This window comes from Tachypleus tridentatus, chromosome 10, assembly GCF_004210375.1.
Source record: "Tachypleus tridentatus isolate NWPU-2018 chromosome 10, ASM421037v1, whole genome shotgun sequence".
Taxonomy (NCBI): domain Eukaryota; kingdom Metazoa; phylum Arthropoda; class Merostomata; order Xiphosura; family Limulidae; genus Tachypleus; species Tachypleus tridentatus.
In genome coordinates this window covers 110,728,718-111,017,075 of record NC_134834.1, presented here as the reverse complement: position 1 = coordinate 111,017,075, position 288,358 = coordinate 110,728,718, and the positions used below count along the sequence as shown (strand labels likewise).

The following is a 288,358-nucleotide window of genomic DNA, read 5'->3' as shown; positions in this document are numbered from 1 at the left end:
GCCAAATTTGAAGTCAATTTTTTCTTTTCTATATATTGTATTTTTATATGGGGTGAGATCGAAGAGAACCACATGATCGCTGTCTACATCTTTTCCCACACGAAATTTAACTAGTTTTTAGCTCATATTGTACGAGCTTAGACATATGTCTAGTATGCCACTGGTATTAATGGCATACGTAATATGAGTAGGTATGTCATCATTCAGGAAGGCTATGTTATGTTCATCTATGAATTGGAGGAGGAGTCTTCCATTTGTATTTTTCGAGTTCCATCCAAAGTTGATGTGTTTACTGTTTAAATCTCGTATTAAAATGGTGTTTTGATTGTGGGAAAATGTGTTGTTAAGTAAATTAAAGTCAGTTTGTTTGTGGGTGAACAATAAATTCCTGTTATTGTAATGGTTGAACGATTATTGCGCAGGATATCAGTAGTTATATGTCTATTGTAACGGTTGAACAATTATTCAGCAGGATATCGGTAGTTATATGTATATTGTAACGGTTGAACCATTATTTAGCAGAATATCGGTACTTATGTGTCTATTGTAACGGTTGAACCATTATATAGCAGGATATCGGTACTTATATGTCTATTGTAACGGTTGAACCATTATATAGCAGAATATCGGTACTTATATGTCTATTGTAACGGTTGAACAATTATTCAGCAGGATATCGGTAGTTATATGTCTATTGCAAATGTTGAACCATTATATAGCAGGATATCGGTACTTATATGTCTATTGTAACGGTTGAACCATTAGAAAGCAGGATATCAGTAGTTATATATCTATTGTAAATGTTGAACCATTATATAGCAGAATATCGGTACTTATGTGTCTATTGTAACGGTTGAACCATTATATAGCAGGATATCGGTACTTATATGTCTATTGTAACGGTTGAACCATTATATAGCAGGATATCGGTACTTATATGTCTATTGTAACGGTTGAACAATTATTCAGCAGGATATCGGTAGTTATATGTCTATTGTAAATGTTGAACCATTATATAGCAGGATATCGGTACTTATATGTCTATTCTAACGGTTGAACCATTATATAGCAGGATACCAGTATTTATATGTCTATTGTAACGGTTGAACCATTATTTAGCAGGATATCGGTACTTATATGTCAATTGTAACGGTTGAATCATTATTTAGCAGGATATCGGTAGTTATATATCTATTGTAATGGTTGTACCATTATTTAGCAGGATATTGGTAGTTACATGTCTATTGTAACGGTTAAACCATTATTTAGCAGGATATCGGTAGTTACATGTCTATTGTAACGGTTGAACCATTATTTAGCAGAATATCGGTAGTTATATGTCTATTGTAACGGTTGAACCATTATTTAGCAGGATATCGGTACTTATATGTCAATTGTAACGGTTGAATCATTATTTAGCAGGATATCGGTAGTCATATGTCTATTGTAACGGTTGAACCATTATATAGCAGGATATCAGTAGTTATATATCTATTGTAAATGTTGAACCATTATATAGCAGGATATCGGTACTTATATGTCTATTGTAACGGTTGAACCATTATATAGCAGGATATCAGTATTTATATGTCTATTGTAACGGTTGAACAATTATTCAGCAGGATATCGGTAGTTATATGTCTATTGTAACGGTTGAACCATTATTTAGCAGGATATCGGTAGTTATATATCTATTGTAATGGTTGTACCATTATTTAGCAGGATATTGGTAGTTACATGTCTATTGTAACGGTTAAACCATTATTTAGCAGGATATCGGTAGTTACATGTCTATTGTAACGGTTGAACCATTATTTAGCAGAATATCGGTAGTTATATGTCTATTGTAACGGTTGAACCATTATTTAGCAGGATATCGGTAGTTATATGTCAATTGTAACGGTTGAATCATTATTTAGCAGGATATCTGTAGTTATATGTCTATTGTAACGGTTGAACCATTATTTAGCAGGATATCGGTAGTCATATGTCTATTGTAACGGTTGAACCATTATTTAGCAGAATATCGGTTGTTATATGTCTATTGTAACGGTTGACCCATTATTTAGCAGGATATTGGTAGTTACATGTCTATTGTAACGGTTGAACCACTATTTAACAGGATATCGGTAGTTACATGTCTATTGTGACGGTTGAACCACTATATAGCGGGATATCGGTAGTTATATGTTTGTTGTTGCTGCTGATTTGAGTTTCTGTTAGTAGTTTAGTTTGTTTTGAAATTTGCGCAAAGCTACACGAGGGCTATCTGCGCTAGCAGTCCCTGATTTATCAGTGTAAGACCAGAGGGAAGGTAGCTAGTCATCACCACCCACCACCAACTCTTGGGCTACTCTTTTACCAACATTTATTATTCTAATTTATTACCAACTTCACATATAAAACTGATATGTAGATGTATTTTACTTATAACAACTGACATGTACACGTATTTTACTTACATCAACTGGCATGTACACGTATTTTATTTGTAACAACTGATATGTACACGTATTTTACTTATAACAACTGACATGTACACGTATTTTACTTACAACAACTGGCATGTACACGTATTTTACTTACAACAACTGGCATGTACACGTATTTTATTTATAACAACTGATATGTACACGTATTTTATTTATAACAACTGACATGTACACGTATTTTACTTACAACAACTGGCATATACACGTATTTTATTTGTAACAACTGACATGTACACGTATTTTACTTATAACAACTGACATGTACACGTATTTTACTTACAACAACTGGCATGTACACGTATTTTATTTGTAACAACTGACATGTACATGTATTTTATTTAGTTAAAGTGTGTACAAACACTGACTTTCCTTTATTTCAGTTTTGATTTATTCAGTTATTCCCTGTTTTACGTAATATATCACGTGACCGAATTCTATATAGTATTACCTGATGAACTCATGCATTACTTCGAGTCTAACCCATATTCGTACCATCAAATATGCCCTTCGTTCTTTGGAAGTTCTCGAGCATTTCGTCAACCACCGTCGTTTCTAACGTAATAAAACGGATGTTGGTGCTGACAGTGACTTCCGTTGTTACATCCAGAGACAGAGAAACTCACGGTGTAATCTTTTCTTTAACAGAAGTAGCATTCGGTAAATATTGCTACTAAATCATGATTGTGTGTTTTGCTGTTGTTTAATCATCCATGTAGAATTATTCTGTGAAAACTATACAAAACTGTTACCTAATCAGTTTCTTTTACAGCAGTTCAAATTGTTTGTTTGTTGCATATCGCGCAAAGCTACACGAGAGCTATCTACGCTAATTGTCCCTAACTTAGCAATGTAAGACTAGAGGGAAGGCAGTTAGTCATCACCATCCACCTCCAACTTCCAACTCTTGGGTTACTTTTTACGAACAAATAGTGGAATTGACCGTTCTGTTATAACGCCACCATGGCGAACGTGTTGGTATGACGGCGATTCGAACAACCTCAGGATATAAGTCGAGCACCCAAACCACCTGGCTATGACGGATTTAATTTCAAATTAAAATCTAATCGTTTAATTAACTTACTGAATGTCATAAACCATATTTATTTTTGAGTCTATGTACACCTGTCTGTGAAGTGGCTGAGATAAATAACCGTGATTGTAATTATTTGAGACCTTATAACCTTTATATATGTCTTATTGTTAAAGTTAATATAAACTATTTTAATAGGCAAACAAATTTAATAACAGTCACTGACGCAACGTTGTTGTGGAAGGAACATTTTTTGTTTTGTCACTTATGACGTCACATTTATTCAACTGAAATATATGGTGTAGAGACTCACGTACTCTAGGTAACAAGAAATAAGAACGTACAACCAACTGTGTAAGTTGAAACTGATTGATTTTGAGTCAGTTATATGATCCAGTCACCTCACACACTTATTGTACACACACAAAAAAAACACCGAAGTAGTTCAGCTAACGTTATTGAAGTTATAAACACAAGAAATTAGTGATGTCAAAAAACCCACTTGTAGAGAAATATATATGCAAAACGGCTCGTTTGGGTTGATGTAAAATATTTTCTCAACCCAAACGAGCCATTTTGGCATATATATTTCTCTACAAGAGATTACATTATATTATATAGTAACACACACCAGAGGTGTCTTAAATTTTATTATATTATATAGTAACACATACTGTGGTTGGCTTAAGTTTTATTATATTATATTGTAACACAAACTGTAGTTGGCTTAAGTTTTATTAGATTATATTGTAACACACACTGGAGATAACTTAAGTTTTATTAGATTATATAGTAACACAGACTGTAGTTGGCTTAGGTTTTATTAGATTATATAGTAACACAGACTGTAGTTGACTTAAGTGTTATTATATTATATAATAACACACATTGGAGGTGACTTAAGTGTTATTATATTATATAGTAACACACATTGGAGGTGACTTAAGAATCATTATATTATACAATAACACAAAATGTAGGTGGCCTAAGTTTCATTATGTTATCTAACAACAAAAATTGGATGTACCTAATTTTTTTATATTATATAGCAAGAAAAATTGAAGGCGGATTATGCGATATAGTAACGCATCATATAATAACAGAAACTGTAGAATGTTTTAAGTTTCATTATAACCAATCTTACTAAAAGAATTGTTACATGTATCTTTCATTGGGGAAGTTCTTTTAAATTATCTGTGGGAAATAATTCCAAGTCTAGTCCATGTAACGATAACAGAATAATCTATGTTTCATTTAGGATTTCTATAGACTTCTATACTTCTTGTCATTTGTATATCACACTATGGTACTATGACTACAATACTAATAAACTTATTTGTATAATTTCGTGGCTAATCGAACTGTGCGTGCACAATACTAATATTTACCAACTAATTTGTTCTTTGTTTGTGTATCAAAAGATATACACTTTATTAGCGTAAGATATGAAAGCTTATCATGAATGAAAAACAAAACATCGATTGCATAAATATTTACAGTTTCAATAACTTTTGTTAGATCTGTAATGTTTCTATGTTTATCTAACTTTAATGACTTTTTCATTATTCGTTATACTTACACCCTAGTGGTGATATTATTAATAAAAGAGAAAGTAATAATTCAAACTTACAAATCTTGCACGTGCAAGAGACATCAATTTTTTGTAACGTTTAGCAACATAACCCATTCAGACACAGGGTAGTAGACTTCGAGGTGATTTGCCCAGCAATTAGAGTAGACTCGTCTTCCATTAGTGATTGGTGCCCAGTGACCAAGAGCTTGACATTAAATAACGTTAATGGTTACCTGTGTATAGAGTTTCTCATCCTCTAGAATAGACATCTTCTTCCAACTAAGTGGTGTCAGATTACATCTGTCAGCCCTAAACACAAGTGTTTAAACTTACATATTCATGTAGTTAGAATAACTTTACATGAGAATTCTCTCCGTCATCACTGATATACAAACAATGTTATTTGTTCTAGACAGGTATATGTTCAACGTTCATCTTTCTTTAGCATTTCACAACTATTGTTTTACAACACGTCACAAGCCCACAGTTTAGCTTGGTAGAAGCATGAGTTTATTGTAAAACAGTTTAGCACGTGAAAAAGAAATCTAAAATGTTTGTTTAATATTTTGCAAGATGGCCATAACCTCAAAAACTGTAATTAAGAAAATATAGTTTAATTATTGGTTATTTGCAAATGCTTCATTAAGCACAAAGCTAGACGATGGGCTATCTCTGCCACAACGAGTACCGAAACCTGGTTTCTAGGGTTGCAAGTCCGGAGACATACTGCTGTGTTACTTGGAATGTGAGATCAACAGCTACTTAAGAAGCACATAATCAATAATTTAACATTTTGTCCTTGGTAGTAGAATGACCACTCTCCCTGCTTAAAAACAACTGATTACTGAATTCTTATTCACTGTTGACCTCTAACTGTCTTCTCATATCTGTAGAATGACCACTCTCCCTGCTTAAAAACAACTGATTACTGAATTCTTATTCACTGTTGACCTCTAACTGTCTTCTCATATCTGTAGAATGACCACTCTCCCTGCTTAAAAACAACTGATTACTGAATTCTTATTCACTGTTGACCTCTAACTGTCTTCTCATATTTGTAGAATGACCACTCTCCCTGCTTAAAAACAACTGATTACTGAATTCTTATTCACTGTTGACCTCTAACTGTCTTCTCATAGTAGTAGAATGACCATTCTCCCTGCTTAAAAACAACTGATTACTGAATTCTTATTCACTGTTGACCTCTAACTGTCTTCTCATATCTGTAGTCTTGTTTCCAGACACTTTTCAAAGTTTCCCGATCAGTAACTAATATATCCCTACGTTCCAGGAATGAACAACAAGACCGTTGTACCTGACGTTTAAATCAAAGTGCTGAAAATGTACCTTACCACAGTATTAACCTTTTATATATTATCAATAAGTAAAGATATGATATTGTACCTAAATGGAAGCAAGAGGTGGGGTAAGTTTCATTATATTATATCAACCCAATTAAAAATAGTAATATAGTAAGATTAGTAGTTCTAAAAGTTTTTGTTTTATTATCTCGTGGGCCATAATGATATATGTATATATAAATAGTTTTTGATCCATTGTAGTAGAGTTATTAGGTAAATTAGAATACACAACATGTTCAATAAACAACCAATATTATATTTCCCTGCAAATAGTTTGTTTCACATTAAGTTTCCAATTACATTACTGAATCAGCAAGATTTCATGCTAAACATTGTTAAATATGTGTTATAAAGCAATGAAATAGAAACCCTATAACCCGAACACTTTCGAAAAGTGGATCTTTCTTCTTCAAACGTTCGGGTTATAGGGTTTCTATTTCATGTTTATTAAGATTTTTTAGACCTACGTGTTTTTAGAACAATATTTTATAAAACAATTTTATTATTTTTATTGTGATGTAACATTGTTACAAATTTATGTTTTGCATTTAGTATAGACTTTCCAACTTCGCTGAAACCTCAGTCGTAGCTAAATACATGAAGAAATAACACAAGTTCTAAACGATAGCTGAGTAAGAGACTGGTAATCTTAAATTCCTTTTGTGTATGTGTGCGTGTCTATTGTCTTGTGGTTTAGCCTTCTGAAACAAGTTTACCCGCAACTGGTTACATCCAGTATAGGATTATCTCCTCGTTGTGATTGGACAAACATATTTGACGTCACCGTCAACATTCATGACAAACATACATCGTACCGAGTCTGAGTCGAGAGTGTTCTGATTTTGTTTTTGATGTATATTCTTGTTAATGTTAAATACAATTTTCTAAATAAAAATATTTTATGATCTTTATTTCTAAAACCATGAACTTTAAGAAACTGAGCCATTTCCTTTTTATAATTTCTAATATTAATTATAAAGACTGCTGGTACGGATATTCAAACTTTTAATTAAACTAAAGTATAGAATGACCTTCTTAGGTCTTTAATTCCCCTCGGTAGACTCAGCAAATAGTCCAATGTGGCTTTGCTATAAGAAAAAAACACATGCACACCTTCTTAGGTCATCTTCAGATTGACAGATGAGCTAAGAAGGTCGAACCATTGTTCTGTACTTTATTTTAATTACATTTTTAATATCCATACCAGCCGTCTTTAGAATCCATACTTACTTCAAGTGGGTTTCTCGTCATCATAAATTCCTAATATTACCTAATGCACATCTTTTACGATAATGTATTTTCCACAACATTAATCATGGTGGAATGGTGAAATCATGTTTGTTAAATCTAACCATGGCCTTAAGTACGGTAGTATCAAATATTGTGCTTCCTGAACTGTATTCATATTGTATCTATGCTCAGGAAACTATTTTATAAAGAATGTGTTGTGACATACCCTCCCTTGTTAACTGTATTCATATTGTATCTATGCTCAGGAAACTATTTTATAAAGAATGTGTTGTGACATACCCTCCCTTGTTAACTGTATTCATATTGTATCTATGCTCAGGAAACTATTTTATAAATAATGTGTTGTGACATACCCTCCCATGTTAACTGTATTCATATTGTATCTATGCTCAGGAAACTATTTTATAAATAATGTGTTGTGACATACCCTCCCATGTTAACTGTATTCATATTGTATCTATGCTCAGGAAACTATTTTATAAATAATGTGTTGTGACATACCCTCCCATGTTAACTGTATTCATATTGTATCTATGCTCAGGAAACTATTTTATAAATAATATGTTGTGACATACCCTCCCTTGTTTATGATTTATTAGTTCTACTTTTCCTGTTAACACCACTCCTAACTCATCTCATTTTCACTATTTTACAGCGTATTTATAAGTAACACTAATTTTCCTTCCAAATTTTGGAAACTCTCCAGATTTGTCCTGAACTCTCTGAATTTGACAAAAACGAAAAGAAATTAGTTGGGTTATTTTTATAATGTCTTAGGGACAGTTAAATCCCAAAATCCCCAAGTATGTACATCAGTAAGAAGAAAACTTATATTTGGTAAAGTTGTCTTTGTGATCTTGCATAAATAACCTGTGGCAAACCTTATTTGTTTAGGGAAAAATAATTACGTTCAATGATATCGACAAAATCCGAAGGGAAATACCCTTGATGTCACTTCCGCGCCTAGAAGCTCATGAAATTCTAATTTCTTGGAAGCATTTCGATACGCAGACTTCAGGTTTCTCAACACAAAGGATGTTACGTTATGCGTTACCTTTCTACCGCGCGTTGTGAAATAAAGCCTGCTGCATTTAAACGAATATTTATTTTACCTTAACTTTTAAAGGATAAAGAAGTTCTAGATTCACTGGTCTTCTTTGGTTAACAAAACTTGTTATATCGAAACATTTTGAGCCAGAAACTCAACCTGGGATAACTTTTCTTAAACTTGACTATGCCAGCATCTACGAAGAAGGTAAGATTGATATTTTAATGTGGTTTATTTTTATTTTACTTCCCCTGCATGCGTAATAAACATCAATTGTAAATATAGAGAAAAACCCTAGTCACTATCAGGCACCAAAAGGCGAAATTATTGGCTAAAAATCTTAATTTAAGACAAATTAGCTTAAAACATTACGTCATTCGTAATACGTTAATATTAGGCTTACCTTGCATGGAATCAATGCTAATTTGAAAATAAAACAAATGTCCTGTAATATAAAATGTGAAAATATTTTAGGAAATAAATAATTAGTTTAAATACGCAGAGCTACATAATTTAGTATGTTAACCTCGTAGAACTGAACCCTGATTTTAACGGTATAAGTCCATCTGTGTACCAATTACGATTAATAACGCAGTCCATTATCAATGTGATCGTTTCAACAATCAATACATAAATTGCAAAAGAAGCTCAAAATAATTTACTTTAACTTTTCTTTTGTTCATTATTAAACAGTAATTCAAAATATAAACTGGCAAACACAATATTTAGGGACCGAACTGTTTCACGTATCTCTGCAGTTAAGTACACGAATGACAAAAATAAGAATTCTTATCTTGCGTTCTAAACAGGAGTTATTTTGTGTGATTTTTTGTTATAAGTTATATTTAAAACTATTAGTTTTTTTTCTTTTACTTACAATTTGTAAAGGGGTAAAAAGTTATATGTTAACAGGATTTTAAATATTAATATTATAGGAAGCTGTGTAGTGGAGTATTAATATTTTTAACTAAATATATAATATTACAGCCCTAAATAACAATTTATTATTACAAAAGCCAATATATGATAAACACATAAACAGACCAGTTGTTCACAGAAAGTTAGCTGTTGTTCACACATAAACTAATTATTGTTGGTTTTAAGATATTTTGGGCTCTAGGCAGGAATTACACAAGCAATATTTTACAATTTTGGGTTTTAAAGTTTTTTAATCACAAGTAAAATAACAGAATAGATTAGGTGTTTGAATAATGTTACAGCTTATGCCTAAATCGATATTCCATATTATATATATATAGGACGAAGTATTTAATTATTAAATATAAAAATGCAACTGGTTTGTTTAACTTTTTACCAAAAATTAGATTAAAAATCAAATATGTGACGTAGAGTAATTAATGTTTTCTTTGATTGGCTGTATTCTATGCTGTGAACTGCAATTTCGCCTATCAATGAGTTCTTACTACAAACAATATGACAGATATTATAACAGTAAAAATATAACAGAAAGCGAAGAAGTTGCATTTACGCTTGGCCTATAGTCTAATTAATAGTCTCTATCCACAATGTTCTTTCATTTTCCGTTCAACAAAGAATACAAGTGGAGTTAAAACCTGATTCCTTGACTGGAATCGCTATACGTGTATATATTTTGATTTTCACATTCACAAAATATATGTTTAAAATCATCCTTAAATATCAGTTATTCACTAAAGGTTTTCTTCAAGGCGATAGCTTCGATTTCAACAGTTTGTTAACAAATTTGCATGTGCCTGTAGTAATCAGGTTTATTATGTTTCAACGATGCGCCATCTAGTGGTTCTAATCAAAGAACATCTGAGATCCAGCAAAAGAAACTATTCCTCTATCTATCTGCACTTATCAACATTTGTAACCTTGTGATAAAAGCTTTACCATTCTTTGGTTAACAGAGAACGAAAAACTTTGCAACTGAAAATGATATTAATTGCAATGTTGCCCTGTAAAGACGAGGGCAAGAGGGCTGATAGCTCCCAAATAAAAGTATTTTAACGTAGAGGAAAGTTCATGTATAATTTTATGCCAATCTATATACATTATGAGTCTTCAAAACAGTTACAACGGGATGTTAATAAATATTCATTCTAACAATACCATAAAACTATAGAGACAACAGTTGGTTTACAAACTAATCTTACACCAACTAGCCTAGTTCGCCTCAGCCTGAAGCCGCTACTAAAACCAATCAACTGTTCACACATTAAGTAACCTATTTTTTTCACACGTAAAGTACTTTTTGTGCACAGACAAACTGATTTACTATCACACAAAGTGTTTTGTGATTCATAAACAATTAATTAATCTTATATGCAGTCACGAAATAATCTGAGATATTTCATTTTGCTTTCTCCTGTGATAAAGAACGAATATAGGTCTGCGGATTTACAATGCTAGAAATCGTGTTTCAAAATCCCTCTTGGGCAAAACACAGATAGCCCATTGTGTAGCTTTGAGCTTGACTTCAAACAAACGTTGTGTTTATGATTTAGTACAAAAGCTACTACATAAATATAGATGACGTTTTTAAACAATTTTGTCTACAGAAGGACGAAGAATTAGACATCACTTCATAGAAGAGTAATTACAAAGCCCAGATTTAAGTATTTTAATGGTAATACTTAGAGCATAAGCGTATTAGAGTTTTGGGATGTATTTAAAATATTGTAAAATCAACGTAACGTTAATATTCTAGTTGACTACAGGAGAAGTACTTCAATAAAAATTACCGGTATAATTTGTGATTGGTATTATATATTTCTAAATGGTTATGACTTTCCAGGAGCCTGTAACTGCACTATCTTACAATGGCGCGTCGCATCTGGTCTTCGTTTCTTCGATCGACAATATTCGAGAGGTAGGAATTTTAATTCATTCGCCATATTTGTTTTTAAATGTTTCATTTGGAGATTGTGAACCATCCTTTAAAAACACTGTAGAGGTAAATATAATAATTTATTTTTGTAAGTAATGTTACTAAATATTCGATTACAAATTGAATGATAAGAAATCTAACTATTTTGTTCCAATGACATGCATAATACAGCAGTGTTGGTTGTGCTAGATTTGTACATAGAAATAAGTCATGTTGTACCTCTACTTTCATAAAATATTTTTGAATCACTAAAAAGGAATTTAAGGTTTATTCTTACAAATGTAGAACTTTGAAAGTTAACTATGAAGTGGTAGAGAAAAAAAACATATGTTATGTCACGTAGTATATGCTTAAACAAAATGTAAGGAATCGCCAAATCAGCTCTATTAAAGTACAGGTTTTCCTCTAACCTCCATGACGAAATTGTACCTTTACGTAAAGTGATTCAAATGTGTTTCTTGTAAACTTAAAACTACAAAATAGGCTATTTGTATTGTAAGCTCTTGAACAGAACTTTTGAAGGGCGACTAAAATATGAAATTAAACTTGAAAAACTGAAAAATGTAATTTTAAGTTACGTGATAAGTGAGTTCAAATCAATATTTCTATTATTAACAGTTCAGACTTTCTGTTAAGTGGTTACGCCTGTGCGTGTATTAGTGTTAGTAACTTGGTTAATTTTTCCAGTTAAAGATACATATATGTAATAGTATGTCGAAGTAATTTTCGATACGATGTTTTGGAAACATTAGTGTCGCGCAGTGATGATATTTTTATTGCTGGCACTTGTAGTATCATAGTGATAAACGTAAGTGATTTAGTTGCCAAGTTCTGGATTAGGGTTAATACAAAATATTTGTGTCTACCATTTTATTTTTTATATTATGGTAATATTACTTCTTCAGTTGCTTAGTATGCCTGGCACATGGTTCGACATCTTAAAAGGTATTTAATGTGTGTAGTTTGTCCACTTTCCAAAGAGGACGTGTATATCCTCTTTAGTTATTTGTACATATTTACGATCATTTTCGGTTTTTACGTTTATTGTTATCTGGCGATGGAAATAATGCGTGAAGTCAACCGATATATTTAAAACTCGTGGCCTGAAACTTTGTTTTAACAATTAGAGCAGTGGTTAATCTTTTTCATCGTCTTACCCCCTGAGACTCTCCACGGTATTACCGTGACCCTTATAATAATATTTGTAAAAGTGAACTTTGCGTAAAGGTAGAATAAAACAAAACTATATAAAGATCCTAATTTATTGAAAATGTTACAAATAAATGACCTTGAGAAATGCAAAAAGTGCTAAACAAATGCAAAATCCATGGAATTGCTGAACATCAAACAAAACCTACTTATTCACTCAGTGTGAGGGGTAATATATATAATGAGAAAATATACTAAATACGATGGAAACTTTGATATTTAAGTTTTAAGTTCGATGTATTAATATTATATAGTTTAAAAAAATTAGGCAATTGAAAACGTTGTAATATATGAAAATTTTTACTCGAAATTAGACAGGTGGTTGTGCAACAAGCATCTCAACACGGTTCAACTGCTGCACTTTAGCGTGTTTCTCATTGGTGGGCAGTTACAAGCACTTGCCACACAAACAATACAAACTTCTCCGTGATTTCCCAATAATTCACAAACCATCCGTGACTCCCCGAGAAACTTCAAACGATCCCCGAGGGGGCACGACCCCCAGGTTAAGAACCACTGAATTAGAGCATTGTATTGGGTCTAATGTAACAATGAAATATGATTTACTTTATATTTTATTTTAAATTCACTTAACTTTAGAAGTTCGTAGCATGATGAGGTCCTGATATTCTGTGTATAATATTTAAGACAATCCTGGTTATTGTTTTATTAACAATTTGTTTTGTTTTTGTATTTGAAACTTTTTGTTTCACTGCCATTGTTAAAACTGTATATATGTATGTATATACAGTTCATCATGTTACCTTTATTCGTTAGCCCAAACCTTCAGTTCCAGCCCTGTCGACGAATATATCAGATGAACACAAGCCACATGAGGAAAGAGGTCAATGGGGAAATAAAGCCGAGTTTATTTTGTCCTGTATTGGACTTTCCGTTGGCATTGGAAACGTATGGCGTTTTCCTTACCTAGCCTATCAAAATGGAGGAGGTTAGTAACATTTATAACTTTTCTTAATCAAACAAAGCGCCATATGGTGCTTTACTTGCAAGGTTTGTCCTTCCTAACTTTTCTTCATCAAACAAAGCACCATATGATGCTTTACTTGCAAGGTTTGTCCTTCCTAACTTTTCTTCATCAAACAAAGCACCATATGGTGCTTTACTTGCAAGGTTTGTCCTTCATAAGTGATGTAGTAGGTGACACTAGCACTTAAAGAGTTATCAATGATTTCTAAATTATGAAAAACCTTATTATCACGTTTCAGGTGCTTTTCTCCTGCCGTATATTATTCTTCTGGTGTTAGTTGGTAAGCCTATGTACTACATGGAGGTGGCACTAGGACAGTTTTCTAGCCTTGGACCCATGTCCGTCTGGAGGTGTTTTCCATTGGGAAAAGGTGAGCAGTAATTTAATCAATATGCATATATGTTCATAGTAGTATCAAAAGTTTGGCATGCGTTCATTGTGGTATCAAAAGTTTGATACGTGTTCATTGTGGTATCAAAACTTTGGTACGTGTTCATTGTGGTATCAAAACTTTGGTACGTGTTCATTGTGGTATCAAAACTTTGGTACGTGTTCATAGTAGTATCAAAAGTTTGGTACGTGTTCATAGTGGTATCAAAAGTTTGGTACGTGTTCATAGTGGTATCAAAAGTTTGGTAAATTGCACACATAAAAAAGAGAAAAAAACAAAATAAAACTCCAACGTTTTCTACTGGTCTTTTAGAATGATATCCCTGAAGATACGTAATCCTGTCCAAAACGCTAAGGGTTTTTTTGGATATTTTTGAGAGTGTGTATATATTTGTATTGCTACTCATAAATCAGTTACAGAAAATACTATTTATCTTATATTACAGAGACAACAGTTTTACACAATAATTACTTAGATTCCGTTAGGCCTACAGAAAGTGTATTTAATTTTTAGTAACTTGTCTTCTAGGTATTGGAGCTGCCATGGTCGTGATATCTCTTTTGGTTGCCATTTACTACAATGTCATAATGGGATATTGCCTGTATTATATGGGGCAGTCCTTTCGTTCTGAAGTGCCATGGAACGGCTGCCACGAATGGTGGGGCGCAGACAACACTATCTGCTACGTTAGAGACGGAGTGGTAATATTTTCTATTGCTGTCTTTTTCAACAGTTATCATTTCACGTTTATTAAAGATCGAATTAATGATTTCAAATAAATTAGCTTTTGTCTTTTCAACCAAAACTTCACTTTTTATCTTTTAAAAGTTAGATCTTATATTACAACTCTCTGGCCCATAAGAACCGACGAAATTTCTAAATTTATTTGTTTGTTGTTCTATGCCAAACCCACTGTACATAAGAATGTCGTTTCTTAGGGTTATATTTACATTTCAGAGTTTATTACCTCAGTGCGCTCTCTCAACACAGTTTTTAGTTCCTGTTTTTAATGATATAAACATCATTTATGCATAGCCAGGTGGCTAGTCACTTGACTCGCTATATGCATGTTCGAATCTCCATCCCACCAAACATTCTCCCCTTTCAGGTGTGGGCGTTATAATGTGCGGCCAATTCAATTATTCTTTGATAAAAGTTTGTTTGTTTTTTGAATTTCGCACAAAGCTGCATGAGGGTTATCTGTGCTAGCCGTCCCTAATTTAGTAGTATAAGACTAGAGGGAAGGCAGCTAGTCATCACCACCCACCGTCAACTCTTGGGTGACTCTTTTATTAACGAATAGTGGGATTGACCGTCACATTATAACGCCCCCACGGCTGAAAGGGGGAGCATGTTTGGCGCGACGAGGTTGCGAACCCGCGACCCTCAGATTACGAGTCGCACGCCTTAACACGCTTGGCCATGCCGGGCCTCATTGGTGAAAGAGTAGCCCAAGAATTAGCGGTGGATGGTGATGACTAGCCGCTTTTCCTCTAGCGTTTCACTGCTAAATTAGGGACGATTAGCGTGATAGCCCTTGTGTAGCTTTGCACAAAATTCAAACAAACAACCAAACAAATTATTCCTACTAATTGAACTTCATAAAAGTAATGCGAGTTTATTTGATATTTGAACATGAAATGAATGCACCATTTAGCCTAACTGTGAAACAACAGTGATACTGCGGAGTTTTTGTACAAACAAACCAACAGAAGATGTGTCTGTGAATCGATATATGTTGATGGAAAACCATATCCCAGTTTCGGAAACATCCAAGTTTAAGTCATTTTGAACTCTCCTAAGCCCTTATATCAGTATAGAGATCCAAGTATGAGCTACTGATAGTAGATTAGTGTATGTGAAACTACCTACAGTTAAATATATGTTACAAATATTTTCTCAATTGTTATTTTAGATTGTGAAGTAATACACACACACACACACACATATATATAAATTGTAGTATGCATATTCAACTGTAATCATATTTTATCAGTTGTTATTTTAGATTTAGATATAAATTGTAGTATGTATATTCAACTGTAATCATATTTTACAGGATCGTTGCCCAGTTGCCTTAGACAAACTAGCGAGCGAATATTTGGGCACGTTTAACATGTCTACATTAACAGATATGTCCGATGAACTTGTAAATGTTACATTGTCCAACAAGACGGCTAGCATTCTCGTGCCCCAAGAACGGTTTCACTCCACGTTACAGAATTGTACAAATGCAACTCAGACTGCTTCAGAACATTTCTGGGGGTAAGTGAATTTATATATTGGGTTGAGGAATAATTCGTGAGCGTTTTTTCAAGTTAAAAAAATATATTCATAAATGAAACGATTTCGTAAATATTTCATGTCATTTGGTAGATAATTTTTTGCTCTAATAGATGGTGTGTTTGATTTTCATATGTCATTAATTTTTGCTTGCATTTTCAGCTCATTAAATGGAATGTCAAGTGGACAAAATCGAGCATTTTCGACACCATCTGCTTTTCGCATTTAATTTCTTGCAATTTCGTTTAAAACAATGCATACTATATACCTAGGTATTACATGAAATAAAGTATCATAATAAATGTTTTGGGTGTAATGTGTTCATGCATTGAAGTATTGTATAGTCTTGCATGTAATGCTTGAATGAAATTATTTAAAAACGATCACGAATTATTCCTCAACCTAATATATGTGGTAACAATTTCATTTACTCACCATATTCTTCTCCAACTTTTGTTTATTTCGTTGTTATAAAACAAATATTGAAAACCCATCATTTCAAAATATTAGTCCTGGAAATATTGTTTTTGTGTGTATTTTATAGTTTAAGTCACAAACCTACCCAATGCCTACTGCGAGTATCGAAGCCCGGTTTTTAGCATTATTGGATAGCCAATTCTAAACTATTTATTCATCAGTTTGCTGAGTACTGGACTCCTAATGAAATAAGAATTAAATACAAAACTTACCCACAGAAAGCTATTAATGTTACAGTTAATTACTGCTAGAGTTTACTCTATGTTACACAGACACAAGCATCAAATTACTCTATAACATTTTCTTTTTCCACTTTTGTACGCAGTTCGCTCGAAAATTGTGGCGTACTCTTTACAAGTATTTACTTAATATTGAGTATTAAGCCATTTGTTTAGATATTAGAAATGTGCGATTCTGCAACGAAAATGTTTGAATTCATGTTTTAATTACTTTTAGTGCCCTCCAGTGGTTCAGTAGAGAATCTCTTTTGCGCCGGAGCAGTATCACCAAACCGGGTAACAGTCGAACCAACATTTTGTTAGAATAACTGTAGGGCTTTCAAAACTTTAACCTACACATCAAGAATTGTTTCTAGGTAATAAACATACTCAGAGTAGTATGTATGAATCAGTATAAGAATAATAAATTACCTGTGTTATCTGTAAGTGTACCTACGTGTACTAACGTATAGCTATGCTTAATACAAGTGTCAGTAAACACTTATATTTGTGAATCACAAAGAAGTGCTAGCAAATAATTAACACTTTCAATAAAGTTCAGTAAAATTAGCTCAAACTTTAACCTCATTGAATCTATTTTAAAAACTTTTCCTGGGAGACAATCCCCCGTCACCCCCAGCTTCGCACACTATTAGTTGCCTGACCAATCCGGAACTGATTCTTTCACCTTGAGTCTGAAGACTTATAATGTAAACACCGAGTTCTATACTCGTTAAGGGCATAATCTGGATAGCCCATCGCATAGCATTGTGCTTAATAACAAACAAACATATTTCTTATCACTAAATTGTGTGCGTGTTCATTACGTGTAAACTCGCCGTATATTATAACTAATATTAAACTTTTGTGGTCCTTAGGCGATATGTTCTCGATATAACAGGCGGAATAGAAGATATTGGAACAGTTAAATGGGATTTAGCTGTATGTCTGTTGGTGTCTTGGGTCATCGTATTTCTTTGTTTGATGAAAGGAGTAAAATCATCAGGAAAGGTACGTGATAAGTCATTTTAGAAACAAAGAAATAAAAATAATTTTAACACAGTAACAGTAAGCTCAACCATGGTCTCCTCGTGAAAAATCGAAACTCAAATATTTAATTTTAAAGTTGTTTTTCACTGTTTAAACATTGCAGGTTTGTGAAATTTCACGTTGTTTTCAAAACATTTAGAATACAAAAGATAAGAGAATTTATCGGGTAATTCATCCATACACACAACACTGAGAAACACAAAGCGACAGCAATTGCAAAATAAGTTTAGCTAAGTGACCTTTAGGTGGCGCTTATTATAATAATACAAACATGTCTGCTATAATTCAGGGTATACTAGTAATAGTACTAGCGATAAAATGATTGTCTCTTCAGAAAAAAAGTTAAGTAATATTAAAATGTACCAAACCCCGGTTTGTTGAAATATCTTTTAACCCATTTTAATGTAACATTCATTCGTGTTTTTTTGACGAATAATGTGTAAAAGGACGGTGCTGGTTTTCGTTTTTTCCTTGGGGAATAAGCAAAAAAACATCTGACGATAGCTCACTTGAGTACAATAATATTGTAGGCGGCTAAGATGACTGTTTTAACAAACTTCTGCAGAAAACCGCGAGCAGGATGGTTGTTAAAGGTTTAAGAATAAATATGATTAATGATAATGGCGCCTGGAAAGTAGAATCACAAAACTAATTGAATTCAATGAAATGAACTTTCGTTACCAGCTGTTACTTGTCCTAAACTAATTTATTGACATTCATATTGGAACAAGTGTTATGTAGATTAAATAATATATATATATACTATATACTCATTCACGTAACAATCGTTTGCGTTATTTTGTTCATTCCTAGGTTGTTTATTTTACTGCTACCTTTCCCTATGTAATTCTCATAATTCTACTGATTCGTGGATTGATGTTAGATGGCGCTGTAACTGGTCTTCGTTATTTCTTTGTACCAGAATGGAAGAAACTGTTGGATATAACGGTAACTAATTTTATATACTTTTCAACTTCGTTAATCTATCAGAGATTGATAGAATAATTTTCTGCCAGGTATTCCGAAAATTTTAGTTGAATTGAAAATATTTTAATTCGTTTGTAGTTAACTTTTAACCAGAATAGATTGATCATAATTTCTAATATAAATCAAAATGTACAATTCTGATAGATAAACAATGAACTATTTATTAATGTATCTACTTGTACAGGTACCTATATATTTTCATACATTGTAAATTTATCTACATAGGTGTGGAGAGCGGCAGCAGAACAACTGTTTTTCTCTCTAAGCGTGTCTTGGGGAGGCCTAATTATGTTTGGCAGCTACAACAAATTCCATAATAAAGTACACAGGTTGGTTATGTACTTGTATATATGTATTAATTAAACCTGAGCAAAATGGTTGAAGCTTACAAGACAAGAACTGTATTAATAACCCCTACTGCATCTCCAAGTAACAAAATAGTGATAATTTAGATTAACCAATCCAGGAACTTCATCAAATATCTATATGACTGGTTTTTATTGACTTGGGCCCAGCATGGCCAGGTGGTTAGAGCCTTCGGCTCACAATGTGAGAGTTACGGGTTCGAATCCTTGTCACACAAAACATGTTCACCCTTTCAGCTGTGGGAACGTTATAATATGATAGTCAATCCCACTATTCGCTGGTAAAAGAGTTGGCTATGGGTGGTGATGACCAGCTGCCTTCCTGCTAGTCTTACACTGCTAAATTAGAAATGGCTAGTGCAGATAGCCCTTGTGCAGCTTTGTGTGAAATTTAAAAAACAAACCAAGCCTTATTGATTTGTAAGAAAGTTCAAGTTTCTATATGACTGGTTCTTATTGACTTGTAAGGAAGTTCAAATACCTATGACTTGCTTTTATTTACTTGTAAGAAAATTTGCCTTACATTGATCACCAATGCATAATTATTCAGATTTTAAATACAGAATTATTTTGGATTATATTTTAATTAAAAAGTGAAAACTATATGAATAATTCAAGACAGACTTTGTTACACAATGAAATGGTCTACGACTGACATAAATAAATACACTACTATTCTTCCTCTCACTAACTTTAGTAAAGTTAAAATTGTTACTTTCAAAAACACAATCCACCAATTTCACCCATCAACAGGGATTCTTTACCTTTTTTTATTCTCTATACACTAAAGATAATTGAATAATATAACACAGATAATGTTAGACATTCATATATTACATTTAAGCACTAGTGACCAATATTATATAGATAAAGTCAGACAGTCAGGAATTATATAACTCTTTGAAGGACATTATGCCAATAAATATTCATATTATTTATCAAGCAACTGAAATTCCACTTTTTTTATTTTATCATAATTAAAACTGGTTTATTTTCTATCTTACAGAGATGCCATGTTTGTGAGTTCATTGGATTTCATTACTAGTCTAATCGCTGGAATTGTAATATTTTCCGTCCTGGGCAACATGTCAGATAAACTTGGTATTGACATCAAGGATGTAGTTGAAGGAGGTAGGTGTTTTACTGACTCCCTGAAACAATTCATACTAGAGTTTGATTAAATCCATATACTTTGCAGATTTCTTTTGTTTACTTTTATTTTCATTTGAAACTATGATGTTTAAACCTATTGTAGTCCTTTTGTGCCAACAAAATTTTATAATAACAACTCTGCAATAACGTAATTAGTAATAAACACACATCTTGTTTCATAACACACCATAGAAGTTGTTTTTTTGTTATTAAACTTTACACTGCTTGTTTACCTGTGAATCTTGTAGTAAAGAATGCACAGTGATTTATTTTTATTTCATTTCTTAAGGACAAGGCTTAGCTTTTGTAGCCTACCCCGAAGCCTTGAGTCATCTCCCTCTACCACAAATATGGTCGGTCCTCTTTTTCTTCATGCTTTTCCTGTTAGGCTTAGACAGTGAGGTATGTGAAAGTGTTTCTATTTTTTGTCTTTATAATTCTAGGTTTTTAAAACAATTATATTAACATCATAAAGGTTGTGGTGCACATATCTATTATTTAGTTGAAATATTTCAATATGTATTTTCTGATTAATACTCGAGAAAATATTTTTTAAAACTACAAGTAACTTCGTAAGTTTGTAAAATATGATGGTACTGTTCGTAGCAAATGCGTGGTGAAGGTTATCCCGTACTATCACAATGGATGAAATTATTACCACTAGTTTAAAATATGCTCAGTAATCAGAGCTCTTTAACAGAATATTGCAACATTTTATTCATTATTATTTTTAGTAGTAAGTAAGTTATCTTTGAAATAGTAATATTGAAATGTAACGTTTAATTAGAAATATCTTATGATTCGCTAGATGGCATTACATATACACTTTGAAAAAAAAATTGGAGTTTTAAGTATTTGTTGATACTCAATAATAATAAGATAATGCTCTCATTGTTCCTCATCTTTTTTTAGTTTGCTCTGTTAGAAGTTTTCTTGACAGCTATTTATGACGAGTTTCCAAAAATGCGAAACAAAAAGGTTCTACTTACATTCATATGTTGCAGTATCTGCTTCTTCCTTGGTCTTCCATGTGTTACTCAGGTAAGAAAACTACTGAATGTTAGAGAATATATGAACGAAGTACGCCCAATTCTGATTAAATAATTATCTATATGAAGTTGTAGAATATATCTATATAACTTTTATATTACTGTGTATGTGAAGTTTGAAGAAAATTCTACTGCGTTAGGCCGTAGTTTGATTATATAATTGAGTACATGAGATTTAGAAAAGGTTCTACTGGCGTTAGGCCCTAGTTTGTTTATAAAATTGACTATGTGAGATTTAGAAAAGGTTCTAATGACGTTGGGCTCTAGTTTGATAATATATAATTGAGTACATGAGATTTAAAAAAGGTTCTAACGACGTTAGGCCTTGATTTGAATTGTGGTGTTGAATTACATACTCTTTTGTGTGAGTTTAATGTTCAATTCGCAACAGTATAATTGTTTTTAACGTGTTTATTATTTTTCTCCCAGGGTGGTCAGTACATATTGAACTTGATGGATACATATGGTGGAGGGTTTGCTGTAACATTCATAGCTATCTGTGAACTGTTGGCTCTGATGTGGGGATATGGTAAGTTTGCCAAGTACCTCATAGTTATAACTTAAATAGATTATCATTAAAATGATCTGTTTTGGGTTTTCTCAAACATTGAGAAAATTCTAATTATCCTAAATTCAAGATATACACAGTTTCAGAAAAACTGTAGGGCCTAAAGATATAAACCAGCTGTATTATTTGCCTATTTATGGAAAATATCTTTCAACCTGAATTATAAACTTCTTATATTTTGAAAATTTTCAGACATTGAAACATTTTGTCAAAATTTCAAGTTTAAAAATTGATTAGAAGGTCAGTAATTTGAGTCATTATAAACATTTGTTTTTTTTACATGTTACTCTACAGGAATCAGACGATTTTGTGATGACCTGCAATTCATGTTACATATTCGACCTAATATCTTCTGGAAGGCCTGCTGGCTTGTCATATCTCCTTTGGTTTTAGCTGTAAGTACCAAATATAATCAAAACTAAATATAATTTTTTGTTCTGAACTGACATGCAATTAATTAATTCTGTTTTTGTTTTTTAATTATTATTATCCAAAACTTTTTAACTTTGTTGCTAAGAAATGTAAATACTGATATACCTCCTCTATAAACCTTGAGTACTAACAAGAAATACTGAAATACCTCCTCTGTAAACCTTGAGTACGAACAAGAAATACTGATATACCTTCTGCCATACTGTAAACCTTCAGTACTAACAAGAAATACTGATATACCTCCTCTGTAAACCTTCAGTACTAACAAGAAATACTGATATACCTCCTCTGTAAACCTTGAGTACTAACAAGAAATACTGATATACCTCCTGCCATACTGTAAACCTTGAGTACTAACAAGAAATACTGATATACCTTCTGCCATACTGTAAACCTTGAGTACTAACAAGAAATACTGATATACCTCCTGCCATACTGTAAACCTTGAGTATTAACAAGAAATACTGATATACCTCCTCTGTAAACCTTGAGTACTAACAAGAAATACTGATATACCCCCTGCCTTACTGTAAACCTTGAGTACTAACAAGAAATACTGATGTACCTCCTGCCTTACTGTAAGCCTTGAGTACTAACAAGAAATACTGATGTACCTCCTGCCATACTGTAAACCTTGAGTACTAACAAGAAATACTGATATACCTCCTGCCATACTGTAAACCTTGAGTACTAACAAGAAATACTGATGTACCTCCTGCCATACTGTAAACCTTGAGTACTAACAAGAAATACTGATATACCTCCTCTGTAAACCTTGAGTACTAACAAGAAATACTGATGTACCTCCTCTGTAAACCTTGAGTACTAACAAGAAATACTGATGTACCTCCTCCTTGTAAACCTTGAGTACTAACAAGAAATACTGATGTACCTCCTCTGTAAACCTTGAGTACTAACAAGAAATACTGATGTACCTCCTCTGTAAACCTTGAGTACTAACAAGAAATACTGATGTACCTCCTCTGTAAACCTTGAGTACTAACAAGAAATACTGATGTACCTCCTCTGTAAACCTTGAGTACTAACAAGAAATACTGATGTACCTCCTCTGTAAACCTTGAGTACTAACAAGAAATACTGATGTACCTCCTCTGTAAACCTTGAGTACTAACAAGAAATACTGATACCTCCTGTCATACTGTAAACCTTGAGTACTAACAAGAAATACTGATACCTCCTGTCATACTGTAAACCTTGAGTACTAACAAGAAATACTGATACCTCCTGCCATACTGTAAACTTTGAGTACTAACAAGAAATACTGATGTACCTCCTCTGTAAACCTTGAGTACTAACAAGAAATACTGATGTACCTCCTCTGTAAACCTTGAGTACTAACAAGAAATACTGATGTACCTCCTCTGTAAACCTTGAGTACTAACAAGAAATACTGATGTACCTCCTGCCATACTCTAAACCTTGAGTACTAACAAGAAATACTGATGTACCTCCTGCCATACTCTAAACCTTGAGTACTAACAAGAAATACTGATGTACCTCCTGCCATACTGTAAATCTTGAGTACTAACAAGAAATACTGATGTACCTCCTGCCATACTGTAAACCTTGAGTACTAACAAGAAATACTGATGTACCTCCTGCCATACTGTAAACCTTGAGTACTAACAAGAAATGCTGATGTACCTCCTGCCATACTGTAAACCTTGAGTACTAACAAGAAATACTGATATACCTCCTGCCACACTGTAAACCTTGAGTACTAACAAGAAATGCTGATATACCTTCTCTGTAAACCTTGAGTACTAACAAGAAATATTTTAAAAGTTCAGAATCCATGTTTTGTTATGTACAAGTATGATATACAAATTCCTGAAGAAGGAGAGAATAGATAACTCCTTTTAACAAGCAAAATTATTACTTTTGTGTTTTAAAAATAATGCAATTTGAAAATGGTGTTAACTTGTCGTCAAAACTTGTGTTTTCATGTTATTATGCCATTTTTAATATTTTCTCTTACTACGTATCAAATAAATAAACTGCTTTAGTGGAAACAAATTACAGTAAAATTTTATTAGTATTCTTTTTTCATGTCTTCATGTTGTGAATATGTATTCAGACAAGTTCAATGAAATGATTTAAACAGGGCTGGGTTTAGTGGGGCTTCATCAGGGCTTCTCTGTGTGAAAGGTTGAATGTTCAAAGAAAACATTTGTTAAAATTTAAAATTCATCTTCCAGAATTAAAATCATGGAAAAGCGAGACATAGACAAAGGCACATCTTTAAATTCTCACAACAGGGAAGGGTTTAAAGGCACATTTGTTAAAATTTAAAATTCATCTTCCAGAATTAAAATCATGGAAAAGCGAGACATAGATAAAGGCACATCTTTAAATTCTCACAACAGGGAAGTGCCACTTTACTGGGTTATCTCACAGCAGGGAAATACTTACGCCAATCATTTATCTTACAGTTGAGAAGTGCTATCTTACTAATTTATCTCACAGCAGGGAAGTGCCATCTTACTAGTTTATCTTACAGTTGAGAAGTGCCATTTTACTAATTTATCTCACAGCAGGGAAGTGCTTACCTTAGTAGTTTATCTTACGGCTGAGAAGTGCCATCTTACTAATTTATCTCACAGCAGGGAAGTGCTTACCTTAGTAGTTTATCTTATGGCTGAGAAGTGCCATCTTACTAATTTATCTCACAGCAGGAAGTGCTTACCTTAGTAGTTTATCTTATGGCTGAGAAGTGCCATCTTACTAATTTATCTCACAGCAGGGAAGTGCTTACCTTAGTAATTTATCTTATGGCTGAGAAGTGCCATCTTACTAATTTATCTCACAGCAGGGAAGTGCTTACCTTAGTAGTTTATCTTATGGCTGAGAAGTGCCATCTTACTAATTTATCTCACAGCAGGGAAGTGCTTACCTTACTAGATTTTCTTACAGCAGAGAATCACAACTTTCCTGGTGTATTCCATTATTATGTACTCTACAATAATATAAGGTGTAAAACCACTAAACAACCAGCAACACTGGGACTACAAGGCACTATGAACAGATTAGGATGTTGATTAAAGTCAAACACACATGTACGTAACTGTCAGTGTAAAGTACAGAGTCAATAACTTCACAGCTTCCAACAACGTCAAAGTTTTAGTTTATTTGCAGCTTTCTAGTCACTGGAAATATTAAATAATGATTTCTACTACACTGCTTTAAAATTTGATTGAATTACCCATAATGCAACATTTTAAAGTCACAGCAGTTTTATTGAAGAAGACCTGAAGAAGAGACAATCTCATCACAGCTTCTCACGTTACTTGGAATATTTTCTTATCACAACAAAAATCAAAATTTCTGTGATCCAAGGTCCTGGACACACCAACTTACATCTGTATATTCATTTGTTAAATATATTGTTTATATATTTTCATTTCATGCTGTACCAGACATGTCCTAGTAATTAACATGATTGTACTATGAATACAAACATTCATGGTTTATTGTATCTTGCCACCTAACTGCACAGTTTGGCACTGTGAATGTACTATAAGTGTGACAGTCAACTCTCGGGCAAGAGTAATCTAAGATGAGGCATTGGGTGTTGTTGATCAGCTGTTTTCAAAATGATCTATGAGGTCAGAAGTTGGGAAAGCTATTTAAAGATGGCCCATGGAAGAAAAATTATTGTTGATTATAGTTTATAAGTTTTTACATTTTAAATTTTCTGTATTGTATCTATATGCTTTCCCAATTCAGAGTTATATAGAGTTAAAATATGTATAAATTTTCTTGTTTTTTCCAGTTCATATTTATATACAGTTTGTCTCAACATGAAATAATCAAGTATGGGGATTACTACCAGTATCCCCAGTGGGCTGATGGGATCGGGTGGATCTTTGCTCTAATTTCTATGATTCAGATCCCTGTATGGGGAATTGCTATACTACTGTGGAATATAAGGGTAAGAATGTTTGATGTGATTTGTCAGCAGGTTTGTTACATTTCTTCAAATATAATTGTTAAAACACAAACTAATTATTTCTTATAATAATTATTATATTAACTTTGTGATAGACGAAAAAGTGAACTAAAGCACTTAAAAGCAACAGAAGTAACTACAATCAACGTTGTATTCTCGTAAGAGTGTATCTGAAGTAAAAATCACTTAAGACTATTGGTGGGTTGGTGTTACATCATTTAAACCATTAAGAACTGGAGTTAGTGTTTAACAAACTAGTACAATCATGATCACTTTCACTAAGAAACGTAAGAAATTTAAAAAATAAATTGTGCAGTAAAAATATATCGTCTTTATTATTTAAAACTTATTTTGTTGTTTTATTCAAGTTACATAAATGTTTTCAGTACCTTTTAATGATGTGCTATTCACCGAAATATTAAGTCTTAATTAAATATTTTAACATAAAATTAAGCAATTTCATTAAGTAGGATGTTTCAATTTTTCTAGAATGTCAAAAAAGTTATCAATCCAGACGCTAGGTGGGGCCCTACTGACCCAGAAATAAGACAGCAGTATTTTCAGAAGAAAACAAATGGATTCGTAATGTCTGAAAAAGACAACAGGGGGCTTGATAATCTGGGTCTTGAAGATGGCATCTAACTTAGCTCAATACCTTGAGCTAATATACGATTGTTTTCTTTGTTTTGTTACGGTGCAAAGCTATCAGCACTCTGCCCACTACATGTGATCTAATACCTGTTTTCAATGTTTTAAGTTTGTAAACTTGTCTGTGATTCAGTGAGAAAACCTTGTATATATGACATACAGAATGTTTTATATTATTTCAAAATACAGCGTCATTACTTATTATTAACTAATAGACTTATATTTGTTTTGTTTATTCATCTGGATGATAAGAATAGTATTTTGACTTTTTTAAACTATTTATCAAGAGTTTTGAAATGATTTTGTGTTCCCTACATTTTTTTATATTATTTTTGGTTTTATAATGGAATACCTTAAGGTCACAACAAGATTACTATCGCTTGTAGGTCATACAGTAATCTTTTTATATAACTGTAGTTTGTCTATTCGCACAAATATGGTTAAGGATATACAGTATTACTCCACAAAACGTGATATTTAACTGATATAATAGAGGTATTCACAGATCGCTAATGAAATTTAAAACAAATTCTTTAAAAATGAAAACTCAAGTTTCATCAAAGCGATATGAGTATACATAATAAAGTGTTTAAAATATTTTTAGTGTGAAGATATATAAACGGGTGCTTGTGATTATTAGCGTGTGACATCAAACTGTAGATATTTTTATATGTTGTGTTCATGGCTGTGTCGCGTGTTGAAACTCCAACTGTAGGCAACTTGCCAGAAACGTCTCCTTAATTTTGTGTAATAAGTTAACTGTTTGTTTCACAACGTTATGTTTGTGTTTATATATTTATACTAGCTTCACAACATAATGGAGACATTCAAATCATTAGAAATCTACATAAATAATATTTTATATCTGAATCAAATCTTTACCGTGGCGTTATAAACAATTACTTTTCTGTGGATTGGAAACAATTTGCATTCAAAATCTTAAAGGATATTTATCATGAACTAATATCTTAGATAACAGTAGTTTAGTAGGTAACGTTTAAACATGTAAACTTGTTACAAAAAAGTGTGTGAAATGCTATTTTGGTCTGTCTTTTGATTTTATGAACTGGACAAATTAATTTTTAGAGGAATCTGGGAAAACGAGTATCTTTACCATGAATATTAGTTCTGTAAGTAGGTTTTATATCACCAGATTTCAGACACAATTAAACCAAATAATCATAACTTATGTAAAACGGTATCTTCAATACATTTTGACGTTGTTTTTAATGTCATGATTTTAACACCAGTTTCTCTACTATACTGTTACCATCTAATTATATATATATAGATAAACAAGCAACAAAGAAATGCCTGTAAAACATTCCGATCTAATGTATCATTGTTTTATTTTTGTAAATAAATATTTATGAATATAAAAAGATTTAAAGAATTCTGAAAATAACTTTGTATCTTTTCTTTGAGCTAGAAATTTTTTTTTAATTATGTGTTACTAGTTCCCTGTTTAAAGGATAGAAGGCTGCTTGTTGCAACGAAAGCATTGAAACCAAACCACGTGTTTTAAAATATGTAAAATTATTAGTACGAACCATACAACCAGATAAAGTTCTAATCGTTTAGGACTAACAGAGTAAAGTGAATCTGGGTATAAACTTCCAAAATTTACACCTTTACTGTCTTGTAATTGATATCAGATATTTTTATTTATTACACATTTTAGATATCGTTAAAGAACCAAAACTATATCTTATGAACATTTATAAAAGTAGTTCATATCATAAAGGATAACGGATAATTTCTTTTATAGCGTATATGACAGTTTCTGTTTTCTTAGCCCTTCGTAACTCATCATATAATAAATTAACTTAGATGTGTGAATAATGCTGTGGCATTGTACCTAATTAACTGTCTGATGTTGCAGAGCTAACCACCTGTTTAATAATTACATATATATTACTTTTGTTTTAAACTATAACCTGTTATGTATCATCTGTGCAGCTAAGCCTTGAATAGGTGGATAATATCTGTGTCGAAAACTGCTAATCTCTGCTTGTCCGTTGCACAAGACATTTTTTTCCTTAACTTACGCGTCTATCGTCTGCTAGCTGACCCAGTAATTTTATCGTTATCGTATATATTACACGAATAAATTCTATCTAGACCTTTTTTTTTGGAAAGTTTGAGTTAACACTTAATTTAGAATTATAGGCCTATTTATTTTTAGAAACTGTACATCTACTAATACATCATGTTTTTAGCATCACACACAAAACAATTGCACGTAGAATTAGAATGTCGTGTGTGAAAAAAAAAAAAAAAGCAGACCTGGCCAATAAAATCAAATCACGCCATCTGCGATAAATTTAATACGTGAAAAAAGGAAAGTTTGAACTATAATACTTATTATTTATAATGAGATTAAAGTCAAGTCAACGTAACTAGTTGAGCGCTTGTAGAATGAAGCTGGAAAGTATATTTCCTTTTTTTATTTTTTAGCATTAAATAGATAGGCATATTTAGTTATAGAATTCTAATTATACACCTACTAATATATTGTATACTGAACCACACACACCAAAGAAATGTGTGCAGAATTATAATGTTGTGTGTGAAAAAGTAAACAGTAGGTATGCCAACTGACATAAAATAGAATACTGAAGAAAAGAGTGAAGCTTGAACTATTATACTTGTTGTATACAGTAAGATTAAATAGAAGTCTATGAATATGTTTTATTCCACTTCTTTAAAACCAGGTGGTTCGATGTGTGTGTTTTCTTATAGCAAAGCCACATAGGGCTGTCTGCTGAGCCCACCGAAGGGAATCGAACACCTGATTTTAGCGTTGTAAATCCGTAGACTTACTGCTCTACTACCGGAGGGCTGGCGGTTTGGCAGTGAAGTTTTTTTTTCCTTTGATACATTATAAAGTACAATATTGCAATTTGTTTTTAGTATATTTCATACATCAGTGTCATAATGTAAATTCGGTGTCACATTTATAAAAATATATTAAATTTACGTTGGAGCAAGTTGAACATAATGTTACATACCTATTTACATTTGAAATCTTAATATTTGAGGAGGATGGGTGGGGGAATTGAACCAGGCATATCCTGTTAGCTATAAGGGGACATATTTATCCCTCCTTCCAGTGAAGAAAAAACAAGCATCGTTCATAAGAAAGCCTTGATTTAAAACACGCCCTTAGTTTATTTTAAAAAAATCAAACCTAAAGTTGTTTGTTTTTTCATAAATTCACAAAATATTTTATACTTATCGAAATAACAGGAATACCAAGAGAGTGGGTTTTACCTTCGAAAATCCGAGTAACGCTGCTAGTCGAATAGAAAACTGGATGCAATGTCAAAATGTTATTAACATACCTAAATAAATTTATGTTACTATATAGTGAATTAAAAATAACTAAAATATGCCTGCACATTCTTCAAACAAACCATCTTGACATATAATTCAAGTTCCAAATAACTGTATTGAATAAAATGTTTTCTAATTTTCCTGGGCTACAGAAAACAAACCTAATTCTTTAATTGTGAATCTTTAGGTCTTTTTTTAAATTAAAAGTCATGCTAATAGCTGTATTCTTTTTTAAATTAAAAGTAATGCTAATAGCTGTATTCTTTTTTAAATTAAAAGTCATGCTAATAGCTGTATTCTTTTTTTTAAATTAAAAGAAATGCTAATAGCTGTATTCTTTTTTTAAATTAAAAGTATGCTAATAGCTGTATTCTTTTTTGAATTAAAAGTCATACTAATAGCTGTATCCTTTTTTAAATTAAAAGTAATGCTGATAGCTGTATTCTTTTTTTAATTAAAAGTCATGCTAATAGCTGTATTCTTTTTTAAATTAAAAGTCATGCTAATAGTTGTATTATTTTTTTAAATTAAAAGTAATGCTGATAGCTGTATTCTTTTTTAATTAAAAGTCATACTAATAGCTGTATTCTTTTTTTTAAATTAAAAGTAATGCTAATAGCTGTATTCTTTCTAACATGTTAATGTATTTTATGTAATAAAGGAACCTAAACTGCACAGTTTATTTTTGCCACAGCTGAAATATTAATATCAAAAATAGTGTAGAATATATCTTTATGCAACTAATGTTTTCTGAACTTCGTGCAAGTTTTTTTTTGCTTGTAGTTATAACATACTCTTTAACAAAATGTCGAAGGGCCTTAAATATGTGCTAGTCATTTTATTAAGGTCACCAATGGCTAGTAGCTTGTATCACTTTAGCCCCGTAACTGTTTGCACTCCCTGGACAGTGCAACTCCATTTCAGATATATGTACAAATTGTTATAAATTATTTGTTCTCTTCTCCATATGCCTTATTTTAAATATTCAATATCATATGCAGCTTGAGATTATGGTGTACATCAGTTGTATACATTTGTCTGATTGGAAAGCGAAGTATTTTTAAAAGCTTATATTTGTTGTATGAAGACCTGAAATAAAAATTTCTTTATCTCAGTCCCATACAGACGTGTAGAAAGCCTCTCCAGTTCTAGCATCTAATTTGAGCTCAAGCAATTAAAAAAGTCGACTAATATGTAAAAATATAAATATAGTCATTGTTATATAGTTATTGTGAATAGTGATTTTGTTTTGTTTGTTCACTTGTACTGGTTTCTTTCCTCATATGACCCCGTTCAAAATTATTCCATATCTCAAACCTAGGAAGGTCGAAACGTTGTTCTCTGTTTATCAATAAAAGTGATAATACCCATACCAGCCGTTCTGAGATACATTATTTTATACAGCATATTTCAAGAATCTACGTTCTTAGTACTATGTATTATAATTTATCACGAATGAGTCTCTGATTTATTATGTTACGTAAATTTAAAATAACCGGAAATTTGAATTTGAGTTTAGAAGTTAATTAACTATTAATGTGTATCAAATGCACGATATTTGCCAACAAGATTGATACACATAAGTTCGTTTTTTAACATAAATTATTTTAATATAGAAGTAAAACCACAATTTATAATAACGATTATTACTAATAGTTATTATAAATGATAGTTTATATACAAGAGTTTTACAAACAGTACTGCTTCTTATATCTGGTCCAGAACTGACTATTTAATCAAAGATCCAAGACCACAATGAGCAAATTAATTATAAGTTGATATTGTTACACCACGCTTAAGCTAACGCCGTCTTTTCTTAGCTAGCCTCTCACCCTTACAAGCTCACTTCTTGCTGAAGAAGATAGTTATTGCCCTCCTAGAAATGTTAAAATCCAAAGTAATTCACTTAAGTTGAACAAATTGTAATGTTCGAAATTTATAATAGTTGCTGGTCCAATTCCGTAGTCTTCCAATTAGTAGGCGTTAATCACAGTTGTAACTTTCGAGGTCTGTAGCACATAAAGTGCAGCTGTCCAATAATAACGCTATGTAACACAAATTTGTTTCCTGGATAGTATGTGTTATTTCTTAATTTCTTATGTTGTAAAAGTACAGAATACGGCCATTATTCCTTTCAAACTTTGCTTTTGTGACCTGGATAATGAAATTTAGAAATCAACCTATTTTCTATATAAAAACTGGCAAATTTGCACATTTTCATTTAGATAAGGTCTGAATAAAACAAGATATGAATCAAGATTTACATGTATTTATACTAAAGTTATATAAAAATGAGCAAAAATGTTCAGAAGTGAGTAGTTTTCGAGATTTGCTACTGTAATGTAAATCACTTTCACGTATCAGCACTCAAATACAGGCTCCCATAATGTTTTTGTTATACACTCCTTGGTAGCGGCGTTTAAAGTCCAGTATATCTTGGTGGAAGCGCTCGTCTTGCTTCTCTGAGTATGCTCCCATGTTCTCCTTGAATTTATCAAGATGTGCGTCAAGAATATGAACTTTAGGGACATCCTGCAGCCCATTTTGCAGTAACTCTTCACCAAAGCCTCAACCAGTTCCACATAATTTTCTGCCTTGTGATTGCCCAACAAGCCCCGAACCACTGCGACAAAACTGTCCCAAGCTTTTTTTCCTTCCTACTGAGCTTATTGGGGAATTCTGTGCACTCCAGGATCTTTTTTATTTGTGATTCAACGAAAACACCAGCTTTGACCTTTACCTCAGAGGGCTTAGGAAAGAAGTTTTAAAGGTACTTGAAGGCTGCAGACTCCTTATCAAGAACCATGACAAATTGTTTAATAAGACCCAATTTTATGTGCAATGGTGGGAACAACATCTTCTGGAGGTCCACTGGTGGCTCACACTTGACATTGTGCCTCCCCACAGAGAACTCGGTCCGTTGTGATATATTGGCCACATACATAGCAGGATACGTCTGGAGAATGCTTGCAGCTTCTTAATGCCATCTCTGATAAAATCACATAGGTCTGTGTGTTCACTTAGGCAGATAGAACTAAGCTGAAGTGGTGAGCCTTTGTATATATATTACTATGGAAAGTTCTAGAAAATTCTTAAAGGTTCTTGAAAATCATCGTAAGTTCCATAACATTCTAGAAAATTCTTGTAAGTTATATAACATCCTAGAAAGTTCTTGTAAGTTCGAGAAAATTCTCTATCAGCTACTCAGCACTGAATTACCTGGAATGTTCTGGAAAATAAGTAAATTTGAAAATTTCATTACCCAGGTTACAAATGCAAAGTTTGAAGAGAAAAATATGTCTTTTCCATTTACTTTAGGCGAAAGCAATTGGGAAATAACACTTTCTGCCCAGAAACAAGAAAAAGTAAAAATTTTGTTTCATTTTGTAACAATAATACTGTTTGTTTCTCGGCGCGTCGGTTTTTATATACCAATCATGCAAGCCTCTAGAACATTCATCAAAGTTCACTTGGCAACAACACTGTCAATCACGAGTATTACATACACACCTAGTACATTGTTGATTCTTACGCTAAAGAACCTTCTAAAATTTTTGAGGACAGACAGGGCTTGCGCAATACACAATCAAGAAAATGCGATTCATACAAAAAAGAAAACAGTACAGAAACGAGTGTAGGCACTAAAATAAATGGGCAAAAGTAAGTCTGCCACATTAGTCTTTTGTGTTGGAACTGGGGGTGCTGTAGCAGCGCCACCATTACATATTTGACATATATGACAATTGTAAATTACATGATTTATCTCCAAAACCCCTAGATTGAGTTTCCTTTGGAAGCACAAGATCTAATTTCAGCATCTCCTTATACTTTCAATCTCTCATTATAAAATCTCCATGTCTGGTCAAGCACGCCCACTTTGCAACTCCTTCGTACATCGCTTTCTAAACTTCCTGTTGGACATTAGTGTTCCTGAATGCCAAATTGTAAAAGATATCTAGTTATATTTCTGAAATAAATAAAAAATGAATTAAAGTAAAGTAAACTACTCTGAACGTCCTAAAATTTTTTAATAAATATTTGAAGTATATATAAAAGAGAATTATTAATGTACAATATGGATAACAAAGAATGCAGGAAACATTTTCATTAATAGCTAAACAAATACTGCTCATTATTAAATAAGGTAGCTATAATTTAGCCCCCTAGTGGAACAGGGGTATCTAACAAAACTATAAACTTGGTTTCGATGCCCGTAGTGGGTAGAGCACTCATAGCCCATTATGTAGCTTTGTGCTTAATTACAAACAAGCTAGAGTTTAAACGTGTTCAGTAACATTGTTTTATCAGTTCTGTGTAAATAAAACTGTTTTAATTTCAACTAGAATATGAAAATACAAATAAATAGTTAACCCTCTCATGAATAGATGTGGTGTCAGGGATATTCAGTGATATTTTCGAAATGAAATAGGCCTGGCATGGCCTAGCGCGTTAAGGCGTGCGCTTCGTAATCTGAGGGTCCCGGCTTCGCGCCCGAGTCGTGCCAAACATGCTCGCCCTTCCAGCCGTGGGGGCGTTATAATGTGACGGTCAATCCCACTTTTCGTTGGTAAAAGAGTAGCCCAAGAGTTGGTGGTGATGACTAGCTGCCTTCCCTCTAGTTTTACACTGCTAAATTAGGGTCGGCTAGCACAGATAGCCCTCGAGTAGCTTTGTGCGAAATTCCAAAACAAACAAACAAAAACAAAATGAAATTCTAGATTTGGAGAGATAGGTTGTTTGTTGTAAGACACAGTTACTTTTGTATTCAGCTAAGGTCTGGTAACTGAGTATTAGAAGGATACCAAGTTTCAGATTACGGGTCTATATATTTCTTCTGACTTCTTGATGAAGAGAGAGTTGAAACAAGAAAGATGTAAAACAACCTTTAGTTACCAACAAAAGGCACTAAGTTAAAGCAGAGATAAGTTTGACTAGCGAGAAAAAGATAAAGGAAGTGAAACCTTCGTGAACGTGCTCTTTCTCATCAGTGGCGTATGCGCGCCTCCTCCTTCGAGGTAAACTATAATAAATCATAAAACATAAATAAATCCAAAGTTTAAATGAAATATATATATATAAAATGAAACCACGACAGTTTCTAAAAGCTAGGTAAAACTTCAGCAAAATCCAGATTTCAGCAAACAAAACCTGATGAAAAATAATAGATGAATTGTACTGTTCTGATAATTTAATGTCGGTTAAGCCTATCAATTATTAGACTTTCCTTTATTCTCGAACTTGACCAAAGTTTTAATGTTTATAATGCTTTTGCTTAAATATGGGCAACTACAGCAGTATCGTATCACTCGAGAGAGTTGGTTAATCATTCATGGACTAACAGTGGAAATAAACATATGGTTGCAATGGATTATTTTTCTAAATGTTCAGAAAAGTATCTATTGCTAATCAGGGAACAGAAACTTTACCAAGAAAACTAATTCACGATAATAAATAGCAGTAACAAGAAGCCAGCCTATATGTATAACATAAACCTCGCAAAAGAAAAAGAGTTGATGAATGGACAATTTACTTTAGTGTTTTATTTTTACATCAGAATTGTTCAACATATTTCACAAATCAGGAATATGGAATAGCTGGAGGCTACATTTTCAGTGTTGAAAGTAAGATATCAGGTAAAGGGCGCATGACATTAAGATTGAGAAGTTTAAACAAATATCTACATAGAGAAACATTAGTTATAAATACTAGTAAGCAGATAGGTGATTAAGAATTCAATGATTTATTCATTATTGGAATAATCGAGGTTAGGGTAAAGAAAAGATTTATCTAGTAAAGTTATAAGTAAAAATTAGTTAAACTAATCAGTAAGCTGGGTCAGGTTTGTTATTAATCGAATAATTATTGTTAAAAGTTATTAATGTGTTAAGTTTACAATAGTTTCAATATTTTTATGTTGAAAACTTTTGTGAACTTAGGCTTAGAATTTAAGTGAAAGTGAATGTAACATGTAGCAAGCATTGTTGAATAAATATATTAATTCATTATCGCTATGGGGACTGCACTAAACACGTGGACTCAGCAGATAGCACGATGTAGCTTTGCTATAAGAAAACACACACACTCACACACAGAGACACTAAACATTATTTTGTACAAATAATCCAAAACAACCATTCTAACAATAAAACTTGTTACAACAGTATTAAACATTTTTGTGTTACATATAGAATAAATAAAGACACTGTTCTAATAGTTATCAATTGTAACACTATATTAACAGTTACAGATTATAAAAACATTGTACTAACAGTTTCGGATTTTAAGAACTCTACTAATAGTTATGGACTGTGAGAACGCTGTCTTTACAGCTATGGACTGTAAGAACACTGTCTTAACAGCTATGGACTGTAAGAACACTGTATTAACAGCTATGGACTGTGAGAACACTGTATTAACAGCTATGGACTGTGAGAACACTGTCTTAACAGCTATGGACTGTGAAAACACTGTCTTAACAGCTATGGACTGTGAGAACACTGTATTAACAGCTATGGACTGTGAGAACACTGTCTTAACAGCTATGGACTGTGAGAACACTGTATTAACAGCTATGGACTGTGAGAACACTGTCTTAACAGCTATGGACTGTGAGAACACTGTATTAACAGTTATGGACTGTGAAAACACTGTATTAACAGTTATGGACTGTGAGAACACTGTCTTAACAGCTATGGACTGTGAGAACACTGTCTTAACAGCTATGTACTGTAAGAACACTGTCTTAACAGCTATGGACTGTAAGAACACTGTATTAACAGCTATGGACTGTGAGAACACTGTCTTAACAGCTATGGACTGTGAGAACACTGTATTAACAGTTATGGACTGTGAGAACACTGTCTTAACAGTTATGGACTGTGAAAACACTGTATTAACAGCTATGGACTGTAAGAACACTGTCTTAACAGCTATGGACTGTGAGAACACTGTATTAACAGTTATGGACTGTGAAAACACTGTATTAACAGCTATGGACTGTAAGAACACTGTCTTAACAGCTATGGACTGTGAGAACACTGTATTAACAGTTATGGACTGTGAGAACACTGTATTAACAGTTATGGACTGTGAGAACACTGTATTAACAGTTATGGACTGTGAAAACACTGTATTACTGAACTACTTGTGCTACCGTTAATAAAACGGATAAGCATGATAACAAAATCATTTAAACCAATTATAGTTTACATTTTTAAGCAAGCAGTTTTAAACTATGTATCCATCAATACTGATTGTCTTGTTCGTAATCTGATATCATTTCTTTCAGTCGCTATTTGTAAAATAAATTTTTTCTTGGACTCGCTTTTTTTTTTCTACAGCAAAGCTCTTTAAATATTATATCTTTTTGTGAAACACTACAATTTAACTCATATTGTACATCAAATAGAATTCTCTATTAACAAATGTGTATTTAGACAAATCTTAAATAACACTATGTAACACAAATTTTATTTCTGGATAGTATGTGTTATTTCTTAATTGCTTATGTTGTAAAAGTACAGAAAATGGCCATTATTTCCTTCGAACTTTGCTTTTGTGACCTGGATAATGAAATTTAGAAATTCATCTATTTTCTATGTAAAAACGGGCAAATTTGCACATTTTCATTTACATAAGGTCTGAATAAAACAACATATGAATCAAGATTTACATGTATTTATACTAAAGTCATACAAAAATCAATAAAAATGTTTAAAAGTGAGTAATTTCTCGAGATTTACGACTGTAATGTAAATCACTTTCACGTATCAGCCCCCAAATATAGTCTCCCATCACGTCTTCGTTATACGCTCCTAGATCACAAAAATAAATCTTGAAGAGAAAAATAGGTATTTTCCATTTACTTTAGGTATAAGCAATTATAAAATAACACTTTCTGCTCAGGAACAAGAAAAAATAAAAATTTTGTTACATACTGTAATGACAGTAAACAGGCAACAGACACACAATACCTTTCAATTCTTTCCTAGTTGATAAATTAGAATAGTGTCACACTACACTATAGTGCGACCCAAGAAACAATACAAAGAATTAGAATTAAAATAATCAATATAAACCAAATAAGTTTTTCTCCAATAAAATAACTTCATCACACACGCTTTAAAATATTGCAACAACAGCAAGACAAAAAGTTTTGCTCAAATAATACAGAGTTCGTAACTAAAATATTTTAAAGGAATTGTTGTGGTGATAAGAGTTGATGAACCTCGAACTAACAATCCTTAGCTGGTAATGGTCCAGCTTTTGTAATCAGGTGTGTACTAATGTATTCCATACTTGATTTCATAGACACTGTATGAGGGCTGAATCTAGCTGGACTGCCCTAACGCTTTCTTTTGACAAGCATAAAACTTAGTGTATAGTAAGACGTTATTTTTTGTATGTGTGTTTGGCTTGTTACATGAACCTAATGCCTTTAATTGTTTAGAATAATTTTTTAATCTCTTGAACAGGCTATTTATTTCATTAGACCAACGTTTGATTATCAGGGTTGGGTCCGTATGTATACTTTTGTATACACATATTTAACAACAAAGTATCCTCGCTAATGTTGGTATTACATACATACAGGCCCAGCATGGCCAGGTGAGTTAAGGCGTTCGACTCGTAATTTGAGTGTCGCGTGTTCGATTCCCCGTATCCCCTTCAGCCGCTGGGGCGTTTTAATGTGACGGTCAATCCCAGTATTCGTTGGTAAAAGAGTAGCCCAAGAGTTGGCGGTGGATGGTGATGACTAGCTGCCTTTCCTCTAGTCTTACATTGCAAAATTAGGGACGGCTAGCGCAGATAGCCCTCGAGTAGCTTTGCGTGAAATTCCAAAACAAACAAATATACATACAATAAGTTAATACTGTTTAAAAATGAGTAACTGTCAAAATATTAATAGTTCTGGTCAAAACCACAGACAATGCCTACAGTTATATAGCTAGAACTAGTACATAAGCTTAAGCGTATGGAAAATAAACTTATAAATTAAAGTTACAAACAAATCAATTAACTTGAACAAAGAAATAATGACTATCAACAAACAATTAAACCTAGCAAGTCTCGAGTGTTTACACAGTATGCCATTCTAAATTCCACACTTTTATATTGGCGATTTAAAGAAATACAAGCGTCTTACAAGAAACACTCGTCAGAATTCCATGAAAGTTTGCACAAAAACAAAAGTAATGGTATCATTTATCTTGTAAAGCTTAAAGGAAATTTAAAATCTCAATTTTGGTTTAGATGAAACCAGCCCTATAAGCTATACAAAACGTATTGTTTTGAGCCACGAATACTATTGCTAGTAGAGAGGACATGAAAGAAGTAGTGATATTAATTTCGAAAGCAACTGGAAAAAGATTGAGATGATGGCTGAGTTTTGAAAATTAAACACTAGCTCCATAAAATTAAATTGGGTGTGTGAAAAATAAAAGGAACAATAATGTCAGATTCTGCTAGGCTGTGATTTGGTAATGGTGCTAATTGCTAACATCTTGATGGTCTTGAATATCTAAAGTATAGCTAGCACAATGATTGAGTTTCAGTGAGTCCTATTTGGTATTCTCGGTAGTGCCTGCGTAATTTGAGGCCTGCGTGTTTACTTTTCACTTGGGCTCGCGACGCACTATTGTGAGTCTTGATTAGTAAACCTCTGATAACGCTAAACTTTTACCATATTTGTCTAGAGTTTATAATTCTGATGAAACACTATAATACCACTGAAACGTTAACAAAACTAAACTGAACCAGAAAATAAGATGTATTTTCTGAAGTATATTTACATATGTCAAAAACTCTTCACTGTGCGTAACGATCATTCAAATCTTAAATGTGTTTTTTTTCTTGTCACTGTGTGTAACTTTTAGCTTTATTCGGTAGAGGGCGATGTTTATTTTACCGTTTGGAAATGGTTGAAATGAGGTAAACCTTTTTTTTTTTTTTTTTGTGTCTTTGCAATGAACCTAATTATTATATTGTAAACTTGTACTTTTATAATGTACTTTCATACGAATAATAAGGTTAAAGTCGGTTTTCTGGTATATTGTATCTTATGTTATTTTGGCATATACATGACACAGCTGAAGAAGTGATGCCTTGTTTAATATGCCTGGCTTCAGAAGTTCTCTGGCTGTTCTGATGTCGGTTGTGATGGTTAATTGTGTAGTAGATTAGCGATTTGCTGTTCTGCCGGTTATGCCTGGCTGTTTGTAAAATAAAAGTTAGGCTTAGCCGCAGTTTAATTAGGACCATGCTTATGTTTATTTAGCGCATTATTCAGTAACAAGTATCGAATTTATTATACTTACACGATAGTTACACTAAATTTGTAAATGTATTTATGCTTCCTAAAACTGCAATTTATAGATAGTACTACTAGTATTAGTGACACTGAATAGTGCAATTAACTTAATAAGAACAAGTAGTGACAAAAACACTGATATTCATGTTGCACAAATCAAATTAGAAATTGTGTCTGTGAATGGAAATTGAGTAATAAGTGAACAGTTAAATGAGACAGAAATTGAAATTTGTATGATAGTACATGAAGCCACAGCTAATGTGTGTTTCATAAGAAAAGTATACTCTAATATATTTTTTATTTTTACTTTCATTAACAGTAAGGGTATTACTTAGAATAGTTAATATATTTGTATTATGCTCAGTTTTTGATTGTTATATCTTGATTATAAAGATTATTTTGAATTGTTAGCTTAATGTGTATGTGTAGGATTAGCCAAAGTAAATATTCTAGGTTGTCTGATCCTTGAGTTGGGTTTACAGCTAAAAATATTGATAACAGCAAGAGTACTGAATTATGAAACAATGTATTCTGATCTTTTTAAGCAATAATGTATGAACTTTATGTATGTAACTCTTCACATTACCAGGTTGACTTGTAGTTTTGAACTAAGTAGGCAGCTTGCTCTGTCCCAAAGTTAATAATAATGTCTATACAGAATGTGTTGTTTTTTCTATGCTGATTTAGAAAGATCTAGTAATAATTAAACAGTTTTATAATAACGTAATACCTAAGTACTTTGTAGGTTTATCAATAAGTCTAATCAAGTCACCTACTATTCCTTATCATGGCCTTACAAATTAGTTGAAATTTACCATTCAATAATTTCGTGAACTCAGTCACTTCAGGTGTGTATGTAGTGACTTGTAGTTGTGTTGGTGTTATGCCAACAATGATATAGTAACTGTAAATGTAACGTTTGAATGTAATGTACTAAAACCTGTATTAACTAAAGCAGAGAAACTAAAATTGCAACCCAAAGATCTAATTAGAACAAAGAACAGTAAACAAAACATTTTCTGTTAAAATGCTTAATAAATATAAAAGTAATTTGTATTATTAACATATAGTTAAACTGGTAACACTATAAGAATGCATGGCATTTATTCTCACAGTCAGCAAATCATCTCATAGTAAAGTTCAAGTGAACTGTCTGAGGTACAGATTGTATGCTTGAAAGATCTAATTGTAAATCTAATGTTCTTACTTTAGTAATAGTTAGTCTAACCATTAAACTATAGTATACTTTCTTTATAGTATTGCATGTAATTAATTAAAGGTGGGTGATTACTATAATTTGATAGTACAGTGATGGACTTGTTGATTTATTACAATTAAATAATTTCTACATGAGACTTAGATAGTTGGAATAACTGAAAACAATAAAAATGAGAAACACTAATGTTGATTAGCTATTTTTGGTGATAATAACAGACTAAACTTAACAACTGTGATTAATAAAAAATAATATTGAATAATAATAGCAATATTTTGACTAGGTGCTTAATCAAAATTCTCAAATTGTTTCAATCAACTGATTTAATTGTAGCTTTCATTGATTGGTTATTTTATGTGATACTAGTCAATGTAAAATATAAAATCACAAGTTAACTTCTCAGTGCTTTTTTAAGATAGTACTTATGTCAAACACATGAGAGCTATATAACTAATTATAGTAAATACTATGTAAGTTTAAAGCTCATGTTTCAAACTATACAAGTTGTGTTATAATGGTTAAGTTGTGAACTTTTTAACATTGAAAAACAATCATTATAGTAACATATCTATAAATAATTTAAATAACAGTGAGATATTATGAAGTTGTGATTTCTAAATGTTGAGATATGAGTCAAAGAGAAACTATAAAGTTGTAGAACTTAAATGTTGAGATCTGAGTCAAACAGAAACTATAAAGTTGTTGTTCTTAAATATTGAGATCTGAGTCAAACAGAAACTATAAAGTTGTAGTACTTAAGTGTTGAGATCTGAGTCAAATTATACAGAAACTATAAAGTTATGGTATTCACAAGTTGAGATCAGAGTCAAATTATACAGAAACTATAAATTTATGGTATTAAAAGTTGAGGTCAGAATCAAATTATACAGAAACTATAAAGTTATGGTTTACAAGTGAGATCAGAGTCGAATTACAGAGAAATTATAAAGTTGTAGTACTTAAATGTTGAGATCCAAGTCAAATTATACAGAAACTATAAAGCTATGGTATTAAAATATTGAGATCAGAGACAAATTATACAGAAACTATAAAGTTGTAGAACTTAAATGTTGAGATCTGAGTCAAACAGAAACTATAAAGTTGTTGTACTTAAATATTGAGATCTGAGTCAAACAGAAACTATAAAGTTATAGTACTTAAATATTGAGATCTGAGTCAAATTATACAGAAACTATAAAGTTGTAGTACTTAAATGTTGAGATATGAGTCAAATTAAAGAGAAACTATAAATTTATGGTATTTATAAGTTGAGGTCAGAATCAAATTATACAGAAACTATAAAGTTATGGTTTACAAGTGAGATCAGAGTCGAATTACAGAGAAATTATAAAGTTGTAGTACTTAAATGTTGAGATCCAAGTCAAATTATACAGAAACTATAAAGCTATGGTATTAAAATATTGAGATCAGAGACAAATTATACAGAAACTATAAAGTTGTAGAACTTAAATGTTGAGATCTGAGTCAAACAGAAACTATAAAGTTGTAGTACTTAAATATTGAGATCTGAGTCAAATTATACAGAAACTATAGTTATGGTATTTACAAGTTGAAATCAGAGTCAAATTATAGAGAAAGTATAAAGTTGTAGAACTTAAGTGTTGAGATCTGACTCAAAGAGAAACTATAAAGTTGTAGAACTTAAATGTTGAGATCTGACTCAAAGAGAAACTATAAAGTTGTAGAACTTAAATGTTGAGATCTGAGTCAAACAGAAACTATAAAGTTGTAGTACTTAAATATTGAGATCTGAGTCAAACAGAAACTATAAAGTTGTAGTATTTAAATATTGAGATCTGAGTCAAATTATAGAGAAACTATAAAGTTGTAGAACTTAAATGTTGAGATCTGACTCAAAGAGAAACTATAAAGTTGTAGAACTTAAATGTTGAGATCTGACTCAAAGAGAAACTATAAAGTTGTAGAACTTAAATGTTGAGATCTGACTCAAAGAGAAACTATAAAGTTGTAGAACTTAAATGTTGAGATCTGACTCTAAGAGAAACTATAAAGTTGTAGAACTTAAATGTTGAGATCTGACTCAAAGAGAAACTATAAAGTTGTAGAACTTAAATGTTGAGATCTGAGTCAAACAGAAACTATAAAGTTGTAGTACTTAAATATTGAGATCTGAGTCAAATTATACAGAAACTATAGTTATGGTATTTACAAGTTGAAATCAGAGTCAAATTATAGAGAAAGTATAAAGTTGTAGAACTTAAGTGTTGAGATCTGACTCAAAGAGAAACTATTAAGTTGTAGAACTTAAGTGTTGAGATCTGACTCAAAGAGAAACTATAAAGTTGTAGAACTTAAATGTTGAGATCTGACTCAAAGAGAAACTATAAAGTTGTAGAACTTAAATGTTGAGATCTGAGTCAAACAGAAACTATAAAGTTGTAGTACTTAAATATTGAGATCTGAGTCAAATTATACAGAAACTATGAAGTTATGGATGAAAATGTTGAGATCCAAGTCAAATTATACAGAAACTATAAAATTATGGTATGAAAATGTTGAGATGAGAGACAAATTATACAGAAACTGGACCATTGTGATATATATATATGATAAGGTCAGAGTCAAATTGTATAGAAACTATGAACTTTTGGTGTTTAAACTTTGAAATTAGAGTGAAATCGTAGAAACTATAAGGTTGATTTTCATGTTGAGATCAGTGAAATTATACAGAAACTAAAGTTTTGATCTTTAAATGTTGAGATTAAAGTCAAATTACACAAAAATTATAAAGTTGTTGTATTTACATGTTGAGATCATAGTCAAATTATAGTGAAACTATAAAGTTGTTGTATTTATGTGTTGAGGTTTGTGTAAAATTATTCAGAAATTACCTTTCTAATATTAAAAAGCTTTGATCATAATTACTAAAGTTTACACAGTGGGAAACAGGATGACAAAAAAAATTCAAGGTAAATTCTCCAAGATACTCTCTCTTTTTATGTACATTTCATCAAAAACACCCGAAGTGCAAAAAATGGTGTTAGCCAGGCCACAGTTTTTGTTCATCTTTGGAAGAATGATTGTTGGTAACACAAAATACTGTGGTATAACTAACTAATGAATTTATGTTTGTTGTAAAATTACTATCAACACTAGTAGTGTAGCTACCAGTTTAACATTCACTTTTGAGTTCAGTCCTGTAAATCATACATTCAATCCTTTTTTGGGTGCACCATTTATACTGTGGTATAACTAACTAATGAATTTATCTTTGTTGTAAAATTACTATCAACACTAGTAGTGTAGCTACCAGTTTAACATTCACTTTTGAGTTCAGTCCTGTAAATCATACATTCAATCCTTTTTTGGGTGCACCATTTATACTGTGGTATAACTAACTAATGAATTTATCTTTGTTGTAAAATTACTATCAACACTAGTAGTGTAGCTACCAGTTTAACATTCACTTTTGAGTTCAGTCCTGTAAATCATACATTCAATCCTTTTTTGGGTGCACCATTTTTTTTTAAACGTAATATGTTTTTGATTGGATATCATGACATTTTATCAGTACTCGCCAATAAATGATAGCAAGTAAGAAAGAGACACTTGATAGTAAGTAATGCTAGCTTTAGGATTGCAACCCTGTTATTTGAAACAGATCTATACTTTACAGAACTAACTAGATTATTTAAAATATAATAATACTGTAGAATCTAATTTAACATTTTATCATCACCTAGGTGCACTTGGTACAGTTGTAACAAGCATTATTATATATGTTCTAGCTAATATCACATGATGTTAAACACATTTTAAGATAATTTCATAAGTAGTGGTTAGGCCAAGCAAACTTAATTAGATGTATCTAGCTCAAGTTTTCAAAATAATCATAAATATGGATAGTTATTATTCACTGCCAACTTTAAAGCACAAACTTACTAAAGGTTATGAAATTATCTTAAAGTGTGTTTAACATCATTATATATGTTGTAGCTAATTCATAAGATTTATTAAGTTTGTGCTTTAAAGTTGGCAGTGAATAATAACTATCCACATGTATGATTATTTTGAAAGCTTGAGCTAGACACATCTAATTAAGTTTGCTTGGCCTAACCACTACTTAAGTATCTGCATGTTATTTCACCTTATAGTTTTGTTGCTGTAAGTCAGCTGTCTTTAGTTTGAGAGACAAAATCTAAAAATGGTCCATTTGTTCTTGTAGGTGAAGCAGTATTTAAAATGTCAGATCAAGAGCTGACGTGACTTTTCTTGTTAAGGTGTGCACAAAATTGTTAGATTTCATCAACTTTTGTTAAATAACTTTGCACATGTGGCTTATACTTACACCATTGTAAGTTGAAAAGATCTATCAAGGTAACAAATTATGTATGTTTTTTTCTATCAAGTAAAGTATGTAATACTTTCATTGAAAAGAGAAAAAAAAGAAAGGAAAACTTCAGTAAAAATAGTAAATTTTTACAATTTGTGTATTTCTTAAGTTACTTTGAAATAGCACGCATTTTGACCTTCAGGTTGTTTTGGCTGTGTGATACATGACTGTGTGTCTTGTATTTCCTGTTGTACTGGAATTTGTGGTTGTTTGTGCTATGAAAGCAAAAACTATAAATAATAATAAGAAAATCAAACAGGGGCATAAGTAATTACAGGTGTTTGTTTTATGAGATTGGTCACCTCTAGTTATATGTATACATTGCATTTTCTGTATTATTTACTTGGTAAATTTTAATTTTAGGATTTCTGTAGGTAGCATGCTTACTGATAATAACTGAATAAAACAGAACAAAAGCCTGAACCATGTTGAGTGCTCATCTTATGTATGTATAAAAAAACTGAATAATTGAACAAATTCAATAGTTCCATGCAGGGAAAAAGTAAAAAATACTTAATACTATCAAGGGCATAGTATGTGTATATATGTATCTATTTATGTATATGATGAAAATAATTCCAAAACATACCATCTGCTGACATTATAACTTTTTCTCAATCTTCAGGATTTCCACTCTTTGCTCATCTAAGTATTGAGAATGCTCTCTTCAGTCTTTTATTTCGTACTTGATTATCTTATTCAAATTCTAATTTGCAGATTTCTCTACCATCTTCAATGCATCCTCTATCTAGGCACTGTATATAAACACCTCATCTCATAAGAATCAGAGGCTTAAGGGATACCTACATCCCAAAAAGAGAGAACCATCCACACAGTAGCAGTAGGAGACAGAAGTAAAATCTTGATGGCTCTTCTGCTGTTATTTTTATATTTATACATTACTCAACCAAAAAAACCCTTATCAACACACAAAAATGTCTTAGTTAATGTTTCTACTACAGAGGTCAACCAATTTTCTTCCATCTCTGCGATATCGTGTTTTTTTCAACAGCCAGAAAAGGGGATCACTATCAGTTGAAGCTGTTCGTAATATGATCCATTGCAAGATGGAGACACATGTAAACTGAGGGTGGCTGTCTGGAGGATTCTCAGGTGGCTTTTATAAAATAATCCAGGATAAACTGGTGTGAATTTAGAATTGCTTTTTCTTGTTCTTTCTTTTACTAAGTGAGCCTCAGCATAGGATCATCTTGGCCATCCTCTTCTCTTCAGATGGTTACTTGGGTTTGTAATGTTTTCAGGGTCTCTTCTGTTATATTTGACTCTGTTAGCAGAAAGGACAGCAAGTGACTACTTGGTTTTTTTCTCCTCCTCTTGATATTGCTGTTCATCCAGGGAGATTTGCTGCTTTGTTATGCAGAAGGATAGTTAGGCCTTGTCTTCTATGTTATCAGATCAGTGTATTTTGGTTCATCACTACTAGGAGGAGGCCCGTTTAGATTCTTAATGGATGGACCCTCTTTTGAATTTGTTGGGGTCTAGATTGGAATCTGTGAACACTTTAGACTGATCACAGTTTACCGAGATTAGTTTTCCTCTCACGACTGCTCTGAGGTGTTTACCTTTAATCTAACTTTTGTCTGCAGCTTATCAACGTTCCCCTCAGCAACTTGAAGATGAGTGGGGATTTCACTGACATCTACGTTAGTCAGATTGTCTTCTTCTGTTCTTCCTTTGGTTTCCTGATTGGTTTGTTGTTGGGATTTATTGAGAAGAGGCACTTTGTTAGAAAGGGTTTTGTTTACTATCTTCTGTCCTTAGAGAGTTAGAGGAAGCTCTTCTTCTCCATTCAATAATATTTACTGGAGTTCCAGAGATATTAGAATCCTGAAATGTTTTCTCTTGTTTACATTCTTCTTTATCATCATTGGCTTCTTGTCTTTTGGGCTCTAATTTGGGAGTATCAGCCCTTAATGTTTCCAACCCTCTTCCTTTGGTTCCCAGATCTATTGATTCACATAACAGGGTCATTCTGTATTCTTATGGAGCTTCAAGTTGGGTGGACAAACAGTAATGGCAGTGGTGACTATTTTAGGGGCAGGGGAGTAGTAGGATTCGATTACTTCCTGGACATCTGAAGTTCTTTCACCAGGGATCCATGGGTGCTACATGTTTTGGCTTCATGGTTGGTCATTCAGTTTACATCACTTCTACTATTGTTTACTCTGCTAAAATCTGGGGTTTGATTACCCTCGGTGGGTTCAGCAGATAGCCCAATGTGGCTTTGCTAAAACAAAACACACATATACACTATTGTTTGCTCAAACTGTTGCCATTTCATCTCCAACAAATCAACAGCAAGTTGAGTTCCATTCCCAGGTTGTGAAAGAGTTGTTAATCAAAAAGACAGTAGAAAGAGCTGATCCCCTTTGTTTAAGATTTTATTACCTTTTATTTGTGGTACCCAAGAAGACAAAATTGTCATCCAATCATCAATCTACGGGGCTCAACCAATATTTAGTGGAATATTTTCTGAACCTATAATGGAATTTTGCAACCAAAGCTCTAGACAACCAAGTTCAATGTTAAAAATGCTTGTCTCCATGTTCCCATAACAGAATCTTCCTGGAGGCTTCTCAGGTTTTTACATAAGGGTCAATTGAAACAGTTCTAGGCACTTCCTTTTGGTTTTGCATCAGCACCTAATGTCTTCTGCAGAGTTGTTGAAGCTTTTTTCTTGTCAACTTGGGTCTGTGCATACATTATTTTATGGACTTCTGGCTCCATCTCATCAATTATCAGAACAACATCATCAGATTTTCCTTTCAAAAGTCACAAAATTGGGCTTTTTTATTAGATTGGAGAAATCTGTTTTGTTACTGATGCAATATCTTGTTCTTGTGGGTGTAGTTTTCAGTACCCTCTTAAGTCATACTCAACCAACCCATATCAGGCTTTAAGCCATAAAAAGAACCATCAAGCTCCTTCTGCTACTTTGGAAATGGTTCACTCTCTTTTCAGGTTTGTATTCCTTGAACCTCTGATTTGTTTGGGATGAGGTGCTTATATGCAGAACCTAGATAGAGAGTGCATTGAAGATGGTAGAGAAATTTGTAAATTAAAATTTGAATAAGGCAATTGAGTGGGGTATAAAAGACTGGAGAAATCATTTTCAGTGTTTAGATGAGCAAAAAGTGGAAACCCTGGAGAGGGAGAAACAGCTATAATGTCAGCAGATGGTATGTTTTGGAATTACTTTTTTCTGTAGCTTCAGTCACACCTGAAGGCAACTCTTTAATTGTTAAAGTTTCTACCACACCTGAAGGCAATTCATTCTCTATTGCAGCTTCTACCACACCTTAAGACAACTCATTTTCTGTTCAACTTCAACCACATCTGAAGGCAACTTATTCATTTTTACAGTTTTTACCACATATGAAGGCAACTCATTCCCTGTTACAGCTTCTACCACACCTGAAAGCAATTCTAGCTACCTGACTGTGAAAGTAACACTACCTTAACTAGATTGTTAATTTAAGTTTTATGTATCTTAAATGTCTACATCTATGAAATATTTTGAAAATATCATTTATATTATAGGATTTCAAACTTTTAACAATCTTCAAAACCAGAAGTATGTATTGTCAAATGGTAACTGTTCTCTAAACTATCTCCAATAACTCAATTTTCTATCATAAAAATTGTTGAAGTGCAGTGTAAGCAGCACCTTATAGAGTAAAATGAAGTTGTTTGGGAACCTAGTGGGGCATCTCTTTTTGGGAAAAGACATTCCTCTCATGCAGGGAAACTCAATGCCCAGTAAAGTTCATAGAACTCAAAGTAAATATCCAATAAAGAAGTTTATGAATGGGGCTGAAGTCTTGAACAGGTGGATACAATGTAACATTGTTCAACTGGTACCATCATACAGCATTAAATGAGGCCTTACTGTGTTGGAGATGTACTTAGACATGTTGGAATATCCACTTGGGCTAGCTTGGTTTGTAATGTAGTGAGGCAGTCCTGAAGGGGGGAGCTTTTCACATGAACCACTTGGGACTGGTTACTCCACTGGATGAAAGAATGCTCTTTAGTTTGAACAGAGGAGAGTAGATGCCTCATCCAATGTTCACACTTCTGCTTTATTTACCAATGTTACCAATGCTGAAACTGCTTGTTAGTTGTTCCTAGTATTTACAATGTATGTACCTTTGTATCAGAATTAGAGGGATATCCATGAGAGATGATGATGTTCATATTGAAAACTATTACTAAAACTATTATATTGTACAATACCTTTTATGTTTCTAAATTGAAATGTTAACAGTGTGCATAATAAGCCATGAACAACACAAAGAAAATGTAAAAGTAGTCACATGGCTGGTACCTCAGGTGCTCAACATAAAGACACGGCTTGTCAGTGCAACAGATTAATATGTAGTAGAATTCTGTGCTAGTGGCTCTCTGATTAGTCAAAGTGAAATTAATATACTTGAAACATCCTCATCAGAAGGACATGTTGAATAAAAGTTAGACCTACTTGAAGAAATTTTGCTTTAAAAGTAAAGTGTTGTGTGACGTATTCAAAGAGTCACACCTTAAAAAATGCAGGATTCTTATGCTGTGGATACAACACTACATGAAAGATCTAATATTAGGACTATTTAATATTGTGATGATGCTATAAGTCCACAACTCACAGGAGTTTACTCTAGATGTAAGTATCATAAGAGTTTATACAATGGGAATTCACTTGTCTTCAGCACCAGGACTTGAGTGATTTGAAGGTATTTGTAGTTTAATGTCAAACAAACATAATTTCAAGTAAAAATAGTTTGTGAGCATATTTTTTTCATTATTTTTACATTTGTAGAAGAAACTAATAACTTCTAACTGTGTGTTTTATTATATTGTTTTAATGTATTTAAAGTAGTGCTTTAATAAATTTCAAGTTTGTTTAGTTTCATACAAATGTTCTAACAGTAATTAATAGGAGCATATTAATAAGTGGTCTGCTATAAGAATGGTCTTTATTGAAGTAGGAATACAATAACTGACTACCTGTTATCTAAGTTTGACCTTCCAGGTTTCATAATGACCTATCACTTTGACTTTTAATGACAAATTTATAACATTTTCTCATGAACTTTGAACTGTGCATCATGTGTTATTACTTGAGTTTACTTTCTAACTTTCACATATGGGAAAGTGTTTTTTTGGCATGGTACCTTTGTATAATAATATTTTTTTCAGAATACGACTTAGATAAAATTATGGTACTCTTATTATTATTGGTTTATAAATTGCCAGGAAAATAATGAAATATTTGATAGGTAATAAAAATAACTGTAACACATTTTTTTAGATTTCATATATCACAGCTCAGTATGAAACAGTATACTACTAAATCAATAGGAATTTAAACAAAATACAAATTGTAGCTTATTTCAAACACATATTTAAGGTGTGTTTATAAAGGTATTTGTAGATATAGTGACCAAGTTAAGTTGGTACTCCTATTAGTGTGTTGTATTTGTTCTACACCAAAACTAATCCATTTACATTTTTTGATAATGAATTGTTTATGTAAAACAAATTGCTTCCATCAAGTATGTATTTATGTAAAAATATTTAGAAAGCTTAAATATACTGCTCTAACATTCAATATTTTTGCTGATTATGACCACTTAATATAGCCATGGTGTCTAGTGTTATGTTTACATATTCATAATTTTGATGGCCAAGAAAGGGCTGACGTGTGTGTGTGTGTGTGTGAAGGTAAAATAGAATCTGTGATGTATAATGTTTTCCTTGATTACCCATATTTTCTTCTGTCCACTGTAGGTTACATAGGTCACTGTATGGGTGATTGATAAACATTTAAAAAAACCCATAAAAAATGAGCTTAGTTTGATGATAGTATCCTTGTGTGGTCAATCAGCTGTTCATAATTTATACTTCACCAGATTTGTACTCACTTTGTTCAGATGAGTAATAGATAAAACATAATTATGATGTTAAAGAAATTAAAAATAATTACTGCTTATATTTTTTAAATATTTATTTCTGTAAATAGTTTTAAAGAATTGTATTAATTAAAAATCTGTCAGCATGAAACTTTAAGGAAACAATTTGTTAATAGATTTGTGTTGACATTTGAATACTGTGTTTAACTTACAGGTGTTTGTGGGTAGAGAAATCATCAATGATGACAAGTTTCAGAAATGCACAGACCTGGTACTAGTACACCATGGCCAATCAGTTATTCACTGTGGAACAGATAGAGTTGATTCGAAGGCTTCGTAACAGCGGAGTCACAAGGGAGCAGATACTCCTGGCATTCGATCAGCTCGATAGGTTAGATGTTGATTTAGGTCGTAACAACTTAACCTCGAGTCACAGTAGTGCACCTTCTACCTTCTCCCCATATCAAGCTGGTAGCATGCTTTCAGAAGGGTTGGGTTCTATGTCGGTAGGGCAACTATTAAATGCCAACACTACAAGTACTTGTCAGCTGGCAGAGTCTGTTTCTCACCTCTCAAATGGTGTGTCATCCACTCACCGACCAGATGCTGCAGCATCTTCATGTAGTTCTATGCATCCATCCACAAAACCAGTTGAACCATCTCTTTCATCACAGTCGTACTCTCAACCACAAGGTATTAGCACAGTGTCCAGTGATAACCTCCATGATGGGAATGTCCATCAAAATGGGGAACTGTCTCCAACAACTCCCGTATCTTCTGCCTCTTCTGCTTCCAGGCTCCCAAGTGAGCTAACCATTATCCCTCTGGCTACCTCTACAGGGATATTACAAACAGAACAAAAAACTGTTCAAAGTGGTATGGGTAGTTATAGCAGATCGTCTTCGTCCATACCTGTCCAGTGTTTAGTTGACCCTCATGACCTTTTAGAAAATGAGTGCTCTGAATTGGAAAATTTTAAAAAGTGAGTTTATGTAATTTGATGTGTGAAAATATTTTGTAAGTCATTTAATATTTCTCATTGTTTTGTCTTATTAAACTAGGTGTAAGTGACATCAAGGACAAATCTACTGTACACATTTCTCATTGTTTTGTATTATTAAAGTAGGTGTAAGTAACATCAAGAACAAATCTACTGTACACATTTCTCATTGTTTTGTCTTATTAAAGTAGGTGTAAGTAACATAAAGGACAAATCTACTGTACACATTTCTCATTGTTTCGTCTTATTAAAGTAGGTGTAAGTAACATCAAGGACAAATCTACTGTACACATTTCTCATTGTTTCGTCTTATTAAACTAGGTGTAAGTAACATCAAGAACAAATCTACTGTACACATTTCTCATTGTTTTGTCTTATTAAAGTAGGTGTAAGTAACATAAGGGACAAATCTACTGTACACATTTCTCATTGTTTTGTCTTATTAAAGTAGGTGTAAATAACATAAAGGACAAATCTACTGTACACATTTCTCATTGTTTCGTCTTATTAAAGTAGGTGTAAGTAACATCAAGAACAAATCTACTGTATACATTTCTCATTGTTTTGTCTTATTAAACTAGGTGTAAGTAACATCAAGGAAAAATCTACTGTACACATTTCTCATTGTTTTGTCTTATTAAAGTAGGTGTAAGTAACATCAAGGACAAATCTACTGTACACATTTCTCATTGTTTTGTATTATTAAAGTTGGTGTAAGTAACATAAAGGACAAATCTACTGTACACATTTCTCATTGTTTTGTCTTATTAAAGTAGGTGTAAGTAACATAAAGGACAGATCTACTGTACACATTTCTCATTGTTTCGTTTTATTAAAGTAGGTGTAAGTAACATCAAGAACAAATCTACTGTACACATTTCTCATTGTTTCGTCTTATTAAACTAGGTGTAAGTAACATCAAGGAAAAATCTACTGTACACATTTCTCATTGTTTTGTCTTATTAAAGTAGGTGTAAGTAACATCAAGGACAAATCTACTGTACACATTTCTCATTGTTTTGTGTTATTAAAGTAGGTGTAAGTAACATCAAGGACAAATCTACTGTACACATTTCTCATTGTTTTGTCTTATTAAAGTAGTTGTAAGTAACATCAAGGACAAATCTACTGTACACATTTCTCATTGTTTTGTATTATTAAAGTTGGTGTAAGTAACATAAAGGACAAATCTACTGTACACATTTCTCATTGTTTTGTCTTATTAAAGTAGGTGTAAGTAACATAAAGGACAGATCTACTGTACACATTTCTCATTGTTTCGTCTTATTAAAGTAGGTGTAAGTAACATCAAGAACAAATCTACTGTACACATTTCTCATTGTTTCGTCTTATTAAACTAGGTGTAAGTAACATCAAGGAAAAATCTACTGTACACATTTCTCATTGTTTTGTCTTATTAAAGTAGGTGTAAGTAACATCAAGGACAAATCTACTGTACACATTTCTCATTGTTTTGTGTTATTAAAGTAGGTGTAAGTAACATCAATGACAAATCTCTACTGTACACATTTCTCATTGTTTTGTATTATTAAAGTTGGTGTAAGTAACATCAAGGACAAATCTACTGTACACATTTCTCATTGTTTTGTATTATTAAAGTTGGTGTAAGTAACATAAAGGACAAATCCACTGTACACATTTCTCATTGTTTTGTATTATTAAAGTTGGTGTAAGTAACATAAAGGACAAATCTACTGTACACATTTCTCATTGTTTTGTCTTATTAAAGTAAGTGTTAGTAACATCAAGGACTAATCTACTGTACACATTTCTCATTGTTTTGTCTTATTAAAGTAGGTGTAAGTAACATCAAGGACAAATCTACTGTACACATTTCTCATTGTTTTGTCTTATTAAAGTTGGTGTAAGTAACATAAAGGACAAATCTACTGTACACATTTCTCATTGTTTTGTCTTATTAAAGTAGGTGTAAGTAACATCAAGGACAAATCTACTGTACACATTTCTCATTGTTTTGTCTTATTAAAGTAAGTGTAAATAACATAAAGGACAAATCTACTGTACACATTTCTCATTGTTTTGTCTTATTAAAGTAAGTGTTAGTAACATCAAGGACTAATCTACTGTACACATTTCTCATTGTTTTGTCTTATTAAAGTAGGTGTAAGTAACATCAAGGACAAATCTACTGTACACATTTCTCATTGTTTTGTCTTATTAAAGTTGGTGTAAGTAACATAAAGGACAAATCTACTGTACACATTTCTCATTGTTTTGTCTTATTAAAGTAGGTGTAAGTAACATCAAGGACAAATCTATTGTACCATTATAAATTTTTAATATAATGTTTGAGCTCCAATATTAAAGGAATTAAAATGAGTTTAATTTGTTGTTTAGGACTATTTGTAATAATGTATTATCTGATTAACATTCAACTACAGTTGTGAATAGATAGCGACATCTCTTTAATTCATTCATAAAAGAAAAGTAATGGCTTGTCAAAATTTTGGTATACATATAAATATACTTTAAATTATAATTAATTGGACTTGATTTAAATAAGTGTCTTATAAAACAGTATTAACAATATTGGTAAGTGTGAAATATAAATACTTGAAGCTGTTTCTTGTAAAATTGTGTGTGTTTATAGTTACAGCTGAGTTTCTGCTTCCCATAACTCTTTGAGTCAAACTTATATTAAATTCTATAATAACACAGGCCTGTGGTGATTTTATTGTCTTGAAAAGTTTAAATGTCCTATAGTTGTTCTTATACTCTGAATCTCAAAATAATATTTGTTTTTCTCCGTCATGTACATATTTTTCACAAAATGTTATAATGCAGTATGTAAAACAAAAAACTGCAACACATAGTTTTGAAACTGATGTTGTGGACTTTACAAAAGAAAGAATGGGGATGCATATTTGTTTGACATCAGTGTTTTTCTCTTTTTTTTTAGTTTGTACTTTTGTTAACAAACATAACAATGAAAAATCTTCATTTTGGTAAACAAAATAATTTAATCTAAGTAAGAGTTTCTTCTCTTCCTGATTTATAAAAAAATCCTTGTTGAATTATATTTTTACTTGGAAATTTATGGTTAGTTACAAATAATCCATATTTTGGTAACCTTTTAATTGAGTTATCTCTTGTAAACATTAAAGACTTTATTGCTAACTTCATGAGGTGTTTATACTTTTTTAGTTAAACTTTTAAGTAACTCATTCAATGAGTCAAAATTAGGTATATTTTTTGGATAGAAATAAATAAAGTGTACTTTGTTATTTATTTGTTAATTTCATTCATGAATTCAAACAAATAATAATTTAATGCAAAATGAAACTTACAAAAACAGGCCAAAGGAGCAAGAACTTACTACATCATAGAACATGTGTAAGCATAAAGGGGTAAAACAACATCAGAGATGAATCTGGACTGTTTAAGAAGAGTTTTTATGTATGTGGTTTTGTTTTATTATTGTTTCATATGTGTTAATATATTTATTGTTACTGTTATTTGAAATATGGATTATACTGTTTGATATATGGAGTGTAGTGGTTTTTGTTATGGTTTAGGGTTTATTAATGTGATTTTGTTACCAAAATTGTTTCACACTGTTAGCTCTGTGTCTGTAAACCTTAATGTGCTAAAATGACCAAACTTCCTGAAATATTATAGAGATTAGAGTTGAATGTATTGTTAACAAAGATGGTACCTAGTGATTATACAATGGATACTAATTTTTATATGTTAAAATGTAAGAGAAATATATTCAGTTATCTATAGTAATGCTTTCTCTGATGGCTGAGCATCTTGACAGTAGCTCTAAAGTGTAGTTCTAAACTGGATGTGTGTCATACTAAGGTGTGTGTGTCATAGAATGTTGAATATATGTTATACTGCACTGAATGTGTGTCATACTAAGATGTGTGTGCCATAGAATGTTGAATGTATGTTATATTGCACTGAATGTGTGTCATACTAAGGTGTGTGTGTGTGTTATAGAATGTTGAATGTATGTTATACTGCACTGAATGTGTGTCATACTAAGGTGTGTGTGTCATAGAATGTTGAATGTATGTTATACTGCACTGAATGTGTGTCATACTAAGGTGTGTGTGCCATGGAATGTTGAATGTATGTTATACTGCACTGAATGTGTGTCATAGAATGTTGAATATATGTTATACTGCACTGAATGTGTGTCATACTAAGGTGTGTGTGTCATAGAATGTTGAATATATGTATTGTTGAATGTATTGTTAACAAAGATGGTACCTAGTGATTATATGTTATACTGCACTGAATGTGTGTCATACTAAGGTGTGTGTGTTATAGAATGTTGAATATATGTTATACTGCACTGAATGTGTGTCATACTAAGGTGTGTGTGTCATAGAATGTTGAATATATGTTATACTGCACTGAATGTGTGTCATACTAAGGTGTGTGTGTCATAGAATGTTGAATATATGTTATACTGCACTGAATGTGTGTCATACTAAGGTGTGTGTGTCATAGAATGTTGAATGTATGCTATGCTAAACTGTAGTGTGTATGTGTTAGTAGGCTAGTTGGATGTCATAGAATGTTGCATTTATATCATGTAAGATGACGTGTGCCAAAGTTATGTGGGCAGGCCATGCTTAGATTATCTTGTGAAATCTATATATGTCATCATAAGCTGGCTGGGTATGTCCTGGTTACATTGATATATGTTACAGTAGCATGGATGGTGTATCGTAGTATATTGAGTGTATGTAACTATAAGCTAAGTATGTGCCATATTAAGTTTGATATATGCCATGTATTTAAAGCAGGATATATGTCGTAGTTAAACTGTTATTTCATATTGAAGTGAGTGTGTGTCACAGTAAGTCAAGTGTATAGGTTGTCCAAAAAATGAATATACCAAAAATAACATTAAATAATTTTATTGTTGTTTGAGGTATCAACAAAAATTGAATACAAATACAGGCAGCAGGCATGGAAGTTTTAGTTTTAATAGTTAATGAACTTTTATGTGTCCTTGATCTTTTACTATAAAAATAATTTTTCAATTCTGGAAATATATATCCAACACAGTATTATGGATGTATAAGATAGCATCTTGAATCTCATATTTCAGTTCTTTAAGGTCTTTTGTTTTGTTATGGTAGACTTTTGTTTTCAAAAAGCCCCAGAAATGAAAACCTAAAGTTGTTAAATTGGGTGAACAAATGGGTCATTTGATAGGTCCTCCCCAACAAACTTTCTGTAAGAGCTTGGTTTAAAAACACTAAAAATTTGATGAAAGTAGAGTGGTGCTCCATCCTGTCAGAAGTTAGCTCTTTGTAACAAGTCAGGAATTTCTGGGAGTTGTGAAATAAAAAAAACTCTTGTAGCATGTGTAGGTACAAACTTTCAGTAACAATTTGTTTGTCAAAGAAACAAGAACAGAAAAATTAATGGAACAAGACTTACAAGCATACTGCTTGTATTTATATTTAATTTTTGTTGTTATTTCAAATAACAATAAAGTTATTCAACTTTATTTTTGGTATATTCAATTTTGGCCATCCTGTATGTCATAGCTAGCAACAGTCTTGTATTTGCTTTTACTTTTTTTTAAAATTAATTTTGATTTACTTTTAATTATTTTTGTCTCAGTGAAGGTTTAAGATTAAAGAGCAGAGAGTATGTTAACCATGTTAAATGTTTAAGGATGTTGTACAGAGGTTGTCATTTGTCTTGCATGTGCTGCATCTTATATCAAAAGATGGAAATTGTTGAATGAACTCTCACTTACAGTCCAGTAATTTTCTTTTTATACGTTATATATAGGTTATATATGTATGTATGTGTTTGTAATGTATAGTGTGTTATATACAGGTTAAAATTGTGTATGGCAAAATGTCTTCTTGATAAAGACTTAACTGTTCAGTTTTTGGAAGTTATACAGCTGTGAAATATTGTTTAGTATTTGTTCACTTTCCATTAAATCAAGACAAAATTTGAAGAATTTTCTTCTTGATGGGTAAAAGTTTCTTTGTGAAAATTCCAGAAATATCGCATAGTAGCCCAATGGGTAATAAACATGTTTGTTGAAGTTAAGAAGGGATAAAAGTTAAGCATTTTGGTAATAACATTAAAATGTTTAAGTACACAGCTTAGGAAATGTTGAACACTGTACTGTAAACATGGAAAATCAATTGTAGGCCACCAATATGTGAATTTAGGACAGTACAATATTGATATAGATTTTAATCATTGAAAGTGATAGGCCATCTGGTGATGGTGTGGTGAGGGTATAGGATAGTATTGTATTGATATTAACATTAAACATGGAAAGGGAACTGTAGGACACCAGGTGGTGGTATGATAAACAGTACAGTATCCATGGAATTGGGAGTTACAAATCTTAAAATGGTTTCTTTTTGATACGTGAGCAAGACACCAGTGTACCTCGGTTGAATAAAATGAACACACATTATTATACATTCAGTCAAGTGAGTATTTTCAATGTATGACTTGGATCATAAAATTGAGTGGTAACATAATTTGTATTTTTCAAAGATGTTTTTGCTATTTAAATGTATTATTCAAATCTCAGATCTGTCTGTTTTGTGAAACATTTGAATAACTACTATTTGTGCTGTTGGTCATGCCCTCCATACTTGATGCAATTAAACAAATCTTTGGCATTTTATATGTGCTAATAAGTTATAGATACTTTTGGTACTTTATCATAATTGTCAATAATGAAATAAGTAATTAGTTTTATAAGACTTTCCTGACAACACAATAAAACAAATTGATTATATTACACAATAGAATTATAGTCCTATGACATGTACATGTTATTGGTTATCTTTAAGCCTAATGCACAAAATATTTATATTTGTAGAGAATAGTTCATTCTGAAGCTGGGTAGTAATAATTGAGAAATTCTCCTTAATTTATCTTAAGAGTCCAAGGTATTGTAGCAGTTTTTAAAACAAAATGTAATAACTTGTTAAACAGGTGTTGGTGTTGCTGTTCTATTATATGAGTTATTTAAAAATTTTAAATATGTTTGACATAGAAAAAGAAACTGTCTAAAATGTTGAAATATTGAGAAGATCTTGGAACCTGAAAATATATTGTAACACTTTTTAACCATGGTATAATACCTAATAGAGTGGCTCCAAGTTTTTAAAGTACAAAATTTTTAACTCATGGCTTCATCATCTCTTAAAGGTATTTTTAGCTGTGACATAGCAGTTAACAGAATAGCTCTGTATTTTTGTTGTTGTTTTTCCAAGTGGAAATTTTGCTACATTGCCCCATCATTTCATGACTGTTATGAGATCCAATCAGTTTTTGGCTCAAGAGGATGAACCCTTTTGATTAATGTATTTAGTGATGTCCAAGTTCTCATATATTAATTTATTCTAATTCAGCCAAAAAGAATTTCAGTTTGAAGGTAGGCTGGTAAAGATCCTGATAAAAATAAAGTTGAACTGGGTATATAGTGTTAGAATCTTTTTATAAGTAATAAAGTTGAACTGGGTATATAGTGTTAGAATCTTGTTATAAGTGATAAAGTTGAACTGGGTATATAGTGTTAGAATCTTTTTATGAGTAATAAAGTTGAACTGGGTGTATAGTGTTAGAATCTTTTTATGAGTAATAAAGTTGAACTGGGTATATAGTGTTAGAATCTTGTTATAAGTAATAAAGTTGAACTGGATGTATAGTGTTAGAATCTTTTTATAAGTAATAAAGTTGAACTGGATGTATAGTGTTAGAATCTTGTTATAAGTAATAAAGTTGAACTGGGCGTATAGTGTTAGAATCTTGTTATAAGTAATAAAGTTGAACTGGGTATATAGTGTTCGAATCTTTTTATAAGTAATAAAGTTGAACTGGGTGTATAGTGTTAGAATCTTTTTATGAGTAATAAAGTTGAACTGGGTATATAGTGTTAGAATCTTGTTATAAGTAATAAAGTTGAACTGGATGTATAGTGTTAGAATCTTTTATAAGTAATAAAGTTGAACTGGATGTATAGTGTTAGAATCTTGTTATAAGTAATAAAGTTGAACTGGGTATATAGTGTTAGAATCTTGTTATAAGTAATAAAGTTGAACTGGGCGTATAGTGTTCGAATCTTTTATGAGTAATAAAGTTGAACTGGGTATAGTGTTGAATCTTTATAAGTAATAAAGTTGAACTGGGCGTATAGTGTTCGAATCTTTTTATAAGTAATAAAGTTGAACTGGATGTATAGTGTTAAAATCTTTTTATGAGTAATAAAGTTGAACTGGATGTATAGTGTTAGAATCTTTTTATAAGTAATAAAGTTGAACTGGGTATATAGTGTTAGAATCTTTTTATAAGTAATAAAGTTGAACTGGGTATAGTGTTGAATCTTTTATAAGTAATAAAGTTGAACTGGGTGTATAGTGTTAGAATCTTGTTATAAGTAATAAAGTTGAACTGGGTATATAGTGTTAGAATCTTGTTATAAGTAATAAAGTTGAACTGGGTATATAGTGTTAGAATCTTGTTATAAGTAATAAAGTTGAACTGGGTATATAGTGTTAGAATCTTGTTATAAGTAATAAAGTTGAACTGGGTATATAGTGTTAGAATCTTGTTATAAGTAATAAAGTTGAACTGGGTATATAGTGTTAGAATCTTGTTATAAGTAATAAAGTTGAACTTGGTATATAGTGTTAGAATCTTTTTATAAGTAATAACGTTAAACTGGATGTATAGTGTTAGAATCTTTTTATAAGTAATAAAGTTGAACTGGGTATATAGTGTTAGAATCTTTTTATAAGTAATAAAGTTGAACTTGGTATATAGTGTTAGAATCTTTTTATAAGTAATAACGTTGAACTGGGTATATAGTGTTAGAATCTTGTTATAAGTAATAAAGTTGAACTGGGTATATAGTGTTAGAATCTTGTTATAAGTAATAAAGTTGAACTGGGTATATAGTGTTAGAATCTTTTTATGAGTAATAAAGTTGAACTGGGTATATAGTGTTAGAATCTTGTTATAAGTAATAAAGTTGAACTGGGTATATAGTGTTAGAATCTTGTTATAAGTAATAAAGTTGAACTTGGTATATAGTGTTAGAATCTTTTTATAAGTAATAACGTTAAACTGGATGTATAGTGTTAGAATCTTTTTATAAGTAATAAAGTTGAACTGGGTATATAGTGTTAGAATCTTTTTATAAGTAATAAAGTTGAACTTGGTATATAGTGTTAGAATCTTTTTATAAGTAATAACGTTGAACTGGGTATATAGTGTTAGAATCTTGTTATAAGTAATAAAGTTGAACTGGGTATATAGTGTTAGAATCTTGTTATAAGTAATAAAGTTGAACTGGGTATATAGTGTTAGAATCTTTTTATGAGTAATAAAGTTGAACTGGGTATATAGTGTTAGAATCTTGTTATAAGTAATAAAGTTGAACTGGGTATATAGTGTTAGAATCTTGTTATAAGTAATAAAGTTGAACTGGGTATATAGTGTTAGAATCTTTTTATGAGTAATAAAGTTGAACTGGGTATATAGTGTTAGAATCTTTTTATGAGTAATAAAGTTGAACTGGGTATATTGTGTTAGAATCTTTTTATGAGTAATAAAGTTGAACTGGGTATATAGTGTTAGAATATTGTTATAAGTAATACATCTTTTTAATTCAGTTAATTTGATGTTGTTGAAGAACAATTAGTTTTCCAGTTGTTGTCTTTATGTTTATTTCTTCTATCTGTAAAGATATGCTCACCTCAAACTTCTACGAACATCACAAAGGCTTTTCTTACTTTTAATAACTTTGTATTTAAAGGAATGGCAGGTAAACACTTTGATGGTTTGTGTTTTTAAGCATGAAAATAAAAGTGACTTTGATTGTTTATATTACAATATTTAGGAAAGGAGAAGAAGCCATGTTAGCAGAAATTCGGAATTTTGTGATGCGGTACAACCTTAAACAGACAATGATTGCAGAAATGACAAGACTGAGTCAAGCATATGTCAGTCGTTTCTTCCGTGGAGACACACTGGAGATGTCAGATCGTACAAAAAACACCTTTTACATGTGGTACTTGACATGTAAAAATAACCCATGGAAACTACGTAAGTTTAAAAATGTTAATGTCTGTTCTTGTACTGTAAAATATTACATCTAAAAACTAAACATTTTTTTATCCATATTAAAGGGAAACATAACTGTTTCACTATAGGCAGAAGCAAACAATGGGCAGTAGTCTGGGAGAGGTTAAATTCTGTTCTGGGCCAGTAGTAGTGGTAATAATAATTATCAGTGAAAAGTGTTTGGAGTCATTATAAGAAGAGAGTGGAGCTGGCTTATGACATATGTATGACAGAAAATAAAAAGTGTTTGTACATTGTTTTCTAACAAGTCTCCTCTATTACAAGCATAAATGAATTGTATCACATGCTAACATTACTTGCACTATAGTTCCAGTGAGTAGTTGTACATGTAATGTAAACAAGATAGCCAACATTATTTACAGTATTTTAAAATACGACATATGTCTTATTTTTAGCTCAACTGTGCCCTAGCTCTGGAGTAAAGCGAATGGTGTCAGATAATGGAGACCTGATTCCCTTAAAAAGAGAGAGGTTCACATTCAAGACTTCACACTTGGCAGTTCTCGAACGCTACTATGAACAAGATCCGTATCCTGATGCACAGACGAGAGAGGAGATTGTAAAAGAATGCAACAGAGCTGTAGGACGACCAGGTTTGTTAACATCTACATGTAAAATGTTGAAAAGCTCAATTTGCATATTTATCATTCCAGTAATGTTTGTTACAAGTATTTTTAGTAAAAAAAAGAAATTATGAAAATATCCATTTTTAAGGATTATATTTGTATGTTTCTGTAACACTCATTGTACTTGAATAAAGTAACATGTTAAGCCTTATAGCTCTGACAAACAGGTAACACTGTCATAAACTCTTAAACACTGGGAATGTTGTAGGTAGCAGCATAAATTAATGACTGCCATTTAAGGGTTAAAGAAGTAATTTAAATGTTTTATGTTTGTGACAAAATACTAATATCAAACAGTTAATAAAGAAGTAATTTAAATGTTTTATTTTGTCATAATATACTAACATCAAACTATCAATAAAGAAGTAATTTAAATGTTTTATATTTGTCACAACATACTAACATCAAACTATCAGTAAAGAAGTAATTTAAATGTTTTATGTTTTTCACAACATACTAACATCAAACTATCAATAAAGAAGTAACTTAAATGTTTTATGTTTTTCACAACATACTAACATCAAACAGTATTTACTTATTTAAAGAAGTAATTTAAATGTTTTATTTTGTCATACAATACTAACATCAAACTATCAATAAAGAAGTAACTTAAATGTTTTATGTTTATCACAAAATACTAACATCAAACTATCAATAAAGAAGTTACTTAAATGTTTTATGTTTATCACAAAATACTAACATCAAACAGTCAATAAAGAAGTAATTTAAATGTTTTATGTTTGTAACAATGTTCTGACATCAAACTGTCAATAAAGAAGTAATTTAAATGTTTTATGTTTGTCACAACATACTAACATCAAACAGTCAATAAAGTAGTAATTTAAATGTTTTATGTTTTTCACAACATACTAACATCAAACAGTCAATAAAGAAGTAATTTAAATGTTTTATGTTTGTCACAAAATACTAACATCAAACAGTCAATAAAGAAGTAATTTAAATGTTTTATATTTGTCTAAAATACTAACATCAAACAGTCAATAAAGAAGTAATTTAAATGTTTTATGTTTGTCACAAAATACTAACATCAAACAGTCAATAAAGAAGTAATTTAAATGTTTTATGTCTATCACAACATACTAATATCAAACTGTCAATAAAGAAGTAATTTAAATGTTTTATTTTGTCATAAAATACTAACATCAAACACTGTCAGTAAAGAAGGAATTTAAATGTTTTATGTTTGTCACAAAATACTAACATCAAACTGTCAATAAAGAAGTAATTTAAACTAACATCAAACTATCAATAAAGAAGTAATTTAAACTAACATCAAACTATCAATAAAGAAGTAATTTAAATGTTTTATGTTTGTCACAACATACTAACATCAAACAGTCAATAAAGTAGTAATTTAAATGTTTTATGTTTTTCACAACATACTAACATCAAACTATCAATAAAGAAATAATTTAAATGTTTTATGTTTGTCACAAAATACTAACATCAAACTATCAATAAAGAAGTAACTTAAATGTTTTATGTTTATCACAAAATACTAACATCAAACACTGTCAGTAAAGAAGTAATTTAAACTAACATCAAACTATCAATAAAGAAGTAATTTAAACTAACATCAAACTTTCAATAAAGAAGGAATTTAAATGTTTTATGTTTGTCACAAAATACTAACATCAAACACTGTCAGTAAAGAAGTAATTCAAATGTTTTATGTTTGTCACAACATACTAACATCAAACAGTCAATAAAGAAGTAATTTAAATGTTTTATGTTTGTCACAAAATACTAACATCAAAGTGTCAATAAAGAAGTAATTTAAACTAACACCAAACTATCAATAAAGAAGTAATTTAAATGTTTTATGTTTGTCACAAAATACTAACATCAAACAGTCAATAAAGTAGTAATTTAAATGTTTTATTTTGTCATAAAATACTAACATCAAACTATCAATAAAGAAGTAATTTAAATGTTTTATGTTTATCACAACATACTAACATCAAACTATCAATAAAGAAGTAATTTAAATGTTTTATGTTTGTTACAAAATACTAACATCAAACAGTCAATAAAGAAGTAATTTAAATCTTTTATTTTGTCATAAAATACTAACATCAAACCATCAATAAAGAAGTAATTTAAATGTTTTATGTTTGTCACAAAATACTAACATCAAACTATCAATAAAGAAGTAATTTAAATGTTTCATGTTTGTCACAAAATACTAACATCAAACAGTCAATAAAGAAGTAATTTAAATGTTTTATGTTTGTCACAAAATACTAACATCAAACAGTCAATAAAGAATTAATTTAAATGTTTTATGTTTGTTACAATGTACTGACATCAAACTATCAGTAAAGAAGTAATTTAAAGGTTTTATGTTTTTCACAACATACTAACATCAAACTATCAATAAAGAAGTAACTTAAATGTTTTATGTTTTTCACAACATACTAACATCAAACAGTATTTACTTATTTAAAGAAGTAATTTAAATGTTTTATTTTGTCATACAATACTAACATCAAACTATCAATAAAGAAGTAACTTAAATGTTTTATGTTTATCACAAAATACTAACATCAAACTATCAATAAAGAAGTTACTTAAATGTTTTATGTTTATCACAAAATACTAACATCAAACAGTCAATAAAGAAGTAATTTAAATGTTTTATGTTTGTAACAATGTTCTGACATCAAACTGTCAATAAAGAAGTAATTTAAATGTTTTATGTTTGTCACAACATACTAACATCAAACAGTCAATAAAGTAGTAATTTAAATGTTTTATGTTTTTCACAACATACTAACATCAAACAGTCAATAAAGAAGTAATTTAAATGTTTTATGTTTGTCACAAAATACTAACATCAAACAGTCAATAAAGAAGTAATTTAAATGTTTTATATTTGTCTAAAATACTAACATCAAACAGTCAATAAAGAAGTAATTTAAATGTTTTATGTTTGTCACAAAATACTAACATCAAACAGTCAATAAAGAAGTAATTTAAATGTTTTATGTCTATCACAACATACTAATATCAAACTGTCAATAAAGAAGTAATTTAAATGTTTTATTTTGTCATAAAATACTAACATCAAACACTGTCAGTAAAGAAGGAATTTAAATGTTTTATGTTTGTCACAAAATACTAACATCAAACTGTCAATAAAGAAGTAATTTAAACTAACATCAAACTATCAATAAAGAAGTAATTTAAACTAACATCAAACTATCAATAAAGAAGTAATTTAAATGTTTCATGTTTGTCACAAAATACTAACATCAAACTGTCAATAAAGAAGGAATTTAAATGTTTTATGTTTGTCACAAAATACTAACATCAAACACTGTCAGTAAAGAAGGAATTTAAATGTTTTATGTTTGTCACAAAATGCTAACATCAAACTGTCAATAAAGAAGTAATTTAAACTAACATCAAACTATCAATAAAGAAGTAATTTAAACTAACATCAAACTATCAATAAAGAAGTAATTTAAATGTTTTTTGTTTGTCACAACATACTAACATCAAACTGTCAATAAAGAAGTAATTTAAATGTTTTGTGTTTGTAACAATGTTCTGACATCAAACTGTCAATAAAGAAGTAATTTAAATGTTTTATGTTTGTCACAAAATACTAACATCAAACAGTCAATAAAGAATTAATTTAAATGTTTTATGTTTTTCACAACATACTAACATCAAACTATCAATAAAGAAATAATTTAAATGTTTTATGTTTGTCACAAAATACTAACATCAAACTATCAATAAAGAAGTAACTTAAATGTTTTATGTTTATCACAAAATACTAACATCAAACACTGTCAGTAAAGAAGTAATTTAAACTAACATCAAACTATCAATAAAGAAGTAATTTAAACTAACATCAAACTTTCAATAAAGAAGGAATTTAAATGTTTTATGTTTGTCACAAAATACTAACATCAAACACTGTCAGTAAAGAAGTAATTCAAATGTTTTATGTTTGTCACAAAATACTAACATCAAACAGTCAATAAAGAAGTAATTTAAATGTTTTATGTTTGTCACAAAATACTAACATCAAAGTGTCAATAAAGAAGTAATTTAAACTAACACCAAACTATCAATAAAGAAGTAATTTAAATGTTTTATGTTTGTCACAAAATACTAACATCAAACAGTCAATAAAGTAGTAATTTAAATGTTTTATTTTGTCATAAAATACTAACATCAAACTATCAATAAAGAAGTAATTTAAATGTTTTATGTTTATCACAACATACTAACATCAAACTATCAATAAAGAAGTAATTTAAATGTTTTATGTTTGTTACAAAATACTAACATCAAACAGTCAATAAAGAAGTAATTTAAATCTTTTATTTTGTCATAAAATACTAACATCAAACCGTCAATAAAGAAGTAATTTAAATGTTTTATGTTTGTCACAAAATACTAACATCAAACTATCAATAAAGAAGTAATTTAAATGTTTTATGTTTGTCACAACATACTAACATCAAACTGTCAATAAAGAAGTAATTTAAATGTTTTATGTTTGTCACAAAATACTAACATCAAACTATCAATAAAGTATTTTAAATGTTTTATTTTGTCATAAAATACTAACATCAAACTATCAATAAAGAAGTAACTTAAATGTTTTATTTTGTCATAAAATACTAACATCAAACTATCAATAAAGAAGTAACTTAAATGTTTTATTTTGTCACAAAATACTAACATCAAACTATCAATAAAGAAGTAATTTAAATGTTTCATGTTTGTCACAAAATACTAACATCAAACAGTCAATAAAGAAGTAATTTAAATGTTTTATGTTTGTCACAAAATACTAACATCAAACAGTCAATAAAGAATTAATTTAAATGTTTTATGTTTGTTACAATGTACTGACATCAAACTGTCAATAAAGAAGTAATTTAAAGGACTGCAATATTCACTTAAACAGCACCCATGTTTGAGAAATATTATTTTATGGACTTGAACAGTATAAATGTAGGTAGGTGTGCTGAGTAACAGGTGATCAGGAAAGTACTCATGCTGGAAACATTAGTGACATCACTTTTTTTGGTATGAGCTTCATTTAGGGTAGGAACATAAAGTAATGCCACACTAACAACAGTGTATTTCTATTACCAAGGTTAGAAATGTTCATTACACACCACCAACCTCCATTCATCATTAGTTGCACTACCAATCCATGTCTAGTTTGATTGCCAGGAATAAGTCAACCATGTCCACATGCAAGTTGTGCCCTATCAGGCCTAGTCTTAGATAGATGTGTAATTGTTCACCCATCTGCACTAGCAATAGTAACGATTGTTATTACATTCAGTACCATGTCCCCAAGATTTTCACTTAATTCTACCTTTTATAAATGGGAACTTCATAACCATGCCACCATTAACAGTTGTCCCTACAGATCTAGCTTCAGTATTACTGGTATAACTATCAACGTCATTTGCATTTATAACACGAAATTTAAACTGCATTATGTGGCTGCCATATGCAGATGGCTGTGCCTAAAGGGTTAATTTTTGCTTTTTGACCACAAAAAAAAAAGTCACACTTCTCTAATATAAAAATTTAAGCAAAATGTGTATGTATTCTACGTGAAATTATTTTAGTCAAGATACTGTAAATAAAAAGAAATTGTAGAAAGGAACAGTTTTAATTTTGGCATCTGATCCTGGCAAAGAAACTAAGAAAATCTGTCATTTACAGATCGGCCAGTATTAGAGCGCGAGAAGGTTACACTTCCAGTAGTTAACAACTGGTTCAACAACCGAAGAAAAGAAGCGAAAAAGCAACTACGACAACAGCATGGTTTGTAGAAAATATCTATTGTCATATTCTTTTACTGGCTTTTAGAGTTTGTTGAAAATGTCTTTAATTTATTCTTTCAATATCAAATGGGCCAATTTGGGTGATCTGGAAGTTTGGAACTTTACATAATTCTAACAAAATTTGGCAAGTATTTTAGCAAACATTATAAGTCTGTAGTGAATAGAAAGAAAACAGAGTTAATTTAATAAAGTATTTCTGTTAAAGATTTGTCAGTGAATATATGAAACTTTCCTGAGTCAGTTTGAGTGAAAGATGATTTTTATGCTAAGAATAAAAATACTTCATTTCAACTTACAGTTTCACATTTTATCTATCTATAGTTGTTGTAGCTTTTATGTCAGCATTTAAATAATTCAACCAAAACTACTGTGTCATCTATTGGTAACACCACAATCAAAAATTTATAAACAGTATCATACTTTGAGTATTCAAACAATTAAAAAGCTAACTGTGTTATGTACAACAACCACTTCTTTATACTACAACAGAATTTTAATTAAAAGTAGTCTTCTCGCTACAACAAAGTGACTTCCACTGAACTGTGTGTGAGGGTTTGATTATATCTTTACTGATCTAATTTTTAAATATATTACTTGGAGAAAAACTTATGTCTTCACTAAGTACCACTTTAAGTGTATAAAAATATTACAGTTTATATCAGTAAAATTGAGCTCTGTATGTTGAATCATTTTCATACAATGTTTGACAAAAGAGCACAACCTCAGCACTTTTTCCATGCAGTGTTTCCTAGAAAAAACTTTGGTGAGAAAATGTTCAGTTTTTACAGTTGTTTAGTATGAATTATGAGTACTACAATTGACCCTTTCATGATGGGTCACAGGTCAAAGGCTGTGTCATTCTCTTTGTCGACTTGTATTCAAAATTTTATTGAATTACTATTTTCTGAATTTGTCATTACGTTTGGAATCAAATTATAGATTTTAATTCAAATTTTAATATTATATATGAGTTAATTTCTTAATTTAAAATTACATATTAAAAGAGTTCAACTAAATATACATTTTAGTGAGTCACATGATACGTTGAATGTTTAAAATTAGATTTTTGTTATGTTGAAATATTAAGTCTAAAGTTTCATAGGAACTCAAGTTATCAATATTGATAAGCTGGAATATAAAATATGAACCTCGTATCTTTTTTATATTTTGCTGAGATGTGGCTTTGAACTGAATCAAACACAGTGGTTCCATTCACCTCTTTCTATTTTTAAAAATGGTCCTTTATATATTCTTAGTACAATATATGAGGTGTGAATAACCAATCAACAGCTCAGAATGTCACCTTTGTGGTTTTCTCAGCCATTATAATTTGTGAAAAGGCTACCATGTTCTTTTGAGTGCAGATTTTAAGAAGAAGGTATGCTGTGTCTTTTGCCTGCTTAAAGATTTTTTTTTAAACCTAAATACAGCTTAGTTACTAAGCTTATTAAATTATATTGGAATTCTGTGGTGTCAGTATAGTTACTTACGATTTTCTGGTTATGCAATTATATATATAAAACCTAAAAACATTTTGCTTCATATTCTCCACATGCAAAATTTTAAAAGGATTAGTAACCTGTGTCCAGTAGCAACTGAGTTCAGAGGTCATAGCTAAAAGAGGTAATTGTTTGCTTGACAACTTTATTTATTGTAGTATATTTTAGAAAAATAAGTTTTATAACTTATTTCTAAATATTAATAATCTGTATACATATATGATAATTTAAATGCTACTGTATAATACAAAATACTAGTCCTCTAAAACACAACCAAGACTGGGTCAGTTTTATGTTATTGGATATAGTAACATGAGTGCACGTGCACTGTCAATACAAGTTATGTAATGTTAGTCAGACACAACTAGATGGTCAATATGACAAAAAATGATAAATATATAACATTATGAGACTAAAGCTACATAAACTAAACATTTGTAATTTTGTGTTATAATACGTAGTCATTCAAGCATGATAAAAGTCAATTTATATTTATTTCATAATTTTTTTATGATGGTTATGTGGTTGGTTAAGTGACAGACCCCACATAGAGTATAGAAAATAACAAAATATTATGTCTTACTGAAAACAAACATTTGAAATTCTTAATGATGAGAAACCCACTTGAAATAAAAATGTATCTCAGAATGGCTGGTATGGGTATTAATACTTTTGTTGATAAGCAGAGAACAACATTTTGACCTTTCTAGGTCATCTTCAGGTTAACAAAGAGAGTTTGGAAATGATTGTTGCTGGACACACTCTATGCTTATCAAGAAAAGTGTTAATACCCATACAAACCATTCTGATAAACATTTAAAATGTATTTAGAAAGTTTTAGAATATACACAAATAATATTTGAGATTTTGGATCAAATAATAGTTTTCTCAATCATAATATGAAATCACTTTGCACTCAGACCAGTAGTAGTAAAACAAACTATTTTCACAAACAAATACTTTGTCAAAATATTTCATTAAAAATCTGATATTTGTGTACAAAATACTGTAACCTTCACTAAACGTCTACCAAACCTTGTGAAGATACACATTCTGTATCAAAAGTTATACTGCAAATACTTAGTTTGCAAATGTGTAGACGAGCTCATGTAAATTATACGGAGCCCATTGCAAAAGAGTTAAACAAAAAGTTGGGCAGTGTTTTCCTGTGCAGTACTTTTCATAAAAAATACTATTATTGAGAAAATATTCCTTTTTTACAATTATTTATTATGAGTTATGGATACTGCAATTAAACAAACATTTAGCTATCGAGCAGCATTTATGCAAGCTTACATAACCTCTAGAATATTAAAATTATTATCATTTCTTTTATTTTGGTAAAACTATATTTTTTCTTACACTAACTGCAGGGAATCACTGATGTTCAGTGAAAGAAAAATTTAATATATTTTTCTCTTATAATTAGGGTTTAAACTGATATTTTATTCACATCTGTTTTCTTTCAATTTTATGCCTGTATAGCCTGTATTTTGGGCCATCATCTTCCATCAAAAGCAATAAATCACAACAAACACCCTATAGCAGTCTTTTGTGAACACCAGCAGCACAGTGTGTAGCTGCAATGACTCATTCAACTACAGGTTTGGTAGGTACATGGCTTGAGCTTTCACACAATATACATAACATCTGCTAGTTCCTTTTTGAAAGATGTTTTTAGCTTCAGAAACAACCAAACCTGAAGCTTTGATGGTTAGCTGTGATGCCATGTTCACATTTCACTGAAGTTCATTTTAAGGGAGTGCATAACATTGCACTTGACCTCTACCTCAATGATCCCAATCTCTTAGCCCTATCGCCACAGACATCCTTTAATGTGCATGTCACAAGGTTTTAAAATGTAATGAAATTTTTGTTTACTTTATACCAATTAGTATAACAAAATTGTAGGTAATAACCTATATTTTAATGGTATATAAATTTTAAGTTCTTAATTTTATAAGGCAATATTTAAGAAAATCCTGAATTATCCTTAGTGTGAAAAATGTGACATATTATCTTCCTGGTTTACCCTTTGTGTGAGAAATGTGACATATTATCTTCTTGGATTACCATTAGTGTGAGAAATGTGACATATCTTCTTGGATTACCCTGAGTGTGATAAATGACATATCTTCCTGAATTACCCTTAGTGTGAGAAATGTGACATATTATTTTCCTGGATTACCCTTAGTGTGAGAAATGTGACATATTATTTTCCTGGATTACCCTTAGTGTGAGAAATGTGACATATTATCTTCCTGAATTGCCCTTAGTGTGAGAAATGTGACATATTATCTTCCTGGATTACCCTTAGTGTGAGAAATGTGACATATGATATTCCTGGATTACCCTTAGTGTGAGAAATGTGACATATTATCTTCCTGAATTACCCTTAGTGTGAAAAATGTGACATATTATCTTCCTGGATTACCCTTAGTGTGAGAAATGTGACATATTATCTCTGGGAATCCCCTCTTTTCCATTTTATTCACCACTCCTCCAATAAGTATGAAATTTAACATAAATTACTAAGTATAAAATCATCATTGCTCAGGGAAATCATAAGTTTTCAGTTTTATCTGGTTAGAGCCATCAAATAGATATTCAGACCCCTCCTGTTACACACACTTTTCACATTCTTTCATGATTTGCCACTAGCTCTCTCTTACTCTTAATACTATTATTATGTACAACCAGTAGAAAGCCAAGGTTGACATATTACATTGTTTTCTGAATAGGAGAGATGACTAGCTTGGATGATTTTGTAGTAGCTCCTGTCACATAATTAGAAAGCCATAATAGTTATGGATCATTGTCTGCTTTTTGCATGTTATTATTCAATGTTTTTTTGTGCATTATTTAATTAAATAAAGTTGATTTAGTGTATTACTACAACTGGTATAAAAAAACAGTAGTTTAGTGTCACTGACAGTCAACAGCAAAAACAACAAACAAGATAGTTCTTTATTTCTTGGTTTTTGTGTTCATTCTTCATTTATTATCATAAATGTAACTAAAATTTAAAAATTGGGATCTCTTTAGGTTAGTTAAGGTTAGATTTAATAAAATAAATAACAATGTAATAATGTTTCATGAAGCACACATGAACAGCTCAGATTAGCTCATGGGTAATGTAATTTGACAATGTAACATGAAGTCCACCTTCTGTAAGTGTCTTACAGTTTATAATGTATGAACAATAGTAGTTAGACATAATTCTCAAAGGTCAATAAAACTGAAGCATAAATAGATGTATACTGTTATGAACTTAAAGCTACTTATGATAAATGAATATAGAATTTTGTGGTTACAGGGTCTGTAAAACAGACCAACAGTGTATTGGGTTATAGTAGAGAAAATAGCAGATAAAATATAAAGTTGTACTGAAAACAAACATCTCAAATATGTTTCAGAAACTAGAGAACATGTAAATAAAACATGTAAAAATATTTTTAATCCTAGCTAGTAAAAAAAAAACTCCATATATTCACTGACAGTTTTTTATTTCGTTTATTAAAAATGTTTCACTAAAAATTATTTTGTGAAATACTTGTAATGTTTACAGAAAGTCTGTCAATTTTTTGAAGATACACACTGTATTAAAAGTTAGTATTATCAAAACTACAAAGACTTTAAATGAATGCAAAGAGGTCATGTGGTCAGTCACATACTGTTTACTTCTTAGAATTTACAACACAAAATATTAGTTCAATCTTTAACAACAAAAGATTTCTTCAGATAGATAGTTTACAATCCTACTTCACATGTTCTAACAAACATACATGACCCTAATCAAATCACAAACAATAAAATCCACAATTCATTTCTATCCTTCCCTCTCCTGCTGATACAGATATGTTGAAGATACAATAAAATCCACAATTCATTTCTATCCTTCCCTCTCCTGCTGATACAGATATGTTGAAGATACAATAAAATCCACAATTCATTTCTATCCTTCCCTCTCCTGCTGATACAGATATGTTGAAGATACAATAAAATCCACAATTCATTTCTATCCTTCCCTCTCTTGCTGATACAGATATGTTGAAGATACAATAAAATCCACAATTCATTTCTATCCTTTCCTCTCCTGCTGATACAGATATGTTGAAGATACAATAAAATCCACAATTCATTTCTATCCTTCCCTCTCCTGCTGATACAGATATGTTGAAGATACAATAAAATTCACAATTCATTTCTATCCTTCCCTCTCCTGCTGATACAGATATGTTGAAGATACAATAAAATCCACAATTCATTTCTATCCTTCCCTCTCCTGCTGATACAGATATGTTGAAGATACAATAAAATCCACAATTCATTTCTATCCTTCCCCCTCCTGCTGATACAGATATGTTGAAGATACAATAAAATCCACAATTCATTTCTATCCTTCCCTCTCCTGCTGATACAGATATGTTGAAGATACTTTTGGTTGTTTCACTTTTTCTGAACACAATCATATTTTCTTTTAACATATTCACCCTAATATTAAATTCATCATCAAACATGAAAACAACAAATAGATATATTTTCTTAACCTCAGTGTTATTAGATCTGACATATGGCTGAATACCCAAATTTACAGTAAGAACACTCATACCACAAAGGCCTCTACATTCTCTGGAATTTCACCCATGAAACCAAACAAAAAATTCAACAACTTAGTAACACAGTTTCACAACTCTGTTCAATTGAATGGTGTAGATAAAGAAATTAACCTTGTAAAAAGTTCCCTTCATTGACATCAACAAATTTCTGCCAGTCATTGTTTAAAAATGATCACACAACCACCAGAACAAAAGCTGCAGAATTCAAATAATGAAAAAAATTGACATTACATAAGCTAAACAACATTATACTGTAATTTAATCATTTGTCCCTGAAATCAGCGAAAAATAATTTTGACTTTTAGTAAATTTGGCCTTTAAACATAATTCACACAAGAATACAGGCCTTACCTACAATAATTGCTAAATAAAAGTTATGTAAAATCACAAAATATTAATATTAGTTATAAAAGAATATGTTATAACTTCCCAGAATTCTACATTAAAAAATTAGAAGATTTGAAACCAGATTCACAAAACTTAATAAAACACCCTTTCATGTTTACCATCATTGCAAATGAAAAAAGTACAGTATATTTGTGTAAAACATTGTAATCCTAAGCCAAGAATGAAACACCAAATGAAAAACAGAGGATGCAATCAACTGAACAGAACAGTTCTACTCTATCAAAACACCAGAGTGCCAAGATAATTTTATTAAGCTATTAGCCTGCTTCCTAGGTCCTGTTTTTACAGAGTTACATTCAAAACTTAATTAAACTTGATAATAATAAGAAAAGTTTTAATTTTATATAACAGTATTTAATAAAAATCTCGAATTTCCCCTATTATGAGAATTGTGTGACATTAGCTCTGAAGGTATCACTGTTTCTCTGATTTATTTACAGTTTCTCCAAGAAGTACAAAATGTGTTATTCATTTTAATGTTGTTGTCATTCAGGCAAAGTATAACCTTTATAGCCTTTGCTCTTATTTTGTTGTCTCCCAATAACTTGGTGGTATGTCTGTAGACTTGCTATGTTAGAAATTGGGTTTTGATACCCGTGATGAGCAGAGCACAGATAGCCCATAGTGTAGCTTTGTGTTTATGTTCAAAAACACAAACTTACTTGGTTACAGAGCTATAAAATAGAAAATTGAACATCCCTCTTGTCATGCTCACTTGTCACAAATTTCGAATAGTTCTCTCGTCAGGTTTTGCATAAGGAGGCTTGTGTCTTCATAGAAAATTCCTGTGAATTCAAACAATAAACAGACAACACGCAATCTACTTGTTTTAAAATAATATATTCAAAATAAGTCACACATATGTACAAGAATTCTTTACACTATAGGATAACAAAGTTGTATCTAAAATTTAAAATAATTCTCTTCTTGCGAAAAGTCCACACAGGCTGATTCAGTTTTATAATCCAATTGTTTATTACTAAACAACCTGTGATAAATTCACTTACATTACCTCATGTTATCACAGTTGTATCCAGAACCTTAAATAATTGTCTCCTTTTCATCAAAGTCCACACAAGTTGTTTCAGTTATTTTATACCACACTTTGATGAGACAAATTATTCTCATTATTGCTGTTAAACTTTGAAACTCACTTTAAAATATTGCTCATTGTGACTAAACTAACAGTTACACTGTCTAACTTCACTTTCACTGACTTAACATATTCTGAATTAATTTGCATTTACTTGATTGCCTGTATACATACATTGTTTAACTGAGGTCTAGAACTTTCTACAAAATATGAGAAACTATGTTGCAACACTCAATGATGTTGAGAAAACCCACTTGTAGAGAAATATGTATGCAAAAACGGCTTGTTTGGGTTGAGAAAGTATTTTATGTAGAAGAGCGAACAACGTTTCGACCTTCTTCGGTCATCGTCAGGTTCACAGTTTTTTGCATACATATGTTGCAACACTACTCACTTAAGGCAATGAGTAAAATACATGTAATGTCAGTTTATAAAAATTGAACTATATATGATTCTTGTCATGACTGTCATATTTAAAATAATTATGTTGCTGTTATGAAAACTAAATTATCATTAAATCTTAGATCACTAAATCAACTAAATAATTTTTATATTAAACAGTCTTGTATATCTAAAAATAAGTCTCTTTTCATGAAGAATATTTATATATTTTTTACTATATATATATATATATATATATATATATATATAGACTGTTTTCAATTCATACATGAAGTCTCTTATGGTCCACATCAATATTTGCAATTCCCTTGTTGATCTCTCTTCTCATGGAACATCTGGTAGGGCTTCTCCCTGACAGGATCACATATTTTCATCTTGATCTTATGTGGCATGAGGTCTATTTTGCTTGGCCCATCTGTGAAGATGTATGTGTACTTGTTGCTCCTATATATTTTTGTTCTGCTTGCCAGTCAGTTCTTCATTTGTTTTGACATCTTGGTTTGTCTCATCTTCACCTGATGGTTTTAGACCTTGTTGGTCTTTATCTTCTAAGATGAAGTCACCATCTTCTGATTCTGCATCTTTGACAGCCACACCTGTTATGTCTTTTTTCCCTTTTGAAGTACCTCTGACAAATTTAGGCTTTTGTTTCCCATCAGCTTTCATTTTCTAGTACATTATGTTGATAAATTCCTGGACTTCAAAAGGTTTTTTTCATTGCAAAATTTCTTTCTCTGTAGATAGCAGAACTAAGACCTTCTGCCTGTGCTTGAAATGCTAATCTTTGGTCTTTTCATAGGTACACTTTAATTGCCTTTGATATATTTAGCTTTCTCAGTAGAACTGCTTTGATAGGTCTGGTTCAATACTCCTTTTGGATCCTCTGATATGCAAGTCTCTTTCCATTATGTATTGTGTTTGATTTTCTCGTGGGTAGTGTCCCAGACTTGCTGCAGTGAAGTGTCTTTCTCTGCTTTCTTGTAGTTTCTGCAGACCTACATTCAGAATGTTGCCTCTTGATACTTGCAAGTGCTCAATGATTTGCTTGGCCTTCTTTCCTTCAGTGACTGCAGATGTTTCATCTATCTTCTTTCTGTCTGGTTTCTCCAAATTCCTACCACCTGTCATATGTATGACTTCAAGATCTCCCACATAGTATGGAGTGTCCACCTTTATTCTTATTGTGGGAAACTTTCTCACTGTTTTGACAATCAGCATGCACAGATGAACTGTGTGTCATGTGATCATCAGTTACTAAGCTGGCTCTCACTACTGCATCCAGTGTCTTCACTTTCTCAACCCCAACTTAGCCATTGCCTATTGCCATGTTATGATTTGTTGGTACCTCTCAACATTTGTAACATGCTCTAATCAGTACTGAAACTGTTGATCCATTTGCTAACTTAGGCTGACCATCAGTTGACAAACATCTACTCACCTAGTCTGTGACTTTCAATACACCCTTGAAGTTCATGACCATATTTTCTTGTATCATAACATCATTGTTTGTTCCATCTACCTGTCTCCTGGAGAGACCTTGATGATGTCCTTGAACAGTTGCCATCTCCATTTTTAATCCAGTGGTACTTTAATAGATATCCCTTCTGGTGCTGATATTGAGGGGGAAGAGTCATTCTGTAGAGTGTATGCTCTCAGTTCATAATCTTCCTCTATTCAATACTGGTTCTTATACTTATTCTCATCCACCTAGTTTGTTTTTTGCTGCTATTGATCACTCTGCTCTCTTTCACTTTTCTTGGAGGGTTGACAGTGATCATTTTCCTGTCATTTTGAGAGATACTGGCCCTCTTTCACTGGTCTGTCAGAAATTGTATGCCATCAATAGTCGACTGTGTGGTAGCAATGACTGACTGTATCATTCAGGAAGCTGCTCAGTCTATTCTTAAAACTTTGACACATTTTCTATGGTATTCTCTATGACATATTATCTTCCTGAATTACCCTTAGTGTGAGAAATTTGACATATTATTTTCCTGGATTACCCTTAGTATGAGAAATGTGACATATTATCTTCCTGAATTACCCTTAGTGTGAGAAATGTGACATATTATCTTCCTGAATTACCCTTAGAGTGAGAAATGTCACATATTATCTTCTTGGATTACCATTAGTGTGAGAAATGTGACATATTATCTTCCTGGATTACCCTTAGTGTGAGAAATGTGACATATTATCTTCCTGGATTATCCTTAGTGTGAGAAATGTGACATATTATCTTCCTGGATTACCCTTAGTGTGAGAAATGTGACATATTATCTTCCTGGATTACCCTTAGTGTGAGAAATGTGACATATTATCTTCCTGGATTACCCTTAGTGTGAGAAATGTGACATTATCTTCCTGAATTACCCTTAATGTTAGAAATGTGACATATTATCTTCCTGGATTACCCTTAGTGTGAGAAATGTGACATTATCTTCCGGAATTACCCTTAGTGTGAGAAATGTGACATATTATCTTCCTGGATTACCCTTAGTGTGAGAAATGTGACATATTATTTCTGGGAATCCCCTCTTTTCCATTTTATTCACCACTCCTCCAATAAGTAAGAAATTTAACATAAATTACTAAGTATAAAATCATCATTGCTCAGGGAAATCATAAGTTTTCAGTTTTATCTGGTTAGAGCCATCAAATAGATATTCAGACCCCTCCTGTTACACACACTTTTCACATTCTTTCATGATTTGCCACTAGCTCTCTCTTACTCTTAATACTATTATTATGTACAACCAGTAGAAAGCCAAGGTTGACATATTACATTGTTTTCTGAATAGGAGAGATGACTAGCTTGGATGATTTTGTAGTAGCTCCTGTCACATAATTAGAAAGCCATAATAGTTATGGATCATTGTCTGCTTTTTGCATGTTATTATTCAATGTTTTTTTGTGCATTATTTAATTAAATAAAGTTGATTTAGTGTATTACTACAATTGGTATAAAAAAACAGTAGTTTAGTGTCACTGACAGTCAACAGCAAAAACAACAAACAAGATAGTTCTTTATTTCTTGGTTTTTGTGTTCATTCTTCATTTATTATCATAAATGTAACTAAAATTTAAAAATTGGGATCTTTTTAGGTTAATTAAGGTTAGATTTAATAAAATAAATAACAATGTAATAATGTTTCATGAAGCACACATGAACAGCTCAGATTAGCTCATGGGTAATGTAATTTGACAATGTAACATGAAGTCCACCTTCTGTAATTGTCTTACAGTTTATAATGTATGAACCATAGTAGTTAGACATAATTCTCAAAGGTCAATAAAACTGAAGCATAAATAGATGTATACTGTTATGAACTTAAAGCTACTTATGATAAATGAATATAGAATTTTGTGGTTACAGGGTCTGTAAAACAGACCAACAGTGTATAGGGTTATAGTAGAGAAAATAGCAGATAAAATATAAAGTTGTACTGAAAACAAACATCTCAAATATGTTTCAGAAACTAGAGAACATGTAAATAAAACATGTAAAAATATTTTTAATCCTAGCTAGTAAAAAAAATACTCCATATATTCACTGACAGTTTTTTATTTCGTTTATTAAAAATGTTTCACTAAAAATTATTTTGTGAAAGACTTGTAATGTTTACAGAAAGTCTGTCAATTTTTTAAGATACACACTGTATTAAAAGTTAGTATTATCAAAACTACAAAGACTTTAAATGAATGCAAAGAGGTCATGTGGTCAGTCACATACTGTTTACTTCTTAGAATTTACAACACAAAATATCAGTTCAATCTTTAACAACAAAAGATTTCTTCAGATAGATAGCTTACAATCCTACTTCACATGTTCTAACAAACATACATGACCCTAATCAAATCACAAACAATAAAATCCACAATTCATTTCTATCCTTCCCTCTCCTGCTGATACAGATATGTTGAAGATACAATAAAATCCACAATTCATTTCTATCCTTCCCTCTCCTGCTGATACAGATATGTTGAAGATACAATAAAATCCACAATTCATTTCTATCCTTCCCTCTCCTGCTGATACAGATATGTTGAAGATACAATAAAATCCACAATTCATTTCTATCCTTCCCTCTCTTGCTGATACAGATATGTTGAAGATACAATAAAATCCACAATTCATTTCAAACAAAAAATTCAACAACTTAGTAACACAGTTTCACAACTCTGTTCAATTGAATGGTGTAGATAAAGAAATTAACCTTGTAAAAAGTTCCCTTCATTGACATCAACAAATTTCTGCCAGTCATTGTTTAAAAATGATCACAGAACAAAAGCTGCAGAATTCAAATAATGAAAAAAATTGACATTACATAAGCTAAACAACATTATACTGTAATTTAATCATTTGTCCCTGAAATCAGCGAAAAATAATTTTGACTTTTAGTAAATTTGGCCTTTAAACATAATTCACACAAGAATACAGGCCTTACCTACAATAATTACTAAATAAAAGTTATGTAAAATCACAAAATATTAATATTAGTTATAAAAGAATATGTTATAACTTCCCAAAATTCTACATTAAAAAATAAGAAGATTTGAAACCAGATTCACAAAACTTAATAAAACACCCTTTCATGTTTACCATCATTGCAAATGAAAAAAGTACAGTATATTTGTGTAAAACACTGTAATCCTAAGCCAAGAATGAAACACCAAATGAAAAACAGAGGATGCAATCAACTGAACAGAACAGTTCTACTCTATCAAAACACCAGAGTGCCAAGATAATTACTACAACTGGTATAAAAAAACAGTAGTTTAGTGTCACTGACAGTCAACAGCAAAAACAACAAACAAGATAGTTCTTTATTTCTTGGTTTTGTGTTCATTCATTTATTATCATAAATGTAACTAAAAACAGTATGAACCATAGTAGTTAGACATAATTCTCAAAGGTCAATAAAACTGAAGCATAAATAGATGTATACTGTTATGAACTTAAAGCTACTTATGATAAATGAATATAGAATTTTGTGGTTACAGGGTCTGTAAAACAGACCAACAGTGTATTGGGTTATAGTAGAGAAAATAGCAGATAAAATATAAAGTTGTACTGAAAACAAACATCTCAAATATGTTTCAGAAACTAGAGAACATGTAAATAAAACATGTAAAAATATTTTTAATCCTAGCTAGTAAAAAAAAAACTCCATATATTCACTGACAGTTTTTTATTTCGTTTATTAAAAATGTTTCACTAAAAATTATTTTGTGAAATACTTGTAATGTTTACAGAAAGTCTGTCAATTTTTTGAAGATACACACTGTATTAAAAGTTAGTATTATCAAAACTACAAAGACTTTAAATGAATGCAAAGAGGTCATGTGGTCAGTCACATACTGTTTACTTCTTAGAATTTACAACACAAAATATTAGTTCAATCTTTAACAACAAAAGATTTCTTCAGATAGATAGTTTACAATCCTACTTCACATGTTCTAACAAACATACATGACCCTAATCAAATCACAAACAATAAAATCCACAATTCATTTCTATCCTTCCCTCTCCTGCTGATACAGATATGTTGAAGATACAATAAAATCCACAATTCATTTCTATCCTTCCCTCTCCTGCTGATACAGATATGTTGAAGATACAATAAAATCCACAATTCATTTCTATCCTTCCCTCTCCTGCTGATACAGATATGTTGAAGATACAATAAAATCCACAATTCATTTCTATCCTTCCCTCTCTTGCTGATACAGATATGTTGAAGATACAATAAAATCCACAATTCATTTCTATCCTTTCCTCTCCTGCTGATACAGATATGTTGAAGATACAATAAAATCCACAATTCATTTCTATCCTTCCCTCTCCTGCTGATACAGATATGTTGAAGATACAATAAAATTCACAATTCATTTCTATCCTTCCCTCTCCTGCTGATACAGATATGTTGAAGATACAATAAAATCCACAATTCATTTCTATCCTTCCCTCTCCTGCTGATACAGATATGTTGAAGATACAATAAAATCCACAATTCATTTCTATCCTTCCCTCCTGCTGATACAGATATGTTGAAGATACAATAAAATCCACAATTCATTTCTATCCTTCCCTCTCCTGCTGATACAGATATGTTGAAGATACTTTGGTTGTTTCACTTTTTCTGAACACAATCATATTTTCTTTAACATATTCACCCTAATATTAAATTCATCATCAAACATGAAAACAACAAATAGATATATTTTCTTAACCTCAGTGTTATTAGATCTGACATATGGCTGAATACCCAAATTTACAGTAAGAACACTCATACCACAAAGGCCTCTACATTCTCTGAATTTCACCCATGAAACCAAACAAAAAATTCAACAACTTAGTAACACAGTTTCACAACTCTGTTCAATTGAATGGTGTAGATAAAGAAATTAACCTTGTAAAAAGTTCCCTTCATTGACATCAACAAATTTCTGCCAGTCATTGTTTAAAAATGATCACACAACCACCAGAACAAAAGCTGCAGAATTCAAATAATGAAAAAAATTGACATTACATAAGCTAAACAACATTATACTGTAATTTAATCATTTGTCCCTGAAATCAGCGAAAAATAATTTTGACTTTTAGTAAATTTGGCCTTTAAACATAATTCACACAAGAATACAGGCCTTACCTACAATAATTACTAAATAAAAGTTATGTAAAATCACAAAATATTAATATTAGTTATAAAAGAATATGTTATAACTTCCCAAAATTCTACATTAAAAAATAAGAAGATTTGAAACCAGATTCACAAAACTTAATAAAACACCCTTTCATGTTTACCATCATTGCAAATGAAAAAAGTACAGTATATTTGTGTAAAACACTGTAATCCTAAGCCAAGAATGAAACACCAAATGAAAAACAGAGGATGCAATCAACTGAACAGAACAGTTCTACTCTATCAAAACACCAGAGTGCCAAGATAATTTTATTAAGCTATTAGCCTGCTTCCTAGGTCCTGTTTTTACAGAGTTACATTCCAAACTTAATTAAACTTGACAATAATAAGAAAAGTTTTAATTTTATATAACAGCATTTAATAAAAATCTCGAATTTCCCCTATTATGAGATTTGTGTGACATTAGCTCTGAAGGTATCACTGTTTCTCTGATTTATTTACAGTTTCTCCAAGAAGTACAAAATTTAATGTGTTATTCATTTTAATGTTGTTGTCATTCAGGCAAAGTATAACCTTTATAGCCTTTGCTCTTATTTTGTTGTCTCCTAATAACTTGGTGGTATGTCTGTAGATTTGCTATGTTAGAAATTGGGTTTTGATACCCATGATGAGCAGAGCACAGATAGCCCATAGTGTAGCTTTGTGTTTATCTTCAAAAACACAAACTTACTTGGTTACAGAGCTATAAAATAGAAAATTGAACATCCCTCTTGTCATGCTCACTTGTCACAAATTTCGAATAGTTCTCTCGTCAGGTTTTGCATAATGAGGCTTGTGTCTTCATAGAAAATTCCTGTGAATTCAAACAATAAACAGATAATATGCAATCTACTTGTTTTAAGATAATATATTCAAAATAAATCACACATATGTACAAGAATTCTTTACACTATAGGATAACAAAGTTGTATCTAAAATTTAAAATAATTCTCTTCTTGTGAAAAGTCCACACAGGCTGATTCAGTTTTATAATCCAATTGTTTATTACTATACAACCTGTGATAAATTCACTTACATTACCTCATATATGTTATCACAGTTGTATCCAGAACCTTAAGTAATTGTCTCCTTTTCATCAAAGTCCACACAAGTTGTTTCAGTTATTTTATACCACACTTTGATGAGACAAATTATTGTCATTATTGCTGTTAAACTGTGAAACTCACTTTAAAATATTGCTCATTGTGACTAAACTAACAGTTATACTGTCTAACTTCACTTTCACTGACTTAACATATTCTGAATTAATTTGCATTTACTTGATTGCCTGTATATATACATTGTTTAACTAAGGTCTAGAACTTTCTACAAAATATGAGAAACTATGTTGCAACACTCAGTAAGTTTGGTTTGGGTTGAGAAAGTATTTTATGTAGAAGAGCGAACAACGTTTCGACCTTCTTCGGTCATCGTCAGGTTCACAGTTTTTTGCATACATATGTTGCAACACTACTCACTTAAGGCAATGAGTAAAACACATGTAATGTCAGTTTATAAAAAATTGAACTATATATGATTCTTGTCATGACTGTCATATTTAAAATAATTATGTTGCTGTTATGAAAACTAAATTATCATTAAATCTTAGATCACTAAATCAACTAAATAATTTTTATATTAAACAGTCTTGTATATCTAAAAATAAGTCTCTTTTCATGAAGAATATTTATATATTTTTTTACTATATATATAGACTGTTTTCAGTTCATACATGAAGTCTCTTATGGTCCACATCAATATTTGCAATTCCCTTGTTGATCTCTCTTCTCATGGAACATCTGGTAGGGCTTCTCCGTGACAGGATCACATATTTTCATCTTGATCTTATGTGGCATGAGGTCTATTTTGCTTGGCCCATCTGTGAAGATGTATGTGTACTTGTTGCTCCTATATATTTTTGTTCTGCTTGCCAGTCAGTTCTTCATTTGTTTTGACATCTTGGTTTGTCTCATCTTCACCTGATGGTCTTAGACCTTGTTGGTCTTTATCTTCTAAGATGAAGTCACCATCTTCTGATTCTGCATCTTTGACAGCCACACCTGTTATGTCTTTTTTTCCTTTTGAAGTACCTCTGACAAATTGACATGGTAGGTTTTTGTTTCCCATCAGCTTTCATTTTCTAGTACATTATGTTGATAAATTCCTGGACTTCAAAAGGTTTTTTTCATTGCAAAATGAGTTTCTTTGTAGATAGCAGAACTAAGACCTTCTGCCTGTGCTTGAAATGCTAATCTTTGGTCTTTTCATAGGTACACTTTAATTGCCTTTGATATATTTAGCTTTCTCAGTAGAACTGCTTTGATAGGTCTGGTTCAATACTCCTTTTGGATCCTCTGATATGCAAGTCTCTTTCCATTATGTATTGTGTTTGATTTTCTCGTGGGTAGTGTCCCAGACTTGCTGCAGTGAAGTGTCTTTCTCTGCTTTCTTGTAGTTTCTGCAGACCTACATTCAGGATGTTGCCTCTTGATACTTGCAAGTGCTCAATGATTTGCTTGGCCTTCTTTCCTTCAGTGACTGCAGATGTTTCATCTATCTTCTTTCTGTCTGGTTTCTCCAAATTCCTACCACCTGTCATATGTATGACTTCAAGATCTCCCACATAGTATGGAGTGTCCACCTTTATTCTTATTGTGGGAAACTTTCTCACTGTTTTGACAATCAGCATGCACAGATGAACTGTGTGTCATGTGATCATCAGTTACTAAGCTGGCTCTCACTACTGCATCCAGTGTCTTCACTTTCTCAACCCCAACTTAGCCATTGCCTATTGCCATGTTATGATTTGCTGGTACCTCTCAACATTTGTAACATGCTCTAATCAGTACTGAAACTGTTGATCCATTTGCTAACTTAAGCTGACCATCAGTTGACAAACATCTACTCACCTAGTCTGTAACTTTCAATACACCCTTGAAGTTCATGACCATATTTTCTTGTATCATAACATCATTGTTTGTTCCATCTACCTGTCTCCTGGAGAGACCTTGATGATGTCCTTGAACAGTTGCCATCTCCATTTTTAATCCAGTGGTACTTTAATAGATATCCCTTCTGGTGCTGATATTGAGGGGGAAGAGTCATTCTGTAGAGTGTATGCTCTCAGTTCATAATCTTCCTCTATTCAATACTGGTTCTTGTACTTATTCTCATCCACCTAGTTTGTTTTTTGCTGCTATTGATCACTCTGCTCTCTTTCACTTTTCTTGGAGGGTTGACAGTGATCATTTTCCTGTCATTTTGAGAGATACTGGCCCTCTTTCACTGGTCTGTCAGAAATTGTATGCCATCAATAGTCGACTGTGTGGTAGCAATGACTGACTGTATCATTCAGGAAGCTGCTCAGTCTATTCTTAAAACTTTGACACATTTTCTATGGTATTCTCATCTGTGGTGGAGTCCTGTCTGCCAGATGGCACAGAAGGTTCAAAAACAGGCTTTGGATTCCTTTTGTAGGTATCCACACTTTCAAACTGCATTAATTTCCAGCAGGTTGTGACCATGCTCAGCAGGTAAGACATTAAAATCAGAAGGAATCTTGGATCAAGTTCACAAATATTGTCTCTTCTACCTCCAAGGCATATAGGATAAGATTTGGAAGATCAGTGGGTAGTATACTCCCCCTTTCAGTGTGAAGATTAATGCTATCACTTAACAACTACTTTCTACTGTTGCAAATTGGTTCTGTGTCAATGACTTTTACATTTTATGTTATTTGTTGAGCAGTATCTTCAGACTGCCTTTAGCTGTTTGTTGAAGTGGACCACAACATATGGTTTTACCTCTATTTTCTCTAAAACCATTTGTATGCACTTTTGCTGCTAATGAGGTTTTCACTCTGATCCTGAGCTCTGTCTTGGTGATATTGCTCTTCAAGTGGTCTCTGAGGCACAGTTGTTGGGGCTTATCTTTGACCATAAGCTGACTTTCATTTCAAACAGCCTTGTGTCAAGTGTACAAGGGCAATTAACATCCTCAGTGTCCTTTCTTCCACCTCTGGGGGTGCAGACTGATGTTCTAAGGTAAGGATTTATCATGCCATTATTCATTTCAAAGAGGACTGTGGGTCCCTGGTTCTGCCACAACCTTGGCCTTGAAGATTGTCTGTGATTCTTCCTTTTGGCCTTCACATCCAGGCACAGCTGGTTAAATTGGGTCAGTTCTTGGATGACTTTGTCTCCACTGGTCAGCTCATTCAACCATAGCTTATTATCATCCCTACCTGTGACCTTTCTTTAAGTCAACTGAGGAAGGTGGATATTCCCAATTGGAAATACTATCTTCTATTTGCTGAGCATCATTCAAACAATTATTCTATTCCTGTTTATACAGATGTTCAAAACCAGGTGACTGTGAGCTCTGCCATGGTTTGTTGTGGTTCAGTGGTTGCTCACAGGATCCCTTCTACAGTTTTTGTGTTCACTGCCAAGTTGCACACTACTGTCCTGGATCACATAGAAGCTATGCAGTACACAAACTTTAATACTCATACTGACTCTCTTAGCCCTGGCATCGCTTCACATTAGTTCTCACCCTGTTCTCGTCAATATTCAAAACTAACTGGCTCATTTCTCTCTATCATCTACTTCTATCCAGTTTTTCTGGATACCAGGCCATGTTGGTATTTGCAGGAACGAACTCGCTGACATTGCAGCTAAGTCTGTCTGCTGTGGTGCTACCACTGCTGTGCCTGTCCCATACATAGACTATAGTTCTGTATTCAAGGCTTGGCTCTGCACCAGTTAGAATTTGACTCGGAGTGAGCAACATGATAACAAGCTTTTCCAGATCAAACCCTCTTGATCTTTGGCCTTCTTGTTTCCATAAGGTTCGGAAGTTATCCTGGCTAGGCTACACGTTGATCACAATTTTTAACTAATTGTTTTCTGTTACCTGGGACTAATGCATCAATGTGTGGCCTTTCTGGTACTCAAGTCACAATAGTCCATGTTTTCGTGCCTTCATTATGATGGCACCATTTTAGACATTTTTTCTATGGGTTTACCCCTGACAATGGAGTGTCATTGGCAATGGTGACACTGTCCTCCTTTTTTGTGTTTTTAAATCTTTAGGGGCTGTTGTCTTTTTTAATTTTATTTATGTTTTTACCAACCTTTTGAAGTTTCTTGATTAATTTTTATATTTTATAACAAATATACTTTTATGTGCTGTTTCATTACCGGTTGTTTGGTGCAGACAGCCCAATAAACACCACACAACAACAACAAAGACTTGTTGAAATGTTCTAAATTTTTTATTATGTTAAAATTGTAATGAATTATGAAGCTCTCTCTGCTGTCTCAAAAAAGGTTCTTTGTCATCTAACTGAAGTTTTCCCTGTGGTTAAGATAACATGTCCTTCAGTGAGCTGACGCTAAGCTCGCTGAGTTATGATGTTTAGATATCATTATCCTTCAGTGAGTTGACAGTAAGATCATTGACTTACCATGTTTAGATACCATATTGTCTCTCAGTGAGTTGACAGTAAGATTGCTGACTTATGATGTTTAGATAGCATATTGTCCCTTAGTGAATTGACAGTAAGATTATCAACTTACTATGTTTAGATAGTATGTTATCTCTCGGTGTTTGTTTTTGAATTTCAAGCAAAGCTACATAAGGACTATCTTTGCTAGCCATCCCTAATTTAGCAGTGTAAGACTAGAGAGAAGACAGCTAGTCATCACCACTCACCACCAACTCATGGGCTACTCTTTCACCAATAATTAGTGGGGTTGACCATCACATTTTAATGCCCCCACGGCTGAAAGGGCGAGCACGTTTGGTGTGACAGGGATTAAAAGTCAAGTGCCCTAACCACTTGGCCATGCTGGGCCTATCCCTCAGTAAGTTGACAGTAAGATCACTGACCTATGATGTTTATATAGCATTTTGTCCCCTGGTGGTTCAGTGCTAAATCCTAGAGTTCAATTTCCCCACAGAAGGACAGAGCACAAATAGTCCATTGTGTAATGTGCTTAAGAAAGATAACTAGATTTTGGAGTTTTTGTTGAAGACTTCCCTTTATAAAATTTAATTTCATATGAACATATGTTTAGTAGAACACTGTGCAAGTACATTTATTTTGGAAAATCTTTTAATTGTTAAATGTATTTTGATATTTCAGTACAACTTGAACTATTTATCAGTTTTTCAAAGGCATTTCATGCAATTTGATATGACTTATTTTCTATAAATTATAGAAGAAAACAAAGCACAATATCCTTGTCAAGAGAAGTTTTGTTTTTACACTCAGTTTTTGAAGTGTAGATTATGTTGACTTTAATATACTTATAACATGAAGAAAATTAAAATAAAAGAACAAGTAAAAGCATATAAACATTCATTGTAAACTAAGACACTTTTATGAAAGATATTGCATTTTTTTAAAAAGTGAATTACAGTTTTATATTTGCTGTTTGCTTTGACTTGGTTAAGTTTTATGCAAATTTTTTGTTGGTTGATTTTCAGTTTTGTTTATTGACTTGTGTGTAATGTATCTTTAGGATGGAAAATTCTGTCAGTAAAGTTCTCCATCACATATTCTATTAAACAGTATTTATTATGTTTCAGAAATATATATTCATAATATGATTGTTGTGTGTTTATAGCATCAGCCATAGCTGTAAGCTCTGGTAACATAATGCCATTCAATCAACCATACTCCCTTACCTTCCCATCAATGGCTTCCCTTGGTTGGACTTCATCATCTGACTCTTCAGTTCTAGCATCTTCAAGCTTCCCCCTTCCTGTTTCTCAGCCAAATATCTCAATGCTGAATGCTTCTACATCTCCTCTGACTAACCTAGGAGGAGCTCCCCCTCAAGTCCAGTTATCTCTGGAGCCTCCAGACAGTGACATATCGCAGGAATCTTCTGAACCCTGTGAAAGTAATGGAACTTTGTCCATGGACCTTGGATCATCTTATCCTACTGTTAAACAAGAAACTGATTCCATGTAATTTTATTGTCATGATATTTATTATTCTGAATTGATCAAGTGTGTTGTACAGTGTAGATATAGTATGGTACCGGTTTTTATATTCTGTTTTACTTCTAGTGACTCATCACCTGTAAATACTCGTTTTAAATGCCCATGTTTATTGCTCTTGTGTTAACATTGTCTTTATTTATTTACTTATTAACTTTAAAAGTTTTTTATCTAAGAAAGTATGTTTATCAGGTGTTCTGTAATCAATACCTTTCACCAGCTGTCACTTCAGGGTGACAAATATAATTAAAACCAGTCTAGAAATGAATTATATTTTTTTATTGAACTTTTTAACTAATCTTTGAGGAAAAAACATGAAGTCAGGAATTTCAAGATAAGATCTTGGTTCATTAATTGTTTTTTAGTGTGTGGACATTTTTAGAACAGATCAGTTTAATTTGTCATAGATTAAGTGACATAAAACTGAATATTAAGTGGATTCAAAACTGAAATTTTCACAGAAAGTAAAATTCTGTTGTGAAGTTGACCATTGTGATTGGCTAGAAAATTAACGTGTTACTGAAATTTGTAAGGATCATAAAGTAAACCACCTTCATTTATTCCAAATCACCTACAGTTTACATGCTGCCAAGTACAATATAAAATCACTGTCATTTACAGACAAGGTATTATTGCAGGTCTATATGTCATACTATGGTTTCTAATTTATGAACATTTAACAGTTTTATACTTTAACTTCTCTGTCATCTATCTTTCTTTTAAAGATTTTGGATGATGTTTTGTTTTCTGCTTAATTACTTGCTAGTAGTTATTTATTTTGCAATTCAACCATGTAGTGACAGCATTTTCATTTTTGTAAATATTGGTAGAGTACAGCCTTTTGTATCTTCAGTGTGTTTTATAAATCATCTTGTTCCCTTCTATGAAAAGAACAATTTCTCATGCTCTCAGTAATAGTGAGTGAAGCCAAAAACATGTTATGATTAAAATTATACTACAATGTAATGTAGAGAGCAGAAGAAAAACACGGAGGTCCATAAGTGTGATCGAGGAGTACTCTGTTATGGATGACCAGTATTTGGATTAATTACAGTTTTGATTTTTATACATTGTTAAACAAAGAAATTAAAGTTTTGATTTCAAAGAGCATGTATATGCTACTGGAAATAGTAGACAATATTTGCACATTTTTTCTTAAATAATTTCTATTTTGACTGTATACTAATAGGCCTTAACAATTATCTATTCAAAAACCTTAAAAATAAGTAAAAACAGAAAATAGTAAAAACATTCTTAATATTGTCATTTATATTTCATTCAACTGCCACTTTTGAAAAAGGCTTTTAATTTCTTTGTAATAATATACAATGCCAAGGGTAGATGAATAGTGTAATGTGATATTGTATCACAGTAACACTGATTGTCACATAATGTCAACCTTATTCATGTTTTCTTTCAGTTATCTATCTTTGGATAAAATATCACCTTTCCAAAAACTAGATTGTCTCAGTGTGTTGTTAAATATATAAACTTTCAATTGTTTTCTCTTCATTAGATTTTTTGTTATCTTGGTTATGTGTTTCTTATTTATTAATTAATCTGAAATACCTTTAGTTGTTGTTGTCTCAATTTTTTAAAATTTTTATAGGCACATGTTCATCTTAAGTTTCATATATTACATGTAAATTAAATCTTACATATTAAGAGGTTTTAAATTCTTATGAAATATTCTTTTGTTGCTTTATTTTGTACAGTTTTTATTGTTTTCAAACTTGAGAATCATGAGAAATGATTTAGGTATTGATGAATTAGATTGTTCTTTTTATTAAAGACATTTCTGAGTTGCATGGCCATATCAAGTAACATTTGCTGCAATATTGTAATGTACATTTGAGGGTTGTATCACTGTATTTGAAATATGTGTACATATTGCTCAGTATGTAGCTAGTTCAAGTTTTTTTTTCAATAATGTTTTTGTAGGTTACATTGGACAACTCAGGTACACACAGTCCACTCTTGTTATTTATCTGATACAGTTCTGAGTAAGTTTATATCATGAAATACCTGTCTATATGAATTGTCTACTTGCAAGTTTTTTAATATAATGTCTAGACATATGTTGTAAATAGTTTTGTTCACATTTTTGGTTTTATTTTAAAACCAGACTCCCATATGCTATTTTAATCTGGTTTAAATGTACAAACAAAACAGCACGATTAATACACACAATATGCCTTTAAAATATGCAAACAAATTCCACTTTGTTTTTATCATACATATGTACATGGCATACATACCTAATCAATTTCTGATTTTAAACAGAAATACTGGGAAAAATAGGCTTAGTCATTTTATGAGTTCTGTACATGCAAGTGTAAATTATGTATCTATACCATGATGTTATGGTATATGTGGAATTGGTTTGATATTGGTGTGGCTTTTAAATTCTTTAGGTGCAATGCGATTAAAAAATGTGTTTTTCTCTGTGATAACCTTAATGTCTTGTAACCCTGTAAAATTTAGTGTTATTTACTTCAGTGTAAAATTGTATCCTTTGTAGCATGTCAATTTTTATACACTTAAAACCAATGGTAAATAAATGTAGTTTGTTATAAAATCTGTTGTACACCTGTAATTATCTTTCTTTCATGCTTTTGAAGTTCTGGTATATTTTGGAAGGGTATATAACAGCCTTTTCTGATGTAAAATATTCATGTGTTCAGATTGGGAAATTATAATTTCCAAGATGGGGATATCTCATATTAAATGTAACTGGAGAAAAAGAAATGTGGATAATCTTGGGACCCCTGGACCATTCAAAAGGAAAACTACAAGAAGGTTTACTCCAGCCATAGTAAGCAAACCAATGGAAGCCAGCTAGTAAGTAAATACACAGAACAAAGATTTATCTGTTCACTTTTGTATCTATTTCCATTTACTTTATTGTACATAAATGAAATATTGTTTAGCATTACACTGCTGCATTTTGTAAGTAGAATTAACATATCTGTTGAATACCATTGTATATTTAATGGCTAGGAATGTAAAAGATAAGTAATAATAACTAATATTTAAACAATTCTTTCATGAAGACTTCCACATACATAATTACTTGGTGTATTTCAAGAGAAACAAATTTTCTTTAAATTGTAGTAATTGAAGAAAATTGTGTTCTGATCAGAAAAATGTTTGTTCCATTATTACCAACCTGCTCTAAATATATTTTTTATTGTGGGATTAGTCAAACTATAATAAATAATGTACTTGTTTAATTGTTACTAACCTAGTTTAAATATAGCTTTTATTGTAAGACAGTGCCAATTCTTTGTAAGTTTTCCTCACAGTGAATTTTCATACTTACAGATTTTGGCCCAGAATGTTAAAGAATAATTTGGCATTTCATTATTAAAGACAGATTCCTCATGTCACAGACACATGACAGTTTTTGTACTCTTTGATAACATTCAGATCTTCTGTAAATAGGTGGCCAAGTGGAAGCTGAGGGACTGAAGTCATACAATTTAAGACAACACTTTAAAAGTATGAAGTCTACCATTGTCCTGTATTGACCACAACACACTTCCCAAGTTCCTTGAACAAATTGGAAAGAAATTTTGGTAGTGTTGCTTTGTCCCATGTATAGCAACCAAAAAGTCAAGTTAGTTTGATGCTTCTTGCAACAAACAAACCACTGACAAATTGTGTTCCAAAGTTAGTTATTACCAAGAAAAGTCTTTGGCCTTGTTTGTTGAAGATTCTTGACCTGAGTGTTCTGTAATGCATGTAAAGTTCCTTGAACACATTCTTGTGGGCTGCATGAATATATTAGAAGAATTCATTGATTTTTTTCAAGTGTGGAGACAACAGGAAGATGAAGGAAAGATAGTTGACATCTTGAAGAATGTCATGGATCATCTGAACTTTGCACCTCACTTCATGTCTTCCTTCTTGCATTACTAATAATGTAGAGTTAGTCTTGAGCTTCTTCCAGTTTTTCAGAAATCTCTTGATGATGCATCCTCAGAAAAGTCATTGGGTGCCTTACAACTCCAAAAATGGCATGTGAGGAGTCTTTGCATCACTTCCTTCATCCTTTTCTTGGTCATTCAGGTCTTCAAACAGTTTATTGTGAGCATGGTATCAAAGTTTATTGTTTGAGGACTATACTGGAATTTTATTCAGTAGATATCCAAGACTTACAGGTAAGGTTTTGAAGGACTCTCAGACACAGAGGTCCGAAGTCTGGCAGACATTCCTTCAAGATGCAATACTGGGAACTCTTCCTTGATTCTGTTGCATCACCCAACTTTTGTAGCAGCTCCATCATAGCCAGTGTAATCAGAAAGAGAAATTCCATAGTCAGAAATACCATTCTTGAAAATTTGGAACAGTGCCTCACTAGTAGCCCTAATTGCCAGATAAAGCTCGAGTAAGACAGTTACAATTTTATCAGATTTCTCGCCAAAGTATTGGCCACACATTGCTTGCAACTTTTCGATTGTATCTGATATCTGTTTTTTTTTCCAGCATCAAAGAAACCTTTTCCATTGGCATCATCTATCACTTCATCTTCAAGGGAAAGTAGAGAAGATGGAGTTGATCAGAGATGGACATTTACTACAGTGAAGATTTTCTATATTGCTTCCTTTGCCATTCTTCTTGGTCACTTCTCCTAAATGATCAATTGCCAGGGTGGAGCAGTGGCAGCATGTTGCAAAAGCTAACTGTATATCTGCTCACTTCAACTTATCTGTCAACTTTAGTTTCTTTGGGAAATTCAGTGTTTGAAAGATTGATGCAAGGTTGAAAACTTTCTTCTGCCGAACTCCTTATGTATGTTTTGTTTGTGTTCCCCAATATGGTGGTGGGAATTTTTGACAAAATTAGCAGAATGTAAGTTTGGTACCTTCTGATGTCACACTAGAGAGCCATGAAATTCTCTGTCCTAGGATTCAAGGAATTTCTTGTTTTTCACTCCTTGATGCATACATTCTGCTTTCCTTGTTCACTGTCAGTTTCTTAATCTCCTTCTTCCTCTGAAGTACATTAATTCATTTCAAACTTTCTTTAGTTATAGAGAAATCCTGTAGCCTACAAGAAACATTAATTATTTTGAAGGGTAATTAAATCATACTTCTCAGACTTTTCTAGAGTTGCAGTTCTTCTGCCATCTGGTGCTATGACATTTCACCAGATTTCCTAAATATGGTTGTAATGCTGTATAAGACTATTTACTTACAAATAGTTACAAAATTCAAAGGCAAGTTGTAATACTATAAAATAAAATGCCATTACAATCATACAGTGTTCAACAACAAAAATTTATTCACAATAACAACACTTAGAATTAAATTCAACACAGTTAATAAATTTTTGGATAGGACTTCACACTAATATTAATAAACAATTTGTAATAATTTTAATAAATCAATAATAATGTATCAGGAAAAAAAGAACCAAAAAGAAACTAATTTTAAGAAAAATAAATACAATATTCGAACAATACATTTCAATATTGATAACAATATCAAGTGACAAATAGAAGTAACCATATTCTTCCATAACTTTCTCATTGAAGCTTTAGGCAGTGTATTTGTTCACAGAGTAGTTCAGGAGAGTATAACCTTATGTGATCATAAAGTTACATACTCTTCTGCTACTTTAATGGTATTTGTACATTACCACCAGGAAAACTGGTGTTGGTTTTATTATATGCACGTATTTACTCAAAGTACAAATTAGTATGTAGAACTATTCATAGATAAAGTAAATGATAAAAAGAAATAATAAAAATAACCATGATAAGGAAGAAAATGGTTTCCTATTTCACACTCCTTTCCCCTTGAAAAATGAAGTTTAAGTACAGATACCTTACAAGAAAAATACAATTAATTTTTCAATCATCATTTAGAACTTCTACAGCTTCTGGCTGTGGTTTGGCTTGCTGAAAGTGTAAAACTTTGAACACTAGCTAACTACGATAATTAACTCTTTGACCTGGTCCTAAAATCCTTTGAGTAGGAAATAAGAGGTAGGTCAACAGTAGGATCCGTTGGAGAATGAGAACGACCATCAAGTCTTCTGCAGTCGATATTTTAGTATTAAGCAACGACATATACGAGAAAAGTGTCACGTGGAAAATATATATATCTTTAAGCTAAAAATATAACGAATATAATTTTATATTAGAAATATAAAATCGTCCTATAACTACACCTGATCTAGGATCTTTCAATTCATACAATAATGGAGTAACACATATAGTAGTTTGAAAGATCCATTTCGCCTCAGAACAAATTTTGCAGTAAAATAATTTACTGCAGAAGATAAAGTACTAAATCACCTACTCTGGATGTGTTTAGGCGTGTCTTACGGTTGTTAGGCTTGTAAATATCGCTTCTGAGCCTTTTCAACGTCGGATCTCTTGCCTTCTCTATGACATATTGCAATTCTGTCGTTTGTTCATCTACGGTTTATTTGTTTTTGTAAGAAAGTATTCACTCAAAATTTGCAACGTTAGGTCGATATAACTTCTAAAACAGCTTAAAGAAACTTTATCAGGTTTCAGGCCTAAGACAGATAGTACCCCACAAATGTTTACTTTATGGTTAAGTTGTTTGAACGCTGTAGTGTGTCTAGCAGACACCACACACCTATCTCAACTAAACTGTTCCCGAGGGACCTTTCGTAATCCATCGCATGTGGGAGGTGATGGAAATGCAGTATCTCTAGAAACATTTGACTACGAAAGAGAAACACATATGGTTTATAAATTATATGGGGTTCTTTATCTTCACGGTAAGTGAACTCCATTTCGTATATTTAAAGTCAGTTTGGTATTTAGGTGTGTCAGGAGGACCTCGTAAAGTTATCTACTCGTGGTGAAAGTTAAGATCTCGTCGTCAGACTAATAGATTCGCAGGTTTTAATTTAGTACACATCACTTGGTATTGATTCCAAAAACGCATAACTTGACCGTTAAAGACAAATTTTTTGCTTTTATCTTGTTATAAACTATGTTTTTAGTTTTATTTCTTCTTTTTAGCAAAATAAAAACTTACATATATATTAGTATGCTGCCACTGTCAATAAATAAAGTCACTGTTATCCTTTTGGTTGGTTCATATCCAAAAAAAGAATAGAAATCATAATTGTTCGCAATATTAAAGGAAAAACAACACTGCCTTAAGGTTTCCAACTGTGGGACTGAGCAGTTGTAGTCTTTCTTTCCAACTACTTGAGGAACAGTTGAACTTCCAAGGTGATTAAACTTCATAGCTAGATGCGGCGCTGATGTCCTACCAAAACAAACTGTATAAATAAAAAATGAAAATTTTTATTATATAAGAAATACAGAGGATAAATAAAACAAAGTTAAAACGTATTGACGTTTCATAGATAGATATGTACGTATTTATCTTATAGCAAAGTCACATTGGAATATTTTCCATGCCCACCGAAGCGAATCGAACCTTTTATTTTAGCATCGTAAATCGAAGATTTACTGCTCTCCAAGGCAAGTGACAAGAAAGAGAAACAATGAATTAAAAAAAAAAGATTATGGGGCTTATTTAAGTGTTGGATTTCTTATCTTATTTGTGGTCTTTTTCTACCTATTTGGTAAAACAATTGACGAGTATAGTTACATATATTACTGTATTAATGCAGAAACTCTCTTTAAAGAATGTGAACACAGCAAAATCACGATATATTATTAACTAGTTCTAATACCACTAGAGGACGCTACGATAAAATGGTGCGTGTGCTCCTGTTTGTTAAGTTTGGAACAGTTTAAAGTTGTTTTGACCTGAATTGGCTACTTAAGTGATTATTTCAATAATATTTTGAGACGTAAAAAGAAATGGTAAGTTTCTAATACTACGATACTAAAGCAAGTTAAACTATGTTAAAAAAGTATGATTCTAGTTGCACAACTTATACTTTGTTAGGATTAGTGTTAGCATTACAGAAACATCTAGAGTCTAGACTATAATTTGCATGTTCTAGTACTGGTAGTACTACCACAAGTGGGGTTAATAATATAAATTTAATTTTGGGTTAACTGGTAGGGCTAATACTTCTGCATTATCAATATCATTTAACTAAACCCTGGGATTTTAACTAAAAGTTTGGGTTAAACTTACTTTTTTAGTATTAGACTTAAAATAATGAACTCTGATTTTTAGTAGCATTTAATTAATGCAAAATCAGTATTACATGAAAACTAATCATACATTAAATCTCTGACCTGCGACTTCATACTTATAGGGTTACATGAAAGCTGTAACTTGCATTAGTTGAGAGTATTGTATTATGAACTGGTTCTATGCATGTTCTTGTTTGTGGGGAAAAAAATTATTCAGTTATAATTTATAATTTTGTTTTAATGCAGTGTCTTAAATGTAAACTGTAAAGTGTTATATGAAATCAAAATTCATTTGTGTTCTAAAGTAAGAGAATAATAAATGGAGATATAATTTGTTGTGTTTTGAATTTTGTATAAGCTTTCATAATAACAAACCAATACAGAGAAGTTACTGGTCCAATATGTCTTATTTATGAACAGTAGAAGGTAACTTCTAAATCTGTATCAACTTATTTGTACAGTTGTTTTGTGAAGCCTTTTATGGAATATTCTAAAATAGGTTGCATACACAATGAATTTCAACATTGATAAATGTAAGTGATGTATTTAGGATGTAGGCATTTGTAAGAATAATATTTACTAGGAATGGTAGAAATATTAGTGTTGCTGTGAGTGAGAAGAATTTGAATGCAATCTTTGATAAAAGTCTCAAACGAAATTATTGATAGTCATAGTGTAAATAATATTCTGAGATAATTTAAAGTTTGAGTTTAGGAGTAGAGAATTATCATCACATAGTACACAGTTTTGATACAATATTATTTCAAACAGTGTTTAGTTTGGGTCCCTGTTTCATAGACAGTTTACTGATATGCCTAAAGAAGTTTCAAAGTGGGCTGCCACAGTGTCTCTTAGTAACTCTTTGAACCTTCGTCATGATAATTGTTTCGTTAATGAGAGAACTAATGGGCAGGTCCAATTGTATTAAAGATACACTAACTTTACAAACAAATATGAACTATCAGATAATTAAGACCAATAGTAATCATAATAAAGGTTAAGTACATTGGCTGTTATAACATTCATTTACTATATTGAAGGGGGAACTGGTTTAGGATAATGAGAAAAAAAATAGGTATTACAAAGACAATGTAACTCAGCAGGTATAAAGACAATTAGGCTTTTAGGTTATGTGCATAGAAATATTGAAAGTTGTATTTTCACTATTAGATACTGGTTTGACATCATTTGGAATACTGTGTTAATTTCTGACCATCATATTTAAGAATGTTGAATAGCTATCTGATTGAATGAGTCTCATATGGATATAAATTTCTTGATACAGTTATGCTGGAGGAAGAGGAGATGTCATGATGAATATTTTAAAGTTTATCAGAGGTTTGGAATCCATACTTTAAGTTAACATTTTCATAAAAAATGCAGGAATTAAAACTAAAAGATGCAAGTTTAAGATAGGTAACACTCACTAGAAGTAAGACTGAGATGCAAGTTTAAGAAAGATAGACTCACTTAACTCTTCAAGTAATGCATGTGGTCATCCTGTGGATAATTTGAATTCATGTTTGGTGGGGACTAAAAAATGGAAGGTTTATACCTTAAAGAGATTAAGTCTGATCTAAGAAAAGGGAGTTTGTATGTATATATGCAGTATGATGTAGAGGGGTAATATAAAAATGGGATAGTCCAAATGGTCAAAGTGGTCCCTTGTTACTGCTTGAGGTAGTACTGTTAAGAGAGACTTGAGGATATGACATTTTTTTTAAACATAGACAATGAGAGGTAACCTAATACAGGTATCTCAAGTTGTTAGGGGCACAGATAAACTGCTTGCGAAATGTTTGTTGGAATAAGGTTCAAAGTGTGATGTCGAGAAAACCCACTTGTAGAGAAATATATATGCAAAAACGGCTCGTTTGGGTTGAGAAAATATTTTACATAAAAGAGCGAACAACGTTTCGACCTTCTTCGGTCATCGTCAGGTTCACAAAAGGTTCGCTCTTCTATGTAAAATATTTTCTCAACCCAAACGAGCCATTTTTGCATATAAGGTTCAAGATGAATTCTTGAATATTAGAGGCAATAAGTATAAACTATTTATGTTTAGGGTCAAGACTAGTTATTCAGTAAATTGTTTTACTGTTAAAATTTGTAACTTGTAGAATGGTTTGCTGTACTGTGCAATGTATAATTATAGAATGGTTTACTGTACTGTGCAGTGTGTAATTATAGAATGGTTTGCTGTATTGTGTGATTATAGAATGGTTTGCTGTACTGTGCAATGTGTAATTATAGAATGGTTTGCTGTACTGTGCAATGTGTAATTATAGAATGGTTTGCTGTACTGTGTAATTATAGAATGGTTTGCTGTACTGTGTAATTATAGAATGGTTTACTGTACTGTGCAATGTGTAATTATAGAATGGTTTGCTGTACTGTGTAATTATAGAATGGTTTGCTGTACTGTGTGATTATAGAATGGTTTGCTGTACTGTGCAATGTGTAATTATAGTTTTTTGGATGAAATATTTTATGCAAATAAGGAGCTATATTTGAGTTCCTTTGTGAATAGGCTAAATGTATTGTCATAACCTTGTTTTTTCTTATATTCTCATATATAAGTAACATGTACTATTTTAACAAAAAATATTTATAGGTATTTAATAATGATGGATTTCATGTGTAATTATTCTCAAGAGATTCTACTTATCAGATATTACAAACATTTTAGTTGTTCCAAAATGTTCTTATGCCAGGTTTTTAAAGTTGTTATTTAAATATGTATATATATTTAAAATTTTCTTTTCCTTAGCCTACCAAGAAGAAAAAATTTATTGACAAGAAAAATGCAGTAAGTTTCCACTTGGTACATCGAAGTCAGAGAGATCCACTTCAAGTTGATGAAAGAGCTCCTAAACATGTTTTACTAGAAAAAAATAAAGATGATGTAAGTGTTTTCCTTGTTAAACTTAACAGGAAATTTTTGTTATTAATAAGAAATGAGTGAAAGTAAAGAAAAACATGCAGTAGTAATAAATATGTCAACCACATTATGTCTTAGAACAGTACAAACATGATTAGTGCTTATTAATAATGGACTTTGATTTGTTTCCTTTTAGTATTACCTTAATTTAGTGTTTATTGGCTTTTTTCCTAAGTTAAATGACATTGGTGAACTTAAAAGAACTGGTATGTTCTTGTGTGTAGTTTTCTTATTTATACTAAATTATTTTGTAAGTTACTATTATGTTTCTCAGTAGATTTTTTCTTAAAGACATCTTGTACTTTTAAGAAAAACATTTAAAATTTGATTCAGTGTTTGATAATGATGCTCTTTTTATATATAACAAGCTGATGTATCTGTCATTTCTCCAGGTTATGACCTTAAGGAAATGTGGGGTGGATGTTATGATAAATAACAGAAAAATTATAACTTTCACACAATTCATTTATAACATGTTATTACAGTATTCATTATTACCTCACCAAAAGTTTTGTATAAACTGTAAGAACTCACTCTGTATAAACTTAGAACATGATATACACTGTGTGACAGTCAAGGTGACTTTGCAGAAAGAGGTAGCAGAAAATTAGTGTTGGTCTGGGGAGCTTTTATTAGCTGCTTTTAATGCCCATCTCTGAATGTTCTACAATGCTACAGTGTTTCATGCTATTAGGTAATTGATAGTAATTGGAAGGGGTCAATGTAGCAATTGGTCATAGCTCAAGAAATGGCTCTTCCTTTCAGCCTCATGGTGTCTGTTGGATTGAAACTTCAGCTGAGTTTGTGTTATTACAATAGTGGTGACTATTTGCTTTCACTCTCTGAAATATATAAGACATTTGTGTGCCCTCCCCCATACTCTGTATGTTGTGATATAGAAATTTTAAAAGATTTTTTTTAGCTGCAACACAGCAGCTAATAGAATTAATCTCAGAACAGCTGGTATGTGTATTAACAGTTTTATTGATAATGAGAGAAAAACATTTTGACCTTCCTAAGCCATCTTCTTAACCCAGAGATGGTCTGTGGTTCTGCCAGTGCCTTGGCCTTGAAGATATTGGATCCTGTTCTCCATCAGGGATTTCAGCTTTGCACAGGGACCTTCTGCACTTCTTCAGTCCAGAGTTTGTACACTGAGTCTTATGCACTTCCTCTATACCTTCACTATTAACAACTGTCTTTAATATAGGCTTTAAAACTTTAATCTTTATAACAGCATCTCGCCTGGAATTGTGTCTTCCTTCCTCAATGGGCCATGCCTTTTCAAAATAGATGGTATGCTGTTATTCCTTTTGGCCTTTGTGTACAAGAGCAGTTGGATGAATTGGGTCTGTCCTTGGATAACATAGCTGTATCCATTAATCAGCCCATCCCACCATGGCTAATTACCATCCCCTAATGTGATCTTTCTTTGAGTCATCTGAAGAATTTGGATACTCCTGATTGGAAGTACCATCTTCTATTTGCTGAACATCTTTCAAACTATCCTTCCATTTCCATGGATGGTTTGAAATCAGGTGACTTTGTGGGCTCTGCCATGGTTTGTTGTGATTCGGGTGTTGCACACAGAATCCCCTCTACAGTTTCTGTATTCTCTGCCAAATTGTACGCCATCTTTCTTGCCCTTGATCACATAGAAGCTATGCAGTATTCGACCTGTACTATGTATACTGACTCATTTAGCTCTCTATTGGCCCTACTAGTTCTCACCCTGTTCTCATTGATATTCCAAACTAACTGGCTCATTTCTCTTTAGCATTTACTTCTATTGACTGGCTCATTTCTCTCTATCATCTACTTCTATCAAATTTTTCTGGATACCAGGTCATTTGGTATTTGCTGGAACAAGCGTGCTGACATTGCAGCTAAATCTGTCTGCTCTGTTAGTATCACTGCTGTGCCTTTCACATACGTGAACTGCAGCCTTGTATTCAAGGCTTGGCTCCGAGCCAGTTGACAGTTGACTTGGAGTTAACAATGTGATAAAAGGTTTTTCTAAATCAAACCTTTTATTACTCTTTGTCCATCTTACTTCCATAAGAATTAGAAGAAGGAAGTTCTGGCTAGGCTACACCTTGGTCACAGCTTTTTAACTAATTGCTTTCATTTATTTGGGACTGATTCACCAATGTGTGGTCTGTGTGACACTTAAGGTCATAATAACTCGCCTGTTACTGTCGTGCTGTCAATACCATTGAGAGCGACAGTATCATTTTAAACATATTTTTTACAATGGGTTCACCATTTATGTTGGACATTATTGATGGTGATATTGTCCACCTCAGTTGTGTTTTTAAATTTTTAAGGGCCATTGGTCTTTTTAACTATTTAAGATTTTAATTCAATAATTGGACTGTGTTTTGTTTTAGCATGATTTCTTTTTATATATTTTAATGATTTTACTTTTCTACCTTTTTACCAGTTGTTTGTTGCAGATAGCCCAGTTGCTTTGTGCCAGTAAACGCTAAACAATCGACTAGCCATACACATAAATGTAACTTAACAGTTATTAGTGCTTGCCAATAAATTAATTAAGGTTTCATTAATGGATTACTTTTGATTAATTGATTTTTCAATGCTCTTCAAATCAGGTTACATAAAAAATAAAGCTGTTGGTGTATAAAACCAGACAGTTGCCTTCCATTTAGCCAGGAGTTCAAACTGAGTGACAGTTATGTTATAACATAACAATGACAGGATGAGCAAGTTTGGTAGAATCACAAGCTGTCCTGTTCTAGTCATAAAAAGGCTATATAAGTGTGTGACTAAATTTCTTTGTGGTGTAAATTGGTAGTGTTCTGTACTTGTGGTGTCAGTAACCTTTCAGTATAGTTTCCAGTTAGGTTATACTTTATCTGTTTTAGGAGAATTTTCTAGTACTACAAAAATATTAAACTGAACCATTTAAATTTAATTCTATTAAAATAATGACTGCTTTTCATTCTTTGGACAAACTTGAATGCCTTTTGTAAGACAATTAAGGAGTACCTAATGTATAACACGTTTGTGAAGAAATGTGTCAAAACAGTGAGAAAAAATAGATTTCCTTGTTTTATTGTTTCATATTTTTTTCAGAGAGTGAGTAGAAATAGGGGCTTTAAAACCAAAAAATCACAGTAAAACAGCACTAAGCTGTACAGTATATTATTATTATTGTGATGAATAGTTCCCTATGGAGTTTGCTCCTTCTGTCTTGTTTATCTACTAGCCTTAGAAAAACGAGAGCCACACAATAGTTAATCTGTTTTAATGTACCCCACATTTGATGGTCTAAAACTAGAGAAAAAGCCAGAGCTGTCTGGAGAATACTATTTAAGATATGGTCTAAAATATAAAAATTCATTATATTTACTAGTTTGGTAAAAAGTAAATCGAGGAGTGGAAGTGACAAAAAAGTGTTTTATTAAAGCAGGTTAGAATGTTTTGTAATGCAGGAAAAGTGTTCTATTAAAGCAGGTTAAAATGTTTTGTGATGCAGGAAAAGTGTTTTATTAAAACAGGTTAGAATGTTTTGTAATGCAGGAAAAGTATTTTATTAAAACAGGTTAGAATGTTTTGTAATGCAGGAAAAGTGTTTTATTAAAGCAGGTTAGAATGTTTTGTAATGCAGGAAAAGTGTTTTATTAAAGCAGGTTAGAATGTTTTGTAATGCAGGAAAAGTTTTATTAAAGCAGGTTAGAATGTTTTGTAATGTAGGAAAAGTGTTTTATTAAAGCAGGTTAGAATGTTTTGTAATGCAGGAAAAGTGTTTTATTAAAGCAGGTTAGAATGTTTTGTAATGCAGGAAAAGTTTTATTAAAGCAGGTTAGAATGTTTTGTAATGCAGGAAAAGTGTTTTATTAAAGCAGGTTAGAATGTTTTGTAATGCAGGAAAAGTGTTTTATTAAAGCAGGTTATGATGTTTTGTAATGCAGGAAAAGTGTTTTATTAAAGCAGGTTAGAATGTTTTGTAATGCACGAAAAGTGTTTTATTAAAGCAGGTTATGATGTTTTGTAATGCAGGAAAAGTGTTTTATTAAAGCAGGTTATGATGTTTTGTAATGCAGGAAAAGTTTTATTAAAGCAGGTTAGAATGGTTTGTAATGCAGGAAAAGTGTTTTATTAAAGCAGGTTAGAATGTTTTGTAATGCACAAAAAGTGTTTTATTGAAGCAGGTTATGATGTTTTTGTAATGCAAACGAAAAGTGTTTTATTAAAGCAGGTTAGAATGTTTTGTAATGCAGGAAAAGTGTTTTTTATTAAAGCAGGTTAGAATGTTTTGTATTAAAGCAGGAAAAATGCGTGTTTTATTGAAATTAGGTTAGAATGTTTTGTAATGCAGGAAAAGAGTTTTATTAAAATGCAGGTTAGAATGTTTTTGTAATGCAGGAAAAGTGTTTTTATTAAAGTATGTTGGAATGTTTTGTAATGCAGGAAATGTGTTTTATTAAAGCAGGTTATGATGTTTTGTAATGCAGGAAAAGTGTTTTATTAAAGCAGGTTAGAATGTTTTGTAATGCAGGAAAAGTGTTTTATTAAAGCAGGTTAGAATGTTTTGTAATGCAGGAAAAGTTTTATTAAAGCAGGTTAGAATGTTTTGTAATGCAGGAAAAGTTTTATTAAAGCAGGTTAGAATGTTTTGTAACCTAGGAAAAGTTTTATTAAAGCAGGTTAGAATGTTTTGTAATCGCAGGAAAAGTTTTATTAAAGCAAAGTGTTTGTTTTATTAAAGCAGGTTAGTTTATTAAAGCAGGTTAGAATGTTTTGTAATTCACAAAGTGTTTTATTAATGCAGGTTATGATGTTTTGTAATGCAGGAAAAGTTTTATTACATTAGGTTAGAATGTTTTGTAATGCTGGAAAAGTGTTTTATTAAAGTATGTTAGAATGTTTTGTAATGCAGGAAATGTGTTTTATTAAAGCAGGTTAGAATGTTTTGTAATGCAGGAAAAGTTTTATTAAAGCAGGTTAGAATGTTTTGTAATGCAGGAAAAGTGTTTTATTAAAGCAGGTTAGAATGTTTTGTAATGCAGGAAAAGTGTTTTATTAAAGCAGGTTAGAATGTTTTGTAATGCAGGAAAAGTGTTTTATTAAAGCAGGTTAGAATGTTTTGTAATGCAGGAAAAGTGTTTTATTAAAGTATGTTAGAATGTTTTGTAATGCAGGAAATGTGTTTTATTAAAGCAGGTTATGATGTTTTGTAATGCAGGAAAAGTGTTTTTTTAAAGCAGATTATGTTTTGTAATGCAGGAAAAGTTTTATTAAATTAGGCTAGAATGTTTTGTAATGCAGGAAAAGTTTTATTAAAGTAGGTTAGAATGTTTTGTAATGCAGGAAAAGTTTTATTAAATTAGGTGAGAATGTTTTGTAATGCTGGAAAAGTGTTTTATTAAAGTAGGTTAGAATGTTTTGTAATGCAGGAAATGTGTTTTATTAAAGCAGATTATAATGTTTTGTAATGCAGGAAAAGTGTTTTATTAAGGCAGATTAGAATGTTTTGTAATGCAGGATGCTTTAAAGAAGCGGAAGGAAGAAGAGAACAGCTACGGAATATATTTTGATGATGACTACAATTATCTTCAGCACCTGAAGGATCCCAACAAAGTTGTTGAGTGGGAACCTGTGGTTGAAAGGTTTCGTATCCACAAGGAAGAACCTCAGCCTTCTGCAACAGCAGCTCAGTTGGTAAGGTTTAGATATTGTCATGTTAAGGAGTTGTATTAAATCCATATAAATATAGCCATAGATCTATTAAAATTTGTAAAAATGGAATAACTCAGTTTTTCCTTAAAAGTTTAGAAATACTTTTTATGTTTGGGGTTTTTTTCAGTATATTATTGTAGTATTTTTACTGGCTGTTTAATAAACCAGATAAATGAAAACTTGAGGGAAGATTCTCGACCAGTTTGTGACATTATGACTGATTAACCCTTTCATTACTCATAACCAAACAGGGTCAACATTTTTACTAACAAATCTTTAGTAAAAATATTTCATTAAAAAAACTGGTTTTTTGTAAGCAAAAAACATGTAATTTTTACTGAAAGTGCCAAATTTTGTAATGGAATACATACTGATTAAAATTTATAGTGTAAATACTAAACGTGTACAGATGCATATATGAACTCGTATATTATATTGAGCCCATTGTGAAATGGTTAAATCAAGTGAACAGCTGAAACATACCATTGGAAACTATTATTTTGGTATATTGTTGTAAATATAAAAGAAACTGGAACACAAATTATTACTGCCTTTAGAAAACATCATAATGTAGAAAAATATTCAGCTTTAAATCATGCTATTATGATTCTTTTTAAGCAATTGTTATCTATAAACATTTTTGTGAAGGTCTTTTTTTTCTAGTGAATCTCAAAGAAAAGGAAATGAACACACCTAACAAACAACAAAAAACAATAGATAAGTTACTCAGTTGATATTGAGTGGAGCAAATCAGTTTACAATTTGCTGCATCCAATAGTCACATACACACAATATGTATAACTATTCCATACATTAACCCTATCTGAAATGGCAGATGTTCAGTCATTTGTCTCCATTTTTAAGAGATCTCTTCAAATCTTTCATTTTCAACAATCCAAAGTTTCTTGGCATTTTCTCAATTTGAACTCATGGCAACTTGTTCATTGTATCATCTGTTGCCAAAAACAGACAATACTAATATTCTCAGATATTTGTATCTAATATAGGTTGTGATAGAAAGTTATCTTTAACCTGCTGAGTACCCTCTTTGATTGTGTTTGTTGTTACAAAGAACATTTTTTATGTCCAGTTAGAGCTCTTCATTGTTATTTTACATGTACTGAATCATTTAAAAAGGCTCAGAACAAATGGTTTCTATAGAACTGTGACTCTTGCTATTTGAACCTTGTTTTAGCTACACTGACAAGTGGGTTTACACTGTTGATTTGTCTTATAATGTTTCCAAACACATTAAAATTGAGTTTTCTGTTAAACTCACCAAATTTGATGATGTCTTTTGTGTCCTGGCCACAGTATTGTTTAAAGATTGTCTTGAAGGCTGATATGTGGCTAATCCAAATGTTTATTCATTTTATTTGCACCTTATTGTTATCTCTTCACATTTGGGATTGTGTTTGACTACATTTGTGATTCTAAAAGCCACATGGAATACCCAGCTGGTGAGTTATTATTTATTAATTGTTTGTTTATCTTTTTGTGCTCACACTCAGATATTTCTATATCATCCAGTACTCTTGTTAAGAAGTCTATGGTTATCTGAAGTTTACAGGTTATTTCATTACAAAATAGGAAGCAAAAAGAGAATAAAATCATAGTATTTCTTTATAATGTGAGATTGTGTATGTATTCATCCAGTAAGGACTCTCTACTAGAAATGATACTTGATAACATTTGAAAGATTATAATATCATGGAGGCTACCTTGATGTTTGGATAACGTTGGAGATGAAAACATCCTACTCACCATATAATATTTCACAGTTCCAACCAGTAGTGGAATCACGTTAATCAGTGTTCCCATCACACTATTCTTAGGTTCTCCTCTGTCTTTTCCATTTTTTGTGGTGGTTTCATGACTTGATCGGTCATTTTACTGTAGCAGGTATGTGACCTCAGCCCTAGAAGTATCTCTAGTATTTAGTTATTGCTAAAAATCTTCCACTACAGAAATATAGCACTGTTTTGTACACTGACCCTACTTACATATTATGTCTCCACATCTGAGACTCTGCATAGCTTTTCATGTTTTACTACCACTCAACCTTCAGCAGCCAGAGTGTACCCTGCTAAAGGGGATCCTGTCTCACCCTGCTGATCATTAGATTGAATAAATCAGGATTGGTTTGATTGGGTGTTATGTTCACATCATTCAGAGTGTGAATTAATAGAAGTTTTCAGTTTATCACGTGTAATCTAGGATGTTAGGTTTACATCATTCAGAGTGTTAATTAATAGAAGTTTTCAGTTTATCATGTAATCTAGGATGTTAGGTTCACATCATTCAGAGTGTGAATTAATAGAAGTTTTCAGTTTGTAACATGTAATCTAGGATGTTAGGTTCACATCATTCAGAGTGTTAATTAATAGAAGTTTTCAGTTTGTAACATGTGTAATCTAGGGTGTTAGGTTCACATCATTCAGAGTGTGAATTAATAAAAGTTTTCAGTTTGTAACATGTGTAATCTAGGGTGTTAGGTTCACATCATTCAGAGTGTGAATTAATAGAAGTTTTCAGTTTGTAAGTGGTGAGCTAGGGTGTTAGGTTCACATCATTCAGAGTGTGAATTAATAGAAGTTTTTAGTTTGTAAGTGGTGAGCTAGGGTGTTAGGTTCACATCATTCAGAGTGTTAATTAATAGAAGTTTTCAGTTTGTAACGTGTAATCTAGGGTGTTAGGTTCACATCATTCAGAGTGTGAATTAATAGAAGTTTTCAGTTTGTAAGTGGTGACCTAGGGTGTTAGGTTCACATCATTCAGAGTGTGAATTAATAGAAGTTTTCAGTTTGTAAGTGGTGACCTAGGGTGTTAGGTTCACATCATTCAGAGTGTGAATTAATAGAAGTTTTCAGTTTGTAAGTGGTGAGCTAGGGTGTTAGGTTCACATCAGTCAGAGTGTTAATTAATAGAAGTTTTTAGTTTGTAACATGTAATCTAGGATGTTAGGTTTACATCAGTCAGAGTGTGTGAATTAATAGAAGTTTTCAGTTTATCATGTGTAATCTAGGATGTTAGGTTCACATCATTCAGAGTGTTAATTAATAGAAGTTTTCAGTTTATCACGTGTAATCTAGGATGTTAGGTTCACATCATTCAGAGTGTGAATTAATAGAAGTTTTCAGTTTATCATGTGTAATATAGGATGTTAGGTTCACATCAGTCAGAGTGTTAATTAATAGAAGTTTTCAGTTTATCATGTGTAATCTAGGGTGTTAGGTTCACATCATTCAGAGTGTTAATTAATAGAAGCTTTCAGTTTATCATGTGTAATCTAGGATGTTAGGTTTACATCAGTCAGAGTGTTTGAATTAATAGAAGCTTTCAGTTTATCATGTGTAATCTAGGGTGTTAGGTTCACATCATTCAGAGTGTTAATTAATAGAAGTTTTCAGTTTATCATGTGTAATCTAGGATGTTAGGTTTACATCAGTCAGAGTGTGTGAATTAATAGAAGCTTTCAGTTTATCATGTGTAATCTAGGATGTTAGGTTTACATCAGTCAGAGTGTGTGAATTAATAGAAGTTTTCAGTTTATCACGTGTAATCTAGGATGTTAGGTTTACATCAGTCAGAGTGTGTGAATTAATAGAAGTTTTCAGTTTATCACGTGTAATCTAGGATGTTAGGTTTACATTAGGCAGTGTGTAAATGACTTAAGTTCTTTGCTGATGTCAAAAGCCAGATTTTCAACACTTTAAACTGAATGAAGCCATACTGAATATGTAATGTATATCTATTGAGTACTGGAGTTCTGTGATTGAGTGTACAGTGTGTTTTTTCATAGGAACCAAGTCTCTATTTGCCATCCTCTGTGTTTGCATCTGCTGTGGAAGAAACTGAAGGAATCCTGAACAAAGCTGCCCCACATAGAGGTACAGGTGTTTGTTGAATAAACAAAGTTGTTTTCTGGGTATATTTATTTCTTTCAAAAGCATTTATGACACATTATAATTAAACAAGTTAAAATAAATTCAGGGTTCAGTTCCTTGTGGTGATCATGGAAAAGATAGCAATTGTGTAATATTACAGAAAAGTTTCATATAAGTTATGTAGGTTATATAGATTTTATAGTACTCTTAGTTTGGATAATACTATACTAGTTTATTATGTTTCATGTAGGTTATGTAGATGATACAGTTGTCTTAGTTTCAATAATTCTGTACAGTGAGTTTATTATGTTTCATGTCGGTTATGTAGATGATACAGTAATCTTGGTTTTAAGAATTCTATAAATTAGTTTATTATGTTTCATGTCAGTTATGTAGATGATACAATAATCTTGGTTTTAAGAATTCTATAAAGGAGTTTATTATGTTTCATGTAGTCTTAGTTTCAATGATTCTATACAGTAGTTTATTATGTTTATTGTAGGTTATATAGATGATACAGTAGTTTTAGTTTTGTAAATACTATACAGTGAGTTCATTATGTACCATGCACGTTATGTAGATGTTACAGTAGTCTTAGGTTTGTAATTTTACACAGTAGTTTATTATGTTACATGTAGGTTATGTAGATGATACAGTAGTCTTGGTCATGTTAAACCTGTAGAGTAAGATTACTGTGGTTCATCTAAATTAAAAGATTAGAAAGTAGTCATGCTAATTCTATACAGTATGTATGGTAAGAAGATACGACTGTAATCTTGGTCATGTTCATACTTTATAGTGAATTTATTGCACTTTGTCCAATATAAGTAGATTTTACCATGGATATGGCTCTGTGCAGTGAAGGTTAATGTGAGTTGATGCAGGCTGGTTAGATTTTACCGTAGTCTTGGCTCTGTACAGTGAAGGTTAATGTGAGTTGATGCAGGCTAGTTAGATTTTACCATAGTCTTGGCTCTGTACAGTAAAGGTTAATGTGAGTTGAGGCAGGCTAGTTAGATTTTACCACAGTTTTGGCTCTGTACAGTGAAGGTTAATGTGAGTTGATGCAGGCTAGTTAGATTTTACCACAGTTTTGGCTCTGTACAGTGAAGGTTAATGTGAGTTGATGCAGGCTAGTTAGATTTTACCATAGTTTTGGCTTTCTACAGTGAAGGTTAATGTAAGTTGATGCAGGCTAGTTAGATTTTACCACAGTTTTGGCTCTGTACAGTGAAGATCAATGTGAGTTGATGTAGGCTAGTTAGATTTTACCACAGTTTTGGCTCTGTACAGTGAAGGTTAATGTGAGTTGATGCAGGCTAGTTAGATTTTACCATAGTCTTGGCTTTGTACAGTGAAGGTTAATGTGAGTTGATGCAGGCTAGTTAGATTTTACCACAGTCTTGGCTCTGTACAGTGAAGGTTAATGTAAGTTGATGCAGGCTAGTTAGATTTTACCATAGTCTTGGCTCTGTACAGTGAAGGTTAATGTGAGTTGATGCAGGCTAGTTAGATTTTACCATAGTCTTGGCTCTGTACAGTGAAGGTTAATGTGAGTTGATGCAGGCTAGTTAGATTTTACCATAGTTTTGGCTCTGTACAGTGAAGGTTAATGTAAGTTGATGCAGGCTAGTTAGATTTTACCACAGTTTTGGCTCTGTACAGTGAAGGTTAATGTGAGTTGATGCAGGCTAGTTAGATTATCTCATAGTCTTGGCTCTGTACAGTTAAGGTTAATGTGAGTTGATGCAGGCTAGTTAGATTTTACCATAGTTTTGGCTCTGTACAGTGAAGGTTAATATGAGTTGATGCAGGCTAATTAGATTTTACCATAATCTTGGCTCTGTACAGTGAAGGTTAATATGAGTTGATGCAGGCTAGTTAGATTTTACCGTAGTCTTGGCTCTGTAGTTAATATGAGTTGATGCAGGGTAATTAGGTTTTACCATAGTCTTGGTTCTGTTAGGTTTGTACAGTATTCCTACTAAGGGACTATTAGTGGTGTGGTTTGTGTTTGGCTAACCAGATTTTTAAATGACCTTTTTTTCTCTTTTTCTGTACAGTTAGTAACTTTTAATTTTATTTTTAGATGATTGTATTCTACCTTTCTTATTAGAGTAAGTAATTCTGATTGTATTGTACCTTTATTATGAGTTTAAGTAATTCTTTTACTTTGTTCAAGCAGGTCCTCATCCAGACTGGGATCCTGATATTGTAGCAGCACTTGATGATGATTTTAACTTTGAGGATCCAGAAAACCAACTTGAAGATGACTTTATTACCCTAGCCAATGAACCAGCAGACAGTGATTACAGGTACAAGTAATAATCAGTTACCTTGTGAATACTGGTACAAGTAATAATCAGTTACCTTGTGATTACTGGTACAGGTAATAATGAGTTACCTTGTGAATACTGGTACAAGTAATAATGAGTTACCTTGTGATTACTGGTACAAGTAATAATCAGTTACCTTGTGAATACTGGTACAAGTAATAATCAGTTACCTTGTGATTACTGGTACAGGTAATAATGAGTTACCTTGTGATTACTGGTACAAGTAATAATCAGTTACCTTGTGAATACTGGTACAAGTAATAATCAGTTACCTTGTGATTACTGGTACAAGTAATAATCAGTTACCTTGTGATTACTGGTACAAGTAATAATCAGTTACCTTGTGATTACTGGTACAAGTAATAATTATATCTAGTGATTACAGGTACAAGTAATGGACAGTTACCTAGTGATTACAGGTACAAGTAATAATTATATCTAGTGATTACAGGTACAAGTAATAATTATACCTGGTCATTGCAGGTACAAGTAATGGACAGTTACCTAGTGATTACAGGTACAAGTAATAATCAATTACCTAGTGATTAAAGGAACAAGTAATAATCAGTTACCTTGTGATTACAGGTACAAGTAATGGACAGTTACCTAGTGATTACAGGTACAAGTAATGGACAGTTACCTAGTGATTACAGGTACAAGTGATGGACAGTTACCTGGTGATTTAAGGAACAAGTAATAATTATATCTAGTGATTACAGGTACAAGTAATGGACAGTTACCTAGTGATTACAGGTACAAGTAATAATTATACCTGGTGATTGCAGGTACAAGTAATGGACAGTTACCTAGTGATTACAGGTACAAGTGATGGACAGTTACCTAGTGATTTAAGGAACAAGTAATAATTATATCTAGTGATTACAGGTACATTTCAGCTAATCATTTGTCTTTTCTATATTACAAACTTATTTTGTTTCCTCCTTTACAGCTGAAATGTTTGTCATAAAGTTTTAATGTAGTACATTTAAAATTAACTAAACTACTTTATTATCATGATATGCAAATAAACTTGGCATAAAAATGTAATTAGTTATCTAAATGTTTATATTATACAAGATTTTAAGTAAGTAATTTATAAGGCGATGTTAAAAAAAACTTTATACCCTCTAGTTATGAGGATTGTAATATTTGCTCTCTAGGTCCTCCTTCTCCAATTTATTTTCCACCCTCTCAGGAGCACTGAATTTAATGTACATTACTCACTTTAATATAGATATTACATCTTATAGCCTTCTATCTTATTTGTTTTATGGAGCTATTAACCAGAAAGTCTCATCTTGTCACATCCTCCCTTTTACAAGTTCTCAATAGCTCTCTGACATTTAATGCTATATTGTTAATAGCCAACAGTAAACCAGAGTTTCATTCTATCAGATGATGTATTATGCTGTTTTCTGTAAAGTGTTGTGTGTTTTGTTTTAGTTCAAATTATTTTCTCACAAGAATCATATTGATGAGCATAATTGAATTTTTAATGGATGTCTTGTATACTTGGAAAGCCAGAATTTTGTTTTTATAATTATAGGATGTTATCTGTTTTTTGTAAATTCTGTGTTCTTTGGTGCATTATTTAATTAAATAAAAAGTGATTTAAGCAGTTGTACCAATAGTATAAGAAAATTAGGGTTAAGTTTTATCATCACTGAAGAGTGAAAAGGAACAGGTGATCCATGTATTATGTTTCTTCAAAGTGTTTTTAAAAGTGTAAGCTAAAATCTGTGGTACTGTAGAAAGAATTTACATATTACCCCAATACATTAAAGAAGATAGAACACAGGTTTTTTTGAAAGAAGCTGTGGATGATATCAGAGTAACAATTGAAAATTAGTTAGATGTTAATCACAAGTGATATTGGTAAATGATAAAATTTTTTAGAGATTCTAAAGATGACAGTGAAGGTTATTTACCATCTGATGAAACAGAAGATTTGAACAGTGTATCTGATGGACAGTGGTCATTTGAAGAAGAAGAGACAAAGTCACGATTTACTAACTACTCCATGACATCGTCAGTACTGCCACGGAGTGAGGCTTTGCAGACTTTAGATGAGCGGTTTGAGAAGGTACACGCACAAGCTGTGTTTTCTTTATGGGATACTCTGAAACTGTGTTATGTTTGTGGCTATGTAATCTTAAGAACAAGATAATCATGTTATAAGGGTTCTACTGAATTATTAATGAATTAACCATCATTTGTGTGATGACTTATTTAGAAGATCAATGACACAAACTTGGTGAATTATACATAAACCTATTCAGAGGTTGAGAAAACAAACTTGAACACTTAAGACATGTACAAACTTGCCTAAAGTTCCAAAAAATAAATCTTGTCTCTTTAAGATAGCTATAGATTTTTTTCAATGGTCCAGAAAACATGCTTCAACATTGAATCATATCTGCATTCAGATACCTTACAAATAAACCTCAACCCTATGAATACATAAAAAGTTGATGTAATCTTCCCTTCATTGTTAAATAAAGTTTACTTACTTTCCAACTCAGTAATACTTTCCACTTATTCAGTCAGCCATTTTGTTGTCTTCTTCAACAGGTAGTTTAGTTTTACATCAGTTTTATAGTTTCCATCACTACATCTGCTTTTTCACACAGTAGGTTCTTATGCCTCTAATATCTATAGAAGTCAGGTACTTGGATACTGTATTTTTTGTTTAAGTACCACAAACTCAACTTGAATTTTTAAGATAAGAATGAACTTATTCAAAGGTTAAGCAAATTTCAGCAAGTAAATCACATGTGAACATACTCAGAAACTGAGTGAACAAACTGCAACATGTAAATCATGTGTAAACCTATTTAAAACTCTCACAAGTTTCAGCAAGTAAATCACATGTGAACATATTCAGAAACTGAGTGAACAAACTGCAACATGTAAATCATGTGCAAACCTATTTAAAACTCTCACAAGTTTCAGCAAGTAAATCACATGTGAACATATTCAGAAACTGAGTGAACAAACTTCAACATGTAAATCATGTGTAAACCTATTTAAAACTCACAAGTTTCAGCAAGTAAATCACATATAAACATATTCAGAAACTGAGTGAACAAACTTCAATATGTAAATCATGTGTAAACCTATTTAAAACTCACAAGTTTCAGCAAGTATATCACATATAAACATATTCAGAAACTGAGTAAACAAACTTCAACATGTAAATCATGTGTAAACCTATTTAAAACTCACAAGTTTCAGCAAGTATATCACATATAAACATATTCAGAAACTGAGTGAACAAACTTCAACATGTAAATCATGTGTAAACCTATTTAAAACTCACAAGTTTCAGCAAGTAAATCACATATAAACATATTCAGAAACTGAGTGAACAAACTTCAACATGTAAATCATGTGTAAACCTATTTAAAACTCTCACAAGTTTCAGCAAGTATATCACATATAAACATATTCAGAAACTGAGTGAACAAACTTCAACATGTAAATCATGTGTAAACCTATTTAAAACCTTTACAAATTTCAAATCATATGTCGTATATAAACCTATTTATAAACTACAACGTAAATCTCCCAGAAATACAACAGACACATACCATGAATATAATGTTTTTCTTAATTATATATCTGTTAATGATTTAAATCATTAAATGAATTTTCAATGATATGTTTAAATGACCTAAGATTTCAAGGATTTTTATTCACATTAAAAATATGATCTAACATTTCCTCACTCATTAAGGTAAGAAGTTAAATCTTAGGTTGACCTTCACATCATAAAGTCTTACTTTAATTTTCACTTTTTTTCTCCATAAGTTATTTGAACAGTATGATGATGATGGAATAGGAGCTCTGGATGGTGATGATATTGCTGGTTACTTGAATACTGAAAGTAGAATTGTTAACCAACTTGTGGAAGATTACCAGGCACACAAACAACAGTGGTAGGTTGGTTAGATAACAATATCAGTATATTGTACATGAACAATAAATAGTGGTTGGTTAGATAATATTAGTAGATAGTACATGAACAGTAAATAGTGGTTGGTTAAATAACAATATTAGTAGATAGTACATGAACAATAAATAGTGGTTGGTTAGATAACAATATTAGTAGATAGTACATGAACAATAAATAGTGGTTGGTTAGATAACAATATTAGTAGATAGTACATGAACAATAAATAGTGGTTGGTTAGATAACAATATTAGTAGATAGTACATGAACAGTAAATAGTGGTTGGTTAGATAACAATATTAGTAGATAGTACATGAACAGTAAATAGTGGTTGGTTAAATAACAATATTAGTAGATAGTACATGAACAGTAAATAGTGGTTGGTTAAATAACAATATTAGTAGATAGTACATGAACAATAAATAGTGGTTGGTTAGATAACAATATTAGTAGATAGTACATGAACAACAAATAGTGGTTGGTTAGATAACAATATTAGCAGATAAGTACATGAACAGTAAATAGTGGTTGGTTAGATAACAACATTAGCAGATATAGTACATGAACAGCAAATAGTGGCTGGTTAGATAACAATATTAGTAGATAGTACATGAACAATAATACTGGTTGGTTAGATAACAACATTAGCATATAGCACACGAACAGCAAATAGTGGTTGGTTAGATAACAGTAGCAGATAGTACATGAACAGTAAATAGTGGTTGGTTAGATAACAATATTATTAGATTGTACATGAACAGTAAATAGTGGTTGGTTAGATAACAATATTAGTAGATAGTATATGAACAATAAATAGTGGTTGGTTAAATAATATTAGCAGATAGCACATGAAACAGCAAATAGTGGTTGGTTAAATAACAATATTAGCAGATAGTACATGAACAATAAATAGTGGCTGGTTAGATAACAATATTAGTAGATAGTACATGAACAACAAATAGTGGTTGGTTAGATAACAATATTAGCAGATAGCACACGAACAACAAATAGTGGTTGGTTAGATAACAACATAAGCAGATAGTACATGAACAGTAAATAGTGGTTGGTTAGATAACAATATTAGTAGATAGTACATGAACAGTAAATAGTGGTTGGTTAAATAACAATATTAGTAGATAGTACATGAACAGTAAATAGTGGTTGGTTAAATAACAACATTAGTAGATAGTACATGAAACAACAAATAGTGGTTGGTTAGACAACAATATTAGTAGATAGTACATGAACAGCAAATAGTGGTTGGTTAGATAACAATATTAGTAGATAGTACATGAACAGTAAATAGTGGTTGGTTAGATAACAATATTAGTAGATAGTACATGAACAATAATATTGGTTGGTTAGATAACAATATTAGTATATAGTACATGAACAGTAAATAGTGGTTGGTTAGATAATAGTAGTAGATAGTACATGAACAGTAAATAGTGGTTGGTTAGATAACAATATTATTAGATTGTACATGAACAGTAAATAGTGGTTGGTTAGATAACAATATTAGTAGATAGTATATGAACAATAAATAGTGGTTGGTTAAATAACAATATTAGTAGATAGTACATGAACAGTAAATAGTGGTTGGTTAAATAACAATATTAGTAGATAGTACATGAACAATAAATAGTGGTTGGTTAGATAACAATATTAGTAGATAGTACATGAACAATAATATTGGTTGGTTAAATAACAATATTAGTAGATTGTACATGAACAATAAATAGTGGTTGGTTAGATAACAATATTAGTAGATAGTACATGAACAGTAAATAGTGGTTGGTTAGATAACAATATTAGTAGATAGTACATGAACAGTAAATAGTGGTTGGTTAGAAAACAATATTATTAGATTGTACATGAACAGTAAATAGTGGTTGGTTAAATAACAATATTAGTAGATAGTACATGAACAGTAAATAGTGGTTCGTTAGATAATATTAGTAGATAGTACATGAACAGTAAATAGTGGTTGGTTAAATAACAATATTAGTATATAGTACATGAACAGTAAATAGTGGTTGGTTAGATAACAATATTAGTAGATAGTACATGAACAGTAAATAGTGGTTGGTTAGATAACAATATTAGTAGATAGTACATGAACAGTAAATAGTGGTTGGTTAGATAACAATATTAGTAGATAGTGCATGAACAGTAAATAGTGGTTGGTTAGATAACAATATTAGTAGATAGTGCATGAACAGTAAATAGTGGTTGGTTAGATAACAATATTAGTAGATAGTACATGAACAATAAATAGTAATTGGTTAGATAACAATATTAGTAGATAGTACATGAACAGTAAATAGTGGTTGGTTAGATAACAATATTAGTAGATAGTACATGAACAATAAATAGTGGTTGGTTAGATAACAATATTAGTAGATAGTACATGAACAATAATATTGGTTGGTTAGATAACAATATTAGTAGATAGTACATGAACAGTAAATAGTGGTTGGTTAGATAACAATATTAGTAGATAGTACATGAACAGTAAATAATGGTTGGTTAGATAACAATATTAGTAGATAGTGCATGAACAGTAAATAGTGGTTGGTTAGATAACAATATTAGTAGATAGTGCATGAACAGGAAATAGTGGTTGGTTAGATAACAGTATTAGTAGATAGTACATGAACAGTAAATAGTGGTTGGTTAAATAACAATATTAGTAGATTGTACATGAACAATAAATAGTGGTTGGTTAGATAACAATATTAGTAGATAGTACATGAACAGTAAATAGTGGTTGGTTAGATAACAATATTAGTAGATAATGCATGAACAGTAAATAGTGGTTGGTTAGATGACAATATTAGTAGATAGTGCATGAACAGTAAATAGTGGTTGGTTAGATAACAATATTAGTAGATAGTACATGAACAGTAAATAGTGGTTGGTTAGATAACAATATTAGTAGATAGTACATGAACAGTAAATATTGGTTGGTTAGATAACAATATTAGTATATAGTACATGAACAGTAAATAGTGGTTGGTTAAATAACAATATTAGTAGATAGTACATGAACAGTAAATAGTGGTTGGTTAAATAACAATATTAGTAGATTGTACATGAACAGTATATAGCGGTTGGTTAGATAACAATATTAGTAGATTGTACATGAACAGTATATAGCGGTTGGTTAGATAACAATATTAGTAGATAGTACATGAACAGTAAATAGCGGTTGGTTAGATAACAATATTAGTAGATAGTACATGAACAGTAAATAGTGGTTGGTTAAATAACAATATTGGTAGATAGTACATGAACAGTAAATAGTGGTTGGTTAGATAACAATATTAGTAGATAGTACATGAACAGTAAATAGTGGTTGGTTAGATAACAGTTGCAGGTAGTCTATAACAAAGATAAATATTGTTTGTTTTTAACTTTGAATAAACCCACACTGACTTATCTGCTGTACAAGCAGTTAATAGTGGTTAAGAGACAACAATAGGGAGATAGACTGTGTAAAGTAGGATTTTCATGTTAGAACAGTTATTGTATAACAACTAGTAGGTGTTAGATGTTGAGAACATTGTTACATTGTATGAAAACAAGGAGTTAAGTTGTCAAAATTGTTATATTATGTAAAGGCAAGTAGGCATTACACTTTGGTAATTGTGTTATGTTTTATAAAGACAGTAGGAGCTACACTTTGGTTATTGTGTTATATTATATAAAAACAGTAGGAGCTACACTTTGGTTACTGTGTTATGTTGTATAGGGACAGTAGTAGCTACACTTTGGTTATTGTGTTATGTTGTATAGGGACAGTAGTAGCTACACTTTGGTTATTGTGTTATATTGTATAAGAACAGTAGGAGTTGCACTTTAGTAATTGTGTAAAGACTAAGAGTTGCACTGTGGTAATTGTGTTATATTGTATAAAGACAGTAGGAGCTACACTTTGGTAATTGTGTTATATTGTATAAAGACAGTAGGAGCTACACTTTGGTTATTGTGTTATATTGTATAAAGACAGTAAGAGTTGCACTTGATAATTGTGTTATATTGTATAACAACAGTAGGAGCTACACTTTGGTAATTGTGTTATGTTGTATAAGGACAGTAGGAGTTGCACTTTGGTAATTGTGTTATATTGTATAAAGACAGTAAGAGTTGCACTTGATAATTGTGTTATATTGTATAACAACAGTAGGAGCTACACTTTGGTAATTGTGTTATGTTGTATAAGGACAGTAGGAGTTGCACTTTGGTAATTGTGTTATGTTGTATAAAGACAGTAAGAGCTACACTTTGATAATTGTGTTATATTGTATAACAACAGTAGTAGCTACACTTTGGTAATTGTGTTATGTTGTATAAAGACAGTAGTAGCTACACTTTGGTAATTGTGTTATGTTGTATAAAGACAGTAGTAGCTACACTTTGGTAATTGTGTTATGTTGTATAAAGACAGTAGTAGCTACACTTTGGTAATTGTGTTATGTTGTATAAAAGTTAGCAGGAATTACAGGTTAGAAACAGTTGTATGTAGAATTAATTATATATGGACTTTATGTTAAAAAATCTATTTTAGAACTTTTTGGTTTGTTACTGGAGTCTATTGGAAAACAGTGTGGTGAGGGATAAAAATTCATTTAACTGTGAAACACATAATAGATATTTAGGTAATAATCATAACAATAATAGCCACCTGGTGCTAAAGTGATTAAACTTATATTCTTAAGGTGAATATAGAATATACTTAGATTGCTTTGATATAATAAACATAATGAAAATACATTTATAAGTATTATATAGTAAAATAAAAATGAATGAATTTTTTTTCATACTTCAAGTAACATTTTAAACTAAAGGTTTTATTTTACATGAAGACCATGAGAAATAGTAAGTTTTATATGTGATAATTGGTGCCCATTAAGTGTTAGTAGTTTTTGACTGTTTTGATTAATACCCACTGTCTTGTGCTTGGATGGAAACAGTTTCTTTGAATTTTTTTTGTTTGGTGTTTTCTATGTATTTTGTAGATTTAGTATGTGGTCTTTTCCTCAATGTATAAAGGTACAGCTGGTGTGTTTATAGAACAATTCATAATATTCTGGTGTTCTTTGAACCATAATTTCCTTAATGTATTGTTTATTATTCTCATACTAACTGTTATAATTTGTGGGAGAACTGGAAGCTATGGATTTTATTTTATTTTTGTAAGGTTATCGTGCAGCGTAGGACAATGAAGAAACTAGTGCTGTTCAGTTCATTTATTACTGTTCATAGTTTAGTTTTTAAGTATATAACATTCCTTTACTTTTATTTCACTATATAATACCTATAATTGTATTTTCTTTATGTTTATTATATCCAATATCCAAGCAATCTAAGTATCTTCTATATTCAACCATAACTTTATAGGTTTTATAACTTTAATCCATGTGGCAGCTATTGATGTGATTGTTGATTAGATATCTATTTTAAAACATGTTATTGTCTGATGACAGCTCTGGTAAGAGGGCTGAATGCATGCAAAAGAAAAGTATTTTAACATTGAGAAAAGTACAATTCTACATATTAATCTACGTATATTATGAGCCTTAAACAGGTTAACAAGAATATTTCCAGGTCCTAGGCAAGATAACAGTGATAGATTGAGAAGATAATTTACTTTTAATAGAGAAGAGACAATATTAGGTTTAAGATAAAGTAATTTTACTTAAGGAGATATTTTTTAAAAAATAGACTAAAATAGCTGTGGAATAATTTTAAAAGTTATTTTATTGAATAAAGAAAGGCAGTAGTGTTAATACCAGATGATGATGCAACCTATTCTGTTTTGTGTCAGAGAAAATGTAAGAAAAGTACAGATCAATAATAAGCTATAGTCATTGTTCAGTTAATTTTTAGTTTTGATTCATAACTTAGTATTGGTAACCCAAAATATTCCATGGTTGTGTTTTGTGAGATATTACATTATAAGGGGTAAGAGCCATTTTAAGATTGTTTTAAAAATACATGCATATATTTTATTCATGTATCAAATTCATTTAAATAACATAAGATTTTTCTACTAATCTCTTGTTCATGTCATTGTAATTTTGTATAGAAATAACGAAGACTTGTGGTACATAACGGATGGTTCCTCAAGTTGTTTAATCTCACACTTGTGTTTACAACTGTTTTATACTTAAGTCTTTCAGTATGTTGATTTTCAGTAAGCTGTATAAAATCTGGAATATTGAGTCTTGTATTATATCTTAGATTTTTCTCTGCATAATACTGTTTATGCTGTTTATAAAACTCATAAGTAAATTGAACCATTCTTTGTAGCACATTGAAGGAATTTATCAAAAACAAGTTTGAAGGATTGGAAGTGGTGACCGTGGATCAAAGTGAAAGTGAGGAACCTGAGAAAAAGGAACTTGTAAACATTTCTATAAATGAAACATCAAAGGAGGAGCAGTGGGATTGTAAATCAATATTAAGTATGTTTGATGCAGTGCATGTGGACTTTCTAAACATTTGTGTTATTGAGTATGCTTGATGCAGTACATGTGGACTTTCTAAACATTTATGTGTTATTAAGTATGTTTGATGCAGTACATGTGGACTTTCTAAACATTTGTGTGTTATTAAGTATGTTTGATGCAGTACATGTGGACTTTCTAAACATTTATGTGTTATTAAGTATGTTTGATGCAGTACATGTGGACTTTCTAAACATTTATGTGTTATTAAGTATGTTTGATGCAGTACATGTGGACTTTCTAAACATTTATGTGTTAAGTATGTTTGATGCAGTACATGTGGACTTTCTAAACATTTATGTGTTAAGTATGTTTGATGCAGTACATGTGGACTTTCTAAACATTTATGTGTTAAGTATGTTTGATGCAGTACATGTGGACTTTCTAAACATTTATGTGTTAAGTATGCTTGATGCAGTACATGTGGACTTTCTAAACATTTATGTGTTAAGTATGCTTGATGCAGTACATGTGGACTTTCTAAACATTTATGTGTTATTAAGTATGTTTGATGCAGTACATGTGGACTTTCTAAACATTTATGTGTTAAGTATGTTTGATGCAGTACATGTGGACTTTCTAAACATTTATGTGTTATTAAGTATGTTTGATGCAGTACATGTGGACTTTCTAAACATTTATGTGTTAAGTATGTTTGATGCAGTACATGTGGACTTTCTAAACATTTATGTGTTAAGTATGTTTGATGCAGTACATGTGGACTTTCTAAACATTTATGTGTTAAGTATGTTTGATGCAGTACATGTGGACTTTCTAAACATTTATGTGTTAAGTATGTTTGATGCAGTACATGTGGACTTTCTAAACATTTATATGTGATGTAACTGTTCAAACCTAATTGAAGACTTAATATGATTAAACATTACAGATTTGATGGTGTTTTTGTAAAGAAACATAATTTTTGGTATTGAGAAACATGTTGTAGCCTAGTTTTTAAAGGTGAAACAACCCTTTCACAATGGGCTTGGTATAATATCTATATGTTTATCTACAGCACATGTTAAGTATTTACTCTATAATTTTGATACAGTATGTGTACCTTCACAAAATTCAGTAGACGTTTAGTAAACATTACAAGTATTTTGAATACAAAATCATATTTTTTAATGAAATAATTTTACTAAAGATTTGTTTGTGAAAATAGTCTGTTTTGTTACTAGTCTGAGTACAGACAGAGTGATTTCATGTTATCATTAAAAAACTACTTTTTGTCCCAAAATCTCAAATCTAGGGTAACCTCTAAAACCTCCTAAATATATATTTCAAACTTTTGTTTTCAGTAAGACATAATATTTTCTTATTTTCTCTACTCTAACTATGTGGGGTCTACCACATAACCATCATAAAAAATTATGAAATAAATATAAATTGACTTTTATCATGCTAGAATGTCTACGTATTATAACACAAAAATACATGACTTTTATCATGCTAGAATGACTACGTATTATAACACAAAAATACATGACTTTTATCATGCTAGAATGACTACGTATTATAACACAAAATTACATGACTTTTATCATGCTAGAATGTCTACGTATTATAACACAAAAATACATGACTTTTATCATGCTAGAATGACTACGTGATTATAACACAAAATACATGACTTTTATCATGCTAGAATGACTACGTATTATAACACAAAATTACATGACTTTTATCATGCTAGAATGACTACGTATTATAACACAAAATTACATGACTTTTATCATGCTAGAATGACTACGTATTATAACACAAAAATACATGACTTTTATCATGCTAGAATGACTACGTATTATAACACAAAATTACATGACTTTTATCATGCTAGAATGACTACGTATTATAACACAAAATTACATGACTTTTATCATGCTAGAATGACTATGTATTATAACACAAAAATACATGACTTTTATCATGCTAGAATGACTACGTGTTATAACACAAAATTACATGACTTTTATCATGTTAGAATGACTATGTATTATAACACAAAAATACATGACTTTTATCATGTTAGAATGACTACGTATTATAACACAAAAATACATGACTTTTTCATGCTAGAATGACTACTATTATAACACAAAATTACAAATGTTTATGTAGCTTTAGTCTCATAATGTTATATATTTATCATTTTTTATTATACTGACCTTCCACTCATGCCTACCTAACATTACATAGCTTGCATTGACATGGTGCATGTGCACTCATGCCAGTACCCAGTAATGTAAAACTGACCTTTAGTCTTCCTTGTCTTGGCTGTGTTTTAGTGGACTAATATTTGTAATATACAGTCACATTTCAGTTATTAAACATTATTTATATGTATATAGGTTATTACTATTTAGAAATAAATTATTAAACTTATTTTTTTTCTTATAATATAGCATAATAAATCAAAAAGTAAAGCAAACAATTATCTATTCTAGCTACAACCTTCATACTCGGTTGCTGCTGGACATAGATTACTAAGCCTTTTAAAATTGCATGTGTGAAGGATATCAAAACAAATGTGTAGGTGCTATATATACACTTTAATAACCCAAAAACCTGATACCATGAGAATTCCACTATAATTTATTAAGCTTAGTAACTATGATGTATTTAGATTTTAAAAAATAAGAAACTTTGAGTAGATTAAAAACAACAATTACCTCTTTGAAATCTTGGATCAAAGAACATTGTGGTGTTTTCAAATATTAAAATGGTCCAGAAGAAAACTCTGTGGACATTGTAAGCTGTTTATTGATTATTCACATGTCACGTAAGTGTATATGACCATTTCAAGAAATAGAGTTCAAAGAGTATAGACTTAGTATTTTGACATCAGAAACGTCTAATTTTAAACACTGCTGCATTCAGTGTACTACTTGATGCACTAAAGTCTGTATTTAAATATGTTCTCTTAGTATTTACTTTTAAATTAAGAAATTATCTCGTATATGATAGTAAAGTTTGAATTATAATCTACAATTTTATTCCAAACATATTAACATAAAATAGTTCAATGAAATTTTGAATGCAAGTTAACAAACTCAGTGATGTATCTTCTTAACCATGAACTTTTGTGAAAGGGTTTATAATACAAACTTAAAATATGTGATTTAATTAAAGTCTGTCATTTATTATATTTATTTAAACTACTATCAACCACAAACAACACATTTTTGGTACAACGTGCCAGTAATAATTTTCTAATAATTGGATTTCATTTGACTGATTCACTTCCTTTAACTTGACAGGTACTTATTCTAATTTGTACAACCACCCAAAACTTATTACAGAACGGAAAAGTAAGGTAAGGTTGCAGGCTATTCAGTTTCATTCACCAACTTATTATACAGTGTTATTTCAAGATTCTCCTTATGACTACTTTTCTTACTTGCTTCAACTTTAATGTTTAATTGTGGTTTATTTAGTAGTTAGAAAAATGGAGACTTGGAATTTTTTGCTAGTCTAGAGTGAGCTGCTTCCTTTAACTTGTATGTAAGACAGCATTTACAGTACAGTAAATTCTGTCCAATGAAATAGCAGTACATCTAAATATTAACAATTAAAGTGTCATCAAGCTTTTATGGTATTGTTGGATAGTTTGATATAAAGGAATTGTTTATCTAGATGAAATATCTAGTTAATTAAACAAAATGTTTACTTAATTAGAGCTAATTTAAAATCATGTCTCTCTCTTTATACAAAACATTTAGTTATATGGAGTTAACTTAGAGTCATATCTTTGATGGTTAAATGTTGAAAATAAATGGCAGAGTTAGTTCTGAAAATTTAAAAATTTTATAAATAAGGTTTATGACCTTTGAACTTGGTTGTTGCTGGACATAGGTTGCTAACTTTTAAAATTTTGCAGGTGAAAGATATCATACTAAATTTTAAGTTTTATAACAAAATGTCAACATGAAGTATTTTACCAATATTGTTAATGAAACTAACATAAGTAATTAATTATATTTTTCATGTTAAATTTGTACTTTTAATTATAATTATACATACTCTTAAATCAATAAATAAAAGATTTCATGATTATGCACTACTAATTACTTTTATAGCCCAAACCAGTTGTGGTTTCTGAGAGGTTGGGTGTTCCAGTAGATGCGTTTGACAACAATAAGCTTACAAAGAGACATCTGAGACAGTTAAACGAAGAGAACCATGACATTGTTTCCAAGAGCACACACAAATTGAGATCAACATCTGCAGGAAGTAGGAACACTATAACAAGCACAATTAGACCTAAAGATGAAACACCTGAAGAACGCAAGGCCCGGAAATGTACTGTAAAGCAGTGCAAGAAAGTAGGCATGGTTTTTTTGTACTGTGTTTTAAAGGTTAAATCCACTTTAGCAAGAAAATGTATTAGTTATTAGTAGTCATAAAACTACTGTCTTCTTCAGCAATACAAAGAAATAGAATTACAAGTTTTCTGGGTGAGCTTTTGTTTGATATAAGAATTGCACAGAAAATGTGGGAACTAACTTACTTTTCAGATGTCAAGTGCATTCCTGCATATTTTGTTTAAAATTGTAAAAAAAATTATACTTCTAAATGGGTGTGCATGTCCATATATAAAAACTGTTCATCTGTTCATTCTTTACCCATGTAAGTAGTTCCATGGGAGGGTACATACAAACTTACTAATATTACATTTTCATCCATGGATTTGGGTGGATCTTTACCCAAATCGATATGAGGGTTCATTAGTTCCATGGGAGGGTACATACAAACTTACTAATATTACATTTTCATCCATGTAAGTAGTTCGTAGGATTTGGGTGGATCTTTACCCAAATCGATATGAGGGTTCATTAGTTCCATGGGAGGGTACATACAAACTTACTAATATTACATTTTCATCCATGTAAGTAGTTCAGTAGGATTTGGGTGGATCTTTACCCAAATCGATATGAGGGTTCATTAGTTCCATGGGAGGGTACATACAAACTTACTAATATTACATTTTCATCCATGTAAGTAGTTCGTAGGATTTGGGTGGATCTTTACCCAAATCGATATGAGGGTTCATTAGTTCCATGGGAGGGTACATACAAACTTACTAATATTACATTTTCTGATTTTTATGTTTTTTAATACCACTACCTCAACTTGTTTAGATGAATATTCACTAGATTTGACATTAAGGTTTGTTGGATCCATGTAGAGATACTTACAAACTTGTGGTTTCACACCTTGTGTTTTACATTTTTTATGGCGTTTTTTTCCATTTTCTGCAGTTACATATTAGGGAAGCAACTTTTCATGTCCTAAGTTCACTTTTCATTACTCATGAATTTACTTAACTTCTGTCTAAATGCGAGGAACTCCAGCTCGTTTGAAAATGTATTTTTCAAAAGTACTATAGAGTTTGTATTTCTTGCCATATACCATTTATTTAATGAATGCGACATCTGTAGGAATATCTTTCATTGACATTTAGTGAACATGCAAGTAACAGTAAACAACGAAATGAATGTCTTTTTATTGATCTGTAACACAAGGTAAATATAGTTAGGTTTATTAAATACACAAGTAATTGTAAACTGTGAAATGAATGTCTTTATATTGATCTGTAACACAAGGTAAATATGGTTAGGTTTAGTAAATACACAAGTAACATAAGATGAATATAGTTAGGTTTAGTAAATACACAAGTAACATTGAAATATGAAGTTTTTTTTTCTTATTGAACATTATTGTTAAATTCATCACATTGAAAATATGAAACTATTTATTTATTGAAAAACTATTTATTAGATTGATCTCACTCTACAGAATAATTGTAATTCTGTGCTTCACAAACGTAACAGTTGTGATATTTACAAGTTCCTAATGACATCAAGTCTTTAGAGTGTAAGTGTGACTTGGTAATTAATTTGAATAACAAACAAACAGCATCCAGTTCACTTGTTTTCAAAATACGTCAAACGCATGTACAGGAATTCTTTATGTTGTGGGACGATACAGTTGTATGTAAAACTGTGAATAATTCTTGTTTCTAATTTTGTTATCACAATATGATTAGTGATAAGTTGACTTACATTACTCTGTGTTACCATACTTGTATACAGAGCTTTAAATAATTCTCTTTTATATCAAAAGTCCATACAGGCTATTTTAGTTGCTTTCAAACTCAATTTACACGACAGATTATTTTTCTTTACTGTATTTCTTACTGTATAATCTGTAATAGATTTGTTTGCATTACCTCAATTGTATCCAGAACTTTAACTCTTTTGTGATGGGCTCAGTATAATATATACATGTTTGTCTACACATATCAAGTATTTGGAATATAACTTTTGATACATCATGCGTATGCTCACAAAATTAGATAAACATTTAGTAAAAGTTACAACTATTTTGTACACAACAAATCTGATTTTTAATGAAATATTTTTACTAAAGATATATTTGTGAAAATACTGAGTCTGTTTCATTACTAGTCTGAGTGATTTCATGTTATGATAAAAAAAAAACTGTTCTTCATCCCAAAATATGAAATCATTTGTGCAGTTTCTAAAATATCCTTAATACATTTCAAATGTTTGTTTCCAGTAAGACATTATATTCTTAGGTTTTATATATACAGTTGAATAACCAAAAAAATTATACTTGTGCCAAAAATACCACTATAATTTATTGAGTTTAGTAAATAAGATGTAATTAGATCTAGAAACTTTGAGTAGACTAAAGACATGACCTACTTCCTTGAAATCTTAGATCAAAATTGTGAGAGAAAACCATTTGGAGGACATTCTAAGCTATTATTCGGTTATTCACATGTCACATATTGAAGTACATGTATGTAAGGGACCAGTTCCAAAAATAGAAATAGGTAAATGGGGCCACTGTGTTAGATTCAGTAGAAAAGCTATATCTCAGCAAAATAAAAACATGAGGTTCTTATTTTATATTCTAACTTGATAATATTAGTAATTTGTGTTCCTAATTTATACAGAACCACACTTAGTATTTTAACATCATAAACATCCAGTTTTAATCTGTGCTGCTGCCATCACACCACGTGACTCACTAAAATCTATATTTTAATATTTACTTTTAAATTAAGAAGTTAACTTGTATAATATGAAAATTTGAATTATAATCTACAATTTGATTCCAAACTTAATGACATGGCTTTTGACCTGTGACCTGTCACAAAAGAGTTAAATAATTTTCTCCTTTCCCTCAAAGTCCACACAAGTGGGTTCAATTACTTTAAAACATCTTTTGATAAGACAGTTTATTCTCCTGTTTGTTATGGTTAAACTAACAACAACACGATCTAATTTCACTTGATTACCTATGTATACACACACACTACCCAACTGAGGCATAGAACTTTCAAAAACCTACTCAAAGTTGTTGTGTAACAATACTCACTTAAGGCAAGGAAGAAAATACAGAAATTTGGGTAATGTGAAGTAAAATTACAACATTTGAGCTACACAAGCAACATACAACTCACACGGACTTAACAAAAGAGCTGTGTAACTAGTGCCTTTAAAATAATGACTCTTTAACGCTAGCTATGAAAATTAAATGACTAAATAATAACTCTTACACTAAACAGTCTTGTGTATCCAGCAATAAGTTCTTCTTCAAAACAAGTATTTATAATATACAAAGATTGTTAGTTCATACACAAAGTTTACCAACATTTGTAGTCCCTCAATAGTGTCAATACAGAAACTGTGGTTGTGGAACTACAATGTGCACTTCATGACAGTTTTTCACCTCTGGATACATGTAAGTGGTTGATTTATCTGTCTGGATGATGAACTCCTTCCCATACAGGTTGTTCTGAAACTTCCAGATGGCCAGACACTCTTCTTGGATCACAAAATAGTTCTTTTCCTACTCAATAGCTTTGTGCTTACATGCATTACCTGAAACAGTCCTTCTTCATGTTCTCGTAGGAATATTGCTCCAATTCCAACAATGAACAGTTTGTTGGAGTCTGGCATTTTTAGTATTGGCAAACTTTTAAACATGTTAACTTCTGGAATGTCATCTGCTGTGGTTGTTTCCACTTTAATTTCTCGGTTAGGCCTTTCATAGTTAGTGGGACAACACACACATTATCCATCTGAGGCCTAGAACTTTCAAAAACCTACTTTGTCACTTAAACACAATTTGGAAGAAACTTGTTGTAGTATCCCACTAGCCCCAGAAAGGATCTGGCTCTTTGTTTGATGTTCAACATAGCCAAAGTAGGTCTTGGAGATCTTCAGAAAAATGAAGGCAACAGGTTTGACCATTAGATCATCTATGTTTATTTGGGTGGTCTTTCCATCTAGTTGTGTGTATCCTCATACACACAATGCTTAATGTTGGTGATTTTGTGCAACATCCTTCCCATAAGGTGGAAACTTTCTCACTGTTTCATCAATTAGCACACATCTAGTATTCAGATAGTAGATTGTTTCTCACTACTAACGTGTTGTGCAGGACCTTCATTTTCTTACTCTTTCAATAACTCTTACACTAAACACTAATGACGTCTCAATTTTGTTAAGCAGACACTAGATAGTGTTTAGAAAGTTGGGTGATGCTCTCCTATTGGCCTGGCATATCCAGGTGGTTATAGTTCTCGATTTGTAATTTGAGGGTCACTACCTGCTATATCAAATGATGGAGCATTATAATGAGATGGTCACTCCCCCTGTTCATTGGTAAAAACAGTACCCACAGAGTTGGTGGTAATGACTAGCTGCCTTCCCTATAGTCTTACAGTGCTAGTGCAAACTTGTAGGTTACAAATGACTCTATACAGTTGAAATAGTGATCAGTAAAAGATAAATTATGTAAGTTATTTATTAGTAATATTATGTGTGATACTTTATCAGAGGCTTTATTTATTGGTGTTCCATGGGTTGTTAATGAGTTGAAACTCATTTCAGGAAAGGAGAGCTGAGAAGAAAGCCAACAAATTAGCTTTCAAAATGGAAGAGAAAAGACAGTTGCAGATTGCTATGAATCTTCGCCAGAATCTACAGTGCATTAAGTTGAACTGAAATAACTGTGTTCTGGTAACAAGTCCCTTCGTTTGTACATACTGACACAATATAAAGATTTGTTCTCAACAGTTTTTGTGCCTTTATTATTTCTATCTTGAAGACTGTTCATAAAAATTATGACAATCAATTTTAAGTAACACATTTCTAAAACACTTAAACTTATACTGAGTAAATGTACCTTCGAAATAATATTGATAAACAGACCTATGTGTAAGAAATGTTAAATTGTTTAATAGGCAGATGACCACATCTCTTATGTTACATATACATTTTACTACACCACAAATATAAATGATTAAATAATCTATTTTACTTAAAATGGTACAAATAACAACAGTCCTTCAGCCTTCTTTTAGCTTGTAACATTTCCATCCAACTGACACAAACTTTCATTTTATGTATCTTTTCCAAATGCTGACTGGTAGTGCAAACATAACCACATCCCTGGTGTTCACTACTTTTACTTTATGTGTTCTCACTGTACAAATTCCAGATTTTTTAATGTCTTACACAAAAATAATGCAGCTGGCAGAAGGTCAGTATGTTTACCACTCAATGTTTCATTGAGATAAAATCATGGAACAGTAAAAAGCAACATGTAAGATCAAGATATTTCTGCATGTTATCAAAGGCACTTTCTTTGGAAGAAGAATCTCAGATGATGATCTGTTTCTATCTTCTCTCTGCTTGCCAAGATCTTCCCAACACAACATCAGGATCCTCATCATAAGCTGAGAAAATATTGTTCATTAGTAAGATATAAATTGTTGTGACAGTATGAGAAAGTAACATTCATTGCTATCATAAGTTCTTGATATATACATGCAGAGTGACGCTATGGACACTTTTCTTACCTGCCCTCTTTTTCTACTCACTCTCAAGAGAACAATCAAAACACATTACATTAAAACTTCAAATATGGGTTTAATTTCTTAAGATGTATAATTCAAGTAGACTAAAAATTTTGAAACATACTTATGTCAGAAATCAGGTTTTCATTCTATGTAATACACAAGGGCAGTTGTAATTCACTTCACCATACCCAGTGGAAATAGTTGCATTGGTTACTATAAAATGTAATGTCATTAATAAAGTCATGACTATTATTCACTACAAGATGTAGTGTACTGTGAAAAGGTGTTAGATTTGAGGCTACGTTAATCTTTGTATTTAGTACAACAGAAACTCGGAAGAAGTGCTTCAGTTCAGTGAACAGTTAATATATTTTGTGTTCCACTTTTACATTAATAATTGCAGACAGTCTTTCAGGCATTGTTGCAACATATTTAACTCCAAACGTAGAGAGATAAGTTGGAGATGAAGACAAGGGAAACTATGGCTGAATAAGCTAGTAAAGAGCAATCAGAAAGGCTTGGATGATCAAAATCACTTAATTAAGATATTGAATGGGAGAATAAACATTGAGTTATTTGTTGGTCCAGTCAGTCCTGACTGACAGAATGAGTGACCAGAGCCTAAAACAGTCAATTTGTGGTTGAAGGACATAGCAAAACTACTGATAGAAGGAGTACCCCACTCAAGGGAAAAGAAGAGGATTGCACAACCACTTCATAAGACAGACTGTTTAGATGGTAAAGCTGATCTGTGATAAGATTCATAGTAAATAGAACATGATGGGCAGTAAGAATATCTAGCATGTGGGCCCAAGAAAGAAGATCCAATGTACACAGACAATTAAAATGGGTGCTACTTTTGGGACTGAGAAAAGCAACTACAGGAAAATTGTTGGAATGAATCCTTGCCATATGATTTCTGTCCAGGTGGAGAAAACGAACCAAAGCATGATGTACAGAGAGAAGCTCCAGGGTATTGGCCTGCAGCCAAGAGGTCTTATCTACCAACATGTTCGACAGGTTGGTGTGCTGCTTCCTCCTACTCATCCAGATTTACATATTTTCATGAATGCATTCCTTCAAGGATGCAGCACACTAACTAACATGTCCAACTATCAATATAAATTATTGACCAAGCTAGGAGAAAAGGTAATAAGAGAGCTGTCAAAGAAGAAAAAGAGAGAGAGAGGACGAACCCATATAATGATCAGTCCCACATGGATAAATCTAATGAGGGATTTCCCCCACCTGTAACCTGTGAAATAGTGCTAGTAGGAGGTATGATGCTCAAAAAGATAATATGAATCAGAGAATTCATTGTAGAAATGTATAAAATGTAAATGTGAAAAAATAAAGACTGGGAAAAAGAAGTTAAAATATTTTCTTTACCCTGAAGAAACTAAACAAAGTCATTAAGGCAAATCACATGAGGAGCACCAAAACAAAAAAACGTCTAAACATGAGTACCACCAAATAAGATATATCTTACTCTCTTTGAGATGGGGGTTTGTTCATGATGATTTTCATGACAGATGTATCACAATCATTCGGTTCCAACCGAGAGGAACTAAAAGGGTCGTGGCATGCATAAAAAATGTGTGTGTATAAAGGTCAGAGAGGAATAAGAATAGGTATTTATGTGAGAAGAGGTAAAGCACCATATCAGAATTTAGCTTTATGAGTTACTGTTTTCAATTCAAGTTTGTTTAGACTTGGAAAGGTCTTGTGAGTCAAGGATATCATGCTAAATTTCAAAATTTACTCACTGTCTTTTTATGGTAAAGTTACTAATGTTACCTGCCACTATCATTCATTTTAACCTTCTGACTAGAAGGAAAATAAACTGTCTAGGATAACCAACAACCAAATTTTGTTTAAACTTCTGAATTATACAGGTAAAGTAATTGATTGGCTGCATCCACAACCACCTGTGTTTGTATACAGTATGGATTGGGAAACACTATTTCAATTAATTAATTAGTACTACTAACTGCTTAGCTCTAACACTGATGTTGCTTTAAAATATTTGTTAGATTTCCTATTACTACTTTCAAACAACAATTTTGATTTCTGATTTGTTTTGATCCTCTTAAATAAATTCACTGTCATCAGTCCTATTCTGATGCTTCCCTCCTTACAGTTTCTTTATCCCTTATGATAACTTTGAAAAATGTTGACCACCATTATCAATTCTGTAACAAAATCAAACTAATGTTTGTAAAATTTATACTAACTACATTAACAAATTTACAATGAAGAAGCTATCATGACAGTGTGAAAGCACCTTAAAACCAGGCCATGCACCTCAAAGTGTCTGGCATAGTTAAATTAGATTTTCAGTCATGGATGTTCAACTGTTCAAATATATACTTATATCAGCACATATATGTGGTAAATATAATCAATGTTCTAAAAACATGACCACTAAAATGGATCTATATAATTATGAAAAATGGAAATAAATTTATTTTGTTCAACAAAAATTAAGTTTTTTTTTATAATACAGTTATTTAGAAAAACAGCACAAACCATTCTGAAAAAGAGATCAAAGGCAGTTCAAATAAAAAACTCAGATCATTAAAGTACCTGAATTTACCAGTAAATCACTGATGGTAATAAGCAGACTGTTCTGTACTTATTTTGTACAAATAAAGCAATGATACCATCTCACCTGAGGAAGAGCTCACACTTAGCAAAAATATTTATGTTTAATGTACTGAAGATTTTTTAAATTTGAATGAGATATTCTGGAGATATTCAAGGTTGGCATGAATGCTATACTTTAAAAAAATGTGTGTAGTCTTCAAAATGACCAAATCACTCTATTTCTGTTTTTGCATGTGTTGTCAGTTATCATTGTCTTATTGTAAAAATTAATTTGAAGCACATCTATAATAATAAAAGGATGTGTGTGTGTGTGATATCAAGAAAAAAGAACCAAAAAACCTGAAATTTTGCATCCAAACTAAATGGACCCTGAGGATATGCACCTGGGTATTGTTGCTTATCCATTTGTATACACGCAGACTTCTTAGTGTAGTCTGTCATATATTACTTGGATTAATATCTTGTAATATATAGAAAAGCCAGTAGATTTTGATAACACTACCTTCCAGCAATGGCTTTTATGTTATGTTGGTTAGCAATAAAAGTAAAACCTGTCAGTCTATGTACTGAAAGTATAAAATAAAATAATAATCTGCAATTATGAGAAGAACCAATAATTATATAATAAAATGAAATGTATAAACAATGAAACTGGACTGATATTTGTTGATTTCTTAACTCAGAGTCTGTTGATTAAAGAGGTTTGTGGTACAACAGAAAATAGCTTAATTCAAAACACGCTTAAAATTGGATTGATATTTTTACTCACATGATAAATTTTATGCAGTTGCTAAAATATATCAGCTTAATAACCAAGCTAAGCCAAGTACTTGTGCCAGTAATAAGTAGTAGAAACAAAGCAAATTAAATAGATAAACCACAGCTATGTCACTTGGAAATTACTCACAAACTTCCTTTATAACAGATTCTTCTGTAACTTACTGGTTGACTTCAGTACAGATACAACTCCAGCAGAGCTAACAATCAAACTCTCATGGAAGTGAAGACTGAAATACTGACTTTCTCTCTCTTTACTTTTCTGTAATAATTATTATCCTAAAATACCTTGATTGTTACCAGATGAGGCCCATCTAGAGAGCTGGGTTACTTCAGGGTTGTCATCATCACTACTGTCATCTTGATCCATAACTTTATAGCTATTCTAAATAAGTGTGAACAAGCAATTTATTACAAAAACCATACAATAGCACACAAATAATTTACTAGAATATCTACATATCACACTAGAAAGTCACAGAATAAGAAACTGAATTCTAAAAGCACTTTTTTGGTTTTGTCTTCTAGAAGTTATCATTCTGTTCAAAAACTTTTATTATGATCACAGTTCAAAAATGTCAAATATAAACATATTAGTATCATTTAATTGATACAAAGCTAAACAGGAGATTCTGAGTAATTAGTATCATTTGCTCTTTCATCATGAAAAAAAATAATACAAATTTATAGTTTTGTTATTATGTCTCATAACCAGTTGTAGATTCCATTAGGTACCTTTAGTTCATTATTTCACCATATTCTATATAAATATAATACAACTCAAGACTTTCTTATTATGTCTCATAATCAGTTTTAGATTACATTAGGTACCTTTAGTTCATTATTTCACCATAATTTATGTAAATATAATACAACTCAAGACTTTGTTATTATGTCTCATAATCAGTTTTAGATTACATTAGGTACCTTTAGTTCATTATTTCACCATATCCTATGTAAATATAATACAACTCAAGACTTTGTTATTATGTCTCATAATCAGTTTTAGATTACATTAGGTACCTTTAGTTCATTATTTCACCATAATTTATGTAAATATAATACAACTCAAGACTTTGTTATTATGTCTCATAATCAGTTTTAGATTACATTAGGTACCTTTAGTTCATTATTTCACCATAATTTATGTAAATATAACACAACTCAAGACTTTGTTATTATGTCTCATAATCAGTTTTAGATTACATTAGGTACCTTTAGTTCATTATTTCACCATATTCTATATAAATATAATACAACTCAAGACTTTGTTATTGTGTCTCATAATCAGTTTTAGATTACATTAGGTACATTTAGTTCATTATTTCACCATATTCTATGTAAATATAATACAACTCAAGACTTTGTTATTATGTCTCATAATCAGTTTTAGATTACATTAGGTACCTTTAGTTCATTATTTCACCATATCCTATGTAAATATAATACAACTCAAGACTTTGTTATTATGTCTCATAATCAGTTTTAGATTACATTAGGTACCTTTAGTTCATTATTTCACCATATCCTATGTAAATATAATACAACTCAAGACTTTGTTATTATGTCTCATAATCAGTTTTAGATTACATTAGGTACCTTTAGTTCATTATTTCACCATAATTTATGTAAATATAATACAACTCAAGACTTTGTTATTATGTCTCATAATCAGTTTTAGATTACATTAGGTACCTTTAGTTCATTATTTCACCATATCCTATGTAAATATAATACAACTCAAGACTTTGTTATTATGTCTCATAATCAGTTTTAGATTACATTAGGTACCTTTAGTTCATTATTTCACCATAATTTATGTAAATATAATACAACTCAAGACTTTGTTATTATGTCTCATAATCAGTTTTAGATTACATTAGGTACCTTTAGTTCATTATTTCACCATATCCTATGTAAATATAATACAACTCAAGACTTTGTTATTATGTCTCATAATCAGTTTTAGATTACATTAGGTACCTTTAGTTCATTATTTCACCATATTCTATATAAATATAATACAACTCAAGACTTTGTTATTATGTCTCATAATCAGTTTTAGATTACATTAGGTACCTTTAGTTCATTATTTCACCATAATTTATGTAAATATAATACAACTCAAGACTTTGTTATTATGTCTCATAATCAGTTTTAGATTACATTAGGTACCTTTAGTTCATTATTTCACCATAATTTATGTAAATATAATACAACTCAAGACTTTGTTATTATGTCTCAATCAGTTTTAGATTACATTAGGTACCTTTAGTTCATTATTTCACCATATTCTATATAAATATAATACAACTCAAGACTTTGTTATTATGTCTCATAATCAGTTTTAGATTACATTAGGTACCTTTAGTTCATTATTTCACCATATTCTATGTAAATATAATACAACTCAAGACTTTGTTATTATGTCTCATAATCAGTTTTAGATTACATTAGGTACCTTTAGTTCATTATTTCACCATATCCTATGTAAATATAATACAACTCAAGACTTTGTTATTATGTCTCATAATCAGTTTTAGATTACATTAGGTACCTTTAGTTCATTATTTCACCATAATTTATGTAAATATAATACAACTCAAGACTTTGTTATTATGTCTCATAATCAGTTTTAGATTACATTAGGTACCTTTAGTTCATTATTTCACCATATTCTATGTAAATATAATACAACTCAAGACTTTGTTATTATGTCTCATAATCAGTTTTAGATTACATTAGGTACCTTTAGTTCATTATTTCACCATATCCTATGTAAATATAATACAACTCAAGACTTTGTTATTATGTCTCATAATCAGTTTTAGATTACATTAGGTACCTTTAGTTCATTATTTCACCATATTCTATATAAATATAATACAACTCAAGACTTTGTTATTGTGTCTCATGATCAGTTTTAGATTACATTAGGTACATTTAGTTCATTATTTCACCATATTCTATGTAAATATAATACAACTCAAGACTTTGTTATTATGTCTCATAATCAGTTTTAGATTACATTAGGTACCTTTAGTTCATTATTTCACCATATCCTATGTAAATATAATACAACTCAAGACTTTGTTATTATGTCTCATAATCAGTTTTAGATTACATTAGGTACCTTTAGTTCATTATTTCACCATATCCTATGTAAATATAATACAACTCAAGACTTTGTTATTATGTCTCATAATCAGTTTTAGATTACATTAGGTACCTTTAGTTCATTATTTCACCATATTCTATATAAATATAAAACAACTCAAGACTTTGTTATTGTGTCTCATGATCAGTTTTAGATTACATTAGGTACATTTAGTTCATTATTTCACCATATTCTATGTAAATATAATACAACTCAAGACTTTTTTATTATGTCTCATAATCAGTTTTAGATTACATTAGGTACCTTTAGTTCATTATTTCACCATATCCTATGTAAATATAATACAACTCAAGACTTTGTTATTATGTCTCATAATCAGTTTTAGATTACATTAGGTACCTTTAGTTCATTATTTCACCATATCCTATGTAAATATAATACAACTCAAGACTTTGTTATTATGTCTCATAATCAGTTTTAGATTATACCTTTAGTTCATTATTTCACCATAATTTATGTAAATATAATACAACTCAAGACTTTGTTATTGTGTCTCATGATCAGTTTTAGATTACATTAGGTACCTTTAGTTCATTATTTCACCATATCCTATGTAAATATAATACAACTCAAGACTTTGTTATTGTGTCTCATGATCAGTTTTAGATTACATTAGGTACATTTAGTTCATTATTTCACCATATTCTATGTAAATATAATACAACTCAAGACTTTGTTGTTATGTCTCATAATCAGTTTTAGATTACATTAGGTACCTTTAGTTCATTATTTCACCATATTCTATATAAATATAATACAACTCAAGACTTTGTTATTATGTCTCATAATCAGTTTTAGATTACATTAGGTACCTTTAGTTCATTATTTCACCATAATTTATGTAAATATAATACAACTCAAGACTTTGTTATTATGTCTCATAATCAGTTTTAGATTACATTAGGTACCTTTAGTTCATTATTTCACCATAATTTATGTAAATATAATACAACTCAAGACTTTGTTATTATGTCTCAATCAGTTTTAGATTACATTAGGTACCTTTAGTTCATTATTTCACCATATTCTATATAAATATAATACAACTCAAGACTTTGTTATTATGTCTCATAATCAGTTTTAGATTACATTAGGTACCTTTAGTTCATTATTTCACCATATTCTATGTAAATATAATACAACTCAAGACTTTGTTATTATGTCTCATAATCAGTTTTAGATTACATTAGGTACCTTTAGTTCATTATTTCACCATATCCTATGTAAATATAATACAACTCAAGACTTTGTTATTATGTCTCATAATCAGTTTTAGATTACATTAGGTACCTTTAGTTCATTATTTCACCATAATTTATGTAAATATAATACAACTCAAGACTTTGTTATTATGTCTCATAATCAGTTTTAGATTACATTAGGTACCTTTAGTTCATTATTTCACCATATTCTATGTAAATATAATACAACTCAAGAATTTGTTATTATGTCTCATAATCAGTTTTAGATTACATTAGGTACCTTTAGTTCATTATTTCACCATATCCTATGTAAATATAATACAACTCAAGACTTTGTTATTATGTCTCATAATCAGTTTTAGATTACATTAGGTACCTTTAGTTCATTATTTCACCATATTCTATATAAATATAATACAACTCAAGACTTTGTTATTGTGTCTCATGATCAGTTTTAGATTACATTAGGTACATTTAGTTCATTATTTCACCATATTCTATGTAAATATAATACAACTCAAGACTTTGTTATTATGTCTCATAATCAGTTTTAGATTACATTAGGTACCTTTAGTTCATTATTTCACCATATCCTATGTAAATATAATACAACTCAAGACTTTGTTATTATGTCTCATAATCAGTTTTAGATTACATTAGGTACCTTTAGTTCATTATTTCACCATATCCTATGTAAATATAATACAACTCAAGACTTTGTTATTATGTCTCATAATCAGTTTTAGATTACATTAGGTACCTTTAGTTCATTATTTCACCATATTCTATATAAATATAATACAACTCAAGACTTTGTTATTGTGTCTCATGATCAGTTTTAGATTACATTAGGTACATTTAGTTCATTATTTCACCATATTCTATGTAAATATAATACAACTCAAGACTTTTTTATTATGTCTCATAATCAGTTTTAGATTACATTAGGTACCTTTAGTTCATTATTTCACCATATCCTATGTAAATATAATACAACTCAAGACTTTGTTATTATGTCTCATAATCAGTTTTAGATTACATTAGGTACCTTTAGTTCATTATTTCACCATATCCTATGTAAATATAATACAACTCAAGACTTTGTTATTATGTCTCATAATCAGTTTTAGATTATACCTTTAGTTCATTATTTCACCATAATTTATGTAAATATAATACAACTCAAGACTTTGTTATTGTGTCTCATGATCAGTTTTAGATTACATTAGGTACCTTTAGTTCATTATTTCACCATATCCTATGTAAATATAATACAACTCAAGACTTTGTTATTATGTCTCATAATCAGTTTTAGATTACATTAGGTACCTTTAGTTCATTATTTCACCATATCATATGTAAATATAATACAACTCAAGACTTTGTTATTATGTCTCATAATCAGTTTTAGATTACATTAGGTACCTTTAGTTCATTATTTCACCATAATTTATGTAAATATAATACAACTCAAGACTTTGTTATTATGTCTCATAATCAGTTTTAGATTACATTAGGTACCTTTAGTTCATTATTTCACCATAATTTATGTAAATATAATACAACTCAAGACTTTGTTATTATGTCTCATAATCAGTTTTAGATTACATTAGGTACCTTTAGTTCATTATTTCACCATATTCTTTGTAAATATAATACAACTCAAGACTTTGTTATTATGTCTCATAATCAGTTTTAGATTACATTAGGTACCTTTAGTTCATTGTTTCACCATATTCTATGTAAATATAATACAACTCAAGACTTTGTTATTATGTCTCATAATCAGTTTTAGATTACATTAGGTACCTTTAGTTCATTATTTCACCATATCCTATGTAAATATAATACAACTCAAGACTTTGTTATTATGTCTCATAATCAGTTTTAGATTACATTAGGTACCTTTAGTTCATTATTTCACCATATTCTATATAAATATAATACAACTCAAGACTTTGTTATTATGTCTCATAATCAGTTTTAGATTACATTAGGTACCTTTAGTTCATTATTTCACCATAATTTATGTAAATATAATACAACTCAAGACTTTGTTATTATGTCTCATAATCAGTTTTAGATTACATTAGGTACCTTTAGTTCATTATTTCACCATAATTTATGTAAATATAATACAACTCAAGACTTTGTTATTATGTCTCATAATCAGTTTTAGATTACATTAGGTACCTTTAGTTCATTATTTCACCATATTCTATATAAATATAATACAACTCAAGACTTTGTTATTGTGTCTCATGATCAGTTTTAGATTACATTAGGTACATTTAGTTCATTATTTCACCATATTCTATGTAAATATAATACAACTCAAGACTTTGTTATTATGTCTCATAATCAGTTTTAGATTACATTAGGTACCTTTAGTTCATTATTTCACCATATTCTATGTAAATATAATACAACTCAAGACTTTGTTATTATGTCTCATAATCAGTTTTAGATTACATTAGGTACCTTTAGTTCATTATTTCAAAATATTCTATGTAAATATAATACAACTCAAGACTTTGTTATTATGTCTCATAATCAGTTTTAGATTACATTAGGTACCTTTAGTTCACTATTTCACCATAATTTATGTAAATATAATACAACTCAAGACTTTGTTATTATGTCTCATAATCAGTTTTAGATTACATTAGGTACCTTTAGTTCATTATTTCACCATATCCTATGTAAATATAATACAACTCAAGACTTTGTTATTATGTCTCATAATCAGTTTTAGATTACATTAGGTACCTTTAGTTCATTATTTCACCATAATTTATGTAAATATAATACAACTCAAGACTTTGTTATTATGTCTCATAATCAGTTTTAGATTACATTAGGTACCTTTAGTTCATTATTTCACCATATTCTATATAAATATAATACAACTCAAGACTTTGTTATTGTGTCTCATGATCAGTTTTAGATTACATTAGGTACATTTAGTTCATTATTTCACCATATTCTATGTAAATATAATACAACTCAAGACTTTGTTATTATGTCTCATAATCAGTTTTAGATTACATTAGGTACCTTTAGTTCATTATTTCACCATATCCTATGTAAATATAATACAACTCAAGACTTTGTTATTATGTCTCATAATCAGTTTTAGATTACATTAGGTACCTTTAGTTCATTATTTCACCATATCCTATGTAAATATAATACAACTCAAGACTTTGTTATTATGTCTCATAATCAGTTTTAGATTACATTAGGTACCTTTAGTTCATTATTTCACCATATTCTATATAAATATAATACAACTCAAGACTTTGTTATTGTGTCTCATGATCAGTTTTAGATTACATTAGGTACATTTAGTTCATTATTTCACCATATTCTATGTAAATATAATACAACTCAAGACTTTTTTTTATGTCTCATAATCAGTTTTAGATTACATTAGGTACCTTTAGTTCATTATTTCACCATATCCTATGTAAATATAATACAACTCAAGACTTTGTTATTATGTCTCATAATCAGTTTTAGATTACATTAGGTACCTTTAGTTCATTATTTCACCATATCCTATGTAAATATAATACAACTCAAGACTTTGTTATTATGTCTCATAATCAGTTTTAGATTATACCTTTAGTTCATTATTTCACCATAATTTATGTAAATATAATACAACTCAAGACTTTGTTATTGTGTCTCATGATCAGTTTTAGATTACATTAGGTACCTTTAGTTCATTATTTCACCATATCCTATGTAAATATAATACAACTCAAGACTTTGTTATTATGTCTCATAATCAGTTTTAGATTACATTAGGTACCTTTAGTTCATTATTTCACCATATCCTATGTAAATATAATACAACTCAAGACTTTGTTATTATGTCTCATAATCAGTTTTAGATTACATTAGGTACCTTTAGTTCATTATTTCACCATAATTTATGTAAATATAATACAACTCAAGACTTTGTTATTATGTCTCATAATCAGTTTTAGATTACATTAGGTACCTTTAGTTCATTATTTCACCATAATTTATGTAAATATAATACAACTCAAGACTTTGTTATTATGTCTCATAATCAGTTTTAGATTACATTAGGTACCTTTAGTTCATTATTTCACCATATTCTTTGTAAATATAATACAACTCAAGACTTTGTTATTATGTCTCATAATCAGTTTTAGATTACATTAGGTACCTTTAGTTCATTGTTTCACCATATTCTATGTAAATATAATACAACTCAAGACTTTGTTATTATGTCTCATAATCAGTTTTAGATTACATTAGGTACCTTTAGTTCATTATTTCACCATATCCTATGTAAATATAATACAACTCAAGACTTTGTTATTATGTCTCATAATCAGTTTTAGATTACATTAGGTACCTTTAGTTCATTATTTCACCATATTCTATATAAATATAATACAACTCAAGACTTTGTTATTATGTCTCATAATCAGTTTTAGATTACATTAGGTACCTTTAGTTCATTATTTCACCATAATTTATGTAAATATAATACAACTCAAGACTTTGTTATTATGTCTCATAATCAGTTTTAGATTACATTAGGTACCTTTAGTTCATTATTTCACCATAATTTATGTAAATATAATACAACTCAAGACTTTGTTATTATGTCTCATAATCAGTTTTAGATTACATTAGGTACCTTTAGTTCATTATTTCACCATATTCTATATAAATATAATACAACTCAAGACTTTGTTATTGTGTCTCATGATCAGTTTTAGATTACATTAGGTACATTTAGTTCATTATTTCACCATATTCTATGTAAATATAATACAACTCAAGACTTTGTTATTATGTCTCATAATCAGTTTTAGATTACATTAGGTACCTTTAGTTCATTATTTCACCATATTCTATGTAAATATAATACAACTCAAGACTTTGTTATTATGTCTCATAATCAGTTTTAGATTACATTAGGTACCTTTAGTTCATTATTTCAAAATATTCTATGTAAATATAATACAACTCAAGACTTTGTTATTATGTCTCATAATCAGTTTTAGATTACATTAGGTACCTTTAGTTCACTATTTCACCATAATTTATGTAAATATAATACAACTCAAGACTTTGTTATTATGTCTCATAATCAGTTTTAGATTACATTAGGTACCTTTAGTTCATTATTTCACCATATCCTATGTAAATATAATACAACTCAAGACTTTGTTATTATGTCTCATAATCAGTTTTAGATTACATTAGGTACCTTTAGTTCATTATTTCACCATAATTTATGTAAATATAATACAACTCAAGACTTTGTTATTATGTCTCATAATCAGTTTTAGATTACATTAGGTACCTTTAGTTCATTATTTCACCATAATTTATGTAAATATAATACAACTCAAGACTTTGTTATTATGTCTCATAATCAGTTTTAGATTACATTAGGTACCTTTAGTTCATTATTTCACCATATTCTATGTAAATATAATACAACTCAAGACTTTGTTATTGTGTCTCATAATCAGTTTTAGATTACATTAGGTACCTTTAGTTCATTATTTCACCATATTCTATGTAAATATAATACAACTCAAGACTTTGTTATTATGTCTCATAATCAGTTTTAGATTACATTAGGTACCTTTAGTTCATTATTTCACCATATCCTATGTAAATATAATACAACTCAAGACTTTGTTATTATGTCTCATAATCAGTTTTAGATTACATTAGGTACCTTTAGTTCATTATTTCACCATATTCTATATAAATATAATACAACTCAAGACTTTGTTATTGTGTCTCATGATCAGTTTTAGATTACATTAGGTACATTTAGTTCATTATTTCACCATATTCTATGTAAATATAATACAACTCAAGACTTTGTTATTATGTCTCATAATCAGTTTTAGATTACATTAGGTACCTTTAGTTCATTATTTCACCATATCCTATGTAAATATAATACAACTCAAGACTTTGTTATTATGTCTCATAATCAGTTTTAGATTACATTAGGTACCTTTAGTTCATTATTTCACCATATCCTATGTAAATATAATACAACTCAAGACTTTGTTATTATGTCTCATAATCAGTTTTAGATTACATTAGGTACCTTTAGTTCATTATTTCACCATATCCTATGTAAATATAATACAACTCAAGACTTTGTTATTATGTCTCATAATCAGTTTTAGATTACATTAGGTACCTTTAGTTCATTATTTCACCATATCATATGTAAATATAATACAACTCAAGACTTTGTTATTATGTCTCATAATCAGTTTTAGATTACATTAGGTACCTTTAGTTCATTATTTCACCATAATTTATGTAAATATAATACAACTCAAGACTTTGTTATTATGTCTCATAATCAGTTTTAGATTACATTAGGTACCTTTAGTTCATTATTTCACCATATTCTATGTAAATATAATACAACTCAAGACTTTGTTATTATGTCTCATAATCAGTTTTAGATTACATTAGGTACCTTTAGTTCATTATTTCACCATATCATATGTAAATATAATACAACTCAAGACTTTGTTATTATGTCTCATAATCAGTTTTAGATTACATTAGGTACCTTTAGTTCATTATTTCACCATAATTTATGTAAATATAATACAACTCAAGACTTTGTTATTATGTCTCATAATCAGTTTTAGATTACATTAGGTACCTTTAGTTCATTATTTCACCATATTCTATATAAATATAATACAACTCAAGACTTTGTTATTATGTCTCATAATCAGTTTTAGATTACATTAGGTACCTTTAGTTCATTATTTCACCATAATTTATGTAAATATAATACAACTCAAGACTTTGTTATTATGTCTCATAATCAGTTTTAGATTACATTAGGTACCTTTAGTTCATTATTTCACCATAATTTATGTAAATATAATACAACTCAAGACTTTGTTATTATGTCTCATAATCAGTTTTAGATTACATTAGGTACCTTTAGTTCATTATTTCACCATATTCTATGTAAATATAATACAACTCAAGACTTTGTTATTGTGTCTCATAATCAGTTTTAGATTACATTAGGTACCTTTAGTTCATTATTTCACCATATTCTATGTAAATATAATACAACTCAAGACTTTGTTATTATGTCTCATAATCAGTTTTAGATTACATTAGGTACCTTTAGTTCATTATTTCACCATATCCTATGTAAATATAATACAACTCAAGACTTTGTTATTATGTCTCATAATCAGTTTTAGATTACATTAGGTACCTTTAGTTCATTATTTCACCATATTCTATATAAATATAATACAACTCAAGACTTTGTTATTGTGTCTCATGATCAGTTTTAGATTACATTAGGTACATTTAGTTCATTATTTCACCATATTCTATGTAAATATAATACAACTCAAGACTTTGTTATTATGTCTCATAATCAGTTTTAGATTACATTAGGTACCTTTAGTTCATTATTTCACCATATCCTATGTAAATATAATACAACTCAAGACTTTGTTATTATGTCTCATAATCAGTTTTAGATTACATTAGGTACCTTTAGTTCATTATTTCACCATATCCTATGTAAATATAATACAACTCAAGACTTTGTTATTATGTCTCATAATCAGTTTTAGATTACATTAGGTACCTTTAGTTCATTATTTCACCATATCCTATGTAAATATAATACAACTCAAGACTTTGTTATTATGTCTCATAATCAGTTTTAGATTACATTAGGTACCTTTAGTTCATTATTTCACCATATCATATGTAAATATAATACAACTCAAGACTTTGTTATTATGTCTCATAATCAGTTTTAGATTACATTAGGTACCTTTAGTTCATTATTTCACCATAATTTATGTAAATATAATACAACTCAAGACTTTGTTATTATGTCTCATAATCAGTTTTAGATTACATTAGGTACCTTTAGTTCATTATTTCACCATATTCTATGTAAATATAATACAACTCAAGACTTTGTTATTATGTCTCATAATCAGTTTTAGATTACATTAGGTACCTTTAGTTCATTATTTCACCATATCATATGTAAATATAATACAACTCAAGACTTTGTTATTATGTCTCATAATCAGTTTTAGATTACATTAGGTACCTTTAGTTCATTATTTCACCATAATTTATGTAAATATAATACAACTCAAGACTTTGTTATTATGTCTCATAATCAGTTTTAGATTACATTAGGTACCTTTAGTTCATTATTTCACCATATTCTATATAAATATAATACAACTCAAGACTTTGTTATTATGTCTCATAATCAGTTTTAGATTACATTAGGTACCTTTAGTTCATTATTTCACCATATTCTATGTAAATATAATACAACTCAAGACTTTGTTATTATGTCTCATAATCAGTTTTAGATTACATTAGGTACCTTTAGTTCATTATTTCACCATATTCTATGTAAATATAATACAACTCAAGACTTTGTTATTATGTCTCATAATCAGTTTTAGATTACATTAGGTACCTTTAGTTCATTATTTCACCATATTCTATGTAAATATAATACAACTCAAGACTTTGTTATTATGTCTCATAATCAGTTTTAGATTACATTAGGTACCTTTAGTTCATTATTTCACCATATTCTATGTAAATATAATACAACTCAAGACTTTGTTATTATGTCTCATAATCAGTTTTAGATTACATTAGGTACCTTTAGTTCATTATTTCACCATATCATATGTAAATATAATACAACTCAAGACTTTGTTATTATGTCTCATAATCAGTTTTAGATTCCATTAGATGTGTTTAGTTCATGATTTCATCAGAGTAACAATAGATTGGTACTATGTTGAGCAAGATGTTTCTTACCTTTTGATCCTTCAATTTTTCCTTCATTTTACGTTGTTCTTCTTGAAGCTGTTGTCGCATCTCAGACAACTGGCCCAACATTCTATGTCGTGGATCTGTTGAAAAGTTTAATAGTTGTTAATTGCTTACATTTTAATTAGTTGACTGGTGAACAATGTGTTGGTGAACTCCCATGTTATCTTTAAGCACATGAGGAACTCTATCAGAGTAGTCAATTAAAGTTTTAAATGAAATTGTTTTCCACTTAATTATTGTTAAGTAATTACAATTTCTAATTTATTAAGGCAAAAGTAAAGTCTAGCTATATTTAATTTATGATATGATAAAATCCTCTAACCCAGCACTTTCAAAAGCATTCAGATTATATGGTTTTATCATATTGTATCAAGACTTCTTAAGCTTGTATATTTTTCAGATATGGTAAATAACTTACAATATACAAACACACACATTCTTCAAAAGTCAAGGAATATTTAATTTACATTTTTTAAAATCTTGAGTTAAAAGTTATGACACTTTAGAAAAAGTTGTCAAAACTTAATGCTTTCCAATAAAACTTTCATTGAACAAAGTAAAAAGATCCTTAAATATTCTGAACAATGTAAAAAGATCCTTAAATATTGTGAACAAAGTGAAAAGATCCTTAAATATTCTGAACAAAGTGAAAAGATCCTTAAATATTCTGAACAATGTAAAAAGATCCTTAAATATTGTGAACACAGTAAAAAGATCCTTAAATATTGTGAACAAAGTGAAAAGATCCTTAAATATTGTGAACAAAGTGAAAAGATCCTTAAATATTGTGAACAAAGTAAAAAGATCCTTAAATATTGTGAAAAAAGTAAAAAGATCCTTAAATATTGTGAACAAAGTAAAAAGATCCTTAAATATTGTGAACAAAGTAAAAAGATCCTTAAATATTCTGAACAAAGTAAAAAGATCCTTAAATATTGTGAACAAAGTAAAAAGATCCTTAAATATTCTGAACAATGTAAAAAGATCCTTAAATATTGTGAACACAGTAAAAAGATCCTTAAATATTCTGAACAAAGTGAAAAGATCCTTAAATATTGTGAACAAAGTAAAAAGATCCTTAAATATTGTGAACAAAGTAAAAAGATCCTTAATATTGTGAACAAAGTAAAAAGATCCTTAAATATTCTGAACAAAGTAAAAAGATCCTTAAATATTGTGAACAAAGTAAAAAGATCCTTAAATATTCTGAACAAAGTAAAAAGATCCTTAAATATTGTGAACAAAGTAAAAAGATCCTTAAATATTGTGAACAAAGTAAAAAGATCCTTAAATATTGTGAACAAAGTAAAAAGATCCTTAAATATTGTGAACAAAGTAAAATATTCTTAAATATTGTGAACAAAGTAAAAAGATCCTTAAATATTGTGAACAAAGTAAAATATTCTTAAATATTGTGAACAAAGTAAAAAGATCCTTAAATATTCTGAACAAAGTAAAAAGATCCTTAAATATTGTGAACAAAGTAAAAAGATCCTTAAATATTCTGAACAAAGTAAAAAGATCCTTAAATATTGTGAACAAAGTGAAAAGATCCTTAAATATTGTGAACAAAGTGAAAAGATCCTTAAATATTGTGAACAAAGTTAAAAGATCCTTAAATATTGTGAACAAAGGGCAAGAATTTTTACTTATTCATAACAAAAACTTCAATGACGAAACATCTTGTTTTACAGGGTAACTTCAATGATGAAAGATCTTGCTTTACAGGGTTACTTCTTTGATGAAACATCTTGTTTTTACAGGGTAACGTCTATAATGAATCATCTTGTTTTACAGGGTTACTTCTATAATGAAACATCTTGTTTTACAGGGTTACTTCAATAATGAAACATCTTGTTTATAGGAATTCATCATACTGAAATATTTTACATAACAAGGACTTGCTCTACACATATTTTATTAGAAAATGAGAATAAGTCTAATAAATTTACCAACTGGCGGGTCTGGTTCAAAATATGGTGTACCAGATGTTACAGGTGAAGTAGCTGTTTCCTTTTCTTGAGTTTTCCTGGCTCGTAGAGGTGGGGAGCATGATTGAGCTCTCTCTTCAACCTAATGTAAAAAAAAATGTAACTTATTATTTTGTTTACTGAATAATGAAATCCCTGATGAGAAGAAACCCACTTGAAGTAAAAATGTATTCCAAAGACGGCTGATAAGGCTATTAAAACTTTAATTAAAATAAACTATAAAACTTAGAATTAAGTTCTGTACTTTCTTTTAATTAAAACTTTTAATACCCAAACCAACAGTCTTTAGAATACATGAGTAATGAAATGCAGAAAATATAAAAGAATTTTAAAATTTGAAAATAATTCACTGACAGCACTGAGCATGTTAGATGTAATAAAACATTGTCAAGTTTAGCCTATCTATTTTGTATTAATATAAGTCTACTGACAGCACTGAGCATGTTAGATGTAATAAAACATTGTTAAGTTTAGCCAAATCTATTTTGTATTAATATAGGTCTACTGACAGCACTGAGCATGTTAGATGTAATAAAACATTGTCAAGTTTAGCCAAATCTATCTTGTATTAATATAAGTCTACTGACAGCACTGAGCATGTTAGATGTAATAAAACATTGTTAAGTTTAGCCAAATCTATTTTGTATTAATATAAGTCTACTGACAGCACTGAGCATGTTAGATGTAATAAAACATTGTCACGTTTAGCCAAATCTATCTGGTATTAATATAAGTCTACTGACAGCACTGAGCATGTTAGATGTAATAAAACATTGTTAAGTTTAGCCAAATCTATTTTGTATTACTATAAGTCTACTGTATCAGTTTTACTTCAAAAGTATTACTAAGTAAAAGTGAATTCAACAAGTAAGTAGTAAACATGGTAAAAGTATATTAGTCTCAAGGAAAGATTAATAAGAGTGGTCAACAAGTAATAATCATCACTGAAGATATTATATATGTATGAATAAATACTGAAGATATTATATACGTATGAATAAATACTGAAGATATTATATACGTATGAATAAATACTGAAGATATTAAATAAGTATGAATAAATACTGAAGATATTATATACGTATGAATAAATAATGAAGATATTATATACCTATAAATAAATACTGAAGATATATATGTATGAATAAATACTGAAGATATTATATATGTATGAATAAATACTGAAGATATTATATACGTATGAATAAATACTGAAGATATTATATACGTATGAATAAATACTGAAGATATTATATACGTATGAATAAATACTGAAGATATTATATACGTATGAATAAATACTAAAGATATTATATACGTATGAATAAATATATATTATTTTCTTAGCTATAAAAAACTAAAATACAGTTATTTTACCTTCTTACACCTTTAGAACAAATTAGAATGAAGATAAATAATTATTTTAGGTGTTAAATAAAGAAAAATACAACCAACTTTGATATTAGTAAGAAGGCTGTTATTACAGCAAGATTTATTCCTCTATGTATTCAACAATCCAGATACAGAACTGGATGAAGTATTACTATGAACATTAACCTCACAACAAAGTAAGTTAGATTTACAAAACCTGGGGTATACTTTTAGTTTTCAACTGTTACTAACTTGAGCTACAGCTTTAGACCAAGGAAAGCAAAACATGTGAAGACATAGCAGTACCATTATTTTAATAGTAAAACCTTACATTTACCACACCTTATCATATGGTACTGTTGTAAAAATAGAAAAACATGATTAGAGTTAAAAGTTAGGAAAGAACTGCAGAATGTATTCAACTATAATCTTAATTTTTTTTAAAATTATCCATTTGAGGATTTCAAGTTCTTAGAAGCTCTAGAATTGGCAAACAGATCTGAACATTTGCAGGTAATCTGAACTTAAGAAAAACAAATACACAGTTTTTACACCAATCTGATAAATAACAGGATGTCTAAGACCTGTTGTTGTTTCCTTTCTTTCTTCTCTCGTTCTTGCCTTCGTTTCTCTTCTGCTTCCTGTTGTTGCTTCAACAGTTCTTTTTGCTGTTCTTCCTGCATCTGTCTCAGCCTTTCTTGTCTCAAACGAAGCTATTCATACAAATATAAAACCATTAAGCTGCATCAACTGGAACACATTTTTACTCATAACAACAAATACATAAGTTTTGAAACAATGAAGACCAGCTTACAATAAAAACAAACACTTTATAATCACAAACCCCTTCATCTTTACGTTTTCTCTTATCCACTTCTTCTTCATACTCTCTTTGCATTCGAAGTCTTTGTTCCTCAACTCGTTTAGCCAATTTTTCATCTTCTTGAGATTCTCTTTCTCTGGCTTCAGCTGCCAGTTTTTTCTTTTCATCAATCTAGGATTTAGAAGTGTTTGTTAAAACAGTCACTAACAATGAATAACATGTTAAAGATAACTTTTACATATAATAGTTACTTAAGTACAAAACCAAAAATTACTGTAATAGAGTTTTGAAACATAAAACGATGAACAACACAATAGATGACACTATTAATTAGCAAGAAAATTAATTATACAAATAAAATTATTTAATAAATTTCTCTTAATTATGATTAACACTTAAACAACATGTAAATGTTTTCTTATTCTCCAGTTTAAGGTAAAAACTTCATAATTCCTTTAGCAATGAAAGAAAGTAGGGCAATATTCATCCCTAAACAGGTTTAGACAAAACCCGACATTACAAGAAAGAAAATAAAAGTATTTATACATCTATCAGTGAGTTAGCAGTACTTCATCTTTCAGAACAGTTCACTTATCTATCAATGGGTTAGCAGTACTTCATCTTTCAGAACAGTTCACTTGTCTATCAGTGGGTTAGCAGTACTTCATCTTTCAGAACAGTTCACTTATCTATCAGTGAGTTAGCAGTACTTCATCTTTTAGAACAGTTCACTTATCTATCAGTGGGTTAGCAGTACTTCATCTTTTAGAACAGTTCACTTATCTATCAATGGGTTAGCAATACTTCATCTTTCAGAACAGTTCACTTATCTATCAGTGGGTTAGCAATACTTCATCTTTCAGAACAGTTCACTTATCTATGAATGGGTTAGCAATACTTCATCTTTCAGAACAGTTCACTTATCTATCAATGTGTTAGCAATACTTCATCTTTCAGAACAGTTCACTTATCTATCAGTGGGTTAGCAGTACTTCATCTTTTAGAACAGTTCACTTATCTATCAGTGGGTTAGCAATACTTCATCTTTTAGAACAGTTCACTTATCTATCAGTGGGTTAGCAATACTTCATCTTTCAGAACAGTTCACTTATCTATCAATGTGTTAGCAGTACTTCATCTTTCAGAACAGTTCACTTATCTATCAATGGGTTAGCAGTACTTCATCTTTCAGAACAGTTCACTTATCTATCAATGGGTTAGCAATACTTCATCTTTCAGAACAGTTCACTTATCTATCAATGGGTTAGCAGTACTTCATCTTTCAGAACAGTTCACTTATCTATCAATGTGTTAGCAGTACTTCATCTTTCAGAACAGTTCACTTATCTATCAATGGGTTAGCAATACTTCATCTTTCAGAACAGTTCACTTATCTATGAATGGGTTAGCAATACTTCATCTTTCAGAACAGTTCACTTATCTATCAATGTGTTAGCAGTACTTCATCTTTCAGAACAGTTCACTTATCTATCAATGTGTTAGCAGTACTTCATCTTTCAGAACAGTTCACTTATCTATCAATGTGTTAGCAGTACTTCATCTTTCAGAACAGTTCACTTATCTATCAGTGGGTTAGCAGTACTTCATCTTTCAGAACAGTTCACTTATCTATCAATGGGTTAGCAGTACTTCATCTTTCAGAACAGTTCACTTATCTATCAATGGGTTAGCAATACTTCATCTTTCAGAACAGTTCACTTATCTATCAGTGGGTTAGCAGTACTTCATCTTTCAGAACAGTTCACTTATCTATCAATGGGTTAGCAGTACTTCATCTTTCAGAACAGTTCACTTATCTATCAATGGGTTAGCAATACTTCATCTTTCAGAACAGTTCACTTATCTATCAGTGGGTTAGCAGTACTTCATCTTTCAGAACAGTTCACTTATCTATCAATGGGTTAGCAGTACTTCATCTTTCAGAACAGTTCACTTATCTATCAGTGGGTTAGCAGTACTTCATCTTTCAGAACAGTTCACTTATCTATCAATGGGTTAGCAGTACTTCATCTTTCAGAACAGTTCACTTATCTATCAGTGGGTTAGCAGTTCTTCATCTTTCAGAACAGTTCACTTATCTATCAATGTGTTAGCAGTACTTCATCTTTCAGAACAGTTCACTAATCTATCAGTGGGTTAGCAGTACTTCATCTTTCAGAACAGTTCACTTATCTATCAGTGGGTTAGCAGTACTTCATCTTTCAGAACAGTTCACTTATCTATCAATGGGTTAGCAGTACTTCATCTTTCAGAACAGTTCACTTATCTATCAATGGGTTAGCAGTACTTCATCTTTCAGAACAGTTCACTTATCTATCAATGGGTTAGCAGTACTTCATCTTTTAGAACAGTTCACTTATCTATCAGTGGGTTAGCAATACTTCATCTTTCAGAACAGTTCACTTATCTATCAATGGGTTAGCAGTACTTCATCTTTCAGAACAGTTCACTTATCTATCAATGGGTTAGCAATACTTCATCTTTCAGAACAGTTCACTTATCTATGAATGGGTTAGCAATACTTCATCTTTCAGAACAGTTCACTTATCTATGAATGGGTTAGCAATACTTCATCTTTCAGAACAGTTCACTTATCTATCAGTGGGTTAGCAATACTTCATCTTTTAGAACAGTTCACTTATCTATCAATGGGTTAGCAGTACTTCATGTTTCAGAACAGTTCACTTATCTATCATTGGGTTAGCAGTACTTCATCTTTCAGAACAGTTCACTTATCTATCAATGGGTTAGCAATACTTCATCTTTCAGAACAGTTCACTTATCTATCAGTGGGTTAGCAATACTTCATCTTTCAGAACAGTTCACTTATCTATCAATGGGTTAGCAATACTTCATCTTTTAGAACAGTTCACTTATCTATCAATGGGTTAGCAGTACTTCATGTTTCAGAACAGTTCACTTATCTATCATTGGGTTAGCAATACTTCATCTTTCAGAACAGTTCACTTATCTATCAGTGGGTTAGCAGTACTTCATCTTTCAGAACAGTTCACTTATCTATCAGTGGGTTAGCAGTACTTCATCTTTTAGAACAGTTCACTTATCTATCAGTGGGTTAGCAATACTTCATCTTTCAGAACAGTTCACTTGTCTATCAGTGAGTTAGCAGTACTTCATCTTTCAGAACAGTTCACTTATCTATGAATGGGTTAGCAATACTTCATCTTTCAGAACAGTTCACTTATCTATCAATGGGTTAGCAATACTTCATCTTTTAGAACAGTTCACTTATCTATCAATGGGTTAGCAGTACTTCATGTTTCAGAACAGTTCACTTATCTATCATTGGGTTAGCAATACTTCATCTTTCAGAACAGTTCACTTATCTATCAGTGAGTTAGCAGTACTTCATCTTTCAGAACAGTTCACTTATCTATCAATGGGTTAGCAATACTTCATCTTTCAGAACAGTTCACTTATCTATCAGTGGGTTAGCAATACTTCATCTTTCAGAACAGTTCACTTATCTATCAATGGGTTAGCAATACTTCATCTTTTAGAACAGTTCACTTATCTATCAATGGGTTAGCAGTACTTCATGTTTCAGAACAGTTCACTTATCTATCATTGGGTTAGCAATACTTCATCTTTCAGAACAGTTCACTTATCTATCAGTGGGTTAGCAGTACTTCATCTTTCAGAACAGTTCACTTATCTATCAATGGGTTAGCAGTACTTCATCTTTCAGAACAGTTCACTTATCTATCAATGGGTTAGCAGTACTTCATCTTTCAGAACAGTTCACTTATCTATCAATGGGTTAGCAGTACTTCATCTTTAGAACAGTTCACTTATCTATCAGTGGGTTAGCAATACTTCATCTTTCAGAACAGTTCACTTATCTATCAATGGGTTAGCAGTACTTCATCTTTCAGAACAGTTCACTTATCTATCAATGGGTTAGCAATACTTCATCTTTCAGAACAGTTCACTTATCTATGAATGGGTTAGCAATACTTCATCTTTCAGAACAGTTCACTTATCTATGAATGGGTTAGCAATACTTCATCTTTCAGAACAGTTCACTTATCTATCAATGGGTTAGCAGTACTTCATGTTTCAGAACAGTTCACTTATCTATCAATGGGTTAGCAGTACTTCATCTTTCAGAACAGTTCACTTATCTATCAATGGGTTAGCAATACTTCATCTTTCAGAACAGTTCACTTATCTATCAGTGGGTTAGCAATACTTCATCTTTCAGAACAGTTCACTTATCTATCAATGGGTTAGCAATACTTCATCTTTTAGAACAGTTCACTTATCTATCAATGGGTTAGCAGTACTTCATCTTTCAGAACAGTTCACTTATCTATCAATGTGTTAGCAGTACTTCATCTTTCAGAACAGTTCACTAATCTATCAGTGGGTTAGCAGTACTTCATCTTTCAGAACAGTTCACTTATCTATCAGTGGGTTAGCAGTACTTCATCTTTCAGAACAGTTCACTTATCTATCAATGGGTTAGCAGTACTTCATCTTTCAGAACAGTTCACTTATCTATCAATGGGTTAGCAGTACTTCATCTTTCAGAACAGTTCACTTATCTATCAATGGGTTAGCAGTACTTCATCTTTTAGAACAGTTCACTTATCTATCAGTGGGTTAGCAATACTTCATCTTTCAGAACAGTTCACTTATCTATCAATGGGTTAGCAGTACTTCATCTTTCAGAACAGTTCACTTATCTATCAATGGGTTAGCAATACTTCATCTTTCAGAACAGTTCACTTATCTATGAATGGGTTAGCAATACTTCATCTTTCAGAACAGTTCACTTATCTATGAATGGGTTAGCAATACTTCATCTTTCAGAACAGTTCACTTATCTATCAATGGGTTAGCAGTACTTCATGTTTCAGAACAGTTCACTTATCTATCAATGGGTTAGCAGTACTTCATCTTTCAGAACAGTTCACTTATCTATCAATGGGTTAGCAGTACTTCATCTTTCAGAACAGTTCACTTATCTATCAATGGGTTAGCAATACTTCATCTTTCAGAACAGTTCACTTATCTATCAGTGGGTTAGCAATACTTCATCTTTCAGAACAGTTCACTTATCTATCAATGGGTTAGCAATACTTCATCTTTTAGAACAGTTCACTTATCTATCAATGGGTTAGCAGTACTTCATGTTTCAGAACAGTTCACTTATCTATCATTGGGTTAGCAGTACTTCATCTTTCAGAACAGTTCACTTATCTATCAATGGGTTAGCAATACTTCATCTTTCAGAACAGTTCACTTATCTATCAGTGGGTTAGCAATACTTCATCTTTCAGAACAGTTCACTTATCTATCAATGGGTTAGCAATACTTCATCTTTTAGAACAGTTCACTTATCTATCAATGGGTTAGCAGTACTTCATGTTTCAGAACAGTTCACTTATCTATCATTGGGTTAGCAATACTTCATCTTTCAGAACAGTTCACTTATCTATCAGTGGGTTAGCAGTACTTCATCTTTCAGAACAGTTCACTTATCTATCAGTGGGTTAGCAGTACTTCATCTTTTAGAACAGTTCACTTATCTATCAGTGGGTTAGCAATACTTCATCTTTCAGAACAGTTCACTTGTCTATCAGTGAGTTAGCAGTACTTCATCTTTCAGAACAGTTCACTTATCTATGAATGGGTTAGCAATACTTCATCTTTCAGAACAGTTCACTTATCTATCAATGGGTTAGCAATACTTCATCTTTTAGAACAGTTCACTTATCTATCAATGGGTTAGCAGTACTTCATGTTTCAGAACAGTTCACTTATCTATCATTGGGTTAGCAATACTTCATCTTTCAGAACAGTTCACTTATCTATCAGTGAGTTAGCAGTACTTCATCTTTCAGAACAGTTCACTTATCTATCAATGGGTTAGCAATACTTCATCTTTCAGAACAGTTCACTTATCTATCAGTGGGTTAGCAATACTTCATCTTTTAGAACAGTTCACTTATCTATCAATGGGTTAGCAGTACTTCATGTTTCAGAACAGTTCACTTATCTATCATTGGGTTAGCAATACTTCATCTTTCAGAACAGTTCACTTATCTATCAGTGGGTTAGCAGTACTTCATCTTTCAGAACAGTTCACTTATCTATCAGTGGGTTAGCAGTACTTCATCTTTCAGAACAGTTCACTTATCTATCAGTGGGTTAGCAATACTTCATCTTTTAGAACAGTTCACTTATCTATCAATGGGTTAGCAGTACTTCATGTTTCAGAACAGTTCACTTATCTATCATTGGGTTAGCAGTACTTCATCTTTCAGAACAGTTCACTTATCTATCAATGGGTTAGCAATACTTCATCTTTCAGAACAGTTCACTTATCTATCAGTGGGTTAGCAATACTTCATCTTTCAGAACAGTTCACTTATCTATCAATGGGTTAGCAATACTTCATCTTTTAGAACAGTTCACTTATCTATCAATGGGTTAGCAGTACTTCATGTTTCAGAACAGTTCACTTATCTATCATTGGGTTAGCAATACTTCATCTTTCAGAACAGTTCACTTATCTATCAGTGGGTTAGCAGTACTTCATCTTTCAGAACAGTTCACTTATCTATCAGTGGGTTAGCAGTACTTCATCTTTTAGAACAGTTCACTTATCTATCAGTGGGTTAGCAATACTTCATCTTTCAGAACAGTTCACTTGTCTATCAGTGAGTTAGCAGTACTTCATCTTTCAGAACAGTTCACTTATCTATGAATGGGTTAGCAATACTTCATCTTTCAGAACAGTTCACTTATCTATCAATGGGTTAGCAATACTTCATCTTTTAGAACAGTTCACTTATCTATCAATGGGTTAGCAGTACTTCATGTTTCAGAACAGTTCACTTATCTATCATTGGGTTAGCAATACTTCATCTTTCAGAACAGTTCACTTATCTATCAGTGAGTTAGCAGTACTTCATCTTTCAGAACAGTTCACTTATCTATCAATGGGTTAGCAGTACTTCATCTTTCAGAACAGTTCACTTATCTATCAATGGGTTAGCAGTACTTCATCTTTCAGAACAGTTCACTTATCTATCAATGGGTTAGCAGTACTTCATCTTTCAGAACAGTTCACTTATCTATCAGTGGGTTAGCAATACTTCATCTTTTAGAACAGTTCACTTATCTATCAATGGGTTAGCAGTACTTCATGTTTCAGAACAGTTCACTTATCTATCATTGGGTTAGCAGTACTTCATCTTTCAGAACAGTTCACTTATCTATCAATGGGTTAGCAATACTTCATCTTTCAGAACAGTTCACTTATCTATCAGTGGGTTAGCAATACTTCATCTTTCAGAACAGTTCACTTATCTATCAATGGGTTAGCAATACTTCATCTTTTAGAACAGTTCACTTATCTATCAATGGGTTAGCAATACTTCATCTTTCAGAACAGTTCACTTATCTATCAATGGGTTAGCAATACTTCATCTTTTAGAACAGTTCACTTATCTATCAATGGGTTAGCAGTACTTCATGTTTCAGAACAGTTCACTTATCTATCATTGGGTTAGCAATACTTCATCTTTCAGAACAGTTCACTTATCTATCAGTGGGTTAGCAGTACTTCATCTTTCAGAACAGTTCACTTATCTATCAGTGGGTTAGCAGTACTTCATCTTTTAGAACAGTTCACTTATCTATCAGTGGGTTAGCAATACTTCATCTTTCAGAACAGTTCACTTGTCTATCAGTGAGTTAGCAGTACTTCATCTTTCAGAACAGTTCACTTATCTATGAATGGGTTAGCAATACTTCATCTTTCAGAACAGTTCACTTATCTATCAATGGGTTAGCAATACTTCATCTTTTAGAACAGTTCACTTATCTATCAATGGGTTAGCAGTACTTCATGTTTCAGAACAGTTCACTTATCTATCATTGGGTTAGCAATACTTCATCTTTCAGAACAGTTCACTTATCTATCAGTGAGTTAGCAGTACTTCATCTTTCAGAACAGTTCACTTATCTATCAATGGGTTAGCAATACTTCATCTTTCAGAACAGTTCACTTATCTATCAGTGGGTTAGCAATACTTCATCTTTCAGAACAGTTCACTTATCTATCAATGGGTTAGCAATACTTCATCTTTTAGAACAGTTCACTTATCTATCAATGGGTTAGCAGTACTTCATGTTTCAGAACAGTTCACTTATCTATCATTGGGTTAGCAATACTTCATCTTTCAGAACAGTTCACTTATCTATCAGTGGGTTAGCAGTACTTCATCTTTCAGAACAGTTCACTTATCTATCAATGGGTTAGCAGTACTTCATCTTTCAGAACAGTTCACTTATCTATCAATGGGTTAGCAGTACTTCATCTTTCAGAACAGTTCACTTATCTATCAATGGGTTAGCAGTACTTCATCTTTTAGAACAGTTCACTTATCTATCAGTGGGTTAGCAATACTTCATCTTTCAGAACAGTTCACTTATCTATCAATGGGTTAGCAGTACTTCATCTTTCAGAACAGTTCACTTATCTATCAATGGGTTAGCAATACTTCATCTTTCAGAACAGTTCACTTATCTATGAATGGGTTAGCAATACTTCATCTTTCAGAACAGTTCACTTATCTATGAATGGGTTAGCAATACTTCATCTTTCAGAACAGTTCACTTATCTATCAATGGGTTAGCAGTACTTCATGTTTCAGAACAGTTCACTTATCTATCAATGGGTTAGCAGTACTTCATCTTTCAGAACAGTTCACTTATCTATCAATGGGTTAGCAATACTTCATCTTTCAGAACAGTTCACTTATCTATCAGTGGGTTAGCAATACTTCATCTTTCAGAACAGTTCACTTATCTATCAATGGGTTAGCAATACTTCATCTTTTAGAACAGTTCACTTATCTATCAATGGGTTAGCAGTACTTCATCTTTCAGAACAGTTCACTTATCTATCAGTGGGTTAGCAGTTCTTCATCTTTCAGAACAGTTCACTTATCTATCAATGTGTTAGCAGTACTTCATCTTTCAGAACAGTTCACTAATCTATCAGTGGGTTAGCAGTACTTCATCTTTCAGAACAGTTCACTTATCTATCAGTGGGTTAGCAGTACTTCATCTTTCAGAACAGTTCACTTATCTATCAATGGGTTAGCAGTACTTCATCTTTCAGAACAGTTCACTTATCTATCAATGGGTTAGCAGTACTTCATCTTTCAGAACAGTTCACTTATCTATCAATGGGTTAGCAGTACTTCATCTTTTAGAACAGTTCACTTATCTATCAGTGGGTTAGCAATACTTCATCTTTCAGAACAGTTCACTTATCTATCAATGGGTTAGCAGTACTTCATCTTTCAGAACAGTTCACTTATCTATCAATGGGTTAGCAATACTTCATCTTTCAGAACAGTTCACTTATCTATGAATGGGTTAGCAATACTTCATCTTTCAGAACAGTTCACTTATCTATGAATGGGTTAGCAATACTTCATCTTTCAGAACAGTTCACTTATCTATCAATGGGTTAGCAGTACTTCATGTTTCAGAACAGTTCACTTATCTATCAATGGGTTAGCAGTACTTCATCTTTCAGAACAGTTCACTTATCTATCAATGGGTTAGCAGTACTTCATCTTTCAGAACAGTTCACTTATCTATCAATGGGTTAGCAATACTTCATCTTTCAGAACAGTTCACTTATCTATCAGTGGGTTAGCAATACTTCATCTTTCAGAACAGTTCACTTATCTATCAATGGGTTAGCAATACTTCATCTTTTAGAACAGTTCACTTATCTATCAATGGGTTAGCAGTACTTCATGTTTCAGAACAGTTCACTTATCTATCATTGGGTTAGCAGTACTTCATCTTTCAGAACAGTTCACTTATCTATCAATGGGTTAGCAATACTTCATCTTTCAGAACAGTTCACTTATCTATCAGTGGGTTAGCAATACTTCATCTTTCAGAACAGTTCACTTATCTATCAATGGGTTAGCAATACTTCATCTTTTAGAACAGTTCACTTATCTATCAATGGGTTAGCAGTACTTCATGTTTCAGAACAGTTCACTTATCTATCATTGGGTTAGCAATACTTCATCTTTCAGAACAGTTCACTTATCTATCAGTGGGTTAGCAGTACTTCATCTTTCAGAACAGTTCACTTATCTATCAGTGGGTTAGCAGTACTTCATCTTTTAGAACAGTTCACTTATCTATCAGTGGGTTAGCAATACTTCATCTTTCAGAACAGTTCACTTGTCTATCAGTGAGTTAGCAGTACTTCATCTTTCAGAACAGTTCACTTATCTATGAATGGGTTAGCAATACTTCATCTTTCAGAACAGTTCACTTATCTATCAATGGGTTAGCAATACTTCATCTTTTAGAACAGTTCACTTATCTATCAATGGGTTAGCAGTACTTCATGTTTCAGAACAGTTCACTTATCTATCATTGGGTTAGCAATACTTCATCTTTCAGAACAGTTCACTTATCTATCAGTGAGTTAGCAGTACTTCATCTTTCAGAACAGTTCACTTATCTATCAATGGGTTAGCAATACTTCATCTTTCAGAACAGTTCACTTATCTATCAGTGGGTTAGCAATACTTCATCTTTCAGAACAGTTCACTTATCTATCAATGGGTTAGCAATACTTCATCTTTTAGAACAGTTCACTTATCTATCAATGGGTTAGCAGTACTTCATGTTTCAGAACAGTTCACTTATCTATCATTGGGTTAGCAATACTTCATCTTTCAGAACAGTTCACTTATCTATCAGTGGGTTAGCAGTACTTCATCTTTCAGAACAGTTCACTTATCTATCAGTGGGTTAGCAGTACTTCATCTTTCAGAACAGTTCACTTATCTATCAATGGGTTAGCAATATTCATTTTTCAGAAAAGTTCACTTATCTATCAGTGGGTTAGCAGTACTTCATCTTTCAGAACAGTTCACTTATCTATCAGTGGGTTAGCAGTACTTCATCTTTCTGAACAATTCACTTATTACCTTTGTTAAAAATAAAAGAGTAATCATTATTAACTAGTTTCAGTGTTTAGATGTCACTCCTTAATCTTACAACAAAGGTTCCACTAGTTGACTCGTAACTGAAATATAGGCACTTCAAGCTGGAAGTCAGTTCTTTTACATGTACTATGTTACACCTGGTAATGTCATGCTTTAGGGCATTTCCTTGAAAGAAGTGGTACAATAAATAAATGTCTGAAGTATTCAAACTAATATAAATAAATAGTACTTGTGTCTCTTTATTTCAAAACTTGTGTTCTCTTGTAAACAGAAAGTTAATTACCAAAACAATCACTTCAGTAAACACCTGTAACACTAAAAATATATTTCCAATAGATACTCACCCCACCCTCATCTAGTTTCTTGTATCAGTGCAGTACTCTGTAAGTGAAAGTTATAATTTTCCTCTATTAAAAATATATTTCCAATAGGAACGTATTTCCTCTCACATAAATAGCTGTTCTTGTTCAGTACTACCCTTTGTATCTCAAAAAAGAGTACGTGCGTGCCACAAGTCTTAAGCTCCCATGTACCTTACAATCAAACTGTTCAAATGCATCTTGCATGTAAATGATCATGTGACAACCCTTCACCAATAAGAGTATGACACACACTCCTGATGCATGTGACTCCCTATATTTGATTCTACTGAGCTATTTCTTCAAGTTTTGGCAGAAAATGTAAGTAGCAGCTTTCAGTGGGAAGTGTGAGATAGGTGCCTATTGTGAATATATTTTCAGTGTAGAAAGATTATAACTTTTGATATGAGACACTTCCTAAGATCACATAAATAGCTAGAATTCCACACTGAATAAGTGAACAAACTAGTGTGAGGGACAAAGAAAGATGCATTCCTCAAAATAATATGAAAAACACCATAAAAACATGAGAGGATCATACGTAGGAGACAGCACCACATCTGTATCAGGTATACTCTTAATCCAGTTTGGAATAAGGTGTCATAGACATGAATACAAAAAGGTGGAAGCACATCTCTATAGGAGAAAACAATAGTGGGATAGGTATCAGAACCATCATAACAAATCTAAACTCCACAGAGTACTGGAATGTGGGTGGAAGTAAAAGGATTTACCCCCAGGCAAAGAGTGACTACAGCATCACTGACTTTATACAGCAAGTCAACTACAATCCAAAACTCAGCCATCAGGTACCAACAATCATGTGGTGGTAGGAAAGAGGAACATACTATCTATAAGTCAACTACAATCCAAAACTCAGCCATCAGGTACCAACAATCATGTGGTGGTAGGAAAGAGGAACATACCATCTATAAGTCAACTACAATCCAAAACTCAGCCATCAGGTACCAACAATCATGTGGTGGTAGGAAAGAGGAACATACTATCTATAAGTCAACTACAATCCAAAACTCAGCCATCAGGTACCAACAATCATGTGGTGGTAGGAAAGAGGAACATACTATCTATAAGTCAACTACAATCCAAAACTCAGCCATCAGTTACCAACAATCATGTGGTGGTAGGAAAGAGGAACATACCATCTATAAGTCAACTACAATCCAAAACTCAGCCATCAGGTACCAACAATCATGTGGTGGTAGGAAAGAGGAACATACTATCTATAAGTCAACTACAATCCAAAACTCAGCCATCAGGTACCAACAATCATGTGGTGGTAGGAAAGAGGAACATACTATCTATAAGTCAACTACAATCCAAAACTCAGCCATCAGGTACCAACAATCATGTGGTGGTAGTAAAGAGGAACATACCATCTATAAGTCAACTACAATCCAAAACTCAGCCATCAGGTACCAACAATCATGTGGTGGTAGGAAAGAGGAACATACTATCTATAAGTCAACTACAATCCAAAACTCAGCCATCAGGTACCAACAATCATGTGGTGGTAGGAAAGAGGAACATACTATCTATAAGTCAATTACAATCCAAAACTCAGCCATCAGGTACCAACAATCATGTGGTGGTAGAAAAGAGGAACATACTATCTATAAGTCAACTACAATCCAAAACTCAGCCATCAGGTACCAACAATCATGTGGTGGTAGGAAAGAGGAACATACCATTTTCACCTCAAGTTCAGTAGACTGGAGGGAGTCTCACACCCCCTGATATATAAGTAGGACACATGTTAGCAATATGAGAAATCCTCTGATCCAGGAACCCAAAACCTGGACAACTGGTATCATAAAGATGTCTCTGTAATGTAAACTATCTCCCTCATAACCAATCTGAAAGGAACTGTCCAAAGTACAATACCACCCTCAGTATAATAAAATCACTGACGGATGGTGTAAAAGGAAGAACAACATTAATCAACATGATCTTTCATTTTGACCCACAACACAGATGGAGGAACAACAGTATAACTGACTGAGGAAATAGAGACACCTTTAATACATGTGTGAGGACTTATGTTGATTGGTTCAGCTCTGAATCTAAAAACCCAGCCACCAGAAACTGATATCCACATGGGGGTAGGATGAGAGATCTCAACAGAAGGGGTGAGCTGTGATGTTGATGGCTCACTCCAAGGCTACCACATCCTTTCAGAAAACCTCATAAAGTGATGGAGCATCAGATTGGAGGACACCTTGTCATCTTCATCAACAGAAAACTATTGCCCTACTTTTAACTGAATAGTTTCATCATTATCACATTCAAGAGGATGCCTCCCATGGTCCACTACTCTAGCAACTTGGAATTGGAAAGTGGTAAGAACTCTTACACTCTGCTGGAAGAAAAGGAGGAGAAAATATGATATAAAGTATCACTACAAAGAAGAAACAACTACCCAAAGCATAGAAAAGTGTACGAGATGCAGTCCCAGTGCCTGATACACAAATACCTCCAACAGACAACAGGGTTTATATGCAGGGTAAAAAGTAAGTGTTTGATTGGCATGAAGACACCAGGAACTGATGACAGAAATAAACAGACAAGGAATAAAAGACCAATTGAATCACAGTACAAACCAATGGGGTAAGGTAGGAAGGAAGAAAAAATACAGCTAAAAGAGTGCTGAAAGGGAATGAAACCATGAGGAATGGATTAAATGAAAAGAAGCCTTGAAAGCAATAAAGGAACCCACAGCATGCACTTGACAGAGAGGATCATTTGTATCTGAACAAAAATAAACGTGGACAATGGCAAGAAAGTCAAATATACCATAGAAGACTCCTAAAAGTTGGTTAATAAAACTGATTAAAAACAAAAACATATCAAACCCCAGTCACAGGAAACCAGATCTCTACCAGCTAGGAAGAATCAACCAGAAAGACATGACCTTGAGTGACATAAATGAACTAACATTTTGGGAAGAAGACTGATAAAATGAGAAAGAAACAAACGTTTTAAACTGGATCTAATACTATCTGAATGTATTGAGAGAATGAGCAATATGAGACACCACTGTCAAACAGTCAGAATGAGTGATATAAGACACCACTGTCAAACAGTCAGAATGAGTGATATAAGACGCCACTGTCAAACAGTCAGAATGAGCGATATAAGACGCCACTGTCAAACAGTCAGAATGAGCAATATAAGACACCACTGTCAAACAGTCAGAATGAGCGATAAAAGACGCCACTGTCAAACAGTCAGAATGAGCGATATAAGACGCCACTGTCAAACAGTCAGAATGAGCGATATAAGACGCCACTGTCAAACAGTCAGAATGAGCGATATAAGACGCCACTGTCAAACAGTCAGAATGAGCGATATAAGACGCCACTGTCAAACAGTCAGAATGAGCGATATAAGATGCCACTGTCAAACAGTCAGTATGAGCGATATAAGACGCCACTGTCAAATAGTCAGAATGAGCAATATAAGACGCCACTGTCAAATAGTCAGAATGAGCGATATAAGACGCCACTGTCAACCAGTCAGAATGAGCGATATAAGACGCCACTGTCAACCAGTCAGAATGAGCGATATAAGACGCCACTGTCAAACAGTCAGAATGAGCGATATAAGACGCCACTGTCAAACAGTCAGATGAGCGATATAAGACGCCACTGTCAAACAGTCAGAATGAGTGATATAAGACGCCACTGTCAAACAGTCAGAATGAGCGATATAAGACGCCACTGTCAAACAGTCAGAATGAGCGATATAAGACGCCACTGTCAAACAGTCAGAATGAGTGATATAAGACGCCACTGTCAAACAGTCAGTATGAGCGATATAAGACGCCACTGTCAAACAGTCAGAATGAGTGATATAAGTTGCCACTGTCAAACAGTCAGAATGAGCAATATAAGACACTACTGTCAAACAGTCAGAATGAGTGATATAAGACACCACTGTCAAACAGTCAGAATGAGTGATATAAGACACCACTGTCAAACAGTCAGAATGAGTGATATAAGATGCCACTGTCAAACAATCAGAATGAGCGATATAAAATGCCACTGTCAAAAAAGTCAGAACGAAGCGATATAAGGCGCCACTGTCAAACAGTCAGAATGAGTGATATAAGACATCACTGTAAAACAGTCAGAATGAAACATGATAAGTGGAGCCTGAACAAAAAAAAGTGAATGAAGTGAAGCATAATGAACAGGCAGAAGCACCAGGTGTGAAGGTGATAAGACTGTGTGTGTAGACCACTGTTCTGAAGCCTCCTACTGACTATGCCTCTCACCTTTAGAGATAAGCATCAGGGCAGAGAAAAAATACAGAAGAGAGGAGAGAAACAGTAAATTAAATGTCATGGGATATTTTTAACCACAAATGCATATAGTAGAAGAGAGAAGAATGGAAGTTGGGAGGAAAATACAAAGGACCCCCTTACACAAAACATATGTGTCATGCAGCATCTCCTGAAAAGATCAGTAAATGTGCTAGACCCAGAGGGAGAAGTGCTTCCATAAAAACCCAAACTCCCGATGCATCAGCACCACACAAGCAGTAAGGTAGTGAATCAAAATGACTTGGATAAAAGAAAATCCATCAAATACATTTGAGAAGAAAAACTGATGGTTCGTAATATAATTAATTTATCCAGCTGGAAAATTCAACAAACTGACTGTAGAGGGAGCAGGTGAGTATATTAAGACTACTCCATTTGAAAAGAGCTAACTTAAGCCAGATATCCAATTAATGGTGTTGATAAAATCCCCTAAAATATGGAGGTTAAGAAATATGCAGATAATCTGACAAAAGACATGGAACATCCATAGGGCAAGGCACAAAACTGGTATCAAATCAAATGGTGAAATAATTTAAGACAGCATTCCAAGAAATCGAAAATAAGAATGTCTTCCATGGATATTCTCAGTTCTGCAGAAATAGCCTATATAAATGTGATCAAAGAAATGAATTAAAATAAGAAAGATCCAAGAAGTGATTGAGGTAGGGCTGATCACTACCATGCATAGATAACAAATGGAAAAATCCACATGTCAAGCAGATAAAAGAAGGGAAGATGTAAGACATGTGCAATAAATAAAGATGACAATGTTTCAGAATTAAACAGAAAAGCAATGAAAAGAAATGTTAATATAACATTGAAGATACCTCAAGTGATGCTAAATGTACAGGTGTAGCCCCCAAAAAACAGAAAGGTGGAGGAAAAGACATAACCATACGTTCCTATTAGCAGTGCACGGTAAACAAAGAGTAGTGTCCCAAGATCCCATTTATAGGAGAGAGGTACTCAGGACTATGTTCATCACGTGTAGTGCATGGTGGCCAGCTTGATTTATATTCCTTAAATATAAATTTATAGGAGAGAGGTACTAAGGACTATGTTCATCACGTGTAGTGCATGGTGGCCAGCTTGATTTATATTCCTTAAATATATATTTATAGGAGAGAGGTACTAAGGACTATGTTCATCACGGCTAGTGCATGGTGGCCAGCTTGATGTATATTCCTTAAATATATATTTATAGGAGAGAGGTACTCAGGACTATGTTCATCATGTCTAGTGCATGGTGGCCAGCTTGATTTACATTCCTTAAATATATATTTATAGGAGAGAGGTACTAAGGACTATGTTCATCACGTCTAGTGCATGGTGGCCAGCTTGATGTATATTCCTTAAATATATATTTATAGGAGAGAGGTACTCAGGACTATGTTCATCACGTCTAGTGCATGGTGGCCAGCTTGATTTATATTCCTTAAATATATATTTATAGGAGAGAGGTACTAAGGACTATGTTCATCACATCTAGTGCATGGTGGCCAGCTTGATTTATATTCCTTAAATATATATTTATAGGAGAGAGTACTCAGGACTATGTTCATCACGTCTAGTGCATGGTGGCCAGCTTGATTTATATTCCTTAAATATACATTTATAGGAGAGAGGTACTTAGGACTATGTTCATCATGTATGTAGTAACTGTCGAGATCAACACATTATATCATTTTTATGCCAATTCTTACTAAAATAGTTTAGTTTATTATGCAAGAGTCTTTCAGATATTGTCTCTATGTTTGTATGCTTGTGTATGAATGTGGATGAAGTGCTACGTGGTACTTTATAGGTTGAAGTTAAGATTGAATATTGTATTTTTTGTTGTTTGTGTTATGTTTATCCAGACAGGACATGCGTATTCTATTATAGGTCTAATGTACATTTTGTAGATTTTATTATATTATCAGGTGATGTACCTTTTTTTTAACTGAAAGACTTCTTGCATAATTTGCTCTTTTACAGATTCTAGTCAGGATATTGTTGGTATACTATATCCACGTTAATTTGGTATCATAAGTTAATCCTAAAAATTTAGCAGAAGTAGCAGTCAGTAAAAGTGATTCGTTCATGTTTAACTCTGGTGGATCTTTTTCAGTTTATTTAATCTGTTGAATAGTATTACTTGGTTTTGGAATATTAATTTGTATTCTATATTTCTGGCAGTATTCTTCTAAATTATTCAGGATTCCTGCCTCAAATGAAAAGGACCCTGAGTGGGCCCCATTCACATCTACTTTACACATTCTATTGTCCTTAACCACTATCTAAAGCCTGTGTAAATGAGCTGATAGAACATGTAACCTCCAAAGTAGTACCTTAGAATTCAAAATGAATAACCAAACACAACTATGTTGGCAGAAATAAATAAAAAGATTTTATAATAAAATAATAATCTCTGTAAGTGGTTAGAAATATGAAATAACTCAACAAATTACAATTATCACTATTGCATAATAAAAAAGTATATTGGTTACAAAGATAGAACAACAATTAAAAAAAAACACTTGAAGAGAGTGCAAACTAAACGTTACAGTAAAGCCCAAATGAGAAGTGACAGTTTCGCTGAATTGAATAGAGGGAGTCACATCATCAGACGAATGTATCTCACTCTTACTGATAACAATTTGACTGTAAAGTACATAACAGTTCAAGGCTTATGGCATGTTAAAAAAAAAACCATTTTACATAGAGAGGGTAGCACTGAATGAGAATAGTTATTTATGTGGGCCAAGATAGTGTACCATACTGGAAAGTTTCATTTGCCAATGGGTTTGAGGTTCCCACCTAATTTCCTGGATCTTGATGTGATAATGTAGCATTTGTGATGCAAAAGAGAATGTAAAAAACATCTAACAACAGTAGTGTGATATAGCCCTCTAGTGCAGTTGGCTCCCTGTATAATGATTGTTCGATTATCACTTTGAGATCAGATAAGAAAGTAAGATGCACCTGTAGTGGGGAGGAAAATAAGGTTGGAACTGTGAGGAAAAGTAGGTATTTATTAGAAATAAATTTTCAGTGTTAGAAAATGTTAACTACCAATATGATATGTAGCTTCTTCTCACATCTAGCTAGAATCCCATGTTGGAATGATGGAGGAACCCATTGTATATTTCTGCATCAATCCAACATCAGACAACCTGAATACTAGCAGGATGGTATGCAGATAGAATGTCACTACCTTATTCTATTCTGAATGGAAATAGTCATGCTTATAAAACATTATCCATGGTATACCATCCCAGCAGCTAGTTGAAAATAAAAGAGGGGAATGAAAGCATGGTGGGGAGCCCAAAGGAGTGCATCACCCTCAGACAGTCCAAAGGAGTGCATCACCTTCAGACAGCACAAAGGGGATGGTGGGGAGTCCAAAGGAGTGCATCAGCTTCAGACAGCACAAAGGGGATGGTGGGGAGTCCAAAGGAGTGCATCACCCTCAGACAGTGCAAAGGGGATGGTGGGGAGTCCAAAGGAGTGCATCACCTTCAGACAGCACAAAGGGGATGGTAGGGAGTCCAAAGGAGTGCATCACCCTCAGACAGTGCAAAGGGGATGGTGGGGAGTCCAAAGGAGTGCATCACCTTCAGACAGTGCAAAGGGGATAATGAAAACCTTATTTTTAAAAGTAGGCTATTACTAGATTTTGAATTAGGCATGCCTGCTTTACTCTTGCTAATCCATAAGTGGGTATGGTCTAACTCAGGCCTTATTTCAGATAATGAGTACCATGAGGACATCTTGAGTAGTTGCAGAAAACCTTATCTCATGGGTGAACACTATCAGAGCAGGATAGCCCTACAGCATAAATATTTTAGTTAAGTATACCCTGGTAGCCAAGACTTTCAAATGTGTAGATTACTGTAAGAGACTAGATGATTCTGTAAAAAGAAGGTAAGAAAACAACAAATTCAGTTGAAGATAGTATGGTATGTGAAGAATAATGAATAAAAGCAGACTGTAGCCTAACAAGGAAGATGATAGAGACAGCATGCAAAGGTTGATTGGATGGTTTGGCATTTTATGGCACAAAGCAACTACGCTATTTGCACCAAACATCTGGTAAAAAGTTAAAAATAAAGTAAAATTAGTAAAAAGAAATCAAGGTAAAACAAAACAAATTTTAATTTTTGAATTAAAAACATAAATAACACTAAATACAATTTTTATATCTAGTTTACAACAGTGAGAAAAAAATTACAGTAATACAGGTTGTAAAGGACTTTTTGGAGCATAATTTTAATTATTATAACTTGCCAGGATGACCAACAGGTAAGTTCAAACATCATCGTTAGTCACCTGAATTTTGCCTTTTCAGTCCTGGTTTTGAGTTATTTGACGTTACAGCCATTTTTAAATTTCAAATTGAACTAGTTGTACTTCAGTTCTTAAAGAGAATCACATTAAAAAATGTCTAATGTATAAATTAAAAACTTAAATAGCATTATAAAGATTAATAGCATTTAAAAACTAAAAACATTTGTAAGGTGGACAATGTCACCATCACCAATAACACTGTCCAATAAACACTTGTAAGATGGACAGTGTCACCATCACCAATGATACTGTCCAATAAACACTTGCAAGGTGGACAGTGTCACCATCACCAATAACACTGTCCAATAAACACTTGTAAGGTGGACAATGTCACCATCACCAATAATACTGTCCAATAAACTCTTGTAAGGTGGACAATGTCACCATCCCCAATGATACTGTCCAATAAACACTTGTAAGGTGGACAATGTCACCATCACCAATGATACTGTCCAATAAACACTTGTAAGGTGGACAGTGTCACCATCACTAATGATACTGTCCAATAAACACTTGTAAGGTGGACAGTGTCACCATCACCAATACACTGTCCAATAAACACTTGTTAGGTAGACAGTGTCACCATCACCAATGATACTGTCCAATAAACACTTGTAAGGTAGACAATGTCACCATCACCAATAACACTGTCCAATAAACACTTGTAAGATGGACAGTGTCACCATCACCAATGATATTGTCCAATAAACACTTGTAAGGTGGACAGTGTTACCATCACCAATAACACTGTCCAATGAACACTTGAAAGGTGGACAGTGTCACCATCACCAATAACACTGTCCAATAAACACTTGAAAGGTGGACAGTGTCACCATCACCAATGATACTGTCCAATTTATGGATAAACCTTGAGAAAAAAACATGTTTAAAATGGTGCTGTCGCTGAAAGTTGTAACGATGGAAAAACAGTAAAATGTGGCTTACTGTGACCAGAATGTCACACAGACAACACACTGGTGCATCAGTCCCAGATAAAAGAAAACAATGAGTTATATAACCAGTGTGAAATCTAGTTTGAACAATTTCCTCTTTCCAATTCTTATACAAACAAGACACCCAAAGTCTAATAAAGGGTTTTATTTGGAAAAGCTTATTTTCACTTTGCTCACTCCAAGTCGACTGCCAACTGGCACATAGATGAGTCTTGAATATAGGACCATAGTACTTGATAGAACAGGCACAGCAGTGACAGCACCAGAGCAGACAGATTTAGCTGCAGTGTCAGCAAGCCCATTCCTGCAAATACCAACATGGCCCAGTATCCAGAAAAACTGGATAGAAGTAGATGTTAAAGAGAAATGGGCCAGTCAGTTTTGAATATCGGTGAGAACAGAGTGTGAACCACGTGAAGCAATTCCAGGGCCAGTAGAAAACTAAGCAAGTCAGTATAAATAGCGCAGTTTGAGTACTGCTTAACTTCTATATGATCCAGGGCAAGAGAAATAGCATACAGTTAAGCAGTGAACACAGAAGCTGTAGAGGGGATTCTGTGCACAGCAACCGAACCACAACAAACCATGGCAGAGCCCACAGAGTCACCTGATTTCGAATCATCCGTATAAATAGGAATGGAAGGATTGTTCGAAAGATGTTCAAGAAATAAAAGATGGTACTTCCCATCGGGAGTATCTGCTTTTCTCAGATGACTTAAAGATGACATGAGATGTGAAAGTCATCAACACAGAGCCCATTTGCAACAGTAAGAGGGAGTTGTTCTGTGATAACATTAATCTTTATACTGAAAAGTGTGACACTCAAAAACAGAGCCCTGAGGAACTCCAAGTTCCTGTAGAAAAGAACGGGAAAGTGTCAAACCTGTCCATTAAAACATTTTTTAGTAAAAATGGGCAAATGACCATGTAACCCATAAAAATGGAAGTCTTGCAAAATGCCATACCTCCATGTAATATTATTAGCCTTCTCAAGGTCAAAGAATATTGATATAAGATGTTGTCTTTTGAGAAAAGCTTCTCTGATTGATGTTCCAAGTCGTATCAGGTGGTTCATGGTGGAGTGCTGTCATCGGAAACAACACTTGATTCGAGGAACCAAACAAGACAAGCATTAACCATCCTCTCCAAGGCTTTACAGAGATAGCTCTTCAAAGCAATTGGACAGTTCTTTGAAGGAATCTTGGGATTTTTCCCAGAAAGGTAGTATAATAACCTGGCACCAGGCATAAGAAAAAACATTCTTCTTCCAGAGCTGGTTACAAACAGTCAGAAAAATAACAAGAGAAGTAGGAGATAGAAGGCACAGCAACTCATAGTGCACATCATCAGGTTCAACTGATGTACTGCCAGACCGATGAAGGGCTAGTTTGAGTTCCACCAGTGTAAAGTAGCAACTATAGTCAAAGAGACAATCATCTCAAAAGGAAAGAGGTGATTGGTCTGCCCCCAAAAAAAAGTCTTTTTGGCTAAGAAGGTGAAGGATGAAGCAGAAGTGCTAGATACTTGACCAAAGCTTTCACCTGGAGGATCAGCAATGCTCCGGGTATCAGCTACTACCTGGCTATCAGAGAGCAAGATTGAAAGTGTGGAATACCTACAAAAAGTATCCCAGGCCCATTTTTGAGCCTTCTAAGCCATGTGGCAGGCAGAATTCCACCATGGACAAGGATATCATGAAAAACATGTGAGATTTTAGGAACACATTGAGCAGCTACCCGTATAATACAGTCAGACACTGCTGCCACAGGATCAAGTTCTTTGAGAGCAGTGAAAGAGGACCTGTTGGCTTGATCCAGCTTCCACTGTCTCTCTCAAATGTATAGGAAAATGATCACTGCCTCGTGGGTTATTGTCAACCTTTATGAAAAGTGGGAGAATAGTGAAGAGGAGCAAATTGAGAGATCAATTGCAGTAAAAGACTGACTAGGTGCATGAAAATAAGTATAAGAACCAGTACTGAAAAGAGAAAGGTTATGATCTGATAGCATACGCTCTATGGAGCAATCCCTCCTATCAATATCAGTCCTCCCTAGGCGGGATGATGTCCATTAAAGTCCCAAAAGATTAAAAAGGGAGACGACACATATTCAATGAGAGCATCAAGGTCTGATTGATCATATATCTCTCCAGGCAACAGGTAGAGAGAACAAACAGTGATGGTATGACCCAAGGAAACACAGATGGCTACGGCCTCCAAGGGTGTCTCGAGTGGCAGAGACAAGGTGGGCACATGTTGCTCAACCAACAGTGCCACCTCTCCATGCACTCATCCATCACACAGCCTGTCATTTCTGTAAAAAAAAACTGCTGAAAGTTGACTGTATTGGCAGGTTTCAGAAATGTTTCCTGTAAGGAAATACATACAGGATGGTAGGAAGCAATCAGTGTTTTGATGTCATCCAGATTAGAACATAAACCTCGACAATTCCATTGTATCAAGATGGTCATTTTTATTTATGTATAAGCAAATTGGGTGGAGAACCCTTCTGTTTATGACCAAGTATTTTTTCTTTACTGCCTTTATTCGAGGGAGGTCTATCAATCTTCATAGATCCTGCCCTGGGTCGACTGGGTAGGTCTTTGCTGTTGGAAGAGGATTCTTGCGACTGAGGATGTGAACGAATGATCGTTTTGCATCTTGGAGTGGAAGATGTACCTGAGGAAATGAAATCAAAGGAAGTTGATCTTGGGGTTTGCTTGAATGAATGGTAGAGACAGAGATGGGTGTCAACATTGATTCATCAACTTTTTTAACCATGGAGGTCAAAAGATTTTTCATATGGTTTGAGAACGATTCTTTTGGAGGCACAGAGAGATCCATCTGCACTCCCACTGTAGTAGTGGAATGAAGTGCAGGAGCCTATGGCCAAGATGAAGTGGTGGAGAGCAACTTTTGAGCTTCAGGGTAAATAGTATTTTGAGCTGTTTTCAAATGCTGCACCTCTTTTTCTTCCAACCACTTAGGGTAAGAATGAAAGTAGGATGGGTAAAAGCCATTGCAAATGATGCAGTAAGGGCCTGTTCAATACTCACAGTCATCGTGGTCCTTGCCACCACAACGAGCACATGTCAAGGAACCACAACATGATGTTTTAGAGTGACCAAACCACTGACACTAGAAACATCTGAGAGGGTTTGGAATGCATAGCCATACCCTGCAATTAAGATAACCTGCCTTGATTGTGGCTGGTGGACATGGTGATGTAAATGTTAAAATGAGGACACTGGTCAGCATCATAATTCCATCTTTGTGAGTGGAGATATGCCTCACTGCATAAACTCCTTTGGTGAAAAAATCAGTGAAAATCTCCAACTTGGGGATGTTCTTCATATCCCTCTCAACAATAACTCCTCATGATGAGATTAAAATAGCCTGAAGCATAACCTCAATGGGTATATCCCCAATCACCTTTGAATGTAAGAGGAGTTCACTGTGTTTAGATGTGGATGTTTCCACCAATATATTACCAGAGCAAAGCTTTTTGACTGACTTTGGAGAGCGAGCAAGTCCCTCTAGTCCCTTCTGGATAAAAAAAAGGGAGACATTTGCCCTAAAGATTTTCCTTAAAGAGAATGTAATATAAGAAAATGAGGTACAAATGTTACAGATGTTGAGGATTGCTGCTCTGAATCTTCAAGATGTGGTCATTTACCTATGGACTGTTTTTTCACTATTTTATTTAAGTTTTTATTTGAAGGATCCATCATATAAAAAGAATGTTTCGTTGCTCACTGATCCCACCCACCATGGAGGGGATGCACTACAATATCAAACAAGGACACTGCAGCAACAGCAGGGTTTTGTGAGCACTATACCTGAACACCAGCATCAGATACAATGTCCACAACACCTGTTGAGAACATCCAACGCTGGTACTTGGTTGACCCTAGCGCAAGCAGACCAGCTGATTGATCCTAGTGGGAACCACCCCAAGGTCACCCATCTGCAAGAATTTAAGGCCATAGTGGAGTGTTAGGGTTGAACCCCTCAACCACCAGGATCCTCTCCTCCTCTTCATGGGTCACCATGCATGGCAAACATAGGAATAGATGTTTTGATCTCAGAGGAGGTAAACTGAAAGAACAGAACCTTCCCTGGGAGGTCCTCTCACCACATACAGGAATCCATACTGTGGGGGTGAGTAAAGGAGGTGTGAGAGGTCATACAAATACCAGCCTGACACAATCTTCTCCAATAGATGATGATGAAAGTAAGCAATTTGCATATGTGTGTGGATAATTTTTATAGCAATGCCACATTAAGCTAAGTGTTGCATCTGCTGAGGGTAAACAAACCCCTAATTTTAGCACTGTAAATCTATAGACTTACCACATTGGCATCAGGGAAGAGAAAGTGAGCAGCCAACTGGAGAGTTAGGTAACGAATCTGAAGGGACGACAACACCTGGAAGTGTAAAAATGCTTCTCCAGTGACATTTCTTCTTTGTCAAAGAAGATGCCAAATGGATAAGCTATTGGGCCCATCCAGTGAGAGTCACAGGAGAAAAGTCATGAGTAGATGGAGATTCCACAGAAGAAGGAGGTGAGATCAGGAACCATGAAGGACAAAAATCTGGGCCAAATAATCACAAAGAGGACAGAGAATGTGACTGAAATTTTGAAGAAAATAAAAATGAGAATAGAAGAAAGAGTTACAGGATTGAATTTGGTATTATATATTGCAAATAAATATCTTCTATATCTAGAAAGATGTACCAGTAATGGAACAGAATGAACAAATAACCTTAGGCATACACATCAGAACAGTGAGTATCAAAACTTAAGTTTTAAGGGACAAATGGTATGAAGAACAGATAACCGAAGGATCAAAATGAGGTAGAATAAGGGTAAGGAGAACAATATTAATGGCCCAATCAGGTAGGAAATAATGAGTAGGAAAAAATAATGTATAGTGGAAAACAACCAGAAAGTAGAGGAGAGAGCTAATGTGAGAAATAAGAGTGAAAACAGGTAATGTATCTGAGAATAAGTCACAGATGGACATAGAATGTCAAGGTGTATGCACGTTTATGCTATAAGATATGTTTGTAAATTTGGATGTCAGTCTTGTCCTTTTTGTACTATCAACAATACCAACCAGTGTGAAAATGTCTTTTGTTTTTATTTCCACTTTCTGCAGACTTCAGTTCCTATTTTCTACAGCACAAATTACAGAGCAAGAGACATTTGTTTCCATGTTGTTCAGTGTTGAATATCTGGACTTTGTTCACTTTAGACAGACTACCATAATGATGTCAGAGGAAACAACAGGTTTTATGTAGCAGGTAGTAGAGTCTTGCAGAGATAGAATTGTTTAAAAAGAAAACCAAAACTATTTTCACAACAATTGGTTTGACAGACTACTTCAAACAATCTTTGATGTTGAGAAATCTCAAGAGAGCAAAACAAAAACACCTTAATATACAAGTATGAAATCAAGAAGTGATAATTGAGCAATAAGTACAGAAGGAGACAGCTGTGTCAGGAAGTAATTAATACTCCTATTGTTGGAGAGTTGTTATGTGCTCATTTGAGTACAACAATGCAGTAATATCTTATAGAAACATGTGAGATTAGGTGGAAACCTCGAAAATAGTGGTGAGTGAAGAAGTTTGTATATAGAAGGCACACCAAAGCAAGATAGTTAAATGTGAGAGGAGGTTATGTACTGTGTTGGGAAAAGAAAACATGGAAGAAAACATTAAGTTACCTTTCTGTGACATACAAATAATAGAAAACCATTACTAATGTTGTAAGGAATTTTTCAACTTTACAGTATAAATGGAGGAAACATACAGATTGCAAGGAATAAAAATATTCCAAGTTTCAAAATTCAGATTATATATATAATATAAATTTCTAGCTGCTTAAGCCTGAAAACTGTAAAATAAAATATGTGGATGGTTGAATTTTAATTGTTTATATCATCAGCATCAAAACTTCACATTTTTGAAAGTATTTGGCAAAAATAAGCCTCAAATGACTGCAAAGTCATAGTACATTTGACCTAGGTTTGTCCTTTGACAAACTGTTTCTATGCAGGTGGGAAATTTATTGATTTCCACCATTTCAATAATAACTAAAACAGGAGACAAAACTCAATATTAGTGCTAGCAAATTCCATCTTTTTTAATTTATTCAAAATAAGTGTTAATAAAAGTTACACAAGAAAGTTTAAATGTCAACATTTCAGTTATAATTTTACTTTGAGGTAATATGTGGGAAAAGATCATCCATAATGTTTCAAAACTTGATGTTATTATTTTGTTGCCATAATAACGTGAAAAACCAGGTAGGAAAGGTTTACACAGTAAAGTTTCCATTCGTTACACATATCAGACCACTGTTTGTTCTTAATAATGAAATAAGCACATGGTAAAAACAACACAACTAGGACTTGTTCATAAAATTCAACAAACCTGTTTTTTGAGCTCTTCTTTATATTGATCTTCTTTGGTAACTGAAAATGATGAATTGGTTGAATAACTGGTTCCAAAATTTCTAATCTTTGATTTTCTGGAAGCTAAGAGGAAATAAGAATAACATATAAAAATGTTAATAATATAGAGATACATTTACAAAGCATGTTACGTTTTGTTATTATTGCTGCAGAAAGGATAACTGGGTGAGTTACAATGAACCTATTTCAGGACATTTTAATAAAATATAACATAGAACACTGGGTGAGTTACAATGAACCTATTTCAGGACATTTTAATAAAATATAACATAGAACACTGGGTGAGTTACAATGAACCTATTTCAGGACATTTTAATAAAATATAACATAGAACACTGGGTGAGTTACAATGAACCTATTTCAGGACATTTTAATAAAATATAACATAGAACACTGGGTGAGTTACAATGAATCTATTTCAGGACATTTTAATAAAATATAACATAGAACACTGGGTGAGTTACAATGAACATATTTCAGGACATTTTAATACAGCTCCCATCCTGTGCCCTCAGCAAAATGTGAACAAGAAAAAATAGTCTGAAATCTAACATATTTGTTGGATAAAATTTTACTGACATGAAAAACTGTTACTGAAAACCTTGTTCATATATTACCACCATAATCTACCAACAACTTGCTCTAAAAAGAAAGGTGTTATTTTGTGGAAGATGTCAGCAGTCGTGAAATATCTATTTGCACAGTAAGAGTTGTGCAGTCATCAGAACTGTAGTCAAGTATGAATCACTGGTGTGCAAGTTTGAGTCAGTGTACTTTCAGTCTAGGTTGTAAGTCCCGAACTTACTTACACTTATTACATGAATCTAAAGACTGTTTATATTTGAACTGCTTTGGGCCATTTAAATAGTAAAAAATACCAACAGCACCGAGGTAATAAGTTTCAATAAACATTATATTACATTCAGACTATATTTGGAGAATGAATAAATTAGTTTTGTCATGGTAAAGAGACATGGTGATTTAGTAAACGAACCTTCGAAATCTTAAAAAAATGGTACTTGGCCTAAATCACTTGTCTGGATGAATGTGTACAAGATGCTTGATAAAGTTAAATATTTCCCTAGTTTTTCTGCAGTCTTTCACACATTTAACATGACTTTGACATTAGTATATGTTGTGAGTAATTTTCAAGGCCATACACTGCAATTATAGGCATAGCAGAAGTCATAGTTGCATAGGGAAAATAGATGCAAGACATTTAATGTCATTTTGCAACACCAACAGGAACAGTTACTTTGTGTTGCACAGTAACAAACAGTTTATACCAGAACGAAGGAAAATGTTTTGTTACTTCTGGATGGCTTCAAAAGTAGAAGTTATTGTGTATAAGAATGTGGAACTATCATAATTATTGAGTTAAAATACTTAAATGTTCAAATCTGATTTTAAGTCACACATGGTTAAATTTGAACTCAAGCTTTCTGTGGCAGTGATTTAAGCCTCAATCTGAGTAACAAAATAAACAATCTGAGTCTGAATCTGTGTTACAAAATAAACAATAGTTTAAATCTGTGTAACAAAATAAAAAACTTGAGACTGAATCTCTGTAATAAAATAAATGACTTGAGTCTGAATCTGTGTAATGAAATAAACAACTTTAGTCTGAACTGTGTAATGACAAAAACGATTTGATCCTGAATCTGTGTAATAAAATAGAAGACTTGAGCCTGAATCTGTACAATGAAATAAACTTTAGTCTGAATCTGTGTAACAAAGTAAATGACTTGATCCAGAATCTGTGCAACAAGATAAACAACTTGAGACTGAATCTCTATAATGAAATGACTTCAGTTTGAATCTGTGTAATGAAATAATTAAAAGTCTTTATTCAACAAGAGCTATGTAGTTATTCAGTCAGTAGAGAAATCACTAAAAGATAGTACATTAAAATGTTCCATACTAAGAGACTCACAAAGTGATTTCCTAAATACAATATAAATACATATATTGGGATACTTGTATGTTTAGAAAACATCTACCTAAAATAAAAAATATTATAATAACGATAAAACTTTTCATTAAACAAAAAACAACCAAGCCTCACTGATAACATTTCCCTTTGTATCTCTCAATGGAGCCCCAGCTCCACTTCTTCCCCATGGATTGTAGTTGTCATTCATCATCCACTTGTTAAAACTGAAAAAAATAATTGTATTTTAAGTTCTTACAACTTGTTAAAAATTTCAAATTTCAAAATCTATTCAACAGAAGTGTATTTAATATATTGGTAATTTACAACCGAGAGTTTATTTTAAAAATACTTTTCTAACATTAAATTACACAAATAAACCTCAAGTTCTTCATGTTTGATGACAATTAGTTATAATCTTTATTTACACAAATGCACATTCAATTTTTCTTATAAACTTTGGAATGATTATTTTATTTAAGGTTTCAATAATGAATAAAGAGGTTGAGTACATTACAGTAAAATTATGTTGGAGCCTCACCACATAATTAGTGTCCGTTACCACACTTGTTTATACTCTATCTGATAACTATGCATTTTCACAAGAGCCCTGAAGCATTGCAAAAAGCGTCATTATACAGTTGTCACGTCAAAAGCGTAACACTAGTTCTTGCATGCTTTCCATAATACATCTAGTATATGAAGGTAAAAATGTTTTCCAGTGGCTGTTTCAACAGTCCAATTAAACAATAATCCATAGATGCTGCATCTTGCAACTTGGCAAGTATGTCTTTCTATGTAACAACATGGATACCTGCTTCATTCTCCAAGTGCTTGAACAATGAAAAGATGTTTTGTAAAAGCAATTTGAGTATGTATGATTTGTTCACCTTTCCAGACATTCTTGATCATACTAATGGGTGGCTTCTGTCACTGATCTATGTATTTATAAATTACCATGTGTTACAATTTGCTGCACTTTGCTTAACATGTCTGTTGTATAACTAGATGCTGGTTCCTAAAAGTTTATTAAATTTCCTTTATTAACCAATGCTGTTAAATATAAAGGATATTCCTATCTTCAAAACACTAAATCCCTGATCTGAACACATTTAAAAGATCTGAATGTATAAGTATTTTATGCCTATAAGGTATGTCACATACACTTCTCAAAACCAATAAATTTTTGATAGCATCACACTACATATTAAATGCTAAAAAGGGTCAAAATACTTCTTATGCAGGCTGTTCCATCCTTACTTTATATTAGCTGTGGCTACCACGTGACTTACTGTTTTGCATACAGTGGTACCTTGGTTCTCGAACAACTCCCTTCTCAAACAATTCGGTTTTCAAACATAAACTTGGTTCCTGAACCAAGCTGTTGTGTCCCGAACCCCCAAAATAACCCAACTGACCCTTTGACCATTTTCGGCCCACACCAAGCTTCCCAAAAGATTTTGCCCACACCTATCGCTCAGTCCACACCCCCGCTAAAATCTGCTGTGAACGTTCTCTTTTATCATTTTGTTTTTCTAAATATTCTGATTAAATAATCTACCATGGGGTCAAAGAAGGATAATGAAAGCAGCAAACCAAAAGAGAAAAGTTGTTAGAGCCACAATAGAGGTGAAAAAAGATCTCATAGTGAAGTATGAGAGTGGTGTTTACATGTCTGACCTTGCTACACAGTTTGGTATGGCAAAGTCTACAGTCTGCACAATACTGAAGAATAAAGAGGTCATCAAAGGAGCTGATGTTGCAAAAGGAGTGACAGTGCTTATGAAACACAGATCACAAACAATGGAAGAGGTAGAAAAACTGTTGTTGATTTGGGTAAACAAAAAACAGTTAGCTGGTGATAGCATTTCTGAGACCATCATTTGTGAGATGGTCTCACAGTTTCATTACAGTGAAGCTCTTGCCCCCAAAGATGCTGCTGATAAATTTGTAACATGACTCCTCTCATTCAGCCCATGGACCAGAAGGTTATATCAAAGTTCAAGAAACTCTACACCAAAGCACTGTTTCAAAGGTGCTTTGAAGTGACCTCTGACACAGAGTTAACCCTCAGAGAGTTCTGGAAAAATCACTTTAATATCCTCCATTGCTTTAGGATCATAGACAAAGCCTGGAGGGAAGTGTCTTTGAGGACCATGAACTCAGCCTGGAAGAAATTGTGGCCAGATTCAGTAGCAGATAGAGACTTTGAAGGCTTGAATGTGAGTGGTGATGATGTGGAGGAGTTGGTGGAAGACCACAACACTGAGCTCACCATGGAAGAACTCCAAGACCTTCAGAAGAAGCAGCAACAGAAGGCAACTGAGGAAGTGTCTTCAGATGAGGAGGATGGAAGGGAGGATGTTCCTAGTTCACTAAACAAGGAAATGTGTGGAAAATGGGGAGAGTTACAAAGTTTTGTGGAAAAATTTCACCCTGACAAAGCTAAAGCAAACTAAAACATAAACCTTTTCAATGACAATGTCATGTCTTACTTCAGAAACATTTTAAAATGCAGGCAGAAACAAACCTCATTTGACAAGTTTCTAATGAGAAATAGGTCCAGTGAGTCTCAAGCAGGTTGTAACAGTGCAAAGAGACAGAACCCCAGAAGTGATGTCGAAAACCCACTTGTTGAGAATTTATATGCAGGCTCGTTTGGGTTGAGAAAATATTTTACATAGAAGAAGCCAACGTTTCTCTCTTCAGGTAAACTGACGTTTACCTGACGATGACAAGAAGATCCGTTGTTACTTCTTCTATGTAAAATATTTTCTCAACCCAAACGGCCGCTTTTGTATATAAAGAACCCAGAAGGATAATTACCTGACGTTTTATGGAAGGTGATTCCCAAACAATAATAACCCTCCTACTCTCTACGTTCCTCACCACCTTTCACTTATGCCATCAGCTCTCCTCAGCACAGGTAAAGTGGAGTTAAATTTTCATTTATTCTTTTTTTATTGTGTTTATAGTTTTTGTGGTTGACTTTATGCATGTAAGTATTCTTATACAGGTATAAATAAGCAATATTTTTACTTAAAATGCTTCATAATGTGTAATTTTTGGAAGTCTGTAACGGATTAATTTAACTTACAGTATTTCTTGTGGGAAAACTTGATTCGGTTTTCAAACAGCCTTCTGTAACAGATTAAGTTTGAGAACCGAGGTACCACCTTATTTAGAATATTTTTGACTTAACATACTAAACCCTCTATATATTTATCACTGAGTCTTGGTTAATCTCATAAGGTTTTGATGAACAATATATAATTTTAGTTTTTTTGTAAGAATTATTATACAAAATCTAGTGCCAACTTAAGACTCTTTCCAGCTTAACATCTCTCTGTACTTGCAACATGACAATTTAACTGACCTTGTAACTATCTGTTACCATGAGACTATGCCTATTATACCTCTGCATTTATTAGGTACTTTGAGTAAACATTATAAATTTGTTGCACACAAAAGACCAGATTTTGATAAAGTATTTGTTTTTAAAGATTTGCCTGTCATCTTATAAAGTCAGTCTGAGTGAAAGGTGATTTTCATGTTAAGAATAAAACTACTTATTTTCTTCATTTACAAAACCTCAAGAAACTTCTTGATGAATATAAGTTTAATCAGTAAAACTTCAGGCCTTATCTCTTATTTTATCTGTCCTAACAATAACTGTAATAAAATTACAAAATATGGTAAAATAAAAGTTGAAATGTATGAAAACAATTATTTTACTTGAATGCAACCAAGATCTAAAACATAATTATTATTTTCATAATATCAAATTTTAATCTAGTCACATCTTTCTTTTAAGTTCAGAGTTTTATTGCAAGTCTTTAAATCCACTATGTGCACAAAAAACAATGAATCTCAACATGAACCTGTATCGTACTCATGTAAAATGTTTAGGTGACAACTCATGACTGGTGTCAAATTTCACATGTGAGAACTCATACAATGTGGTAGTATAATTTTAGTGAACTTTTAAACAAATAAATTGAAAACTTAACAATATCTACATTTTACTTAATTTTGTTAAAAATACACATGAAAACCATGAAATTTAACACTTGAAATCTTTTATGTTGAAATGTACTTGTACTTTATCTCACTATGTTGATTACTTATACTTTATCTCACTATGTTGATTACTTATACTTTATCTCACTATGTTGATCACTTATACTTTATCTCACTATGTTGATTACTTATACTTTATCTCACAATGTTGATTACTTATACTTTATCTCACTATGTTGATTACTTATACTTTATCTCACTATGTTGATTACTTATACTTTATCTCACTATGTTGATTACTTATACTTTATCTCACTATGTTGATTACTTATACTTTATCTCACTATGTTGATTACTTATACTTTATCTCACTATGTTGATTACTTATACTTTATCTCACTATGTTGATTACTTATACTTTATCTCACTATGTTGATTACTTATACTTTATCTCACTATGTTGATTACTTATACTTTATCTCACTATGTTGATTACTTATACTTTATCTCACTATGTTGATTACTTATACTTTATCTCACTATGTTGATTACTTATACTTTATCTCACTATGTTGATTACTTATACTTTATCTCACTATGTTGATTACTTATACTTTATCTCACTATGTTGATTACTTATACTTTATCTCACTACGTTGATTACTTATACTTTATCTCACTATGTTGATTACTTATACTTTATCTCACTATGTTGATTACTTATACTTTATCTCACTATGTTGAAATGTACTTATACTTTATCTCACTATGTTGATTACTTATACTTTATCTCACAATGTTGATTACTTATACTTTATCTCACTATGTTGAAATGTACTTATACTTTATCTCACTATGTTGATTACTTATACTTTATCTCACAATGTTGATTACATATACTTTATCTCACTATGTTGATTACTTATACTTTATCTCACTATGTTGATTACTTATACTTTATCTCACTATGTTGATTACTTATACTTTATCTCACTATGTTGATTACTTATACTTTATCTCACTATGTTGATTACTTATACTTTATCTCACTATGCTGATTACTTATACTTTATCTCACTATGTTGAAATGTACTTATACTTTATCTCACTATGTTGATTACTTATACTTTATCTCACTATGTTGAAATGTACTTATACTTTATCTCACTATGTTGATTACTTATACTTTATCTCACTATGTTGATTACTTATACTTTATCTCACTATGTTGATTACTTATACTTTATCTCACTATGTTGATTACTTATACTTTATCTCACTATGTTGAAATGTACTTATACTTTATCTCACTATGTTGATTACTTATACTTTATCTCACTATGTTGATTACTTATACTTTATCTCACTATGTTGATTACTTATACTTTATCTCACTATGCTGATTACTTATACTTTATCTCACTATGTTGAAATGTACTTATACTTTATCTCACTATGTTGATTACTTATACTTTATCTCACTATGTTGATCACTTATACTTTATCTCACTATGTTGATTACTTATACTTTATCTCACTATGTTGATTACTTATACTTTATCTCACTATGTTGATCACTTATACTTTATCTCACTATGTTGATTACTTATACTTTATCTCACTATGTTGATTACTTATACTTTATCTCACTACGTTGATTATACAAAACATAATTCTTGTAGTTCTCAAAAGGTTTTAGAACAAAATAAAATAAATTATCTGTCTATTGAAGTAAACTATAAATAAAATAAGTTATAATATTTCTGTCACTGTTCAGAGCAATGACATTACTCAACATAAATCAAGCTTTTGTTGTCAATTACTGTGTTTTAACACCAGAAATAAACAAATGATGTTAAGATTTATGTATATTAAAATGTGTACTTTGTACTGGTTATAAACATGTCCACTAGTTAAGTATATGTAAATATATATTTGGCTTGAAATACTTGAAAAATGGGAGCAATTTCTCTAGCTAGTTTAACAAATTAATTGATATCCCAACAAAAGGTAGTACACACTTGAAATCTGTATATTTCAGCAGCTTATTTTTAAAATATCTAATTTTGAAATTAAGAAACAGAGATAATATTGAACACATGAATTATAACCTAAGTTTTGATGACAAGTTTACTGACATACAATGATAACCAATTAGTTCAACTAAATTTTGAATGTCATGACATGCACACTTTGACCCACCCATATATTCAGGATTAACATGGGTCTGCTTTCTTTATTTGTACTGGTACAAGTTTTTAACACCATAAACCAAAATTATTTTTTGTTAAGCAGATAAAAGTTACTATGTGGTTTTTTATTAAACTGTACTTTTAATTTTTTACATTGCTCAAGCCTACAGCACAGAAGTACATGATTATGTAAGTTAATGATATGTCTAGATAAGTAAATATACAGTTACCTTTCACCAAGCTAGGTTTAACATCAATAGGTAAGTATATAGCTACCTTTCAACAAGCTAGGTTTAACATCAATAGGTAAGTATATAGCTACCTTTCACCAAGCTGGGTTTAACATAGATAAGTAAGTATATAGCTACCTTTCACCAAGCTGGGTTTAACATAGATAAGTAAGTATATAGCTACCTTTCACCAAGCTAGGTTTAACATCAATAGGTAAGTATATAGCTACCTTTCACCAAGATAGGTTTAACATAGATAAGTAAGTATATGGCTACCTTTCACCAAGATAGGTTTAACATAGATAAGTAAGTATATGGCTACCTTTCACCAAGCTAGGTTTAACATCAATAGGTAAGAATATAGCTACCTTTCACCAAGCTAGGTTTAACATCAATAGGTAAGTATATAGCTACCTTTCACCAAGCTGGGTTTAACATAGATAAGTAGGTATATAGCTACCTTTCACCAAGCTAGGTTTAACATCAATAGGTAAGAATATAGCTACCTTTCACCAAGCTAGGTTTAACATCAATAGGTAAGTATATAGCTACCTTTCACCAAGCTAGGTTTAACATAGATAAGTAAGTATATAGCTACCTTTCACCAAGCTGGGTTTAACATCAATAGGTAAGTATATAGCTACCTTTCACCAAGGTAGGTTTAACATAGATAAGTAAGTATATAGCTACCTTTCACCAAGCTAGGTTTAACATCAATAGGTAAGTATATAGCTACCTTTCACCAAGCTAGGTTTAACATCAATAGGTAAGTATATAGCTACCTTTCACCAAGCTAGGTTTAACATAGATAAGGTAAGTATATAGCTACCATTTTACCAAGCCAGGTTTCACATAGACAGGTAAGTATATAGCTACCTTTCACCAAGCTAGGTTTAACATAGATAGGTAAGTATATAGCTACCTTTCACCAAGCTAGGTTTAACATAGATAGGTAAGTATATAGCTACCTTTCACCAAGCTAGGTTTAACATAGATAGGTAAGTATATAGCTACCTTTCACCAAGCTAGGTTTAACATAGATAGGTAAGTATATAGCTACCTTTCACCAAGCTAGGTTTAACATAGATAAGTAAGTATATAGCTACCTTTCACCAAGCTAGGTTTAACATCAATAGGTAAGTATATGGCTACCTTTCACCAAGCTAGGTTTAACATAGATAAGGAAGTATATGGCTACCTTTCACCAAGCTAGGTTTAACATCAATAGGTAAGTATATAGCTACCTTTCACCAAGCTAGGTTTAACATCAATAGGTAAGTATATAGCTACCTTTCACCAAGCTAGGTTTAACATAGATAGGTAAGTATATAGCTACCTTTCACCAAGCTAGGTTTAACATCAATAGGTAAGTATATAGCTACCTTTCACCAAGCAAGGTTTAACATCAATAGGTAAGTATATAGCTACCTTTCACCAAGCAAGGTTTAACATCAATAGGTAAGTATATAGCTACCTTTCACCAAGCTAGATTTAACATAGATAGGTAAGTATATGGCTACCTTTCACCAAGCCAGGTTTAACATAGATAGGTAAGTATATAGCTATCTTTCACCAAGCTAGGTTTAACATAGATAGGTATGTATATAGGCTACCTTTCACCAAGCTAGGTTTAACATCAATAAGTAAGTATACAGCTACCTTTCACCAAGCAAGGTTTAACATCAATAGGTAAGTATATAGCTACCTTTCACCAAGCAAGGTTTAACATCAATAGGTAAGTATATAGCTATCTTTCACCAAGCTAGGTTTAACATAGATAAGTAAGTATATAGCTACCTTTCACCAAGATAGGTTTAACATAGATAGGTAAGTATATAAATTATTAGTTCATTACAATAACTGAAATACAACCTACTTTTCCTCCTCTTGTTTTTCTTTTAATTTTTTCAGTTCTCTTTCTTGGATCTGAAACAAGTTTATGTGTATGTTCATAAGGCAGACATGCCTGAAAAATTTACTTTTTTTGAATTCTTACATTTCAATGTGTTTTCATTTTCACTCATATGTAACTGTAAAATATATTAAAAGTAGATGTTTATACTAATTTCTATCTCTAAGTTACATTATCTTCATGTTTATGCTAATTTCTACCTTTGAGTTATATTATCTTCATGTTTATGCTAATTTCTACCTTCAAGTTACATTATCTTTCTGTTTATGCTAATTTCTATCTCTAAGTTACATTATCTTCCTGTTTATGCTAATATCTATCTCTAAGTTACATTATCTTCCTGTCTATACTAATTTCTACCTTCAAGTTACATTATCTTCCTGTTTATACTAATTTCTACCTTCAAGTTACATTATCTTCCTGTTTATACTAATTTCTACCTTCAAGTTACATTATCTTCATGTTTATACTAATTTCTACCTTCAAGTTACATTATCTTCCTGTTTATACTAATTTCTACCTTATCTTCATGTTTATACTTCTCAACTTATTTATAAAGTAAACAACTAGTTTCTTTAAGTTTTATGTCAGTTGCACTTCTCATGTTATTACTCTCTGTTATATCAATATCTGATAAAATGCACTCTAAAATTTTGTTCAAAGATCACAGGTCAAAAGGACATTTTACTTCTTCCTGCAACAATGGCTGACTCTAACTTTGTAAACAAATAGCAATCGAGTTTCTGATATACATTCTCCTCACAATTTTGTTTCAGTGTATTTACCATCTATTATTTAATTATGTCTTCCTTACAACTTTCAAACAAGTAGAGTTATCTCCTGGTAGACACATTAGCCCTGTATCACATTAAAAACAATTTTTGATTTCAAATGTGTGGACAATACAGAAAAATGCACAATGTATGTTTAACTGAATTGTTATTCAAATTACATGCCATTAACAGCCATACACATACCAATTTTGGTATATTTTGCCATCAAGGTATTTTCCTTCCTAAAATATGTACAACTGACATTGGAAAAATTGTTTTTTAACTTTAAGAATATAATGTCTATTTTTTCTGTGGGTCCAGACTTCTAAGGCATCATGTATTTCAAACATCTCACCATGTAGCTAAAGATAAACAACCTTAACCCTTTACCTGTTGTTCTAGCTCCAAGCGGTAAGCTAATTGTGAGGTGTTTCCCTCCATGTGGCTATTCTTCCTAAAAAGAAAAATATTCATATCTATGAGCACATATTACAAGTTTTCACTGTAATATGTTAGAAAACTATGTCCTAAAAGTAACAACTGTTTTGTACTTTAAATGGTACAAATTCCTTGTTTGGTTTATTATCTGATGCATAAGCCAAATTAAAATTATTGAATGTGTTTCATTGTAATACAATAGAAACATTCAAGAATAAAAATGACAAAAAGTTACTTTATGCAAACAAAAAAATATTTACAATGTATCTGTAGATACTACCCATAACAATAATGAATCCTTCTTAGATTTGATTATGGTTTTTGGGCAGAAAGTTTGATTATGACCTTTCTATAGTAACTTTTCTACATTTCTAGAAAACTAGAGATGAATTATCACCAGTTTATTGATGTCTGTAAAGGGTGAGTGATTTGATGCCACATCACACACTGAAGATGAAGATATTTACATGTTTCATGTAACATGAATATCTCTACCTGATCTGATCAGAAAAAAATTATATTTTTAATAGTAGTTCCTGGTGATGCCAACACTTGACATGCAAGTGTTTTGATGAGTGGTGCACAACTAGCAATGAAAATAAGACTATAGCACAAGCTGAGAAAACTATCACCAGCCAATCAGAAGTCAAAATGAGGGTTTTCTTAAGATGTCAAATGATGCATGACATAGCTGAGTAACTCTTGTGGTGAGTATAGATGCATCTCGCTATATAAATATGACATGTATTGAAGAATAAATCATTTCCATTTTTGCATGAATTTTCTGTCTTGCAATATCTCAAGGAGGGTGAAAAATGTAAACACATAATCCAACCTTCACTTGTTGAAAAGAAACAACAAAAAACTTTACAATATCTACTGGACTTATGAACATTTAAGGTGACCCTGTTAAAAGTGAAAAACAAATAAAGATAGACAATATGTTTTTAATGAAATAAATTTGTTGTCAATTTGTAATATCTTACATGTATGAGATAAAATATGATACATTTATATTTTATGGAATAGAGATGGGATGTTTTATGAAATAAATGTGATTGATGAATATATTATTTTGAATAAAATGCAAACTAAACAATTTTAAGTTTTCTTTTACACTAATTATTACCCTAATTTGATGCATCAGCTAGTTACCTATACAGTGTATAAACCATTATGCTCAGACCTTGGCAATAACAACTGACACCAACTGAACTCAGTCATTCATTATCTGATTATTGATCCATTGAATAATGAGTTTTTGTCAAATGTGACTCTTTTATTACAGCAGATAAGTCAGTCATATCTAAGAGGATCTACTATAATTCTAAGTCATTAGAAAGGAAATAAAACAAGCAAGCAAAGAAGTAATGACAACATTAGAAACATTTATATAGTTGGACTAAAAATAAATTTACATTAAAACAGCCTATGGCACACTGTATACTTCACTAGCTAAGACTAATTACAGAGAATGAGGGGTTTGAAGTGACACAGCAGTTTGTATTTTCATAGAGTTTTTGATACATAGCAAGTCAACTTACTACAGGTACAGAAAATTCATATAATTGCTTGATCAGAGTTATTAATTCTAAAATTATTAATTTTTACACTGAACATATTTTTCTCATAGGTACTCACCTCTACTCATATAATAGCCATTCACATTCAGTGTTGTCCTTTATATACGAAGTTTTTTGATGTTTGAAAACCCCATCAACCCCACTGCTTCTTGATGTGTAAATCATCATTTGAGGGTAGGAAGTGTGATAGAAGGAAAGTATGTACAGTAAATATATTTTTAGCATTGGAAAATAATTTCTGATATCTTACCTCCTCTCAAATGATAACAAAATGCCACATTAAAAGGTAAAGGGATACTGATAAACATCCTTCAAAAGCAGCTGAAGAATATGCATTGAATGTGAACAACAATTGGGAGAAAACCCATTAAATACAACATTAACTTTCAAAACAGCCACACAAAATCTGGAGTGACTGACATGCAACTCTAACCTTAAAGGCCCACAACACAAAAGCCAGAATGATACATATGCAACACTAACTTCCAAAGCCTTCCACAGAGAAGTTGGAGTAATGGGTACAGAACATTAACCTCCAGGACCCCCTACACAAAAGTGTAGTGCACAAGTAAAGTACTCTACACAAGAGAACACCACCATCATAATCTCCACTAAATAAAAGTGATCACATTCAGGAGGCTGCTTTGCTTCCATGGTCCACAACCCCTGTGATTAGAACTGGAAAGTGGCAAGAAATCTCTTACTGCACTAGAAAAGATTGGGTAGAAAATGTGGTAGATAATTTGCAGGAATGGAGACAGTGCAATGAGTTACCACTATTCTGAGAAGCAGGCCATCCAAGAATTATTCAGTCAAAGGGATGGCAGTAATCCCCCTCTGCTTTATCAGTAACAATTCTTGGGTTAGTATGGTCTGGAACAAGCAAATTACAATGAGGAAAACCTACCAGTAATCTTGTGGAATATCCCATCTTTACACTGTACCTTGAGATTGGTGTACGTTGAGATTGGTGGGATGTTTCATACAGCCCTCATCAAGATATACTGAGCAACATCAACCTCTAAGGCCCAACTCCATTGAGAAAGAGGATCAGGAATGGCTGTGTAATCTGCACATCATCATCCTCCAGATGGGAATGCTCAGAGGTTAGTGCACATGTATCACCAACACATTTCTCAAGTAACCACAGTCAGTCAGACAATCAGAGCCAGGACATCACAACACCTACCTCCATGGCCCATTGCACAGAGGTAGAAACAACTTAGTCACTAGGCAGCATATAAAAAGTCCTGGTATGACCTATGATTCACTGTAAAGTACAAATGTTTAGGTTGGATAGACAAATGGCATATTTGGATAGGCAATACTCACCACTGAGTAGGATTTTAGACTTAAAGGGAACCTGTCATTGTAAGCAAGAACAATATATATAAAAAGATAAACCAAATTACAATCAATCTGATATTTGAAGTATGGCAAAAGTGCAAGGCAGTTCCCTGACAAGGAAGAAACAGCCACCCAATGCAGGTAGTGATAGATGAACTGATGTGGTGTCATCCACATGCCTGACTGTAAGGATAGAAGAAAAACGATCCCAGGGAATGAAAAGGTGAGATAAAGAACCATGGAAGAAGGCCATGCAGGCAATATAACAATGAAGAGCATGGACATGATAAAGAAGTCTATCCAGATCAGACTGAAAATAAAGGTGAGAAAAGGAATTGGTGTGAATGAAGAATGTCCCAAAGTTAAGGGAAGGAAAGATTGACCTGGATAAAGGAATATATTAAACACTGATGTCAGAGATATCAGAACAACAATGTCCATAGTCTTAAAGTTGTAGAAAATAAGTTTTAAGGAATAGGGAAGACAGAGCAAAAAAGAACAAAGGTTAAAATGTCGGGAGTGCAAGACAGGAAAGAATAATATTGACATTCCAATCCAGAAAAAGTGGAAGGTGTTGTATAAGGCTACTTGATAAGCTGCAGTGGAAGAGAATAAATCACTGAACAGCATTGGATAATCACCACAACTGTTAATGGTGAAAAATATGACTGCAAGTCAAACAATGAATTGAGGGACCCTTGGAGTAAGGAACTGGTAAAGGTTGGTAGGGTGAAAGATGGAAAATCAATAGAGAGTAAGATACAAAAGTGGAGTCAGACAAATGAGAACCAACAATGAAATAGTTGAGTGTTAACTTGTGGACTCCTTATTTGACTCCACTGATTGACAAATATATCTAAAAAAAACAACAACTGTGGAGCAAAAGAGCCATCCTCAGGTCACAAATATGTATGTAAAACACAATAAGAAAACAAACATCAATGAAACTTAGTGTTAGAAATGAAAAATAGAGGTTTGAAATTAATCTTTGAATCAAGCAACTAAGGTTTTAATTTGAAAATTTGAATTTAGTGACTAGTTAAGGTCCCTTCTCAGTGCTGGGATACAAAGATCCTACACTAGGAAAAATTTTGTTGTGGTGGAAATGGGAGTACCCCAAGAAACCTCACTTTCATAACTGGGTGCCAAAAATATGTCCTCACCATGCCCTGTAGACGTTGATATGAACAAGACAAATGAATTAGTAAACACTGATTTAAATGAAACATTTATAAATAGGCTTAGTGGGTGGAAAGTCAGTGATAATGCTGGGAATGTTTAATAACAATTTCCTGTAAAAGCTGAGTTTTGTACAGTAGTGGAATAAAATATGGAACTCAGGTCAAACTCAGTAATATTCCTGCAATTTTAAGGTTACTGAGACTGCTTGGATGAAGATTGGAGAAACATGTGAAAGTTGTCAATAGGTTCTTCTTTTCCCGTGTTCTGCTGGTTTACTTTTTGATATGAGTCTAGGATTGATGACTTGATGTTTGAAAGGTATCAGCAGATGTTGAGGAAATACTCTGTCATGCTTGGGTATATGTAAACTGTGTTTTCTGTTTATTTCTCCTTGTTGGTGGGACCTGGGTGAACTTCTCCATAAGTTTAGGTGATTTAAATGGTTGCTGCTTGGCTTCTATTGTCTGCATGAACTTATATGTTGAGCTTGGTTTTTACTGATGCAGCTTGAGCGTTGGTGACAGGTGGTTCTGTGTGGTGTATTGTTGATCTATTGATTTATTTTGGATGAACAGAGGTCTTGCTAGAAAAGCATTAAAAAAAGAAAGAGGAAGAGCAAGATTTCCCTGGATGTGCAAAATTCACAGAAGTAAATACATTAAAAAAAGAAAGGAGGAAGAGCAAGATTTCCCTGGATGTGCAAAATTCACAGAAGAAAATACACGTGTGCATCACCCAAGAGGATAATGGCATATGGAAGCTCAATTTCCCAAAAGCAGCAGAACAGAAAGAAAGGTTATGGGAAACTGAAAGTTCCACCAAACACACATGAAGTGGAGAAAATTGGGTGTGACTGAGTTAAGTGTTTGAAACACAACCAAGTAGACATGATATTGGGTGTGAATCAGAAAACTTCTCCATCTTGAGAATCCAATCCACACAAGCTGCTTCTGTCAATAACAAATGAATGTGTTAAGAACCAGTTCAAAAAAATAAATGAAATAAAAGAAGCCAATCATCCATGCATTGGTGAAAGCACAACCCTCAAACATGCACAAGTCAAACAAAAGCTTGACCACTCAACAAAACACATATGGTGCTGCAGCAACTCCAAAAGATAAGGCATGAAACTGAAATACAATGCTGTCAGGACTGAAAAGAAATGTCCAACTTAGTAATCCACACACCTGGAGAAACAAACCCACTGAGGAGTAACAAAAATTTCCATGATAAAGCATGGAATATCAAGAAATCGACTGAGACAGGACAGAATGCTAATCCCTAGTTTTCATAGAAATGACAGAGACAGGAGTAAAATCCTAGCAAAGGTTGACTGTCAGGCTTGATAGCAAGAATCTGAACAAACTCAGCTAGATGCTGTTTGGTAGCAGGATTCTGAGGTAATGAGAAGGATACTGGAACTAGAGACAAAGGAGGAAGTAACAATAATTGAAGAAAAATTGTGTGACAAAGGCTCTGACTGATTACCCATGAGTGAACTCCTGCTACATGGGAACAAATCCAATGAATGTGGCCTCACTGCACTGAATAGCACTGGATAGTCACCTGCAAGTCAAACAATTAACTGAGGGGCCCTTGGAGTAAGGAATTTGTAAAGGCTGGTATGGGAGGATGTGAAAAATTAGTATAGAATAAGAAACAGGAGCAAGCTCAGACAAATGAAAACCAACAAAGAAAGGGTTGAGTATTGCTTTGAGGATATCTTATGTGACTCCAAAGATAACAAATATATCTCCAAAAAATTAAGTATGAAGCAAAAGAGCCACCCTCAAGTCACAAATATGTGTGTAAATGAGATGTGAAAAGTGAAATTGAAGGAAAAAAAAAGAGCTATGGATAAATGTACAAGATCGGCCCATAAGAAAGGCAAAAATGACTCCAAATGCTAGAAGTAAAGAAAGAAATCAAAGATTTGACAAGTAAGCCAATTCATAACAATCAGAAGCCCATTGTGGATGTAAAGACTTGCTGGAACTAGCCCTCAATTGAGAAATGCAAAATATTCACTCCAAATTTGGGAATAGGAGAATTACAAGGTAATCAGATGGTGGGGTGACATATAACTTTTGAAGGACAGGAAAATATGAAACTAGGGATAAAGAAAAATGTAACAAAATAAATAAACCTTAGAAAAACATCCATAATGACAAAGATAGACCTAGCAGATTTGACAGGAAAGGTACAGGAGAATCCCACATCTTATGAGAAATGAGGAATGAGATAGGATGAAGGACCAGCAACTAAAGTGAGCAGAGAAGGATGGAGTAAAAGGATGAAGTGGTGGTTCAGAACTGAAGGAGGAAAGAAAACCAAGGTTGTGCTGACCAGTGAAGATCAATCAGATGACCAAAATCACTCTTTGAGAAGGAGAGTAGTCATAAAGATATCCTATGTTCAAGTCCTGACTGAGAGCATCCACTGCCAGGTGAATAAAATGGAGATAAAAACGAGGTACCTTGGTGGTGAGAGAAGTGGTAAAAGCATCCAGATGAGAAGTGCCACATGGGGTAGAAATCATCCAACAAAAGGTAGAGAGCACCTAGAAAATGATTCACTATGAGATGTGTTTACAGCATGTGGACCAGTAAAAATCTTCCAGTATTCAACTGCAAGGGGAATGAGAATAGGTGCCTCATTGGCAGTTGAAATTGTCTGTCTAAATCATATAGCTATCGTAGGTTGTAATCTATAGCACTTAATGTCACCCTCATAATACTTTGTTCCAAAGATGAAACTTGTAAGTGAAATTGTTTGATATAAGATAACTACTTTCCTAAAAGTATGTAATTTCAGATAAATAAAACACTGAATTTCATGTTTTTATTTTTTCATTTATAATTTAATTGTTTTACTTTCCACTATAAATAAACTTTGATTATTTATTTCAACACATCATCAAGTGTCCACATGCAATGTTACATTGATCTCAGTTTTTAGGTTTAGCTCCTCCATCATAATATTTTTGCACTCATAAATGTCTCAAAGCTGTTTTAGTGAATCAAATCATTTGATAATTTAAAAATGATTAAACTTGTCAAATATAAATATTAAAATACAAATAAACACATAATTAACTAAAACATAAAAATAAAACCTAAATGCAATCTGTCTATCAAAATGATACACATAATGCAAGAAAAAACTGCCAAGCTCTACAAAACTATTCTCAACAATAAACTTAGCCTCATTATAATGGTGCTGCATGTAAATCCATACCATGTGTGCCACATAAGGATATTATGACCTTGAGGAGCAAAATCTGCTCTTTCCATGGATTATGAGCATGCCATTCACTTAAAACAGTTGTTAAACAACCCAGCTTCTACTTTGCAAATGGGCATGGCATAGTTTGAACTAAAGAACACCTATAATGATTTCCTTTTGAGCCCAGTACTAAGAATTTGTACCAAGTTATTGGTAAATGAACTGTATGTGCATGTACTTTATTGCTAGCAAAAAAAAAAAGACATTTTTAACTCTTTATAAAGAGATAAAAATTCATAATAAATAAAACATATGAACAAGAGCACTGTCTTACAAGAACTTGTAGTTAGGTAGAATCCAACAGATGAAGTCAGGAGATTGTGTCACACTTCTTCAGTGGAGGAGTTGTTCATGATAACTTACACATAAACACACAGAAAACTACATTGACCTGGGTAGATGGAAATTTCAAGGCTTGTGGAATGCCAAAAAAGAATTTTGCATACAGAGGGCAGCACTAAACAATAGTTATCATATGAGAAGAAGTAAGTTACCATATTCAAATCCTTATTAATCTACTATCTGGGAGAATTAGGGATGATCCTATGTGTTTCTTTATTGATAAGTACAAATATATGCAACATGTTACCTGTTTTCTGTCCACAAAGGGTACAGAAATCAAATGTAATGTTACATGCCCTCAGACTTAATGTTTAGTCACAATGTTGGTAAATAAGGATTCTATAATCAGACATTTCCCAACAATAACTATTTAAACCCTAACTTCCACATTTGTACAATAAAGAAAAATAATGATACATGAGTTATTATCTCTGATACAATTACAGTTACTGACAGAATACTGTCATTACTGTATTTCAAGTAAATATATTACTTAAAAGAATACTGCCACTACTGTTACAAGAATATTGCCACTACTGTATTTCAGGTAAATATATTAGTCAGAAGAATACTGGCACTACTGTATTTCACATAGTTATATTAGAAGAATACTGACACTACTGTATGTCAAGTAATTATATTAGAAGGATACTGGTACTACTGTATTTCACGTAGTTATATTAGAAGAATACTGACACTACTGTATGTCAAGTAATTATATTAGAAGAATACTGGTACTACTGTATTTCACGTAGTTATATTAGAAGAATACTGACACTACTGTATTTCAGGTAATTATATTAGAAGAATACTGACACTACTGTATGTCAAGTAATTATATTAGAAGAATACTGGTACTACTGTATTTCACGTAGTTATATTAGAAGAATACTGACACTACTGTATTTCAGGTAATTATATTAGAAGAATACTGACACTACTGTATTTCAGGTAAATATATTAGTCAGAAGAATACTGGCACTACTGTATTTCACATAGTTATATTAGAAGAATACTGACACTACTGTATGTCAAGTAATTATATTAGAAGAATACTGGTACTACTGTATTTCACGTAGTTATATTAGAAGAATTATATTAGTCAAGTAATTATATTAGAAGAATACTGACACTACTGTATGTCAAGTAATTATATTAGAAGAATACTGGTACTACTGTATTTCACGTAGTTATATTAGAAGAATACTGACACTACTGTATTTCAGGTAATTATATTAGAAGAATACTGACACTACTGTATTTCAGGTAATTACATTAGAAGAATACTGGTACTACTGTATTTCACGTAGTTATATTAGAAGAATACTGACACTACTGTATTTCAGGTAATTATATTAGAAGAATACTGTCACTACTGTATTTCAGGTAGTTATATTAGAAGAATACTGACACTACTATATTTCAAGTAATTATATTAGAGAATACTGACACTACTGTATTTCAAGTAATTACGTTATTTAAAAGAATACTGACACTACTGTATTTCAGGTAATCATATCAGATAGAAGAATACTGACACTACTACATTTCAGGTGATTATATTAGTTATTGGAAAAATACTGTTACTACTCTATTTCAGGTAATTATATTATACCTAAAAATATATATATATTTGTTGTATGTATATAAAACTCATGATAGTATTTGTACAAATTTATGTTAATGATAGTAAGTGTATTAGAAAAATTGATTAGTATTAGTAAACTAAAGTACAAATGGAAAGTGATATTTCATAGACATGATGTTAATATTTTCACTTACCCTACTGGTTTTTGAATTGAATTAGTTACAAAACTGGGCTGATATCCTTCAGTACCAATTATTCTGCAGAGAAAACATTTCTATATGAAAATGGTCAAGATAATATTGTAATAGACAACAAAATGTATTTTACACTAAATATAATATCAGTACATCATATTAAACATTTTGTATAAATATTTGCATTGAAATATACTTTTTCAGCTTTTGAAAATACATTAATAGTGGACTTACTGAATATTTTATTCACTTTATGTAAGCTTTCCTCACATGTATTGTACTTAATAGTCTTTGGAACCTTTACAATCAAACAACTGAATTTCAAACTGTAACCTATCTTAGCAGTATTTTCTTATCTCTAAATGACTTTTAATTCAATTGGTTTCCTTATATTACTTGTATAATTTAACTATCAAAAGTAATACACATTTAAATCCTAATTAATTATTATTAAAAAAAATATTCTGTCACATGTCTCAGCCACCAGTGTTTAGCCTGTTATCAGGTGGAACACAAGTGTATGAGACAACAGTATATTTATTTAAAAACTTGATCCTGTAAGATGTGTTACATACCAATTTTAAATCATCATTCTATTTAATAACAAAATACCAATAAATAAATGTACTGAAATGAAAAATATAAACAATAAGACATTTTAATTAATGTAGTGCTTTAAATACATATACACATATAACATAGAAGACAAAATAGTAAACATAAGTAGGAAACAATGTACAAAATGTGTTGTTAATAAATATGTAAATATATATATTGCTATGTAATATTAATCCATGTACAGTCACAGCACTGAGATAACTTACTTTTATTTTGAAAAAAAATCTGTTTATTTCCAGTGACTTTTACAAACAATATTGTAAAACCACTCATGAAACTAATAAAATGAGCCTAATCTCACAGGATACTGTAGTTATAGTTAATATCGTGCTCTGCTATGTGATAAAATTAGTTACTCATGCAACAAATTAGTCTAATCTTAAAATATATTGTGGTTATATGAACAGTGTGCTCTGTTATATGATTAAATAGTTACTCATGCAACAAATTAGTCTAATCTTAAAAGATATTGTGGTTATATGAACAGTGTGCTCTGTTATATGATTAACTAATTACTCATGCAACAAATTAGTCTAATCTCACAAGATATTGTGGTTATATGAACAGTGTGCTCTGTTATATGATTAAATAGTTACTCATGCAACAAATTAGTCTAATCTCACAAGATATTGTGGTTATATGAACAGTGTGCTCTGTTATATGATTAAATAGTTACTCATGCAACAAATTACTCTAATCTTACAAGATATTGTGGTTATATGAACAGTGTGCTCTGCTACATGTAAAAATTGTAATATTTCTTTTTAATGGAAGTTTGAGTTTTTTAAGTGAAATTCTAGTTTGTGAAATGACTGACCTACATATACATTGTCGCTTTAATATTTTCTTTTATAAATTCCAATTTCGTTGAAAATTGTTAAATTAATTTCAAATTAAAGGAAAAGTATGATAAATGTTGTTGAGAGTCTGTAAATGATTTTTCAGTTCACATGTCTGGAAAAGATTTCCTATCTGGTTTGAGAAATAAAATGGTTAAGTTGCCTGCCTTATCTTTCTTTGTTGTATCAACAGTTGAAAGTGTTGTGAGATAAAAGAAGTACAAATTGTTAACAGCTTTATATTCATTGATTATTGGGTTGCAACCTGTATTGATGGTTATGTGGTTTAGATGGTTGATTTCATTCAGAAAAAGTTAATATTGTTGATAAAATATAAAAGACATCAAGCAGCTGTACAGTGACTGTGAACAGTTTTGGAAAAGCTGGATGACTTATTTAATTATTTATTTAAAAATAGGTGGTATGGGTAGAGAAAGCACTGGTAGAGGAGCAAACAATGTTTCAACCTTCTTCAGTCGTCGTCAGGAGGAGGTTGAAAAGTTGTTCACTCCTCTACTAGTGCTTTCTCTACCATACCAGCCATATTTAAATATGTAATTCTGTACAAGTGGGTTTTCTTGTCATCACAAATTATTTAATTATTGATTTAATGTTATTACATGAACTAATTAATTGGTGTAAATATTATTTTAAATTGATGCCACCTTGACCACAAACTCAACTGTCCACTCATTTTAACTATATTTATGGTTTACATGAGAGTTGGGAAAGAACAGTGGTTATAAAATAATGTATGAAAATGTTGCAAAAGTAGTAAGAAAAAAGAAAATTCCACATGTTGTTCTGAACAAAATTTGTTAGAAAGAAAGGAGAATATGTTACATGCTTTTATGAATATTTTGTAATTGTAACTTTGTAATTTATTACAAAGAAAGGAGAATATGTTACATGCTTTTATGAAGATTTTGTAATTGAAAGTAGAGATATGTTATTAACTTGTTTTTAGAACAGCTAACAGATTACTTTACAGTGAATCTATAGAAACAATTACATCAATAAAGGATGGTTTGAAAGATGGCTCGTACGAGTTAGAGCAAAAAGAGCTGCCAACCTCAAAAATCTTTATTCAACTTTTAAATACTGAGTTTGTGTGCACATAAACAAATATTTACAAACTGTGCAAAGTATAAAAAATAAGTTTTATCAATATTCCTTTCACTAAAAATATATATTTAACATTTTAAAAAAATCTGACAGCATTTCAACTTAATTTCAAGAAATTGACCTCATTCATGAATGAATTCTAGAGGTTAGTATTATACGTACTTAATTTAAATTATATTTTCACTTTCTAGTTTGATAATTATGTTATATTATAAAGTTTCATATGTAATTTGTATTTTGTTAAAAATTAATCAGTTCAACTTCCATTTGTTTTTTTTTAAATGTCACATGTGAACTCTTTCAAACACGCTGACCTCATTCAATAATGGATTTAAACAGGAATTTACACACTGAGTGGATATTACATCTTTATTTCTGTGAATGAAAAAATCACAACCATACTACTAAGACTGCAAATCATAACTTACAGGCATGGGAAAATTTAACTCCTACTGATGATTAAATAAGTAGTACAATTCTTTTATTGAAAAATAGTTCAGCTAAAATATACTGACAAACTGATAAAAAGATTGAAGTAAGCTCTCTCAACTTATATACTCTTCTGTCAACACAAATTTTCACTCTCCATTAGCCTTAATGCCCTCCATTCCACAGATGTCAGCATGAGGTATCTATATACTAACGTGCAGCAACCATCCACCACTAAAAATGCAACACTAGCCTCCAGCCTTCTCTAATCTTGCAATTGCTAATCACTTTGAGATTGCTCATAACTAACCAAACCAAATCACACTGGAAGAGGGGATTACAGGTTGGAAATGTGAGAAGAGGTATCTCTTGGGAATACATTTTCAGTATAATAAATTTATTATTTACAATATGATGTCTACCTCTTCACATAAATAAATAAGAATTCTGCATTGAACAGGTGAAAGGACAGTGAGAAATGCTCAAAAGAAAATCATGGGATGTAAGAAGAAATAAAAAAAATATCATACTCATGGAAGACCACAGCACTTCTGAGCCAGTAATACTTCTCACCCATTTGTGATGTGTTGCCAAGAGAGCAGAAACAAAGAAGGAACCTCAAGAAAAATTCCAGAAATAATGGTACCCCTCGGTGTAGAGTGGCTATGGTATGATAAACCATAAAGGGGAGTTTGACTTCAACCAGCACTTAGTCGCACCTGGAACTTTATCTTCACCTCAAGATACTGGAAGGGAATAGAAGCTTCTGTACCAAGAACCCACTCCCATAAGCACACACCCCAAAACTAGATCTGTTGGAAACTGACATCCAGTGGACAATAGGAAGCAGAACAGCTATATGGGGTACATCTCCAGTGAAAACCCTTGTGGCATAGGGAATTTCTTGTTAAGTTCTTGGTAGGAGGAGGTTAACTATCCAAACACATGGGAGAACTTACGTGGCTAGTCAGACTCCATCCAACACCAGATTTATCAGGAAACGGCATCCAGCACACAGTAGGAATGAGGGTACCTCAGCCGGAGAGATAAACTGCAATATATATGTGATGGCATCTGTAATTGAATATTAGATCTGCAGTAGGAGGGATATCATGCCATATAGATCAAAAGAATTCCACCACCCTACTCTTCATTAAGTGGTGCTGTGCACATTCAGGAGAATAGGTTTCCATGATCCATCACTCCAGTGGTTAAGAACTGATATATGGCAAGATCTCCTATACTCCACTAGAAGGAGAGAAAAAATGCATTGGGGAGTCTGAAGGGCAGCAGTTGAGGAGATAGTGCAATAGGGACTGTGATAAGCTATTTTGAAAAACAGAAAAATTACAGTGAAGAAGTTCATCATCCAACTTCTGGCAGCATCTATAATTGTACTTTAGGTCATTAATAGAATGAACATCAAATGACTTGGATCATTATAGAGATAGGCAGTTATGTTATCCTGTCTGCTTTACTCCTGTTAGTCCATGAGTGTACAGTCTAGGATAAATGTATCTATGAAGCATGAAATAACAAGTTAGTTATGGACCCTAAGGTAGAATCCATGTAGAATTGCATATATATGATGGGTAGAAAAGAGAAGGGTATCTTCCAAAAAAAAAAAAATTTCAAAAGCAAACAAGTGCAAAACGTTTATAGTTAGAAAAAAATACATGGAAAAAAAAATAAAATTATAAACCCTGGCAATTCAGTGCAAACAGTCAAAATATCTGGATTGTAATAACATCAATCAAGAAGTGTTTAAAAACTGCAACATTAGAGAAGGCATTGGTCACAATGGGAGTAGTGTCACACTCCTACTGGTGGAGGGTTGCTGCATGATCAGTTCCATGTCAGTATGCAGATATATCATGTTAACATTCATAATGATAAGTTGGTGTATCAAGATTTATGGCAAAAGAGAATTTGCACAATGGAGGGTAGTATATGTCAAGAAAGATTTCTGTAAAAATAGGTATGACACTGTATTAGAAGTTTGTGTTCATGTGTTTTCTTACATCAAAGCCATATTGGGCTATCTGCTATGTCCACTGAGGGGGAATCAAACTCCTTATTTTAGCAATGTAAATCCAAAGACTTACAGCTGTCTAAGCATGGACCTATATTTTCGTGTACCAAAAATACTTGAGCTTTATTCTGATAAAAGTTTCTCTTCTCTCTCTATCCGAGTATTGGTAAAAAATTATACCTCATTTGCTCTAGTCTTTGTAACCCACTGCATCACTCCTTCTTCCAACTCCCTCCACTTACATCAATGCATCATCTGTACCAGACTTGGATATAAGCTTCCCATTATTACTTCCTATTCACTTTTTTGATACTGACAAAATCAGAAGATCCAATCACTAGTCATTATGGAGAGGAAAGTCAGGATAGTGTGAGAGGTAAGTATTATCTGAAATACATTTACAGTATGAAAAAACATAAACTCTCAAGAAATCTCCATAGATGAGCTACACAGAAAGTATCCAAGTAGAAATCTATTCAAAAACTGGTTCAAGCTACAATATCAGATGCATCTGATCTGGAAATATTGTACATGCTCATGAGAGTTGTCCAGACTAAGACCATGCAGACTAGGTCCCATGTCTCACTATTGAAGCCACAGAGCTAGGTCCACAGTTTAGTGGCTAGGGCATGGAGACAATAGTGTGACACAACTGTATAACAGTAATATAATATTAAGGAAACCTAACCTGAAAGTTATAGAATATTGGATGTCAAGCCACTGGAATTATGAATAGAAGGCAAGCTACGCCAAAGTGGACAAACCCTCACTCCAACCTGAAGGAAAAAATGCAACATATCAAACTTGGAATTATGGGACAAGAAACTCAACCTGAGTTACAGAATGTTGCATGTGAGCCACTGGATTTATGAAAAGAAGGCAAGCAATGCCCAAATTAACAAAACTTTTCCCCGATCTGAAAAAAGCACAAAACACAACAAACTGAGTTCAGAATTTTGAGGCCATTTACACCTCTCAACCAAAAGAAAACAGAGATCATCCAAACTGGAATTATGAAGTCAAATTCTAGCTTCCCAAACTGAGAGGCAAAGCACCTCTTCTGCCCCCACAATTAAGAAGGTGATATGAAACAAATGAAGTTCAATTAATGGCTCAAGGACTTTACCCTCGGTGCACAAAATCAGGACCTTCAGTGATCATGAAAAGTAATACAACAGTCAAAAGAGAAGAGCTATGCTCAATACAACTGGATAGCAAAATATCTTGTCTGAACTGAAAGTATTGAGATGCTCCAGAGTAGGCTGTAGGCTGGTTCTGCTCAAAACCAGGGAAGAATGCTCCATTGATGGTGCAATTTCCCTATTTTGAAAAGCAAAATCAATCCTACTTATTCAAGCCAGGAGTCAGTAGAGATGGGCAAAATTCCTTTGTGCTTTACTCATGAGTGGTAGTCCAATACTGTATGTAAAATATAATATTGAATAATTGTGTACCACCCAGAAAGTGCCAAGGTAGTCTTATGGAGCACTCCATCTCAACAGAGCTCAGTCCTGACATGAGTTTTATTTAGTATACTACTGATAGCTACTGCAGATTTGGAAAAAAACATATCTGAGCAAGCAACACTAATCATTATAAGGAATCTAAATGAAAAGATGAGAGGGTCCCTGAAAATAAATAGAGTAACACAGAAGTCACTCACCTCTATCACAATTGAGCCTGGGTATGTAGAACAGTCATGGAAGAAACTGATAAATCATGTAAATAATGCAACATAAAGGTACTAGGTGTGATCCACATACTAGTCTGTACAATTTCTTCCAGTGGGCAATGCATCCAAACTGCTGGGGTAATGAGATATGTCAAACTTAATGAGATGAGACTGAGAGAAGTCTCCACTCCTTCAAAGAAAGCTTGGTGTAGGCCGCAAGAACCAAGTGAGGAATCCAACCTGTCAAAGTAATAGGAGATAAGTCACATAACATAGTAAGATTCCAATGAATAGACAAATGGTGACATGAGCCATGAAACATTTCAGCACATGCAACATAACATCAGAGAGACTGATTACTTATTTTAAAATTTTGCACAAAGCTACACAAGGACAACCAGCTATAGCCGTCCCTAACTTAGCGACGAAAGACTACAGTGAAAGCAGCTAGTCATCACCACCTACAACCAACTTTTAAGCTACTTTTTTTTACCAAAAAATAGTGTAATTGATCATCATAATGTAACACCTTATAACTGAAAGGGCAAGTATGTTTGGTGGAATGAGGTTTAAACTCACGACACTCAGATTGTAAGTCAGCACCCTAACTACCTGGTCATGCTGGGCCCAGAAAGCCTGTATCAAGATAATATGGATCTGAGTAGCCATCAGAAAAACATGATAGGATATGAAGTGAATTTGTGAAAGAACCTTGGATAATAGATGAACTGGAGGAAATGCAAAAAAATGAAGATTCTTTTAATTATGGGTGAGAGCATCTACACCCAAATTCAAAGGGTGAAGTACGGGAAGCCTGAAAGACAAGAGGTGAGCATTCCAGTGTGTGGCAAAAGCACTGATGAAAGAAATTCCAAGACAAAAGCAATTCCAACAAATATATTTGAGGATGAACCAACAGTGAAGATCTTGCACTCTCTAAGCCAATAGAACCACCAGACAATCCAGTGTATCTGTGTTCCACTTGTCTCACAACAACCACTAAATGGTCCACATGTGAGCTTAACTTAAAAGGAATTCCAAGGATGCCCACATCCCCAGATAAAACAGTGTGTGCTGGTGAAGAAGAAGATAACTGTATTTGAAGAACTGTCTAAAGGCATAAAGGAAAAAGTCAGTTTGAACTTAGTATAAAAACACTCATAACTGTCTGTGAGCAAGAATAGAGTTTTCACTTTTTGATGAGAAATCAGGCTCTCTCATAACAGAGTTTGAGTGTGAAGTTTGGCCAAGTGGTAAGAAGATAGTCCTCCATGTAATGATAAGTGTAGATGCCCAATAAGTGAAGATAACATGAAAAGGATTTGAATGTCCAGGAAAATGTAGATGGGTCAGGTGCAAATCCAAATGGAAAAGCATAAAACTGAAAAACCTTCTTAACATGTACAAAATGGAGATACAGCCATAAATATTCTGGAATTGGAATATGAAAGTAAACATCTGCAGCATTGAATTTTTTCATCCATAAACTGGGTTAAAAGAACCAATAAAGGGAAAGAAACGACTCCATTGTAAAGCCAGGATGCTGGAAAAGTAGCTTTAACGCTCCTATGAAAAAAATATTTACATCCACTAAAGTGATTTTGGGGCCTATCAGGCCCCATATATTTTTCCAATAGAAACACAGTGATTTAGCAACATTCATTACAAACAACTTTAGAATGGCTCTGACAAACATTTTTTTACAATTTGAGCAAACAATTTTCAACTGTCTATCTTTTGATCTGCTGCACAAATGGCATCGTCCTCTTTTTGCCGTCTTTGCAGGCGGTTCACATGAGGTTGTTTTGTCATTATCTTTGCAGTAAATTTCTTTGATTTCAAGCACCAATTGCCGTATAAATTCTCTTCTGGCTCTTGATTTATGTTGACGACGAAATTCTGGATGTTTTGTCGAGTATAGAACGAAAGCATTGTACGCAGCAAGATCTAGAATGTTATAGAATATGCAGACTGACCAGCTTTGATAGCAAGATCTAGAATGTTATAGAATATGCAGACTGACCAGCGCTTTGATCGCCTCTTTGTTGTATAATATCTCACCAGTTGATCGAGAGGGTCGACACCTGCCTTCGTTGCATTGTAAAGATTGACGATTTCGGGCTTTCCATTCTCTTCTACTTCACCAGACTGATGCTGAGAACTCAGTAGTAACACATATTTTCCTGGTTTGTCTGAGTGCCTGAGAAGAGTGATGTTGTCATGGTAGAAAAACTTTGGTGATAACTCTCTAGATTTTGCATTTATTTCAGGAGGCAGGAAGGTTCTTGATTTCCGTATGGTTCCAACAAGTCCTGTTCTTTTTGTTCGTAGGTACTTGACATTGTTGTGAAGAAATTATCTGTCGTTATTGTGCTTCCTTTTCCAAGAAATGGCTGACTCAGTTCTCTGACTATTCTTTCTCTTTGATTTGTTTCTGTCGTATTTCCAACCTTTCCAGTATAAATTTGAGCGTTGAGGAGGTAACTTGTCTTTGCATCTGTTAGGCACCAAATCTTTATTCCGCATTTGCCTGGCTTTATTGGAATGTATGTTCTGAAGCCAACTCTTCCTTTGAAGTTACATAGTTGTTCATCCACTGTCAGGTATTCACTTGGGTTGTAACTGTTTTTGCAATTTTCAATGAAAAAATTCCAGACTCCAGAGATGGTGGCATCTTTGATTTCTCTATTTCTTTGAGAGTGGATGTCAAATCTGATTTTTGAGCACATTTTTTTGAATTTGTCTTGTGTAATCAGTTTTCGCAAAAATGGCAAACCGAATTCAGTTGAAAACATTTCGTCTATCGATGCATTTTTGGATTTGCTTATTCCAAGGAAAAGATTAGCTGCGATCCATTTCCAGAGGTCTTCTTCAAATATTGGTTCTTTCATGACGGTGTTTGTTGAGTGAATGATCTGTTCCATCATATTATCAGAAATGAAAATTTTGAATGTTTCGAATGGTGTAGAGACTCTTGGAGCAGCTTGCCTTGTAATGCCTGGGTTCCCATTGAATATATTGAGAGCTGTGGTTCTCCTGTTGATCCTTGAAGGTGTTGTTGAATAACTAAAATTCTTATCTTTGGACAAAAGTTCGTTCACTGGCATCGTAGTAAGATCTTCTTGATTACTTTCTTCACTTTCAGAAGGGTACGGCACGATTTGTTCATCATTTTCGGCTTCAGAAGGATCATCATCACAACTTTCAGAGTAGTCTTCGACATTATCATGTTCACTTTCATCGTCGGATGGTTTTGTCAGTAAATGTACAGCTTCATCAAGAGATATCATTTTTGACATGGTTTGAAGATTTCAGCTCCTATATATATAGGATTTGTGGATTCTTCTAGAATATTCTAGATTATTCTAAATACTTCTGTAAAGTTTCTAGAATGTTCTAGAAGAGGCATGAGCAAACTAGGCAATAATCAGGACCGTCTAAAATTATTGTTGGAGTAGAGTTATTATCCTAAATATCCATCTTTTGAAAAGATTTTGTAAAATGAACATATTTTTACTATAATTTGCTTTTTTCAGTTGCCCAGGCCTGTTCTAGAATTATTCAGGAAATAAATAAAGTCATTTTTATGTTTTTTGATCTGGGGCCTGATAGGCCCAAAAATACCCTTAGTGGATGTTTTAAAAAATTTTTTAAATATTATTTCGCAAATGTCTGAAAAGTCAATATATTATTGCTCCTTAAAATATAAAGGGATAGGGTCAGTTAATGGCAATTTCATTTAAATACAAAATTATTAGCCTAATATTAATAATCTTTCAAGTTGCTCTGGGGCCTATTATGCCCCAATTTTCGTAGGAGTGTTAAATAAGAAACTCCCAAAAGATGAGCTTATACACTCTACGACCTCTTTGTGCCAAAGATTAGAAATGGCTTGAACTCAACAGCTGGATGTTAAAAAGTCCCTGAGGAGTGAAAAGCCAACTGGTATAAGGGATAATGTGGAAAGGAGATATGAACTGAATAAGCAATCCTCTCCTGGGAACTTGAATCTGTGGTAAAGGTCTCCTTTGCTGACCCAAACCCTTTTAATGGAGACCTCAAAGGACTGGACCTTATAAGGTAGTCGAAAAACCATAGATGTGCTCCATCCTTGAGAAAGATACTTGCTGATAAGGTCAAAATAATCCTTGTTTTCCAGTGGATCATTGTGCCAAAGCAAGAAACCTGGAAAACTGAAGAGGAGATGCAGAAATTTGTTCTGTACAAAAACCTCTGATACAGTCAAGAAGCTAGAGTAGAAAGAGAAGAATGGAGACATGTCACACTCATTAGATTCTATAGAATTGTGAATACTAGCAAAAATAGAATGTCTGAAAAAAGAAGCTTCTCTGAAACTTCTAATGGCTGAAGAAGGAAGGTGAACTCCCTCCAGCAAAGCATTTTTCTCCACAAAATACCAACAAAAACACATCAAGATACCAAAAAGAGTTTGATTTGTTTGAATTTTCCAAAAAGCTACCCAAGGCTATCTGCACTAGCCATCCCTACTTTAGCAGTTAAAGACGAGAGTAAAAGCACCTAGTCATCACCACCCACCACCAACTCTTGGGCTACTCCTTTCCAAACAAACAATGAGTTTGGCTACACTTTATAATGTGGTCATGACTGAAAATACAAGCATGTCTGGTGGGACTGGGATTTAAACTTGCACACATTCATCTCAGACTGCAAAAAGTCAATAACCTGACCAAAGCAGAAATCAGTAAATGACTAAGATCATCCAAAAATTGCACAGGTGATATGTGATAAACCTCAGATAACAGTTAAAAAAATGATAAAAAAACGTAAAAAGTGGCATGAATCCTAGAAACTGATTGATTAAGGCAAATCATGGCATCTTGTCTAGACCCGTAAATAGGGAAAAAAGGATCTAACTACTAAGAGTCCATATACAGGTTCTCCAGGTGATGGAAGGCCAAGGCATACTAGTTCAATAAATGAGGAAGACAAGGCATGGCAGCACCTCTTTCAAGTGATCAGCAAATCTCATATGCACAGCAATGTCTGGTGAAGGTAGAAAGACCATGTAATCAGATGGATGATTTTTTCCCCGAGTAAAGAAGATAACATTCACAAGTTACAGAAGAAATACTCAAAACATTACAAACTGGGCATACTAGTTGCAATAAAAAAGGTGCAAAAGGCTAAATGTCTGTCTGATGAAGCTACTGGAAATATAGAGTTTAAAGTGTCACCAGTCTCCCCATGAACTCAGTCTCAGAGCCAACAGAATAAAAAACATCAAACTTCATATAAAACTACCTTTCTGCATATGAAAAACTGAATGTGTCAAACCTGATGTGTGGGTAACACCAGGCCCATGAAGTGGTAGATTACAGAAGGAGCATCAGGCAACTCCATGTCTGAGATGCAAACGTGTGTATTCATATTTGAAAAACATCTCCAAATATCTTTAGTAAAATAAATAAAACACAAAATGAATTGAACACCCACTAAAACTGGTCTAAAAGAAAATATAGTAATAATATTAAGGTGAACCTCAAAGTTGTAGTTATTTCAGCCTTTCAGAAAAAGTGAAAGTGAACCTTACAAATGTTGTTATTTTTGATACTAAGAAAAAGTGAATAAGTAATAACTGGAAATATAGAGTTTAAAGTGTCACCAGTCTCCCCATGAACTCAGTCTCAGAGCCAACAGAATAAAAAACATCAAACTTCATATAAAACTACCTTTTATAAAGATATGGTAGAGAGAGCACACTAATACAGATGTCACAAGATCAGAATCACTAAGGGTGATATAGTAAACTATGAAGACACAAACAAATAAGGTATAATTCGTTCCTAGAAAAGAAATCATTTGGTCCAAGATTTGCAGCTAAGGTAGTACAATGTGCTTTCAATTATGTCCTTTTTCAGGTCTTCTTAATCCTCCCCTGTGACTTTGCCAGTGTCTCCAGTCATCTTCAGCAGATTACCCCATGACTTCTCCTCATGCCAAATCACCACCTTCATTGATTATTATAAACCTAAAATATCCATTGATCTCATGAAGAAAAGAATCCTACAATAGAAAGGAATTTTTCTCCAGACTTCAAGCCATGCTGACCTAACTTATCTTTGTTGTCCCTGGAATTCTTTCCCACATGTGATCTGCTCAGCCCCTAATAGCAAAACTCTCCTTTTCAAATTTTCTCTCTCCTGAAGAAGTCCAATGTTCTCTTAAACAATCAGTCAACACAAATTTACATGCAATTCACCAGAACCACTAACAACTAATGGGTAAAACCACTCAATTCATGAATTTCATTACACTATCCAAACCAAAAGCAGATCTTATTAAACTCAATCACACGTGTTATTTCCAATGCTTTCACTTCAAAGCTAAACAGCCTTACAGGGACAATCTTATATAAATAGTCAATAATTCCTCAACCTTTCAACCCATGTGCTGCCACACACTACTTTGCCCACTGCTAACCAATATATCTAAACAAGCTGAGAAACTTCCACGATTGACCAAGCCACCCAGATTAACTTTCCAAAAATTAAGGATGCAATTACATCAACAAATATTATAACTTTTGCCATCCAGTCTATGCAGACTTAGCCTCTGCAAGAAAAAAATTCACATAAACTCAGTCACGTCCACTGACAACTTTCCTCAACGACTTTGGCCCCACATGCCTATATCAATCTATCCTGCACTACCTAAAGACTTCTTTCACTTTGACCCAACCTACCAAGATTATATCAAAGACAACAATTATGGTCATGTTTTTACAAGCTTACAATATCCAAACCTAACTGAGAAACTAACCTTTATTTTCTCAATCTTTTTTTCCATTCAGGACTTTTCTTACCCATGAACTAGACATATTTTTTTGGTTTGTTGGGGTACTCCCATTCCTCCCTCCCACAGCAAAATTCTTCAACTTTGGATTTATAGATTTCTGTCACCCTGAATAACCCTTTGTCCCACAGGGCTCATTCTTTATTCATGGCTCTCTTGGTTTCTCCTGACTGCTTGAGACATCTACAAATTTGCCATGTCAAAACAATCTTCTTTAAGTAAGTTGAAATCAGAAAACTTCAAGTACATACCCCACCACCATCCTGAGAGGGGTGGAGAGTTGCTAAAATTTCTGAGCACCCCCAATAATCTCCCAAGGTTTCACTTCAAAGGATCTCATACCAGAATTATAAGTAGAATTATTATTATCATTATAATTCATACCAATGCTTAGATGGGCAGAGAAGAGAAACATTTGCAGAATGAAGCTAAAGTGTGAAAGAGGGTATGTTGCAGAATGAAAATTCAGCACATAGATTGAGACATTCACATTTTGATTTTAAACATACAATTAACATTTACTGGTGTAAAAAATTAAGAACAAATGAATATTGTGTAGACCTCTTCTGGATTTATGTTTGGTTTCTTAAGCTCATAACATCTAGTTATGAATATTATTATTTGAACTTTAATACAAATGTCACAAAACATATCTTACATTGCTATGATATCTGAACCATGTATGTCTGAATTTATACAAACTTGACATTGACTATGTACGTGATGTCACTTAAGTGTTATAGACAAAGTTTTTAAAATGACAGAAACATTTTCACTGTCTATAGTTACTGAATGAAAACCAAAAGTGGATAATTTAGAAACCTCTGAAAACGCTCAAGAACAAATGTTTAATTTCACTTTCCCATGAAGATGTGAATATATGGAATTCAATCTGAGAAAATGTAAGTGAATTACATAATTCTATTATTTACTTCAACTCCTGTTTCAGATAAAGTACTTAACTCAGCTTGGTCTTGCTTGTGAGACGCCATACAAGGATCAAACATGAAATGACACAATAACTTAGTGTAATAATCAAACTTAACCAGACATCTCATGTCTTTGGTTAGTTTTTACACCCTTTAATACAATATTCTTTATTACGTATTTCAAAATCTTATTTCCTGCTGAGCTGACACTTATATGGAACATGTAAGTAGAAGAAATTAAACAACTGTACAATAATAGTGCATTTCATGTTGTAATTGCTAGTTTAATGAAACCTCGATGCTCAAATTCTACTACCAGTAAATGTTGGCATATAATGAAACACTATATTTCATGTAAAATTCAAAATTTATAAAATGAAATTCTGGCAAAGACCTGTGTGTATTCTACTGGATTTTATGAACAAAATCTATTGAATTTTTAATACAGAGTTTATGTGATGACTATATAAAACAAAATCTATAAGCTATGAATTTCACAATAAGTTGTAATGAAAAATTAACACTAGAAACAACATGATAGTCAAGTATATTTTATTTATGTAATTTATAAAAGATTGAAGGAACAAAATTATATGATGATAATTTATAAGTTTTGTTAGGGGTAATGCTAATACAATGTTCCAAAGTGTTAGCGAGTTCATAGTTAACAATTTATATGAACCATTTCATAGTAAACTCCTAAGCCTTTCATTATAATGGCTCTTATTTATCACAATAATTTGTTTACCTTTGTCAAGCTTTGGTTATGGCAACATCTTTATTATATCCAAGATCCTTAAGGTCTTTTATAAGGTTACATTTACTATTAGTATAACTGTTGGTAGCCAGGTAGATTTTAGTTGCAAATGTATTTAATTCAGTAACTGAAATTACGAACAAGTATATTTGTAAAAAGATTTAATCTGACTCTGAATTATTTGATGACTAGATAAATTTAGTTGTTGTTTTTTTATAAAAAATGTCAATTCTCAAATTCAAGGATTACTTATAGGATCTACTCTTCCTACACTGTTTTTGCAACGTTTTTATAAATTATTTTGAAACTACTGTTATTTAAACTACAAATATGGTTGAGATATGTGGACAATAGGATTTTGGGGTGTTTCAAGGTGACATCAAGTTATAATGATGTTTACACCAAAATGAACAATTCACATAATAACTTTAAATTTACATTTGAAATAAACAAAACCACCAATTATCTCTTTTAGAACATTTGGTGACTTGAAACTTTCATTTTTCTCAAAAATAACAGTTTTTAGAAATAATTTTCAGTCATTGTGCTGTAACATTTAGAGTCATATAAAAATTTGGTATGTTTTAAACTCTAACTGACCGAGCTTTTCATATTTTACCCAATTGCATCAACCATTTCAGTGAAATCAACTATCTTAAACATGGCCTAATAATCAATGGTAAAGCTGTTAACAAATAACTCATGATATCCCTTGTCTGATCCCACAAATAAAAATGAAACATAAAACTACTTCTCCCTAGGAAAACATGTTACAAATACAAACTTGATGTCTTAACAAAATTTGTAACCTATGAAAAATAACTTAAAACTTTGGACAAAAATGTTTTTTTACAAAACTGAGTATGAATGCAAGTGTCTATAGCAGTTAGACAATTCATAAACTAAACAAATGTTGTCTGAAGGAACATAAACTTGTGGTAAAAACCAAAAATGTACTTTATCATATATTCTTCCATATTCATTTTGAATGTTTTACCTTATTTATTTATACATACAAGTGTATATTTATTTGTTGATGTTGTTTTACATAAATGGAATGTTGATTTAAAACTGGTGTGTTACTGGAAGTTTTTAAATATAGTATAAATATCAGGCAGGATGAAATTATAAAAGACAGTTCTCCCTCAAGTGACTTACAATTTATAATAGCATAAATAATAATTAGACTGTTCAAAGAAAGATAAACCAATAAAATTTGAGTAAAAATAGATGTATACTGTTATTAGCTTAAAGCTAATTAGGACATTCTAGAAAGAAGAGAGTAAGTTAGAGTTAGATATTTTATGATATTTATGAGGTCAGTAAAACTGACCAACCTTATGTAGAGTTAAGGGTAGAGAAAATAACAAAAATATAAAGTTTTACTAAAAACAAACATTTGAAATGTATTTATGTAGGTTTTGATATTATAAAAATGAAATTTGAGGTTTGTGAGATGAATAACAGTATTTTTAATCTGACATAAAAATTGCTTTGCACTTGCATCAGTAAAGAAAACAAAACAACTTGATGTATTGAAGAACAAATCATTTTTTATTTTCTTAAAACTACTTCACTAAAAATGTGATTCTTTTTAAAAGATTTGTAATGTTTATAGAAAGTCAGCCAAATTATGTGAAGATATTCATACTAAATTAAAAATTAGTAGCATCAAACTATAAAGATTTTAAACAAATACAAAAGGGTCACAAGATATGTCCATTTGACCAGGCTCATGAATTGTTTGTTTTGAATTTCACACAAAGCTACACAAGGACTGTTTGCACTAGCTGTCCCTAATTTAGCAGTGTAAGACTAGAGGGAAGGCAGCCACTCATCACCACCTACTGCAAACTCTTGAACTACTCATTTATCAACAAATAGTAGGATTGACTGTGTGATAGGGGATTTGAACCCACAACCAAAATTACAAGTCAAGCATCCTAACCACCTGTCCATGGCAGACTTAGCTCATGAAGAGAAAGTTAAAAGTGTTGTGACTTTCCTACTAGGGGGCTACAAGTACCATATTACATACAGAAACAAATTCACGAAATTAATATTTGTGATATCTGAATCTTTTACTTATAAATTTAATAATTTTTTTTATGAAGTAAATGTCACCTCTGATGGGTTTTTATGTGTGGAAACAAACATAACTTTGTTATTTCAATGGTTTAAGTTCTGCCAGAGAGATAGCCAGCAAATGCAAAAAGAGTTAAGAATATAACAACTAAATAATGACGTGCTGTATCATAAGATTATATTATAAAACCAAAAATTAATATTCTGTTTCACGGTGATATAACAACAACAACATGTTGTACTTACACTTTAATAACAGCAGTACAGTCTTTCATTCATTCACTGCTAGTTTATCATGATTTCAACAAAAATTTCTTATAAGTGATGAAAACATGTGAAAGTGAAACACATGTTGTTGATTTTGTATTTATGGAGTGCTACAATTTTATTAATTTTAAAATCTCAAATATCATAAAAAATCCTGGTACTAACTGGGTAATTAATTTTTATTTTTCAATTAATATAAAACTATGAGAAAGGTACTCACTCATTTTCCAGGTCTTTTTTCTGAGCCCTGAAATAAAAAAAAATGTAGTTCAACCTATAAGTATTTTTAACTTGTAGAATATTAATACAAAACTTGAAACAATACAATAAAAATAATTTGTTTGTTTGTTGTTACTTGCAAAGTGTATCTGTCCAGTGCAACCTTACCACTGACCTTCTAATCTAACAGATTATTACATAATATTCTCAGAAGAGCCAATAACAAACAGCTAATAATAATAACTACACATTCTTGTCTTATTAACATACATCAGTGCTCAAAGTTGGCTATGGAGAGGAAAATGAAACATTTTATGTATTGACGTATAATAAAGATGTTTTGGTTGTAAAATGTAAGGAAAGGTCATAATTTTAAACCAAATACAGAAACATCATGTGAACCAAATATAGGAACATCATGTGAACCAAATATAGGAACATCACATGTATGAAATATAGGAACAACATATGCAGCAAATATAGGAACATCATATCCAGCAAATATAGGAACATTATATGAACCAAATATAGGAACATCATATGATCCAAATATAGGAACATCACATGTATGAAATATAGGAACAACATATGCAGCAAATATAGGAACATCATATGCAGCAAATATGGGAACATTATATGATCCAAATATAGGAACATCACATGTATGAAATATAAAAACAACATATGCAGCAAATATAGGAACATCATATGCAGCAAATATAGGAACATCATATGCAGAAAATATAGGAACATCATATTCAGCAAATATAGGAACATCATATGAACCAAATATAGGAACATCATATGAACCAAATACAGGAACATCACATGTATCAAATAATAGGAACATCATGTGTATCAAATAATAGGAACATCATATCTATCAAATAATAGGAACATCATATGAACCAAATATAGGAACATCACATGTATCAAATAATAGGAACATCATATGTACCAAATATAGGAACATCACATGTATCAAATAATAGGAACATCATATGAACCAAATATAGGAACATCACACGTATCAAATAATAGGAACATCATATGAACCAAATATAGGAACATCACACGTATCAAATAATAGGAACATCACATGTATCAAATAATAGGAACATCATATCTATCAAATAATAGGAACATCATATGAACCAAATATAGGAACATTACACGTATCAAATAATAGGAACATCATATGTACCAAATATAGGAACATCACATGTATCAAATAATAGGAACATCATATGTACCAAATATAGGAACATCACATGTATGAAATATAGGAACAACATATGCAGCAAATATAGGAACATCATATGCAGCAAATATAGGAACATCATATGCAGCAAATATGGGAACATTATATGATCCAAATATAGGAACATCACATGTATGAAATATAGGAACAACATATGCAGCAAATATAGGAACATCATATGCAGCAAATATAGGAACATCATATGAACCAAATACAGGAACATCACATGTATCAAATAATAGGAACATCATATGAACCAAATATAGGAACATCACACGTATCAAATAATAGGAACATCATATGTACCAAATATAGGAACATCATATCTATCAAATAATAGGAACATCACATGTATCAAATAATAGGAACATCATATCTATCAAATAATAGGAACATCATATGAACCAAATATAGGAACATCATATGTACCAAATATAGGAACATCACATGTATCAAATAATAGGAACATCATATGTACCAAATATAGGAACATCACATGTATCAAATAATAGGAACATCATATGTACCAAATATAGGAACATCACATGTATCAAATAATAGGAACATCATATGTATCAAATAATAGGAACATCATATGTATCAAATAATAGGAACATCATATGTATCAAATATAGGAACATCACATGTATCAAATAATAGGAACATCACATGTATCAAATAATAGGAACATCATATCTATCAAATAATAGGAACATCATATGAACCAAATATAGGAACATCACACGTATCAAATAATAGGAACATCATATGTACCAAATATAGGAACATCACATGTATCAAATAATAGGAACATCATATGTACCAAATATAGGAACATCACATGTATGAAATATAGGAACAACATATGCAGCAAATATAGGAACATCATATGCAGCAAATATAGGAACATCATATGCAGCAAATATGGGAACATTATATGATCCAAATATAGGAACATCACATGTATGAAATATAGGAACAACATATGCAGCAAATATAGGAACATCATATGCAGCAAATATAGGAACATCATATGAACCAAATACAGGAACATCACATGTATCAAATAATAGGAACATCATATGAACCAAATATAGGAACATCACACGTATCAAATAATAGGAACATCATATGTACCAAATATAGGAACATCATATCTATCAAATAATAGGAACATCACATGTATCAAATAATAGGAACATCATATCTATCAAATAATAGGAACATCATATGAACCAAATATAGGAACATCACATGTATCAAATAATAGGAACATCATATGTACCAAATATAGGAACATCACATGTATCAAATAATAGGAACATCATATGTACCAAATATAGGAACATCACATGTATCAAATAATAGGAACATCATATGTACCAAATATAGGAACATCACATGTATCAAATAATAGGAACATCATATGTATCAAATAATAGGAACATCATATGTATCAAATAATAGGAACATCATATGTATCAAATATAGGAACATCACATGTATCAACTAATAGGAACATCATATGTTTTTTCAATAATTCTGACAATCATCTTTCTTTCAATCATCGATAAATACAAAACTTACAGGAACTTTCACTAACAATAAAACAATATTGAGAACAGAAAATATAAATATATAATACATTTTATATCAAAAAACATTAAAGCATGAGAATGGTGTAACAGTCACATGAAACATGATGTTTATAAATGTTACTTTATTAATAAGTAAATGTAAGTACATATTCTTTGGTGAGGTAAAAAATAAGTTAATATAAATATTGTAATTTATTAATAGCATACAAATATCTTCTGTGGTAAGGTAAAAATAAGTTAATGTAAATGTTGTAACTTATTAATAGCATACAGATATATTCTGTAGTTAGGTTAAAAATAGGTTAATGTAAATTTATAACTTAATAATAACACACAGATATCTTCTGTAGTAAGGTAAAAAATAAGTTAATGTAAATGTAGTTAACTTAATAACATATACTTTAGAGATGGTAAAATATATCTAATACAACTGCTCATTCATTAACAACATAAGACATACTGGTTGTTTTAGAAGAAATCATCAACATAAAACAGTACTTACATTTCTAGCTCTTTCTTGTATACTTGTATTTGCTCTTCTAATTGTCTCTTGTATTCTTTTTCTGTGTATTTCATATCTTTATGTTCATTACCTAGCATTCGAAATTATCGTCACTTCAAGGTTTATTTCTAATCTTAAAAATTTCATAAAGTAGTTTAGCTATCAGATTAAAAACTTTTTATTTTGTTTACTATTAACATGTTTTTTACTACTAATGGGAATATACATAATACATCATAATGAATATAACTGTTGTTTACTACTAATGGGAGTATACATAATACATCATAATGAATATAACTGTTGTTTACTACTAATGGGAGTACATAATACATCATAATGAACATAACTGTTGTTTACTACTAATTGGAGTATACATAATACATCATAATGAATATATGTTGTTTACTACTAATGGGAGTACACAATACATCATAATGAATATATGTTGTTTACTACTAATGGGAGTACACAATACATCATAATGAACATAACTATTTACTAGTGATGGGAGTACACGTAATACATCATAATGAATATAACTATTTACTACTGATGGGAGTACACGTAATACATCATAATGAATATAACTGTTGTTTACTACTAATGGGAGTACACAATACATCATAATGAACATAACTATTTACTAGTGATGGGAGTACACGTAATACATCATAATGAATATAACTGTTGTTTACTACTAATGAGAGTATACATAATACATCATAATGAATATATGTTGTTTACTACTAATGGGAGTACACGTAATACATCATAATGAACATAACTGTTGTTTACTACTAATGGGAGTATACATAATACATCATAGTGAATGCAACATTATGTTGTTTACTAACATTGGATTATATACAAGATGTAACAGTAAACAATTTGCTGTTTTTGCCTCTTACAACACCTGAATTGAAAAAATGATCTACACAGCTCAGTGAACAACACACTTTGTAAAACATATGATTAGTAGGATTAACTGTCATAATGATGGAATTTTATTTCTGAATTTTTGTGTTGATCATATATCATTATAAAAACAGTGTAGCCAAGATCATTCACCAGAAGCAATATGAAACATGTTAAAAATAAGTTATCCAGTGTTTCTAACATTAACATAAAGATGTATAATGTGGTAAGTTCAATAAAGACATAAACTTGATCCTTGTAATTATCACAAGTAATTGTTTTAAATCTAAAATTACCAGCATAAAAATAATGATATATGATTTAGTAATTTTAGTAAAGATGTAACTTGACACTTGTAATTTGTCACTAGTAACTGTTTTAAATTTTTAATTACATATTGTTCAACAGGCTCAAATTTAGGCTTATTTATTCAAAATATTAACTAGAATTACTATAATTAAGTTTCAGATTGATTATTCAATACTCAATTTAGAATTATTAAAAATTTCTTTACCCATTACTTAGAACTACAAATATGTACACTTATCATGTGTAACAGACTTTAATTTGTGTAACACGATATATGACTCAATATGCCATACTCCAGGGCATTGTTAAATCTTGAACTATTGTGCATAATCATAAACAGTACACTCCATTACGTTTCATAATTTGTTTATGAGCACTTGGAGAATAACAATTGCAAATTGGCAGCTGGGATAAAATCTTAAGTAAAAAGATTTGTATATCACAAATAATTTCTTGAAATGGACAAAGATTTCCTGATGCCCAAGAGATAAGGATCATATATACTTTACACATAAGCAATCCCTGTATTTGTACATATCTAATATAATGAGAAAATAAAGTATAACACTTTAATCAAAAAAGCAGAAAATGTTAGAATATCAGAGAGACAAAAATATAAATTAAATTTAGTTGAAACAGCACTTAGACCTGGAAGATGGCACAACAAAGTAGAGGCTGTGACATTGTTTAGACTTGGAGCTGACACTGAAGGTTGCATTCTATGTAGGAAGAGGAAAACATAACATAATTAGGAAAATAAAATTACATTTTACAATGGAAAAGAGGATATACCTAAAATAATATTATGATTACTAATGACAACTTAATGTAGAAAAAAGTGTCAGAGAACTAGGTATAAAACTTTTTTTCTTTAAGATAACACTTAGAATAATGTAAAACTATGACAGAGTTAATTTGAATGTGGAGGGAAAATATAAGGTATTTGGAATAATCAGTTTTAAGAAAATCAACCCACTTAATGACAATGAAAGTGCCTTACTTGTTGAACATCAAGTTAAAGTAATTAATATTCATTTAGATCACTATAATAAATGTGAAGTAACTAATATTCATTTAGAGCACCATAATAAATGTGAAGTAACTAATATTCATTTAGAGCACCATAATAAATGTGAAGTAACTAATATTCATTTATATCACTATAATAAATGTGAAGTAACTAATATTCATTTAGATCACTATAATAAATGTAAAGTAACTAATATTCATTTAGAGCACTATAATAAATGTGAAGTAACTAATATTCATTTAGAGCACTATAATAAATGTAAAGTAACTAATATTCATTTAGAGCACTATAATAAATGTAAAGTAACTAATATTCATTTAGAGCACTATAATAAATGTGAAGTAACTAATATTCATTTAGAGCACTATAATAAATGTAAAGTAACTAATATTCATTTAGAGCACTATAATAAATGTAAAGTAACTAATATTCATTTAGAGCACTATAATAAATGTGAAGTAACTAATATTCATTTAGATCACTATAATAAATGTAAAGTAACTAATATTAATTTAGATCACTATACTAAAGTGACCCCCGTTGGCATCAATACAGGCCTGGATCCTTCTTATTTTGTTTCTAAACACTGCTATCAGTTGCTGGCTTGAAATAGACTGAATAAAATATGATTACAAAACTGTACAGTGACTTTCCAAACACCCTGTATATTTATGCACTACAGGAATTGCTAATTAAATTTCAAGGTTATAGGTTACATAGTCTATTATTACAGACCTTCTTAGACCATGTCTTAAGGTAGCCTGGGAATTGTCCATGTCATCCAAAGTCAGTTTCTGAATAAAACAAATATTTTAGGCTTACTAATTTCAAGTGGCATGCACATTCATCACCAACTGTTTTGAAACTGTAAAATTGCAAAGGTAACAGTTTTAAATCTTATAAAACTTAAAAACTGTGGAACACAAAACAAAGTACAGCTTCAGTTGCTAATCTCACAAAACAATTTCAGCTGTATTACAACCATTTTATATTAGAAATCAATAAAAACTCTATAACCAAAGCCCTTCTGAAAGGTCCATCTTTCACAAGCACTTGTATAGAGTGTTCATTCATTTCTATGAAGACTTCTTGAACCGACATGTTTTTCTAACATCATGAACTGTTTCATAATTACATTAACTTTTACCTAAAATGACATTATTAATAGGTAGTCTTCAATAGAACATTGATTATTTTATATGCCTATTTTTTCTTTTAATGTATACTTAGCAATTTTACATGGTTTATAAGTTTGTACAAAATAATATTACTTTTCTTAATTTGACAAAAAAGTTTTACTTTGCTTTGTTCAGACTTTTTCATATTGAAAAGGATGAAAACAGAGACTGAGGGTTAACCAAACTAAAGATTACTTTATAAACTTTAAACTATATAAAAGATCAGTATACCATTTACAAGAACTCCACTAAAGAATTAAACAGCTTATATACAAACATATCTGTTCTATCAATTCATATAACAGTGCCAGTTATATGCATCAAAGACATAAACACTTTTTTTGTCACTTAAAAAATAAGTTTCATACAAAACATTACTTGAAGTTGGTTGGTTGGTTGGTTGATTTAGTGTTTTATGGCACAAAGCAGCTAGGCTATCTGTGCCAAACATCCAATAAAAAGGTAAAATTAAAGTAAATGTAGTAAAATTCATAAAAGAAAATGAAGGTAAAGCAAAACAGAGTTAAAACAAAACAAACAAAAAACATAAATAGCATAAAACCGATGTTTACATCTAGTCTACAAAGTTAAAAGAAAAACTACAGAAAGAGAATTCATAAAGGACTTTCTGTAGCATAATGGTAATCATCCTAACCCGCCAAAAGACTAACACGTAAGTACAAAAATCACAGTCAGTCACCTGAAGTTGACCTTTCCAGTCCTGGTTCTGAGTTATATGACATTATATCCATTTTCAAAAAGTAAAGTAATAAAAGTTTTAAAAGACATGTAGCAAAATTTTAATAATAACTCACCAGGATGATTAACGGGTAGTTCAAACAGCAGCATTGTCACCTGAAGTTTGCCTTTCCAGTCCTGGTTTCGAGTTATTTAATGTTGTGGCCATTTTCTAATTTCAAATCGAACTAGAGAGACTACGATTCTTAAAGGGAACCACATTAAAAAAGATTAATGGCCTTTAAAAAACTAAAAACTTTACCAAGATGGACAGTGTCACCATCACCAATAACACTGTCTAATGTTATGGACAAACCTTGGGACAGAACATGTTTAAAATGGTGCCGTCGTTACGACTCTCAACGATGGCAAGAAAGTAAAATGTGGCTAATTGTGATCTGGGTGTTACACAGACTACACACTGGTGCATCAGTTCCAGATAAAAAAAATGTGGAGTTAAAAAACTGTGACCAATGCGTAGTCCAGTTAGAACAATTTTCTCTTTCCAATCCTTATGGAAGCAAGATGGCCAAAGTCCAATAGAGGGATTTATTTGGAATAGCGTGTTTTCATGTTTCTCACTCCAAGTTGACTGCCAGCTGGCACAGAGCCGAGCCTTGAATACAGGACCATAGTTCATGTATGGAATAAGCACAGCGGTGATAGTGCCAGAGCAGATAGATTTAGCTGCCATGTCTGCAAGCTTGTTCCCACGAATACCAACATGCCCTGGTATCCAAAAAAACTGGATAGAAGTAGATGTTAAAGAGAAATTGGCCAATCAGTTTCAAATATTGGCGAGAACAGGGTGTGAACCAACGTAAAGTGATTCCAGGGCCAGTAGGAAACTAAGCAAGTCTGTATAAATAGTGCAGTTTGAGTACTGCTTAGCTTCTATGTGATCCAAGGCAAGAGAAATGGTGTACAGTTCAGCAGTGAACACAGAAACTGTAGAGGAAATTCTGTGTGCAACCACAACAAACCATGGCAGAGCCCAAAGAGTCACCTGATTTTGAACCATCCATATAAATAGGAATGGAAAGTTTGTTCAAAAGATGTTCAGTAAATAAAAGGCAGTACTTCCAATTGCGAATATCTGCTTTTCTCAGATGACTTAAAGAAAGGTCACAATACCACAATGTTATCCATGGACAGACCCAATTCATCCAACTGCACCTGGATAATGAAAACCAAAAGGAGCAATTGCAAATCATCTGTTCTGAAAAAGTACTGCCCATTGAGGAAGGAAGACACAAACCCAGGTGGGATGCTTTGATAAGGAATGAAGTTTCGAAGCATACAGTAAAAATAGTTGCAAACGGCAGAGGTGCAAAGAAGGTTCATTAGAGTCTATATATAGGCTCTGAACTGGGGAGGTGCAAAAAGCCCCAATGTAGAGCCAAAGTCCTTGATGATGAATGGGGTCAAGCATCTTTAAGGCCGAGGGTCTGGCACAGCCAAAGACCAGTGATCCATAGTCGAGTCTCGATTGAATAAGAGCACGACATATCTTTAGCATAGGACATCAATCCGCTCCCCAAGTGGTGGTAGAGAGGACACAGAGGATGTTCACTGCTCTTGTACATTTGACCCATAGCTGCTTAATGTGTGGTATAAAGGTTAGCTGATGGTCAAAGATAAGCCCAAAGAACTTGGTCTCAGGGACTACAGGCAGCACAAATTCACCAATGCAGAGTTCAGGATCAGAGTGAATACCCCGTTGGTGGCAAAAGTGCATGCAAACAGTTTTAGAGAGAGAGAAGGTAAAGCCATTTTCTGTGGTCCACTTTAGTAAACAATTGAGGGCAGTGTGTAGCTGCTGCTCAAACCTTATGTTTGACGACTGACATAAGATGTGAAAGTCGTCGACATAGAGCCCATTTGCAACAGTGAGTTCTTCAATGATGGCATTAATTTTTATACTGAATAGTGTGACACTCAAAACACAGCCCTGTGGGACTCCAAGTTCCTGTAGAAAAGAACGAGCTTCTACTGGGATACATGGGTTGGGTGGCATCAACCACGGCCAGTCTCTCTCAAAATTATCAAAAAATTATCACTGCCTCATGGATTATTGTCAACCCTCCATAACAAATGGGAGAATAATGAAGGGGAGCAAACTGAGAGATCAATAGCAGTAAAGGACTGACTAGGTGCGTGAAAATAAGTAGAAGAACCAGTATTGAAAAGAGAAAGGTTGTGCTTAGAGAGCATACGCTCTACAGTACGACCCCTCCTATCAATAACAGCACTTCCCCTGAGGGGATGGTGTCCATTAAAGTCCCCCAGGATTAAAAAGGGGAGATGGCAACTGTACAATGAGAGTATCAAGGTCTGATTGATCATAGGTCTCTCCAGGTGACAGGTAAAAGAGAACAAACAGTAATGGTATGACTCAAGGAAACATGTATGGCTATGGCCTCCAAGGGTGTGTTGAGTGACAAAGACAGGATGGGCACATGCTGATCAACCAACAGTGCCACCCCTCCATGCACTCATCCATCACACAGCCTGTCATTTCTGAACAAAGAAAACTGCTGAAAGGTGACTGTATTGGGAGGTTTCAGAAATATTTCCTGTAAGGAAAGACATACATGATGGTAGAAAGCAATCAGTGTTTTGATGTCATCTAGATTAAAACATAAACCTTGACAGTTCCATTGCATCAAGGTGGCCATTTTTAACGATATGTAGGGGAATTGGGTGAAGAACCCTCCTGTTTATGACATTTTTTTTTTCCTTACTGTCCCTATTCGAGGGAGGTCTATCGACCTCCACAGATCCTGCCCTGGGTCGATTGGGCAGGTCTTTGTTGTTGGAAGGGGATTCCAGTAACTAAGGATGCAAACAAATGATTGTTTTGCATCTTGGGGTGCGAGAAGAAGAGGTATGCGAGGAAATTCCTGTAGCCAGAACCAAAAGATGTGGATCTTGGGGTTTGTTGGAATGCCCAAAGGATGTGGATCTTGGGGTTTGTTGGAATGCATGTAAGAGACAGAGATGGGTGTAGAAGTTGATTTATCAACTTTTTTAACCATGGAGGTCAAAAGGCTTTTCATTTGTTTTCAGAACGATTCTCTTGGAGGCATAGAGAGATCTGTCTGCACTCCCACTGTAGATGTGAAACGAAATGCAGCAGCACACGTCCAAGATGAAGTGGTGGACAGCAAGTTTTGAGCCTCAGGTTAAATAGTGTTTTGAACTGTTTTCAAAAGCTGCACCTCTTTTTCTTCCAACCACTTAGGGTAAGAACGAAAGTAGGATGGGTGGGAGCCATTGCAATTGACACAATGTGGGTCCATTTCACACTCATAGGCATCATGATCCTTGCCACCACAACATGACATTTTTGAGTGACCAAACCTCTGACACTGGAAACAACAGAGGGTTTGGAATGTAGGCCATACCCTGCAATTAAGATAACTTGCCCTGATGGTGGCAGGTACATGTAGTGATGTAAATGTCAGAACAAGGATATTGGTCGGCAATGCAACTCCGTCTTTGTGAGTGGAGATGCGCCTCACTACAGAAACTCCTTGGGTGGAGAAACCAGTGAGAATCTCCAACTCTGGGATGTTCTTCAAATCCCTCTCAACAATGACTCCTTGTAATGAATTCAAAGTAGCATGAGATGTAACCTCTATAGGTATATCCCCAATTGTCTTTGAATGCAACAGTTCACTGTGTTGAGATGTGGATGTTTCCACCAATATGTCACCAGATTGAAGCTTTTTTACTGACTTTGGAGAGCCAGCAAGTCCCTCTAGTCCCTTCTGAATGAAAAAGGGAGACATTTGTCCTAAAGGTTTCTCTGAAAGTGAATGCAATATAAGAAAATGAGGTACAACAAGTGGTACAGATGGTGAGGACTGCTGCTCAGAATCTTTAAGACGTGGTCGTTTACCTATAGACTGTATTTTCACTATTTTATTAAGAATTTTGATTGGAGTATCCATAATAAAGAAAAAGAAATTTCGGTGCCCATGGAGCCCTACGAGGGGACGCACTACAATGCCAAACAAGGACACTGCAGCAACGCCAGGGTTTCATGAGCACTATACCCAAACACCAGCATCAGATATAATGTCCACAACACCTGTTGAGAACATCCACCACTGGTACTTGACTGACTCTAGCCCAAGTGGACCAGCCAAATGGCCTAAGGGGGGCCACCCCAAGGTTGCCTGTCTACATGAATTCAAGGCCAAAGCAGTGTGTTAGGGTTAGACCCCTCATCCACCGGGATCCTCTCCTCTCCTTCACAGGTTGCCACGCACAGCAAATACGGGGGTGGATGTTTAGATCCCAGAGGAGATAAACTGAAAGAACAGAACCTTCCCTGGGAGGTCCTCTCATCATGTACAGGAATCCACACCGAGGGGATTTCTTGAAGTACAAATCCGTGATATAAAACACAAACTGGAGTACAAGTTAATTATATAAAACATTACCTGATGTATAAATCAGCAATATAAAACATAAACTGGAGTGTAAGTTAGTTGTGTAAAAACATTACCAGATATACAAATTAGTGATATAAAACCTAATTGGAGTACAAGTTAGTAATGTAAAAACATTACTGGAGGTACAAATTAGTGATATAAAACATTAACTTACATACAAGTTTGTAATAACAAATTTTATGTTTGATAGAAGTTTTCTGTTAAAAGCAGAAAATGTTAACTGAAGCAGAAGTCACTGTTACAAAGCTATAACAATAATATGCATTAATGACACAAAATATAAAACTTTAACTAAGGTTTTGAGGTTGAGATACAAAATACACAATTTAAATTTAGTTATAAGTTAAAAGTGCTCAATATATAAATATATCCTTTTGACTGATTTAATTCAGAATTAATACAGTGATACAGAATTTAATAAAGGTATGAGTTTGTGATAATAAACCTAGCTATTAAATAAATTAGTAATAAAAATAATGGCAAAATTATATGATGTAAGGAATAATTAAGACATCAAACTGACCTTTAGGTTGCTTAGCTAGAAAATAAGAATGAAAGTTTTAGTTTTATTTTAGTAAAAACGATCACAAAGCAAGTAAGAGTTTGCTCAACACATATATGATTAAAGGTAAATTTTTAATAATTTATTATACCATTTAATGGACCTATAAGACAATGTTAAAAATACCAGGTGACAACTACATTTGACATATATTTCTAATTAAACATTTACATGTTTGATTTAAACCAGAATGTTTTGGGAAAACTACAAATATTTATCCTCTTATAAAATTTCTATCACTAGTGACGATGTTTATAATTTTAATATTTTTATGGTTATTTAACTTTTCTAGCAAGTAATCCTATTTTCAATATCTTTTGTGATAATGCTATTTATATTACAGGTATAGCAGAAGGATGAAGGCTATTACAAAGGTGTTTCTCATCCTTCACCAATGCTGTAACTCAAAAACAGGCAAAGCAAACAAACCAGTAGGGCAAATCCATCTTCTTCAGCTTTTAACTTTTGAGACTCCTTTTGAAGTCGGATCAACTCTGAATCATCAACTGCTGCAAAACCATTAATTTCCCTGAAAAGATATATATATATATACAAACTATAATGCAATATAAAGAACACAAGAAGAATATTTAAATCTAAGGAAAGTGGTACATCTGTGGTGTGATTTATACCAAGGAGAAGTATCAAATGTAGGATTTGTTTGTTTTTGAATTTTGTGCCAAGCTACCTGAGGGCTATCTGCTGTGTTTTTTACTAAGGGAAGGTATTATATATTACAAAATTAGTACATTTACAGATGCGATTTATACCAAGGGGAGGTATTAAATATAAGGATAGTTGTACATTTACAGATATCATTTATAGGTAACAAATACAATGAATGTAGTACATTTATAGATGTGATTTATACCAAGTAGAGGTATTAAATATAAAAATGTAGTACATTTATAGGTGTGACTTATTCCATGTTATTAAGCCTAATCACACAGGGTTGGCCCTCTGAAATGAATCCATCCTGAAGTATTAATGATTACTAGAATTCCTAATTTGTTTCTTCACTTTTATAAGATTTGGTAATCATTACAAGTCTATTGCATAAAAAATAAGATTTTTTAATTATGTATCTTGGTGTCAGTATGTTGGCTATCACGAATGTAAGGTAATTTTTCATGCTGAGATTAAAGTATTTTTTGTCAGCTTAGAGCTTTTAAATTTCATTTGCATAACCTTTAAAAATTCCTAAGTGACTATGAAAAGTGTTTTAAATAAAACTTCACATTTTTTCAGCCCTAACTCTATATGGACTCGGTTAATTTGATCATTCTTTTGACCATCACAAAAAATATGAAATAAATCTAAGCTACCCTTTCTTTTTTTTCTACAATGATTGCAAATTATAGCAGAAAATTACAATTATTTATCCTAAACAGTTTAAGGTTTATAACAATTTACATCTGTTTTTATTTCATTTTACTGTTGTTTTTTTCTATTTCTAGCTAATAATCTCATAATACAAGCTTTAAATCACATGTTAAACACACAGCTCAAGCTACCATATTGAACGATATAAAACGTACCTAGTGAAAAAGATTTTTATTATAATCAGCTTTCAATACCTAACCTCATCTAAACAAATCAGTTTATAATTCTTTCATTTCAGTTACTTTTACAACAATAAATAAAAATATATATTAAAATCTTAGTACTTACATTTCGATTATTGTTTTTTGCTGTTGGCCTGATGATGAAACTTAAGCCTAATTTTTATTTATTTCAAAAATGCACTTAAGATTACATGCACAAAACAATGTCCTATAGCTATTACAATTTAATTTACTTTCTGATTACAGCATAAGAGAATATAAAATAATTCCCTGAGCTGTTCAATCTGAACTCTGTGATAACATTTTCATCCTGTAGGTGAAAATCTCTACTGAGAGCAAGGTAGTATTACATGTCATTTGATAAATTAAAGTAAAACTTCCTACTGGTTATAAATGATATAATAGCAAACATCAGTAACACGTTCTGGCAACTTATGAAAGAGAGAATGTGACTGGTGGGCATAACAAACGGGTGTCATTTTTCCAGTCTATTTCTCAGTACACAACAATGATTTAAGGCTACAGAATTAAAACATATTTTAGTAATATCTTTTCTATAATAAGTAATTTATGTTAAATTCAGGAGAGTTGATTAAAAAATAGAAAATAGGGAAGTTAGGGTAAACAAATGTCATCATACACATGCAATGAAGAATTTATTGAAATATCCTATTCAAAATAAAGAAAACTAAAACTCATGTAATATTAATTTGATTTATTACATGTTTTGATAATACCATAGTTTAATAAAATTTGAAATGCACGTCTACAAAAAAGTCATGAGATGTGCACTTTGATGTACCCATAACATAGCATTAAATAAAAGGAAACAATAGTAAATTTCTAGGTATGATTTATATAAAGCTGTTTAAACAGACAGAAACAGTGTTACACTTTTGGGTATAATTTATATCAAGCTGTTTAACCCTTCCATTACAAGTTGAGTGAAATCCAACAACCTCGTAGCCATGAAAGTAACCATACTATGAGTTTTTATAATATACACATATCTTTACAATATTCTGCAGGTTATTGGTTAACACTACAAAGCTTCTGAACACAAAAGATCAGGTTTTAAATTAAGTATCAAGAGTTTCTGATCACAGATTTTCTCAGACTACTAACCATTGAACATGCAGAGTAATTTTCATTTTAATATTAAAAATACTTTTATGGATCAGATAATTTTCAAATTCCACATATGAAATCTTTATAACCTGTGAATAATTATCAATTTTGTTTAGAAAAACTTTATAATCTATCTGTTATTTCCACTACTAAATTGAAATCTCTGTACACATGTTCAATAGAACTGACTGATCTTGTAAACACCACAATAAATAAATAAATATAAATAATGCTTTTCTTTATAATCTATCTGTTATTTCCACTACTGAATCGAAATCTCTGTACACATGTTCAGTAGAACTGACTGATCTTGTAAACACCACAATAAATAAATAAATATAAATAATGCTTTTCTTTATAATCTATCTGTTATTTCCACTACTGAATCGAAATCTCTGTACACATGTTCAGTAGAACTGACTGATCTTGTAAACACCACAATAAATAAATAAATATAAATAATGCTTTCTTTATAATCTATCTGTTATTTCCACTACTGAATCGAAATCTCTGTACACATGTTCAGTAGAACTGACTGATCTTGTAAACACCACAATAAATAAATAAATATAAATAATGCTTTTCTTTATAATCTATCTGTTATTTCCACTACTGAATCGAAATCTCTGTACACATGTTCAATAGAACTGACTGATCTTGTAAACACCACAATAAATAAATAAATATAAATAATGCTTTTCTTTCATTCTATAATGACTACACATTTAACTTGAAAACATAAATATTTAGTCTAGATAGCTAAATGTCATAATATTATATATTGATATACATTTATTATTTTTATTATATTGGCCTTTCAGCCATCACTGGCTAATATCACAGAAGTTACAATAGATCAGTGCATGTGCACTTATGTTAACGTATCCAGGAATATAAAACTGACCTTGGCAAAGTGACCTGTCTTAGCTGTGTTTCAGTAGATTAGTAATAGTACTTTGTAAAATACAGTCACATTTCAGTTATAATACATCATATATGTATATTCGTTATTGCTTTTTACAAATAAGTTCTTTAACATATGTTTCTTAAAACATAGAGCAGTAAATATACAAGTATAGCAAACAATTATATCTTCCAGTTATGACAACCTTTTTAATACTTTGCTGCTTGCTGTAGGCTACTAAACATTTTAAAACTTTGCATGAGGAGGATGTGAAATGAAATAATGTTTTTAGCTTTTATATATACATTTGAAATGATCAAAAAATCATAAATAGCCATACAGATACAACACAATTTATCAAGCTTAGTACCTAAGTTGTATTTGAGTCCAAAAAATATGAAATTTCAACCAGACTAAAGACTCAACTGAAGTTCTTGAAGACTTGTTTAGAAATGATAACTTGACATTTGAAAAAGATTAAGAAAATCACTAGAGGTACATTCTGAGATTTTGACTGGTTATTCATTCATCATAGACAGAAGTAAGTGTACATAAGTATTTTATCAAGTAAATTACTATATAAGTATTTCATAAAGTACAGTAATTTACTACATGAATATTTCATATGGTACAATAAATTACTACGAGTATTTCATATGGTGCAGTAAATTACTACACGAGTATTTCATAACTAAAGAAACAAAACATTTACTTTTGTACACTTCTATGTACAACTGAATATTTTTAACACTGAAAACATGGAATACTATAATCCTGCTTGTAACACTGAAGATATGGAATACTGTTATCATGTTTGAAACATTGAAGACATGGTACAATGTAGTCATTTTCAACAAATTATTATGAATTTAACATGGTTATTTGTCCTGTAGAAGTATTTGTTTAGTCATGTCATTTTTTAAAAGCTATTACACTGCATAATAATATTTTTGAAAAATTTTGTTTCCTGAAAAGGTTTTGCTGATTGCGACAGGTACCTGGTGGGTATGCACAAATATAGTTTTGGTTTTGCTTCATCACGTAGGAACTCTGAAAAAATGACAGTTAACTGTTTACCAACAATAATGTATTTAATTGCATTTATGTTTCTAATACGCTATTAAGTTCAACATAATTAAAGGTGTTTTGTTCCTGATTTTCGTTTGTATTCAATGTCTGGTGCATCACGTTGCAGTGTCCAACAGTAGTCAGCAAGCATTGACGGATTAGAGTTGCCCTGATATCGTCTTTCATTTGTAGCAAAACTGAATATTTCGATGAAATGGTACGTGATGGGAAAATTTGGATGTGATTTTCGTGATCAGCAGCCAAAAATCTATAAGGAACACCCAATAATATTCAAGAAGCAAAAATTTTGTTGTGCAGTGTTATCAATACTTGTACCAGACTACAAAATAGTACTCAATTACATCATTACAGATAATTTTATTATCCTTAATGTGTTTCCTAAAATAAAAATTGAAATAATTTACCTGTATCTACTTTCATTCTCGTTTATTTTCAGACCTACACAAAAACAAACTGCTTGTGAAATTACCAATGAAACTTACCTGTATTTATTTTCATCCAGTTTCTTCTGTCGAAGAATTTGTTCATAGTCTAGAAATGTTTGCTGTTTTGGTTCTTTGGGAGATCTCGCAACAGCTGTTTTTTGAAGTCTCATAAAACTGTCTTTGTCTTCTTTCTAACACAACAGAATAATTATCTTTAGTTATTCAAAATTACACATAGCACTGGCTCTTTCTTTATATTGTTTATTTCTTATATGAATAGGTAATGCTAAAAACATATTACCTTATTTTTCCTTAAAAATGTGAAATAGATATACAAATTATTTACAATAAAAATCTAAAAAATGCTTTATCATAACTTTATAACCCAAACTTTTCAAGATCTCAGCTATGGTTTATAGTAATAGTTCTAGTTTGCTTCTTTCATTCATTGTTTCAACTCCCCAGTGGATCAGCAGTATATCTGTGGACTAACAACCACTAGAAACCAGGTTTCAATACTCTTGGAGGGCAGAGCACAGATAGTCCATTGTATAGCTCTGTGCTTAATTCTAAACAAACAAACTCCTTATACCTTCACTTCTACCCTGCTTCCATCATTCCTTAATCCACTACTTCTACCATGCTACCATCATTCCTTAATCCACTACTTCTACCATGTTACCATCATTCCTCAATCCACTACTTCTACCGTACTACTATCATTCCTCAATCCACTACTTCTACTATGCTACCATCATTCCTTAATCCACTACTTCTACCATGCTACCATCATTCTTTAATCCACTACTTCTACCGTGCTACTATCGTTTTCTTTTGATCCACTACTTCTGCCATGCTACCATCGTTCCTCAATCCACTTTTTCTTCTACCGTAAGCTACCATCGTTCTTAATCTTCCACTTCTACTTATAGCATTCGTTATTCTTTATACTTTTCATTTCTTTACCTTGTTTTATTTTCCTTTTTCCATTTACTTCTACTTGCTAAGCCATCGTTCCTTAATCCACTACTTTACTATGTATACTATTATTCGTTCTCAATCTACTACTTTTACTGCCGTTTACTATTATTCTTTAATCGATCTACTTTATTTAAGCTACTATTTTCTTTAATCCATCTTTTACTTATGCTACCATCATTCTTTAATCTATTTCTTCTACCATAAGTACTATCATTCTCAATCCACTACTTTTACCGTATGTACATTTATTCTTATTCTACTACTGCCGTTCTACCGTCGTTCTTCATTCATTTCAAGCTGCCGTTTCTGCCATCGTTTCATCATCCACTACTTTCTACCGTAAGTACCATCGTTCTTTAATCTACTACTTTCTACCGTATTTATTATTATTTTCATCTATTCCACTTTTTTTACTGCGTATACATTATTCTTGATCCACTACTTCTACTGCGTTATATTATCGTTTCTTATCCACTACTTCTACTGCGTTGCTACCGTCATTCCTTAATCCACTTTCAAGCTGCTGCCGTAAGCTGCCGTCGTTCCTGATCCACTATTTCTTCTACCATATAAGTACTATCATTCTTAATCCACTACTTTCTGCCATGTAACCATTATTCCTTAATCCACTACTTCTACCATGTTACCATCATTCCTTAATCCACTACTTCTACCATGTTAAAATCATTCCTTAATCCACTATTTCTACTATGTTACCATCATTCCATAATCCACTACTTTCTACTATGTTACCATCATCTTTTATTAGACCACTTTTACCATGCTACTGTCATCACTTATACCACCACTTCTATCATGTTACTATTATTCCTTACACTATCACTTCTACTGTTACCATCATCCTTTGAACCACCACTTCTACCATGCTACCATTATTCCTTATACTACCACTTATACCAGACTACCAAATTTCTTAATACTACCACTTATACCACACTACAATCACCTTCTACATCATATGCTTGTAAAATAGTCTGAACCGAGAATATTCTAAATAATTTGTTTGTCCTTACTTATTGACAGTGGTACAAATTCTGTTTGTTTCTAATTCTTCACCTAAAATAGTAGTCACATATGACCAAACACTAGATATGTTAGAAAAATATGACTTGTGTTATGTTGTTTTTATGACATTCACCTTGTGAAAGGTTTTTCTATAAAGTTATGTGGATCAGGCTTCCCTCACTTCAAATATTTAATGCATTATTCTCAAACTTCTGACTTAACAGTTTAGCCTTGATAGAAGTTAGTAAAAAGAACCAGAGAGAAAAAATAATGTTAATGCATCATAATCTCTACTTAATCATACAATATTTTCAAACTATCCAATTAAATAAAGAGGAGATGGGGTTTCTTTCAGAATGTTTCTGTTCTGGTGTGGAGCATTAAAGTACTGAAGGCAACAGCATGTTTATAAACATGATCTCACTGTATGAATATAAACATGGTTTGGTTGTTGTTCACAATATGCCTATAAACATGTTATGTTGTTGGCCAAAGAATGTTTATAAACATGATCTAGTTCTTGGTCATGATATGTTTATAAACATGATCTACTCATTGTCCACACTTTGCCTACAAACATGAACTGGCTGTTGTCAGCACTATGTCTAAAATCATGATGTGGTGGTCATTCACAGCATGTCTATAAACATGATCTGATTGCTGGTCACTGTTTATAAACATAACCTAGCTGCTAGCTACAATATGTTTATAAGCATGATATTGTTGTTGTCCACACTATGTCTACAATCATGATGTGGTTGTTGTTCACACTAGGTCCATAAATGTAATCTCACTGTTGGTCACAGTATATTTATAAACATGATTTGGGTGTTGTCTGAAGTATGTTTATAAACATGGTATGGATATTGTTGACACTATCTCTACAAGCATTATCTGATTGTTGTCCAGACTGTCTATAAATATGATCTGGTTGTTGGTGACTGTTTATAAACATTATCTGTTTATTGATCACAGTATTTTTATATGTATGATCTATTTATTGGTCACTCTATATCTACAAACATGATCATGCATAAATATGATAAGGAGATAATTAATGTTAAAATCAATTCTAACAGAATTAAAGTTAGCTTCAGGCCAAAACAAGCTAAAGCAATACTTCTGACAATAATGCTAGAGTTAATTCTAACAGAATTAACGTTAGCTTTCAGCAAAAGCAAGCTAAAGATACAGGTCAGTTAAACAATAGAGGAAAAGGTACACAAAATAAACATAATAATAATAATTAACAATTATGAAAAAATACCACCTCACAGTAGAAAGAAGTGATTGAATACAAGAGCCCTTGTGATATAGAAACATACCATTGATTGTCTACCTGCTGAAGTGACATGTGAGTTTTTAATTTTTACTTTAGATATATCAGTGTCTGCACCGTCATAACAATAGGATGTGATCAAGAAAGTCATTAGAGCCACCTTGTTCTCGATGCCTTTGTTTCTTGTTCTCTTTAGTAGGTAATGTTTTCTCTGCCAGTAAGGATACTTCAATATATTGTGAACCCTCATGAGTTAGACAGTTGACATTTGAATTTATTTTGCTGGCCAATCATAAAGGTGGACAAAGTGACACCAGATCAACAGTGTCAGGAAATAAGGTTCAGGATATGATGTTGCTGCTGGACTAAAAATTAAGTTTACATGGTAGATTCAAGTTTGCTTTCTTCAACATGATTGATAAGGAGGTCTTGCCTCTGTTTGGTTCCAAATAAGTCATTCTCAAGAGAAAAGATGTTTATACACCCTCTAGTAGACTTGACTATCTCAATATCTACATAGATGTATGTACTGCTTTTCCTGTTGTACATTAAAAATTTTGCTTGAAATTTGAACATTGTCCAGACTTTTCATTCTACACATATAACCAGACATTAAAAATAACCAGTATTATGAGTAGGCTCCTGCATAGCTTAGTGCTACTTTTACAGACATCTAATGAAAATGAATGAATGACACCAAGAAAATGAATCAATGTTATAAGCAGCATTCCAGAAAATAATTTTGGCTTTAAATTAAAAATAAAACTTCACCTCCTTCAAAAATCTGTTATATTCTTTTCTTCTCTCCTCAGCTAGTTGTCTTCTTCTTTCCAAATCATTACTAAGAGGAAGTCCAAAATCTTCCACATCACCAACAGATAGAATTGTTCTTCGATTAGACTAAAAATTAAGTATATGAAAATATAGTTAATAAAGCATTTAAAATTCACTTTACTTACAAAGCTGTCAGTTTTTATTTTTATCTGTAGTTTAAAGTAATAAGATGTAATTAGATATGACTCAATACATGCTGTTTAGTTTTTATTTTGAAAACACCCTATAACAATGAGCTAATGTTAAAGTGTTTGAATACATATACTGTGTAAAACTAAGATTTAAATAAGACCCAAACTTTGAAATAAAGGACAATATATGAAATAAAACAGTAAGACTCTGCAGCTTCACAACTTCACTTCCGAACTAAAAGTATTAATCTTCCGTTTATAGTTATAATAAATACATAGAATACAACAAAATTTAAATTACAAAAAGTTAGCATTCTCCTAAAGTGAAAATGTTTTTCCAATAGATACTTCTCCTCACAGAATAGATTTTCTCTATTAGTACTACCCTCTTTTGGCACAAATTTTCCACACTCAACACCAATGTTTTACCTGATACTTCTACATATCTACATGTAAACGATTATGGTGTCACTCTCCACCAACGAGGATGTGACACTATCCCTACTGTAATCAGTGCCTTCTCCACATTTACACTTGTTAATCACTTCAAGACTGGCCACAGGACACATACCACAAATCACCAGAAGAGGGAAGGCTATATTAGAATTGTGAGTGTTGGTAAGTATCAATTGGAAATACATTTTTATTTTATAAAAATGCTAACTTCCAATACAATATCTTACCTCCACTCTCAAAATACCTAGAATCCTACACTGAACTAGTGAAGGGCTGGTGAAAAAATATTCCCCCTTTAGATAGTGCCCAAAAAAAGAGACAATAAGGTATGAAACCAAAAAAAAAATTCACAGTGAGAGACCACACCACATCTGATACAGGTGTAATCTTTGGTCTTTTATGACTGTGTGTATCCTGAACATAAAAAGTGGATAAACATGAAGGAATCCCATAATACATTTCACCTATGAACAGGACTCCTGGATATTGAGTGGCTAGGGCATAACAGCCCACAGTGGTAGTTCAACATCACCTAACACTTGGCAGTAACTGAAATTGTATATCAGATAGAGGATCACCTACCTCTTTACTTCAAAATAAAAACTGGTAAGGAAGACAAGTTTCTCTACCAAAATCCATCTCCACTTGTGCACATTTCTAACCCAACCAACATCTGATCTTTCATGAACCAACATTAAGTGGATGGTAGGAAGGTAGAAAGCCCCAGTGGGATGACATCTCCAGTCCAAAATCTGGTAGCACTGGGCATTTTTCATCCACTCTAAAGGGATACTGGGCAGCATACATGTGAAGAATTACTTAGCTGGACTATCTCCAACCAACACCTAACCCCATGGGAACTGAAAAAAAAAGATGGTAGTAAGGAGGAATAACTCAGCCTGAGAGATAAATTGCAATATATACAGCAGTGCTTCAACCAAAACCTAGCAGTATCTGGAATTGTACATCAGGAATTGTACAAAGTAAGAAAAGTTAGAAAAAAACAAAAAAAATTAAAGATATGTTAAATAAAAAAAGTCTATAGGATAAAGCAAAATGTTGACAAACTTGTGAGGAAAAGAAAACATGTCTGTACATTACAACTGCCAATCGAGATTGTGACAATTGTGATTGTGTGGTGCTTCTACTGGTGAATGCATAATCATTTACATGTAGATTTACAGAAGCAAAAGAGGAAAGGCCAGCAACAAGCTTGGAAAGTCTGCTTCACCATTTAGTACGTACATCTTTTTCTATCAATTTAAGTTCAATAAAAAATTGTATACAATTTTATCAAGTTGGTACAAAACCTATCACAATTAGCTACTCTTTGTCCTAAGTTCTAGAAGATCAAACCAATAATATTATCAACAGTTACACTCTTTAAACAATCAAACAACTTGACACCTTAAACTGATTTGGCTTCTGAAACAGGTGACAGCTCTTCTTCAACATAAGTACTTGAAGAAGGTGGCTAATTAAAAATTATTCATTTTCAGATCATGCTCCTGAAGGACCAAAGGAATATAGATGAATAGGAGTCATATACCTTCAAAAACAGTGACATTAAACAACAGAATAAATAAATAAACCTGTGTAATAAACTCTCAGTAGACAGCATCATTATGTCACTTATAAAACATTTCAGTCTCAGATCTTTGTATTTATTAACATGTCAAATCACATAGTTTCATCAGTAGAAAACCTTAACTGAATAAAAGGTCTTACAGCAATCATGGTAGATCCATTCTTTTTTGAAAGACAGGGACAGTTGATGTTAGAAAGTGTTTCTCAACTGAACCATGACTATATGCTGAATCTCAAAATAAAAAGTAAAGTTAGAAATCAACTTATCTGACAGATAAGTGTAGTGAAAATAAGTATTTTGTAGATAAGAAAACAAACAGGATTCTACTTATTAACCATTGTCCCATTATCATATACAAGTATCTATAAAAATATACCTTTTTACCATATTAACCCTGGTCTTATCATCATATACAAGTATCTATAAAAATATACCTTGTTACCATATTAACCCTGGTCTTATCATCATATACAAGTATCTATAACAATATACCTTTTTACCATATTAACCCTGGTCTTATCATCACATACAAGTATCTATAAAAATATACCTTGTTACCATATTAACCCTGGTCTTATCATCATATACAAGTATCTATAAAAATATACCTTGTTACCATATTAACCCTGGTCTTATCATCACATACAAGTATCTATAAAATATACCTTTTTACCATATTAACCCTGGTCTTATCATCACATACAAGTATCTATTAAAAATATTTGTTTTTACCTTGTTAACCCTAGTCCCATCATCACACACATCTATCAAAAACAAACCTGAAATAAAAACTAAGGTTAACATTTTAGAACATTAAAAATGTGTCTCTAATAAATGCTTCCTTTCACTTAAAAACTTTTCCTGATTTTGTATTGCTGTCTATATGCACTTTTTTTTTTTTTTGGACACTAGCCTTGAGGTTCCCGACCTAAACTTGTGCAATTGCTGCACTGTAGCATGCAACGGCCCTACACCAATAAAAGTGTGAAACACTTTCCTAGCTTAGTTGGCTTCCTCTATATTGATTGTTCCATCAACACTTTAACAATAGGTAAGAAAGGATACACTGGAAGTGGAAAGATGGGTGGAAGATATGAGTGGAAGTAAGTATTTTCAGGGTTGAAATATTTTAACTTCCCATATATTACCTCTTTACACATAATAGTTTGAATTCAACATTGAAGTGATGAAGGTACTGGTGCAAAAGCTATTTAAATAAAATCATTCAGAAAGCACCCATGGACTGTGATGCCTTATACCATGGAGAAGTACAAGGATACACCTCTTCTGTACCAGTGTATACTCTCTGTCCATAGTAAAGATATGTGTTGAAAAGTCAGGTAGTAATCAAGAACAAGAAACAAAAGACTAAAGGTTTACAGAGAGAAAGGGAAAAGGCATGGAGGGCACCAATCAGGAAGAAGTGTAGAATGAGAAGGATACAAAAATAAGGAAAGCACATAGATGAAAATACATGATAATAATGGGAAAACCTGAAAGTACTAGGGAGAGCTACCTTTATAGCCATTTATGGTAGAAAACTATAGGTCTTGATTGAACAACCATATAACAATTTGAAAAGGTGAAGAACAGAAAGACATGAAGGGGAGAAAGCATGATACACAGATCAACTGTAGAATATGTACCATTTTTGTTGATAGAAAAGAAAGGGAGAAGAATGGATAAAGTAAGAAAGAAAACATGAAAAAGTCTGTAATAAGAGACTGGAAGAAACCCACGTCTGATGTGATGAACTGCCACATGGAAGAGGGAGAAGTGAAAATGAAGGAGGTAAAGGAGGAGAGAACCAGAGAAGGTTCAATAGATGAAACCATGGATGAGACGACCAGCAGAAAGCTCTAAGGAAGGAAAGAACATGAGGATAACAATGAACAAGAGAGCACACAAAGAGAAAAAGGTTGATTCAGTCCTGACTGTTCAGTGATGATCCACTTGTAGAGAAAAATATATATGTAAAATGACTGGTTTGGGTTGAGAAAATATTTATGTAGAGGCTGAATGTAACCACAGCTGCAGCAAATGGATGAGGAACAAGGAACAAAAGTAAAACATGGTTTTCAAATGAATGATAAAAGTATCTAGAAGGTGAGTGTCATGACAAGAACATAGCCTCATGAATACAACAGGATTGAAAGATCACTCTGTGGGTGGTTTCTTGATGGGCCTTGAGAGATTGTCCATGAGAAGATGCAGGGAAACCAGAATATTATAAGTTATTAAATATACTTTTAAAGAATAAGATCAGAAAAGGAGATAAAGTGTGTGGAAATAGAGTGGAACTGAATTAACCCTTCTGGCAATTAACCCTTTTGCAACAGGCTTGGTATCATATGAGTTTCTCTACATATTTGCAACATTAAGTTTTTTCACCATAACTTTTAAAACAGCACTTATATATTCACAAAATTTGATAAACTTTTAATAAAGATTACAAGTATTTTATATACAAAAAATAATCAAGTTTTTTAATGAAATATTTTTTATTGAAGATTTATTTGTGACAATAGTCTGTTTCTAAACTTTTAATAAAGATTACAAGTATTTTGTATACAAAAAATAATCAAGTTTTTTAATGAAATATTTTTATTGAAGATTTATTAGTGACAATAGTCTGTTTCTTTACTAGTCTGAGTGCAGATTTAATCATAAAATGATTAAAAACTATTCATTGTTCCAAAAATTTCAACTATTATTTGCATAATTTCTAAAACCTCCTAAATGCATTTTAAGTATTTGTTTTTAGAAAATAACATAAAATATAAAATTGTACTGTGACAGACCCCACATAACTAACCTTGAGTCCATCATAAAAAAATTAGGAAATAAATATAAATTATGCTTTCTTCATGCTACAATGATTAAATATTATAACATGAAAATACAAAGTTTTAATCTGATGTAGCTTAAGTCACACACATTATATATGAACACATATATTTATTATTTTTTATTATATTGACTACCTAACATTACATAGCTTGCATTGATGTAGTGCATGTGCACTCAGGCCATTTATCCAGTAATATAAAGCTGACTGTTAGTTTTCCTTGTCTTGGTTATATTTTAGTGGACTAGTATTTTGTAATATATAGTCATATTTCAATTATTATACATTATATAATAATGTAATATAAAGCTGACTGTTAGTTTTCCTTGTCTTGGTTATATTTTAGTGGACTAGTATTTTGTAATATATAGTCATATTTCAATTATTATACATTATATACATATTATTACAATTTAGAAATCAATTATTAAAATTATTTTTCTTAAAATATAGAATAATAAATCAAGAAGTAAGGCAAACAATTATTTCTTCTTGATATGAAATTCACAGTCGGTTGTTGCTGGACATACGTTGCTAAGCCTGTTAAAATTTTCATGTGGAGGACATCAAACAAAATATTTTTTAGGTTTTACATATACAGTTAAATAACCAAAAAATTATAAGTAACTAAGCTGTATAGGTCTAAAAAAAGTATGCAACTTTGAGCAGACTAAAGACAACCTACCTATGAAACTTTGAGCAGACTAAAGACAACCTACCTATGAAACTTTGAGCAGACTAAAGACAACCTACCAATGAAACTTTGAGCAGACTAAAGGCAACCTACCAATGAAACTTTGAGCAGACTAAAGACAACCTACCTGTGAAACTTTGAGCAGACTAAAGACAACCTACCAATGAAACTTTGAGCAGACTAAAGACAACCTACCTGTGAAACTTTGAGCAGACTAAAGACAACCTACCAATGAAACTTTGAGCAGACTAAAGACAACCTACCTATGAAACTTTGAGCAGACTAAAGACAACCTACCTGTGAAACTTTGAGCAGACTAAAGACAACCTACCTATGAAACTTTGAGCAGACTAAAGACAACCTACCTATGAAACTTTGAGCAGACTAAAGACAACCTACCTGTGAAACTTTGAGCAGACTAAAGACAACCTACCTGTGAAACTTTGAGCAGACTAAAGACAACCTACCTATGAAACTTTGAGCAGACTAAAGACAACCTACCAATGAAACTTTGAGCAGACTAAAGGCAACCTACCAATGAAACTTTGAGCAGACTAAAGACAACCTACCAATGAAACTTTGAGCAGACTAAAGACAACCTACCAATGAAACTTTGAGCAGACTAAAGACAACCTACCAATGAAACTTTGAGCAGACTAAAGACAACCTACCAATGAAACAACCTACCAATGAAACTTTGAGCAGACTAAAGACAACCTACCTGTGAAACTTTGAGCAGAATAAAGACAACCTACCTATGAAACTTTGAGCAGACTAAAGACAACCTACCAATGAAACTTTGAGCAGACTAAAGACAACCTACCAATGAAACTTTGAGCAGACTAAAGGCAACCTACCAATGAAACTTTGAGCAGACTAAAGACAACCTACCAATGAAACTTTGAGCAGACTAAAGACAACCTACCTGTGAAACTTTGAGCAGACTAAAGACAACCTACCTGTGAAACTTTGAGCAGACTAAAGACAACCTACCTGTGAAACTGAGCAGACTTTGAGCAGACTAAAGACAACCTACCAATGAAACTTTGAGCAGACAACCTACCAATAAACTTTGAGCAGACCAACCTACCAATGAAACTTTGAGCAGACTAAAGGCAACCTACCAATGAAACTTTACCTATGAAACTTTGAGCAGACTAAAGACAACCTACCAATGAAACTTTGAGCAGACTAAAGGCAACCTACCTATGAAACTTTGAGCAGACTAAAGACAACCTACCAATGAAACTTTGAGCAGACTAAAGACAACCTACCTGTGAAACTTTGAGCAGAATAAAGACAACCTACCTATGAAACTTTGAGCAGACTAAAGACAACCTACCTTCTTGAAATCTTGGTACAAAAGAACATGGCAGCCTTTTTGCAGATTGAAATTGTTGAGAGAAAACCCTCATGACATTCTAAGCTATCAATTGGTTATCTGTGTCATAGATTGAAGTGTACATAAGGAACTGTTTGATTCAGTACAGAAGCTATATTTCAGCAAAATAAAAAAATGAGGTTTTTATATTCTAGCTTGTCAATACTGGTCATTTGAGTTCCTAATTTGTTCGAAATTATAAACTTGGTATTTTCACATCACAAACACTTAATTTTAAATAGCACTGCATTGAACATACCACATGACTAACTAAAAATCTATACTTAAATGTGTTCTTTTAATATTTACTTTTAACTTAAGAAATTAACTCAATATTAAAAGTCAGTTATAATTTACAATTTGATTCCAAACTTATTGAAATAAATTTATAAAACAGTAATTCAATGAACTTTTGAAAGTATGTCAACAAACACAATGACAAGGCCTTGAACCCTGAACAGTTGTAAATGGGTTAATACAGAAGTCAACTTTTGATTGTACAAATCATCACTAAACATCCAAAAACCATCATAAGAAAATTATCTAAAAGGATGGTGTACCACTAAAGATTCTAAAAAATGGATATCAATTTAAGTTTTTTCTTAAAATCACCAACCAGAATTCAATTGAGAGTCATGGGTGAAGAACCAAAAGAGAGAGAACCTCTCATACAGTGGGAGAAGGAAAAAAGACAACAAGAAGATCAAGATATGTGGAGCTGCAAAGAGCAAACACTCAAAAGAAGGAAGTACTAATTGGGTGCAAAATGCAATCTATCTAGTCCATACACACTGCTTCCAAAACAAGAATAATATGGCTAGAGGAGGGTTTTTGTAATAGAGTCAAATGAGAAAATATGTTCCTGAAACATCTGCCTTTGTCATCCCAAAGCCTAAGGCAAAAGATCATTGTATGGTGAGAAAAATCCCAATAGTTAATCGAGGAAGATTGAGAAGCCTACTGAGACATGTAATAACTATGACCAGACACCTTTGGTACAACAAAAAAATGGAAATAAAATCCTGTAAGAGGATGAGAAACCTGTCCAATAAGTATATTAGGTCCAACACTGCCATGGACTGATGCTTGCCAGGAAAAAAAATCAGTACCAACAATAGACTGCAAACAGAAAGCAAAGGCCCATAAACTGATAATAAAACTATAAGATAGTTACTACCAAGTCAAAACTCAATTGAGTCTATGAGTAGCAGGAGGATGGATAGAGCAGAAAAATGGGAAGTTAGAAGAGGAGAGGAAGCAGGGAGAACAGAAGAAAGGAAGAGACACAGAAGGAACAAAGGAAATACGGAAAAAGAAAAAAAATGGCTTGTCACTCTAACATGCAACTCTAGAGAAAAAAGCACTCTATAAATCATACTGGCAGATAAAAAAATATGAGATAAAAAGGAGACAAAAGCACTCAAGTAACAAAGGCATCGTGCTCTAACCTTTTGCAACAGTTCAACCAAATATTAAATAATAAGGCTGTAGAAAGGATATGTGAAGGACCATCTGCCAAATACCTAAGGAAAATGATGGATTAACACAAGAAAGACAGTGAATGAAGGAAAAAATAATGTAAAAAGGTAGAATATAAAATGAATGTGAGAAAAAATAAGTCTAAAAAAGATGAACAAATAAACAGAGTACCTGACCCACAAGTCTGAAGAAAACACTCCAATTTGAGAGTTGAAGAAAGTCAATATAGTGTGAAATTATGATTAATCAAACGAGGTAACAAAGTAGGAAAGACGAGGCGTGCATATAACAAAGTTGTGGAAAAAAACCAAACTTCAGAAAGCAAGTCATGAAATCAGGAAAAAGACTCAGGTAGATTAAAGACAGCACATGGGTGTAGGATGAGGCAAAGGTGTATAGTGGAATCAAACTGGCAAAATCTTTTCCGTCACAAATGATAAACATAGGTGGAGGTATGTTAGGTAGAAAGACTTCACCTTTTGTCACTTTCCCAACAGACAAAGACAAACCCAATACAAATCTGGTTGTTAGTTTAGCATGAACAACATCTTGTTGTCTCACACCATCCAGAACAGAAGCTACTAAGACTCATGAAATGATAGTATGGAAATAAAATGCCACAAAACATGCAGCTGAAAGAAATGTTGTAAAAGAAAGATTCAACATCAAATACTTTCATAGCAGGTAATATTTGTATAGATACTTCCACAAAAGAAAAGGGTTAAAAAGGTAACAAAAAAGAAAAATTGTTAAAAAAGAAGTAATAACTGAAGAAGCCAGCTACAACAGAAGGATGTGTCACACTCCTATTGCCAAATTAGAAGTGATAACTGAAGAAGCCAGCTACAACAGGAGGATGTGTCACACTCCTATTGCCAAATTAGAAGTGATAACTGAAGAAGCCAGCTACAACAGGAGGACATGTCACACTCCTATTGCCAAATTAGAATTGATAACTGAAGAAGCCAGCAACAACAGGAGGATGTGTCACACTCCTATTGCCAAATTAGAAGTGATAACTGAAGAAGCCAGCTACAACAGGAGGACGTGTCACACTCCTATTTCCAAATTAGAAGTGATAACTGAAGAAGCCAGCTACAACAGGAGGACGTGTCACACTCCTATTGCCAAATTAGAATTGATAACTGAAGAAGCCAGCTACAACAGGAGGATGTGTCACACTCCTATTGCCAAATTAGAAGTGATAACTGAAGAAGCCAGCTACAACAGGAGGACGTGTCACACTCCTATTTCCAAATTAGAAGTGATAACTGAAGAAGCCAGCAACAACAGGAGGATGTGTCACACTCCTATTTCCAAATTAGAAGTGATAACTGAAGAAGCCAGCTACAACAGGAGGATGTGTCACACTCCTATTGCCAAATTAGAAGTGATAACTGACGAAGCCAGCTACAACAGGAGGACGTGTCACACTCCTATTGCCAAATTAGAAGTGATAACTGAAGAAGCCAGCAACAACAGAAGGATGTGTCACACTCCTATTGCCAAATTAGAAGTGATAACTGAAGAAGCCAGCTACAACAGGAGGACGTGTCACACTCCTATTTCCAAATTAGAAGTGATAACTGAAGAAGCCAGCTACAACAGGAGGACGTGTCACACTCCTATTGCCAAATTAGAAGTGATAACTGAAGAAGCCAGCAACAACAGGAGGACGTGTCACACTGCTATTGCCAAATTAGAAGTGATAACTGAAGAAGCCAGCTACAACAGGAGGACGTGTCACACTGCTATTGCCAAATTAGAAGTGATAACTGAAGAAGCCAGCTACAACAGGAGGATGTGTCACACTCTTATTTCCAAATTAGAAGTGATAACTGAAGAAGCCAGCTACAACAGGAGGATCACACTCCTATTGCCAAATTAGAAGTGATAACTGAAGAAGCCAGCTACAACAGGAGGATGTGTCACACTCCTACTGCCAATTTAGAAGTGATAACTGAAGAAGCCAGCTACAACAGGAGGATGTGTCACACTCCTATTTCCAAATTAGAAGTGATAACTGAAGAAGCCAGCTACAACAGGAGGACGTGTCACACTCCTATTTCCAAATTAGAAGTGATAACTGAAGAAGCCAGCTACAACAGGAGGACGTGTCACACTCCTATTGCCAAATTAGAATTGATAACTGAAGAAGCCAGCTACAACAGGAGGATGTGTCACACTCCTATTGCCAAATTAGAAGTGATAACTGAAGAAGCCAGCTACAACAGGAGGACGTGTCACACTCCTATTGCCAAATTAGAAGTGATAACTGAAGAAGCCAGCAACAACAGGAGGACGTGTCACACTGCTATTGCCAAATTAGAAGTGATAACTGAAGAAGCCAGCTACAACAGGAGGATGTGTCACACTCTTATTTCCAAATTAGAAGTGATAACTGAAGAAGCCAGCTACAACAGGAGGATCACACTCCTATTGCCAAATTAGAAGTGATAACTGAAGAAGCCAGCTACAACAGGAGGACGTGTCACGGTCCTATTGGTGGAGATTTATCGCATGTTTATTTGCAAACCACAGCAGAACAACAGCAATTTCACTTGTGAATTTAGATGAAGGCCTCAAGGCTAGTGATGAGCAAAACAAATGTGCATACAGAGGATGGCACAAAATCAGTAAAAGTCTCAATGTGAAGTAAGGTATTGTATCAGAGGTTATTCATCTGACAGATGTTTGTTATTCAACATTCTCCAGTAAAGTGTAGTGAAAAAAAATATTTTATAGATAAGAAAACAGATATGGTTTTATTTATTATCCCTGATCCCATCTTTACACATAAATATCTAAAAAATGATTTATTACCTTATTAACTCTAGTCCCATCATTACATAGAAGTATCTATAAAAATATTTTATTAAAATTTTCTTGGGCTTTCATGAATAAAATGCCTTTGTCAATCTATAAAATCAGATACCAAAATTAAACAATAATGTTATATGAACTAAAGTATACTTCTAAGTAGAAACTGGTTTCAAATGCTAATTTAACTAACTGTGACACAAATTTTCAGTGTATACTCTTTATATGTATATAGATTCCTTCATGCTGAAAGTTAACATTTTTCTCAACTGAAAACGTAATGTATATCCAATATTACTCACCACCACTGACACTCATACCTATTACTTGACTGCTAGGGTTTATTCTTTGTCTAAGTATTGGTCTAATTTTGCTCCAGTCTTTTATACCACACTCACTTCCCTTTGATAATAATTGTCTTATAATACTCTCCACCTATAACATTGTGCCTTCTAATCTGGTACTGTATATAAAAACCTCCTTCAGATAATTTTATAACATCCCAGTCTTTGATACCAGCTTTTAGTAGTGGAAGTCACGAGGTAAGTATTAGTGGAAATATATTTTAAATTTAGAAAAATATTTACTTCTAAAACATACCTCTACTGCCACTTAAGAATCCCACATTTAGAAGGTGGAGCAACTGGTGAGGGTATTATCCATGCAGAAATCATCTGCATAGGTGAAGGGTATACCAAGATAAAAGGGTACCCAAGTGGGAGAACAACACTACATCTAGAACAGGAATGCTCTTCATCTGAACCTAGTTCCTATATCAGAGGTGGAATAGTACATGAGTAATCATCATTATAGACCAGCCCCAACCAGAGGGTCCAAACTCAAGGTTGGATTTAAGGTGTCTTGGTCCCTATACCCTACACTGGTGGCTATGGCAATTGGACTGCAACATTATATATATATATATATATATATATGATTAAACCCTAACAAGTAGCCATAGAGTGATACATTTCAAACCACCAGAAACACAATGAAAAACTAAGCAACACCAAAAGGACTAAACTTGTCCTCCACCTAAAGAAGCCCAAAAGGCAGTACCCTGACCTTTGAATGACAGGTATATCTTACCAAATCAAAGAAACAGAACTCATCCAGTCTGGAATTATGAGCATTCCTCCTCACTCCCCAACCAAATGAGTAAGGAGCATTCCACTTGCCCCTGAAATTATGGGGAGGGCATGGAACAACTATGCTTAACCAAGTACACAAAACTGGATGACTCCACATTCAGAATTATGAAGAAATAGTGATCCTCCTCCATGAACAATATACTGAATTGATACAAACTCAAAAAGAAGGGCTATGCACACCTCAATCAAACAACAAAATGTTAAAAATAGCCAGTATTATGAGTAGGCTCTTGCATAGGCTAGTACCGCTCTTACAGACATCTGGCAAAAATCAGAAAAATGAATTAATGTTACAAGAGAGGTAATTTTGGCTTAATTAAAAATAAAACTTTACCCCCTTCAAAAATCTGTTATATTCTTTTCTTTTTTCCTCAGCTAGTTGTCTTCTTCTTTCCAAATCATTACTCAGAGGAAGTCCAAAATCTTCCACATCATCAACAGGTAGAATTGTTCTTCGATTAGACTAAAATTTAATTATAAGGGAATGTAGTTAATAAAGTATTTAAAATTCACTTTATTTATAAAGCTGTCAGTTTTTATTTTTATCTTGTAGTTAGAAATTATAACACAGTGTAATCAGATCTTACTCCATACATGTTTTTAGTTTTATTATGTCAACACAAACTAGTTGAAATGTAAATTCAATAACACTTAAACCTAAAATTAAAGGACAAGATAAAAATTAATCAATAAGACACCCATAATTATAAATACATGTAATATTACAAGAAACATATGTAATATAATAATTAATCACCAGAAATAATACTGATAGACAGAAAAAGTGATTACAGATTTAATATAAAAATAAAATAATGAATAATAACTATGCTTTATCATTTAGTATGCATATCTGAATTTTCTTTCATCAGTTTAGGTTTGATAAAATTTCTTACAAAACCTATTGCAAGTCATTATCTTTTATCTTATCCATTATCTTTGTCTACCTTCTAAGCATCGCTAAAAAATGTTTACAATAAGCATACCAGTTTTTATACCTCATTTATAAACATGAATATATTAGCACCATACCCCACCAAAAATATTACACTACCTAGAGTAGCACAGTTAGGCCTGGCATAAGTAGATGGTTAGGACACTTGACTTACAGTCTGAGGACTGCAGATTCAAATCTCCATCTCACCAAACAAGGCATGGAAGCATTATAAAGTGCCAGTCAATCCCACTATTCATTGGTAAAAGAGTAACTCAACAGTTGCTGGTGGATAGTGACACCTAATGCCTTACCTCTAGTCTTTCACTGCTAAATTAAGGATGAATAGTGAGATAACACTTGTGTAGCTTTGTGAAAAATTCAAAACAAACAAACAGTACAGTACAGTTAACTCCTACTATTCCCACTCAAGAAATGGAAGGTACCAACATAAGAACACTGGCAGTGGAAAGGGAAGTGTGTGAATGGAGGCAAGTATCTATGAAGAATCTAGGCATTTATACAGACAAGGAAGATCAATGACTAGATACCAATCTGCATAGGCCCAACAACTGAAAGGAAAAAAAACTCTGAAGAACTAATCCAATACTCTTACTACCCCTAGATCAACCAAACTCAGATAACCCTAGACTGAAGTTCCAAGGAACCTGATAAAATGCAAAAAATGGCTGGTTGGCATTTATTGACACAAAGCAACTATGCTATCTGCACCAAACAACCAGTAAATATATCAAAAGTAAAAAACTATAAAATTTCAAATGAGATCAAAGTAAAAACTATAAAATTTCAAATAAGATCAAAGTAAAAACTAAACAATGAGGAAAAATCAGATAAAAAGCAAACTTAAATAGAATTAAAAAAGGCCACAAAAGGCTAATAACATGATCAATTTGAAGTGTTACCATTACCTCTAGCACCATCCAATATCAGGGATAAACTCTTAGAAGACACAAAATGGTGTTGCTACTCACAGTAAAATATGCACAATTGTCACTTGAGGTTACACATTGGTGGATAAATTCCAAATAAAATACGGTGTTACTACTCACAGTAAAATATGCACAATAGTGACTTGAGGTTACACATTGGTGGATAAGTTCCAAATAAAACATGGTGTTGCTACTCACAGTAAAATATGCACAATTGTCACTTGAGGTTACACATTGGTGGATAAGTTCCAAATAAAACATGGTGTTACTACTCACAGTAAAATATGCACAATTGTGACTTGAGATTACACATTGGTGGATAAGTTCCAAATAGAAGAAAAGTATGAATTTAAAACTGTAACAATTATGTAGTCCAGCCAGGACACTTTTCCTCCATTTGCTAAAGCCCCAAATGGTGAACAGGGTCCAACATATTCAAGGTGGCCAAAGTCTTGGCAGAACTATAAACCAGAAACCCATAATCCAGCATAGATCAACTGAGGGCATGGTAGATCATGATTGTAGAACATTAATCTGTTTCACAAGAGGTGAAAGACAGGGCATGTAAGATGTTCAGTACCCTAGTACACTTGACACATAGCTGCTTGATGTGAGGAATAACAATAAGCTTATGGTCAAAGATAAGTCCCAAGAACTTTGCCTCAGGGACCAAGAGAAGAACAACATTACCAAGATTGATTTCAACATCAAGATGTAGACCCTACTGGTAACAAAAGTGCATGCAAATGGTTCACTTCAACAAGCAATTGAGGGAACTCCAAAGGTGCCCCTCAACAAACCTCATACTCAGTGATCAACAAGAAATGTGCAAGTCACTGACATGGAGACCACTTGCAACAGTAGGAGGAAGTTGACAAATAATAGCATTGATCTTGATAATGAATAGTGTGACACTCAAGACACAGTCCTGAGGGACTCCAAGTTCCTGTGTAAAAGAATGAAAAGGGCTGAACTCTCATGGATTTGGAATTACCTGTATAATAAAAAAATTAAAAATAGATAAATGGTCACACATCTCCTATGAATGGATGTCCCACAAAATGTGTAGTGTCATAAGCCTTCTCAAGATTAAAGAAGACAGAAACACGATATTCTTTCTTAAGGAAAGCTTTCCTGATCAATGTTTCAAGTCAAATCAGGTGTTCCATGATGGAGCACTCTCAATGGAACTAACAATGAGTGGGCAAGAGGAGATTATTTTATTCAAGGAACCAAATAAGACTAGCAGTAATTATCCTATATAATATCTTAAAGAGAACAGCGCAATTAGATGATAATTATGAGGAATCTTGAGATCCTTCCCAAGCTTAGAAAAAGGTAAGACAAAAGCCTTGTGCCAAGCATCAGGAAAAACATTCTCCCACCAGATCCAGTTAAAAACAACCAGAAGAAAAGCAAGAGAGGCAGGAAAGAGATGTCCCAGCATCTCATAATGAACATCATTAGGTCCAACTGATGTACTGCTACACTAATGAAAAGTAAACTTGAGTTACAATAGCATTGTAAAGAGGTAATTATAACCATAGATACAATCATCTAAAAAAAAAAGAGGTAATCTCTCTGCCTGAGACTTTACAGCCAAGAAAGAGGAGGAAGAGAAAGAAGTGCTGTAGTGATAACCAAAGCTCTCACCCAAAATACTGTCAATACTCTGTACATCAGCAATTTCCTGGTTACTGGAGAGCAAGATGGAAAAAAAATAGAAAGCATTCCTCTCATTGACATACCAGATCTTGTTCTGTATGACTTTGGAACTGGTGGTAGAAGAGATACTAGTTGTAAACTTAATCCAAGATTTCTTTTGGTTTTGATGTCTGACCTGCATAGCACTGCAGTTTAAAAGAATGGGATACCAACCAAAGGTATCCCAGGCCCATTTCTGAGTCTTCTGTGCTTTCTGGCAAGCTAAAGACCACCATGGATGACAATACCATGGGAAGAGTGTCTAGGTTTGGGGTATAAAATAAATTGCTGCTTCAGTGGTGCAATCAGTGGTGCCTCCATGAAGTAATTAACTGATAGAAGACTGATGACAGTAGAATTGAGTGCCAAGAGCAAAAAGTGAAAAAGAGATCCAGTTTGCCTGGTCCAGCTTACACCATGGAAAACAGGTCAGGTGACATAAACCATAACAAATCTCCCACAAAACTATAGGAAAATTATCATTGTCCCATGGATCAATGTCACCCCTCTAAAAAAAAATGTGAAAAAGTGAAGGAGAGCAAAAAGACAAATGTATAGCAGTAAAAGACTGACAAGGTGCATGAAAATATTTAATAGAACCAGTATCAATGACTTGTACAAAAAACAAAGTAAATAATACAAGAGCAAACTGTGGTGGTGACTGTGTAACACAGTTGTCTATGCATAGTTGTTTACCTATTAGCTGTTTTTACTACCTTATTTTTTTCAAGGATTGGTGAATCTATAATGAAAGGAGAAAATTTCAGGACCAGCTGATCGACCCTGGAAGGCCACCTATCTACAAGAATTCAAGGCCAAGGTGGTATGTTGCAGCATCCCTGACACCACTCAACATGCTAGTGAATGTTCAGATCCAGGAGAAGGTAAAGTGAAAATACAGAACCCTTTCTGGTGGGCCCCCTTGCCATGTACAGAAATTCACCTCAAGGGGAAGAAAATGGAAACCATACAGGTTAGTGGATAATAGTGGTGAAGATGTCAACTGGATGACCAATTGTGACATGACCCAAGGACTTTCAGAGCTCCTGGACCCATGGGCAAGGTTACCACACATCCAGAAATTCTTGGAACTGAGCCCTCACATCCCCAAATATATACAATAATCATTGGCATCACTTACATTTTGATTAGGCAGAGTAAATACTGGAGACAAAATCTATTCTGGGTACTAATATACTGAGAGGCTGATATTGGGGTAGGGGCTCGAGATTTAGAAATAGAGACAGAACTATGAACCCCTGTCGGAACTGATGAAATTTGAAACTCAAACAACAACTGGGAGGAATTTAGGAATCAATAATTGAACCAACATACAAATGAATAAGGGATCCAGTTCTTCCTTGATGAAGTTGGTGATTCTAGGATCCTTCTCACATAGTCACGTAAAAAGAAACAAAATGTTAAATTGGAATTGTAAGTCCATAGACGTACTCTGTCCCATCAAGAGATGTAGAAAACCCTGAAATTGAAGGAGCAAATTTATTATTTGAGAGTCAGAAAATGCCTCTTCCTAGTGATGGTATGATAAATCACAAAATTCTAGGTCTGATAAGGTTTAACTGTCCCTTCACATAACTTAGAAGTACACTTTACAGCAATAACCACAATATCCAAGAATGAAGAAAAAAATAACTAATAATTCGCTCCAAGACAGCCATCAAGTAAACTACAACCTCAAAAGCAACATAGAAAAATCTAAAGCATTGTACACTTGAAGTACAGCAGAAGAAAAACAAATCACAGGTGGCTCATTTCAAAGAGACTTCCTTTTCATTTTTCACAGGTTATACGGTGGAACCCCTCTAAGCGGCCATCCCTCAGATTTGGTCACCCCTTGAAAGAGGTCATTCAATCACAGTCCCTTTTTCTGTTTACATAATCCCTAATTATGTACAGTGGAACCTCTCTAATCAGGCCAGTTTGTCTCAGTCCCAAAATTGGCTGCTTTAGAGGGGTTCCACCATATAAAGACTGAGTTGATTACTGTTGATTGGAACAGCATGTTTTGCTGTAACATAAGTTGCTTTGTTAGAACAAAGCAATTTCAGGCCATCTGTCACATCCATCCTAAGGAATCAAACCCCAGACCACGACACTGCAAGTCCATAAGCTTCCCACAAGAATGCTGGAAATCCAACAGATCAAGAGTTTGACATAGGAAAAAGTCTCTCCAAAATGTCAAGGATCTCACACATCCTCAGAGCCCAACAGAGGACTACCACATAAGCTTGCTACTGTCCCACAAGAATGCTGGAAATCCAACAGACCAAGAGTTTGACATAGGAAAAAGTCTCTCCAAAATGTCAAGGATCTCACACATCCTCAGAGCCCAACAGAGGACTACCACATAAGCTTGCTACTGTCCCACAAGAATGCTGGAAATCCAACAGACCAAGAGTTTGACATAGGAAAAAGTCTCTCCAAAATGTCAAGGATCTCACACATCCTCAGAGCCCAACAGAGGACTACCACAGATCCAAATACATGTCTCCATCTCAATACAAATAAGATTACTGACAGTCTCCACTGAAGGAAGGAGAAAGTGGAAGCCAGAACTAAGGGTAGAAACTATGGATCACAAAATGCCACAACACATCCATTAGTATAGGAACCCCTATAGAATCACTAATAATGCTGGAATATGTTAGTCCAGGTGCAGAAAAATGAAGGCATGAACATCTGGATAAAGGTAAGAGTCTGGGTGAGAAACAGTTGAAACATAAATTTTTAAATTGTTAAATAAAGTTCATTAAAAATTGCAATAAATCATAACCAAAAATTGCAATCACACAGAGTAAAATAAAATACATGACTAATTGATGCAATGCTAATAAAAAATGTGAGGATTAAGCAAAAATAGCAGATGGACCTAGCTGTACTGGTATAGGTGGCATAATATTATTGATGGATAGTAGTTACATAATATGTGTATGTTTAGAAGAATGATGGGGTATAAAGACTGATGTACTGATTCTGAACATTCTTTCAGCAATGCTTGAAAGACAAACAAGAATCAAGGTAGCCTTACATGTGAAGAGGTAAAAATTTATCTGAAAAAAATGATATCAGCCATAATGTTTAAACTATCAAATAACTTTCCATCTTAAACTAGTTTAGCTGCCAAAAGATGTGACAGCTTTTATTTAACCCAAATATGTACATAAAGTGGCTTAATATGAACTGAATCATTTTTATTCTTATCTGATAATCAAATTCACCATACCAAAGGAACAGGAGTCACACAGTGATATTAATCAAATCAAGGTAGTAGCATGAATAACTGTAACAAACTCTCAGTAGACAGCATCATTATGTCACTTATAAAACAGCTCAGTCTCAGATCTTTATATCTTAATATCAACATGTCAAATCACATGGTTTCCAAAGTACAAAACCTTAATTAAATAAAAGGTCTTACAGCAATCATGGTAGATCCATTCTTTATTTGAGAGACAGGAACAGTTGATGTTAGAAACTGTTTCTCAATTGAATCACAACTATCTCCTGAATCCTAAAATGAAAACAAGTAAGGAATCAACTTACCTGACAGACAAGTGTAGTGAAAATAAGTATTTTGTAGATAAGAAAACACACAGGATTCTATATATTATCCCTGGTCCCATTATCATATACAAGTACCTATAAAAATATACCTTGTTATCATATTATCCCTGGTCCCATTATCATATACAAGTATCTATAAAAATATACCTTGTTACCATATTAACCCTGGTCCCATTACCATATACAAGTATCACCTTGTTACCATATTAACCCTGGTCCCATTACCATATACAAGTATCAATAAAAATATACCTTGTTACCATATTAACTCCAGTCCCATTATCATATATAAGTATCTATAAAAATATACCTTGTTACCATATTATCCCTGGCCTCATTCTCATATACAAGTATCTATAAAAATATACCTTGTTACCATATTATCCCTGGTCCCATTATCATATACAAGTATCTATAAAAATATACCTTGTTACCATATTAACCCTGGTCCCATTACCATATACAAGTATCTATAAAAATATACCTTGTTACCATGTTAACTCCAGTCCCATTATCATATACAAGTTTCAAAAAAATATACCTTGTTACCATATTAGCCCAGGTCCCATTACCATATACAAGTATCGATAAAAATATACCTTGTTACCATATAAGCCCAGGTCCCATTACCATATACAAGTATCGATAAAAATATACCTTGTTACCATATTAACCCTGGTCCCATTACCATATACAAGTATCTATAAAAATATACCTTGTTACCATATTAACCCTGGTCCCATTACCATATACAAGTATCTATGAAAACATACCTTGTTACCATATTAACTCCAGTCCCATTATCATATACAAGTATCTATAAAAATATACCTTGTTACCATATTAACCCTGGTCCCATTACCATATACAAGTATCTATAAAAATATACCTTGTTACCGTATTAACCTGGTCTTATCATCATATACAATTATCCATAAAAGGCCCAGCAAGGCCAAGTGGTGAAGATACTCAACTTGTAATCCAAGGGTTGTGGGTTCTAATTCCCGTTGCACTAAACATGCTCGCCCTTTCAGCTGTGAGGGCATTATAATGTTACAATCAATCTCACTGTTTACAGTAAACACACACTTCATTCTTAACCAGTCTTTATTCAACTTGTGCTTTCCATATTAACAAGGGCATTATAATGTTACAATCAATCCAATCTCACTATTTGTTGGTTTAAATCTTACTATTTACAGAGTAGCCCAACACTTCATTCTTATCTGTCTTTATTCAACTTGTTGGTCTCACTGTTTACAGTAAACACACACTTCATTCTTAACCGAGTCTTTATTCAACTTGGGTTGCTTTCCATATTAACAAGGTTTACAATCTTACTGTTTACAGTAAACACACACTTCATTCTTAATGGAGTCTTTATTCAACTTGGGTTATTTTCCATATTAACAAGGTTTACAATCGTACTGTTTACAGTAAACACACACTTCATTCTTATCTGTCTTTATTCAACTTGGGTTATTTTCCATATTAACAAGGTTTATAATCTTACTGTTTACAGTAAACACACACTTCATTCTTATCTGTCTTTATTCAACTTGGGTTATTTTCCATATTAACAAGGTTTACAATCTCACTGTTTACAGTAAACACACACTTCATTCTTAATGGAGTCTTTATTCAACTTGGGTTATTTTCCATATTAACAAGGTTTACAATCGTACTGTTTACAGTAAACACACACTTCATTCTTATCTGTCTTTATTCAACTTGGGTTATTTTCCATATTAACAAGGTTTACAATCTCACTGTTTACAGTAAACACACACTTCATTCTTAACTGAGTCTTTACTCAACTTGGGTTATTTTCCATATTAACAAGGTTTATAATCTTACTATTTACAGTAAACACAAACTTCATTCTTATCTGTCTTTATTCAACTTGGGTTATTTTCCATATTAACAAGGTTTACAATTGTACTGTTTACAGTAAATGCACACTTCATTCTTAACCAAGTCTTTATTCAACTTGGGTTATTTTCCATATTAACAAGTTTTACAATCTTACTGTTTACAGTAAACATACACTTCATTCTTAATGGAGTCTTTATTCAACTTGGGTTATTTTCCATATTAACAAGGTTTACAATCGTACTGTTTACAGTAAACACACACTTCATTCTTATCTGTCTTTATTCAACTTGGGTTATTTTCCATATTAACAAGGTTTACAATCTCACTGTTTACAGTAAACACACACTTCATTCTTAATGGAGTCTTTATTCAACTTGGGTTATTTTCCATATTAACATGGTTAAAATCTTATGGTTTACAGTAAATATCTACATCATTCTTAACTGAGTATTTATCCAACTTGACTTATTTTTCCATATAAAAAGTTTTAGAACCTTTGTTGTTGTTTTCTAATATTATATTAAATTTAGAAATTAAAACAATACCATCTTCATCCAAGTTTATTCTTGTTTTTTACTTTCTGTTTCATAAATTTATGTTTAATATGATTTCATACAAGATTTGTATATCTGTAAAAAATTCATGCTATCCTTCTTTAATTTAGATGTATGTACATACACCACATACATGGAAAAAATAGTGGAGTGTTTATTCTGTTCCAAGGTAAAAAGCTATATGTCACACACAAATAAGTACTGATAAAAGTGACTCAGACCAGAGAAGACATTCAGATGGAATTTTAAAATTTTTATGGCAATAGTTTGAATAAAAATTTTCTTTGATATCTAATACATAAAGTATTGTTATACATTTTTAAAATGCATATGGTAACTCAGTAACACACAGCGTGAGACATTAATGTGTTAAATTTAATGCATATGGTAACTCAGTAACACACAGCGTGAGACATTGATGTGTTAATTTAATGCATATGGTAACTCAGTAACACACAGCGTGAGACATTAATGTGTTAAATTTAATGAGACATTAATGTGTTAAATTTAATGCATATGGTAACTCAGTAACACACGTGAGACATTAATGTGTTAAATTTAATGCATATGGTAACTCAGTAACACACAGCGTGAGACACTGATGTGTTAAATTTAATGTATATGGTAACTCAGTAACACACAGCGTGAGACATTAATGTGTTAAATTTAATGCATATGGTAACTCAGTAACACACAGCGTGAGACATTAATGTGTTAAATTTAATGCATATGATGTAACACACAGTTATGTGTTAATTCAATGCATGTGGTAACTCAGTAACACACAGCGTAAGACATTGTGTTAAATTTAATGCGTATGGTAACTCAGTAACACACAGTAAGACATTGTGTTAAATTTAGGCCAAAACATTAAACTATGCTTTATTATAAATTCTTCATTCTCATATCTACATCCTGTTTTCATTAACAGTTTTCCTTTAGTTTTATTCACTTTACTTAGTTGTATAAAGATAAACATGCATTTTCAGAGATGTATGTAAAATGTATTTTGGAAAAACTAGTTTCACAGCATATTTAAAAACTATTTCTCTCAGCAATGAGGGAAACTGATATATGTTCTGTATACAACATGTAATACAGACGTAGCATCAGGAAAGAGCTCGGAAAAACCCTTAAACACATGAAAGAAATATGATCCTCGTACATGTTGATGTAGAAATATAAAAACCAACATACTAAAAACCACATTACAAATAAAGATTTATTACATGCACAACCTATTAGAAATGTTACAAACAATTTTTACAAAATATAAAATCATTCATTTATACAAAACCTTCATCAATCTACATTAACATTTTTATTAAAAATAGATAATCAAAACTACTTACCTCAATTTAATAACAGATGTCAAGAAAGAACTGATTTTAGGTGCATTTCAAGTACTTGTTCAAGCAACAATATACCTCAAACCTAGTAACAGCTCTAAATAACAAATGATCAATAATCCCTGTTGCCATAACGACAAAAGGTATACATTTAGTGGAAGTCTGGACGCTCTCAAAAGAAGCACAAATTGTTAAAAAATCAATATATGTTCATTATGTTCTAAATATATACATAGTTTAAATATATGAATACAAATATGTGAGATGTTAATTATGAAAGTAGAACTGGTTTGTATGGTAAACATGTTAAATAACCATATGAAAGTAGAACTATTTTGTATGGTAAACATGTTAAATAACCATATTAAAGTAGAACTATTTTGTATGGTAAACAAGTTAAATAACCATATTACAGTAGAAATAGTTTCTACAGTAAAGAAATTACATAATCACATTAAAGTCAAACTTATTTGTACAGTAAGCATTTTACATAACCATGTTATATACTAGTTTCTACAGTAAACATGTTATACAACCATATTAAAGTAGTAGTTTGTACAGTAAACATGTTATACAACCATGTTAAAGTAGTAGTTTGTACAGTAAACATGTTATACAACCATATTAAAGTAGTAGTTTGTACAGTAAACATGTTATACAACCATATTAAAGTAGTAGTTTGTACAGTAAACATGTTATACAACCATGTTAAAGTAGTAGTTTGTACAGTAAACATGTTATACAACCATGTTAAAGTAGTAGTTTGTACAGTAAACATGTTATACAACCATGTTAAAGTAGTAGTTTGTACAGTAAACATGTTATACAACCTTCATCATTAATATTAAAGCATACAAACTTCATAATTTATCATTAGGTGACATGAATGAGACAGAATAATTTTAAGAGAAACTGAATTACATAATCCAAGTACAGCAAACACAATAGCAACTTTTCTATCACATAATAAAGTATAAAGAAAGCAGAAAATCAGAAACAAAAGAATAGAATATTAACATTTACAGGAGTTTTTCTTGTTCTTATTTGCATAAAGAATGTTACTCTATTATGACAGTCTAATATAAAATATTACTACTTTATTTCATACAACATTTATTTTTAAGTTAACCCAATCCACTGCTTAAAAACTGTTCTATAACTATTCAAAACAAATGTATTATAAGGAATAAATAGAAGGTCCAAACAAAACTGAGCTTTTTGAATGAAATATAAACACTATAAATAAGCACCATTAAACAATAGAGTACTAAAACTACAAACAATAGATTTATAAACTGGTACAAAACAACAAACAACAATCTCCTTGGACATAGAACACTACAGATAGTATTTATTTGGATATGACAGAATGCTACAGAGAACATCCTTCTGGGATACGATAGAACACTACAGAGAGTATCCTTCTAGGATGATAGAACACTACAGAGAGTATCCTTCTACGATGATAGAACACTACAGAGAGCATCCTTCTACGATATGATAGAACACTACAGAGAGCATCCTTCTAGAATACAACAGAACACTACAGACAGTATCTTTCTAAGATATGATAGAACGCTTCAGACAGCATCCTTCTAGAATACGATAGAACACTACAGAGAGTATCCTTCTAGGATATGTTAGAAGACTTTTAAACTGCATTCCTCTATAACAATATAGAACATTACTAATAGCACACTTCTAGCTTTTTACTATATGTTATATGGATTAAGAATGAGTGTTATCTTTTTAAGATAGAATATAGAGACTGAAAGTTATAATTTTCCCATTCTGAAAATGTATTTCTGACAGGTGCTCTCCCGTTTCACAAGGTTAGGTATTTCCACTCAGTGCTGCCACCTATATGTGAAATGTTTCTTTATGCATGCCACAAGTCTTCTGACAGAGCCAAGAAAGCATTGTGAACAAAGGTTTATGAGAATCAAATCATAAGAAGAAGATGGTATTCAACTGATATTCATGATGAAATGGACCTCAATATGGACAAGATGTCGAATAGGTCATAGAAAGAACTTCTCCAATTTGAGCCACCAGCCCTTCCAAGTTGCCACAGAAAGTAGCTGCTGATTAGAAGTGACTGATTATAATTAAGAATGAGCCAGAATAGGTCAGCCAGCCATATAAAAATGAAATAATGCCAAGAGATGTCATGCAAAAGCCTGAACAATTAAAAAAAAAAGCAAGGTAATAATGCAAGTCTTAAGAGAAAGGACCACAGTTGTAAAGCCATCTGAGAAAGGGTAAACCAAAGATAATAACAAGACTTAAGCAATAGCAGTATGTATAGGTGAACTTTAGAGACCTACCTTGATGTCATCCATAACTCATGAGAACATGACCATCTCAGACTGAGAAAAGACACAATGGTTAACTGGGTTAGTGAAATAAAGTGGTTGAGGCTAAAGAAATCAATTACTAGCTACCAATTCCCACTGTTCTTCAGAATAGCTGGAAAATGAGAGAATAAAAATCCCATAAACAGTGAGGCATAGGCATGACTGTCTATTGCAAAATCAATACCTAAACCATTTCTGACAGCCACTGGGTAATAACATGATCTCAAGCAGGAGGGAAGGAAATGAGGGAGAAGAAAAAAATGAGAATTGGTTTGGGGCATATTAAGTTCTAACAGGAACTAGTGGGCTACTACATGTGGAAAGGTGGAATGTTAGTGGTCTGATGTTCACAGGCTCAATGACATCTAAGGCAAGATAAATATGCAACTTCCCAGAACTGGGGCCATACGTAAAACCAAAAGAGAATTCAAGGGTAAACAGACACAGGCCAATACGGTATTAGTCCCTATAAGTTCCCAACAATAATAAATTACACAATAAACACCAAAGATGTGAATTGAAGTGCAGGAGAGAAGAACAAAGGTATCTTCAGAAACCCCTCCAGGTTTTTAGTGGGAAGAATCAGAGGGAGGTGTATGTAAAAATGACACTAAAAGAAGTTTGTAAGGGTAAGAAGCAAGTTAGTATGTAGGGCATGTAGAAGACAGACATATGATTCAAGACCCCCTCAAAAAAAGGTAAAAGTAACAAAACAACTGAATAAACAGTACAATGTTAAAGGCAAAATAATCAGAAGTCCATTTGGAGCATAACATAAGATGCCAATGGATCAGCAAGAATCAGAATATCATGCAAGGGAAGAAAAACCAAAAGTTGAGACCTGTTTATGGAACAAGGATAAAACATCACAAACCTAAGACACAAAATCCATTAAGACTTCATTAGGACTATGAGTAACCTGAGGATTGGAACAGGAATGACCAGCAAACTCTGGAGGCTGAAAAAGATTATCAAAGTTCTTGTGAACTAGAAAAGGCTCAGCAGTTTCAGTAGGAACCTTGACAAAAGCCAAGGATAAAGGAAAGCTGGACCACATAGCATTCAATCTCCTGATATGTAAATATCAAATCAGGTTAAGTCACCAGCACCTGAGGCCTGAAAAAAACATTAGATGCTCGTGTAAACCCCAAAGTGGTAAGCTGAACTTTGGAATTCTTTGCACATAAAGGTTTCACCAAACTCAAGTGCAAAATTTAAGTGACTTGAATTAGCTCATGAAGACGAATATAGAAAATTAGTTGAATAAATCAAATGAAGTTAAAAAATAATCACTTCACGAGGAAAACAAAATCAAACATGCAACAACAAACAAACAAAAGAGCACATCCAAACTCAGATGTTGCCAAACAAAAAATGATAGTTTGGTAGAGGCACACAGAAGGAGTCACGTGTATCAAGGGAGTATAACTATATTGGTGCACACTGAATCACTTGATTCCAATGTAGAGAAGAAGAAGGCTTGTGGTATGCATAAAAGACACTTTCGTGCATAGAGGGCAGCACCATATCAGAAATAATGCTCTCTTTTTGGTTAGAGAAGCAACATTCTTCCTTGATAATTTAAACAATTACAAACAAACACCACTGTTTTATAAAAAGGCATAAGGGGTGCATGTGAAAGTCATTTCCCTAAGTAATCAACAAGAAATAAAAACAAATTCTTTTTAAAACATTCTTCTACAATAAAATACAATTACTATAAAAAATAACAAAAATCATCCTTCAGTACAAAGGAATAAAAATCACATATATAAATGTAATATTTTACTTTATATAAAATACAAGCTGAAATACCCATCAACTGACAAGGAATGTTTAAACTCAATTAAAACAATGTAAGTTTAACAGCAATCATATATTTTAAAGTAATAACTTCACATTAAGTATCTCAGAATTTTAAAATTATTTCTTTATTAAAACATTTGCAGATTGCTTTCCATCTACCAACAAATGAATAAGGTGATCCTACCCCCTTTAACACCCTTCATCCCATTGACCATGAGAAAAGCATGGTTGTTTGAGAAACAATCCAGCAACTTTCACACTTTGACTTAAAATATTCAACATTGTCTAATGTGTCAACCCGTCAAGATTGTTTGATATTCACTTAATAAGCTGAAAAGAATTAGCCAACAGATTTTACAAAACAGAAATACAGTTAAGTTCACCTTTAACCCACTTAGGACCAAAAGGTTGAAAATTCATCATAGTTTTATTGAAAGTGATAAACACTTTGCACCACACAAGTGAAATGTTTATACCTATGCTGTATTTCAAGCCATATATGAATCTGTAATTCTAAAAAAAAAAACTTCTTAAGCAGTTACATTATGTATATTGTGCAACGTTGCTTGAAAATTTTGACCAATACTTTATGAAGAGAAGTTAGTGATTAAATATTGTTGTAATATTTTTGTATTTTACATGGGTATTTTATTATTTAATAAACATAATAAAAAACTCTGGTCTAATTAAAAAATCAAACTCAATAATCAACTGACTGACTAACCAACAAAATTACATTTCTATGGTTTAAAATATCCAGGAACATAACAGTGAAGTATGTTTAAAATTGAATTATTTTTTTTTATATGATTTTCTAGAGGGAATTTTTGTATTAAATCATGACGATGCGAGATACTTAGAAAGTTTTCAAGTTTTTACATTTGATTTTTGTCTCTAAGTTATTTCACATTTAGGAAACAAAAAACATTATTTTGTTGATCAGTCAGTCAGTTGATTAGTGAGTCTGCTTTATTAACTGACCTAGATGTTAAAATTACCTCCAGATGTTCCTTCTTCAATTTCCTAATGTTATAGCACATCTGAATATGTAATTCAAGTTGCTGTTTTTCAATCTTCAACTTTTCTTTTTCTCGGATGATAAAGTCTTCTAGAGTCATCATTGCTCTTAAGCACCCCAATATACATATGAAAGAAGTTAGTCCAATTTGGCATTCTTTACCAGTGATGACCTCAGCTATAATAAATACAAAATTTAAAAACACTATAAACTTTATAACGATGTTATTACATCTTTTATTTAAATAAAATTTGTATAATTGTGTACTAGGATAGGTGCAAGGACATGCATATAAATGTTTTGTTACATCTCACAAAAGGTGTAAGGACTGACTTACATGTTTTGTCACATTTCACAAAAAATACAAGGATTGACTTGCACGTTTTGTCACACTTCACAAAAAATACAAGGATTGACTTGCACGTTTTGTCACATTTCACAAAAAATACAAGGATTGACTTGCACGTTTTGTCACATTTCACAAAAAATACAAGGATTGACTTGCACGTTTTGTCACATTTCACAAAAAATACAAGGATTGACTTGCACGTTTTGTCACATTTCACAAAAATACAAGGATTGACTTGCACGTTTTGTCACATTTCACAAAAAAAAATACAAGGATTGACTTGCACGCTTTTGTCACATTTCACAAAAAATACAAGGATTGACTTGCACGTTTTGTTACATTTCACAAAAAATACAAGGATTGACTTGCACGTTTTGTCACATTTCACAAAAAATACAAGGATTGACTTGCACGTTTTGTCACATTTCACAAACAATACAAGGATTGACCTGCATGTTTTGTCACATTTCACAAAAGATGCAAGGATTGACTTGCACGTTTTGTTACATTTCACAAAAGATGCAAGTATAGACTTACATGTTTTGTTACAGCTCACAAAAAATACAAGGATTGACTTACATGTGTTGTTACATTTCACAAGAGTTACAAGGACTGATTTACACATTGCATTACATCTCACAAAAGACTTACATGCTTTGTTACTTCTCAGAAAAGATGCAAGAACTTGCATGTTTTGTACATTTCACAAGAGATACAAGGATTAACTTACACATGTGTTGTCACATTTCACAAAAGATGCAAAGATTGACTTACACATTTTGTTACACTTCATAACAGATACAAGTATTGGCTTACATACATTTTGTCACATTTCACAAAAGATACAAGGATTGACTTACACATTTTATTACATCTCATAAAAAATACAAGTACTTACACATAACATGTTTTATCTCTCACACGCAGAACAGATTTCACTCTTGATGTCTTGATATGGGCATATCAGTGATTAAAAGTGTATATTTTAGATTTTCTACTTATAGAACTTGATTCAGTGTTTAAGATGTTTAACAAATTTAACCAGTTGTAACTGACTAAATACACATTAAATTCCTTATATATAAGTGCCTAAAATAGCTAAATTTCAAGAAAACAATAAGCAGTAAATAACAAAGAGTCTATAGTTACTTATTTAAAGTTTAGTTTTAGGCTCCATTACTAACATGTTTATGAAACACCAGTTGATTTGACCATTCAACAGTGTTTGTTTGTTTAGAATTAAGCACAAAAATACACAATGGGCTATCTGTGCTCTGCCCATCACGGATATTGAAATTCAGTTTTCAGCAATGTGAGTCCACAGACATACTGTTGTGCCATTGTGCAGGGGGGGCATTCAACAATGATTCAGCTTATAATAAAACATATCTGCAATCTTGCTTATGTTTACACAAGGTAAAAAGATGTCTAACGAAATTCCAATTTTCAAAAAGGGTTTACACAAGAACTAGAAAACCTTATTAGTTTGACTTGTGGTGATGTTAAGAATCCATTTTAAGAAATCTTTTGTTAAGAAATTCTGAGAATATTTTTACTTTTGTTCAAGTACCCATAGCTGATTTTGAAAGTCTGGAATCCTTTGATAAAGTACTACACAAATGATTAATTAGTATGTTTAATGCTGTAGGCAATAGAGAAAATGTTTAAAAAAGGACTGAAAATTGGCTTGATGTCAGAAAGAATGGTGACAATAAGTTATCAATTTTAGGGTGGAAACCTGAGATACATTATCATTGTGAGTTAGATTATCTAGTGGGGTTACTTAGATGTCTTTCTTGGATAAGTTTCATTATTTATGTCAACATTCTGCTAGTGAAATTAAAACAGTGAGAATGTCTCAATAAGACAGAATATGGAAGACAGATTCACTTTGGTGTGAGTATGGACAGTTGTCTCAATAAGACAGAATATGGAAGACAGGTGCACTTTGGTGCGAGTATGGACAGTTGTTTCAATAAGAAATCTAACAAAATATGGAAAACAGGTGCACTTTGGTGTGAGTATGGACAGTTGTCTCAATAAGAAATCTAACAAAATATGGAAGACAGGTGCACTTTGGTGTGAGTATGGACAGTTGTCTCAATAAATCTAACAAAATATGAAAGACAGGTGCACTTTGGTGTGAGTATGGACAGTTGTCTCAATAAGACAGAATATGGAAGACAGGTGCACTTTGGTGCGAGTATGGACAGTTGTCTCAATAAGAAATCTAACAAAATATGGAAGACAAGTGCACTTTGGTGTGAGTATGGACAGTTGTCTCAATAAGAAATCTAACAAAATATGGAAGACAGGTGTACTTTGGTGTGAGTATGGACAGTTGTCTCAATAAGAAATCTAACAAAATATGGAAGACAGGTGCACTTTGGTGTGAGTATGGACAGTTGTCTCAATAAGAAATCTAACAAAATGTGGAAGACAAGTGCACTTTGGTGTGAGTATGGACAGTTGTCTCAATAAGAAATCTAACAAAATATGGAAGACAGGTGAACTTTGGTGTGAGTATGGACAGTTGTCTCAATAAGAAATCTAACAAAATATGGAAGACAGGTGCACTTGGGTGTGAGTATGGACAGTTGGGACATCTTGAACAGATTGACCTTAAAATGATATTCACACCAGGGGCTTTAGAGTGACAAATAAATAAAAAATACTGTGTACTAAAACAAAATTATGTATGTTCTAATGTACACCAACTAATAAACTCTTGACACCAAAGTATGTTTGTAATATCTATTAACTAAACCAACAAACAGCAAATAAAAACAGTTTCAAAAGTTAATATTTTTATACAGATCATTCTGTGTGTGATTATTTGTGAGACAAGGACAAGAGAAAAATGATAAAAGATGTTTCTTTAGACCTTAACTTTGATCTATGCAAGAAAGTAGAGATGTAACAAAAGATAACTGATTTCTATCCCGTTACTACACTTTTGTATAAGGCTTTGATAAGGCCTCATTTCCATTAATGTACGAAGGTATCTCTTAGTACAGATATAGTCAGATTAACAGGAGTTGGAGTTTTCAACCTGAACTCATGGGTTTAAAAGAAAGAGTTAAAGATTCTGAATGTTCAAGTACAGCTGCCCTTAATTTTGAACTACTGATCAGAGGAAAGACAGCAAGTTAACATCAATCACTTTCATAAGTGCTCTGTCAGGTTCTTTGAATCAAACAATAAAACCGACTTACACTTCTATAATGCATCTGCAGTTAAAAGAGGACATCAGATACAGTGACATCTCAAACCTCCTACCCTTTGACCCACAGCTTGATAGCCTAACCATTTGCCCATACTCAGCCAACAGATTATTACAATAATACTTGAGAAGTCTAAAATACTTGAGTTATACTGAGAGATTTTAAGGTTTGGAGTTCTTTTCACTGAAGTATGAAAATGTATACACAAGTGCATACTGGTTCAGGTATTTGAAATTGTTTTAGAATTGGTTAACCTACAGGAAACTGTTAATTTTTTCCAAAAATCAACTTTAGAGCACTAGTAATTCCTAATTTTGAAGTGACAGACTGGGGAAAAGGCAGCTAGTAAATACTACCCACCCCTAATTTTTGGCTTAATCAAGTAGTGACATTGACCATCACGTCATAACATTCCCATTGCTAAAACAGCTATTATGTTTGACAAGGGGAATTGGAGCTGTAGACTGTAAGTCAAGCATCCTAACCACCAGTCAAATTGTTTTTTTTAAATTTTAAGTGGTTGATTGGTAAGGTCAGGATAAGAACGTATTTACGGTTTAGATAATTACATATACTATGAAAGCTGAGTTCTAAATTTACATGTGATAAAATTATTTTGATACCTACAAACATCTGTAACAGTTTGATGAGGGGTGTGTGCTGTTAATACTTTAGTTTTTCAGTCAGTTAAAACGCTTAATATATACAGGTAAAAACATTTAATTCAGATTTAAGGTCTTTGGCTGATTGTTTAAAACAGAAACAATCGATGGGTTGCTACATCTTTTAAACCACGTTCGTTTTATGAATTAACTTTAAATTATTAGAACTACTTTAATAGTATCAATTTTTGTTAGTTATAACACTACTGAGTACTTCCTAGCCTTAATGTCAATATCAATACCTTATTCAATCACAGTAAGACCGCTGCTCCCTCTGTCGTCATTAAGCAGTACCAGTACTATTATTAATATTCGTTAATACTAGCACTAGTGGTGCTCTATAGTAGTAAACTGATAATTATGTTTTTCAGTTTACTCGCGATATTTTTTATGAAATTTATCACTCCTAAAATGTATTAAAAAATCGAATATTTAAAGTACATATACTGTAATATGTTTTAGTTACATATTTTAAAACATTGTTACTATTATCATCAGACTATCTGATAATAAATTTTTAATTTTACATTTTCTCAAGCATCGTCACGAATACATTTATAAGTTTCGTTACGTAAAAGTGTTGCATAACACGTTACATAAAACATAATTAATTTAAATTTAGTATCGTGAATAGCCCAGCAATTTAATTCTAAAATTAACATTGTCCTGTTTCATCCATAGCAGAGAGCCATCTTCAGGCAATGTATTATTATAATTTTAATGAACGATCATTCTCGACAGTTCACATATTGAATTATAAATAGTTAACATAAATGTCTTTGTTTGTTTGTTTTTTGGAATTTCGCACAAAGCTACTCGAGGGTTTTCTGTGCTAGCCGTCCCTACTTTAGCAGTGTAAGACTAGAGGAAAGGCAGCTAGTCATCACCACCCACCGCCAACTCTTGGGCTACTCTTTTACCAACGAATAGTGGGATTGACGGTCACATTATACGCCCCCACGGCTGGGAGGGCGAGCATGTTTAGCGCGACGCGGGCGCGAACCCGCGACCCTCGGATTACGAGTCGCACGCCTTACGCGCTTGGCCATGCCAGGCCCACCATAAATGTCAATAAATTATTTACAACAAAACCTAAAATGATGTTTTGGGCTATCTTTTGAATGTTTTAATTCAGATATTAGCTAAGTGGTGCATGACGTTAAGATCAAGCAAATTTGTAGGAGTAGGCCCAGAACATTCTAGAATCTAGATGATGACACAAACATTAAATAATTGCGAAGTATCTAGAAACAAAACTAAAAGTCCGCAGTGACACAACGGTATATCTGAGGACTTACAATGCTAAAACACCGAGTTTTGATACTCGTGGTGAGCAGTGCACTGATAGCCCCTTATATAGCTTTGTGTTTAACTACAAACAAGACTAATAAGTACTAGATAGAATCAGCAATTTGCTTTCAGTGAATTATGAATAATGAATGAGTATCGAGTAAACGGTTGTATTTAAGAGTAGAATTTCAGTTTTAGATCAGTGTCAGTTGTCGCATATGTTCAGTTACATCATCGATTAGAAGTAAAATTGTACAAATAAGTTTATTTTTACGTCAGTATAGAATCACTAGCGAGGTATTTCCACTTGAACGTATTTCAGAATTTATGCATTCAACAAAATACAAGTGAAGCAGTTTGTAGACACGTCGAGGAATAAATAAAGTGGTTTGTTATCGTCTTTAAAAAGATATAAAACTCGAGCGCTTTCGAATATTTCATTATTCTTCTTCATTGTCCTTTACTGAGATGAAAAAGAAGTATGAACCATTCTTCACCTTCCTTTATTCTGATGAAAAACAACTGTGAATTATTCGAAAGCGCCCGAGCTTTTGGTCTCATTTAAAACCTGTTGCAACTTTTATGTGTGCTCTTTTATGCTGACTTCTTAACTGTAATTTACTGTCGTTAAGTGGATTGTTTTGTGGAGCAGACTTAAAATTGTTTTTATCAAATAAGTTAAAAGAACATTATCAACGAAAGACCAACGTTAAAACAATAACAACACATAAAAATGAAAAAAATATTTGAGCAAGGAAGAACCCTATAATAATAATATGACAAATAACGATTCACATAACGAAGTGAATTTTTTTTATCTACTACATGTTTTGACAGGCCAGTATTCTATGTATTCCCCTTTATTATGTATATAAATTATTGTTTGCCAACTTTGTATTATTATAATAAGCAAATATAAAAGTTACAGAATATTATTTGTAGAAAAAAGTGGTTTAACTTTCTGATGAGTATAACTTCTGTAAATTTTCTCCTATTCATATCAATCTCGCTTCACAGAATTTCAATGTGTTTTTTTTTCGGATATGGTGTATTTAGTTTATTTTAAATCTTCAAAAATATAGATTAGTTGATACAATAGAGTTGAACTGATCTAACACAAGAGAATAACAAAATATTAGATCAGGATATTTGTTTAGAATGAAACCTAATGTCAGAATAATGAGTCTAAAAAAGAAAGAGACTGAACGCAAGGTAACGTAAAAAATAATATTTATTAATTCACAAACAAAGTGTGTGTTTACTTATTATTGTTAAACACCAGTCTGTCGCTTATACTGGATGTTGTATCTTTAGCTTATCAGGCCAAGTTTGTATACCAGACTATTTAACTTATTACTTTGCAAGAAACATTACATCTTCCCAGAACTGCTGGTGCTAACGGAGTGATTGCTCATTTTTACTCAAGCCATAACCTGAAGATAGCACCTGAACTGAAGAACGTTGCTGTTAACATTCTTGTGCTACACATAACACTAAAGCAAAACTTTCAATAGACAGAACAGCTATTACTTCCTAGTAGTTAACAAAGGGATAAAAGCGGGGCTAAAATGGTATAAACTTTATGGCTTTTTCAGTCACATGTTATGTAAAAGTTGCGCATATACAAAGTAAATATTATGATAGTACAATAATATAGACATACATGGTATATTCATATATCACAAACATGTTATTTAATAAAATGTTTTTTTTTATCTCTGTTTTAGTTTTTCTTCCAGTTCCACTTAAATAAAATTGTTCATATGCATATTTAATTTCAGATATAATTTCTTTGAATTTTTTCCAGCGACACTTTTTATATTTCATTTGTTTTTATTTATGGAGTTGAAGCCAATGTTGTGCTTCTTACGAAATATTTACATATTCCAACAATGTTGTTGTTACCTGTTCAATACAAAATGCACAGTGTTGTCATAAAGTTTTGTTTGTTTGTTGTTTCGTGTTTTTAAACTTTTTTTTTGAGTAACAATTTTCATTAATGAAAATCTCATACTTTCGTCTTAATTAAGTATTAAAACTGCTGGGTGTCAAATATAATTTGAAGTATACATTTTTAGATTTTTAGTTGATAATGATCACGCTTACAGTTTATATGTTGTTATAAGTTGGTTTCTTATGGACGTAAGTGTCAAATTCAGTTGATCTTCTAATGATGTGAACAACTTAAAAATGATGAGAATCAATTTTCATGGTTAAGTAGATGTTGGGGTAAATGTGGATAATATGGTTTAGAAACATTGTTCCTTAGTATCAAAGTTGAAACCAGAAAATCATAAAATATATCTCATCCAATACACAGGAGTGTGTATAGCTGTACTGAATACTTTCTTCTCTTGGTGAATTAGAAATGCACTGGCTAATGAGCAAGAAACATTTCCGCAGTTGCAGAGTCCATAAATTTTACATTAGGTTGTATTCTTGAATTGAAGATAAAATTTCCATGATATGTCAAACAATAGCACTGTCTTTAAAGAGTTTGTAGTAATTCTTTAATTACGGTCATTAATGATAGCTACATTGGCGATTCTTGCCAAAATTCATTAGTCACATTACATTTTGAGTTGCCAACTATCATATGCATACATACATAGCCAAATGTATAAGGAATACTAAAGACATAATTACTTTCATCATCATGGAATATTGAAACAAATCCACTTTTTTCAAGGCTAGTCGCAACATTTAAGGATCACATAACTAACTATATGAAATGGATAAATAAAAAACAATTATGACGAAATCTCATGAAGTAACATATGTTTTGTTAACATATGTGCTATCCATGTCCATATATTATGCTGTATTAGAGAACTATTCCCTAACTGTAACTCAAAATTGCCCCTATGGACCTTATGAGTTCCATAGGTACAATCTTAAATTGCAATACAACACTAGGTGGCCTTCAGTTAACATGAAGGACTGATCAGGAATTTTCAACAAGCAAGCAGTTTTCAACAATAGTCACAAAGGATAAGCTGTGTTCTCCAAACTCAAGGGTTACAAAGCCATTTTAACTTATTGACACTAATAACTTCCATTTGTCAAATTCACTAGAGCTCTACTTTTCGTTTAGAATCAATTGGTTTGGAAAACATTCATTCAGTTGTTATTCATTTGAATAAGAACTGATTTTACCGGCTGCAATGGATATGGTCAACATTATGGTTGGTGAATCTGCAGAAGACTGCTTTCAAAGGTGCTTTTATCCAACAATACTATTGGTCATAGAATACAACATATGGCCGGAGACCTTAACGATCAGTTAATTGAAAAAAAAATGAAAGGAAAGAAATTCGGGTTACAACTAGATGAAGTGACGGATAGAAACAAGAATGTTTATTTGATTTGTTAAACACTCGGGTTACAACTAGATGAGGTGACGGATAGAAACAAGAATGTTTATTTGATTTGTTAAACACTAGGGTTACAACTAGATGAGGTGACGGATAGAAACAAGAATGTTTATTTGATTTGTTAAACACTAGGGTTACAACTAGATGAGGTGACGGAAAGAAACAAGAATATTCATTTGATTTGCTAAACACGATTCATGGATGGTGACAAAATTGTGGAAGACCTTCCCTTTTGTAAAAGTGTCACTGCAGGTACAAAGGCTCAAGACTTGTTTGAGATCCTTGACACTTTTATGTGTGAAAATAACTTAGACTGGACTAAGTGCACTGGCATCTGTACCGATGGTGGTCTGGTTGTTACGGAGGATTGCAGGCACTTATAGGAAGCAAAGCTTTTGATGCACTGTGCTCCTCTGTATGTTCCACAGGGAAACCCTTGCGTCAAAGCATCTGAGTCTTCCACTGAACCTAGTCCTGGAAAGTGTGTTGAAAGTGGTGAACTTTATAAAAACTCGGCTACAGAAGGCAAAGATTTTTAAAAAACTGTGTGAGGATATGGGATCTGAGCACACATCTTTGTTGTACTAATGTAGTTTGCGATGGATCTCCCATGGGAATGTACTGTTCCGTGTGTTAGAATTACGACAGGAACTCTACCGATATTTTGAAGAAGAAAAACACGAATGTACTAAAAACTTCTTGGACACTAATTTTTTGTCAAAATTAGCATATCTGTGTCAACTCTTTGAGAAACTGAATGTGTTGACTCTTTCCCTACAGGGAAGTAGCACACACATTCTGAAACTCGCAGAGAATGTTTCAGCCTTCAGAAAAATGTTACTACTATGGGGAAGAAAAATGAATGGAAATGGTGACAAAGACTGTTTTCTCCTGTTTGTTACATCCAATGAAGTTGATTTGACCCACAAACTAATCCCCTGTTTTTTCCTGTTTGTTACATCCAATGAAGTTGATTTGACCCACAAACTAATCCCCTGTTTGTTACATCCAATGAAGTTGATTTGACCCACAAACTAATCCCCTGTTTTCTCCTGTTTGTTACATCCAATGAAATTGATTTGCCTCACAAACTAATCCCCTGTTTTCTCCTGTTTGTTACATTCAATGAAGTTGATTTGACCCACAAACTAATCCCCTGTTTTCTCCTGTTTGTTACATCCAATGAAGTTGATTTGACCCACAAACTAATCCCCTGTTTTCTCCTGTTTGTTACATCCAATGAAGTTGATTTGACCCACAAACTAATCCCCTGTTTTTCCTGTTTGTTACGTCCAATGAAGTTGATTTGACCCACAAACTAATCCCCTGTTTTCTCCTGTTTGTTACATCCAATGAAGTTGATTTGACCCACAAACTAATCCCCTGTTTTTCCTGTTTGTTACGTCCAATGAAGTTGATTTGACCCACAAACTAATCCCCTGTTGCAGCAGTTTGTTACATCCAATGAAGTTGATTTGACCAACAAACTAATCCCCTGTTGCAGCAGTTTGTTACATCCAACGAAGTTGATTTGACCAACAAACTAATCCCTTGGTGCAGCAGTTTGTTACATCCAATGAAGTTGATTTGACTCACAAACTAATCCCTTGTTGCAGCAGTTTGTTACATCCAACGAAGTTGATTTGACCAACAAACTAATCCCTTGGTGCAGCAGTTTGTTACATCCAACGAAGTTGATTTGACCAACAAACTAATCCCTTGGTGCAGCAGTTTTCTACATCCAATGAAGTTGATTTGACCCACAAACTAATCCCTTGTTGCAGCAGTTTGTTACATCCAACGAAGATGACTTGACCAACAAACTAATCCCTTGGTGCAGCAGTTTGTTACATCCAATGAAGTTGATTTGACCCACAAACTAATCCCCTGTTGTAGCAGTTTGTTACATCCAATGAAGTTGATTTGACCCACAAATTAATCCCCTGTTGCTACAGTTTGCTACATCCAATGAAGTTGATTTGACCCACAAACTAATCCCTTGGTGCAGCAGTTTGCTACATCCAATGAAGTTGATTTGACCCACAAACTAATCCCCTGTTGCAGCAGTTTGTTACATCCAATGAAGTTGATTTGACTCACAAACTAATCCCTTGTTGCAGCAGTTTGTTACATCCAACGAAGTTGATTTGACCAACAAACTAATCCCTTGGTGCAGCAGTTTGTTACATCCAACGAAGTTGATTTGACCACCAAACTAATCCCTTGGTGCAGCAGTTTGTTACATCCAATGAAGTTGATTTGACCCACAAACTAATCCCCTGTTGTAGCAGTTTGTTACATCCAACGAAGTTGATTTGACCAACAAACTAATCCCTTGGTGCAGCAGTTTGTTACATCCAATGAAGTTGATTTGACTCACAAACTAATCCCCTGTTGCTACAGTTTGTTACATCCAATGAAGTTGATTTGACCCACAAATTAATCCCCTGTTGCTACAGTTTGCTACATCCAATGAAGTTGATTTGACCCACAAACTAATCCCCTGTTGCAGCAGTTTGTTACATCCAATGAAGTTGATTTGACTCACAAACTAATCCCTTGTTGCAGCAGTTTGTTACATCCAACGAAGTTGATTTGACCAGCAAACTAATCCCTTGGTGCAGCAGTTTGTTACATCCAACGAAGTTGATTTGACCAACAAACTAATCCCTTGGTGCAGCAGTTTGTTACATCCAATGAAGTTGATTTGACCCACAAACTAATCCCCTGTTGTAGCAGTTTGTTACATCCAACGAAGTTGATTTGACCAACAAACTAATCCCTTGGTGCAGCAGTTTGTTACATCCAATGAAGTTGATTTGACTCACAAACTAATCCCTTGTTGCAGCAGTTTGTTACATCCAATGAAGTTGATTTGACCCACAAACTAATCCCTTGGTGCAGCAGTTTGTTACATCCAATGAAGTTGATTTGACTCACAAACTAATCCCCTGTTGCTACAGTTTGTTACATCCAATGAAGTTGATTTGACCCACAAATTAATCCCCTGTTGCTACAGTTTGTTACATCCAATGAAGTTGATTTGACCCACAAACTAATCCCTTGGTGCAGCAGTTTGTTACATCCAATGAAGTTGATTTGACTCACAAACTAATCCCCTGTTGCAGCAGTTTGTTACATCCAATGAAGTTGATTTGACCAACAAACTAATCCCCTGTTGCAGCAGTTTGTTACATCCAACGAAGTTGATTTGACCAACAAACTAATCCCTTGGTGCAGCAGTTTGTTACATCCAATGAAGTTGATTTGACTCACAAACTAATCCCTTGTTGCAGCAGTTTGTTACATCCAACGAAGTTGATTTGACCAACAAACTAATCCCTTGGTGCAGCAGTTTGTTACATCCAATGAAGTTGATTTGACTCACAAACTAATCCCTTGTTGCAGCAGTTTGTTACATCCAACGAAGTTGATTTGACCAACAAACTAATCCCTTGGTGCAGCAGTTTGTTACATCCAACGAAGTTGATTTGACCAACAAACTAATCCCTTGGTGCAGCAGTTTGTTACATCCAATGAAGTTGATTTGACCCACAAACTAATCCCCTGTTGTAGCAGTTTGTTACATCCAACGAAGTTGATTTGACCAACAAACTAATCCCCTGTTGTAGCAGTTTGTTACATCCAACGAAGTTGATTTGACCAACAAACTAATCCCTTGGTGCAGCAGTTTGTTACATCCAATGAAGTTGATTTGACTCACAAACTAATCCCCTGTTGCTACAGTTTGTTACATCCAATGAAGTTGATTTGACCCACAAATTAATCCCCTGTTGCTACAGTTTGCTACATCCAATGAAGTTGATTTGACCCACAAACTAATCCCCTGTTGCAGCAGTTTGTTACATCCAATGAAGTTGATTTGACTCACAAACTAATCCCTTGTTGCAGCAGTTTGTTACATCCAACGAAGTTGATTTGACCAGCAAACTAATCCCTTGGTGCAGCAGTTTGTTACATCCAACGAAGTTGATTTGACCAACAAACTAATCCCTTGGTGCAGCAGTTTGTTACATCCAATGAAGTTGATTTGACCCACAAACTAATCCCCTGTTGTAGCAGTTTGTTACATCCAACGAAGTTGATTTGACCAACAAACTAATCCCTTGGTGCAGCAGTTTGTTACATCCAATGAAGTTGATTTGACTCACAAACTAATCCCTTGTTGCAGCAGTTTGTTACATCCAATGAAATTGATTTGACCCACAAACTAATCCCTTGGTGCAGCAGTTTGTTACATCCAATGAAGTTGATTTGACTCACAAACTAATCCCCTGTTGCTACAGTTTGTTACATCCAATGAAGTTGATTTGACCCACAAATTAATCCCCTGTTGCTACAGTTTGTTACATCCAATGAAGTTGATTTGACCCACAAACTAATCCCTTGGTGCAGCAGTTTGTTACATCCAATGAAGTTGATTTGACTCACAAACTAATCCCTTGTTGCAGCAGTTTGTTACATCCAACGAAGTTGATTTGACCAACAAACTAATCCCTTGGAACAGCAGTTTGTTACATCCCACGAAGTTGATTTGACCAACAAACTAATCCCTTGGTGCAGCAGTTTGCTACATCCAATGAAGTTGATTTGACCCACAAACTAATCCCCTGTTGCAGCAGTTTGTTACATCCAATGAAGTTGATTTGACTCACAAACTAATCCCTTGGTGCAGCAGTTTGTTACATCCAACGAAGTTGATTTGACCAACAAACTAATCCCTTGGTGCAGCAGTTTGTTACATCCAATGAAGTTGATTTGACCCACAAACTAATCCCCTGTTGTAGCAGTTTGTTACATCCAACGAAGTTGATTTGACCAACAAACTAATCCCTTGGTGCAGCAGTTTGTTACATCCAATGAAGTTGATTTGACTCACAAACTAATCCCCTGTTGCTACAGTTTGTTACATCCAATGAAGTTGATTTGACCCACAAATTAATCCCCTGTTGCTACAGTTTGCTACATCCAATGAAGTTGATTTGACCCACAAACTAATCCCCTGTTGCAGCAGTTTGTTACATCCAATGAAGTTGATTTGACTCACAAACTAATCCCTTGTTGCAGCAGTTTGTTACATCCAACGAAGTTGATTTGACCAGCAAACTAATCCCTTGGTGCAGCAGTTTGTTACATCCAACGAAGTTGATTTGACCAACAAACTAATCCCTTGGTGCAGCAGTTTGTTACATCCAATGAAGTTGATTTGACTCACAAACTAATCCCTTGTTGCAGCAGTTTGTTACATCCAATGAAGTTGATTTGACCCACAAACTAATCCCTTGGTGCAGCAGTTTGTTACATCCAACGAAGTTGATTTGACCAACAAACTAATCCCTTGGTGCAGCAGTTTTCTACATCCAATGAAGTTGATTTGACCCACAAACTAATCCCTTGTTGCAGCAGTTTGTTACATCCAACGAAGATGACTTGACCAACAAACTAATCCCTTGGTGCAGCAGTTTGTTACATCCAATGAAGTTGATTTGACCCACAAACTAATCCCCTGTTGTAGCAGTTTGTTACATCCAATGAAGTTGATTTGACCCACAAATTAATCCCCTGTTGCTACAGTTTGCTACATCCAATGAAGTTGATTTGACCCACAAACTAATCCCTTGGTGCAGCAGTTTGCTACATCCAATGAAGTTGATTTGACCCACAAACTAATCCCCTGTTGCAGCAGTTTGTTACATCCAATGAAGTTGATTTGACTCACAAACTAATCCCTTGTTGCAGCAGTTTGTTACATCCAACGAAGTTGATTTGACCAACAAACTAATCCCTTGGTGCAGCAGTTTGTTACATCCAACGAAGTTGATTTGACCAACAAACTAATCCCTTGGTGCAGCAGTTTGTTACATCCAATGAAGTTGATTTGACCCACAAACTAATCCCTGTTGTAGCAGTTTGTTACATCCAACGAAGTTGATTTGACCAACAAACTAATCCCTTGGTGCAGCAGTTTGTTACATCCAATGAAGTTGATTTGACTCACAAACTAATCCCCTGTTGCTACAGTTTGTTACATCCAATGAAGTTGATTTGACCCACAAATTAATCCCCTGTTGCTACAGTTTGCTACATCCAATGAAGTTGATTTGACCCACAAACTAATCCCCTGTTGCAGCAGTTTGTTACATCCAATGAAGTTGATTTGACTCACAAACTAATCCCTTGTTGCAGCAGTTTGTTACATCCAACGAAGTTGATTTGACCAGCAAACTAATCCCTTGGTGCAGCAGTTTGTTACATCCAACGAAGTTGATTTGACCAACAAACTAATCCCTTGGTGCAGCAGTTTGTTACATCCAATGAAGTTGATTTGACCCACAAACTAATCCCCTGTTGTAGCAGTTTGTTACATCCAACGAAGTTGATTTGACCAACAAACTAATCCCTTGGTGCAGCAGTTTGTTACATCCAATGAAGTTGATTTGACTCACAAACTAATCCCTTGTTGCAGCAGTTTGTTACATCCAATGAAGTTGATTTGACCCACAAACTAATCCCTTGGTGCAGCAGTTTGTTACATCCAATGAAGTTGATTTGA

General features: G+C 32.3%; 4 protein-coding genes across 22 annotated transcripts; 3 read left to right on the top strand and 1 right to left on the bottom strand.

Moving 5' to 3' along the window:
* Window positions 1-8,595: 8,595 nt before the first annotated feature.
* Window positions 8,596-28,816, top strand: LOC143230086 (sodium- and chloride-dependent glycine transporter 2-like). The gene is made up of 16 exons (XM_076463123.1): window positions 8,596-8,962; window positions 11,535-11,609; window positions 13,614-13,785; window positions 14,063-14,194; window positions 14,744-14,916; window positions 16,275-16,480; window positions 18,072-18,204; window positions 19,057-19,191; window positions 19,456-19,559; window positions 20,602-20,726; window positions 21,037-21,149; window positions 21,660-21,788; window positions 22,226-22,325; window positions 22,659-22,759; window positions 26,590-26,748; window positions 27,256-28,816. Exons 1-16 carry the CDS (start codon window positions 8,942-8,944, stop codon window positions 27,406-27,408), a joined length of 2,031 nt encoding a protein of 676 aa, XP_076319238.1. The 5' UTR covers window positions 8,596-8,941; the 3' UTR covers window positions 27,409-28,816.
* Window positions 28,817-40,637: 11,821 nt separating this feature from the next.
* Window positions 40,638-94,482, top strand: LOC143230085 (homeobox-containing protein 1-like). Of its 2 annotated transcripts, XM_076463120.1 has the most exons (7): window positions 40,641-40,680; window positions 49,958-50,117; window positions 52,792-53,559; window positions 63,470-63,675; window positions 64,110-64,307; window positions 70,068-70,169; window positions 91,526-94,482. In XM_076463120.1, exons 3-7 carry the CDS (start codon window positions 52,862-52,864, stop codon window positions 91,873-91,875), a joined length of 1,554 nt encoding a protein of 517 aa, XP_076319235.1. In that variant the 5' UTR covers window positions 40,641-40,680; window positions 49,958-50,117; window positions 52,792-52,861; the 3' UTR covers window positions 91,876-94,482. The 2 variants fall into 2 exon arrangements, with proteins under 2 accessions (XP_076319237.1, XP_076319235.1); XM_076463122.1 differs by lacking the exon at window positions 49,958-50,117 and having other exon boundaries at window positions 40,638-40,680.
* Window positions 94,483-97,167: 2,685 nt separating this feature from the next.
* LOC143230083 (uncharacterized) lies at window positions 97,168-277,507 on the bottom strand. 18 transcript variants are annotated; one of them, XM_076463100.1, is made up of 24 exons: window positions 277,363-277,391; window positions 274,133-274,182; window positions 272,866-273,062; window positions 263,781-263,873; window positions 257,088-257,216; window positions 244,143-244,271; window positions 240,143-240,276; window positions 235,404-235,503; window positions 234,936-234,950; window positions 228,769-228,827; window positions 227,652-227,722; window positions 225,777-225,867; window positions 222,417-222,443; window positions 204,610-204,672; window positions 195,041-195,104; window positions 193,842-193,891; window positions 185,659-185,750; window positions 183,553-183,656; window positions 156,103-156,252; window positions 155,843-155,971; window positions 153,849-153,969; window positions 151,882-151,976; window positions 138,916-139,012; window positions 97,168-99,176 (listed from the first exon to the last, which is right to left on the bottom strand). In XM_076463100.1, exons 2-24 carry the CDS (start codon window positions 274,134-274,136, stop codon window positions 98,923-98,925), a joined length of 2,268 nt encoding a protein of 755 aa, XP_076319215.1. In that variant the 5' UTR covers window positions 274,137-274,182; window positions 277,363-277,391; the 3' UTR covers window positions 97,168-98,922. The 18 variants fall into 18 exon arrangements, with proteins under 18 accessions (XP_076319215.1, XP_076319216.1, XP_076319221.1 ...); XM_076463101.1 differs by having other exon boundaries at window positions 277,086-277,378; XM_076463109.1 differs by lacking the exon at window positions 97,168-99,176 and adding an exon at window positions 134,601-135,120.
* On the top strand, window positions 99,593-134,460 carry LOC143230084 (protein LTV1 homolog). Its single transcript, XM_076463119.1, has 11 exons — window positions 99,593-99,729; window positions 102,782-102,916; window positions 108,461-108,637; window positions 112,458-112,545; window positions 114,728-114,857; window positions 116,775-116,961; window positions 118,689-118,816; window positions 125,146-125,300; window positions 128,603-128,658; window positions 129,422-129,667; window positions 134,273-134,460. The coding sequence occupies exons 1-11, from the start codon at window positions 99,727-99,729 to the stop codon at window positions 134,384-134,386; spliced, it is 1,419 nt and encodes a 472-aa protein (XP_076319234.1). The 5' UTR covers window positions 99,593-99,726; the 3' UTR covers window positions 134,387-134,460.
* Window positions 277,508-288,358: the final 10,851 nt, after the last annotated feature.

Bases quoted from the DNA above. Each gene is read 5' to 3' on its own strand.
- LOC143230086 (XM_076463123.1), top strand. From the start codon at position 8,942: ATGCCAGCATCTACGAAGAAG. The intron at 8,963-11,534 runs GTAAGATTGATA...ATGACTTTCCAG, and splicing joins TGCCAGCATCTACGAAGAAG to GAGCCTGTAACTGCACTATC. The intron at 19,192-19,455 runs GTAACTAATTTT...TTATCTACATAG, and splicing joins AGAAACTGTTGGATATAACG to GTGTGGAGAGCGGCAGCAGA.
- LOC143230085 (XM_076463122.1), top strand. From the start codon at position 52,862: ATGGCCAATCAGTTATTCACTGTGGAACAGATAGAGTTGATTCGAAGG. The intron at 63,676-64,109 runs GTAAGTTTAAAA...TCTTATTTTTAG, and splicing joins AAATAACCCATGGAAACTAC to CTCAACTGTGCCCTAGCTCT. The intron at 64,308-70,067 runs GTTTGTTAACAT...TGTCATTTACAG, and splicing joins CAGAGCTGTAGGACGACCAG to ATCGGCCAGTATTAGAGCGC.
- LOC143230084 (XM_076463119.1), top strand. The intron at 102,917-108,460 runs GTAAGTGTTTTC...TTTGTAATGCAG, and splicing joins TAGAAAAAAATAAAGATGAT to GATGCTTTAAAGAAGCGGAA. The intron at 108,638-112,457 runs GTAAGGTTTAGA...GTTTTTTCATAG, and splicing joins CTGCAACAGCAGCTCAGTTG to GAACCAAGTCTCTATTTGCC.
- LOC143230083 (XM_076463099.1), bottom strand. The intron at 195,105-204,609 runs GTAAGTGAAAAT...TTTTCTTTTTAG, and splicing joins TCAATTCAAAAACCAGTAGG to GAAGAATAGCCACATGGAGG. The intron at 185,751-193,841 runs GTAGGTTGTATT...TATTTTTTTCAG, and splicing joins GAAAAACAAGAGGAGGAAAA to TTTTAACAAGTGGATGATGA.